The 281217-nt window shown below is 52.0% G+C and overlaps 6 protein-coding genes across 13 annotated transcripts in view; 3 read left to right on the top strand and 3 right to left on the bottom strand.

Annotated features, from left to right (window-relative positions):
• Positions 1-3833: 3833 nt before the first annotated feature.
• Positions 3834-120584, top strand: GNA12 (G protein subunit alpha 12). Of its 2 annotated transcripts, XR_013831715.1 has the most exons (5): positions 3834-4462; positions 53556-53771; positions 111833-111883; positions 112956-113926; positions 114893-120584. XR_013831715.1 is itself a non-coding variant. In XM_079946289.1 (4 exons), exons 1-4 carry the CDS (start codon positions 4151-4153, stop codon positions 113523-113525), a joined length of 1149 nt encoding a protein of 382 aa, XP_079802415.1. In that variant the 5' UTR covers positions 3834-4150; the 3' UTR covers positions 113526-114208. The 2 variants fall into 2 exon arrangements, 1 of the variants encoding a protein (XP_079802415.1); XM_079946289.1 differs by lacking the exon at positions 114893-120584 and having other exon boundaries at positions 112956-114208.
• A 5490-nt stretch (positions 120585-126074) lies between these two features.
• Positions 126075-150026, bottom strand: AMZ1 (archaelysin family metallopeptidase 1). The gene is made up of 7 exons (XM_079944489.1): positions 149945-150026; positions 142945-143468; positions 141668-141835; positions 133309-133437; positions 132851-132996; positions 132243-132419; positions 126075-127602 (listed from the first exon to the last, which is right to left on the bottom strand). Exons 2-7 carry the CDS (start codon positions 143246-143248, stop codon positions 127060-127062), a joined length of 1467 nt encoding a protein of 488 aa, XP_079800615.1. The 5' UTR covers positions 143249-143468; positions 149945-150026; the 3' UTR covers positions 126075-127059.
• Positions 150027-164601: 14575 nt separating this feature from the next.
• Positions 164602-186167, bottom strand: BRAT1 (BRCA1 associated ATM activator 1). Of its 5 annotated transcripts, none has more exons than XM_079944577.1 (15): positions 185391-186167; positions 184591-184776; positions 184366-184508; positions 180672-180826; positions 178524-178671; positions 177649-178021; positions 177177-177290; positions 176025-176116; positions 175202-175320; positions 174941-175127; positions 174640-174713; positions 173487-173589; positions 173268-173366; positions 172913-173088; positions 164602-172589 (listed from the first exon to the last, which is right to left on the bottom strand). In XM_079944577.1, the coding sequence occupies exons 3-15, from the start codon at positions 184490-184492 to the stop codon at positions 171891-171893; spliced, it is 2466 nt and encodes an 821-aa protein (XP_079800703.1). In that variant the 5' UTR covers positions 184493-184508; positions 184591-184776; positions 185391-186167; the 3' UTR covers positions 164602-171890. The 5 variants fall into 5 exon arrangements, with proteins under 5 accessions (XP_079800703.1, XP_079800704.1, XP_079800705.1 ...); XM_079944578.1 differs by having other exon boundaries at positions 185590-185649; XM_079944579.1 differs by having other exon boundaries at positions 178524-178668; positions 184591-186167.
• Positions 186168-187681: 1514 nt separating this feature from the next.
• Positions 187682-227141, top strand: IQCE (IQ motif containing E). Of its 3 annotated transcripts, XR_013824122.1 has the most exons (23): positions 187682-188002; positions 194549-194596; positions 195655-195700; positions 197935-198063; positions 199607-199677; positions 202341-202454; positions 202574-202624; positions 204521-204591; positions 205910-205982; positions 206183-206232; positions 208456-208619; positions 209880-209935; positions 211156-211355; positions 213040-213144; positions 214406-214496; positions 216981-217139; positions 218736-218759; positions 220982-221089; positions 221561-221682; positions 222402-222502; positions 223440-223553; positions 224799-225729; positions 226077-227141. XR_013824122.1 is itself a non-coding variant. In XM_079899074.1 (22 exons), the coding sequence occupies exons 1-22, from the start codon at positions 187850-187852 to the stop codon at positions 224924-224926; spliced, it is 2178 nt and encodes a 725-aa protein (XP_079755200.1). In that variant the 5' UTR covers positions 187682-187849; the 3' UTR covers positions 224927-227141. The 3 variants fall into 3 exon arrangements, 2 of the variants coding, with proteins under 2 accessions (XP_079755200.1, XP_079755201.1); XM_079899074.1 differs by having other exon boundaries at positions 224799-227141; XM_079899075.1 differs by lacking the exon at positions 220982-221089 and having other exon boundaries at positions 224799-227141.
• Positions 227142-239045: 11904 nt separating this feature from the next.
• Positions 239046-268218, top strand: TTYH3 (tweety family member 3). The gene is made up of 14 exons (XM_079945733.1): positions 239046-239393; positions 254612-254781; positions 254989-255100; positions 255243-255463; positions 255761-255856; positions 256015-256087; positions 256360-256435; positions 257527-257582; positions 258325-258417; positions 259106-259198; positions 260061-260197; positions 261837-262010; positions 262593-262668; positions 265039-268218. Exons 1-14 carry the CDS (start codon positions 239271-239273, stop codon positions 265111-265113), a joined length of 1575 nt encoding a protein of 524 aa, XP_079801859.1. The 5' UTR covers positions 239046-239270; the 3' UTR covers positions 265114-268218.
• Positions 268219-273777: 5559 nt separating this feature from the next.
• LFNG (LFNG O-fucosylpeptide 3-beta-N-acetylglucosaminyltransferase) overlaps positions 273778-281217 on the bottom strand; it is an 8332-nt gene continuing 892 nt past the window's right edge. The window contains exons 2-8 of the mRNA XM_079945568.1: positions 276957-277005; positions 276350-276449; positions 276085-276238; positions 275891-275976; positions 275315-275480; positions 275106-275191; positions 273778-274924 (exon numbers count right to left, since the gene is read on the bottom strand). Coding sequence (XP_079801694.1) covers positions 274858-274924; positions 275106-275191; positions 275315-275480; positions 275891-275976; positions 276085-276238; positions 276350-276449; positions 276957-277005 — 708 coding nt within the window. The 3' untranslated portion in view covers positions 273778-274857. The remainder of the gene's footprint in view (positions 274925-275105; positions 275192-275314; positions 275481-275890; positions 275977-276084; positions 276239-276349; positions 276450-276956; positions 277006-281217) is intronic.

Genomic DNA, 281217 nt, shown 5'->3' on the forward strand with positions numbered 1-281217 from the left:
GGAGCACAGGCTCCGGACGCGCAGGCTCAGCGGCCACGGCTCACGGGCCCAGCTGCTCTGCGGCATGTGGGATCTTCCCAGACCAGGGCACGAACCCATGTCCCCTGCAACAGCAGGCGGACTCTCAACCACTGCACCACCAGGGAAGCCCTCTTTATACTTTTCCTCTGTGTTTTGAGATATTTCCTTCACTTTATCTTCCAGTTCTCTCATTTTGTTTTCAACCCCTCTCAATGGTTACCGTTCTATCTTCTATGGGAAAAAAAAATCATATGTTGTTGTTGTATAATGTCTTTTTATGCCATGAACAATTCTCCTAAGGTGGGGTGATGATGGTGACAGTGATAGTGATGACAGTGGTGATGATGGTGATGACAATGGAGATGATGGTGGTGGTGGTGATGGTGATGATGGTGTTAGCGATGGTGTTTTCATTTATTTACCACTAGTTGAGATGTTCTGTTTTGTCTTCTTCTCTCTGGCACCTGGGTCCCCTTAGGCCTATTTAAATTTTCTTTTTCTTGCTCAGAGCTCTTTGGCCTTCAGTGAAAGCTTTTAGGCTCTCTTTTGCACTGATGAAAGCCGAGGTAACAAGCCAGCTGTTGCTACCCTGACAAGCACTGAGAGGAAGCTCCCAGTTGTCAGTAGCTGCAGTGTGTTGACAAGCTCCCAGGCCCCTCACCCATGCGGCTCTCCCACATCCTCCCCAGGCCAGAGTAGCCCTACAAGCTCACAGGAGACTACAATGGGACCCAAGGGGACCCTCTTCCTTTTAGGAACCCCAGAATCTTGGGCCTTATCCTAGGCTTCTGAGATCTGATCCCCTCACTCCTACCTAGCTGGAGGGTGAAAGAGTTGGTGGCTGTTCCCTTTTCTAGAGATTCTGGAAGAGCTCTCTGTTCCACATATACGCTCCAGGCCCTGCCATCGGACACTCCCTTCTGACTGCCCCTTAGCTCAGGAGGTGGAGTTGAATACAAGCCGGGAGGAACTTTCAGGCCACCCTTCCCACCCCCTCTGCCAATTTTTAAACACACAGTGGCCATCTGTTTGCAAATTTTGGTCTTGCTTATTCTTTTTAGGAACCATATGTTATTGCATTTATATGGCTGTGCGTTCATTTATTTAACCTGAGCTTTTCCCAGATTTTGATTTTTAATATCATACAATGTACAGTCCTTATGAATCTTCATCATCACGCCATTATTATTATTCTAAATTTGCAGTACCTGATTCCCAAAGCTCCGTGACGATGATAATAAAAATGTTAGAAATTACTGAATGCCCGTGATGTGCTGGGCCATTACATGTGTTAACTTATTTAACACTAATTTCACAGCCCTATTTTTATCCTGATTTTACAGATAAGGAAATTAAGTCTCAGAGAGGTTAAGTGACTCATTCAAGGTCACACAGCTAATAGGGAATGGAGGCAAGCTTCAAAGTTCTCATGCCTTCACTATCTCCATACCCTGCATGGAGAATACACTGGGTCAGATTTCCAGTCCAGTTTCTGCAATTTAATAACCACACTTCCCCTGACAAGTGACATTAGCTTCTTGGGACCTAGATTCTTCTGTTACCATAATCTCTGCCTTGCCTCCCTCCCAGCAGTGTGGAAGAGGTCAAAGAGATCGTGTACGTGGAAGCACTTTAAAAACTATAACGTGCCATACACATAATACAAATACAAATAATTGAGATTCTTTCTGAGTACACATTTAAGCTTCTTGATTTCAAGCGCTGTAGCCCTTTAACAAATGTGAAAGAGATGTCCAGAGATCTAGTCAGATCTCCAAAGTGGATACTATATAATGATTGCAGAAACAAGGCATAGCTGTTTTTAAAGATACAAAGTTATCTGTAAATGCCTGGAGCAGCTGCTCCAAGTGTTCTCTGAATCACCTTTTCTTAATTTCTTTTAACTGAATGACAGACTAACTCTAGTCCACTGCTGAATTCCACATTCCTCTCTTTATTTGTTCAAAATTCCTTTTTGTGTGTGTGTAAGAAACATTGCTTTCTTAGGCCTCTCCACTTCCTCTGCACTTCTGTCATACACTAGTGTTTGGCTTTCTGCGGAAGGCCATTTTCACAAAGAAACAAGACTTTATTTTTCATCATTTTGAAAGATGAGAAAGTACTAGATAATGTGTTGATTCATAAGTGGTACAAATTCACACCTCAGTAATTGACAAATGCCACACACCATGGGCATTCAAGGTCCCGAGGGAGTTTATATTTCTGAGTCAAATCCTTGAATACCGCGGTTCCATGGCAGAAACTAGGCACTCCTTTAGTCGGCGCTTTGCCTGGTAACTAGAGCAGCCTGGCTCCCTTACCAAAATGTGAACATCTCTTGATGCAAAGGCTGCATCTTCTTCATCTTCAGATTCTGCTCCAGAAGTCCCCAGTGCCTGGTGTTTTCATGATTATGCAAAACTTATTTGTAGAACTGAATGGCATCACCTTCATGAATTCTTTTTTCCACTGCACATACCCTTCTCTAGTTAGAGGCAGAGCGGGTTCTTGTTGGCCTTTGTGTGGGACGGCATGTCAGTCATTTGTAGACTGGTCTTTATTTTATCCACCTGGTGAGAGGGAGGGTTTGGACAGGATGATCTTTAGGACCTGTTTAATTAAACAAGGAGGTGTCCCTAATGCCCTGGCCGCCTACAGGAGCAGACCAAAAGTTAAGCCTGTGAATGCTTCAAGGTTATGAAAGCAAAAGACAACGCAGATAAGCCTGTTGATTTCAAGCACCTTAGCCTCTTAACAAATGTGAAAGATGTGTTCAGAGACCTTGTCAAATCCCCAAATTGGATACCATAAGCTAAAGACAACCAATCACAGACAGCTAACGAGCCTTTAAGCTGTATCCAATCAAATAATTTCCTACCTTTGCTTTGCACTTTCTCTCTCTATAAGTTTCCCCTGGCTCCCTGCTGCAAAGTGCTCCCAACTGGGTTGACACCACCCTATTCGAATTGATTTTTGCTCAAATAAACTCTTAAACTTTTAAAATGTGTCTTAGTTTATCTTTTAACAGATCATGGCTCCCAAAGCCCACCAGTCTCCTGGAGATTAAGAGATACCTGAGCTCCTTCCTGGAAGTTCTGACTCCCAATAGATCTGGGATAGGTAAGAATTAGTAATAAGATCAGCTAACACTTATCAAGAACTTGCTTGGGTCTAGGCATGGTGCTAAGTGTTTTACAAGTTCATGTTCTCAGTTTACATCTTCACAACCATCTGAGGTAGTTGCTGTTATGGCCCCTATTTTATAGAGGAAGAAATTTAAGCTAAAAATGGGGGTGGGGTGGGGGTAGCTGCCTAGAAGGTTATGTAACTAGTAACGGGTCGAGAAGAGATTCCATCTCAGATCCGTGCTACAGGAGCCTTTGGCGGGGTGGGTTGGGGGGGAGGGGCTCCTGGTGATTTTGATGATAAGCCAGCTGTGAGAAACGTCGCCCAGAGGCCCACGCCACCCTTAAAGGATGCATCTGTTTGTTTGGCCCATCCCCCTCCAGTGTTTCTGGAAAGAACAGCTTTCTCTCTAAACCTAAGACGAGCAGCTGGACCTCTTATCGACATTTCCCAGCTTTCGGGCAACGCCGAGTCCACTCCGGGAGCCTCTGGGTCTCACAGGTTACCCCAGTCTGGGAACCCAGAGAGACTTTCTGTACACCTGGCACTTCTGGTCCCGCCCCGTTTCGCGACACCCCCAATCCTAAGTCCGTTCTTCGCGATTGACGTGACCCCAGAACAGTTATAATTGGTTATAACGTACTGCCGCTCCGCCTCCTCGAAGACTCCGCCTCCCTTTCATTCTGAAAGAAAGAACCTCGGCCCGGGCGCCCAATGAGAAGCGCCCCCACCCCAAAGGTCCCTCCTTTTTCGGCGCCGACTCCGCCCCCAGGGCCGGAGAGATGCCCGCCTTTCGGCGTAGCATGGCCCAATAGGAGGGCGCGACCGTCCGGACGGACGGCAGCCGGCCCAATCCCTGGGCCTCGGGCTGCGTCGCCCCGCCCCTCCGCCGGGCCGAGCGGCGGGCAAGAGCGGGCCTCGGGGCGGCGGCGGCGGCGGACGCGGCCTGAGGGAGCGGCCGGCTGCCGCCTCGCCCGCCGCGGGGTCCATGGCCTGAGCGGCCATGTCCGGCGTGGTGCGGACCCTCAGCCGCTGCCTGCTGCCGGCCGAGGCCGGCGGGGCCCGCGAGCGCAGGGCGGGCGGCGGCGGGGCCCGCGACGCGGAGCGCGAGGCGCGGCGGCGCAGCCGGGACATCGACGCGGGGCTGGCCCGCGAGCGGCGCGCCGTGCGGCGCCTCGTCAAGATCCTGCTGCTGGGCGCGGGCGAGAGCGGCAAGTCCACCTTCCTCAAGCAGATGCGCATCATCCACGGCCGCGAGTTCGACCAGAAGGCGCTGCTCGAGTTCCGCGACACCATCTTCGACAACATCCTTAAGGTACGCTCTCCCCGCGTCCCCGCCCGCACACCTGCGCCCAGGTGCGCGCAGGTGCGGCCCCGCGGACTCCTGCGCCCCGGCCGGCACCGCGGCCCACGCCTTTGTCTGCCCCTGGTCTGGCCGCAGCGGCCCCGTGCCCCCAGCTTTGGGGGAGCCGGCCAAGGATGCGCACCCTGTCTCCCCGTCGGCCTGGTGGCCTTCGCCTCTGCTCTTCTCGGGGATTTGGGGGCTGAGGAAGCGGGAAAGCCGGACACCTTCTGGGGCTTCGGAGGCGCGGGGGTTTTAGCGGTGGGGAGGGCCCCTCCTGGATTCAGGGTGCCGTCCTTGCCCTGCCCTCCCAGTAGGTTCAGAAGAGCGGTGTGGACTGGGGAGGAAACCGGCCGCACGTCTCTCCTTTTAAACTGGTTATTAGGAAAATTTCCAACATATACAGAGTAGAGAAAATAGAAGGAACAGTAAGTACCCAGGCCCCTCTCCACAACTTCAGCAGTGATGGATTCAGCGTCCGTCTTGTTTCACCTGTACCTCTGACCCTGTGATTTTGAAGCAAACCCCAGACACTGTATAGATTCACTGGAAAGTGTTTACAGAGCTCACAGATAAGCGTACGGTGGTTATGTTTTTTAAAATGATGCCTTATGAACCCTGAAAATTTAATAACTCCTTAACATGGTAAAGTACCCAGCCCTGTTCAGATTTCCTCCACTGTCACATAAGTGTTTTGTTTGCGTTAGGATATAAATCTTTGCATTGCAATTTTTAACATATCTCTCAGGTGTGTTTAATCCCCAGGTGCTCCTTCTGTCCCTTGCTCCATTTTTATCATTTGCTACTTGTTTGTGGGAAAAAAAAGCGTAGAGCTGACCAAGTTTGGGTTCTAGTTTCTGTGTACTGTGTGAACCTGTAGTAGAGGGCCCCAAAGAAGGGAATTCTGGAGAAACCTGATGAGGGGAAAAGAGAGCCTCTCCTGTACCTAGAATAGGGTCATTTCCTTTTTTTTTTTTTTTTTCTTATAGTTTCTTACCTCTACCGTTTCCTTTCCCCTTCACCTGCCCTTTCCATGGCCCATTTTGGGGAAACCAAATTACAGGTATGAGGAAAGTTGTCTCAAAACAGAGGTAGAGGGAAGCTTGTCAAACAGAATCCTCTCTGGAGATGAGATCTTGCGGTGCCTGAGGAACTCTAAATTTAGCCAAGGGCTGTATGACCAGCCCATGGGCACGTGTCTTTCACTTCACCCATGAGGAAGCTCTGGGCCTTGGTGATGAAGTGGCTCCCCGCTGGGACCTGGAACCCTGGGCTCCAGACTTCCAGGCCTGCATCAGGAATCTCGCACCAGTATTCTCACTTGCTGTATTTGTTAGTAAAACATTTCGTTTTGATAGAAATAGCTCTTTTAGGATCCTGCCGGGAAGAGAATAATTTGAATGATAAAACACCCGTTTCCTTTTCACCTCTTTCAAAAGCCTCTCTGTGAGTCAGAGCTCTGGCCCAATACTTCATAAACTTTAAAGGCTAGGTGCCCAGTATGATCCAAGGGATTAACTGTGTGTTTAAAATTCCCCTCATCTTCTGGGGTAAAGTTCATTTGATTGTCTTTCTCTGTCACAGAGCTCGATTTTATTTTTGCGGCTTTTCTGGACCTCTTAACCAAGCAGGTTATAAGATTTGGCTGATGGACTCGCAGTTTCTTTCAACTCGGGAGGCAGAGAAAATACTTAGAAACAGAATCTTAAATCTAAATCAGTGTATTAAGTGCATTTTTAGAAAACTCAGTCTTAGCTTTTCCCAATACATACAGACACTAACTTTTACTAACTTCCTTACCAGCAAGAAACAAGATTTGTTGTTAATCAGTATCCTATTTTCCTTGTCAACTTTTTTTCTTTTTTAATCATTGTAATTCCATATTAAGCTCACTTTGTCTGTTTTGACCATTTCAATGAGTAGTTAGCGATTCATCTTTCACTGTAAAACCAATAATTACCTCTCCCCTCATTTTTATTTGGACAGATCACTTTGGGAAGAGACTTTTTAAATAAATTGCTTTGTAGTGGCTCTAGTAGCAGATATTTGAATAATAACTCTTCAGAATAATATTTGTGTCTACAAATAGAGTTCGTGTTAACGGGCTATTTTTAAAGCACTAGCTATGTGCCAGGCCTTTTCATATATGGCCTTTAATTTTCGTAATGCTTCAAATGGTATTGTCGCAGCGTAAGGTCAGTTACCTAATTCATAGGTGGCACAGCTGGGAACCAAACCTGATCTTTTTTTTTTAAATTAAACTTTTAATGCTGAGAGAACTGTAGAGTCCCATGCAGTTTTAATAAATAATAGAGAGCTCCTATGTACCCTTTAACCAGTTCCCCACAACGGTGAGATCTTGTAAAACTAGTACAATATCACAACCAAGATACCGACGTTGAGAAAGTGAAGACACAGAACGTTCCCATCACAACAAGTATTCCTCACGTTGCCTTTTATAGCCACTGCCACCCTTCGCCCTCCCCCGACCTGGCAGTGACTGATCTATTTTCCAATTCTATAATTTCGTCATTTCATGAATATGATATAAATGGAGTCTTGCAAGATGTGACCTTTTGGAATTGGCTTTTATCACTCAGCATGATTCCCTAGAGATACACCCCAGTTACTGTGTGTGTTCACAATCAGTAGTTCCTGCCTTTTAATTGCTGAGTAGTATCCATGGTAAGAATTTACCACCGTACACCATTTAACCATTCGCCTGTTGAAGGACATCTGGGTTGTTTCCAGTTTCTGCCTATTATGAATAAATCTTCTATGAACACTTGTGTACATGTTTTTTGTAAGTACATAAATTTTCACGTCTCTGGGATAAATGCCCAAGAGTGCAGTTGCTCAGCTGTGTGGCAGGTGCATGTTTAGTTTTATAAGAACCTGCCAACCTGCTTCTGAAGTGGCTGTACTATTTTATATTCCCACCAGCCGTGTATGAGTGAGTGATCCAGTTTCTCTGCATCCTTGCTGGCATTTGGTGTCGTCACTATTTCTTATTTCAGCCGTCTCTGATAGGTGCGTAAGTGCTATGTTCCTGCCATTTTAATTTGCGTTTCCCTGTGGCTAATGATACTTTCCTGTGCTCATTTGCTGTCTCTATATTCTCTTTGATGAAATGTCTCTTCATACTTTTTAGCCGTTTTGTAATTAGGTTCCTTGTTTCTTTATTGTTGAGTTTTGAATGTTCTTTATATATTCTGGGTACCACTCCTTTGTGAAATACGTGTTTTGCAAATATTTTCTCCCAACCCGTAGCTTGTCTTTTCATCCTTTTTAACAGGGTCTTTTGCAGAGCAAAAGTTTTTAATTTTGATGAGGTCCAATTTATCAGTTTTTCCGTTTATGGATCATGCTTTTCGTGTCAAGTCTAAGAACTCTTTACCTAACCCTAGATCCCAAAGATTTTCTCCTATTTTTAAAAAAATTTTATAGGTGTACATTTTACTTTTAAGCCCCTGATCCATTTTGGGTTAATATTTGTATAAGGTGTGAGGTTTAGGTGGAGATTTTTTTGTTTTTTCTCTATGGATGTCCAGTTGTTCCAGGATTATCTGTTGAAAAGACTATCCCTCCTCCTTTGAATTGCTTTTGCATCTTTGTCAAAAATCAAGTGGGCATATTTGTGTGGATCTATTTCTGGGTTTTCCGTTCTATTCCACTGATCTATCTCCTCTTCTGCCAATATCACACGATGTTGATTGCTATCGCTATATAGTAGGCTTAATATCAAAGTGATTTCTCCCACTTCACTTTTCAAGATTGTTTTAGCTATTCTAGGGTCTGTGCCTTTCCATTGTAAATTTTAGAATAAGCTTTCTTATGTCTGTATTAAAAAAAAAAACTTGCTGTGATTTTGATAGCATTTGCATTAAACCATAGATCAGTTTGGGGAGAATTGACATCTCTCCTATGTTGAGTCTTCCAATTCATGAACATAGTATGTCCTCATTTATTTAGGTTGTCTTTGATTTCTTTCATCAGCATTTTGCACTTATCAACATACAGATCCTGTACATGTTTTGTTACATTTATACTTAAGTATTACATTTTCTTTAGAGCAGTTGTAAGTGATACTGTGCTTTTACTTTAAGTTTCCACATACTCATTGTTACTGTATAGCAATAGGATTGATTTTTGTGTCAATCATGTGTCCTGTGACCTTGCCAAATACATTTAATGGTTCTAAGAGCTTTCCTATAGATTCTTCGGGATTTTCTATGTAGATCATCATGTTGTCTGCAAATAGGGACACTTATTTCTTCTTTCCCTAAAGTTAGGTATGCCTTTATTTCTTTTTCTTGCCTTACTGCAGTGGCTAGAACTTCCAGTATTAAGAGAGGTGAGAATAGTCATATCTTATGTTTCTTTCCTGATGTTGGTGATTTGTGTCTTCTCTTTTTATTTTTCTCAGTATTTTAGAGGCTTATCACTTTTACTGATTTTTTTTTCCCCTGAAAACTGGCTTTTTATGTCATTGATTTTTCTGTTTTCAGTTTCATTTATTTCTGCTTTTTATTATTTTTTTCCTCCTACTTGCTCTGATTTTATTTTGCTCTTTTTTTGTAATTTCCTGAGGTAGACACTTAGATGATTTACTTGAGGCCTCTCCTCTTTTCTAATGGAAGCATTTCAAGTGCTATAAATTTCCCCCTCAGCACTGCTTTAGCTGTAGTCACATATTTTGATATGTGGCATTTTAATTTTTATTCAGTTTCGTATGTATTTTTCTTGCTTTTGAGATAGCTTCTTTGGCCCATAGATTGTTTAGAAGTGTGTTACAGTTTCCAAGAGTAGAGAGATTTTCCTGTTATCTTTCTGTTCCTGATTTCTATGACTCCATTATGGTCAGAGAACATACTTTGTATGACTTCAGTTCTTTTAAATTTTTTGAGGTTTGTTTTATGACTCAGAATATGGTCTATCTTTGTATATGCTCAGTGGGCTTACGTTGGTGACTGTTCCATGGGTACTTGAAAAAAAATGTGTATTCTGTTGTTTGGTGGCGTTTTCTGTATATGTTGATTTGATCGGTTGCTTGATGATGGTGTTGAGTTCTGTATCCTTGCTGATTTTCTTTTTAGTAGTTCTATCAGTTGCTGAGTGAGGTGTTGAAGTCTCCAACTATAATTGTCCATTTCTCCTTTAGTTCTATTGGGTTTTGCTTCATGTATTTTGAGACTTTGTTGTGTGGTACGTAAACATTTAGGATTATTATGTCCTCCTGATGGGTTGGTCTTTTTGTCATTATGTAATGTCCCTTTTGGTCTCTAGTAATTGTCTTTGCTCTGAAGTCTACTTTATCAGCTATTTTAACATAGCCACTCTTTTTTTTTTAATGAATGCTTTCATGGTATATGTTTACATCCTTTTGACCTACCCACATTGTTGTTTTGAAATGAGTTTCTTATAGACAGCATATTGTTATATTTTCTTATCTACTCTGCCGATCTGTTAATTTGTATATTCAGATGATTTACGTTTAAGGTAATTATTAACATGTTAGGGCACAAGTCTCCTATTTTATTATTTTATGTTTTTGTTTCTTCTGTTTCTATGCTTCCTGCAGGTTATTTAAACATCTTTATTGATTGATATTTTGAGTAGCATATCAATCAAAGCTTTGTATCATTTTCTTGGTAGTTGCTCTAAGCTTACCATATACATACGCAATTTATCCCAGTCTACTGGAAGCTGTGTTTTACAGCTTTAAGTGAAGTGTGGGAACTTTATTTCCATTTAGATCCCTTTACCCTCCCCACCTTTTAAAAAATATTTATTTATTTATTTTTGGCTGCATTGGGTTTTCGTTGCTGCGCGCGGGCTTTCTCTAGTTGTGGCAAGTGGGGCCTACTCTGTGTTGTGCACGGGCTTCTCATTGTGGTGGCTTCTCTTGTTGCGGAGCACAGACTCTAGGCACGAGGGCTTCAGTAGTTGTGGCTCACAGGCTTAGTTGCTCCACAGCATGTGGGATCTTCCCGGACCAGGGCTGGAACCCACATCCCCTGCATTGGCAGGTGGATTCTTAACCACTATGCCACCAGGGAAATCCTTACCCTCCCCACCTTTAAAATATCAGTGTCTTAAGTATTTCTTATACTTTGAGCACCACATCAGATGGTTTTACTTGAGTCATCAAATAGGATTTAAGAAATGCACGAGAAATAGGAGAATTTGTTATATTTATGCCTGTTTTTACCTATTCTGACTGTGTCCGTTCCTTGCTGAAGTTCTAGCCTTCTCCTGTTACTCTCTCCTTTCTCTTTGGAGAATTTCCCTTAGCCAGTCTTTAAGCATGGATTTGCCTGCAACAAAGTCTCTCAGCTTTCCTTGTCCAAGAATGTCTTTATTTCACCTTTAATCTTGAAGGATGTCTTAGCTAGCGATTGGACTCACAGCTGACACTTATTTTCTTTTAGTCCTTGAAAAATGTGCCACCTCCTTCTGACCTCTGGTTTCAGACGAGAAATCAAATCATTCGAATTGCTGTTCCTCTGTAAGCTTGTCATGTCTCTCTGGCTGATTTTAAGATTTTTCCTTTGTCGTTGGTTTCCTGAAGTTTAATTATGATTTGTCTGGACATAGGTTTCTTTCAGCTTATTATATTTGGGGTTTGCTCAGCTTCTTAAATCTGTATATTTATGTCTTTTGCCAAAATTGGGACATTTTCTGCCATTATTTCTTCACATACTTTTTCGGTCCTGCTCTTTTTCTCCCTTCCTTCTGGGACTCTGTTGATAGGCATCTAGCTCTTGTTCCTGACCTCTGGGTCCCTGAGACTCTGTTTCTTGTGGAAACAGAGGGGTTTGTGGGGTTCTAGCTCTGGCTCTCCCTAGGCCTGGCTGACACCAGGGAAGGCGAGGGGGCGGAAGTGACACTTGGCCCAGTCCCCCCCCACCTTCTACCCTCTGGGACTGGGTGGGGTGGAGGCTCAGCTCCCCCTCCCCCAACACTGCCCTGGTTGGGGGTTGGGAACACTTCCTGTGTGTCTAGGCAGGGATGGGCGCTGAGGTCCCTGTGTGGCCCCACTGCCAGCACGACGTGGTGGGCCACTTGGAACATGCCTGGTTCTGAGGCACAGGAAGGGGATGTGGAAGGTCAGCTTCCCTTTCAACCCCACTGAAACCTCAGAGGACGATTCTGCAGTTTTTCTGTTGGTTTTTGGCTGGAATAGGGTGGGTGTTGTCAAAAACGTTTTCTGTTGTAAGACCACCCTTTTCCTGGCCCTTTGGCTGGGGAGACAAGCTGCTCTTGGAGCTCTTTCCATCTGCCTTTTGGCTTTTCCAGCTTGGAGGCACTGGCAGCACCTTATCCTGGGCTGGTAGGGACAGTCAGGACACCTGGGGGACTCGCTGCCACGTCTTTCCTCAAGTCCTGGGTCCCAGGCAGCCTGCCACCTTCTTCCCACCCCCTTTCCTATGCGTGTTTTGTTGTGTTGTTTCTAGAGCCTTTTCACTTGTAGTGGGGAGGGCCTGGGAGGAATGGAGCTACTCTGTCTTGGCAGAACCGGACCAGACGTCTTCATCTTCCTGGTCCTTGATTCCAGGTTCAGGGCTCTTCCTTCGTGATCACAGTTGTGCCTGAGTTTGAGCACATTGTTTCTTTAACTTCATTGCCTCACTCTACCCCCTTGATGGATTATTTGAATCTACTAGTTGCTTTGACTTCCTGTAACTATTATCCATAAGACTACCTAATCTTTCTTTTTATTTTATTTTATTATTATTATTTTTTTTTTTTTTTGCGGTACGCGGGCCTCTCACTGCTGTGGCCTCTCCCATTGCGGAGCACAGGCTCCGGATGCGCAGGCTCAGCAGCCATGGCTCACGGGCCCAGCCGCTCCGCGGCATGTGGGATCTTCCCGGACCAGGGCACGAACCCGTGTCCCCTGCATCGGCAGGCGGACTCTCAACCACTGCGCCACCAGGGAAGCCCTCTTTTTATTTTTATAATCATTTTTTTCTTACCATCTTTATTGGAGTATAATTGCTTTACAGTGTTGTGTTAGTTGCTGCTGTATAATAAAGTGAATCAGCTATGTGTATACATGTATCCCCATATCCCCTCCCTCTTGCGTCTCCCTCCCACCCTCCCTATCCCACCCCTCTAGGTGGTCACAAAGCACGGAGCTGATCTCCCTGTGCTATGCGGCTGCTTCCCACTAGCTATCTATTTTACATTTGGTAGTGTATATATGTCCATGCCACTCTCCCACTTCGTCCCAGCTTACCCTTCCCCCTCCCCATGTCCTCAAGTCCATTCTCTACGTCTGCATCTTTATTCCTGTCCTGCCCCTACGTTCTTTAGAACCTTTTTTTTTTTTAAGATTCTATATATATGTGTTAGCATACGGTATTTGTTTTTCTCTTTCTGACTTACTTCACTCTGTATGACAGTCTCTAGGTCCATCCACCTCACTACAAATAACTCAATTTCGTTTCTTTTTATGGCTGAGTAATATTCCATTGTGTATATATGTGCCACATCTTCTTTATCCATTCATCTGTCGATGGACACTTAGGTTGCTTCCATATTTTTATAACCTTAAAGATGCTAGTCTGTCACTTCCCAAGTGGGCTCTCCCAAATGTTCATGTATTTGGTGCTTCAGAAATTATTTAATAACGCCTCTGGTGCTAGCGAGTGCCTCAGTGCATGTGTGGAAGGCTTTAAACCAGCTTGGCTTTATCTCACCATGCTTTCCACTCCCTCATCTGTAATTTCAAGAACGATTTTTAATTAACCGATTTTTACATCCAGTTAGAGGTGAGTAAAATGTTAGCTGTGTGAGCTGTCCTTTGTTACGTGGACTGGAAATCAAATGCAGAATCACATGGGTGCATCATTTAACCACACAAAGGCAGACTTTCCTTGTATATATACATATTGATGATTTTAAAACCTTGTGAGTAATTAAATTATTAGAATTAGTGGTCTTTTGTTGGCACTGAAACGAATTCAATTCAACAAAATTTTTGGACCGTATATCCAAGGATTTGTGCTCTGTGCTGGTGGGGAGAGGGATATTATTTATTTATTTATGGCGGTACGCGGGCCTCTCACTGCCGTGGCTTCTCCCGCTGCGGAGCACAGGCCCAGCGGCCATGGCTCACGGGCCCAGCCGCTCTGCGGCACGCGGGATCCTCCTGGACCGGGGCACGAACCCGCGTCCCCTGCATCGGCAGGCGGGCTCTCAACCACTGCGCCACCAGGGAAGCCCAGAGACAGGTATTTAATGACAAGTCCTGCCCAGTCCCTACCCTGCAGGCACTCTGACTAGCTGGGGAGACAGTTGCTCTTGTAACTAGTGTTCAGTCTGAGTGTAATCAGACTCAACGCCAGTGCAGAGGCAGGGAGGCGGCCCAGTGGTGAGCAGGGAAGGTTAACTGGCTGAGGTACCCAGGAAAGCCTGCCAAGGAGGCATGATATGAGCTGGCTTGCGAGGGCCCTGCAGGAGTCCAGCAGGTGGAGAAGAACTCACAGCTGAGACCATCTCAGTGCCCTACGTTTGTCTATCAGTTAAGACAGAGTTCTAGTAAGTAGAGGTATTAAAGAATGAATGTAGGAGTGAGACAGAACTTTCTAGTGCCAAGGACTTGTAATGAGACGGCTTGCTAGGCACCTGTGGTCACGATGCTCTGTGGCTGAAAACTGGACCTTCTTCCTATGAAATCTGTGTGTGTGCATACAGTTTCAAGGAGCTCCCTGGACATGCTGAATCCCAAGAGTGGGCCTACATGTGCCCTGTGGACTGCAGTTGAAGAACTTTTGTTGTAGAATACCAAGGTTATGTTAGGTTTTAAAAAATCTTTTATTATTATTTTTTTAGAATTGTTTGCTGTATTATATTTACCTTTTTGCTAAGGTGAAGAAGACTTAGAAGAAGCCTCCACTGCTGTCTGGAATTTTTAAGCACTCTGAAACTCCTGACCTGCAGAATCTTTGTTTCTTGGGTTCCGAAGCAGCACTCTGGGCTTGGTGCTACAGTGGGTTTGCGTGAGAGGGAAGCACAGATGTGCTTCTGGGGTCTGGAAGAACAGTTGGGTTTTTATTGCTTTTTTGGCAAATTGCATTTAAGTAAGCAAGTTTACTTTTACATGTGGACACAGATGGTTGGTCCTTTAGTAATGCCAAAAAACAAAAACAACAACATCTTTTTCCATTGGTTAAAAAAATCCAGAGACTGCCCTCTGGCCATTGTTGGGGATTCAGAGCACATGGACAGTTGGTTTTCCCCTCCAGCTTTCAGGTTGACATGTTGATTATTTTAACCAAATCTATTTTTCAGGGCGCGGTATTTGACCTTTAGTCATCTGTCACGTGGGATTTGGGATATAGCTGTGCTTGATGCCAGGTAGTGTTCTGTTGGCAGCTCGTAATTACTTTTTGTTGTTACATAGTTGAGAGTGGGGACGTGGATCTTACCGGTTTTAAATGGAACTGAAGATTTAAACTGAAGTCTTACCTACAGATCTAATGATAGGGTGATCTTCAAACCAAAGAAGCTAATGTTGTGTAATGGACCTAATGCTTAACTTACATTACCTGAAGGGCAGTGCCGTCCCTTAAAGACAGGCTGGTTTACTTCATGTTATAACTACTATAGTTTGGAGTTAAACAGAAGCAATAGAGTCCTCTTTGCATCTTCTGTCAAGTGGGCTGGACAGAGCAGCTGCTTGGCTACAATGCATTGCCCTCTTAGAGTGAACAAGGTACGAAGAATAGTTGCTGACCATGTGATAGTCATCTTTTTGCATGATTCTTTTGCGCGTTAAGATATTTATCTCACGTTAGGATAAATGTTCAGGTAGGTCCAGGTATGTGGTTTATGGAATGGAAGGCATAGTTTGCATCCTGCGTTAGTGTGTCGGCTAGAGACGCCGTCGCTTCTGCCTTGGTACGGTGAACTGAACCATTTGGAACTTGTGCTCTGGAGGTGCAGCATCCAGAGGACAGAACAGCAACAGTTGTTACTCTTGAGAGTATTTGCAAGAGGATAGAGGTAGTGGGAGGGCAGCAGGGCCCTTGTCCTGGGTGCCGAGGGGAGGAAGCCGCTCCTGGTCCTGCTTTGTTAAGGAAGCACGGGCCAAGTATTCAATAGCTGACACTTCGCTCTGAACCTGGGCATCCAGTTTACTGTCTGGTCTACAAGCCACGCACCAGCCTCGTCAGATGGCCCTGTTAGACTCAGCAGCACACCGGCCTTAATGAGCATTCGCTGGTGTTAGCCAGCACACCCAGGCCTTAGGCAGTCAAGTGACTGTGTGAACTTGAGCAGAAACTCCAAACCAAGGGATTGCTCAGACTCAGAGAACTTGTGTCCTGTGCTGTGTTAATACTGTCGTTACCTCGGTGGGGTGTTCTGGTGATGTGCGCGGTGTGGGTTCCACCGAGGCCTTGAGTGCTTCTGGGGCAGCCACGGAGGTTCCCTGCCATATCCAGGGAAGCCCAGGGGAGAGGTTAGGGCCATGGGAAACCTGCACCCATCATTCCGGGCCAAGCCCTTTGTGTTGTGCTGTGTGCACGATGGCGAGTCCTCCTTCCACGGTGCTTCTCTGCCTGGTTGGCTTCAGTGGGGATGGGAAACACAAGGGAGGGCAGGGCAGGAAAGGGGACTTCCCTGGTTAAGTCACTGGCAGGACCGGGGAGCCCTAGCCTAGCTGAAGGAGGCTACCACGTTGTATTCATACAGTCGAATACAGGTTGTATGATGAGATTCACCTACACTAGTGTGACAGTAAATATCCTGGGGCCACATCACTGACCTAGACTGCAGAGAAGCTTGTAGCAAGCTCCACCGTCACTGACAGCACGCCCTGTGATGCAGATTGCATTCGTTTTCAAGGTAAATCTTTGTGCATCTCTGTAAGACAAGATACTCAGTGTTACAAGCAAAAGACTTGACATTTACCGAGAAAGGAAAGGAAGTAATTAAAGTCTCACCTTACTGCTGGTTTCCTTTACAGGTAAAAGGGAACAGCTGCTTCAGAGGTTTGTTTTTGGAATTTTTATAACACCTGTCAGCAGGATTTTTAATCTGTGTTTTCACTGACACTGAGTTCTCCATCTACAATTGTTGGCACACAGGAGATGACCCCAAAATTATTTATACTTTTTGTGGCCACTTAAAGTGTTGGGATTTTTTGTTTTTTTGTGGTTTTTTTCAAGGAAACGAAGTTCTGTCATTTTAGTTTTAGGCTGGGGAAAGGAAATGTTTTCCCCAGGAGTCTGATGACTCGATTAGGTAGATGGACGTTGAAAGCTCTGTTAGAAGCGAGCAGTGACGTGGAACACAAGGCGGGGGCAGGGGGCGGGGACTCCCGAGATGAGCCGATGAGAACACAGTAATGGGACTGTGTTTTTAAACAAACAGGCCAGAACTAGCAGAACAGACTGGTTAAAGCAGATGTCTCATTAAAAGTAATCCTCTCAGGAGGCCACGTCAACAGATACTTACGCGTGTGTTTATGTGCCCAGAAGGAGACCTTTCCTTGGTGTGGGGAGCTTCTGGGTTTGTGTTTAAAGCACCTTCTCTGTTATCTCATTGGACCCGCTCAGTAGGCTCGTCGGGGTTTTTTTTACTCTGACGGGAGGGATTTTCATTTTCCAGATGCAGTTGTATTTTTGCCTCTCTCGCCATCCCTCTGCCCCCTCTGCAGGGGGCAGGGAGGAGTGGGCTCCGGCCGCCTGCCCACAGGGGCCGGTTCTCAGCCCTAAGCTGTAGGCGTGGCCCTGCCTGTGTTGGTCCAGCTGTGCCAGGGAGCAGACCTACTTGGCTGCAAATCGAAAACCAAACTCTCCCATCTGGCTTTTATTAGTAGGAAAGCCAGTATTTTGATCTCCATCTATCTATCTCTGACTCCTGTTCTGATCTCCACGTTGACTCTAGACTTGGGAGCGGAAGAGGAAGCTGGAGACTCGGGAGTACGAGCTTGCCTGGGGCGCCCACGGGGCTGGAACTCCCTTGTTGACGGATCCGTTTGGCTCTTTTTCTGCCACGAGAGGAAATAGCAAAGTGATCATTATTTTAGGCATAAATGTAGTTGTACCCGAAGGACACCATCACTTTCTATTTCCTCATAGAAAGTAGAAGCAGCTCACTGTGCTTACTGGCTTATGTGAGATGTTAGCGCCTGCAAGCCTAGGAGTTGCTGGGTTTCTAACCTCCCACTTCTCCCATGTCGGGGAGCTCACCTCACTGAAGGAGCTTCCTTGACATGGAGATGTTTTGGAGCCTCTGACACACTTGGACCCATTTGACACAGTGTTCTGTGGAGCAGCACAAAATGCAGAGCCTCCTTCTACATGAATTAGTTCGCCCTCCTTGAGTGAATTAACTTGTTCAGCAGATTCCCCAGGTACTGGGATATAGCAAAGAATAAGACGGAGAATTCCTCGCTCCGTGGGTAGAGCTGCCATCAGCCCCCTGCCGTGTCCTTACAGCCCATGCATCTCTCAGTGGGGTGTTCTGTAACTCCTGAAGGAAGAAAAGGCACAGCCCTGTAGCAAGCTGGAAAGAAGGAATTCACACAGAGGAAGCAGGAGCAAATGCCCTGAGGTAGGAAGGCCAGAAAGAAACTGGAAGGAATGAAAGAAGCTCTGTGGAAATGATGGGTGGAGAGGTGGGAGAGGGAACCTGGGTGAGACCTGGCAGGGCCTCCAGGCCCAGGTGATCCTAGTGGCAACAGGGGGCGGATTGCAGCGTTTCAAGCAGAGGGTTGCCTTGATCTCCTTTTTCAAAGCTCCGTCTGGGGGAATATGTTAGAGTGAGGCCGGATCAGAGAATCTTCTCCCATTCCCTAGTGGTATAGCTGCATACATAAACAGCCATGTGTGCATTTAAAAAATAATCTTACGTATGAATATAGAAAAATTCAGCAGAAGTAATCAAGGAACGAAAAAGAACATGATTACACATGTAGTTGACACACATGAACTGTATAAAATTCTGATATTTGACCCTTTTTGACTTACAAAAATGGCAGTATTATATGGTCCAGCCTAACATCTTAAAAACACTGCATCCAGGGACAAAAAGAGAGGATTCTAGGGCTGTGTTGTGTGCCTCTTAACCTCAGCTCCTCCTCCTGAAAGCAACATCGAGGAAGGAAGGTGAGTCAGCAGAATCCTGAACATTTGTACTGACAGCTTCCAGTTTGGAGAGCAGCAGCCCCGGGGCCTGGAGAGGTCTGCTCCAGCAGAGGGCCGGCTGCAAGGGCCAACCGTGCGCTGCCGCCAGAGCACGGAGCTGAGCCGAAGCTCGGGAGACGGGAGAGGAGGGCAGGTGGAGGGCTTGGAGTGGGGTTTCGGAAGAGAATCCGTAGTTTTCAGCTTTCTTCACCTCCATCCCCTCAGACATAAATTGAAAGCAACGTACATTGTCAAACTCTAATTCTGATCTGGGATGTCAACTAAGGTAGGAGTGGTATCAGGGAAATTGAAGTCAAAGAATAAAGGTTGGTGGAGAGTTAAGCAAGAGAAAGTTGGAAAGAAATGGCATGGCGCCTGTAGCGTGCAAAAGACAGATGAAAAACCAAGTCTGGAAAAAAAGGTAAACTGACACAGAAGTAGATTGCCCAAGAGTGCTTTATATTGTATAAGAACAAGAAACATCTAGATGATGTAAAACCAGAGCTCAAGGGTATAATAAAACAATAAAATGAGAGAAAAAGGGAAACTGCAGAGTTAGTGATACACTGAAAACTCGGCAACACCGTTATAGATCTCATAAATAGGCCAGAAACAGGAAGGACCTGAATGGAAAATTAATTACGACATGGGGGGGGGGTCCAGTCTGACTCACTGTTGATCCCCCCGTGTTTGTAGACTTAGGACTTAGAGAGACACGTGCATGTAAGCTTATCCCTAAACTTCGGTGTCCAAAGGAGTCCTGCTGTGCCCGCAGAGGGAGATAAATAAAGGTGGTTTTGCCGACCTCATGGTCACTTGGCTCTCCTCTCATCTCTGTCTAAACTGTCCAGGGCGGGGACTGCAAGTGGACTTCTGTGCTTTCAGCCCATCGCTGTGTCACCCCTGTGAGCCCTTTGCACTCCCCTGTGGCAAACGGGCCTTTTAGATGTGGGTCTGTCCCCTAAAGAAGGACCTTTTTGAGTAGAGAGAACTTCATTTATTTAGCCACCTGCTAACCTGAGGTCCTCAGCAGCAGGAATATTTTCACTGGTTTCTCTTTCCTGGTGTTTAACCTTGTGCCGACACGTCATGGGAGAAGAGAACTTGGCGCGGCACCTGCAGAGTTTCGTAAGAACTCTGTCCTTTTCCGTCTCCTCCTCAGCACCACGTAACCGAAGTGACTGCTTTCGTGTGTGTGTGTGTGTGTGTGTGTGTGTGTGTGTGTGTGTGTGTGTGTGTGTGTGTGTGTGTGTGTGTGTGTGTGTGGCTTCACAGTTTTCAAACCCTCTTTCACATAATTTTCTGGTTTGTTAACTGTGACAGCTTTACAGTAACCGGAGAAAGGCAAGGTGGGGTCTACGCTACTGATGAGAAAACGGAGGTGGTCCCCCCTTTGTGACATATGTGACTCCACCTGCTGGGGAGTGGGTGACTGGGGACCATGGGGATTTACGTAGCCTCACCTTTTTAAGAAATGGGAGTATTGCTCACATGGTGATAATGTTCCCAGCAAGTTTAATTTTCCTGTATTATGACATCAGTGGTAGATTTGGGAACTTTGCTAGCATAGATGATGATTGTTACAGGTGAGCCTAACCACAACTGAATCTCACGTAGGATACGGTGCAAAACTCAGGGAAACACACACACACATCCTCACACACAGACTCACACTCACTATAAAATAGTTCATGTGTTATGATACTGTCGTAAAAATATATGTAACCATACCTTAAACACTTATTTGTTATGCTTCTGATATATTTTTATTTCTATGAAACACTTATGAATTTGGTTTTTTTAAAATACACTTTCTACAGTAAATATTATTTTAAAGACTGCCTTGGTAATAGTAATCTTATAGTATGAGTCCTTGGGAGTATAATTGCACAGTCCAGGAGTGATGATTTAATGCTTTCTTTCCTTATGTACTTTACTGCAGTTACCAGGACATTCTCATTTTGAATCGTAGGTGTTCTTAAAAAAAAAAAAAAAAATTGTGGTTTCAACCTTGCTTTAGAATTTTTGTAATCTTGAATATTTTCAGAATGTGTAAATATTTGCTGAGGAGACCACGGCATCTTCAGCATTTTAAGTGGGAACTTGCTTCTTAATTCTTGGTAACTTCAGGGAAAAGAGCTGCCAGGTTGCCTGCGTGCTCCTTCCTCTGTCTAGTACAGATTAAAACTCTTCTGACAAAGTAAAATGCCCTTTTCTAGTCTTTCACAAATTTTTTTACAATAACATTCTTAAAAATAAAAGTATTGGAGAATGTATAAGGAGAATATTTTAAATGTAGGTGTTTTTGAAGTAGATTAAAAGACTTAAATCTTTTTTTTTTTTTTTTTTTTTGCGGTATGCGGGCCTCTCACTGTTGTGGCCTCTTCCGTTGCGGAGCACAGGCTCCGGACGCGCAGGCTCAGCGGCCATGGCTCACGGGCCCAGCCGCTCCGCGGCATGTGGGATCTTCCCAGACCGGGGCACGAACCCGCGTCCGCTGCATCGGCAGGCGGACTCTCAACCACTGCGCCACCAGGGAAGCCCCTTAAATCTTTTTTTTATTTTATAGGAGGATAGTTTATTTACAATGTTGTGTTAGTTTCTGGTGCACAGCAAAGTGATTCAGATATATATATTCTTTTTCATATTTTCTATTATGGTCTATCATAGGATATTGAATATAGATCGCTGTGCTATACATTAGGAGCTTGTTGTTTTTCCATCCTGTATATGAGTTTGCATCTGCTAATCCCAAACTCGAAATCCATCCCTCCCCCATCCCACCCCTCACCTTGGCAGCCACAAGTCTTTTCTCTCTGTCTGTGAGTCTGTTTGTTTCATAGATAAGTTCACTTGTGTCATATTTTAGATTCTGTGTATAAGTGATATCACAAGGTTTTTGTCTTTCTCCTTCTGACTTACTTCGCTTGGTATGATAATCTCTAGGTCCATCCATGTAGCTGTAAATGCCATTATTTCATTCTTTTTTATGGCTGAGGAATATTCCATTGTGTATATATACCACATCTTTAAAGACTTAAATCTTGAATTGAACCTTCTAAAACAATTTCGTCCAATGTTTGTATAGTTAATTAGGGATATAATAAATATACCTAAATAGTTATTTTCTTTTATGTTGTTTTTATAATTAATACTCAGGCGACTGTTTCCTTGAATGTGACTTTTTTTCCCCCAAATAGTTTTGACATTGATCCTGTCATCTGACCTATCTTATATAAATGACATGATCAAAGAGGAAATCATGTAGTGCTCAATTATAGATAACAGTCACAAATACCTGGTAGTTAGAGTGCCTGAAGGTGTTTCAGGAATGAGGAAAAGTTATCCCTGCACAGAGGCATTTTTATTTCAGACTGGAGCAAGTCAGGAATGCCAACTACTAAGCTAATAATTCAGTGATGTGCTGGAGATTCTACTCAGTTAAATGAAAGGAAGAACAGTAGGTGTATCTACTAGAAAGGAAGGAACAAAATTAACAGTATAAGTGGTAAACCCAAAGTATCATCTAAAAGTTATTGGAATCAAAAATAGTCACAGGAGTGGCTGGATACAAAGTAAATGTTTGTGCCTGAACGTGTTTGCCTCTCTGTAATAGAAAAATCTCCCACTCATAACACCAACAAAAAGGATAAAATACCTAGGAATAAGCAAGAAGTGAATAAAATCTATTTGATGAAAGCCATAAAACTTTGCTGAAGAACATAAAAATCATGGAAAAATTGATTATTTTTTGTGAGTAGGAATTCTTGATATTGTAAAAATGCCAATTTATGAATTGAGCACACCACCAGTCAAATCCCTCTTTATTTTTCTTGGAACTTGACAGAACCATTCTAAGGTTTGTGTGATGAGTAAATGTGTGATAATAACTAATAAAATTCTGCGAATGCATTGTTTGGGGTAGTTATCATGAGAAATATTAAAGTATTATGGAGCTACCATAATTAAAGTAGGGCAGTACTGGCTCAGGCATGCACAGAGGGTCAGTGAAATAGAATAGAATCCCAGACAGACCCACATGTGTTTGGGACTTAAGAATATCATGAAGGGTTTTCAAAACAGTAGAAAAAGATGGATGATTGAGTAAATTGTGCTGTGAAAATGGCTAACCATTCAGGAAAAAAGTTAGATCTGTTTCTAATGCAATAATAAATTCCATATGGTTTAAAAATAAAAATATTAAAAAGGGGATCATGAAAAGACAGGCTAGAAAGTAGATGAACACTTTTAGGATCTCAGGATAAGGAAAGCCTTTTAAGTTATGACACCAAAGACAGAAATGATCAGGTCAGGGGGTGTATGTTTTTGACTCCATAACTTTTAGAATTCTGTTTGGCCAAAAAGAGCATGAAGTCGAGTGGGGAATAATATTTAAAACATATAGTAAAAAATTGGTGTCCTTAATCCTCTAATATTCGTCCACCTACCAGTAACTTCCGAATTTATATATGTAGCCCTGTCTGTACCCTTGCTCTTTGGACTCCTGTGTACCACATTCTCCTCGATGTCTCCACCTCTGTCCAGTGGGCATCTTGAACTCAACAAACAAAACCAAACTCCTGACCCCTCGTCCCACTCCCCTCTGACATTTCAGCTCGTGGCCCCACTGCCTGGTTGTCCAATCTGAAAACCGAATCGTCTTTAAAACCACTTTTCCCAGCATCCAGTCCATTGGTATGTCCTGATGACGCGTGTATCCTCTTCTCTCCTGCTCTGTGCACAGCCTAGTCCAAGCCCCACTGGCCTCTGGCCAGTTGTGCAGTAGCCCCCCGAGTGGCCCCAGGTGGAGTCACTTTGTGGTTACTCTCACAGTTCAGATGTTTTAAATCAGGACGACAGTGTTTGAATTTCTATGGGACATCAAAAAGGTCACCTAACCAGATAGAGTTGCTTTAATATGACCTTCTTATTTTTACTCTGCTTTTTTCGTAATCAAGGTAAAATTCACATAACATAAAATTAACCACTTCAAAGTGAAGAATTCCGTGGCATTTAGTACATTCACTATGTTGTGTAACCATCACCTCCATCTAGTTCCAAAACATTTCCATCACCCCAGAAGGAAACCTTGACTTGCTAAGCTGTGACTCCCTGTTAGCCCTCCCCCAGCAACCACTGATCTCCTTTCTGTCTATGCATTTACCTATTCTGGGTATTTCATGTAAATGGAATCATATCATGTGTAATCTTTTGTGTCTGGCTTCTCTCACTTAACATTTTTTTTTATCAATAGCTTTATTTTTTTTTAGAACAATTTTAGGTTTACAGAAAAACTGAGCAGAAGATAGAGTTCCCACATACCCCTCCTAAGAGTTTCCCTATTATTCACATCTTGCATTAGTTAGGTACCTTGTTATTATTGATGAACCGGTATTGATACATTGACTCAAGTCCATAATTTCATTAGGGTTCAATCTTTGTGTCAAATAGCCCTTTGGGTTTTGACAAATGGATCCACCATCACAGTATCAAACAGAGTAGTTTCACTACCCTAAAAATCGTGTGTGTTCCACCTATCCATCCCTCCATCCTTCCTTCCCCCCACCCCGGGCAACCACTGACCTTTTACTGTCTCCATAGTTTTGCCTTTTTCCAGAATGTCATATAGGTGGAATCATACAGTATGTAGCCTTTTCAGATTGGATTCTGTCAGTTAGCAATATCCATTTAAGGTTCCTCCATGTCTTTTTATGGTCTGGTAGCTCATTTCTTTTTATCGCTGAATCATACACCCTTGTCTAGATGTACCACAGTTTGTTTTTCCGTTTACCAGTTGAAGGACATCTCAGTTGCTTCCAGTCATTAGCGGTTATGAATGAAGCTGCTATAAACAGTTGTGTGCAAGTTTTTGTGTAGACGTAAGTTTTCAGCTCCTATGGATAAATACCTTGGAGTGCAATTACTGGATCATATGGTAAGAGTATGTATAGTTTTTTTTTTTTTTTTTTTTTTTTTGCGGTACGCGGGCCTCTCACTGTTGCGGCCTCTCCCGTTGCGAAGCACAGGCTCCGAACACGCAGGCCCAGCGGCCATGGCTCACGGGCCCAGCCGCTCCGCGGCATGTGAGATCCTCCCAGACCGGGGCACGAACATGTGTCCCCTGCATCGGCAGGCGGACTCCCAGCCACTGCGCCACCAGGGAAGCCCGAGTATGTATAGTTTTGTAAGAAACCACTACACTGTCTTCCAAAGTGGCTGTACCATTTGGCATTCTCACCAGCAGTAAATCAGAGTTCTTTTGCTTCACGTCGTCGCCAGCATTTGATGTTGTCAGTGTTTTGGATTTTAGCCACTCTAGTTCCAGTGGTATCTTGTTTTAATTTGCATTTCACTGATGCCATACGATGATGAGCTTTTTTCATCTGTTTATTTGCCATCTCTGTATCTCTGGTGAGGTTCAGATCTTTTGCCCATTATTTATTTGGGTTGTTTGTTTTCTTGTTGAATTTTAAGAGTTCTTTGTGTATTTTGGATACAAGTCCTTTATCATATATGTATTTTGCAGTTTTCTCCCAGTCTATGGCTTGTCTTTTCATTCTCTTAAGCATAATGTTTAAGAGATTCACCTACAAGATTTTTTTACAAGATTCATCTACACTGATGTTTACAAGATTCATCTACGTTGTAGCATGTATCAGTACTTCATCCCTTTGTATGGCTGGATAATGTTCCCTTGTATGGGTATGCCACATTTTGCTTATCCATTCATCAGTTGGTGGACATTTGGGTCATTTCTACTTTTTGGCTCTTATTAATTAATGCTATGAATGTTTTTGTATGGACGTTTTATGTGAACATGTTTTCATTTCTCTTGGGTATGTACCTAGGAGTGAAATTGCTGGAGTATATGGTAACTGTGTTTACATTTTGAGGAACAGCCAAACTGTTCTGCAAAGTGGCTGCGCCATTTTATGTTCCCACCAACAGTGTACGAGGGTTCCAATTTCTCCACATCCTCACCTATACTTGCTGTTGTCTTTGTGATGTTGTTGTTGTTTTTAAATAGCCACTGTGGTTTGGGTGTGCGTGTCCCGATGGCATTGAAGATCTTTTCCTATGTTTATTTGTAATTGTTGTTCTGCTTCTGATTAAGCTCTTCTTTCTGACTTCTTCTTATTTATCAAACCTGCGTGAGGATTCATCATATTTTTATAATGATCATATATATTTGGCGGCTAATGACCATTTCTGCCACTCAGATGCCAGAGAATTGGAAATAACCAGTGATTTTAAAGAGTTTTATTATTGTTTTTAAGAGAATGTCGGGAATGTGAAATTGGAATGAAAACACCTCAAAGTCTTGTTCTTTTCAGCCATCGTCATTGCTTCGTGCCTGTGTTTCCACAGCAGGCCTTGCGCTGGTTTGTCTGCCTTTCATCCTCCAATGTAAGCTTTCTCAGACGTTTTTCAATAAGGCCATCATCCTGCTTCCAAAATTATAGTGGTCCTTAATCTCCCTTCAGATCAAGTAATTTCCAAGCCAGGAAGGACCACAACAGCTGTGTGCTGGCACAGATACCCTCCTGCCCCTGCTGAGATGGCTGCCTTCTCTCTGGTGCCTTAAGTTCTAGTTTACTTTCCTTACCACTTGGCTGCTAAATATCATCACATAAAACGAAAACACAGCCAACTGGGGCAGAGGGAAAGGCTCCCTCTGGTGCTGCGGTGGCGCTCCACTCCAGGGAGTCCCGTTTGCCCCCAGATCCTCGCTCCGCCCTTTCCGCTCTGCCCTCTGTCCTGTGGGCGGACAGTGCAGGTTTTGTGCTCTGGTCTCTGCTTGGCCAGAGGAAGGGCGGGAGGGCGAGAAGAGCATGAGATCAGGGTGTTTATGCCCCAGGCATCCTCCCTGTGCACCCACACCGTTGTGCGTAATCCCTAATTCAGGTGTGCCGTGTGTATGTTTCCCTTCTGGAACCCGGATTGACGTGGGGTGTGAATTGGTATTCTCTCTCTTTTTGGGGCAGTTTGGTGACTGAAGATGGCCACTGGTGCTTGTGCAGCCGGGGCCAGGGCGAGTGGGTGGTAGGGGGCAAGCACGGCTCCGGCGACCCGAGAGAGAGGAGCCTCCTCGGTCTGTGCTGGGCTTGCTCGCCGTACCCTGGTCCAGGCCCGTCCGTGTGCGCGGGAGCCCCTGGCGGCCTTGTGCGAGTGCAGGTGCCAGCTCCGTAGGCCTGGGATAGGGCCTGGGGTTCTGCACTGCTGATCAGCTCCCGGGGAGGTTTGTGGCGCTCAGACCACCCTCTGAATAGCGAGCACAGGCATTGAAGTCTCGGTGTTCACAACACCCTGACTGCCCCCGGGGTGGCGGGGGTGCGTGCTTAGTTACACTGTGGGATGGGCACCGCACAGCCAGCAGTAATCGCCCCTGAATCAGCGGAAATTTGTGATGCTTAGGAGGCCCCAGTCAGAACAAAACCAAACAAACCCCTGTGCTGCCAGAGCTGACATTCCGTGTGGGAAACAGACGGGGTAACTTCTCTAAAATGTCAGAGGGTGAGAAGTGCTGGTGGGAAAAGAAACGGAGCAGAGGGAGGGGTGGAGGGGAGGGGCCGGGGAGACGGGCTGTCAGAGGTGGCATGTGAGCGGAGGAGGGGGTCGCGTGGGGACAGCACTTCCTGTGGAGGGGCCCCGGGAGGTGGGGCTTCCGGAGGGAGGTTAGAGACCAGGAACCGGCCAGAGCCGGTGCAGGTCCCAGGGGCCTTGCAGGCTGTCGGAGGGACTCCTCGGGCCCCACTTGAGGTTGGAGTGACACTGCTTGCGTGGACACTTGAGGGTTGCTGGCTGCCACTGGAGGGAGACCAGGGTGTTAGGAGTGGTCAGCGTCTGGAAAGGCTTTGAGGGTACTGATGTTGAAAGTAGTGTTTTTGAGACGTGGAAGCATGGTTGTGATGTGTTCAGTTGAAAAAGGAGTGAGGTTTTTTATGTTTTTAGGTCCAAATTTTGAGTGTAAAAAAATTAATGGGGGGACATAGTAATGATTTTCACCAAAATGTAATATGTATTTATTTTTAATTAAAGGGGATTTACTTTTATTTTTCCTACTTATGTAAGCACATATATTACTTTTATAGAAAATAAAAACAACTTTTCCCTGTTTCTCTGTGTAGTTCTACTGCATGTCCTTTATTCCATCAAGATCATTCATTTGCATTGCATTTTATAAAAAACATAGTTTGTACTTTGTCTACAAAATGCATCTTCAGTTTGCCTTTATATATATATATATATATATATATATATTTATTTATTTATTTATTTTTGGTCGCGCGTTGGGTCTTCGTCGCAGCGTGCAGCCTTTCTCTAGTTGTAGCGAGCGTGGGCTACTCTGTTGCAGTGCGCGGGCTTCTCATTGCCGTGGCTTCTCGTGTTGCAGAACACGGCCTCTAGGCACGCAGGCTTCAGTAGTTGTGGCACACGGGTTCAGTAGTCGTGGCTCATGGGCTTCGTAGTTGTGGCACACAGACTTAGCTGCTCCGCGGCATGTGGGATCTTCCCAGATCACGGATCGAACCCGTGTCCCCTGCATTGGCAGGCGGATTCTTAACCACTGTGCCCCTAGGGAAGTCCTTCAGTTTGCCTTTTTAGTTAATTGTATGCGTCTAGCCAACGAGAATGCAAGATCCTGTGAAGTTCAAGATTTCATTTTGATGTTCTCTCTGCTCTGTCTTGTAGCAGATTCTGAGTCTTACTGAATGAATTCTGATTCTTTTGAGCAGCGACTGGGCCTCTTCCAAAACAGTTTTTTTTTTTTTTCTCCTCAGTCTGCAGAGGTTTATTATTCGCACGATTGAAAGACCGTCTAAGTCCTTCAGGTTCTTTTGTTGTCTTCATCATGGTCTCTGTTTCAGTTACTTCCCTAGATACTCTCCCCCAGACCATCCAAAAGTTCGTAATTTGAGCTCACGGAAGCTGTAATCTCAGGACTCGCTTTTGCGTAGTGCTGTCAATACTTCAGTAGATAAGTAGCCTTGTATGTAAATAGTTCCCTCTTGTCTCTGCGTAGTTATAGGAAGGCAGGTCCCTTGGGTTTAACTGTGTATTGTACGTAGTAGGGAGGAGGACCCATCAATGCATGGGGCTGGCTCCGGACCATGTGGACCAGGGCTCGTGGGAGAGGCCCCTCCCACAAAGCCTGTCATAATACCTCAGACCTGACTTTTTGTTGTTGTTGTTACAAATGATTTATGAATAATCCATAAGAATTAAAGTTACGGACTTCCCTGGTGGCGCAGTGGTTAAGAATCCGCCTGCCAATGCAGGGGACAGGGTTCGAGTCCTGGTCCGGGAAGGTCCCACATGCCGTGGAACAACTAAGCCCGTGCACCACAACTGCCGAGCCTGTGCTCTAGAGCCCGTGAGCCACAACCACTGAGCCCTCGCGCCACAACTACTGAAGCCCATGCTCCGCAACAAGAGAAGCCACTGCAATGAGAAGCCCACACACCACAAAGACCCAATGCAACCAAAAAATGAAAAAACCCTTATTTAAAAAAAAGAAAGTTACTTTTCTCAAAGCTATAGCAGTTACTGGTAATGGCAGTGTTCCTGAAAGATGTGTTGTTTGTAATCTGTTAAACCTCATTGAATTCGGGTAAATACGAGGTCAGGAGATGGACGTTAGGAAGCCTGATGATAAATTCCTGTAGCATCTTTTAAGTCAGTGCTTTTAGGAGTAGCTTTAGCAGACCATCTTGGAGATGGGGAGGGTTGGGAATGTTCATCTTGTTCCACTCCTTTGCAAGTCACGGTCTTTGATCTTTACTAGGGGCTTCCTAAGATGTATCTTAGACTTGGGAGATAAGAGTGCACCAGGGCTAAGGCCCCGTAATTCAGAATTACTACTCTTGGTTACTGGACACTCTGCAGATGCTAGTTCAGGCAGGTAGATCGTCTTTGAATTCTGAGAATATTGTCCCAGTGAAATGTGGGAAGGGAAACAAAAAACCCACAAAGGAGAACATCTCAAAGGAAAAGTAGCTTCCGGTAGTAGCTTCAGAATTTGTAATTTAAGTAAAAAATTCTCAAAACAGAGAATAGGAAAGCTGAGTAAATACAATCTAATCTTTTTTAACTGGATTAAGAAACTTTGGTGTCATTCTGAATCTTCATGTGTGTGTTCCATTTTTACATAGTTCTACTTGGGTGCATCCTGGAATATCAGACCTGGGCGGGCTTGCAGGGACCTGGCCTCATGCCCTTGTATCTCTCAGGCCTGGCGTAGCACCAGCACACAGCAGGCATTCAGATATTTGTTGGGTGTACGAATACACACTTTACGAGGAAGAAAGTCTGAAAGAACTTGAAAACCAAATTTTAATCTTGATGATCTTGTGAAACAAAATATTTTTCATGTTTTAAGTACATGAAGGTCAGGATTCTACTGAGCAGGAAGATAATCTAACCCTGTGTTTCCTGGCAGCTAACCCTGAGCTGTAGACTTGCCAAGGGAAGAAAAAAGCTCACCTGGTATGTGTAGCCAGCTCTCGTGCCAAGATGGAGGGGAAAGCGGAACAGAGGGCTCAGAAAATAAAATAACTGGAGGAATTGCCGTTATCCACCGGGGAAGTTGTTCAGGGGTGAATTGATTTGCTCGGGGCCACCCAGTGAGTCAGGAGTTGCATCAGTCGTTCCGTTAGGTAGAGTCATTCATACAGTTTGGGAGTTTCAAGGGTAGTAGCTCTCTATTCATTATTCTATGTAACTGAAAACACGTGGCTCTGACTTCGCTCGCTGGCAGCTGGAGACTGCCATCCAGTTTCTCACGCTGAGGGCCCTACGGCTGAAGGCGGTGCTGGTTGGCTGGTTCATTCACGTGATCTTTCACGTGGGGCGGTACCAAGACTTGGGCCCCCGGCCACCGGAAGAAATGGGCTTCCCGCTGTTGAAATAAGGTTGGAGCGATCAGAGTGATTTTATTTCTCAGCCAGTCCTTGTAGAACATCCGCAATCTAAGAATCCTCACAAAATTCTCAAGCCTATAATAAGCGGAATGTTACTCAGAAAATCAGGGAGCATCTTTCACTTACCTGACATTTTTGTAGAATGTGTTTCCCGTGGGATTTTTGTCTGTGTTGATTAAAATGGGGCTACAGTTTCCTCTTCATAAAGTTGTAAGGAAGAGGCCGGGGCGGTCCCCTAACCAGGAGATCATAACTAACTGTGCGAGCAGGTCTGGAAATGAAGCAGCTGGCAGAGGCCCGCAAGGAAGTGAGCCACCCTGCGGTCTGCGGAAAGAGTGCCCCAGGCAGAGGGAACCAGGTCTGGGAAGCCTGGAGGCAGGGATGTGCCCCTGGGGGGGGGGGGGGATTGGAGAGAAGAAAGGCCAGCGCGGGTGTAGATGGGTGAGCCGTCAGAGATGGGAGTGGCTGGGATGGGGAAGTTACACAGAGTCTTGTAGGCCGTGCCAGGGATGTCACATTTAAAACTGAGTTCAGTGGGAGGCCACTGGGATGCTCTCAGTAGAGAAGCAAAACCTTCCGACTTGGGATTTTAGAAGGGTTGCTCCTGTGTGCTACTAAGTGGGGAACGTAGACGGGGCTGGGGCCGTGGGAGCGTGGGCCAGAGTGGAGGCGGGAATCCCTGGGAGGACCGCAGGCGTGCAGCTCATTCTGTTGGATGTCTGCTGAGGTGGGAGCAGTGGAAGTGGTTTTTTGTCATCTCACCAGCCTCGGTTTTTTCATCTGTGTAGCGGGGATAATTGTGCCTGTCTCACAGTAGTTCTAAGAACGGAATGAGTTGATGCTTGCTAGGTTTGTGCCTGGACGTGGTGAGGGTTCAGTTAACACTCGCTTTGTTTTTGTTACGATCGCTGCTTCTACTACCTTTCTCCCCGGAGGCAACTGCTGTCGTGAATTTTGTGTGTATTTAGTCTGTGTCTTTATACTTCTCCTACCTACATGTATATCCATAATCCACATCTATATTTATGCCTCTAAGAGTTTATGTAAGCGGTGTCATTTTGAAGGCATCATCTCAGCGGTTTGTTTGCATCCTGTCCATGCGGGCACATACTGATCTAGTTTGTTCATTTTAACCGTCGAAGTAATTACCACGGTTTGTAATCCATTCCCTAGTAGCGCACAGTTAGTTGTTTTCTGTTTTCTTTGCGACCAGCAGTGCCTCACTGGATGTCTGCAATGCCCTGTGGCCAGAGTTTCTCTGGAGTGTATGCTTGGGTGTGGACTTGCTGGGCCATTTCTATGCAACTTCACCGGGTATTGTTTATTCCAGCTTTACTGGCCTATTGTTTCTCAAATATGTCAAATATTGCTTCTTCTGGAGAGTCTTAGTGAACAAAGCTGTTAAATGAACCGGGAAACCGCAGTCCTTATTTCAGATCATGAAAAATCACTTGTGTATGTGCTTGAGTAGACAGAGTAGGGAGACTAGCTGAGTCCCTGCACTGCAGATGGGAGGAGAGGAGTGAGAGGGAACCCTCCCAGGGTTTGTTTTAAGCAGGAATCGGAAGGCTCCCAGACGTGGAAATGATGGCCTTGAAGGAGGAAGTCTACACTGACAGATGCCTAGAAACAGGAGGCCCAGCACACCATGCAGGGCCTTGCGGGGGGCACCAGGGTCAGTCTGGAGACAGAGGGGGTAGGAAGAGCCTGGCGGGAGCCTTTATGGTATTTTGTGGGAAGGAGTGGGCAAGGCAGGGGGAGCAGTTTCGTGTTGAATGGTGCGGCGGGCCCCTGGCAATGGGGGTGGTCCCTGCTTGTCCAGTACCTGGCGCTGGGCGATGAGGCCAGAGGAACCGTGCCTCCTGGAGTGTAAAGCCGGAGAGAGAGAAGGTGGTTCGGGAGGGTGGGCTCTGGACTGGTTGGTTTCCCTGTGAAAGGGAATTAGCTCACCCGGAAGGGGCAGTCTCTCCAGGATTAGCAAGTCTCCTAAGATGTTAAAGCATCATAAATACAGAAAGTAGAAGACGTGATTAACACAAGGAGAAATCATCCGAAGGTGATCACTGTGCCGTAGGCTGGGAATGCAGAGACACGGGAAGTTGCTCATTTTCTCCCCTGCGAGTGGGTTGCCCCTCCGAGTTCAGGTCGGCAGCAGTCAGGGCCGTACAGTCACCTGAGGAGCTTTCGGAAGTGCCCACCGTGGGCTCCAACCCCAGAGACCCTGAGTTCATGGGCCTAGGATGCAGCCTGGGTGTCAGGATGTTTAAAGCTCCCCAGTGATGGACCGGCAGCCGAGCCTGAGAAGCACTGATCTGAGAGAGAGGATTCTGATCACCTACTCGGGGTGGTGGCGGCGGGGTGGAAGGGTCTTAACATCAGATAAACTGCCTTGGAGGGGAGAAGCCCAAGCCGCAGAAGTCGGCCAGAGAGTGTTTTAGGCTCTGGAGGCCAGGGGTCAATATCAGGGATATTACCTAGGTACGTGTGTAACAAGAAAGAAAACAAATGTCCAGAGATTGTATTGATAACGTCAAAATGCTATAGTAATGACAACTGAGTATAATTTTTTTATAATACAGATATACTGTTGAAAAGAATGGAATCCTTTTGTGGGGATAACATTTCACTTAATTGGGGTTCAGAGTTAGTGTTCTTACCATCGAATCAAATGCAGAGATTCATCTCTGAGAACCATCCTTTGCTCACAGGCCAGACACAGTCAGGAAACAGGATGCATTCGGCCCGCAGGCTGTCATAGTCTGCCGACCTGCCCCTCCCTGGACACAGCAAGCTGAGGGCCTGCCTACTTCTGAGCCAGGGCCAGGAGTCCACACTGTGGGCAGAGCAGCGGCCCCTCCCCTGCAGTGGTTCTCAGACTAGGGGGGCATGGGGAGAAACTTTCATTTACCCTTTGCTGTTGTGATGTGCAGCCCACTTACCAAAGTTCATCTCAGAAGAACATGGGGCCTCAGGTGACCTCAGAATAAAGGTGAATGTTAGAGGTTTCAACTTGCCAGCAAATACGACCAACTTCCCGAAGTCTCTGCCTGGTTCCCCTGCTGTGCAATGAGGCACGTGTACTCGGGATCCTCCGTTTGTTTTCTTCTTGACCGTTTGTGAGAGAGCCTCGCCTTCTAACTTGGATAAACTAATAACCCAGAAACCCACCATCCCAAATCCCAGTGCCATTTCTGAGTTTACGGTGGCAAACTTTCAAAGATTGTTTGATAAAACGACACTTTGACAGTAAGTTTCTCCTGGTTCTGAATTATATTTTGTAATTGAACTGTGGTCAAGGACAAATCCAGATGACCCCCAGGGAGCCCTCACTGCCTTTGTGGCCCTGCACACACAGCTCACGACTGACTGAACGCCCTCTCCCTCACCCTCCGCCCTCTCCCCCGCTCACCAAGCTCCAGGCCTCTCTGAGGTTTAGTTTTTCAGAAATGCTAAGCGCAGGGCCTTTGCTTCCTTTCCGCTAGGAAAGCCCCTTCCTGTCATCAAGGTCAGCTTACACAGCACCTAAGTGGCCTTCCCTGACCACCATGCTGACAGAAGCCTCCTTTACGCTTCTCTCTGCTGAGTATTTTATTTCCTTTAGATCCCGGATCGCAAGGGCTGGGTTGCGGTTTGTTTCACTTTCTGTGGAGTTGCACTTTGAAATGCTCCTCCACTCGCAAGGAAGCTTCATGCGGGCAGGAGCCCCTCTGTCTCCATCTCTGCTGCAGCCTCGGTGGCTGCCATAGTGCTGGCACCTGGTGTCTTTGGATGAACTGAATGGGACCGAGGCTGCAGGATAGAAATGGTTTCCTCCTGTCAGAGTGCCCACTGTCCGTTAGGCTCCAGAAGTAAAGGTCATTGTGTCGCAGGCACTGCGCTCAGAGAGCAGGTGGCCTCACGGGGCCGCACAGAGGTCATTTCAGCTGAGAGGTACAGGTGAGCGCGGGCACCTCGGGGACACAGGAAGGGTGCTTAGGGGGTAAGTCAGGAAGTCCTTTCCGGAAAGTGAGTCTGACGACCGTTTATAGCTGGAAGGCTGTTAGTTATAAGGGATTCACACCTGCAGGGGGACCTGATGCAGCCCCTTTTAGAGTTCGTTCCAGCTCTGACCTTCTGTGAAATTCTGTGCCATGAAAACAGGAAAAGGAAACGAGGAATTTTGTGGGGCTGTGGTTTTAAATAGGGTGGCCAGGTAAGGCCTCAATGAGAAGGCGACTCCTGAATATTCAAGACTTCACGTTTGCAGAGGAAATCCGCGGACAGTTTCAGGCTGTGACTCTGACCTTATTTGCGAATTTGGACAAAGTCGAGAGGGGTCTTTATTCTGCTCCACTAATTGTCTTTAACTCAGGTACTCGGGCTTCCTAAAGACGAGCATGGGCTCACATGAGTCAGGACAGCGGGTGGGAGCTGCCCTTCCGCCTGCTCTGAACACAGGCTCGCTGCCAGCCTGGGTGCCGGCGGGTCTTCCTCAGGCCCCGAGGAGTCCGCAGACGGGCAGGGACAGCCTGGGCCTCACATCCCAGAGTCTTCTAACCCATCCGGTGTGTCCCAGTTTTCCAGTCCTGCCTGGGCTCAGTCCAGTGCAGTCAGACCCTACCTGCACGCTGGTCCTCGGGCTCCGTTTCCACCCTGCGTTCCCTTCCTGCCTGGTCCTGCCCGCCTCTGCTCTCTGCCGTCGCTTCATGCAGCCTCGTCCTCTCCAGGTGCAGCAGGTCAGTCGGTCCCCGTTATCCGCATGCTTCACATGCATCGGACAGGGGGTCTCCTTGGTGTCTGTGACCCGTCAGCATGCTTTGCTGAGCAGGGCTGCCGTGTCCTCTGCGGAGGGGATGCGAGGCAGCAGGACCCGGCAGGCGGGAGACTTGTCACCAGATACCCTTTTGTACCTGATGAAGTTTGTACTGTGAGCATGGCATCATCGACTTTTTAAATAATTAGAAAAATACAGAGCATCATCCTGTTGAACGAGAGCATTCTGCTTCATCAAAGCTGGTAAATATTTGTAATTTTGAAACTTGGTTTCACCTTAGAGCTGTAACCACTTCTGACTTGGGACAAAGCAATTACACTTTAAAGGTACCAAGTTCTTTTGATTTTTATATATGTATTTATCCTTAAACCCATCTAAAAATGTTGAGTAACTACTTCATTTGCCAGCTCTATCATTAGTTGGGGTAGAGGTTTTGTGGGGGCTTTGCTTGTCTTTTCTGTACTCGCCCCACCTTATCTCCGTGGACCTTGAGGTTCATGATAAATGTCGTACATTCGTGTGGCTTTGGTGGAAGTCGTAGAAACTGGGAATGGCCGCTCGGGAGCATGAAGTCACCCGGTTTTAGCAAATTACGAAAGTCTAAAGACTGTCTGTTAATGTCTTAGCAGCTTTGAAAGAAAAAAAAGTAAGCTAAGGAAAACACTGTCTGAATGATTTATCATAATTTTGAGGAAAAGCAGATGTGGGTCTTTAAGGAAGTATTCTTCCTTACTTGAAAACTGAAAATAGTTTTTTCGCAGAATTAGTAACGAAAGGATTAACTCAGTTTGCGAGTTTCTAATGAAGAATGCTCTGAAGTGCTGTTCTGTTGAGCGCTTGAAAGCCTTTTTGTCTTGTGGCACCGCATTGCTAGGGAGACTTTCCAGGAGGTTCCGTCCACGCTCTAAATAACGAATGCTTTAGGTGCTGAATACCAGATTGCCTTTGGTTTTATGTGGAAGCAAAATGTGACTTCACCTGGTTCCCGATGTGGACATTGGTGGTGTGTGTGACCTGCTGGACTGTCTTTGAACCAGCGATCAGAATCCATTCGATGGAGCGCCTGTTTCACGTGTGTGCAGCTGGAGTGCGCTGTCGACTGTTAGAAACCAGCATTGCTCCCCGTCCTGCTGGCACAGCGGCCCCTCAGTGAGGGCTGGCAGAACGGAATCGAATCGAGTGTAGCTCACTGGGAGCCTGTCAATAGAAATAATTCTCATTTTACAATCTTCTTTCCTACTCTAGAGCCTGTGGAGTACGGGCAGTGCACTTTCAGGTACATCGATTGTAGCTGGAGGTCTCTTCTCAAATGAGTTTTTTAAGAAGTCTATATAGTAAACAAAAGTTTGGTAACAGTTACTCTCATGGTCATTATATAAAGTTTATCTGAGGACTGTGAAGCAGCTGATGTGTGCTGAATGGAGGTCCAGTTTGTCTTCCATGTAAGATGGCTTGATTCACCTCCAAACACGCGGGCCTGGGGCTGGGACGTGGGAAGGCCCTGCCCGGGTGGGAGCTGGGCCTTCCTTTCTGGGTCTCTTGGTGCCAGTGCTTCCGGCCTTTGGGACACACCCCCCGTATGCCAAGCCCGGGGCCTTCAGGCTTGGGCTTTCAGTAAGGCTGTGCTCTCTTTCAAATTCTAATCTCTTTTGGTTGTAGAGGATGGAGTCCCATCACTTGACTACACAAGAAGTCTCTTTCTTTCCGATTCTGCACCTACTGTCGACAAAGGCTGAGCTGCTGCCTCGTGTCCCTGTGAAGGAGATCTTCCCTGGGGCCCCACTTCCCCAGTTTTTTCTTCTTATCTTTCCAGTGACTGCTAGGATCTGTTGTTTGGGATCCAACTTCTTCTTCTTCTTCTTCTTAGGATCCTAAGTTCCTCCTAAAGGAAATGATATGGTTATTATTATTACTTCTGTTATTTTACCCATTGCAGCAAACCCTGGAAATTTAAGCTAGATATTTCACAAGAGATCCCTTCCGCTCCTGGGGTTGATCCCTTTCTAATGTCAGAACTTCTCCCTACAAGAAAGTGATCGTATTTATTGTATCTGTTGACTAGGAGAAGGCATCGTACTGGAAGGCAGCTTCAGATTCAGTATGCTTTTAAAGAATTACTTGTATCTTATTAACCAGAAAAGCATCAGTATGCTTTTAAAAGAAGTAAAAAAAAGGACAGTTAAAAAAAAATGTAGGGATGTTTTCCATAGTTTTCTCCTATAAATTTCATTATTTACCTTTAAAAATTAGACCAAAAATCCAATCAGAATCAATTCATGTTGTGGGTAAATATTGAAAGTTTTTTCCCAATGATGCTAGCACATTTCAAATCATTTTGAAAAGGTTGTATTAAAATGTTGTTTTCCTTTAAAAAAAAAAAAGTAATATACATATATGTGAAAATTGCTTCTACTTAAACTGTCACTTTGCAGATTTAATGTACTTGTTACTGTAAATTAAGCTGTCTCTTTGGTTGAACTTCTCCTTTAAACAGGCTTTTCTTTTATCTTTGACATATGAAAAGGAGATAGTTTTAAAAGGAATTTTCCAGACCTGTTATATAACTGAATTGCTTTCAAATAAAGTATGGGCCGGTATTAGTGTATTAACCTCAATAATGATTCCTCATGTGGTGAGATGTCCAGGGAGAAATAAATTGAAATGACTAATGATGTTTGGTTCGTGTACTATCTGACGAATTTTGGTACAAGGCAAATCTAATTGTTAATATACAATATCTCTTGCTTCAGATATTCCTCGCTGCAGACTGGGAGATAGAAAGGATTGTTCCCCTTGTTTAGCGGATGAAGAACCTGAGATCTGTGTGTTTATCCTGTCCACATCTGTAGATCCGTGGGCGGGGACTGGAAATACGGGAGTGTGCAAAGCAGACAAAGGAGTCTTCCTCTGGGGCCTTGCGCTCCAGTGGGGGAGAAATATTATAAACCAGATAAACGAGTAAACTGTCAGGTACACTAGCTGGCTAGCAGCAAGTGCTCGAGAGAGAAGCACGGAAGGGATGGGAAGGGTAGGTATGGGGTGGGAGCAGGTGGAGGAGAAGATGGCCAGGGAAGGCCTTGCTAAGCTGACATCTGAGTAAGACTCACAGGAGACAGCAGTGAGTTGTGTGGATATCTAGGGCAGAAGGGTTGCAGGCATCAAGAACCAGAAGTGCAAAGACCCCGAGGCTGAAGCACGGTGGCCATGTGACTGGCGTGGAGCAGGCAGGAGGGATGGGGTCAGAGAAGTGACAGCGCCAGATCAGGCCTTCTGGGCTTTTCCTCTGATGAGAGAGGGTTTGGGCAGAGAGTGCTGTGAACTGACTTATTTCGAGAACAGACTGATGGGGACAAGTGTAGACACGAGGAGACCAATTAGAAGATTCGCAGTGATCCAGGTGAGAGATGACGGTGGCTAGGCCAAAGCGATAGCCAAGGGAGTGGCAGTAAATGGTCAAGTTCTAGCCCTGTTCTGAAGGTGGCACTGGGGCACTTGCTGACAGCTGGGCAATGAGGCAGGGGTGGTGGTTGTCACCCCGTGCTGCAGGCCCCTCCTGTGGGCGTGTGGCCCGGCTCTGTCCAGCACAGGCCCTCGCGACCCCTGTGAGTGTTGGCCTCCCGGGGTGGCCGCCGTGGGTGCCAGCCTGCAGGGGGAGGCACAGGCTCCAAGGGCAAGTAGGTCTCTCGGCCCCTGCCTTGGCGACCCGCAGAGAGTCCTGAAGTCACTTTCTCAAAGGCACAGAGGTGGCAGAGCCTGTGTCCTGCCGAGTCTACTGCTGAACTGTGCTGCCGTGTGTGCGCGACGTGCCGGTGTTAGAGGCCACAGCGCGGCTTGTCCACGTTGGTACGAGTGAGAGGAAATGCACGAACACGAAATACGTATTGAAAGTTGTGGAGACCAACTCTCCGCTCTCTGTAAGTGCTAATTAAGGCATAAATTAAGATTTTCATTTTCTGCTCCCTAAACTACTACTGGTCCATCGCACAGAGAGGTTCTGAAGAGCAGGCTCAAGGAAAGGGCCCAAATAGCAGTAGAGCTTTCAGGCACCTCGACCTCGTTTCACCGCACTCCTCCGCGGGGCACGAAAGCGGGCGTGTCGTGTTTTAAGTGCTCTCTTTAGTGAGCTGAATAGCTGCCCTTCTCTCTGCGATGACCCATTCTGCTCAATTCCTAAGGCTTGATTTGCTTGAAATGCTGCAGTGTCGAAGCAGTTCGGTGCAAGTCTGCCTAACGCTGACATGTCCAAGTGTGTTTTCGGTGCTGTTTATGTTACCGTCGAGTTTTATTGTGTGGCCTAGTAATTGAATTCTGCAGTAGTCATTTTATCATCTTTTAACTTTTCTGTAGTCAGTCTTTGAGCCAGCTTCAGATGGGAGAGGTGGGGACAGTGAACAAGCCGACATGTTGTCCAGGCTATTTTTTCCCCTCTTACGCCTTCTCTTAAGGCCTCATTATTTCTAGGGATTTCTGTTTATGTAGACACAAATTGATGTTAACTCTCTCATCAAATTCAAGGCTCTCCTGATTTGGAAACTTCTCCTAAGAACTCGGGCTAAATGTTTTGAATTCTTCTTTATGCCTTGATGTAAAATGTTTGATTGGAAGTGTTGACTGATCCACATTCTCTGATTGGAAGTGAGAGACTTTAGACATCACACATGCTTGGGAAAGTCAAGCATTTTTATTAGTAATGGTTACTCTATTATTATCTTCTCCATTATTTTAGTGAACTAATTTTATTTATCATTCATTTATTTTATTAACTTATTTAGCTTATTATTAATGTTATTAGTAGGACTTAGAGGGGAAAATGAATACTTATATAAAAGCTTATTTGAAATATAGAAGGCACATGTCTATTAATTTTCTATTTTTTCCCCTAACTCTTTGTTGTCAGTATACACACACGCACGCATGCGTGTATGCACACCCTAAATTTGCTTCATTTTCAGTTGCTAATTATTGTGATTTCTCATGGAGCTATGGTTTGAGAGTGTGACTGGCTAAATATTACTGGAGGACAATTTTAGCAAAGCAAACAGACGAATTTAAAAAAAAAAACTTGGGGAAAATGAAGAGTTACCAAATGTAAGTGTGTAAATTAGTACAGCCTTTCTGGAGGGCAGCTTAGTAATATTTACCAGACTCCTCAGAATGTGTCCATACTCTGACCCGGCAGTTCCACTTCTAGGAATCTGTCACAGGAGGAGAGTCAGGTATGTGCAGATACGCCTGTACCAGGGAGTCCCTGACGTGTGTTCACACTTCCCATGCATTGGAAACAATTCAGGTGTTCAGCAATGGGGCATCAGTTTAATTCTAGTACATCCCAGTATTGGATTGCTATGCAACAATTACAAACCTCTGTGTTTTGAAATACTTAATGACATGGGGAAATGTTTGATATATTGCTTGAAGTGTTTTTAAAGGTTTATAAAATGCCTATACACACACAGAGAATTTATATACAGAATGATACAGATAACATTCTAAGATGTTAACAAAATTTATTTTTAGTTAGTAATATTTTTGAGGATTTAATTATCTTTTTTATGCATTTCTATGTTTCCTCTATTTTCTACACTAAAAATATTTTCGTAATCAGAAAGAAACAAATTCCATTTTAAGAAATGTGCCCATAAGCAATGCTGTCCAACAGAGATGTAACGTGAGCCACACGTGTACTTCAGCCACAGTAAGGAAGGCAAAAGACACACAAAAATAATTTTAATAATACATCTTCATAATCTAAACTACCCAAAATGTTATACTTCCAACATGTCATCAATACTAAAAGATACAATACATTCATCTTTTCATAGTCAGTCTCTGAAATCCAGTATGTATTTATAACGCATCTGAATTCAGACTGGCCACCTTCCACTGCTCACCAGACACAGGTGGCTGGGGGCCTCCCTGTTGGACAGAGCGGCCACAGGCTCTTCTATTCTGTGCCAAGATAATGTATATGAGGTTTTTTACTGTTTGGAAATCAAAGTAGAATCTGAACTTGCTGAATTTCCTCTGATTTAACCAGGCGTGCAACATATATCCCATAGTTCTAGATTTAATTACTGCTTTAAAAACAAAAATTCTGGAGAATAACAGAAACACTGCGTCCATGGAAGGTCAATTCAGATGGTTCTAGCCTCAGTGCCTGCTGTCAACTGTGTGAAAAACAGCGAATAGGGCAACTTCCACCTCCTGCCTCTTTCTTTGCTCCCTTATCTCCCCAGCCACACCCGTAGAGGAAGAGAATATAGATGAAAGAACACTAGCCTGAGCCTGAATCACCCTCAGTGGCTGGGTGATTGAGCTTCCATTTTCTACTCTGTAAAATGGGCACAATACTACATACCTCTCATGGTCACAAAGATGAAGTGAGCTAATACACACGCATACCCCCATCCATGTATATCTTTCCGTATATCAGCATATCTGTCTAAACTGAAATGGGAATTCAATGAAGCACTTACCTTTACTATTTACAGTTTATTCAGATATTTACCACTGTATTTTATTTTTTTAATTCTTGCTAAATTATTTCACAATGTGAGTCCCAACTTGAATTTTGAAAACCCTGAACTAGCACATTAAGCTGTGTTATCTGTTTGTAGCGTTTGCAGGAATCTTTTCCCCTTGGAATGATAGTTAGTATCTACTTATTCTCAAGTTTCTTTAATATTTTCTGTACATAACAGGAAGGCTTCACTTCCCCTCGTACCACAGTTTGTCTTTATAACGTTTAGTGAATCATTTAGTCAGGCAGCTTCCAGTGCTCACGCACCTGGAAGAGTGGATGAGAGACAGGTTGGTTGGTTTGCGGCGCCAGGAGATGACTTCACAAGGCTCCAGTCAGCTGGCTCTTGAGTTCTGAAATTGAGTGTGGATTTTCACATTCCAGTTTAGGAGATCTGAGGAATTCTGAACTGATGCGGAATTCCTTTCTTTTTTTTTTAAACTTCTAGGAGAACCAACCTTTTCTAGGCAGCAAAAAAGAGCTAATGGTGCTTCTCCGGGCACTTCCTACACCTAGAATTTTTCTTGCACTTCCATCTATTTCCTGAAAATTTTGCCTTGGATTTCCCATTGTCCCGTTAAATTTAATTTGTCATAAACTCACCCAAATCTTACCCCTCCCGAGCCATCCCGTGCTCTCCGCTTTTAGATCTCCCTGTGCGTCACCTCCGTAGGCGAGAGCCTCAGCATGCCTGCTGAGCGCCCTCCCCACCTGCAGTTGCTCCTTCCCTGATCTCGTTCTGCTCCTTCCCAGAGCCTTGATTGCTCCCTGCTTCTTACAGAGGAAATTCCAGACTTCTTAGCTTGTCACAGTCTGGCTTTAACCTGCTCCTCTCACTGATGTGACGTTTCTGACTGTCCCAAGACCTTTCATCTACCCCAGATGGTGGTGTTTACCTCTGGCCTGTGCTTTCAATGCTCTGCCCCACTCCTGTGATAGCATTGGAAGCTCGGAGCAGGCGCCATATCGAGCACCTCTTTGGCCTTTCCCCCGTTGCCTGGCACTTTCCTTTGCCAGACAGCCTTCAGTCTGGCTGCAGGGAGACCTCTGTAGGTGGCTTTCCTGGAGAGGGGGCGTGGTGAGGGACAGTCTGTTCTATGAGAGCAATGCATTTGTTCCCAAAGCTCACAGGAGGAAGAGGTGTAGTGGGGACAGGACCCTGGCCCGGGAGGCCGTCCAGCTCTGTGTCATAGAAATGATGGTGCTCTGGTGACTGGGTTGCTGCTTGCCACATCCCCTTCCTCGCTTTTTCTCCGACCTCTAAATTAGAAGGTAGCCTCCACTCCAGCCTCAGAGAGAAACTGAGAGGAGCCGTCTGCCCTTGCTTGCTGGACTCATTAACTTAAAGAAATGTATCCTGTTTACATTTCTGGCAGCATTTCTTTTATTTGGATGCTGGCCAAAGGCAAACAACTCAGCCTAGTGGGTTTAAAAAACAACAAAAACAGAGCTTTCCAAGTACATATGCTGTTATCTAATTGGGTGAACATGCAAAACCTTAACATTTTCTTCATGTAACTTTCATTCTGTAGAGAAAGCTCATTTGATCTACTAGCGTTTTACATCTTTCTTAGCTTTAGTATTTATTGTGGGAAGAGTTTAGTAAGGAATGACTAATCTGAAAAGATTTGGTTTGATTGGGGCTAAACTAACAAAATCTATTTTGAAACGAGTTAACAGGATTTGCAGTTTTTGGTCTTCATCCAGTAAAACCGAACACACACACACACACACACACACACACACACACACACACACACTAATCTACATCCCCAGCAGACAGGGAAGCTATTCTTTGACTAAAAGTTTAAATTGCTGGATTTATAAGTTGTCTTAAAAATGTGTTCTTTGAGCAGAAGCAAGAAGAACTACAATTCTGCCACCTGTGGAAGGAAAACCACATTCACAGAAGGATAGAAAAAATGAAAAGGCAGAGGACTTTGTACCAGATGAAGGAACAAGGTAAAACCCCAGAAAAACAACTAAATGAAGTGGAGATAGGCAACCTTCCAGAAAAAGAATTCAGAATAATGATAGTGAAGATGATCCAGCACCTCGGAAAAAGAATGGAGGCAAAGATGGAGAAGATGCAAGAAATGATTAACAAAAACGTAGAAGAATTAAAGAACAAACAAACAGAGATGAACAGTACAATAACTGAAACGAAAAATACACTAGAAGGGGGGCTTCCCCAGTGGCCCAGTGGTTGAGAGTCCACCTGCCAATGCAGGGGACACAAGTTCATGCCCCAGTCTGGGAAGATCCCACATGCCATGGAGTGGCTAGGCCCCTGAGCCATGGCCGCTGAGCCTGCGTGTCCGGAGCCTGTGCTCCACAACGGGAGAGGACACAATAGTGAGAGGCCTGCGTACCGCAAAAAAAACACAAAAAAACACTAGAAGGAATCAGTAGCAGAATAACTGAGGCAGAAGAACAGATAAGTGACCTGGAAGACAGAATGGTGGAATTCACTGCCACGGAACACAATAAAGAAAAAGAATGAAAAAAAATGAAGACGGCTTAAGAGACCTTCGGGACAACATTAAACACAACAGCATTCGCATTATAGAAGTCCCAGAAGGAGAAGAGAGAAAGGACCTGAGAAAATATTTGAAGAGATTATAGTCGAAAACTTCCCTAACATGGGAAACGAAATAGCCACCCAAGTCCAGGAAGCGCAAAGAGTCCCAGACAGGAGAAACCCAAGGAGAAACACGCGGAGACACATAGTAATCAAATTGACAAAAATGAAAGACAAAGAAAAATTATTGAAAGCGACAAGGGAAAAATGACAACATACAAGGGAACTCCCATAAGGTTAATAGCAGATTTCTCTGCAGAAACTACAAGCCAGAAGGGACTGGCACGATATATTTAAAGTGATGCAAGAGAAGAACGTACAACCAAGATTACTCTAGCCAGCAAGGATCTCATCCAGATTCGACGGAGAAATCAAAAGATTTACAGACAAGCAAAAGCTAAGAGAATTCAGCATCACCAAACCAGCTCTACAATAAATGCTAAAGGAACTTCTCTAAGTGGGAAACACAAGAGGAGAAAAGGACCTACAAAAACAAACGCATAACAATTAAGAAAATGGTAATAGGAACATAAATATTAATAATTACCTTAAACGTGAATGGATTAAATGCTCCAACCAAAAGACACAGGCTTGCTGAATGGATACAAAAACAAGACCCATATGCTGTCTACAAGAGACCCACTTCAGACCTAGGGACACATACAGACTGAAAGTGAGGGGATGGAAAAAAATACTCCATGCACACGGAAATCAAAAGGAAGCTGGAGTAGCAATACTCATATCAGATAAAATAGACTTTAAAATAAAGAATGTTACAAGAGACAAGGAAGGACACTACATAATGATCAAGGGATCAATCCAAGAAGAAGATATAACAATTATAAACATATATGCACTCAACATAGGAGCACATCAACACATAAGGCAACTGCTAACAGCTATGAAAGAGGAAATCGACAGTAACACAATAATAGTGGGGGACTTTAGCACCTCACTTACACTAATGGACAGATCATCCAGACAGAAAATTAATAAGGAAACACAAGCTTTAAATGACACAACAGACCAGATAGATTTAATTGATACTTATAGGACATTCCATCCCAAAACAGCAGATTACACTTTCATCTCAAGTGCACATGGAACATTCTCCAGGATAGATCACATCTTTGGTCACAAATCAAGCCTTGGTAAATTTAAGAAAATTGAAATCATATCAAGCATCTCTTCCAACCACAATGCTATGAGATTAGAAATCAATTACAGGGAAAAAACCGTAAAAAACACAAACACATGGAGACTAAACAATGTGTTACTAAATAACCAAGAGATCACTAAATAAATCAAAGAGGAAATCAAAAATTACCTGAGACAAATGACAATGAAAACACGACGATCCAAAACCTATGGGATGCAGCAAAAGCAGTTCTAAGAGGGAAGTTTACAGCAATACAAGCCTACCTCAAGAAACAAGAAAAATCTCAAATAATCTAACCTTACACCTAAAGAAACTAGAGAAAGAAGAACAAAAAAACCCTAAAGTTAGTAGAAGAAAAGAAATAATAAAGATCAGAGCAGAAATAGATGAAAGAGAAACAAAGAAAACAATAGCAAAGATCAATAAAACTAAAAGCTGGTTCTTTGAGAAGATAAACAAAATTGATAAACATGTAGCCAGACTCATCAAGAAAAAGAGGGAGGGGCTTCCCTGGTGGTGCAGTGGTTGAGAGTCCGCCTGCCGATGCGGGGGATACGGGTTTGTGCCCCGGTACAGGAAGATCCAACATGCCGCGGAGCGGCTGGGCCCGTGACCCATGGCTGCTGGGCCTGCGCATCCAGAGCCTGTTCTCTGCAATGGGAGAGGCCACAGCGGTGAGAGGCCCGTGTACCGCAAAAAAAAAAAAAAGAAAAAGAGGGAGAGGACTCAAATCAATAAAATTAGAAATGAAAAAGGAGAAGTTACAACGGACACCGCAGAAATACAAAGCATCATGAGAGATTACTACAAGCAACTATATGTCAATAAAATGGACAACCTGGAAGAAACGGACAAGTTCTTAGAAAGGTATAACCTTCCAAGACTGAACCACGAAGAAATAGAAAATATGAACAGACCAATCACAAATAATAAAATTGAAACGGTGATTAAAAATCTTCCAACAGGGCTTCCCTGGTGGCACAGTGGTTGAGAGTCCGCTTGCCGATGCGGGGGACGCAGGTTCGTGCCCTGGCCCAGGAAGATCCCACATGGCATGGAGCGGCTGGGCCCATGAGCCATGGCCGCTGAGCCTGCGCGTCCGGAGCCTGTGCTCCGCAACAGGAGAGGCCACGACAGTGAGAGGCCCGTGTACTGCAAAAAAAAAAAAAAAACTTCCAACAAACAGAAGTCCAGGACCAGATGGCTTCACAGGTGAATTCTATCAAACATTTAGAGAAGAGCTAACACCCATGCTTCTCACTCTTCCAAAAAATTGCAGAGGAAGGAACACTCCCAAACTCATTCTGTGAGATCACTATTGCCCTGATACCAAAACCAGACAAAGATACTACAAAAAATGAAAAATACAGACCAATATCACTGATGAATATAGATGCAAAAATCCTCAACAAAATACTAGCAAACAGAATCCACCAACACATTAAAAAGATCATACACCATGATGAAGTGGGATTTATCCCAGGGATGCAAGGATTCTTACTATATATACGCGAATCAATCAATGTGATACACCATATTAACAAATTGAAGAATAAAAACCATATGATCATCTCAATAGATGCAGAAACAGATTTTGACAAAATTCAACACCTATTTATGATAAAAACTCTCCAGAAAGTGGGCATAGAGGGAACCTACCTCAACATAATAAAGGCCACATACGACAAACCCACAGCAAACATCATTCTCAATGGTGGAAAAACTGAAAGCATTTCCTCTAAGATCAGGAACAAGACAAGGATGTCCACTCTCGCCACTATTATTCAACATAGTTTTGGAAGTCCTAGCCACAGCAATCAGAGAAGAAAAAGAAATAAAAGGAATACAAATTGGAAAAGAAGAAGTAAAAATGCCACTGTTTGCAGATGACATGATACTATACGTAGAGAATCCTAAAGATGCCACCAGAAAACTACTAGATCTAATCAATGAATTTGGTAAAGTTGCAGGATACAAAATTAATGCACAGAAATCTCTTGCATCCTATACACTAACAACGAAAGATCAGAAAGAGAAGTTAAGGAAACAATCCCATTCACCACTGCAACAAAAAGAATAAAATACCTAGGAATAAACCTAGCTAAGGAGGTAAAAGACTTGTACTCATAAAACTATAAGACACTGATGAAAGAAATCAAAGATGACACAAACAGATGGAGAGATATACCATGTTCTTGGATTGGAATAATCAATATTGTGAAAATGTCTATACTACCCAAAGCAATCTACAGATTCAGTGCAATCCCTATCAAATTACCAGTGGCATTTTTTACAGGATTAGAACAAAAAAATCTTAAAATTTGTATGGAGACACAAAAGACCCCGAATAGCCAAAGCAGTCTTGAGGGGAGAAAAATGGAGCTGGAGGAATCAGACTCCCTGACTTCAGACTATATTACAAACCTACAGTAATCAAGACAGTATGGTACTGGCACAAAAACAGAAATATAGATCAATGGAACAGGATAGAAAGCCCAGAGATATACCCACACACCTATGGTCAACTAATCTATGACAGAGGAGGCAAGGATATACAATGGAGAAAAGACGGTCTCTTCAATAAGTGGTGCTGGGAAAACTGAACAGCTACATGTAAAAGAATGAAATTAGAACACTCCCTAACACCATACACAAAAATAAACTCAAAATGGATTAGAGACCTAAATGTAAGACCAGACACTATAAAATCTTAGAGGAAAACATAGGAAGAACACTCTTTGACATAAACCACAGCAAGATCTTTTTTGATCCACCTCCTAGAGCAATGGAAATAAAAACAAAAATAAATGGGACCTAATGAAACTTAAAAGTTTTTGCAAAGCAAAGGAAACTACAAACAAGACGAAAGGACAACCCTCAGAATGGGAGGAAGTATTTGCAAACAAATCAATGGACAAAGGATTAATCTGCAAAATAAACAGCTCATGCAGCTCAATATTGAAAAAACAAACAACCCAATCAAAAAATGGGCAGAAGACCTAAATAGACATTTCTCCGAAGAAGACATACAGATGGCCAAGAAGCACATGAAAAGCTGCTCAACATCACTAATTATTAGAGAAATGCAAATCAAAACTACAATGAGGTATCGCCTCACACCAGTTAGAATGGGCATCATCAGAAAATCTACAAACAACAAATGCTGGAGAGGGTGTGGAGATAAGGGAACCCTCTTGCGCTGTTGGTGGGAATGTAAATTGATACAGCCACCATGGAGAACAGTATGGACGTTCCTTAAAAAACTAAACATAGAATTACCATATGACCCAGCAATCCCACTACTGGGCATATACCCAGAGAAAACCGTAATTCAAAAAGACACGTGCACCCCAATGTTCATTGCAGCACTATTTACAATAGCCAGGTCATGGCAGCAGCCTAAATGCCCATCAATAGATGAATGGATTAAGAAGATGTGGTACATATATACAATGGAATATTACTCAGCCATAAAAAGGAACGAAATTGGGTCATTTGTAGAGACGTGGATGCATCTGGAGACTGTCATACAGAGTGAAGTAAGTCAGAAGGAGAAAAACAAATATCGTATATTAACGCATATATGTAGAACCTAGAAAAATAGTATAGATGAACCAGTTTGCAGGGCAGAAATAGAGACACAGATGTAGAGAACATATGTATGGACACCAAGAGGGGAAAGTGGCGGTGGGGTGGAGGTGGTGGGATGAATTGGGAGATTGGGGTTAACATATATACACTAATATGTATAAAATAGATATCTAATAAGAACCTACTGTATAAAAAAATAAATAAACTAAAATTCAAAAAAATGTGTTCTTTGAACAGTCTAAAGTGTTACATAGTATTGAGATGAAGTCATCAATCTGCTTAATACTTTAACTGTTTATATTTGGGCAACTGAATAAAAGTGCATGGTTATTGAAAAAATTAATACTTCAGTAACACTGTTACTGAAAGAAGGGCTTTTTAAATAGCCATTACTGAGACTTCAGTAAATTGTTTTCTGCCTTAGTTTTTTCTTTTGTGAGTATATATGGATTTTAGAATTGTCCTGGCCTTTGTGTTTTAGGAAGTTGGTTTTTTATTGAAAAAGGATGGGGCAAGATGTTTTATTATTCTGTTATGCCTGCTGTATTAGTATTTTTTAAGACTTAGCAACTCTATATCATGATGGGGATATATATAACTATCATTTCTGCAAAATACAGTGAATGTAACATTTCCAAAGACCTTAAGCTCCCGCTGAAAAGGAGGAAAAAGCGGACTCAGATTTTAAGCAGATGTCCCAGAGTAGAAAAGTTCCGTAGAGCTCAGCTTTGAGATTCAGAACAAAGTTAACAGAGAGTAGTTTTTGGCTAGAATAATTTAAAATAAGGGCAAAAGAGAGATCTTTTTTTCTTGATGCCCTTTCCCTCCAAATGAAGTGAGTAAGATATAGAAAATGGACTATAGCTCACTGGTAGAATTCAAAGTTGGTCAGCAGTTTTGCCAATTTCCCTGAATTTCTAAAAAGGAGAAATAAGGAGCCTTTTCTTCGTGTTTGGGTGAAGTTAATCTGGACCAGTTCCAGCTTGCCTGGGTGGCAGTGTGCAGTGGGAACACAGGCTGCTTTTGGATACACCGGGCTTTTTTAAGCCAAACCTATGTTCACCCCAGTAATTAGGGCAGGCCTGGTCTGTGCAGCATTGAAAGCAGTCTTGGTAAACGACGGCTCAGGCTTCTAAAGGCCTGTTTGGTTCCCTGCCTTTGCCTCCAACATCAATTCCCGAGGGAGTAGAGACTCGCTTTAACCCATGAGTGAGGCTGTGTGTGCTCCTTGGGAAGTAAACTTTTTAACTCATAAACAGAGCACTGGAAAGATAGCTCTTGTGTCAAGTCGGAGGTGCTGCATTTGAGTCGTGCGGGCAGAGCCATCATGAATGGTAGGTGTGTTGGCTGCCTGACTCGGGGGCAGGTGGGGCTGAAGTCCTGACCCAGCTCCTTGTCGAGCCTGCGGGAACCTTCCTGTGATTCACACAAAGGTGCTGTGACCCTTTGCCTAGAAGCTCACCAGAGAAATCGCTTCTCCTTTCTCTGTGCTCGGATGCTTGCTGTTGCGCGTAATGTGGAGAATGTGAAGCATCTTTGTCTCCATGGTTCTGGAACATTTTAACTATTGTCCTCTGGGGCGGTGGGGGAATCGGGGTGATGTCGCCAGAGAGAGTGCAGGAATGGGTGGAGGAGGGGACAGGGAGGAAGGAGAGCTGAGGATTGATTTGAGTCCTGTTTCCCTTCTGGGTCGGTTCTGATGCACTGTTGCCACTTGTTGAAATTATTCGGCACTTAGGGTTTTCTGAGCCTCACCTCTTCCTACCAGTCTCTCTTCCTTTGGCCTCTAGTAATCTTCCCTTTCCACACCATGTCATTGGAACATATATCGCTGTAATTGCTAGTTAACTTTTTTTTTACTTTTATTTTGAAATAATTATAGGTTCACAGGAAATTTCCCCTAGTGGTTACATTTTATGTATCTATAGTGCAATATCAAAACCAGGAGACTGACATTGGTACAATGTATGTGTGGGATTCTGAGACTAACTATCACCTGCGTAGTTTTGTGTAACCAGCGCTGCTTATCAAGATACAGAACTGCCCCGTCACCACAGAGATCCCCCTCCCCTCTCTAGTCACACTCACCCTCTTTCCTCTACCAGCCCTAATCCCTAGCAGCCACTAATTTTGTTTTCCATCCCTGTGATTTTTTCACTTCAAGAATATTATATAAATGGAATCACATAGTATGTGACCTTTGAGAGCCATCTAAGTTGTGTGCTTTAGTAGTTCGTTCCTTTTCATTGCTGAATAGTATTCCATGGTGCAGAGGTACCACAGTCGAACCATTTGTTTTATTGAAGTACATCCGGGTTGTTTCTCGTTTGTGGCCATTGTGAATAAAGCTGCTGTGAACATTCCTGCACAGGTTTTTGTGTGGACATAAATTTTCGTTCCTCTGGGATAAATGCCCAGGAGTGAGGTTGCTGGGTTGTATGTTAAGCGTATGTTGAATTTTTTTAAGAAACTGAAAAACGATTTTCTAGAGTGGTTGTACCATTTTACATGTGCACCAGCAGTGTGTTAGAGATCACAGATCTCTGCACTTGTTGTCACTGCTTTTTGTTTTAGCTGTTTTAATAGACGTGTAGTGATGTCTCATCACAGTCTTTCACCATTGATTTTGATGTTAGCTGAGAGGTTTTGCCCGTGTTCTTTATGAAGTTAAAGAAGTTCTCTATTCCTAGTTTTCTGGGAGTTTTTATTATTAGTGGGTGTTGATTTTTTAATTTATTTATTTATTTTTTGCGGTACGTGGGCCTCTCACTGTTGTGGCCTCTCCCGTTGCGGAGCACAGGCTCCGGACGCGCAGGCTCAGCGGCCATGGCTCACGGGCACAGCCGCTCCGCGGCATGTGGGCTATTCCCGGACCGGGGCACAAAACCGTGTCCCCTGCATCTGCAGGCGGACTCTTAACCACTGCGCCACCAGGGAAGCCCAATGGGTGTTAATTTTTTTAATCCACATATCTGTCTCCCTAGCCAGATTCTGAGCGTCCAGCGCTCGGACATTGCTTCATAAGCATTTTCTTTTCCCACAGTGCCTATCTCAGGGCTTCGCCCCAGGGAAGCATTAAACAAGTTTGTGGATCAGAAGGACAGGCCATGGCCACCAGTGGCAGATGGGCATATGGACCCTGAGGAGGGAGCTCACAGGAACATCTCTAACCAGGCAGTCCAGGTCCCTGGGTCTGGAGGGGAGACTGTAGCTAGCTTCTGGTCACCGTTACCACTCACCTTGGTGGTTCAAGGCAGGTGCTACGGCGGAGGCTGGCAGCACGGACTCGTCTCCTTTGCCCTGGTTTGGGGTAAACCGTCGAGCTGCACACTGTCAGTGGACGGTTGTATGTTACGTGACTTATACTCCAAAAGGCTGTTCTTTGTTTTGAAAACAGCGAGTACCAGCTGGGCAGTGGTGTCCTGCCGCCCTCTGCGCTAGGGGACAGGGCACTGCTGTCCATCGCCCCAGGCCCCCAGCCACTCGGAGCCAGCCAAGGCCTTTCCAGGTAGGGAGGGGCCCTTTTGCTCTGGCTCATCCAGGGAGTGTTCAGGGGCTCCAGTCCGGAGAACTTAGAAACTTCCTCAGATGCTGTGTTGCTAACTTTGAAGTACTCACCTGAGAAAGATGGAATAGACCTACTTCCTTCCTGCCCAGGGAGGCAGTTTTCACCACGACAGTATTTTCCACAATTTGGCCACTTTCCCTAATACTATTTTAGTTTAGGCTGTTTCTCTGTCCCCTTGACCCTGTCAGTGAGGTAAGGAAAAGGCAGAAAATCCTAACTTTATTTTTAACAGTGAGGAAATAAGCAAATCAATGAAAAATAGTTTCTCATCATCGCAAATCTAGAATGTGATCCCCCAGCTCCTGTTTTCAGTGGGCGGGCCTCTTGACTTGTGTCCATTTCGGTCTGTTTCCATCTCATGACTGCCTGTGTGTTTACGTTCCCCACTCCTTTGAAGTTGGGATGAGCAGCGTCTCCTCTGGTGTTGAGGAGCTGCCAGACTTCAGTGATGATGACAGCTATAGTGCTACAGTTGTAGTTGTCTTAAAACACTGTCTCTTTCACTGACGTGGTTCACGCTTCATTTGCAAATGTCACTTTGCTGAGTTTGTTGCCGCTTCTTCCCCATTCAATTTTCTGCCTTCCGGGACCTTTTCAAACGAGTGACAGCAAAGGGCAGGCCTGTGATGTGATCTGTGTGTCCATCTGTCTTAATACAGTTACATTCCTGGGAGCAAGACATTCATGCCAGGACAAAACAAACCAAGAGACAAGTCCTGGTTGCAGCTTGTGAGTTTTCTGCTGTATGACGATTAATGCCCACATCGAGGTCCTCTGTTGTGATTTCGCCTTTGCAGCACAGTGAAATCCTTTGATTTCTTTTCTTTCCTAGGGCTCAAGGGTTCTGGTTGATGCACGAGACAAGCTTGGTATTCCTTGGCAGTATTCCGAAAATGAGAAGCACGGGATGTTCCTCATGGCCTTTGAGAACAAAGCGGGGCTGCCCGTGGAGCCTGCCACCTTTCAGCTGTACGTACCTGCTCTGAGCGCGCTCTGGAGGGATTCTGGCATCAGGGAAGCTTTCAGCCGGAGGAGCGAGTTTCAGCTGGTGAGTGAGCCCTCTGTCTGGACTACACGACTGTGTTCTTGACCTTTGGTAGAATTTCCTTTAAAAACTGTAAAAGTACGGGCAAGCTGTAAATTGCTCTAAACCCTGATATTTAAGAACAGAAACACATAACAGAGGCTAATTAAGCTATCTAAATGGTTTGAGAGGAACAAAATTAATTAACTCAGACTAGATAAATGTTTCTGTCCAAGGAATATGAAGGATTCTTAAAATAGTCAAGATTGGTGTAACTCAAGGAACTCACATTTTCTAGATCTTGTTCATAGTAGGAAATGAATGTGTCCTTAGGAGAACTTTCCAGCTGTGAAGTATGGGTCCTGCCTGGCAAATCATGAATGTTTTCAGATCTATGCCTGGGAAGCTAACCTGAACCCTTCCAAGTTGTCCCCTTAGGATTCTTTCCTTTTATTTTAAGGTCTGAAAGTTTCACACAGCCTCGTCATCTTTGTCACTTAGCTTCATTTACGATATGAGTCTTTAAACAGAAAATTTGGGGTGTTTAGCCTATTTGCATTCTGGTTTTTTCCTAAGTATCCTTCAACATTGACTGCATATGAAGATGAGTATCATATTTCTCCTATAACTAGAATAGCTGTGCCCGGCTGATATAAATACACCCCCTGGGGGGTGTCCAGAAATCACACTGACCTTCACATCCCTTTGCCCCTGAGAAACAGGTTCCCAAGTTTTAAGTCACCGGCCCCTTGCCTTTCTTTATGGTGTTGCCATACTATGTATTTATTTTTAAAAAAGTCTTGAGTTTTCCCTGTTTTCAAACTTTACATAAATGGTTTCATCCTGTATGTATTCTTCCGTGACTTGCAGTTTTCACCCAGTATTTTGAAATTTATTCATGCAGTGCATGTGGCTGTGGTCCTTTCATGTTCGCTGCTGTCTGCTACCCTGTTGTGTGGACGTACTCGCGTGCATCCGTTCTCTCGTGCATATACTTTGGAATCGTTTTCCATGTTTTGCTATTACAGACAAATTCACTGCGCTCTCTCCCGTGCGCCCCCAGGTGCACGTGTTCAGGGGCCTCCAGGACATCTACCAAGGAGGGGAATTGGCCAGTTGTAAGGCATATATGCCTCCAAATAGACAAGATATGTCACATTATTTTCCAAAGTGGTTATACCAATTGTGCTTCTGCCAGCAGCACAGAGCTCCTGTTGCTCTCATCCTTGCCAGTCTTTGGTGTTATCAGACTTCAAAAATTTTTAAGAATCTCCTTTTAGCCGAAGGAGCCAAGGTATGCTCTATTTTTATAGTATCTCCTTAGGGTTTAATTGACGTTTCCCAGACTTATTGGCTGTATGTGTTTCCTCTTCTGGGAAATGCCTATTCATGTCTTTTGCCAGTTTTTTACTAGTGAGTTATGTGTACTTTTCTCATTTATTTGTGGGGTTCTGCACAGTCTGCCTGGTAATCCTCTCAGTTCAGCTTCCATGTACTCTTCACCTGATCTCCCCTGATGCTCACATCTTACACAATCGTAGCACACTCGTCAAAAGCGGGAAACTGACGTTGGTACGGTACTGTTAATTAACCCGTAGACCTCATTCAGGTTTAACCGCTTTTCCTCCAAAAGCCCTTCTTATAAGGCAGGATCGGGCTCCGGACGCCACCCTGCATTTAGTCCTTGTTTCTCCTGAGCCTGCTGTCAGTGACAGCCCCTCGGTCTCTCCTGGGTTTTCATGACCTTGACACATTGGAAGAGCAGCAGTCAGTCATTTTGTAGAATGTCCCTATTTGGGTTTGTCTGGTGTTTTCTCATCATTAGAACGAGATGATGCGTTTTTTGGCAAGGAAACCACTGAAGTGATGTGTCTGCTCAGAGCATCCTGTCAGGGGTACACGCTCTCGATATGTCCAGTTCCTGGCGATGTGAGCCTTGATTACTCGGTTAACAGGGTGTTTGCCAGGTTTCTCCACTATAAAGTTACTACTGTCTCTGTAACATAAATATTTGGGGGAGATACTTTGCAACTATGCAAATACCCTGTTTCTCTGCAAGCTTTTGCCCACTAATCTTACTGTCCATCGGTGGATCTGAAGGATGACATTTTTATAACTCTTTCATTTTCACATTCATTCTCAAGTTAAGTTTAAAAATTAAAGTGAAAGAGTCAGATGAACTAGAAGACAGAGTTGCCATAGAAAGGAAATTTTAATCTTCTAAAGGACAGGAATATCAGAAACAGGGAGGGAATGCACAATATCTAAGTGTGAAATCGTGGTTTAAGTCTCGCCTTCCCCCTCCGCCCCAATAGACTCACATGGTCTGGGGAAGAAGATTCTAGTGTCTTCAGAGCTTGGTTGGAAATTGCTGTTATCAATTGAGAATTTACCAAAGAAGAAAATATAAACGTCCTGAGCTGAATATTTGCAAGTAGTGTTTAACAGCGTGGTGGGATGGTTTTGTGAGACTTGTGCGTTCGCCGTGCTCGGTGGTGCGCAGTGTTTTGGAGCAAGAAGGGCCCTCCTGGCTGGTACACGGAGCCCTTGGCTCGCTACACATGGGGAAATAAGCCCAAAGGTCATGGCTTCCCAAGGCCCTATCTTTTTTTTTTTTTTTTTCAACCGTGGCATGCAGGAATCTTTGTTCCCTGACCAGGCATTGAACCCGTGCCCCGTACAGTGGAATCGCAGAGTCTTAACCACTGGACCACCAGAGAAGTCCCCAGGGCCCTGTCTTCTTAGCAATCACTATGAGGAACTCGGGCCTAAAAGGCCAGTCTGCTTATTTCTTTCTCTAGTCACTTACTAGTTAAGCATTTCTGGGGCACCTACTGTGTGCGAGGCACTGTGCAGTATGCTGGGGACATGGCAGGGAGTAAGGCCAAAAGTGAGCCTGTCTCCAGAGAGCCTTTGCTCTGGACCTGAAGCTGGCGAGTGATTAGGGGGCGGTTGGCTCCAGGTGGGTCCGTCATCCCATCGTTTTGATCTTACGCTTCAAACAGCCCGACTTTGTGAGGGTGTGGTTACCTGACAAGTGTTCACATGTTGTGTGCTTTTGAACTGCGATGACCGAAAGCAGACATGGAGCTGCTGATTTTGTTTATTGGAGGGTAGGTGTGTGAGTGTCTGTTATTCTGATGTTTCGTACTTTTCTATATTTTTATTTAAAAAAATTATAGAGCATCTTGTTAACTCCATGGACAGTAGGCCCTTAGTAGTCTTTATGTCAAGATAGACAGTTGCAACCTAAGCGTCTTAACATGGTGTGGTCAGTTTTCTCTTCAGATCCTTTGCTTAGTGTCAGAAACCTTTCCAGGGTGATGTTTCAGCAACTAGTTTTGTTACCTTTCTTCCCTCCCCAGGCGACGGAACTCTTAGAGCCTCTGACAGTCTCTCAGTGGAGACCCAGCCGCCGTGAGACCTGCTGTCAGCCAGGTGTTAGACGCCGCCTGTTTCCTCTGCTCCCTCGGTTTTCCTTGCCATTCCAGGCAGAGGCAGAAACAAAAAGGGGAAGAAGAAAGGCAGTGTCTGGTGACTGCCTTGTGAGGGCCTTTCCTCCTCAGAGGGGTCTCTCCCTGTCCCGAAAAGGAGAAGCCTTGCCCTTCTCACAAGTCACCTGTTCCTGCAGAGTCACTGATGTTGACTGCCGTTTAGACACAGGACTCGATGGCACTTCTCTGGCGTCATAAAAAAGAAAGGAAGATAACCTTGCTATGTTAGACCTTATCTTTTAAAACACATTTGAGGAAGACAAGCACACTCAAAGAGAAGTTTTTGTCCTAAGTATAAGTCACATAAATATCGTCTACTTACATGCCCTTTCTCCAGTAAGAGAATTTCGAACTTGTTAAACACATCTGGCAAATTATCGTTAACTAACGTGCTTATGATACAGCACATGGATAGTAGTTCCGTGATCTGCTTTCTGTTACATACGCCTTTTAACCTGGGGTCTAGTTCTGGAATGGTGCCGCAGGGGGACCGCTGCTCTTTCGTGTGTGTGTAAGTCCTGCACTGATAGTGACTGGGAACTTGTACATCATGGTCCTCCTTGCCGGGCGGTGTGGTGGGTGCTCTTCCCGTGAGCCTCTTCTGTGTGCTGGGCACTCTGCCAAGGTCGAGTGCAGTGTCCTCACAGAGCTGGTAAGACAGATGTCCAAACAAACAGCTGGAATAAAGTGTGCCGAGAAGTATAACAGGAATATCCAGCTACATCAGGCATAAAGGGAAAAGGTAGGCAATCCCACCTGGCAGGAGGAGTGGGGAGATGTTTTTGGAGGAGATCCTCTCAAGATTAGGTAGGAACGAACCAGGGGCATGGTTGGGAGTGAGGTGGCAGGGGGAGCCTCGCCAGGGAGCTGCAGAGCTCCGCGCAGCCCGAGCAGCGGTGCTGCCCCAGGAGAGGCCGCCCAGGCCGGTCGGCAGGCTTTGGTATGCAGGGAACAGCTCTCCCACTCAAACTGCCTTAATGATAAGGGACTCGGTTGGCTAAGTGCGGGGCTGGGGGTGAGGCGGGAGCTTTACGTGTGGTTTGCGCTGCTTCTCCGCGCTTTTCGTGCCTCTGCCCCTCCTCTGCCAGGTCAGTTCTGGCCTGGCTGCCCCTGAGCAAGGCCTCGGCAGTGCCCGCCACCTCCCGGAGCAGAGGGGTCCCGTGCAGGGAGATGCTGTCCAGGGCTGCCGAGGCCTGGGCGAGTCTCCACCCCTCGCCCTCCTGCCGCGGGCACGTGGTCTGCAGGCAGCACAGCGGGGGTGGGGGGTTGACCACGCGGGCCACACCGAGCAGCTGGGAGTCACCTGTAAGCAGAGGGGCCAGTGAGGGGTGTAAAGAGAGAGGAGCAGACCCGATTGCCAGTGCTTCCAGAAACCTCTGTCGGTAGCACGTACGGTGGGCTGAAGGGGGGCAGACTGGAGGCGAAGGCCATGGGGGGCTCCTGTAGGAGTCCGGTTAAGGGCCTGTGAACTTGGACCTGGGCAGGAGGGGTTCCCTTAGCCTTAGGCCTTAGTCTTAGGATTTACCGCTCCTGGTTCTTTGCACAACTCTTTGCTTGTTATCTAGTTAATCGTCCTCTTCATCATCGTCGTGCCTTCCAAACATGCCGTGTGAGCAGGGAAAATCAGTAGGTACAGAGCTGCCGGGATAAACGGAACCAGTTTTTGCTTTTCACAACTGTACTCTTGAAATTGCAGCCCAGCAGCTGCATTTAACAGCTTACTGTTCCTGTGGGTTCCGTGTGTCTTTTCTTAGAGGATTGGCCAGTTACAGGGTTGTTTGGTACCTCTGCTCGAGTCCTCACCTAACTTCCTCTTGTCCGATTACGAGCTTGGCATTCGCTTGTTCAGAAGCTTGGGGGACTTGCCGCAGATGAATGCTCAGCACACATGCAGAGTACAGTTTGTTCTCTCCTCGGATGCTTTTTGCTTCACACTTGGATATTAAAAAAAAGTTCAGTGTATTGTGAATGGTTTTTTACTTCCTTCCGGTTCCTATTTCAAAGTGGCAGGGCCTTGTGCTCTCTTGAAAATGTCTCCATCCTCTTGGCTTTGGAAGATGGAGCTGGAGGCTCAGTTCAGAGGAGGGAGTTTCTGTTGATGGCACAGTGTTTCTTGATTTCTGGAAGTCAAGTGATTCTGCTAATTACAGAGGTTTCTTTTTTCTGTAGTGTTTGGAATTGAGTCTTTGTAACACTACCAGAGATGGCTAAATTGCTAGAAAAGGCTCGCTCTCAGGCTGAATTTTAGATGTAGAGGAGAGATCCATCGCGGTCGTGTGTGTGTGTGCTGCTGCGTTAGAACCAGTTGGGTGTGAGGGTTTAAGAGGAACATTACCCTGCGGCGAAGTGAGTGACGTGCTAACTACAAGAAGAATCAGCGGAATTACCCGCCTAGTTCCTGACATAAAATCCACGTGTTGGGCTCAATTTTTGTAATGTCTGGGGCTTCGGAATTACTCCGGGTTTATTGCATCAGCTCACGGAGGCATGGTCCACATTGTCAGCATGGCCTGTGGTCTTTGCCCACCCCTCACCCGATGGATGTGCCTTTTAAGGGCTGGAGAACCGTGGTTTACAGGTTCTCAGGCTTGGAATGCTTCTTTGGTGAAGCTCTGGGATAAAGTAGTGCCCAGAATTCTCCTTTGCATTCGTGAAACAAACATCAGGTTGTGCTGTGTGGCGCTTACACCTTTTTAGAAAAAAAAAAGAATGAACCAGTCACTTTCCAGAAAGGCCTGACACCCCAGGTTAATGTTCCTTTGGTAACTTGCCTGTGCTTTTGATAGTATTATTTTAATTGGGTTTCAAAATTCTTTCCCTGAGCTTTCTTAGTAAGGAAGTTTCTGAGGCGCTAGAGGGCGGGGCTAGATGGAAGATGGGGTGCTTTGCAGCCACAGTAACTTTTTGTAACTTTCTTTGAGTCCACATGAAACAAAGTGACATATAGTGAACAGGCAATTTGGGGCATTTTCTGTGCCCAGTCCCCTGTCCTTCTATGAAAGGAATCTACTCTATAATGGCTTGGTGGTTACTTTCAGCAACTTGAGGAACAGTGTCATGGTAGCTGGTTGACTAGGAATAAGTCCTGAAGTAGCAGCATGTTTGGCAAGTGACAGGTGACACCCGAGTGCTATTTGGGGGTAGCAGTGCCGTGAGAGTCTAGAGGTCTCTCTGCCAGTCTTGAGTGTTTCCCAGGTCCACCCCTTGTTCGTTGTAATCCTTTTGCTTCTTCCTCTTTTCTCTGCTATTAAGATATCCTATCTCTTGATTTTTTTTTTTTTTTTTGCTGTACGCGGGCCTCTCACCGTTGTGGCCTCTCCCGTTGCGGAGCACAGGCTCCGGACATGGCTCACGGGCCCAGCCGCTCCGCGGCATGTGGGATCCTCCCGGACCGGGGCACGAACCCATGTCCCCTGCATTGGCAGGCGGACTCTCAACCACTGCGCCACCAGGGAAGCCCCTCTCTTGATTTTTTTAAATACCGTAATCCACGGTTTAGATCAGCGGGAGACAAGGGAACCCCAGAAAGTGTGATAGGGACGGTGCCTTCAGCCCCAGATTTTCCTGTGGCGCAGTCTGGAACATTTCCAAGAGTCTTTCTACTTCGAACGCCAGTGGTCCCCTGCTGTTTGTGGCAGGTGGCAAGATTCCTGGGTGTCTGTACTTTTACCGTGAAGCTGGGTTTCATGTGATGGGAAACCCCAAACAGCAGTGACTCTTCCTTTTCCCTGTCACATGAACGAAGGGGTAGCCGGGTGGGTCTCTGTCCAGACCCTTCCCCGTGTCCTACTCCGTGGCGCCTGTCCTCAGACTTGGCCACCAGCCTGCGTCCCAGCCAGACAGGAGGGGGCGGAGGGGGCGGAAGGAGAGTCCACGCTCTGCCTTTTAGGGCGGCTTCATGCAGGTGCGGTCCAGCGCGCCCGCCTCGCCCCCGCCCCTGCACTCGCCCCCTGCCGGCTGGAACTTGGTCCTGCAGCCTCTGCCAGAGCCCTTTTTGGACCTTTTGCCTCTGAGATGACGGGGGAGGGGGGCGGTGATGGGGGGCTGCTGGTACTTTGTGTGGGCCCCAGGGAGGGCAGGGCCGGGTGTGCTATTCTCGCAGCGTTACATTCGGGCTAACTGTGAAATCTCGCAACTGTGCTTACGGTCTCGTGTGTCTTTTTTAATTTCATGGAATTCATTAATTCAGCAAATATTTGTGGAGCAGCCACCCCGTGTCAGGCACTGTTATAAATCCTGGGAAATAGTAGCGAACAAACAAACAAAAAATCCCGGCCCATGTGGAGCTGACTTTCTGACAAGAGGAGAGCAACAGTAAATAAATTAGTAATAGACATGTGTGTGCACACGCACATGCAGTATGTGTATTCGTGTGTGCACGCATGCACGAGCATACATGTTGTGTGATTAGAGAAAAGTGAAGCAGGGAACTGGGTAGAGAGTGTGGAGAGGAGCCTCGATGGAGAAACAGGGTGGTCACGGGGAGTTTCCGTAGCGATTCTTGGGCCTCCCCACCTTTTGTTTTCCCTTCCATCGTGGTGGCCGAGCTGGGAATGTGGCTACAGGGCCAGGCTGCATGTCCTGCTCTCCCTGGTTGGGTGCAGCCTTGGAACCAGGGTCTGAGACTGGCCCTGAAAATGACCGGACAGTCCGTCCCGGCCTCTCTCCTCCTTCCCGCAAGCCGTCCAGTGTCGAGAACGTGGGCAGCGGGCAGCCAGCGCAAACCTAAGAGGAAGCAACACACACCATGTGGCCGAGGCACCCCAGCCCACGTTGCTGAAGCCTCCATGTTTTGGCTCGTTGCCCTAACTGATGGAGCTCCCCTGAGTAGCGTTTGAGAACTCTCTGAAGGAGACGGAAAGGCAAGCCCTGGGGGAGGAGGGAAGTGTGTTCTAGCCCAGAAGAGTAACAAGTGCAAAGGCCCTGGGGTGGGGGCAAGTGTTGTGTCGCAGAGCAAGCAAATGGGGGGCGGGGTCTTCAGAGCAGAGGGGCTTGTGGAGGCCTTGTGAGGGGCCGCTGGAAGGACTTTGGGCAGAGGAGTGACACGGTTTGATTTACGTTTTACTCGGATCACTTTGGCAGCTGAATGGATAAAAGAAACAGGGAAGCCCTTTGGAGGCTTTTGCCGTAATCTCGGTGGCAGGTGACGGTGGCTGAACTGAGTGTGGTGGTGCCGGGGGCGATGAGGAGTGGTTGGGTCTGAGCATCTGAGACCCGGAGACGAGTGTGTAGGTTACCTAGTGTCACTGCCCGTCCAGCTTAGGGATTCTTTCGGCATCAGGCCTGATGGTCGATATTGAGCCCGGTATTTTATCTTTCAAATTTCGGACACTGGTGGAGAGTCCATTTCTCTTCTTTGCGATGGCTCCCAGGCTGCTCCACATGTCCGGCCCAGCACCCACAGCACAAAGCACGTGCAGCCACACCCGTGCCCATCCAAACGTGTCTGGCACCGTGCTCTCCGCCAGGACACACATTTCAGACTGTATGGCCCAGTCTTTCTGCGAAGATCAATCGCCCCTCGTTTCCTCAGGTCTTACCGTTAGGAATGCCAAGAGGGAAGATCTTGAGCTGAGGAAGGCAAAGTTAAAAAGCAGCTTAGAGACGCCACACCTCCCCCAGGTGGTGTCAGTCCCAGTGTGTGCTGGGTGGCGATGAGTTGTGTTCTGAAGTCTCCAGGTAGTATTTGGTTAGGGTTTAGTTAGTGAAAACTGAAGCCAACAAATGGTACCAGTTTACACTCCTACCAGCTGTACCTTCTTGAATGGTGTATGAGAGGATTTTCCTCCAATCCCTCAGTCATACTAGTTTTATTCTTCTTCTTAAATTTTTACCAGTCTGATAAGTGAAAATTCCCATGATTTTTAGTTCTTTTCGTGTGTTTATTAGCCATTTATACTTATTCTTTTGTGCGTTGCTATTGATACCCTTTGCTTCTTTTTTTCTGTTGGGAATAAGCACCACTAGGTGCTCATTTTTTCTAACACATTTTGTTTTTAACTTTTTATTTTGAAATAATTATAGATTCATGGGAAGTCTAAAAGATAGATTAAAGAGGTCCCTCACATCCTTCACCCAATTTCCCCTAATGGTCAGGTTACATCTTACGTGACTACAGTCTGATATGAAAACCATGAACCGGCCACCGGTACCCTGTGCGTGTGTGGGATTGGTGTGACCACCCTCCTGCAGCCCTCCTGCTGACCCTTTATAGTCACCCTGCCCTCCTCCCTCCCCCATCCCCCACCCCGGCAACCACTTATTTGTTCTCCATCTCTAACATTCTATCATTTGGGGAATATTGTGCAAATGGAATCAGATAGAATGTGACCTTTCGAGGCTGACGCTTGTCACTCATAATGCCCTTGAGATAGATACGCCCAGGTTGTTGCAGTATCGATGGAATATCTTTTCTGAACCATATTCCATGGTGTGGAGGTGCCACAGTTTTTTGTCTAATTATAGTCAGATACACAGACATGCACACATACAGCTAGATATACACATACATACATATATTTGAAGAATGCATCATTTTTTTCTGACGTCAGAAATGTCAGAAGTTAGTGAATAATTTCTAGAGAAAATGGAATTATCGGCAATTACTTTCTTAGTTTGGGTTTGATACGGTGTGTGTGTGTGTGAGTTTTTAACCTTTCAAACTAAATTAACTTTGCTAATGTGGTCCATAGGGGAAAATCTCAGTCTTCCTAAAACTTACTGTTAAGGTCAGAGGGACTTGAGAAACCCTCTAACCAAATCCTATTTGATACTGAGGCAGTTTGCGGCCTGGGAGTTGAAGAAATGTGCCTGAAGTGGCAAAGCTGCTGAATGGCCCAGCCAAGATGAGGGCACAGGAACCTTGTTTAGTTGCTGGAGGCATGTCGAGGCCTTGGACCCAGCTCCGCAGAGGGCGGCACTCTTAGTTGCCTCTGGGGTGGCTCTTGCCTGAGGACACAGAAGCAGGAAGCGGAGGTATTTGCTATTCTTGGATCATGTGCTGGTGAGAAACTTATGTGTTCCTGCTTGTGATGCTGGCCTTTCCCCTCCATTTCATTAATCACAAAGAGTATTATATACTTACAGACCTCAAAAAAGCTATTCCTTAAAAAAAAAAAAATGAAGTGTTATGCATTTTAACATAGATCTTTGTGAAAAATGTTGCTGTAAACCTTTACCTCTGGAGGGTTTGTAAGCCAGTGACTTAATGGCCCAGGGTGGAAATGTGATATATAGTAGAATCAATAACGGAATATGTTGCATGATAACAAGGCCAGAAACCCCAAAGAAAAAGAATAATGGATTTGACTAAGTAAACATTTTTAACTGTTGTATGGGAAAAGTCAGCATAAAGAAAGTTAAAAGACAGATGACAAATTAGAAAAAAAATCCGCAACCTAAAACAAAGGTGTTTTCTATATGTTAAGAGAGATTATAAAACAGCTGCAGCCTGCATGAGAGAGCTCTTGTAAGTGTATAAAAGAAGACTGAGTGAAAGAAGAAGCAGGATTACCAGCCTTGCTACTAACTATGGAAATGCACATTAAAGCAGTAATGAGATAATCTTTGTCGGTTAGATTGGTGGTGATTAATAATGTCCTGGGCTGATTGGGGTCATACGAAATAGGTCCTGCATACCTATGTGTGGCGGGAGTATAATGTGATTCAGTTTCTCAGTTTATGTCAAAACATAAAGTGCTGTATCCTCTGGAGGTAGTTCAACTTCCAAGGAATTTATCCTAAAGCCATAATTATAAGATTTCCGGCTTCTAATTACAGTGGACTAGTTATCTAGAGACTTCTGCTGAAAGTAATTTAAAATGCTAGATAAAATGTTAAAAATAACTTTATGAAAGCAGCTAAGCGCTGACAAGATTATAAAGTATGACCAGGCCGAACCCTAAGAGAGAGTTGAACCTCGAGAGATAAGCAGACCCCGAGCAGCAGTTATTTCCTGAGAGAGCTGGTGATCTAAACCATGAACCTGAGCTATGATGTTTGACAGACTTTTCAGGGGCTCAGAAAGAGGTAGAAACTTAAGATCATCAAAGTTGAGGAATTGGTAGGAGACTCTTCCATAACAAGCTGGGACCTCAGAGGGTGAGGATGAGCCAGAAGGAAACCCACAAAACGGGGAGAGACGAGAGCTTTGCTTGGCTGCTGAGCCAGGGCAGGGAGGAGGGAGGAGGCAAAAGAAGACCCCCCTGTAGACCGGCTCCTTGGGGGACTTGCCACCCAGAGTTACAAGAGCAGTCCAAGAACCCCAGTGCTCTGAATTTAGGTTAAAGTGACACCAGACAGGTAGTGTGCCCAAGTAGCAAATGGAAACCCTCTCTGGAAAAGACACTCGAGTCCTAAACCTTGGAGATTCCCCGCAAATGATGTTTTTGAGGACAGAGGGCATCACAGAGATAGCCAAAGTCACCAGGAGACAGGGCACAATGCCTAGAATCAGAGGAAAGAACAGACGGCAGAAATGGACCCACAGTCTTCAGGTATTAGACGTATCAGACACAGGTTTTGAAACAACTATACTTTATACCCATGTAAAGTTGTACGTATAAAGTATGTGTATAAACAACTATTCTTTCTACATATATAACTTTATATGTGTATAAAGAAATAAAAGTTAGAAAATATCTTCAGGGAAAACTGGAAACTTACTAAAAGTGCTGTAACATATTTTGAAAGAACAAACCAGAACTTCTAGAATTGAAAAATACAAAAACCAAAAGTAAAAACTCGGTAGTTTGTACCCCATAAAAGAGAATATTAATAAAGTAGAAGAAATATTGGAAGAAAGTATCAAGAATGTAGAACAGAGAGACAAAAACAGGGAAAAGATGAAAGATAGGTTGAGAGGTATCAAGGATGACGTGAGAAGGTCTAATATACCTTTAAGCAGGACTTACAGAAAGAAGACCAGGGCAGGGGCCGCACTGGAACAGGTAGCGGCTGACAGAGTATCAGATCACAGGGCCAAGAATCCCAGTGAATCCCAAGCAAGATGAGTAATTTAAAAAGGCTATAACTAGATAAATCATAACGAAACTGCGGAAAACCAAAGACAGAGGAACATCTTAAAAGTAGCTACAGAAAAAGGTAGAGATTAACTCTCAGTGAGTGACGGTATGACAGTTTTCTTCCCCAAAGCTGCAACAGAAGCCAGAAAGATAAACGATACTTTGAGGTCATGCCTGTGAGAGAATGTAACTCCTAATCGAGAATTCTGTAAAATTGAGGGCACAAAAGGGACATCTTCAAACAAAGTTGATCATCAGCAAATCCTCCTAAAGGAATCATAGGGGCTACACAGGAAGCAAGAGGAAAGGGATTCCAGGTGGAGGGTTTGAAACATAAGAAAGAATGGAGACTAATTTGCCTGGTATTTTTTCTTTTGTTGGTCATGCTTTTGGTGTGGGATCCAAGATCAGGAAGGTTTACCCCTGTGTTTCCTTCTTATATTTAGGTTGCTCAACTACATTGTGGTTGTCTATCCATTCTGGGTGAATGTTTGTATATGGAATGAGGTAGGGGTCCAGTCTCCTTCTGTTGCACATGGACATCCGCTGTTCCAGCACCATTTGTCGAACATCTGTTCTTTCCCCATCGAGTGGTCTTGGCACCCTTGATGAAAATCAATTGGTCATACATGTCTGGGTTCATTTCTGGATTCTCAGTTCTATTCCATTGGTCTATGTATCTGTCCTTATGCCAGTAACACACTATTTTGATTACCGTAGTTTTGTAGTAAGTTTTGAAATCCGGAAGCGTGAGTCCTTCAGCTTTGTTTTCTTTTTCTCATTGTGGTTTTGGTTTGCATTCCCCTGAGGATGAATGATGTCACACCACTTTGGAAGAAGAATAAAGTGGGCGGGACTTGCTCTTCATGGAGGTCAGCAAACTACTGCCTGAAGGGGAACTTTCCTTTGGCTTATTTTTGTTTGAACCCCTAGTTTAAAAAAAATTTTTTTTTTACATTTGAAGAAGAAGAATATGCAGTAAGGATGACTGTATGTGGTCACCATAACCTAAAACATTTACCATCTGGATCTTTACAGAAAAAGTTTGCTATCCCCTTCTGTAATAGATACTGAGATTTATTTTTTAAAACAATTTAATAACCAATATAGTGGAGGTATTGGAACAGAATAAGGTAAGCAAATTGGTGGAACCACATAGGGAACAATGAAAATGGATCCCTATACACACACCCAATTTCAAATGGCTTAGAGACCTAAATATGAAAAGCAAAACGATATATCTTTTAGGAGGTGATATAGAAGAATCTTCATGATCTTGGGGGTGGGGAAGAGTCGAAGTCATTAAAACTGCAAATGCAGAAGGAAAAGATTAATACTTTGACTGCCATCAAATTAAGAACTTCTGTTCATCCAGAGAACACGTTCACCATCTATAACCTGCAAAGGAAACGTGTCCAGAGTGTTTAAAGAACCTCCACAAACCTGCGAGAAATAGGCAATTCAATAGAAAAATGGATTCAAGGCTTGAAAGGCATTTCTGAGAAGAGGAAATGATATTATACGCTCACCAGATTTCAGAAACTAAGACATTTGACAGTTCCAAGAATTGGCAAGGATGTGGAGTAACAGGAACTCTCATATTGAATACATCCTGGTGCTGGGGTGGGGGGTGTAGACTGGGGCCCCCAATTTAGAAAACAGATTGGTATTGTTCACTAAAGCGTAAGATATGTATTCCTTGTTGCTGAATAGTCCCACTCCTAGGAACACACAAAGGCAGGTATGCAAATGTTCATAGCAGCATTATTCATAATTGGAAACAATCCAAATGTCCCTCAAGAATAAGATGGTAAATACACTGATTTTTATTCCTGAGTACTGCAGAGAACGTGGGCAAAGGACAGCTCCCCTCAACAGATGTGTGACGTTGAGCTAAAGAAGGCAGGCACGGAAGAATACGCATTGCACGCGTGCACTTTCATGCCATGAAACGTACATACGCACAGCATGATTACCTTAAAAATGCAGCCACCGTGCTGAGGAACACATGCTAATGGGATAAAACTACAAGGGAGAAGTGACAGGTTAAGAAATAGTATCACCAGCATCAGCATAGGAGTCAGAGAGCGTATCATGAGGGCATTTCTGGGGTGCAGGTCATGGTCCGCTCCCGGCCCTGGGGGGTTGCTGTTTTGTCAGTTCAATTGTGCATTTTTCTTTTATGCACTTTTCTTATATGATGCCATAATTTATAAGAATAATGATAAGAATTTGAAAGGGAAAATATAATTAGATGAATACACAGAAATTATTTGTGAACAGTGTTGATTGTATTGCTTATAAAAGGAGAAACAAAAAGGAAATAATCTAAGTACTGTCCAGTAGGGGTTGGCTGACTAAATTAGAATACTGACCACGCGACAGAATGCTATACAGCTGTTAGAAAACCTAGAAGAGAACTGTGTGTTGGCATAGAAAGAAGTCCCTGAAAAATCAAGTGGGAAAAGCAGATTAAAAATCAGTTATATATACAGGAGAGTCCTGTCTCTGTTTAGAAAGTGAAAAAATAGTGTGTGTGTGTGTGTGTGTGTGTGTGTGTGTGTGTGTGTGTGTGTGTGTGTGTGTATATAAATGCATAGAAAATCTAAAGCTGGAGAAAACATATCCACTGAACCATCTCAGTTGTTATCTTCCTTTTTTATTTTATATATGTTTAAAAGTACAAAAATATATATTCTTAAAATTACCTAAAAATTTTAATTGAGGTAGAAATATGTATTATTTTTGTAATCAGAAAAGGCCATGGAAACATTTTTAAATGAATTAGAAAAATTAATGTCTGCAGAAAACAATTTTATAAATCTTATGCATTGTTTCTGAAAGAAATCTTAGGGTTTAAATAATTCTGGTTAGCTATAACGTACTATTAATCTGAAAGTTTCGAAGGATGGTAGCGTCAACCTCCTTCCCACCTCCTTTTACCAGATTTTAACAAATTTAGTCAACCTCGGCAAGTGCTCAGTGAGCTGGAGGAATGGGAAGAGCCCCGGCCTCACTCATCACTTTTGCTCCATATTTGTGGAGCTTCAGCTCCGCAATCAGAGGGCAGCAGTGCCTTCCTGTTAGGTCGACTCTGAGAAGTGTGGTAGCCCCGGGCACCACGCCTGGGGTGCAGTGTTTGTTTAATTATCCAGGTCACATATGCGGAGTTTCTCCTGTGCTCCCTGCAGCCATGGGCTGCAGAAGGAGCACCTCACCCCTTCCCCTCACCCAGAGCCAGGGTCCAGACGCCTGCAGAGGGAACCTGCCTCACACAGAGGGTGGAGAAATCCATGCGAGCGGGAATCATCGGTCAGGGTGTGGTGGAGGAAATCAGACCTTAACTTGGACGGGGTTCTATTGAAAGATGGAATTCTCAAAGGAAGCTGGGAGGGAGGAGGGTGTTGATGGTCGATGAAATCCATAAGGCGTAATCAGACTTTGAAACACTTAGTTAACTTGTGAAAGAAGCACCTAGAAAAATCAAGGCTTGCTCTATTCTGGCTGCCCTTAAAAAAGCTTTCCTGAGAATTTCTCATTTAAGCCAACTGAAACAGTTGATTTATTAACTGGTTAGACCTTTTTTCTTTTTTCTAAATTTTGGTAAAATATGCATTTTTCTTTTTTATGTCTCTTGTCACTAAACCTTTCTAGCAGACCAGTGTTAACAGTTGAGCAGGTGTATCCCAGTGAGTCTTGGGAAAGTTCAGGTTAAGGTGCTGCAGCTTAGTCTGTGTGTGTGAGCATTTCCTCCAAGGGATCGGTTCCCTGTGGATGTGACTGCAGCTGTGGCTTACCACTCAGTACAGAGGTGAGAAGATGGGAAGCGTTCCTCATCTTCTGAACTTGGAAGGCATCTTTGCTAGGATCACCAGGAACCCCTCAGAAGTTTTTATTAATATTCTCTGCTTGTAAGTAGTTTCAAGGTGTAGAAGTACCTCAGAGTTATTATTTAGGAGCCTTTCAGATCTGAGTGGGCGGATTCCGCAGCAGTAGTATTTGCCCCACGGTGTCTGTCTGAGTCTGCTCGGGCTACCATAACAAAATACAGCAGGCTTGGCAGTGTAAACAGCAAACATTTATTTCCCACAGTCCTGGAGGCTGGCAGTCCAAGACCAAGGTGCCAGCAGATTTGGTTCTTGGTGAGGGCCCTGCTCCTGGCTTGCAAACGGCTGCCTTCTCTGCTCACGTGGCCTCTTCTTTGTGCCCTTGGAGAGAGAGAGCTCTGGTCTGTCTTCCTCTTCTTACAAGGACACTAATTCCATCATGGGGACTCCACTTTGTGACTTCATCTAAACCCAGTTACTCCCGAAGGCCCCACCTCCCAATACTATCGCTTTGGGGTTTAGGGCTTCAACACAAGAATTTGGGGTCGGGGGGACGAACAGTCAGTTCACAGCCGTGTCCCTTCCCTTGCTCCCTCTTCCTCACTACCTTTCCCAAAGGCAGTTAATTAACCAGCCTCTTTTTCCCTCCGCTCACTCCAGTCCTCTGTGTTTATTTCTATAAGGAGACAAGTTTTATTACGTGTTCAGCTACATTACCAGATCTGTGTCATCATTTTCATATGCTGGAATAAGAATGCATTATAATTAAAATGGGATTTCCCTCATTTCCTGCCAAGAGTTTTAAACTCAGAGAATTAGATTGAATTAAATTTTTTATTTTAAAAGAGACCCCAGCCCCATGAACTTTGAGAAAATCAGAATGCAGTGAGAGAAAAGTAGGGACCAGGGTTTGAGTTTGCCCGGTTTAGAATGCTGATGTAGAAATAGTAAGGTAGCTCTGAGGCACATTCAGCCCTGATGAGCCACAGGACAAGGGAGCTCTGCTTTTTGGCTTCTTCCTCTGCCATTTCGAGTCTGGTATAATGTTAACAAAACTCGTTACAGGAATCTCTGGGCAGTAAATGGGTTTTATTCCTTGAAACACAAGTTAATTTTTATTCACAGTCTGGCACCTGCTCCTTCCATGACAGTGTTTCATTGTAAAGTTCTTAAAGACCAAACTAATGGTGGGAATGAGATGCTTTGGTGACATGGACACACGACACTGGAATAAGCGGTTCTGGTTGGAACTTGTTTTAATAAGGCTTTGATCTCCCCCCTTAAGCGATGTTTGATATAAAAGGAATGCCGTTTGGCTGTGGTCTGTTGCACTGGGCATTCTGCATCATTCTGGGGCATTTTAGCAAATCCTCCAGAGCTTTTTTCTGAGTTTGTATTTCTCAAGCAGTATAATGGGACAAGCCTGCCTGTCTCACCAACACAGTTCATGTTTCAGACCAAATGTGACTGTCCCTGGAGTCCGGGCGTCACTCCTTGCTCTGCTGAGCCAACGGGGCAGTGACTTCTGCGGTGACCAGTGCAGCCCCCAGGTCCCCTCTTCTGCTTAATCCAGGCTCTGCTGTCAACTTGCTGATCATCGGCTGCCTGTTCTTGCATCTCTCTCCTTTTCACTCTCTCTTTCACAATTGTCACATTTCAAATATTTTATCCTTCAGCTTCTCTTCCAGGATACCTTTCTCCACCCGGCTTTTGTCCACGGGGATGCGTTCCTCCTCTTTGCTGGTGTCGTGGCAACTGCAGAATTGCAGAAGTCTGCTCTAGCCAGAAAAAGACTGGCGGCCCGCCAGCGCGGCCCCAGGTGTTGTCTTGGGGAAGGATTGGGGGTGGCTGAGAGAGGGAAGAGGGCAGCAGATGAGCAGGAGCGAGCCACAGAGTGTAAGCCAGGCGTCCTGGCCTGTCCTTCTCTGACACTAACTTTAATCACTCACACTCCTCAGAGCCCTCATTTCCTTCTTCTCACTGTCTCACGGGTGTGCTGCCTGCCAAGACAGTGTCTGCGGAAGTGCTCTGAAAGCACAGGCACCAGGTAGAGGAAAGTTACAAGGCTGCTGTCCAGATGACACCTTCAGTATCCTTCAGCGGTCCTCATGTATTAGCAGAGCTGGCAAAGAACTTTGGCCACAGTTCTGTTTGAGACACTGGGCAGAGTGGTCCTCCTGAGCTCTGGTGACTAAGACAGAGGGATTGCGAATCAAGGCTCTATTTTCAGATATTTTTTCTTCCTCTCTGTTACTCTTTACCTGTTCTTTATCTTCCAGAACTTCTTACTTAAATCTCAGTCTCCCAAGACTGTTCAGGATGGCTCTATCTCATTCCAGTCAATGTATATGGTGATATTTAGCCCCAAACAAGGTTTTAAAATACAGAAAAAGCAGTGTAGTAACTCCAGAAAATGGACAACTCGATCAACCCTATTAAAATAAAACCTTAAAACCCAAGAAACTAGTTGCAGTGGTTGCCTATAGAGAGGAGAGTTGGGTAGCTGGGAGACAGACTTACTTCTCCAGTGTCCCACTTCCCACCCTCCCTTTTTTTTTTTTAACTTTTAATTTTGTGCTGTGTTGTATTACCTATTCAAAAATTTCCTGGTTTCAAACCTTACTACAAAGCTATAGTAATCAAAATAGTATGGTATTTGCATAGAGACAGACATTTTGACCAATGGAATACTATAGAGAACCCAGAAATAATCCCTTGCATATATGTTCAAATGATTTTTTGACAAGGGTGCCAAGACCATTCAATGGGGAAAGGACAGTCTTTTCAACAAAAGATGCTGGTGCTGGAAAAAACTGGAACTTCACATGAATGAAGCTGGACCCTCGCCTAATACCATATACAAAAATGAACTCAAAATGGATTATAGACCTAAATATAAGACTGAACACTCTAAAACTCACAGAAGAAAACATAGGGCAAAACTTCATGACATGGGATTTGGCGATCATTTCATGAATATGACGCCAGTGGCACAGGCAACAAAATGAAAAATAGACAAATTGGATTCTACAAGAAAATTATAAGATTTTGTGCATTAAAAGACACTATCAGCAGAGTAAAAAGGCAACCCACAGAATGGGAGGAAACATTTGCAAATCATGTATGTTATAAGAGATTAATATCCAGACCATATAGAGAATTCTCCAAACTCGACAAAAAAATAAACTCTCTGACTCAAAAATGGACAAAGGACTTGAACAGACACTGCCAAAGAATATATGCAAATGTCCAGTGAGGATATGAAAAGATGCTCAACATCACTGATTATTAGAGAAATACAAATCTTCCACCTCATACCCATTAGGATGGCTACAGTGTTTTAAAAAATAAGTGTTGGTGGGGCTTCCCTGGTGGCGCAGTGGTTGGGAGTCCGCCTGCCGATGCAGGGGACACAGGTTCGTGCCCCGGTCTGGGAGGGTCCCACATGCCGCGAAGCGGCTAGGCCCGTGAGCCATGGCCGCTGAGCCTGCGCATCCGGAGCCTGTGCTCCGCAACGGGAGAGGCCACAACAGTGAGAGGCCCGCGTACCGCAAAAAAAAAAAAAAAAAAAAAAAGTGTTGGCGAAGATGTAGAGAAATTGGAACCCTTGTGCACTGTTGTGGGATTATAAAAAGGTGTGGCCACTGTGGGAAACAGAATGGCAACTCATAAAAAATTTAAAATAAGATTACTGTGTGATCCAGCAGCTCTACTTCTGGGTATACTCAAAAGAATTGAAAGCAGGGTCTTGAGATATTGGTACACCCATGTTCATAGCTGCATTATTCACAATAGCTAAAGCATGAAAGCAACCCAGGTATCCATCAGTGGATAAATGGGTAAGCAAAGTGTGTTGTATATACATACAATGGAATATTATTCAGCCTCGGAAAGGAAGTCCTGTCACGTACTGCAGTGCGTGAATCTTGAGGATCTATGCTAAGTAAAATAAGCCAGTCTACTAAAAGAGAAATACTATATGATTCCAGTCATATGAAATACTTAGAATATTCAAAATCATAGGCACAGAAAGTAAAATGGTGATTGCCAGGGGCTAGGAGCAGGGGAGAATGAGAAGTTATTTTTTAATGGTTCCAGAGTTTCTGCTTTACAAGATTAAAAGAGCTGTGGAGAATAGCGGCAGTGCTTGCACAACATGATGAATGTATTTAACACCACTGAGCTATTAAGCAGTTGTATATAAGAGACAAAAGGGGGGGGGGAACAGAAACAACGAAGGTAACAAGTAGAAAACAGTAACAAATGTGACAGATGTTAATCCAGCTATATCAATAATCCCAAAATACTGGAGATTAAACAACATACTTCTGGAACTTCTCTGATGGCACAGTGGTTAAGAATCTGCCTGCCAATGCAGGGGACACAGATTCAGTCCCTGGTCCGGGAAGATCCCAGATGCCGTGGAGCAACTAAGCCCGTGCACCACGAGTACTGAGCCTGCACACTAGAGCCTGCGAGCCACAACTACTGAGCCCACATGCCATAACTCCTTAAGCCCATGCACCTAGAGCCCATGCTCCACGACAAGAGAAGCCACTGCAATGAGAAGCCCACGCACTGCCAAAAAGAGTGGCCCCCATTCACTGCAACTAGAGAAAGCCCGCGCACAGCAATGAAGACCCAACACAGCCAAAAATAATAAATAAATTTTAAATAAATAAACAATACACTTCTAAATAACACGTGGGTAAAAGAAGAAATCTCAGGAGAAATTTTTAAATATTTTGAACCAAGTAAAAATGAAAAGACTTATCAATTTGTGGGGTGCAGCAAAAGCAGTGCTTAGAGGGAAATTTGTAGCATTGAATGCTTATAGTAGTAAAGTATCTAAAATCAATTATCTAAGTTTTCACCTTAGAAAATTTGAAAAAGAACAGCAAATTAAGTCCAAAGTGAACAGAAGAAAGATTTAAAACAAAGAATTAAATAGATGAAATCGCAAACAGGGAATCAGTAGAGAAAATCAACAAAACAAAAAGCTGTTTTTTGAAAAGATCAATAAAATCGATCATCCTCTAATCAAGCCATCTAAGAAAAAAAGAAAACATATAAGTTACTGATACCAGAAATCAGAGAGGACATCATTACAGATCCCATGGTAATTGAAACGATATTAAAGGAATATTATGAACAACTCTGTGCCCATAAATTTGATAACCTAATGAAGTGAACCAATTCCTTGGAAGTCACAATCAGCCAAAACTCACACAAGAAGAAGTAGATGCTCTGAATAGGCCTTTATCTATAAAAGAAATTGAATCAATAATTAATTACCTTCCTAAACCAAAAGCACCAGGCCCAGGTGAGTCCACTGGTGAATTCTACCAAATATTTAAAGAAGAAGTTATACCAATTCTCTGCAGTCTCTTTCAGAGGACAGAAGCAGAGGGAATAGTTCCTAACTCATTCTATGAAGCTAGTACTACCCTAATACCAAAATCAGACAAAGACATTCCCAGAAAAGAGAACTGGAGAACAGTCTCTCTCATGAACATGATGCAAAATTCTCAACAATGTTAGCAAATCAAATTCAAAAATGTATAAAAAGAATTATACACTATGACCAGGTGGGCTTTATACCAGGTACATAAGGCTGGTTCCACATTCAAAAGTCAGTGATTTGAATTCATCAAATCATCACATCACATCAACAGAGTAAAAAAGAAAAATCACATGATTATATCAATAGATACAGAAAACTCATGTGACAAAATTCAGCACCCATTCGGGATAAAAACTCTCAAACTAGGAATAGTGGGAAACTTTCTCAACTCAGTAAAGATGATCTACAAAAAACCTACAGCTAATAACGTCATGCTTATTGGTGAGAAACTCAAAGCTTTCCCATTAAGATCATGTACAAGGTAACAGTGGCCCCTCTCACCACTTCTTTTCTACATCATATTGGAAATCCATGCTAACGCAGTAAGGCAAGAAAAGGAAGTAAAAGGTATACAGATTGAGAACGAGGACATAAAACTGTTTGCAGAAAACGTGATCATCTATATAGAAAATCCAAAAGAATTGACAGAGAACTCACAGAACTAATAAACAATGATAGCATGGTTGCAGGATGCCAGGTTAATTTCCAAAATTCAATTGTTCTCCTATATACCGATAATGAACAAGTGGAATTTTAAATTTAAAATACAATATCATGTACATTAGTGCCCCCCAGCCAAATGAAGTACTTCGGCATAAACCTAATAACAAAATATGTACAAGGTCTACATGATGAAAGCTACAAAACTCTGATGAACAAAATCAAAGAACTAAATGGAGAGATATTCCATGTTTCATGGATAGGAAGACTTGATATTGTCAAGATGTCACTTCTTCCCAACATCTATAGATTCAGTGTAATCCCAATCAAAATCCCAGTACATTATTTCATACATATCGACAAACTGATTCTCATGTTTATATGGAGAGGCAGGGACTCAGAATAGCCAATACAATATTGAAGGAGAAGAACAAATTTGGAAGAGTGATGCTACCTAACTTTAAGGTATGTCCCAGTGGTTGCCTGGAGACAGGAAAGGACTGCAGGAGAGAGGAAGGGACATGTGGGAACTTTTGAGGGTGATGGATTCATGTTCATTACCTTGAATGTAGTGATGATCCCCCAGGTGTATGCATATGTCAAAAGTTAATAAACTGTACACTTTGAATATGTGTAGTTCCTTGTATGTCAATTATACCTCAGTTATGCTCTTTTTTAAAAAAATAATTTTCTTAATTCACTGGATCAGGTTTTAAATGGATTCTTTTCCTGGTGCCATATGAAAGTAACTCATTGAAAGGCAGCTTCTTTGAATGTCACTGTCTTTTTTTTTTTTTTTTTTAAACATGTACTCAGTTCTCCAATACCTGGGATGTGACTTGATGATGGGGAGGGGAAGGAAAAGACTGCCTTTCTTAAAGAGTTCCCAGAACAAAGCAATCTGGGTGCTACCCTAAATCCCAACTGATAATACTTTGTAATGTATAGCCTATGTGCCATAATACTTTCCAAAATCTGAAATTTCTTTTTTTTAATTTATTTTATTGAAGTATAATTGATTTACAATGTTGTGTTAACTTCTGCTGTACAGCAAAGTGATTCAGTTATACATATATATACATTCTTTTTCATGTTATCATCCATTATGGTTTATCATGGGATATTGAATCTAGTTCCCTGTGCTCTACAGTAGGACCTTGTTGTTTATCCATTCTATGTATTATAGTTTGCATCTACTAATCCCAAACTCCCAATCCACCCTTCCCCCACACCCCTTCCCCTTGACAACCACAAGTCTGTTCTCTATGTCTGTTTTCTTTTTCGTAGATAAGTTCATTTGTGTCATATTTCAGATTCGACATATAAATGATATCATATGGTATTTGTCTTTCTCTTTCTGACTTCACTTTAGTATGATAATCTCTAGGTCCATCCATGTTGCTGCAAATGGCATCATTTCATTCTTTTTTATGGCTTAGTAGTATTCCATTGTATATATGTACCAAATCTTCCTTATCCATTTATCTGTTGTTGGATGTTTAGGTTTTTTCCATTTCTTGGCTGTTATGAATAGTGCTTTATGAACATAGAGGTGCATGTATGTTTCTGAATTATAGTTTTGTCTAGATATATGCCTAGGAGTGGGATTGCTGGATCATATGGCAACTCTAGTTTTCTGAAGAACCTCTATATTGTTTTCCATAGTGGCTGCACCAATTTACATTCCCACCAACAGTGTAGAAGGGTTCCCTTTTCTGCACACCCTCTCCAGCATTTGTTATTTGTAGTCTTTTTAATGATGGCCATTCTGACCAGTGTGAGGTAGTACCTCGTTGTAGTTTTGATTTGCTTTTCTCTAATAATTAGCGATATTGAGCATCTTTTCATGTGTCTGTTGGCCATCTGTATGTCTTCTTTGGAGAAATGTCCAAGTCTTCTGCCCATTTTTTGATTGGGTTTTTTTTTTGTTGTTGTTATTGAGTTGTATGAGCTGTTTGTATATTTTGGAAATTAAGCCCTTGTTCTCTTCATTTGCAAGTATTTTCTTGTAGGTTGTCATTTTGTTTATGGTTTCCGTTGCTGTACAAAAGCTTGTAAGTTTGATTAGATCCCGTTTATTTTTGCTTTTATTTCTATTGCCTTGGGAGACTGACCTAAGAAAACATTGTACGATTTATGTCAGAGAATGTTTTGTCTATGTTCTTCTCTTCTAGGAGTTTTATGGTGTCATGTCTTATATTTAAGTCTTTAAGCCATTTTTAGTTTATTTTTGTGTATGGTGTGAGGGTGTGTTCTAACTTTATTGATTTCCACGCAGCTGTACAACTTTCCCAACACCACTTGCTGAAGAGACTGTCTTTTCTCCATTGTATATTCTTGCTTCTTTTGTTGACGATTAATTGACTGTAGGTGTGTGGGTTTACTTCTGGGAGCTCTATTCTGTTCCATTGATCTATATGTCTGTTTTTGTGCCAATACCACACTGTTTTGATTACTGTAGCTTTGTAGTATTCTCTGAAGTCTGAGAGGGTTATGCCTCCTGCTTTGTTCTTTTACCTCAGGATTGCTTTGGCAATTCTCGGTCTTTTATGGTTCCTTATAAATTTTTGGATTATTTGTTCTACTTTTGTAAAAAAATGTCATGTGTAATTTGATAGGGATTGGATTAAATCTGTAGATTGCTTTGGGTAGTGTGGCCATTTTAACAATGTTAATTCTTCCAATCCAAGAGTGTGGGATATCTCCATTTCTTTGAATCATCTTCAGTTTCCTTTATTAATGTTTTGTAGTTCTCGGCATGTAAGTCACCTCCTTGGTCAGGTTTATCCCTAAGTATTTTATTTTTTGATGTGATTGTAAAAGGGATTGTTTCCTTGCATTCCCATTCTGATATTTCATTGTTAGTGTAAAGAAATGCAACCGATCTCTGTATGTTAATCTTGTATTCTGCTACCTTGCTGAATTCACCTATCAGTTCTAGTAGCTTTTGTGTGGAGTCTTTAGGGTTTTCTATATATAGTATCATGTCACCAGCATATAATGACAGTTTTACCTCTTCCCTTCCAATTTGGATATCTTTTATTTCTTTTTCTTGTCTGATTGCTGTGGCTAGGACTTCCAGGACTGTGTTGAATAGAAGTGATGATAGTGAGCATCCTCGTCATGTTCCAGATTTCAGCAGGAAGACTTTCATCTTTTCACCATTGAATATTATATTGTCTGTGTGTTTGTCATAAATAGCTTTTATTATGTTGAGATATGTTCTGTCTGTACACACTTTGGGAAGAGTTTTTATCAATAATGGATGTTGAGTTTTATCAAATGCTTTTCTACATCTATTGATGATCATGTGGTTTTTGTCTTTTCTTTTGTTGATGTGGTGTGTCACATTGATTGAATCATCCTTGTGACCCTGGGATGAATCCAACTTGGTTGTGGTGTATGATCTTTTTTATGTGTTGTTGGATTCAGTTTGCTAATGTTTTGTTGAGAATTTTTGTATCTATATTCATCAAAGATATTGGCCTGTAATTTTCTTTTTTAGTAGTGTCTTTGTCAGGTTTTGGTATCAGGGTGATGGTGGCTTCAGAGAATGTCTTTGGAAGTGTTCCTTCCTCTTCAGTCTTTTGAAAGAGTTTGAGAAGGATCAACATAAGTTCTTCTTTGTATGTTTGGTAGAATTCGCCTGTGAAGCCACAGGACATCCTAGGACTTTTTTGTTTGTAGGGAGTTTTTTTTTTAAATTACAGACAAAATCTGAAATTTCTGAATTCCAAAATACATTTATCTAGTCCTAAGGGTTTCAAGGAAAGGGATTGTAATACAAATGAAATGAAGAATAAAAAATTAAAATTTGAAATAAGCCAGTCAAGAGATAACTCTAACTCCTAAAAAGACCGGGAGATACTTGTTCTCATGTGTGTGAGAAACTTACATAAAGAGTATTCATGTCATCATTGTTCACAATAGCAAAACACTGGCAATACCCTAAGTGGCTGTTGATAGGCTCAGCTAAGTTTTTGTACATGTATTCAGTGGAATGCTGTATAGCAATTTCTTTTTAATTTGGACACTTATAATACATAGGTTAACTCAAAATGGATCAAAGAACTAAACCTAAGACCTAGAACTAGAAACACTTAAAAGAAAACTGGTGGAGAAGCTTCATGACATTGGACTTGGCAATGATTTCTTGAATAGAACCCTGAAAGCACTGGCAACAAAAGCAAGAATAGACAAATGGAACTACGTCAAACTTTTGTGCATCAAAGGGACACAGTCAACAGAATGAAAAGGCAGCCTGTGGAATGGGAGAAAATATTTGCAAATCATATAGCTGATAAAAGGTTAATATCTAAAATATATATATATATATATATATATATTAAAAACCTCTACGACTCAACAGCAAAAAACAGCCCCTATTTTTAAATGAACAAAGGATTTGAATAGATATTTCTGCAAAGATGATAAACAGAAATGGTCAACAACATATGAAAAGATGCTCAACCTCAGTAATCATCAGTGAAATGTAAATCAAAACCACAGTGAGATATTACCTCTCACACCTGTTACGATGGCTATGATAAAAAGAAAAAACAGAAAGTAACAAGTCTTGGTGAGAATAATGAGAAATTGGAACCCTTCTGCACTGTTGCAGGGATTGTAAAATGGTGCAGGTGCTGTGGAAAACAGTATGGTTTCTCCAGAAATTAAAAATAGAACCACAACATGATCCAGCAACACCACTTCTGCACATGTATACAAAAGAATCCAAAGTAGATTCTCAAAGAGATAGTTGCATACCCATGTTCATATCAGCATTACTCACAATAGCCAAGCAGTGGAAGCAACACAGGTGTCTTTTGACAAATAAACAGATGAACAAAAATGTGGTCCATCCAAACAGTGGAATATGATTCAGCCTTAAAGAGGAAGGAAATCTTGTCACATGCTACAGCAGAGATGAACCTTGAAGACATTATGTTAAGTGAAATAAGCCAGTCACAAAAAGACAAATACTGTGTGATTCCACTTACATGAGGTCCCTACAGTAGATTCATAGAAACAAAGTAGGATACCAGGGGCTGAGGGGGAGGAATGGGAAGTTGTTGTTGGATGGGTTCAGAGTTCCCGATTTTCAAGTTGAAAATATTCTGGAGACCCATTTCACAACGATGTGAGGGTACTTAACACTATGAGCCACACACTTAAACATAGTGAAGAGGGGAAGTTTTATGTTACTTGTTTTTTACAATTCTTAAAAAAAAAAAAAAGATATGTGTGTGTTAATATGCAACAGAGCATGCAAGATACATTGTTGTGAATAAAAACAGGATACAGAACTTCCAACTTGTTACTGATTTTCTTTACCTTTTTAAAAAAAATTTTTAATAGATCTTTATTGGAGTATAAATGCTTTACAATGTTGTGTTAGTTTCTGTTGTACAACAGTCAGTCAGCCATATGCATACATATGTCCCCGTCTCCCTCCCATCCTCCCTGTCCCACCCCTCTAGGAGGTCACAAAGCACTGAGCTGATCTCCCTGTGCTGTGCTGCTGCTTCCCACTATCTGTTTTACATTCGGTAGTGTATATATGTCGATGCCACTCTCTCACTTCGTCCCAGCTTACCCTTCCCCCTCCCCGCGTCCTCAAGTCCATTCTCTACGTCTGTGTCTTTACCTTTAATTGAATGTTTGAGCCACAAAATTCAGGAGTTCTCAGCTTTAGAGAGTACCCACTATTCCTGCTCATTCATTCACTTAACAAAATCTCGTATTGGCCTCTGCCATCGATCAGCCTGGCAAAACTGGTGTTACCTTTCCTTTAAATTTTAATGAAAGTGATAAATGTCAAGGGTTAAAATTTTGGAAAATTAGTTGGGGTTCCTTGGGATCCGAGTTCCTAGGATTATGCCTCCCGTCCCTTCAAGGAAAGGTCTTCGTTTTCCTCATGATGCAGATTATTACTTTTTCACTGCACAAAATCTAACAGCCCTACCTCAACACTTTGTGCATTCAGCCTGAACAGAAGCATTTTAAATAATTAATTCTTCCTTAAGTCTCCAAGGATTTCATGCCTTAAGAGGATCGGGCCAAAGTAAGTCCAGCTGTAATTAATCCCTGCATTCCCTTCAGGATTCGTTGGCACCTGCTGTGAGAAATGAGAGAGGAAACTTCAGGTGCCTCCCTAGAACCCAACTGTGGCTGAAACCTCCAGGGCCATTTATTCAGCTCCCCTCCAGTCCCAGAGAAACAAAGACGACTCAACTGCACGCATGTGCGGCTACAGTTGAGAGGACAGGCCGTGGCTCTGATGAAGCCAGCTGACAGGCACTGGATTAGAGATGGTTTGGGTTTCTTTCCCTCAAGGAAGAATATTAGAATTGAAGCGTTAGAAATTGTTTTGAATTCTTTTTCAAGTTATCACTTTCACAAAATACTTGAGTAAGAAGAAATTCTTTAGCATTAGGTGAAATAAAATTACGAATGTGGATCCCTAAGCTGTGGTAGAGAAAATCATTCATTTATATGTTGGAAACAAAACCTGCTCTCCAGATGCCAACGGAGAGGAGTCTGGGTTATGAAATAAAAGTGCGCTCCCCCGTGATACTAACACGTAAGCTGTTTGTTAGGAGGAATGGCTTGGAGGATTCAAATAGCTGAACAGATAAACTTCGTGCATAATCTCAACTGGAATCTAGTCAGCAAATTCCCAGGAACGTGAATGATACACCAGTGAATATAAACAGTAATGAGCCAGAGAGGCTACCAGTACAGCAGCCTTCGGGAGACTCTAGAAAATGTATGCCTTTCAGGGGAGAGCCGTGGACCTGTCCTCCCGTAACATCTTTATGGGGCAGTTCAGTGCACGACCAGGCAGACACAGTTGGTCCTGTGTGTGAGTCCCTAAAGCAGCCCTTCTGCAGAGCGGCACCATCTGACTATTACCTGTGCAAGAGGATTTCTGGAAACAGACTCTGAGTACCTATTTCACTGGCTGACTTTTTGAAGTATTGTTAACAGCCTTCCTCAGATAGCATTTGTGCCCATGTTTACAAGCATAGAGTGTCTCCGATTATCATTTTTAATTTCTTTAACTTTTTGTTTTGACATCATTTCGAACTACAGAAAAGTTTCAAGAGGAGTGCTAAGGACTCCAGTCATTGGCTTACTCTCATTTTCTCCCCACTGCCTTTCTCATTCTCTGTCGCATATAATTTTTTCTCTGAATGCTTTTTTTTTTTATCCTTGTCTTACGTCAAAATTGTAAGACACGGACGGCCTGATATACTTCCAGTCAGATGCCAAAGTGTTTTTAAAATTTTTTTTTTTTTAATAATTATTTTTTATTTTATCTTCTTTGCGGTACGCGGGCCTCTCACTGTTGTGGCCTCTCTCGTTGCGGAGCACAGGCTCCGGACGCGCAGGCTCAGCGGCCATGGCTCACGGGCACAGCCGTGAGCCGCGGCATGTGGGATCTTCCCGGACCGGGGCACGAACCCATGTCCCCTGCATCGGCAGGCGGACTCTCAACCACTGCGCCACCAGGGAAGCCCCAAAGTGTTTTAATAAATTAACAAGGATAGTGATTTTCTCCCTTTTTCATAAGGACACATTGTAAAGAGGGCTTTGTTTCTAATTTCTAAAAGAGGGTACACTTTTAGTCTAATGTGAAGGAAGATTTTGACAGTGAATAAATGTGAGAAAAATGGGGAAAACGCGGCTAAGCAGGCCTCTCACGATGCTGCGGCTCCCAGGGAAGAGGGGCCGTTTGCTTCGGCCCAGACCTTGCTCCAAGGACGTCTCGGCAGAGGGGATGCACTTTGGGAATCCCTGGACTAGAAGGTAGATAGGCCAACACCAAAATTCGCTTTCGCCTTCCTTCCTGAGGGGGTTCTGAGAGGCCCAGACTCGCATCTGCACAGGAAGGAAGGTCAAGCTCAGACCCTCCAGGGGTCCCAGTGCCATCCTCCTCCACTCACTGTGGCAGCACCAGCCCAGGCCTGGGGGGGCCGGGGACGGGGGCTCATGCAGGAGCCTGTCGTTCCATTTAGTGACAACTTGGTGTCCGTTTAAGTGACGTTCAGGGCCTGTGTAATTCCAGCTGCTATTTTGTTAAATAGCTGTGGTTTAATAAAGATGATAACAGACTTTATAATTGGAGTTTTACCTGCCCTGAAAATTTCGAGCCCCTGAAATAGTTCTTAGACCTGAACCAATGTTCACCTACTTAGGAGTCTTTAAATGGAGATGATTAATTCTCAGTATGAGCAAAAGAGCATTTTTGAATAAATAACTTGATTTTATGGACACTTCCTTTTTTTACGCAGCTTTTTAAAGTGTACAAATCAGTGACTTTTAGTAAACTCGCCACGTTGTGCAGCCAGCACCAGAAGGCAGCTTTAGAGCCTCTCCATTGTCCCAGTGAGGCCCCTCGCGCCCAGTCCACCGACGCCCAGCGCCCAGTCCCCGACAGCCCCACATCCACGTTCTGTCTCCGTAGATTTTCTGGATATTTCCTATAAATGGAGTCATACAGTGTGCGGCCTTTCGTGCCTGGCTTCTTTCCCTGAGCTTAATGTGTTCAAGGTTCCTTCATATTGGAGCATGTGTCAGTATTCCATTCATTTTTATCCCTAGATAGTATTCTGCTATGTGGGTAAACCTTTCCTTTATCTATTCACCAGTTGTGTGATGGGCATTTGGGTTGTTTTCCACTCTTTGGCCAGAAGAAGAACGCTGCTATGAACATTCTTATGCATCATTCTTAAAGGAAATATAAATATATTAATGGTGCTTACGAGAAGGAGGAAAGTTTGCTCTTTGGGGGTGGTTTTCACGATAGGTGGTATTTTATTTTTTCCCTGTCTTTCCTCTTACCCAACATTGCATGAGAATTTAGGGTCCCTTAACGATGGTGAGTTGGTGGTCGGTTCTGTTGAAAGGAAAGGGCAAGCCTGTCTCTCCAGAGAAACTCCGTGGAGCACCATAAATCAGCAGTGGTGGCCCCGAGAGGGAAGTTCCCCCCTTTCTCTCATTATTGCTCATTCCGGCCTTGGCTGAAGCTGGTCACCAGGAACAGCTTTTAGTTTATGAGGTTGGAAGTGCGTCGTATAATCTCTACTTTGGCTTCTCAGTGGATATTCTCTTTTAAAAAGGAACTTGGTCTACTAGTCTTAGTGCCGGATGTGATAGAACGTTATGTCTTCCCTGAGCTTTAAGAAGCAAGATTTTGTGAAATAACCCTACAATTCACCCTTTTATTTACTGAGCTTAAAAAAGTGTTTTTTGGAAATGTCAAGCAAAACTCCCCATCTGAGAAGGTGGAAAACATGTTGTTTTGAGAAGCAATTTATTGACACCTTTCAAATGTGCCCTTTGTCAGGAGGCCCCGCTGCTCGGGCTGTGGGTGGCTTACGTCTCATTTGGCTCTGCTCCTGAGCAAATCCCTGATGTTGTTCTAAGGAGGAACCCCAAAAGTAGCCCGGATTGGGGTTTCCACACGTTCGTGGCTGCTCCACCGGGGCGCGCCCTCTGGGACGTGGCAGTTCGCTCAAGGGCCAAGGTCGAAGTTCTCTCTGGCCGGCTCTGGCTCTTGAGGGAAGAAAGCCAGCTGGATGTTTATTTCACATGCCATTTTCTGCTGCGGAGAAAAGAGACAGGGATTGATCAGGAAGCCTAGTTACTGACAGAGGTTGGTTCTCCAAATGGCCTGGCAAATCAGTTTCACAAAAGTAATGTCTTAAGACTCATCTTGTGTCTTGAATTGCACGTCACCTTTATAGGTGATTTTGACAGGCTGGTCTTTGTATTGAATTGTCTCCTTTGGTGACAAACTGGAACCTAAATAAAGATCACTTTATTCAGCCTGATTTGTTTTGTAACGTAACCTTTTTTAAGGCAGAGGTTTACTGATGTGATTTTTTTTTTTAGGTTAGTTTTAAGAGTAGTTACTGGAAGTGCTGAATTTTGAAGTACCACAGCATGACCCAGTAATAAATACGACACAGGTACCAGTCAGTGCCTGCTTCCAGAATCTTCTTTACGATGCTTCTCATTGGGAAACATACATGTTTTTGTGGCAGCTCTCTCCAGGTATTGCACATCTTGAAATAATTCTTTTTTGTCTAGATCACTGGTCCATTTACAGTTGAAAAATGAGTTAGTACACGTCTGCAGAGCTTCATCCCACCCAGCAGAGCTGCGTGGTGGCTGAGGTCGAGGGAGCCCGGGTAGCTTTTCCAGACGAGCATGTGCTCAGACAGTTGGCAAGGCCAAAGGAAGACGCCCTTGGTGGGTCACCTGTGCTGGACTCCGCGTGTTCTGTGCCAGGTGAAGCAAATAAACGTGGGTGCTGAGTGCCCACTGGCCCGCCCGCAGCCATGAAGCCGTCCTGTTCTAAACCTCCCTGGTTCCTGTCACATGTCGCGGGGACTGAGTCTCTCCTGTGAACCGTAATACCTTTGGCACTTACACTAAGCCGTGTGTTCTGGTGGGGTTTTCCTTTTTGGTGGGGGGGTGTCTCATGAAATCCTGCTTAACTTCGGGTCAGCAGCAAACTGGAGGCATGGCTGAGGGTGGAGAGGCAGTGGGCTCGTGGGGAGGCCCCAGGTGCAGAGGGCCTGCGGGCGGGGGTGCCGAGTCTGGGGTCCTGGGGTCCGGACCTGCCCGCCACGGGGGTGAGCCGCCGGCCCCCGCCCACGGGAGTGTCTGGCACGGCCCCGCCCCTGGCCTCCCGTCCTCCCTGCCGGCCGCGGCTCCGGTTCCCTGAGCAGAGCTTGCCTTTTGCTGATTCCGAGCGCCAAGCGGCGAGCCCGCGGGTGAGTCAGGCTTTGGCAAACAGAGGGCTGCTTTGAGCCCTTCTCTTCCCCTTTTGTTCGGCCGAGGTGGGGGAGGATGGAGCGCCCGCTGCAGGCGCCCTGGCCCGGCCCTGGCGCCCTTCCACCGTGGGGGCGGGGCCGTCCCGACGACGTCCCCTCTCGTCCCGCTGCCTGGGCGCCGCCTCCCCGGCCTTCGTGGCAGGAATGGGATTCCCATGCTTGTTCCGATCTCTTAATTTCTGGGAAGTGCCCTCGCGCTTATCCCTGGAGGCTGGCGGGTGGTCTCTGGTCGTGGGTTACAGCCCAGCCCTGCAAGTGGAGGGGTGAGAGCCTGGCCTTGGGGTTGAGCAGCCTCTTTGACCTTGAGCAAGTTAGCTTCTAAACTTTGCTTTCTTCCCCTGGGGAGCAGGAATAATCATACTATGTTTGGATCAAAGAAGATAACATATGTCGCCAGCATAGCACAGTACCGGGCACCGAGAGCCTATTATTGGCGTTGTTGTCCAGCAGGGTGAGTGGTTTCCGCTGATCCAGTCCCTTGCGCATCTGTGATTGTCCATAAATCAAGTACCTATGAGCATTTGTTAGCCAGGCACTGTGCTAGGCCCTTATAACTCCTCCCAGAAACGAAACCTGTGTTCACCTCCTCGACCTCAGAGTCAGAGCTTTGTGGTGTCTGGATCAATATTTTTGGCATGTCTTGATTTCACGGATTTCTCCACTGCTTTAGATTTTTCTTTAGGGGCTGGGGGCAGAGCTGGTAGTCGTGGTAGGAATGAGGGTGGAGCCCAGCATCTCTGCAGGCATGTGAGGTGGTCAGGTGACGCCGGGCTCCTGTAATGGCTAAGCTGGTGGGCAGCTGGACAGCCTGTGCTGTTCTCAAGTTCAGGCATTTTGTTGGTGTGACAGATGGGGTGACGTGGGCTGGTTGGGAGCTGAATTTTAAGTGGCCATCTAAAGAGCTGGTTGGCACCAGCCCCTCCCAGGAGTGTGAGTGCAGCCCTTCTAGCTGCTGTCTCTTCACATTTTGATCGCAGCTGTGCTGGTGAGTTTTTGTTTTCCAGGAGCCCATTCTGGCAAGTGTTCATGATTTTTGTTAAAGCAAATTCAAGTAAACGGGAAAGAAGAACCATTAGTTTCCAGATTGTAAATCAAGTGAAATTTTATGTGGGTTTAGGGTTGAGAGGCTTGTTTTGGAAGCATGTGTGCTGTAAAGTGGGAATTGTCTCTATCCTTAGGAATTAAAAGAGACGAGCTAGTCATGATTCTGGAGAATCTCACAGTCACTTCCATTAGCTACAGAAGAGGATGTAGGTCTTTAAGCTTTCTCTTTCTGTGTAGCCTGAACACCATCAGGTAAAAAAAAAACCTCACTGGGTTTTCTCCTTTCCTTTTACTTCTGTGGTATCTCCGAGTCTGTCACCAGGTCAGCCATCTTACAGCCCTATGTGGCAGGAGGTGTGGCCTCAGCCGAGGAACCACGCCCCTTGGAGAGCCCACACCCCAGAGAGCCGGCCCCCGCGGTGAAGCCCCCCCGCCCCGGAGCTGGGGCTTGAACTTCACATGAACTTTTGTGCAGGTCGTCGTCTTTTTCCTTCCATAAGTCTAACTCGAAAAGGATTCCCACGGCTGAGACCCAGGTGATGTAGGAAACCAGAGTGGGTTTTGTGAGGTCTGTGCTGCAGTTTGACTCTTTAAATTTTATTGCTTTGGGTTGAAAATAACAAGCCGTCCCAAGATGAGACAGGGACCGTGAGGGTTGACCTGGCTGACCTTGTCGAGACTGTGGAAAGGATAGGATGAGCTGGAGTGAAGAACAGTTCTCCCAGAAGATGCTCCCTCCCTACCACACCCCGCCTCCTCCCCCCTCCCCCCGCCAAAAAAAAAATGCTGTGAGGAGAGACCCCTTCCTACCAGGGATTTGACAGCCGCTCTGCTTTGATTCTTCTGGGGAAGCAAGTGCTCTGTTGCCAGGGCGGCCCCTCCAGCTAAGTCGACATCCCTCGAGGAAAGATTAGCATTTGGAGCATTTGGTAGCTAAACTTAGCTCCCTGGATAAGCTGCCAGTAGAAGGAAGTGAAGATGGATTTGGGGGGAGGGGGTTGGGAAGATTTAAAGGGGCAGCGACAGGTTTTAAAAGATGGTTCTGGGACACTTGTGGGATGTGTGTGCTTGGCTGGATCCTACCAGGCTCCCATGTGGCATCTGTGAGCATGGTCACCTACCTGCCATCGTGTCAGAGGTGTGTCTTTGGAGCAAAGAATAAACGGTGCCCAGAAGTAAGGAAAACCATAGTGTGGACTTCTGGGTGGAAAGGCATTTTTAGCTCTTAAGTGCTTCGCGTTGTGTGTGGGAAAGACCAGTAGGATTGATTACTTAGGTTTGTCAACGAGCAGTGATCAGCCCCGCTGAGGTTCTGATGAAGCGCTTGTTGACTCAGGGATGTGTAGGGAATGAGATGTGTGGACTTCACAAAAGGCAGCTACCCAGAAGTAAGCCTGAATCATTTGTTTGGGTAAAAGTGACCTCTCTCCTACTTGGAAAGCCTGAATAATTCATAATTTACTATCGTTTTAGTCATCTTTCAAATTTTCTACTTCTTCCCCAAGGCAAAAACGGACAATAGGGAAGAGCAGAGCGGAGACTCTCCGAAAACACACACGGACCTCATCACATGGTGCTTTTTTCTTTTCTCAGCCGTGTACCCCACCTAGATATTGCTAACAGAGGACTTTCTTTCTGACTTTTAGTTCGTCAGCCTTGAAATACCAGGTGTTTTTCTATTTCAATGCTTTAAATATTGAGTATCTGTGTTGCTTTATGTGTTTATGGTCATATGACAAGACCACTGGTGGCAGTCCGGTGGCAGGAGATCAGGTGGTAGAAAGAAAGTAGCCCCAATCGTGGGACTTGGACAAAAGTGGTGGAATGATTATATTTAATGAGATCTGCACACTTTTTGGAAAAAACACTTGGAGGGAGTGGCCAGACCTCAAGGGTTGTTTTGTAATGCCCTTCACTGTGTTTCCTTCTCTCTTGCTCTTTTTAAAAATTGTAAAATATATAAATGTTTTTCATATCCTGTACAGAAGAGGGTTTGAAAACATATTTAGTTTAAAACAGTTTAAACGTTTAAAAAATAAGCCAATCACGTCTGTACCTTCCCCTCAGATTAAGAATATCAGCGGTAACTTATAAACCCCGTGGACCCCACCGTAACCACCGTTCTGATGGTATTTTGACCGCCTGTGTATCCCTAAACAGGACCAAGGAACCATATGACTTCCCATTGGCCAGGTTACTTAAACACTGTTTCAGTTTTCTCATCTGTAAAATGGGATAACAGTATACCTCCCTCCAGTAGTGTTGTGAGGATTCATTGAATCCATAAATGAAGAGCACTCAGAACAGTGTCTGGCCCGTAGGAAGTGCTACATGTGCTTTAGCGACTGTGACTGTTGCATTTTGTTTAGCTCTGCCTGTTTTCAAACTTCATGTGAATAAAGGATAGTGTAAATCTCTGACTATGACTTGTCTCTCCAGCTCCCCGTTTTGTTTTGAGATGCGCGTGGTGGTGGTCCCCTCATATTCGTTCTCCTGGGTTTTCTGTTCTAAGACGATGCTGCAGTTTATGCATGAGCTGCGCATGGACCTGGGGTCGCTTCCAGCCTTGGCTTTGGTGATTATGCTGTGCCAAAGCTCTCTAGGGCAGTGGTTCTCAAAGTGTGGGCTGCAAGGCCCTGAGACCCTTTCAAGGGCCCCACAAGGTCAGACTGCCTTCATAATAACACTAAGACATTATTTGCCTTTTTCACTTCCATTCTCCCAAGAGTGTAGAGCAGGGTTTTCCAGAGGCCGTGTGACATGTGACAATGTCATCACTGGTGGCTAACTAGGGATACGCTTGTATGTTTTTGTATTTTTAAATTCTCTCAGGTTTAATTTCTAATACGACACATATTGGTAGTTTGGGAGCTGTTGCGTTTTGGAGGCTTTTTTTCTTTGTGTTATTTGAATGTTAGTAAAAGTACAGGGGCTTTCCATAAAAAGCCTGAAGAAACCTGACTCATTCTATTTGTTTTGAGTTAGCTAATGACTAATGCCTAAGCAAGAGATTTTTCAGACATTTATTGGGTTTTTAATGCTTCTATTTTATGTTAATCGGGAAGGAGGAGGAATCATTTCTTAGTATTGCCATTCTGATGGGGGGTGGGGGGAGAGCAAGCTTTTCTAAATAGGTCCTAGACAGCAAACAGAGGTCAGGAATTCACTGTTATTAAAGGAAATAATGTTTAAGCTCACATTAAGATTCAGCTTTGAAAAAATACGCATCTTCATTCAGTAGCTACTAATGCAAGCAGATATACAAGAGAAGTGACCTTTTTCTCTGATGGTTCGTGGGGTTTTGCCCTAAGAAATGTATTAGTTTAATTGCTGTTTACAAGTTATTACAGTGTAGAAACTTCAGACAATAGCACAAATGTGTGTCTCACGGTGTGTACCAATCAGGAGTACTGCTGCCCCGGGTTGACGGTGTCCCCTGCTCTGGGTCTCGCCAGGCTGAGGTCAGGGTGTCAGTGCGGCTGCAGTCTCATCTAAGCTCCAAGGTCTTTTCCAGCTGACCTGTCTTTGGCAGAATTCATCTCCTTGCAGTTGCTTGACTGAGATCTTCCTTTTTTTGCTAGTTGTTGGCCGGGGACCACTCCCAGCTCCCAGGGGCTGCCCTCGGTTCCCTGCCATGTGGCCCCCTCCTCTCACAACATAGCTGCTTCCTTTCCTGTAGGCCAGCAGGAGAGGCCTCTTTGAAAAGCTCAACTGATTAGATCAGGCCCACCCAGGATCGTCGCCCTTTGAATGAGCTCAAGGAGCCGTCCCATACCAGTGTTCTACATTTTTCAACGAAGAGGTTTTTTACTTTTTTCTTTTTTAATTGTTTTGGCTAGTGCAATAAGGCAAGATATATAAGAAAGGAAATATAAAGCATACAAATCAGAAAAGTTCCTCTTATCAGATGACATAGAAAAATCCCAAGGAATCCACCCCAAAAGCCACAGAACTAGTAAGTCAGTCCATCCAGGTTACAGGATATAAAATCAACATAGGAAAAAAATCAGTTTTATTGCTATATACTAGCAATGAACATATTGAAACAGAATTTAAAATGCAGTACCATTAACAATTTCTCCCCCGAAAAGAGAAAAACTTTGGTGTAGATTTAGCAAAACATATATAGGACATATAAAAACTATAAAACATTCATTAAAGAAATCAGAGGAGATCTGAACTGACGGAGAGACATACCGTGTTCATGGGTTAGGAGACTCAACATAGTAGAGATGTCAGTTCTCCCTAAATTTATATACAAACTTTAATACAGCTCCTACCCAAATCTCAACAAAATCTTCCGTAAATATAAGTACGATTATTCTAAAATTTATACGGAGAAGCACTAGAATAGCCAAAACAGTTTTGAAATTGAAGACTAAAGTGGGAGGAGTCACCTCTACCTCACTTCAAGACATGTTGTGTAGCTACAGTAATCAAACTGTGGTGTTGGCAAAGATATAGACACATAGGTCAATGGAACAAACCCAAAGACAGCTCCATACAAGTATGCCCAACTGATTTTTGACAAAGGTGAAAAAGCAGTTCAATGAAGGAAGAATCGCCTTCTGATGATTATTATTAAATGGTGGGGAGCAATTGGATATCCGTAGGCAAAACAAGGAAGAAACAAAGGACCTTGACCTAAATCTCATACCTTATACAAAAGTTAACTCAAACTGGATTATAGACTTAAATGTAAAAATGTAAAACTATAAAACTTGGAGAGAGGGCTTCCCTGGTGGCGCAGTGGTTGAGAGTCCGTCTGCCGGTGCAGGGGACGTGGGTTTGTGCCCCGGTCCGGGAAGATCCCACGTGCCGCGGAGCGGCTGGGCCCGTGAGCCATGGCCGCTGAGCCTGCGCGTCCAGAGCCTGTGCTCCACAACGGTGAGAGGCCCATGTACTGCAAAAAAGAAAAAAAAACTTGGAGAGAATAACTTAGTAGAAATTCTTTGGGACCTGAGGCTTGGTGAAGAGTTCTTAGATATGACACCAAAAGCATGACCCATAAAAGAAAAAAATCGTTTTGGGGGGGAAAAAATCAGTTTTGTTTTCATCAAAATCCAAAACTTTTGCTCTGCAAAAGACCCTCTTAAGAGCATGAAAAGACAGGCTACAGACTGAGAGAAAGTATCTGCCAACCACGTATCTAACAAAGGACTCAATATCTAGAGTATATAAAGAACACTTAACATTCAACAGTAATAAAACAATCCAAGTAGAAAATGGACAGAAGATAAGAGATTGCACCTAAGAGGACATACAGATGGCAAACTTCACTAGCTGTTGGGTCGCTGCGGATTAAGGGAAATGCAGATAAAAACCTTGTGGAGACACTTCTTAGAACGTGAAAACTAGCAAACACCACCAAAGGCTGGTGAGGATGTGGAGAAACTAGATCCCTCATACATCGCTGGTGGGAATGTACAGTGATATAGCCATGCTGGAAAACAGTTTGGGAGTTTCTTTAAAAAACTAAACATACTTAGCATAAAAGCCCGCAATCACATCCTGGGCATTTTTACTCCGGGGAAATGGAAACTATGTCCATACAAAAGCTGTACGGGAATGTTGATAGCAGCTTTATTTGGAATTCCCAAAATGTGGAAACAACCAAAATGTCTCCGGATCGGTGAGTGGTTAAATAAGCCGTGGCACATCCATACCAGACGTTACTACTCAGCAGTAAAGAGGACAAACTGTTGACACACACGACAGCTTGTTGAATCTCAAGGCATTTTGCCGAGTGAAGAAAAAGAGCCATTTTGAAAAGGTCACTCGCTGTATGAGTCCATTTAAAGTACATTCTAGAAAAGGCAAAACTGTACAGACAGAAAACAGGTCAATGACTCTAAACTGTGGAGACGGCAATCAGATTAGTGTTTGCCAGAGACGAGGACTGGTAGAGGAAAGAGGGTGGGTGTGGCTGTAAAGGGGGCTGGACGGAGATCTTGTGGTGATGGATCAGTTCTCTACCTTGATCGGGGGAGCAGAGCCTGGGGGGGGTGGCTCATTACGTGAATCTACAGATGTGATTGAAGTGCATAGAACTATACACATATGTTGTACCAATGTCAGTTCCCTGATTTTGATATATTATAATTACATAAGGTGTAACCATTGAGAGAAATGGGGTGACAGGTACACTAGACCTCTTTCTGCTATCTTTGCAACTTCCTGTGCATCTAGTTATTTCAAAATACAAAACATAGCAAAACAAAAAAATTTTTATTCCTAAATATTTTATGTTTCTTAGTACTACGTGGAACTGTTTTTTTCAAATTTTAAATTCCAGTTGTGTGCTGCCAGCCTGTAAGAATACACTTTTATATATATATATATATATTAACCTTGTGTCTTGTGAATTTGCTGCACTCACTTCTCGGTCAAGCGTTAGCTTTTCTGTAGCTTCCTTAGGATTTTGTATGCAAACGGTGATGCGCTCTGCAAATTCAGTCTTGCTTCTTGCTTTCCAGTCCTTGTGCCTTTCATTTGTTTGCTTGCGTTTTTGCACTGGCCAGGCTCTCCAAAACCGTGGTGACCAGAAGTGGTAAGAGTGGGCATCCTTGCCTTGTAACCAGTCTTAGGGTGAACGTAGTCAGTATTTCATCATTAACTGTGATGTTAGCTGTAGGTTTTTCATAGATGCCCTTTATCAGAGTGAGAAAGTTCCTTTCCATATATACAGTTTGATGAGAGTTTTCAACTATGAATGACGTTGAATTTTATCAGATGCTTTTTCTGCATCTATTGAAATGTTCATCTTTTCTCCTCCTCGTTTTGTTGAAATGGTTTTAATTTTCTGTTTTATTGATGTATTATCCTTTTTATACAGTGTTGGTTTTGACTTGTATGGAAAAACACATTCCTGTGTGTCTCCTTTACTGTTCACAAGAACACTGCTGTGCCTAGATGTGTGGGGATTTCCCCCACACCCAGCAGTTCTCAGATTCTCCAGACACCAGTTGGGTGTCCTACAATTTAACTAATTTAACTCAATTCTGACAGTATCTACCTGGAGGTAGCATCAGATCCCAAGGTTGAAGGCTCAGTCCCACAAGACTGTCCCCCAGTCACATACTTCACATGCCAATCACAAGTCCAGATTGTTACCTGTATAATCTGAATCACGTTGCTGTTTGCCTGAAACATTGTAAGTCAACTATACTTCAATAAAAAATAAACTAAAAAATAATTTAAAAAAAAATCTTATTAGCCTTTTTTTTTTTTTTTGCGGTACGTGGGCCTCTCACTGTTGTGGCCTCTCCCGTTGCGGAGCACAGGCTCCGGACGCACAGGCTCAGCGGCCATGGCTCACGGGCCCAGCCGCTCCGCAGCATGCGGGATCCTCCCAGACCGGGGCACGAACCCGCGTCCCCTGCATCGGCAGGCGGACTCCCAACCACTGCGCCACCAGGGAAGCCCTCTTATTAGCCTTTTAATGTCTATAGTATTGGTAGTGTAACTCCTCTTTCATTCCTGGTACTAGTGATTCGATTTCTACTTTTCTTACCTGATTACTCTAGCTAGGAGGTGATCAATTTTGTTGATCTTTTGAAGAACCAACTTTTTGGCCTTGTTAATTTTTTCCATTACTTGTTCATTTTCTATTTCAGTGGTACCTGGTCTTACTTTATTATTTCCTTTTTTCTACTTACCTTGGGTTTACTTTGCTCATTTTTTAGAAGCTCTTTGAAATGGAAACTTTGGTCAACGTTTTTGGATCATTTTTCTTTTCTAATTAAAAAAAAAAAAACCCTACAGATTTCTCCCCTAAGTACTACATTAACTACATCTCACAGATTTTTTTTTTTTTTTTTTTTTTTTCCTGTATGCGGGCCTCTCATTGTTGTGGCCTCTCCCGTTGCGGAGCACAGGCTCCGGACGCCCAGGCTCAGCGGCCATGGCTCACGGGCCCAGCCGCTCCGCAGCATGTGGGATCTTCCCGGACCGGGGCACGAACCCGTGTCCCCCGCATTGGCAGGCGGACTCTCAACCACTGCGCCACCAGGGAAGCCCCATCTCACAGATTTTGGTGTTTTATTTTTGTTATCTTTCCATTGAAAATACTTTGTAATTTACTTTGTGATTTCTTCTTGGTTTCTAGCATTTCCATTTGAATCTTGGAGTTTCCATTTGTCTGCTTATATTACCCAATCTATTCTTGCAGGTGTCTCCTTTTTCCATTAGTGACCTTAGTATATTAATCATAATTATTTTAATTTCCTGATCTGTTCATTCCAAAGTTTTTGCCAAATCTGAATCTGGTTCTTATGCTCGCTTTATCTCTTCAGACCGTAAGTTTTGCCTTTTAGTATGCCTTGTAATTTAATGAAAACCGGACCTGATGTGTCAGTTGCTGGCTCCAGCCATGTCTTCTGTTCCTGGTAAGCCGTAATTCTCTGTATTTGCCTGTCTCTCCAGTTGGGAGAGCAACAGTTGGCCCTGAAACATCAATTCTCTGATGGATCTAAGAAGAGTTGTTGATTTTCAGTTTGTTCAGCTTTTTCTTTGTTGTGAGGACTGGAGTGACTACTGCCAAGCTCTTTACATGTCAGACAAAAAAAGTGTGTGATGACTTCTTTCACCCGTGGATTATTTTAGAAGTGTGTTGTCTAATATCCTTGGTATGGTTTTCTTCATATTTATTGTGTTTGGAATTTGTGGAGCTTCTTGGAATCTGTAAATTTATGTCTTTGACCAAATTTGGAAAGTTTTCTGCTTTTTTTTTTTTTCTGCCTGATTCTCCCTGTTCTTTCTTGTTGGATTCCAGTTAAGGTATGTTCGACCTTTTGAAATCACCCCCAAAGATGCTGGAGTCATTATCTTCTTTTATTCATCTTTTTTTTTCTCTCTTTTCGGGATTGGATAATTTTTATTGCTCTAATTTCAAAGTTCACTAATTCTTTCCTGTGTCATCTCCAGTCTGTTAAGTCCATCAGTTAAGTTCTTTATTTCATATATTATACATTTTAGTTCTAAAATGTCTATTTGGCTGTCTTTGTATTTTGTGTATCTGCCAAGATTTTTTTGTGTCTTTATTCATTATAAGCATTTCTTAATCTAACTGAACATAAAGCCTTCGTCTAATAATTCCAATATCTGGGTTGAGTTGGTATCTATTGATTATTTTTCCCTTGAAGATGAGTGCCATTTTCCTGGCTTTCCATACATTGAGTAATTTGGGATTATATCCTGGACATTATGAATGTTGTTTTAGGGACTCTAGACCCTGTTATGTTCACCAGTCAATGTTGAATTTTTTGCTCTAGCAGGCACTTAACTTGGTGAGACCTAGAGTCCCAGCTCTGTCATGCCTGTGTTGGTGGTGGCTCAGATATCAGTTCAGACCCCTTCCAGGGCCCTGTGCACGAGTGGTTGAGGGACAACCAGAGTCTTGGGCAGCGTTTATACACAGAATCTGAGGTTTCCCTCCTCACCCCCTGCCAGCCCTGGTTGCCCAGGCTCCTTCCCCTGGTTCCTCTGGCCAAAGAGATGGGAGCCTTTCCATCAGAATGTTAGTTGTTGCCACATCCCACCGGACTGTGGCTGACCTCGGGCAAAGCCACGGGAATTCGCCCTGTGCTGTTCACTTCCTCCAAGTTTCTACTCCCCTCCAAAAATGGGCCTGCTTTTACTCACTCTCCAGAACCCTCAGATCTTTGTTTTTTTGTATTTGACCAGAGTTTATGGTTGTTATCTGCAGGAGACTCTCTTTGCTAAGAGTTTAATCCTTCATGCCGGAAGTGGAACCACAGGAATCGTTTTTAATGATTAAACATGGAAAGTTTTCCCTCTGAGATAGAAGCAGGCAAGCTGCAGTGACTAACCAGCTCCACTGAGCACTGTCTTAGAGCCCTCAGCCAGTGCTCTAAGGCAAGAGAGAGGAAGAAACCAAAATGTCTTCCTTTACAGACGATGTGCTTGTATACCTGGAAAATTAACAGGAAAGTACAGACACACTGTTGGGATGAATGTGAAGCTTAGCAAAGTTACTAGACACAAGTCAATGTACAAGAATCAATTGTATTTCTGTACACTAACAACAGAATTAGAAAACGAAAAATGTTTAAAGATGCTGTTTAAGAAGCACCATAAAAGGATAAATACTTAAGAAGAAATCTAAGACAAGACGTGTAGAACCTCTGTGCAGAAAAACGTATAAAGCATTACCAGGAGGAATTAAAGGCTGTTCAGGTTTGTTGTGGGGAGGGAGGGTAGAGATTGACAGCTGGTTTCAGAACTAAGAGGGAAGTGCAAAGGGCCAACACCGTCTTCAGTTCAAGCACCAAGATAATTAAGGACAGCAGCGAATTGCAAACCTTGAGAAATACAGGCATCTATAAGCCCATGTAGATAACGAAGAGAGAAACAGGAGAGAAGGGAGGACTCTTGTTTACAAGAGAATGTCAACCACAGACCAGTGGTTGTAGCATTGATTGGAAAACCATTTTGCAACTGTCATGGTGAAGATTGGAAACATCACAAAAACCCCCACCTGAGGCGGGGGGGCAGCTGTATTCTTCAAAAAGATCAGTGTTTGAGATTAAAGGAGGCGAAAGAGACATGACAGCTAAATGCAGTACTTGGTTCTGGACTGAATTCTGTGCTGGAGGAGGAAATGCAGCCAGGATAAACGGATTACATCAACATCAAGTCTCCCGGGGTTACAGGGTCGTAGAAGCAAAGGTCCTTGTTCTTAGGACGGGTCCACTGAAGTTTTTAGGGGTAAATGGACAACTTCCTCTCAAATGGTTTTAAAAAACAAAATATATACACTGTTGACCCTTGAACAACACGGGGGTGGAAGGCGCTGACCCCCATGCAGTCAAAAATCCGAGTCTAACTTTACACTTGGCCCTCTCCATCTGCGGTTCCACATCCGCAGATTCAAGCAGCCTCAGATCGTGTAGTACATATTTATTGAAAAAAATGTGCATATGAGTGAACCCATGCCAGTCAAACCCATGTCGTTCAAGGGTCAACTGTAAATTGAAGGGAAGAGAACAAAGGTTAAAGCAAATGAATGAGGCACAATGTTCATGATGGGTGAACCCACACAAAGGGTGTACGGGTATTCTTTGTATCCTTCTTGCAACTTTTTCACGTGCGCTTCTATCCCTGCCCCGGTGAGACTTGGAACTTGGGTTCTGGATGCTACATTGCAGAGGCTGTAATCCTGGTGTGAATTTCCCCAAGATGTAGAAAGGCGATAGGCAGCCATGGTTATGACACGCCCAGTATATCATGTACTAAGTTTCTAGGGATTCTGTGGTGGAGGCTATAAAAATTGGCTAAGCCCTCATCTTCCCTACACCCCATGGTGCTTTCTTATCTGGAGAAAGAGAATATCTAAGAACATGCTCTGGAACTTCTTTTTAGCTCATTTTTCTATGATGGTCTGGTCCCTGAGATACAAATGTAGAATCTAAAGCCATAGTTTTAAAAGCTGAATCTGTAATTTGGACTGTTAAACTTTTTATGGAACATTTAACATAATGAGCCTAACAGATACTCATATACCCACTCCCAGTAGTAACATGTATTTACACTTTGCCATCTTTGCTTCTGATGTATAAAAATCCACGACTTCATAGTGCTACAGACATAACCACCATAACACCCGGGCAAGACCATGAAGAGATGCCACTTCACACCCACCAGGATGGCTACAGTTTAAAAATCAGAAAATAACAAGTATTGGTGAAGATGTGGAACCTTTGTGCCTTGCTGACGTGAATGTGAAACAGTGCAGCCACCGTGGAAAATAGTTTGGTGGTGCCTCAAAAAAATTAAACATAGAATTACCATGTGACCCAGTAATTTCACTCCTAAGTGGACTATATACCCAGAAGAACTGAAAACAGATGTTCAAACAAAAACTTCTACATGAGTGTTCATAGCACTATTCACAGTAGTCAGAAGCTGGAGATAATCTGAATGTGCATCCGCTGACAAATGGATAAACGTAATAGGGGCCATCCGTTCAGTGGAATATTACTCAACTGTAAAAAAGATGAAGTCCTGACAGCTGCTACAACATGGACGCACCTTGGAAACATGCTGGGTGAAATAGCCTGATGACACAAAAGGGCGCACAGTGTGCGGTTCTGTTTGTAGGAAAGATCCAAGGCAGGCAAATCCGTAGAGACAGACCACTGAGTGGTTGCTGAGGAATAACTGCTTGTGGGCACAGGGTCCCGTTTGGGGTGACGAAATGCCTTGGAACTGGGTACGGGAGGTGGTGGCACAGCCTGGCCAATGTGCTCAGTGCCTCTGTGTTGCACACTTTAAAATGGTTAGTCCTGTCATGTGGATTTTACTTCAGTTTAAGAAACAGAAGAATCCCAGGCACGAGGGGCCTGGCTCTCTGGCCTGTGGCTTCAGCCCCATTGCACAGGCCAAGGAGACCCACCCAAGCCAGGCCAGCCTCCAGGGCCTGTTTGGACCTTTTCCTGGGGTCTCACCTTGGTTGCCAAGCGGCAGCCGTTGTCAGGATCTCAGGTGGGGGGCTTGGAGCTTGGGTGCAGGGACTTAAGCACGAGCCCGGGCACAGGCCTGCACAGCAAAGCTAGAGAGCCCGTGCTCCAGGGCAGAAGGTCGAGGCCTCCAGCTTGATACACTGTTAGGGTCCTTTGTTTCAGTTTGCCTAAATTTTGAGGGGGTGATTATTTTTTAATTTAATTTTGCTTTTAATTATGTAAGATGTTTTCATGGTTCTAAAGTCAAAATACATTCAGAGAGGTCTGCTTCCACCCCGTCCCACCTTCCCTGTTCTCCCCTCCCTGTACATCATCGTTTTTACTTCTTGCTGGTTTATCCTTCAATGTTTCTTTTTTAAAATATAAGTATAGATGTTTTCATTTCCCCACCATTCCTTCTACAACAGGAATCACACTGTTTTCTATTTTGCACCTTGGTTTTTTATCTGTCTGTAAGTCACTCTGTAACTGTCCCTAGAGGCCCCTCATTCCCGTCCACAGTTGATGGTACGGGCATTTGGCTTGTCCCCCGTCTTCTAATGTTGTAATAGTGGTGCAGCGAGCAGCTTTGTGCATTTTCTACTTTGCCACTGAATCTTTTGCCTGATATATTAGGATTATAATTAGCAACAGACAGTTATAGGCACCCAAAGTAAAATGTGAGAAACTTAATTTTTCTAATACATATTAATATGATGCTTAATCTTTTTCCAATTACTTTCAGAGCTGTGATAACAATTTTAATCTCGCAAGATCCCAGTGAGATATCGTAGTTACTAATTTAGCAAAGCCTGATTTCAAAGTTTCTTTTGGGGAATTATATAATATTTTTTAAGTATTTTTTTAACATCTTTATTGGAGTAAAATTGCTTCACAATGCTGTGTTAGTTTCTGCTTTATAACAAAGTGAATCAGCTGTACATATACATACATCCTCACATTTCCTCCCTCTTGCGTCTCTCTCCCACCCTCCCTATCCCACCCCTCTAGGTGGTCACAAAGCACCGAGCTGATCTCCCTGTGCTCTGCGGCTGCTTCCCACTAGCTATTTATTTTATGTTTGGTAGTGTATATATGTCCATGCCACTTTCTCACTTCATCTCAGTTAACCCATCCCCCTCCCCGTGTCCTCAAGTCCATTCTCTACGTCTGCGTCTTTATTCCTGTCCTGCCCCTAGGTTCTTCAGAACCAATTTCTTTTTTTTTAGATTCCATATATATGTGTTAGCATATGGTATTTGTTTTTCTCTTTCTGACTTACTTCAGTCTGTATTACTGACTCTAGGTCCATCCACCTCACTAAAAATGATTCAATTTTGTTTCTTTTTATGGCTGAGTAATATTCCATTGTATATATGTGCCACATCTTCTTTATCCATTCATCTGTCGATGGACACTTAGTTTGCTTCCATGTCCTGGCTATTGTAAATAGAGCTGCAGTGAACATTATGGTACATGACTCTTTTTGAATTATGGTTTTCTCAGGGTATATGCCCAGTACTGGGATTGCTGGGTCGTATGGTAGTTCTAGTCTTAGTTTTTTAAGGAACATCCATACTGCTCTCCATAGTGGCTGTATCAATTTACATTCCCACCAACAGTGCAAGAGGGTTCCCTTTTCTCCACATCCTCTCCAGCATTTATTGTTTGTAGATTTTTTTATTATGGCCATTCTGACTGGTGTTAGGTGATCCTCACTGTAGTTGTGATTTGCATTTCTCTAATGATTAATGATGTTGAGCATTCTTTCATGTGTTTGTTGGCAGTCTGTATATCTTCTTTGAAGAAATGTCTGTTTAGGTCTTCTGCCCATTTTTGGATTGGGTTGTTTTTTTTTTTTTTATTGAGCTGCATGAACTGCTTGTAAATTTTGGAGATTAATCCTTTGTCAGTTGCTTCATTTGCAAATATTTTCTCCCATTCTGAGGGTTGTCTTTTCATCTTGTTTATGTTTTCCTTTGCTGTGCAAAAGCTTTGAAGTTTCATTAGGTCCCATTTGTTTATTTTTGTTTTTATTTCCATTTCTCTAGGAGGTGGGTCAAGAAGGATCTTGCTGTGATTTATGTCATAGAGTGTTCTGCCTATGTTTTCCTCTAAGAGTGTTATAGTGTCTGGCCTTACATTTAGGTTTTTAATCCATTTAGAGTTTATTTTTGTGTATGTTGTTAAGGAGTGTTCTCATTTCATTCTTTTCCATGTAGCTGTCCAATTTGCCAGCAACACTTACTGAAGAGGCTGTCTTTTCTCCACTGTATATTCTTGCCTCCATTATCAAAAATAAGGTGACCATATGGGCGTGGGTTTATCCCTGGGCTTTCTATCCTGTTCTGTTGTTCTGTAATTCTGTTCTTGTGACAGTGCCATACTGTCTTGATTACTGTAGCTTTGTAGTATAGTCTGAAGTCTTGGAGCCTGATTCCTTCAGCTCCATTTTTCTTAAGATCGCTTTGGCTATTCTGGGTCATTTGTGTTTCTATACAAATTGTGAAAATTTTTGTTCTAGTTCTGTGAAAAATGCCATTGGTAGTTTGATAGGGATTGCATTGAATCTGTAGATTGTTTTGGGTAGTATAGGGTAGTTTGATAGGGATTGCATTGAATCTGTAGATTGCTTTGGGTAGTATAGTCATTTTCACAATGTTGATTCTTCCAATCCAAGAACATGGTATATCTCTCCATCTGTCTGTATCGTCTTTAATTTCTTTCATCAGTGTCTTATAGTTTTCTGCATACAGGTCTTTTGTCTCCTTAGGTAGGTTTATTCCTAGGTATTTTATTCTTTTTGTTGCAGTGGTAAGTGGGAGTGTTTCCTTAATTTCTCTTTCAGATTTTTCATCAGTGTATAGGAATGCAAGAGATTTCTGTGCATTAATTTTGTATCCTGCTACTTTACCATATTCATTGATTAGCTCTAGTAGTTTTCTGGTAGCATCTTTAGGATTCTCTATATATAGTGTCATGTCATCTGCAAACAGTGACAGCTTTACTTCCTTTTTTCTGATTTGGATTCCTTTTATTTCTTTTTTCTTCTCTGATTGCTGTGGCTAAAACTTCCAAAACTATGTTGAATAATAGCGGTGAGAGTGGGCAACCTTGTCTTGTTCCTAATCTTAGAGGAAATGGTTTCAGTTTTTCACCATTGAGAACAATGTTGACTGTGGGTTTGTCATATATGGCCTTTATTATATTGAGGTAAGTTCCCCCTGTGCCTACTTTCTGGAGGATTTTTATCATAAGTGGGTGTTGAATTTTGTCAGAAGCTTTTTCTGCATCTATTGAGATGATCATATGGTTTTTCTCCTTCAATTTGTTAATATGGTTTATCACATTGATTGATTTGCGTGTATTGAAGAATCCTTGCATTCCTGGGATAACCCCACTTGATCATGGTGTATGATCCTTTTAATGTGCTGTTGGATTCAGTTTGCTAGTATTTTGTTGAGGATTTTTGTATCTATGTTCAGCAATGATATTGGCCTGTAGTCTTCTTTCTTTGTGACATTTTTGTCTGGTTTTGGTATCAGGGTGATGGTGGCCTCATAGAATGAGTTTGGGAGTGTTCCTCCCTCTGTTCTTTTTGGAAGAGTTTGAGAAGGATAGGTGTTAGCTCTTCTCTAAATGTTTGATAGAATTTGCCTGTGAAGCCATCTGGTCCTGGGCTTTTGTTTGTTGGAAGATTTTTAATCACAGTTTCCATTTCAGTGCTTGTGATTGGTCTGTTTATATTTTCTATTTCTTCCTGGTTTGGTCTTGGAAGGTTGTGCTTTTTCTAAGAATTTGCCCATTTCTTCCAAGTTGTGCATTTTATTGGCATATAGCTGCTTGTAGTAATCTCTCATGATCCTTTGTATTTCTGCAGTGTCAGTTGTTACTTCTCCTTTTTCATTTCTAATTCTATTGATTTGAGTCTTCTCCCTGTTTTTTCTTGACGAGCCTGGCTAATGGTTTATGAATTTTGTTTATCTTCTCAAAGAACCAGCTTGTAGTTTTATTGATCTTTGCTATTCTTTCCTTCCTTTCTTTTTCATTTATTTCTGATCTGAGCTTTATGATTGCTTTCCTTCCACTAACTTCGGGGGTTTTTTATTCTTCTTTCTCTAATTGCTTTAGATGTAAGTTTAGGTTGTTTATTTGAGGTGTTTCTTGTTTCTTGAGGTAGGCTTTTATTGCTATAAACTTCCCTCTTAGAACTACTTTTGCTGCATCCCATAGGTTTTGGATCATTGTGTTTTCATTGTCATTTGTTTCCAGGTATTTTTTGATTTCCCCTTTGATTTCTTCAGTGATCTCTTAGTTATTTTGTAGTGTATTGTTTAGCCTCCATGTGTTTGTATTTTTTACAGATTTTTTTCCTGTAATTGATATCTAGTCTCATAGTGTTGTGGTCGGAAAAGATACTCGATATGATTTCAATTTTCTTAAATTTACCAAGGCTTGATTTGTGACCCAAGATATGATCTATCCTGGAGAATGTTCCATGAACACTTGAGAAGAAAGGGTATTCTGTTGTTTTTGGATGGAATGTCCTATAAATATCAATTAAGTCCATCTTGTTTAATGTATCATTTAAAGCTTGTGTTTCCTTATTTATTTTCATTTTGGATGATCTGTCTTTTGGTGAAAGTGGGGTGTCCCACTACTATGTCTCCTACTATGATTGTGTTACTGTCGATTTCCCCTTTTATGGCTGTTAGCATTTGCCTTATGTATTGAGGTGCTCCTATGTTGGGTGCATAAATATTTACAATTGTTATATCTTCTTCTTGGATCGATCCCTTGATCATTATGTAGTGTCCTTCTTTGTCTCCTGTAATAGTCTTTATTTTAAAGTCTATTTTGTCTGATATGAGAATTCCTACTCCAGCTTTCTTTTGATTTACATTTGCATGGAATGTTTTTTTCCATCCCCTCACTTTCAGTCGATATGTGTCCCTAGGTCTGAAGCGGGTCTCTTGTAGACAGCATATATATGGGCCTTGTATTTGTATCCATTCAGCCAGCCTATGTCTTTTGGTTGGAGCATTTAATCCATTTACATTTAAGGTAGTTATTGATATGTATGTTCCTATTACCATTTCCTTAATTGTTTTGGGTTTGTTATTATAGGTCTTTTCCTTCTCTTGTGTTTCCTGCCTAGAGAAGTTCCTTTAGCATTTGTTGTAAAGCTGGTTTGGTGGTGGTGAATTCTCTTCTCTTTTGCTTGTCTGTAAAGGTTTTAATTTCTCCATCGAATCTGAATGAGATCCTTGCTGGGTAGAGTAATCTTGGCTGTAGGTTTTTCTCTTTCATCACTTTAAATATGTCCTGCCACTCCCTTCTGGCTTGCAGAGTTTCTGCTGAAAGATCAGCTGTTAACCTTATGGGGATTCCCTTGTATGTTATTTGTTGCTTTTCCCTTGCTGCTTTTAATATTTTTTCTTTATATTTAATTTTTGATAGTTTGATTAATATGTGTCTTGGCGTGTTTCTCCTTGGATTTATCCTGTATGGGACCCTCTGTGCTTCCTGGACTTGAGTACTTCCTTTCCCATATTAAGGAAGTTTTCAACTATAATCTCTTCAAATATTTTCTCAGTCCCTTTCTTTTTCTCTTCTTCTTCTGGGACCCCTATAATTCGAATGTTGGTGCGTTTAATGTTGTCCCAGAGGTCTCTTGAGACTGTCCTCAATTCTTCTCGTTCTTTTTTCTTTATTCTGCTCTGCGGTAGTTATTTCTACTATTTTATCTTCCAGGTCACTTATCCGTTCTTCTGCCTCAGTTATTCTGCTATTGCTTCCTTCTAGAGAATTTTTAATTTCACTTATTGTGTTGTTCATCATTGTTTGTTTGCTGTTTAGTTCTTCTAGTTTCTTGTTAAATGTTTCTTGTATTTTCTCCATTCTATTTCCAAGATTTTGGATCATCTTTACTCTCATTACTCTGAATTCTTTTTCAGGTAGACTATTTCCTCTTCATTTGTTAGGTCTGGTGGGTTTTCACCTTGCTCCTTCATCTGCTGTGTGTTTCTCTCTCATTTCATTTTACTTACCTTACTGTGTTTGGGGTCTCCTATACGCAGGCTGCAGGTTCATAGTTCCTGTTGTTTTTGGTGTCTGCCCCCAGTGGCTGAGGTTGGGTCAGTGGGTTGTGTAGGCTTCCTGGTGGAGGGGACTGGTGCCTGTGTTCTGGTGGATGAGGCTGGATCTGGTCTTTCTGGTGGGCAGGACCACGTCCGGTGGTGTGTTTTGGGGTGTCTGTGACCTTGTTATGATTTTAGGCCGCCTCTCTGCTAATGGGTGGGGCTGTGTTCCTGTCTTGCTAGTTGTTTTGGCATGGGGTGTCCAGCACTGTAGCTTGCTGGTCATGAGTGGAGCTGGGGCTTAGCGTTGAGATGGAGATCTCTGGGAGAGCTTTCACTGTTCGATATTACGTGGAGTCAGGAGGTCTCTGGTGGACCAATATCCTGAACTCGACTTTCCCACCTCAGAGGCACAAGCCTGACAGCCGGCTGGAGCACCAAGACCCTGTCAGCCACATGGCTCAGAAGAAAAGGGAGGAAAGAAAGAAAGAAAATAATAGTAATAAAATAAAGTTATTAAAATAAAAAATTAATTAAAAGGAAAAATTAAAAAGTAATAAAAAAAGAGAAAGAAGAGAGCAACCAAACGAAGAAACAAATCCACCAATGATAACAAGCGCTAAAAACTATACAAAAGAAAAAAGAAAAAAAAAACGGACAGAGAGAACCCTAGGACAAATGGTAAAGGCAAAGCTATATAGACAAAATCACACAAAGAAGCATACACATAGACACTCACAAAAAGAGAAAAAGGAAAATATATATATATATATATATATATATATATATATATATATATATATATATATAATATATCTTCTGGGAAGTCTGAGGTCTTCTGCCTGCATTCAGTAGGTGTTCTGTAGGAGTTGTTCCACATGTAGATGTATTTCTGATGTATCTGTGGGGAGGAAGGTGATGTCCGCGTGTTACTCCTCCACCATCTTGAAGGTCTATCCTCTAAAGTATTTTTAAAAGTTCTCTATTCAAACAGGTTGTGGGGTTAGCATCTCTATTAAATGGAAATTAAATCATAAATTCAATATTTATTAAGTGATGGAAATGAAAATCTGACATCTAGAGTAGTCTGTTGTTTCTAATATACAGCAGCTTTGAGGTTTGTCTCCTGATTTGTGGCGTCTGAGCGAGTGAACTAAATCTTCGAATCCCCGTGCTCACATTGACAAGCCCTGTGTTAGAATTCTACAGTTACTTCCGCTGAGTCCAGGAACACAGGAACCGCTCGTGTGTAGACAGATACAGGACTAGGAACTGGAAAGCTGCCTGTCCCGAAGTGGGCGTTAGTGTTCGTTTCCTCTGTAACCACTCGCTGGCCCTTGCTTGCTTCCTGCCTCCACCTTTGCATCTCGGACTAACCCACGCCCGCCTCTGTCCTTTCTCCATCCCCTGTGGGGCCTCTGCCAGTGATTCTTGACCTGGACGGGCTCTCTTTCATGCACACAGCTCCCCTGTGACACTGACAGAATGGACCAGAATTCAACCAAGTATGGGAGGCTGGATCGATTACTGGCAGAGAAAGAGATGTGACCAGAGTGGGCTTGCTCCGCGCTGCAAGAGCTGAGGCTCTGTCCTCAGGCCTAAATGGGCTGAATGGGTGCCTGAGGCCGACGTGCGACGGAGGAGTGGCTTCAGTATTGCGGGGGCTGTCACGGAGGGTGGGGTGGGTGTGCAGGAGGGTCTGTCTGATGGTGCCGGACAGAAAGAAGCCTTGAATATGGAGCCCTGAGTGTGTATGACCTCTGCTAGAGCTGTGGGTGATAGGAGCGTCCAGTGAAGATTCGGTGAAGAACAGAGTCCATTTGCCAAAAAGATGATTCTCTTCGTTGGTGCTATGAGCCTGGCCCCTGCGCACGTCCCTCACGTCACGCTCGGCGTCTGTGCCTAGCACAGCTGCACGGGCCCCAGATAAACCTGCTGCTCCTTCTTGAAACAGCCCCCTCTTCACCCGCGAGGCCCCACCTCAGCCATCCATCCGGAGCTAATAAGGGTCAGTGCTTTGCCGGGAGCGTTGGGTCGGGAGGGCGGGCTGATGTCAAGTATGTGTTTGGTGGCCTCTGAGCTAATGAATTTGTTGTGTTTTGTCTGATCCATGAATCCATGTTTTTAGCAATCTTAAGTGATATAGATTTTTCAAACCAAGCAGGGTTGTAAAAAGCCTGTTTTCCATTTCCTCCTTTTTGTTAGACCACGTTGCCCCAGTAGCTGTCAGGAGAAGACTGGGATCACGTCGCCTCCTCCTACCGAGGTGCTGTCTTAGTGCATTCAGGCTGCGGTAATAAACACGCCACAGATAAACAACGAGCGTTTGTTTCTCACAGTTCTGGAGGCTGGACGTCCGTGACGCGGGCAGATTCAGTGTCGGGTGGCGGCCCGCTTCCGGGTTCATAGACAGCGTCTTCTCGCTGTGTCCTCACGTGGCAGAGGCAGGAGGGAGCCCTCCGGGGTCCCTCTGATACGGGCACTGATCCCATCGTGAGGACTCCCTCTTCATGACCTCAGCACCCCCAGAGGCCCCACCTCCTAACACCATCACACTGGGGAATAGGCTTCGGCATGTGAATGGGGGGCAGGGGGCACAGACATTCAGTCTGTAGCAAAGTCTGAGTGGTTAATCTCAGGTTAGCATCTCAGGTTCTGCCAGACACTATTCTCTGAAGACATGACCGCGTTCTCCTGGTGTTGAGGATAGATCAGAAGTGTAAACCTGGACCTTTAAATGAGCTGACGCTGTGGGGATCGTGAAGCCTATTGCTACATGTCCAGTGGAGTGACGTGCTCTCCGGTCTCTGACAATAAACCACAGTGACCTCGACCGCGGTTCCAACTCAGCCCAGCAGGATGGCGCGGCGCGCCCAGGTTATGGGCCAATTTCTGGTCTGAGCACGTTGGTTTCTCATCCCCTCCTGTCCCCTTCCCGCCAGCCCCGCGTTGGAGAGCAGAATGGTGTAGTCCTCTGCCTTACGGTTCAACAGCGGCTCTAACGTGGACCCGGTAGCTTATTGTCCAGGTGAAGCAGGATTTCTCCCCTCTCCGACGTCATACATGATTCTTCTGGAAAGAGTCAAGGCCACCAACCATGCAGAGCAGCGGAGTCACCAATAAGTCACCGCCTTTGAGGTTGTGAAACAAGCTGGTGAGATGATTAAACAGACCGTTCTGGTGGAGAAACAAACTGTAAAGGTCCGTTTATGTTAGCATTTGGTGTGTTTTAAGGTCCATTGGTCCGACCCTGATTTCAAACGCAATCGTTAGAAATAAAGTCAAACTGGGAGAAAAGGATTTCCTCCCCTTCTTAATAGTCTGTGTTTAGCTCATGCCTACTTTTGTCCTCGGGACGCTTTGCAGGTCACGTCTGCGTGTCAGGGTTCTGCACTTGCACCCATGTCGCGGTGCCTGCCACCGGGACGACTGTCATGCCGTGGTGACAGAACATGGCCGGGATATCTGCGTTGCCGTGACTTTTTGTGCCCAGTCAGGCCAAGACCCCTGGCCTGGTGGTGGTGGGAGCGGGTGCTGGTCCCACTGTCTTTGTGCCTGGAGCCCCCGCCCGAGTCGGGCAGGAGGCTGGCTGTGGGCCGCCCCCGCTGCCCCGCCTTCCTGGAAGGATGCACGGGGGACACGGGCAGTGCCTTGATTGTTCTTGAGCTCTCGTCGTGCCTCCGAGGGCCCCGAATGAGAGGCGGTGGGGGGTAAGAGAGATATGGGAGCTTTGGGGAAGGAGTAGCCGTAAATCAGGTGAGTTGGCATCCACTCTGGCAGCTCTTCACTCACCAGCTGTTTCCTGTCTGGCCATGGGAGGAGGCAGGCTGTGCCAATCGGCAGGGCACGATCGGCAGCTGCGGGAAGGGGCACGACCTCCTGCCGCACTGAACCCAGCTTCCCCTCCACGGGGAGGAGCTGTGTGCGGGCTGGGGGCCGCAGCTGGAGGCGAGGTGTTCGTGCCGGCCCGGACCCCGGCCTCCCAGGGCAGAGTCGGCCTGTGCCCTGACAGCACGGGTGCCCAGGAGGAAGGTCGTATCGCAAATCGTGGTCTGTGCTGTGACGCAGGGAAGGTGTGTTTCTGTTCCTTAAACAAAATGCTCTCTGCCGAATCACCCACAGGCCTCCATTTTAACATGGGAAGGTTGATTCTTCACTGAAGGAAGCCCACCCGTCGGCTTCTTCTTCAGGCCCGGAGGAGGCCCATGGGGAGGGAGGAACCAGGGCTTGCCGCTCCTGTCTTTCCTCATCGTCTTTTACGAGTCTCAGCTCAAGCTGCCATCCAGGACCTTCCAGATGATCTTCCTCCTTAAAAGCCCAGAGTGCCACCTCGTTGCCACCCTCCACTGTCGTGAGAACACGGGGCTGGCGTGGCTTCCCTGGGGGACTCTCCCAGCGTCCTCGCCGGTCCCTGTCTGCAGAGTGAGGCTCGGTGCAACCTTGCAGGAAGCCGTGTCCTCTGGGCACACGGGGTATAATCAACGTCCCACTTTTTAAGGGGAGCTTTTGCTCGTTCACTTCCACTGCCTCTGTTCCCTCCATGTAATCGACATTGAAGGCCCTCTGAACGCTCCTTATGCCCCGTGAGTGCCGCCGCGTTGGGGGGTTCAGTCCTCCGAGAACAGGACCGTGGGTGATTTTCAAGGTCACTCTGGCTATTGAACGGCCCTGGTTTGTATCGACGTTCAGTCCGGAGAACGTCCAGTGGGTAGAGAAAGACTGGTCATCCCAGCACGGAAATCCAGACCAAAGAGTCCCCTCGTTCGAGGCTGTAAATCAGGTCGTACAAATATGTGACGTAATAATGGAATGTCAGGCCTGTTTCCAGAAACTGGTGCGTGTTTTGTCATGTGCCTCAAAGACGGTGGCTAGAGTGCCTTGGGCCAGCTGTCCAGGAGCGAAACCATTCACAGACACTTAATCTCACGCGCTAGCTCCCTGGTGGCGTGGCCTGGAGCAGGCCAGTCTCCATATCTGGGAAGGAAGGGAGTCAGTACCCTGCCCATCACCAGGATCAAGCCAGGGGCGCTTTGGAAAACACAGTCTGAATTTGAACTTTGGGATCAGAGCTAGAGAAATTGCATTTTTAAATTTTAATGGTGTTTTTAATTTAAAAAAATACATGTATGCTATTAGCCTTTTTACTTTGCCTTCCTGTTTACACAGAGGCAAAGTAGCAGTCATTTTACCAAATCAGGGTTCCTCAACCTAGACTGAGTTGTGACTCTTATTTCCTCCACGACAGGGTGAATCAGTGAAGTACTTCCTGGATAACTTGGACCGGATTGGCCAGCTGGTGAGTAAGACCCCCACCCCAGGCGTCTGTGATCCAGGATTAGAAAACATTTGTGTGGAGACCAAAGCAGCCCAAGCGGTGAGGGCTTTCGCCATCCTCATGAGCCGTGTTTGTGGTGTCAGGCGACTGCAATGCCATTATTGCTCCTAAAAGATTAGCGGTAATTCCTTAACATCAAGTCAGGTTTGAGACTTTCCCAGTTGTCTCATTAGTGTCTTCTTGTGGCTGCTGCTTTATTTCAGTAGTTTGAGTCAACATCCTATTACGGTCCATCCATTGCAACTGGTCCATGGCACTTGGACTTCTTTTATTCTTTAGGTTTCTCCTTCCATCTTTTCCTCCTTTCAGTTTATTTGTTGGAGTAAGTACATTATTTCTCCTGCAGGGTTTCTCGCGTCTCAGTTTTGCTCTTCCATCCCTGCAGTGTTGTTGAAGGTGTTTCTCTCCCCGCTCTGTGCCTCATGAATTGGTCGTTGGCGCTAGAGGCTTCAGCCCTGTTTGGATCTTTGGCAAGGATGATGCGTGAGTGCTGGTGTGCAGTAATCACTGGAGGATTGTTAATAGTGCAGGATCAAAGTGGTTTGAGTGACCACAGTTGCCCGTGTGTTGCTAAAGACTTTAAGAGTCCTCCAAGGATAACATATTAAATATATTGCAGGCTAAGTTTAAATAGCGTTGCAAAACCTAAGTTAAGTCAGTTCATAGTAAGGGTTTGGAATGCGTGTGCCCTAGAAGTTAGAAAAACAGAAAGGTAGCTATGGTGCAGGAAAAAAAAGATGGAAGTCTCCTGTGGAGAAGAAAGCCGATGAGGTTGCAGTGGGGCCTAACAGTGAAGATTCTGATAACCCTTCCTCAGCCTGATGAGCCTTTGTTCATTTTGAAATGAGCTGTTTAGTTCCTTCACTTTTTGTTTCATGGTGAGTTTATATTTTTGTAATTGAAAGTTGCTTCTGGTATTTGGTTCAGCTTCTCTCAAAAGTCACTGTAACTCTCTTTCCTTCCACCCCATCTTTTTGTTCTTGTTTTCTCATGTTCTTCCTCTCCTGAATTTCTCCCTTATCCTATTTTACAGAATTACTTTCCTAGCAAGCAGGACATCCTGCTGGCGAGGAAGGCCACCAAGGGCATCGTGGAGCATGACTTTGTCATCAAAAAAATCCCTTTCAAGATGGTGGATGTGGGCGGCCAGCGGTCTCAGCGCCAGAAGTGGTTCCAGTGCTTTGATGGGATCACGTCGATCCTGTTCATGGTCTCGTCCAGTGAGTACGACCAGGTCCTCATGGAAGACAGGCGCACCAACCGCCTGGTGGAGTCCATGAACATCTTTGAGACCATCGTTAACAACAAGCTCTTCTTCAACGTCTCCATCATCCTGTTCCTCAACAAGATGGACCTCCTGGTGGAGAAAGTAAAGACTGTCAGCATCAAGAAGCACTTCCCAGACTTCAAGGGTGACCCCCACAGGCTGGAGGACGTCCAGCGCTACCTGGTCCAGTGTTTCGACCGGAAGAGACGGAATCGCAGTAAGCCACTCTTCCACCACTTCACCACCGCCATAGACACCGAGAACATCCGCTTCGTGTTTCACGCTGTGAAGGACACCATCCTGCAAGAGAACCTGAAGGATATTATGTTGCAGTGAAGGAGGACGCCCCTCACTCTTGTGGTCCTTCAGCAGCCTCGCCGGCCACAGGCCAGATCTCCCCGGTGCCCCGGAGCGGGTTTCCCGAATCCGTGCCCCCAACACCTGGCTCAGGGGTGCCGTGAGGCCCGCCATGCTCTAGGCCAAAGGACGCGACACTTTGATGTTAGCTACTGAATCCTGGGGACTAGTGAAACTACTGAAAATCCGAGCGATCACTTTGGTATTAATGTGTAGTGCTTAATAACACAGCTTTCTTTCTTTTTACAGAAGCTATTCCTTCTCTGACACAATGTAATCGAGGACTGCGTGTGTGTGCGCACACACTCTGTCTTTAATGACAGAGACACGAAAACCGACATCTTTGCAGATGGCTTTTCTCTCTAACTCGAGAGTGCTTGGTGAGGAGTGTTGCCGGGGCGGGGGGGAGGGTGGTTTGTAGGAGGTGAAGCGTGGGCTGTCGCCACCACTTCCCCAAGGGAGCGTGCTGCCTTTTAAGTCTCTTGTGCCGATGTCCCGAGAGGCCCTGGCCCGGCTGTCAGATGAGAGGGTGGCAGTGAGAGCTGGCAGTGTGGACTTAAGGCCCCACAGCCTGCACTTTCTTCCCGCCCTGCCCCCTCCCCTCTGCACAGGGCAGTGCCCGCTGCCTCTGTGCCCACCCTCCCTGCCCCTCGGCAAAAACTTCAACCAGCTGGCCTTGCAGATGACTCTTCTGTCTTCTCAGTCGTCTCCGACGCTGCAGTCGGCTGCAGGGAGCCTTTCCTTCTTTGGAGGAAGTGGAGAGCTCCTTTCCTCTCAGGGGCTTCCGAGAGCTGGCGGCATTGCCAGCGGAGCCCTCGTTATTGCCCCCGGGCTCCGCGCTGCCTCCTGGTGGCCGAGAATCGAGGTTCTCATCACGGTCTCTTGCTTCTACTAACGTACACATGTAGCAGGAAAAGTGTTGGACGTGGTCTCCTCTGAGTGAAACTGCAGAGGCTGTGAATGTCGACGCGAGCTGGTCAATCTTACACTCAGTTAACTTGTCCGGTTACTCTGTCCAGGTGTCTTTCACTGTGTTTAAAAATACATTGCATTCCAAACTGGTCCCCACTGTGTATTACTCTACTCAAAAGTGTCTGGCGTGTTGAGGACCCTGCCTAGCATTTAAAAGAGAAAAAAGCTTCCTCTGTCAGTGGCACCAGAATGTTCCTGTGGTTAAGTAACCGTCCCCGGGCCCCATCCCCAGGCCACACTGTTCCCGGTCCTGTGTCCCTGGTGAGTGGCTTGCTTGCCTTCACCCAGCAGATAAACAGGGATCTTGTGGCAGATGCTGGCCCAGGAGGAAAGGGAGGAAAGAAACTGCTTCTGAGTCAGCCTTGTTATCACAGGGTTTTAATGAGGAGACGACATGAAATCCTGTCTCTCTGGGCGCTCGAGGCTTCCTGTCGATGTTCGCTGGGGTTTCGGCTTTTTTTTGGCTGGAGAAAAGTTGCTGTTTTTGTACTGCTTCCTGTGGCTCTTCATAAACTGAGAGGGCGAGCCCCGGGATCGGGGCCGATGACCGAGGCTGAAAGAAAAAAGAACATTCTCAACAGGCTGCGTCAGGGCGGCCCGAGACCCCGCCGTCGCTGCTCAGAGGACCTGTCCTGGGGCACGAGCGCTCCTCGCCCGCCGGGTTCCAGGTCTCACACGTGTGTCGGGACCCACGCGCTTCCTCACCAGCCTGGCAGCGCTCCCTGTGGTCTGGCGGAGGGGGCGGTCGGCGTAGCCGGTGCAGGTGCCCGTCCGAACGTCTTGCTGGCGAGTGGGGTCAGCACGGTCAGCAAGCGCCGTTTGTCCTTTCAACCGTCTGACGCGGCTGCTGGTTTGCTTTCGGAGGCGGAAGCGAGTTGGTATAGACAGGGAAGCTGAGCGGACTGGGAAGCAGGGGGGATGGCCCGAGGGGGGCCCCTGCCTGGCCCAGAACTGACCCGCTCTCCCCGCTGCGGCCGGGCTCCCCTCTTCACGGTAAGCTGAGTGGACGGCTTAGTCCTGGCAAGGCGCCCAGCCCTCAATGCCATGATTGGTCGGCTTCCGAGAAGAAGATCGCTCTTTGCAAGGTCAACTGAAACCATTTACAGCCTTTCTACACATAGATTATAGTCACTTTTCTCTCCAAAACCTTAGGCTTTTCTATTTTTTTATTTTAATTTCACTGTTACCCTCGATTATTGTCTTTTTTTATTGAGATAGTTGTGCCTCATCTGTTATTACAAAAATGTAACAATAAACTTCCTCAAACTAAGATATTTTCCTCATAGTTATACTGTTTACACATAAGGACACATGTACGTTTTTTACTGAAATATTTTTTTAACCCTTCAGTTTGTAGAGAAATTGTTTTAAAGATATTGCATTGTAGCTTTGTAATTTATATAGAGAGTTCTCTAGACTCTTTATTCTTGTAATTTTTTTACTTCTTTGATAAAAATGAGTCAGGTTATTTCAACTCCAAGATCAGGAAATAATCTTGAAACAAGATTATTAGTTATGACTAACTAACTTGGGCATACTGGGAACAGACACTAACTTGGTATCGTGAGTAAAGGCACCGTTAGGAGGAGAGCAGTCGGGGTGAACTGCTCACCACTTACACTTTGCACAGCATTTTAGCATTGGCAGGAGGGGCTGGTTTGATGATCTGACCACCTTCAGTCTCTGGATGTATCCTCAGTTTTCCTTTGCGTAATAGAAAATAACTCAGCATGTGCAGTCAACATTAATTTGACAGTCCCCAAAATTCAGAGCAGTTGGATAACTCCTAATGTTCCTTACTTGTCGATCATTACTTGTCGATCACAGGTTCATTACTTGTCGATCACAGTTTTTATTTCCACGTGGGACACAGGAGCGCTGTCACTGAGTGGATGCCTCTAGAACACGACTTCAGGACAAGGAACGGGGCAAATACATGTAAAGACACGTGTGTGTGTGAAGGAGGGATCCTGCTGCTCTGAGACCTGGGGGCCCGAGGAGAGGACCTGGTGATGGATGTGGATGTGGCCAGAGACAGGAGGCTGGGCCAAGCCCAAGGGAAGGCAAGGGTGGGAACTCTTTTCTCCGCAACCCCGTGGGGTGACCGTCCCCATCACAAAACGAAGAAACCTCTGATGCAAAGTGCGAATGCTTCCCAGCCGACGGAGCTCGTGGCGCTCAGGATTCTCTTGTAGAAAAGGCACGTATGTATTGTCCAGTGGCCATCACCCGGGTAGGCGTTGTGTGCGTCCACATGTGGGGAAGGCAGAACTGCCCCCCCCCCCGCCCCCAGAGAAACTTGTACTCGTCATTATCCACGTGGCTGAGGGCTAAGGTCTTTGAGTTCCAGTTTCCCCATTTGTAAAAGTTGGATCAGATCACGATGCTCGGCTCTGGCGCCGCAGTCAGGTCACCTGAGGGGCTTTGCAAAGCCCTGGGCTGAGCCACCCAGAACCTGTGCAGTACAGCATCACGTGGACGCACTCCTGGTTTCCCAGGTGGTTGCTGTGCAGCCGGGGTCACAGGCCATGAAGCAGAGGACCATGGAGGACTCCCTCCAGGCCGCTGGAATTGTGGTCCACAACGTGCTGGCCCCCGAATCCTCCCCTTGCTGTGACCTACGACCTGCCTCAGGAAGAAAGTGATGCTGGCTTTTCTGTTGTGGTTTAAGTGAAGAGCAGAAGTTCCCACTAAGCCTTCAGCAGCATGTCGGGTGGTCCTTTCAGGCCTGTTGACGCTACCTTCTCCGTAAGGTACATCAGATGCGCTCAGCAACCTCATTCCTCAGTGATGCCCGGAACTTTAGAGAGCTCTGCTTGAAGGAGAGGACGAGCCCTTTTACAGTCTGCCTGGCGGCGCTAGGGAGAGGTGGGCCTTGCGTGTGGGATCCCTGCGTTTCACGGACTCGGCATTCGGGGCGGGCGCAGGCCCTGGTGCCAAGGTTGGTGCTGGGCCTGCAGCTGGCGGGGGGCTGAGAGCTCAGCCCCCCTGAGCAAGGGCTGCTTTTACTGACTGAGTTTGTGAGGCACCTGCTGGGCCCTGAAGAGGGTGGTGGCGGGTCCCCAGAGGAAGGAGCTGCTTGGTTAAGGCGGCTCAGAGGCTGGCACTCGCTGTGTTGACAGCCCTTAACGGCAGGTGGCACGCGGTCCATGCTGAGTTCAGGGAAGGGGAAGGCTCGCTGTGGGTGGAGGGGAGCCCCTGGGGCGTGGAAGGGCCACTCCGCTTCCTCGGTCCCACTCTTGGTGTGTGGTTCCTACCTTCTGCTGGAGGAGGACTTCACGGCACGCGAGGCCCAGCTACTCGTGTGGGCCCGCCCTCTCCTGCCAGGTCCCGCCCTCCGGAACCTGCTGGAACTAGAGGCTGGGTGTTCGCTGGCGCGCAGGAGGGCACTGAAATAGGTGGTTTCGGTTTCCACACCATGTTGGCGCCTTTTCAGGTGAAAACCTACTTCAAAGCACAACAGGTTGCTACCTGCCAGAAGCACCCCCAGTGCCCGCCTCTCGCTGGATGGCATGGGATGCGCCACACCCAGAGCGGCTCCTCGGTGTGGACCACACACCTGCAGGGGTTCTGCTGACCCTGACGGTGGTCGTGAGCCCCTAGGAGAGCGGAGCGCTGCTCAGCGTGGGAACTTGCTACGCGAGCCTCCCGCCCCAGGTCACCGTGGGAAGGAGCGGGATGTTGCCAGCCCGAGTGAGTTCTCAAGCATCCTAGCAGGATGGATGTTCCCGGGAATCGGCGTCTGAGTGCAGCAAGAGGTAGGAAATGGGGTGGAACTCAGAAACAGACCGTGAGATTCCTGCCCCAAAACGCAGAACTCTAGGGCAGCAGGCCCTCCCCGGCAGCCTGCGATTAGGGTGTGGAGTAGCTGAGAACAAGCAGGAACTGCTCTTGTGTCCCACCCGACCTATGACGCCTCCCTCCTCCTCAGATCCAGCGAGGACCTTGGCACGTCGCTGTGAGGTGCTTATTATAGGGACCTGAAGACTTGCTGTAAACGCGGCCCTGTGGCTTGCTTCACAGAGAAGCGCACACCTGGCTCCCCCTGGAAACTGGGTTCTCCACTTCCAAGCTGGTTGTGAAGGTAGTGTTTTGATTCCGGAGGGTTTCTTTGTGTGTGTGTAACACAAACCACAGTGAAACACTAGAGCAGCTACTGGGGTTCCTGGACCAGCCCGCGTTTCCTCCCGGGCAGGCAGCCGGCACTCTGCGCGGCCGGCAGGTGTCGACGGGGCTGAGCCGCGCGGGCTCACAGTCGTCCTGATCTGTCTGTTCCAGGCTTGTCATCGGGCGCCTTTTTATTAACACAGTTTATTTTGTGCTTTCAAAAGCCGAGTGATTCCCCCAAATGAACATCACCGCAGCTGTTCACAGTCAAGGTGGAGGTTCCCCGCGGGACCGCATTTCCCGGCAGCTTGCAGAGCCAGACCGCTCTGGTGGCCCAGGCGGTGTGGGCACTGGGGAGGGGTGGGCCGCGCATTCCGCCTGGTGAGGCTGACCCGGAGTCCGGCCGAGAGAAGTCCAATGTAGGGGCAGCTGAGAGCATGACCCTTGTGAGTCGGGGGAAACAGGCCCTCCGCTGTGGGTTCTGCTGCTTCCCGGTGCTGGTCCAGGGGCCCAGCTCTTCAGCCGACTTCAGAATTTCTCCAGTCGGGAAGGAACTGAGAATGGGGTTCCGGGAGGCCCCACCCTGAGTGGCAACTGGCCAGGTGTGCTGCCGCAGCAGCCTGGGCGCTTTACGGCATCTCACGGGACTGCCACGCGCCTTGCAGCTGAACCCTCTGCCCTGGGGCCTTAGCCCCTCTGCTCAGGGCCCGGCCCCCGGGGACGCCCCCCGCAGCCTTGGGGGACGCAGGAGGTCTCCTCACCACCGTCTGTCCGGCTGTCTTCTAAAGAGGTCCGTGCCCACGCCGGGCAGAGAGCACTGTCACCTAGAAGACTCTGGAACTCAGGTCACAAACGTGGAACCAGCCTTGATCTGACAGTCGGGCTAACCAAGCCGGTTCTCTGTGGCTTCCCTCTTCACCCAAGCTTTCTGGACGAGCCCGGGCACCTTTTCCAGGTTCACTGGCAAACAGGTGGCCAGAGCTCTCACTGCGGAGTCTGTGGAAGCCGGGGCCAAGGCCTGTCCCAGGAGGGCTCACGGGCACCCAGTGAAACTTTCTGACCGTCATCTTAACTGTTAGATTCTCTAACAAGCCTGTTTATCAAGAAATTTAAAAGCGATCTCTATTGAGTCTGCCCATCTCTAGGACCTTAAAGCATTACCTCTTGACCTGTTAATGCAAATGGCAAAACATTCCAAGTGTCTTTTCCTCCAGTCCATTCGAAGCAGCTAAAATTGGCAGGCATGTTATTCTATGTTGACACGAGCGCAGCCAGGAAGTTCAGTGTTGTGTGCTCGGCCCCCTCCGCTCTGCCACGTCCTCAGCTCACCTCCTCAGTGCCGTGCTGTGGCCCCTGTAGGGCGTGGGGGACCCCGTGGCGGGGCAGGGCTGTGGGGATAATCTGCTGCGGCAGCGGCTGCAGAAACAGCTCTGAGCTCTCCCGGGCTCGCTCCACTCGGAAAGGAAGTTCAAGGGCCACAGCCGAGTGCTGGGTCACGGGCGCCGCCCCTGGGGTGTCGCTGCAGCTCCACACCCCTCCCCTCCCCCCCATAATGGCACCCACAGCGGGGACAGGCCTCGGTTTACAGATGCTGTGTTCCAGGTTAAGAGATACATGATGCAGTGTAAAAAGTGTATTGTATAGCTGCGGGGGTTAGTTTAACATGTTTTGTATATACGACTTTTATAAATCTATTAAAACTTGCCGTAAATTACATTCTTCTGGTGTGTTGCGTCCCTGGCGCCCTGCGGCAGCCATGAGCGAGGCCCCCTGAACGGGGAGCATGTTACTGGGTCCCTGAGTGCGTGTTCATTGTTGTGTCTGCCAGCTTCCTGGGTGAAGCTCCACCCCTGGGGCGGGTGGCCAGGGCTCCAGTGGGCACCGGGCAGGAGAGGGGTGGGTGGGTGGTTAGAGCCTGGGGTCTGGGCCTCGGACTCTGCTCCCTCATCCCGTCCCCTCCCTGGCAGGGATCCCACGTACTCTCCAGTGTTTACTCAACCATAGGGTCAGGCATGTCTCAACGACGTCACAAGTACAGACTGCAGTCTGGATGAAATGCAAGAACACAGCTGAGTGACAACGTCGAACCTCCAGGGTCACCGCAGAAGAAATGTTGTAGGTAATGTTAGTATAAGTAGAAGTAATGACACTCCCCCCAAAAAAAGAAAAAGTAGCCTTTTTGTTATGTCGCATCAAAAACATCAACCTTCACCCTGAGAAGCATGGATACAAGGAACAAGCATTTATGAAGTGAGCCAGTGCAGTGGATAAGGTTTTTTTTAAACTTTGGGCAGAGTGACTAGAGCAGAAGAGGTGTCTAGTGGATGTGTGTTGGGTGGACGTGTCGTGGATAAATAAAGACTCTCCCAGTCTGTCCACATCAACAAGGATCCGAGTCTCTGAGAGGAGGCCCTTCTAAGGAGGAGAACAGACCATTCCGTTTCTAGAAGGTGCACACACAGTGAAAGCGCTGGCCGCACTGCAAGTCGAGTCTAACGGGCACTGTGCATTCCAAGCAAGAAGGAACTACTTATTACATTCAAGTGATGAATTCTCTTGTTTTCAGTTAGACTTCTAGAATATCATCCTCTTCCCTCAGGATTCAGGTTTTGTAGCATTAATTTGGAGATTGAAAATGTAATCTGTAAGCATTAAAAAGTTGAATTACACAGAATTTATTCTGTACGTCGAAGTCATCCATAATCCCGGTATTAAGATGCCTACGTGTGCGTGTGTTTCCACTTGGCTTCTGGACTTTTAAACATAAGAACGAGGCCGATCGAGTCGTTTAATCAAGTTGTGATTGAAGCTCACATAATCCGACGAAGGTGTTGCCACTGAGAAAGGCCTGTTTTGGGGGCCAACAATGGGGGGGACGAGGGGCCACGGTCCCCTGGACCTTCCTTCACCTTTTTCAGGCCTCGCTTCTGCTCGGAGCGTGTGACAAGCCGGGGTTGAGCTAACGGGAGCCCCACTTTTACCGGCTGCTTCAGGGAGAAGCGGGAGAGGGCCGGGGAGGCCCGAGGACAGAGGAAGAAAGAGGAGTGTCGACCTCTGCTCCCAGAAGCTCCCGCAGCCTGGGTCCCGCTCACCTGAGGTGAGGTGGCAGCCCAGACGCCACTGTCCCCACCGTCCACCGAAGGGGACTCTCCCCAAACGGACGTTCAGAGGAACGGCCCTGGTCCTTCCCCAGGGGCAAGGGCGGACGATGACTCAGTGCCAGTTCAGGTAGATGGGGAGCCCCTCCCTGCACTTTCTGCTGCTGGCACAGGTGGACCTGCTCCCCTGTGCCCCTGCCTTTGACACGAGGTGCTGCTCTCAGAAGAGCTGCCATCTGTACCCTTGGGTCCCCGTGGGGCTCTCTCCTCTCCTTCCAGGAACACCTTTGCCACCAGCTCCGTCCCCCCATTGAACCAGGAGGGCGGCAGGGCTTCCCCAGGGGCGTCCCCACTGACAGTCCGAGCTGGGCAGGAGGACAGAGGCAGACACAGCCCCCGCTCCCCGCCGCCCCCCAGCATCCCCCCAGCTTCGGCTGCAACCACCGTCCAGTGTAGACGGTCAGCCCCGCCCCCCTTTTGAAATCCCCTCTTGCTTTGGGCAGGCACTGCGAGAAACAGTGAAAATAAATCACCTTTTGTGGCTCAAAGGCTGAAGGAGGGAAAGAGGAGGAGCCGGTCGGCCTTGGCGGGTCAGCGCCACCCCGGGAGCGTCCCGCCTCGTCCCACCTTGTCCTGCCTTGTCCCCGTGGCAGGTGAGTGCAGACTGCAGGCGCCGCAGCGGCCTGGGAGTGGGTTTCCTGACTGGTTCCCCACTGATCACCGGCCAGTGAGAGGCCAACAGACATCCCCGTGGTGACCACGGGACACCATAAGGACCACACGGTAAATGTCTCAGACCATCCGGGGGACGCGAGGGAAGCCACGCGGGCCTGGCTGTAGGGCGTTTCAGCTGCGTCGTGGCCGGGAGGGACAGGAGGGCTCAGCAGAGAGGATGCTGACGGAAGCGCTGGTGGCCTCCCGGGGGACCTGGCTTCCCTTCCGGCTAGGGTGCGGAGAGCCAGGGTCGTGCGCTAGGTGGGATGCCCCACGGGTCCCCTCCAGCAGCCCAGGAGTCGCCTTTTTGACCAGCGCGTCCTCGGCCGCCCTGGCTCGCCGCTGGGATAGGGGCATTGGACTGAACACGTAGTGGCCCTGGGACGCCTCTTGGAAATTGTTTTTTAAAATAAACCCCTGACGTAGCTCGTTTTCATCCGTCTCTTTACCCAAGAAGCAGAGTTCAAAAACAAGCCTCGGTTATTTTGGGCTCTCCCAGATGGGGGCGCTGGAAGAGGCAGGCTCTTCGCACGGGTTTCAGCAGCTCCCAAGGCCGTGGTGCTGTCAGCCACGCAGTAGGCATTTCCCAGATTCTTCTCGGTGCTTAGTTTCCACAGCCTGTCGTTCTAGGGGCCGTAAATCTGCTGCTTCCTGGGGTTTCCTTGGAACCGGGCTCCTCTGTGGACAGTCGTCCCTACAGCCACCAGGATGCATCTGGCTCCACTAGAGACTCCAGTGCTGGGGCAGGCGGGGGTCGAGGGCCGGCCGGGCCTCGGGTCCCCGGCGCCAGCCGCCCTCTGCAGCCTGGCCGCAGCGGGCGAAGGCGGCCTGGAAGAGGCCTCTGTCCACTCCCGGGCGCGTGGGCTCCAGCTCAGTCGGGAGCCGCCCAGCAAAGCCCTGATCCTCCCGGTCTTCAGGGTAAAAATAGTCCTGCTGGGGCCTCGCCCTCTTTCTACAAACAAATCAAAGCCCCAGCAGCTCCGGGCTCTCTTTACCTTGGCATCTTCGCCCAGAGAGCCAGCCACCCACCCACCCAGGCCATTCCTCGGCCCTCTGGGGAGTCTCTGGCCCAGAAGTGCTGCAGCCACTAGGCAGCTTCCTGGCCACCTTAGAAGCCAGGGCAGAGCCAGCAGGGCTGCGGCCCAAGTAGGGAGCCCGGGGTGCAGACCTCCCAAGCCTTGTGCTTTCCTCCTGACTCTCTGCCTGCTCAGACTTCCCCGGTGTGCTTTCCTAAGACCCGGAACACGCAGGGCTAAGTCAGAGCAGACCCGCTGGGACTCTCAGGCCCTGCTTTGCAGCCTCAGGCAGATGAGCAAACCTCTCAGCTCCCTTAACCATAAAATGGGATCAAGGTATCTACCTTGCAGGGATGTAAGAAATTCCCTGGTACTTAGAAGGACAGGTTCAAAGGGGGGCTTTATTTGCAAGGACGAGCTCCCTGTCTTTCCGCAGACGGATGAGGGTCTAGCCGCCTGGCCCTGCCTGGCGGGTCTGCAGAGTAGCTCCTGTGGCCCCGCGAATGGACCTTGTGTGTGTGTGTGTGTGTGTGTGTGTCCGTCCCTGGAATGCTACAGCCGCTCCTTTGAACTTGGTGGGATCTAAATTTGGACTCTTCGTTTTAATATTAGCTGCTCGGGTAAGCTATTGTGTGTTTATTTTTTTAAGCCCTTTCAGAGATTGCTTTCCTCCCAGAAAGGCCTGAATCAGATGTCCCACGGGACAGTATTAACAGGCCCACATCCCTCCCCCGACCCACGCTCTGGAAACAGGGGGGCCGGCGGAGGGGCTCCCGGGCTAATCCCACTTTCCTGCCCCGCAGGTGGGGAGGAAGGAGTTGAGAACAGTCCTCCTCTCCCTCCGACGATGAGTTTGGGCTTTGGGGAAGAAGAGGGGGAAGAATGAGAGGCAGGAAGAGGGTCTGTCACCTCTTGACCAGGGCCCTGCTTCCCATCGCCCCTAACCAGGACACAGTTTCCACATGTGTTGAGGCATGCGTGGATGTCCCAGCCCCATCTCACACGGGAACGGTGACACAACGCCACGACCCCAAAGTATTTTTAGCTCCATTCAAGCCCCTCCACCCAGTCCCACCAGAGAGTGAGGGGCTCCGAGAGGGTCCGCGGGAAAGCTCGGAGGCCTCTCCTTCTGACCTGCAGGGGGGCCTTTGACAGATAAGGAGATGAGATGAGATGATTCTGACTTGGTGCTTCTGCATAAGTAAAAACCAGGCCCTTGTTTCTCGGAAACCGTCATCTGAAGCTATTTCAGCTCAGCCCCGTTAAGGTGCCCAGCTGTACCACGTCTGAGCCTGAACTTGGTGAGCCGTGACTTTGCCATGGGAGATGGCGTTCGTTATCCCCTCCTCTGTCAAAAGCCGCTCCCTGGGGACTGTCCCCAACTGCTCTCCACCCCCAGCAGGGGCAGAACCTGGGCTGATACTTGAGCAGAGGAAGGAAGCTATCATCTCTGCTCCTAAACGTTTTAATTTCAAAACTTTCCTCCCAGCAGCTGTCTTTAAAAAGTGTCCTCCATCTGCAACTGGTGAAGCCCGTGGAGGAAGTGGCTTGTCCCTCCCCACTTCAGAATGCTTTTTTGGGACACTCGTCACAGTTGGGAGCCAAAGGCCACAGTTGCAGACAGACAGCACTAAGAATCTCGTAACGACCCCTTGAGCTCCCTCCCTCAGTCTGAGCCAGGCTCTTCTCTCTTCGTCACCTGTGTGTGTGCTTACATCATTCCAGTCGTTAATCTTTTGCAGAAGAAAAACAGGTAAGATTTTGCCGGAGGTATGATGGCCAATCTGAGCAGCAGATGCTAACTGGGGCAGGTTTTTCCTGTTTTCTCACCTCCCGAGCTCTTCCAGAAGCTCACCACACCCCTATGAGGAGGTGGGATCTCCATCCCCTCCCTGTGGGTGAGCCTGGGTGAGCCTTTCAGGCGGCCTTAACGGAGTATGGCTGGGTCCCGAGAGGCTACACGTCTTCCACGTGACTCCAGGAAACCCCTCCTTTGGTAGCCAGCCGCCATACTACACGGAAGCCCAAGCCACCCGGACAGGACCAAGGCCCTGGCCCTCGGCCATCACGCGGCAGCCCCGTGAGTGAGCCGCCCTAGAGCAGGATGCTCCAGCCCAGCCCCAGGGGTACGCTCTGTCCACACTGCAGCTGAGCTGGATAGGTTGCTGGGGTTTCAAGCCACTAAGGGGTGAGTGGTTTGTTCACAGTGACAGACACCGAGGCCTCCTTCCCTTCCTCCATCACGCGCTCTGTGGGGTCGGCCCCAGCACACTTTCTGCAGAGCCTGGCTCGTCCTCGTCTCCCCATCAGTTACCTCTGGATCCTTGTGCTGCATCTTCAACCGCATGGAACAGAGAATGCGGGTCTGAAGAGCTGCACCCTCGCTGCGTTGTTTTCAGGATGGGCTCATCCCTTCCATCTTTCTGGGGCTGGAACCTACCTCACAAGGAGGCTTCAGGCGTCCTTGCTTGGGGGGCGACCCTCCTGATTCTGTATTTGTAGTTTGTACTGTTTTTCTTAGAAGGCCCCCCCCAAACTGTCTAAGCTATGCACGAAATATAGGAGCTGCTTCTGTTCGTGCCTCTCTCCAGATGGGAAGTAGCTGCGACTACTCATCACTCCGCAGGAGCTCTGCTGTCCGGACGAGAAGCATCTCTCCCCAGGACTCCTAAGCAGCAGCCCGGGGCATTTGATAATGAAAACGGTCAGTCGGTCAGGAAAACCTAACAGTCAAATGTGTGTGTTGCACATAAAGGAGTTTCCAAGAACCGGAAGCAAAGTTTGACGAAATTAAAGGCAGACAGACAGTTCTACTGGGGTGATGGGTATGTTAACATCTAAATCACTTGTTCTCTCAGCAACTGGTCAAACGAGACCAAAAAAACACAGACACAGGTGTTCTGAACAAATCTCATCTCCTTGCCCTCACTGGTGTTGGGGTCCAGGCCACCTTTGTCAGAAAACTGTCCTGAGGATGGAGCCGCGGTTTGCTTTCACCTCTGCAAGTCACAGCACGCAGCAGCACCTTCAGACCTGCACACGGGACACCCTCCCTTCCCGCAACGGTTGTCAGAAGAAGCGGCACATCTCTGGGCACGTGGTCTGGTAGGTGGTGGCCACCCGGAACTTTCAGGGAGACGCCCACGCCAAGTTCCAAGGGTCAGAGTGCGGTTAGCGCCGCACAAAGGGGCCCTTTCTATGGGCTTGGGGTCGGGGGAGGCGGGGGACCTTGTAGGGTGCAACAAGACCCCCTTTGCCCTCCTTCGAGCGGAGGACCCATGTTGGGGCCTTGCAATCTGAGTTCGCCGTAGCAGAGCCCCGAGCCCCAGGCCGCAGGAGAGACCGGCACCTGCCCGGCACCTGCTCTGTGAGGTCGGGTGCGGCCCGAGGACGGCCCTCGGGGTACCTGGGACCCCGCCCCCCCCACCCGGCCGCGTCGTGAGGCTGCGGTTAGGGCTGGGGGTGCGGGGTCCACGTGCAGACGGATCGCCTTCCGCTTCCCGAGACACCGTCCCTTCCGCCCACAGCCGGGCCCGCAGCGCCCTGGGGACAGGCAGGCGCTGGACGAGACGCACCAGCCGTGCTGGACAAGACGCGGCAGCCGTGCTAATTGTCCTCCGCCTTCCAGCGCCGCGGGGACGCCTCGGCCCTGGACAGTTTGCGAGCGCTCAGCTTCCGCCTGAGGGAGGAGAACTTGTCGCCCAGGACTCGGCGCAGCCCCGCGCCGTCTCGGCCGCAGGGCGGGTCCTGCCGGGGGGCCGGGAGCCGCCCCGTGAACAGGTCCCAGCGGGCCAGGGCGTCCACGGCGCCGTCCACCCGCGCCAGCTCCTCCTCAGTCACGTCCCTCTCCAGGGCCTGGATGCAGGCTGCCAGCCAGCGCCCGTGCTCCGCCAGGGCCTCCCCCGGGCTCTCCGCGGCCGCCAGGGAGCCCAGCCCGTCCTCAGGCTCCAGCTCCGGGCCCGCGGGGAAGGCGTGGCTCCAGGCGTCCGGGGACAGGGGCTCCGACAGGCCGCTGCCAGGCTCCGAGTCGCTCTCGCCGCACAGGCCCGAGTCCGCGCTGCAGGGCAGGGTGTCCTCCGACACGGACGGCTCCCCGGCCGCCGGCCCAGGCCGCGTCCCCGCCGCCGCTAGCGTCCAGGTGTACAGTCTCTACGAGGGAGAGACGCGGGCTGAGTCGGCCTGTCCGGCCCCTTCCCTCGCCAGGGAGCCGCCAGGAGACCCAGCCCCTCTCCCGAGGGGACCCCACTGTGCCCACGACCCAGGGCGAGTGGCAGTCTGGCGCCACAAGGGCCCTCGGAATGGGGCCCTCGGAATGGGGCTTTGCAAGCCCGACCGTTATTCGTGGATAAATTGAGCTGACTTGTTACCACTCTGCTCAAAGCAAAGGGAATCATGGTTTTCCTACATCCCACTAGCACCTCTGCGCGTGGTGCATGCGGGCATCAGAGACGCCCGCGGTCAGCTACTGCCCACCTCCTCCCCACTCTCCTTCCGTGATGGCTGAGAACCGGCCGTGGTGGAGTCGTCACATGATGGAAACTGGCAGATACGCCCAGTCGAGGATTCTTCCTTAGAGGGCGCTTACCAGCACACCACCGACTGATGGGAACAGATCCAGAGCAGGCCCAGGGCGCCCCCCTCGAGGTTAGGAGTCGCGGGAAGGCACGCGTCAGGGGAGGGGGACGAAGGGCCTGAAAGTTCGGATCCGATAGGCAAGCAAGACCCCAAGAAAGGAAGTGGTGAGAAACCCCAGACCTTGTGCAGGCCGCGGCTGCCCCGCTTCACCTTACACGCACACGAGGATAATGGGCAGCTTACAGCCAAGCCCCCAGCCCTGCGCTCGGTGGGGCGGGCGCTCTGGTGACGGTGACGCCCTGGCCCGGCGCATCCTGCTGAGCGCCGTCAGCCAGTCGGCAGCAGAGGCACCTCCCTACGGGGGCACTGCCTCTGGGTCCCCTCTGCAGCGAGGCAGGCCGCCTCCTCAGCGCCCCTCGACACGCTATTTACCCCAGAGACATTCAGGGGAGACCCAGGCCGGGAGGCAGCTCTGACCTGGACATGCCCAGCCCCGTGTTCAGGGGTCCCCAGCCTGGGGTCCCTGACCAGCAGCAGCCTGGGAGCCCGTTAGAAACACAGAGCCAACCCCTCCACTAGCACCGGATCATAAACTCCTGCCTGTCCAAGAGCCTCTCCCCCGAGTCCAGCCCCCGGATCCAGTGGGCTCCAGCAGCTGACCATCTCCTAGAGGAGGACGGGCTTCCCAGAACCTCAGACACAACGGGATACACTTAAAGCGTCTGGCTTAAAACTTTGGGTCTTAAAGTTGAGCCCAAGCTGTTTTGTTGGTGGGCCTATGCCTTCATTTGAACAAAAAACTTCTTTAACTTGGTATTTTCATCCAAAGGTGGATTTAAAGAAGAAATTACCACTCTTCCAAAAGACTGAAGAGGAGGGACCACTCCCAAAGACATTCTATGAAGCCACCATCACCCTGATACCAGAAACAGAGATACCACCAAAAAAAGAAAATTACACGCCAATATCTTTGATGACTATAGATGCAAAAATTCTCAACAAAATATTAGCAAACCAAATCCAACAGATTTAAAAATGTTCATACACCACGACCAAGTGGTATTCATCCCAAGTTCACAAGGATGGTTCAATATATGCAAATCACTCAATGTGATACACCACTTTAACAAAAGAAGACAAAAACCACATGATCATCTCAACAAATGCAGAAAAGCATTTGATGAAATTCAACATTATGATAAAAACTCTTACCAAAGTGGGTAGAGAGGGAACATATCTCCGCATAATAAAAGCCACTTATGACAAACCCACAGCCAACATAATACTCAACGGTGAAAAGCTGAAAGCCTTCCCACTAAAACCTGGAACAAGACAAGGATGCCCACTCACACCACTTCTATTCAATATAGTATTGGAAGTCCTAGCCACGGCAATCAGACAAGGAAAGAAATAAAAGGTATCCGAATTGGAAGGGAAGAGGCAAAACTGTCACTCTCTGTAGATGACATGATACTATAAATAGAAAACCCTAAAGACTCCACACAAACGCTACTAGAAGTGGTTGCATTTCTTTACACTAGCAATGAAATATCAGAAAGGGAATGTAGAAAAGAAAATACCTTTTAAAATTGCACCAAAAAATTGAAATACCAAGGAGGTGAAAGTCTTATATGCTGAGATCTATAAAACATTAATAAAGGAAACTAAAGATGATTCAAAGAAATGGAAAGCTATCCCATGCATTTGGATTGGAAGAATTAATATTGTTAAAATGGCCACACCACCCAAAGCAACCTACAGATTTAATGTGAGCCCTGTCAAATTACCCATGACATTTTTCACAGAACTAGAACAAATAATCCAAAATTTTATATGGAACCATAAAAGACCCAGAATTGCCACAGCAATCCTGAGGGGGGTGGGGGGAAGCAGGAGGCATAACCCTCCCAGACTTCAGACAACACTACAAAGCTACGGTAATCAAAACAGTGTCGTATTGGCACAAAAACAGACATATGGATCAATGGAACAGAATACAGAGCCAAGAAATAAACCCACACACCTAAGGTGAATTAATCTTCAACAAAGGATACAAGAATATAAAATGGGAAGAAGATAGCCTCTTCAGCAGGTGGTGCCGGGAAAGTTGGACAGCTGCATGTAAATCAATGAAATTAGAACACACCCTCACACCATGCATAAAAAGAAACTCAAAAGGGCTTAAAGAGTTAAACATAATACATGACACCATGAAACTAGACGAGAGCATAGCCAAAACATTCTCTGCCATAAATCATACAAATGTTTTCTTAGGTCAGTCTCCCAAGGCAATAGAAATAAAAACAAAAATAAATAAATGGGACCTAATCAAACTTACAAGCTTTTGCACAGCAAAGGAAACCATAAATCAAACGAAAAGACAACCTATGAAATGGGAGAAAGTTTTTGCAAATGAGGCGACCGACAAGGGCTTAATCTCCAAAATATACAAACAGGGCTTCCCTGGTGGCGCAGTGGTTGGGAGTCCGCCTGCCGATGCAGGGGACGCGGGTTCGTGCCCCGGTCTGGGAGGATCCCGCATGCTGTGGAGCGGCTGGGCCCGTGAGCCATGGCCGCTGAGCCTGCGCGTCCGGAGCCTGTGCTCCGCAACGGGAGAGGCCACGACGGTGAGAGGCCTGCCTACCGCAAAATATACAAACAGCTCATACAACTCAATAACAAAAAAAACAAACCACCCAATCAAAAACTGGGCAGAAGACCTAAATAGACATTTCTCCTAAGAAGACATACAGATGGCCAATAGGCACATAAAAAGATGCTCAACATCACTTATTATTAGAGAAATGCAAATCAAAACTACAAGGAGGTTTCACCATACACCGGTCAGAATGGCCATCATTAAAAAGTCTACAAGTAACAAATGCTGGAGAGGTGTGGAGAAAAAGGAACCCTCCTACACTGTTGGTGGGAAGGTAAACTGGTGTAGCTACTATGGAAAACGGTATGGAACTTCCTCAGAAAACTAAAAATAGAATTACCATATGATCCAGCAATTCCACTGCTGGGCATATATCCAGACAAAACTCTAATCCAAAAAGATACATGCACCCCCTACGTTCACAGCAGCACTATTTACAAAAGCCAAGACATACAAACAACCTGAATGTCCACTGACAGATGAACGGATAAAGAAGATGTGGTACATATATACAATAGAATACTACTCAGCCATAAAGAAGAATGAAATAACGCCAATTGTAGCAACGTGGATGCAACTAGAGATTATCATACTAAGTGAAGTAAGTCGAGAAAGACAAATACCATATGATATCACTTATATGTGGAATCTAAAAAATGACACAAATGACCATATCTACAAAACAGAAACAGACTCACAGATGTAGAGAACGGACTTGTGGTTGCCAAGGGGGAGGGGGGTGGGAGAGGGATGGATGGGGAGTTTGGAACTAGTACATATAGAATGGATACACAACAAGGTCCTACTGTATAGCACAGAGAACTATATCCAATATCCTGGGATAAACCGTAATGGAAAAGAATATACAAAAGAATGTATGTATGTATATATAGATAGATAGATAGATGTATAACTGAGTCACTTTGCTGTACAGCAGAAATCAAGACAACATTGTAAATCAACTATACTTCAATTAAAAAATAATAAAAGATTTTTAAAAAGAGAAAATAACCACTACCTGCCTTTGAACTGTGAACTCAGAGTAAAGTTTCTGAGTTTGCAAACGAACTTCTCCGTTGGATAAGGTTTCTCCCTGCAGTGGAGCAGATGGACCCGGTTCCCTAGGGTCCCTCTTGGGCCCTGCTCCGCGGCAGTGCCTCGTGCGGACAGCAGAGGGCAGCATCGCCGCGCTGGCTCAGCCCCCGCGCAGGGCGGGGCCGGATTAAGAGCAGCGCCTGCCTTTCCACAGTGATTCTTGGTTAGTCTGGTTCCGCCTCCTCCTCCGGAGGGGCTGTGAGCCAATTAGGGAGAAAGTGATGCTGGGGAAGGCCCCTTGGTGATGCCAGAACCGGCCCGAGTACAGGAAGCTCTAGGACAGGGTCTAGTACACGGTCAGTGCCCGGTAAAGACGGGCTCTGATGAGGGTTGCCTGGGCAATAAAAGCCGTGCGCCCGTGGTGACGGCCACCGGCACTGGGCCAGGCGCCTGGCGGGGGACTCAGCCAGACCCACGAGACCCGCAGACCTGTTCACCCCTCCCCCTGCCCGCGACTCACCTTGTACCTGTCCACGAGCTTGAAGCCCAGGATGTGCTGCAGCTTCCGAAGGCAGATGGGGCAGAGGTCCGGGGGCCGCCGCAGGGCCTCGTCCAGGCTGAGGGTGCCCTGCATGAGGCAGCGGAGCCAGCGGCAGTTCCCCAGGCCCAGGAGGTGGCAGAGCTCGTGGCACGTGACCTGAGGGAGAAGGTCCCCACCGCCTTGCATCCTGGAGCCCGCCACCCGCCGATCCCCGGGACCCCTGGGTGCGGGGAGAAGGGCAAGCTGGTGTGGTCAGCTCTGGGGGCCTCAGAGCATGGAGGTTGGGTGTCAGACAGACGAGAGCTCAAATCCCAACCCTGCCACTTGAGAGCTGTGTGACCTTGGACAAAGCACCTTGCGTTTCTGAGCCTAAGTGGCCGTGGTCCCTGAAGTGAAGGATGGTCCTCAGCACCGTGAGGACGGGACAGCGTAACTGCTGGACCCAGGGCTCGATGGCTGTCCACTCACGCCCTTCCGTCTGATTCCACACCCTAGCATCTTCCTGGAGCTCGCCAGAACCCCCAGCAGCCCCTCCTCTTCCTGTCCCCCGTCTCCTCCCACCACCTGGGCAGCACCCCAACACCCACCTTGCAGCACTGGACCATCCCCAGGGCGCTGAAGCACACGGTCCGGCCTCTGTCCTGCAGGGGTGCCTCGGGGGCCAGGTCAGGGGTGCTGGGCCCCCGCTGCAGGGATTCCCCCGAGAACCGCGCAAAGCTGCAGATGCCCACTTCTGGGGAGAGGCAGAGAGGCGGAGGCGCCAGGAGTGGCCTCAGCTCAGGGAGCCCACGGGCAAAGCCACCCTCCTCAGGATGCACAGGTCCTAAAGGCCCCGCCCTGCCAGCACGTTTGCCAGGCAGACAGCCCCTGGCCCAGGAGGGGCGAGAACTGGGGCTGCAGGTTCAAGAGAGCATTTCCATATATGCCCGTTCCTCCCCCAGGAGCGGTGCTGGGAGAAGCAGCGAGGGGATGACGTCCCCACGTGTTCCAGGCCCTGTACCCAAGCCTCAGCGCTGAGGCAGGAGGCCCCCAGGTGCCGGCTCACCATGCCCTGGAAGGAACGTGCCGAAGGTGAAGGTCCAGGCCTCGCGGGGGTACAGGTCGGACAGCGTGAGGCCCAGCACGCATAACGCATCGCCCGGTTTGCTGCTCTTCAGGAAGGACAGGATGCCGTCTGCGGGGACAGGGCCAGAGCGGGCAGTGAGGAGGCGGCTGGCGCCCCTTCGGGCCCATCCCCCGCTTCCTCTGCCTGGGACCAACTCGTCCCACAGTCGGACGCAAGCTAGTGACATTCCAGGAAAAACTCAGCAGCCAAGCTGCACCGTGTGAAGCGGGGGCTCCGGGCCTGGGCCTCGGGGGGAAGAAAGAGCTCAGGTTTGGAAAGGGTAGTCCAAGGGGGGACACCAGAAAGGCCGCCGGGCCAATGAGACCGGTGTTCGTGGGAAGAGCCGTTGCAGCCTCGGGCAGCTGACTGATGGCCCCAGAGACGTGGCATCGCATCCCCGGGACCTGTGCGTGTGCTCCTCACCTGGCAGAAGCGAGCAGATGGGATTAAATTAAAGGTCTCCCAGTGGGAAGGTGATTCTGGATTACCCAGCTGGACCCCATGGAATCACCAGGGTCCTCCCGAGAGGAGGCAGGAGGGTCAGAGAGAGCTGAAGGGGCCACAGCGCCGGCTCTGGAGGAGGAGGGGCTGCAAGGTCACATTTCACCTGAAATGTGACCTTACTTGGGGACAGGGTTTGCAGATGTAATCAAGTTAAGGTGAGGTCAGTAGGGTGGGCCTAATCCAATTCGCCTGGGGTCCTAAGAGGAGAAGCCACACAAGCTACGTGATGATGGAGGCCGAGGCTGGACCAAGGACCGCCGGCCGCCACCAGGGGTGGAGGAGGTGAGGAAGGGTCCCCCGGAGCGTTCACAGGGGACAGGGCCGCCAACACCTTGGTCTCAGAATTCTGGTCTCCGGACCGCGAGATAACACACTTCTGTGTTTTAAGCCACCCAGTTTGTGGTGCTCCGTTACAGCGGCCGCAGGAAACGAACACGGCCATCCGAACCACGTAATCTGACCACGGGAATCCAGCCTCTCATAGCCTCTGCACGCCACCTGCTGGGCGAGCCCTCCCAGGCCCCCTTCCTTCCCAGTGGCCCACGAAGCCTAGGGCGGGGGAAACAGCAGTCCTTTCGGCAGTCAGCAGAGATGGACACCCGGACCCCAGCACCACAGCCCCTGGGGCAGCTGGACAGATGCTGGGTTTCCCCCGAGTCGCGCGGAAGCAACGGCAGGCGTGGTGGCGCCGCACGGGGCAGGAGCGGCGGGGCCCAGGCCGGCCATTGCTCCTCGGGCCCCGCTCAGACCCTCGGGGGGGCGGGGGAGGGCTGTGCCCAGCGAGAGACCGAGGCTGCAGTCTGGGACAGAGGAAGGGGCACGCCACCGTTGGGACGGCACCCACCCGGCCAGTAGTCCCTGTCAGCCCCAGAAACAACGCCGGCTGTAACAGCGCACTACCTGCCGCTACAAGATAACCAGACAAGCCGAGTGAAACGCAAAGAACAGCTTCTTAGGGCAGCGAAGATGGGGGACGGGTGGCTACAGGAGGGCACGGAGCAAGGCTTGGGGGGCGAGGCAAGCTGCTCTACACACTCTTATGGTGATGGCTACGTGATGTGTGTGTGCGTGTCAGGACTCAGAACGGTTACACCCAGAAGGAATAATTTCTCTATATGTAAATTATGCCTCAATAAACAGGACTTTTAAAACACCAGAGACCTACTGAGAAACTAGAAACAGGGAGAAGATTAGAATCCCAAGAGATGAAGCTGAGCTGTTTCTGAGACGGTGGATGGGAAGGTGACCCTGATGACACAGCCCCTGCTCCGCCTGCTACCCCAAAGGGCCGCACCCAGGGAGAGGAAGTCTGTACTCCTGGGGTCATCAGGGTGGCCCAGACCGTCAGCTCCCTTAGGTGCCTGGCCAAGGAGAAATAAAATCCTCTCGCAGAAAAACTACATCATCCCAGGCCACAAATTCTTCTAAAAGTTAAACTAATTTTTCACATAAGATGTCCAGCTAACAATCAAAAGTAAGACACACAATGAGGCAAAATAACCAAGACAGAATTAGCGGAAAGAGCAACACGGGTGCTCGAAATGCTGGACTCACGGACACAGATTATAAAGCAGCTATGCTCATAGATATAAATGCTAAATGTAATTTTAGCCGGGAATTGGGAATGATGAAAAAAGTGACACTGGGACTTCCCTGGCAGTCCAGTGGTTAAGACTCTGAGCCCCCAACGCAGGGGGCCCAGGTTCCATCCCTGGCCAGGGAACTAGATCCCACACGCAAGAGTTCACATGCCATAACTAAGGAGCCCACGTGCTGCAACTAAGGAGCCCTCGAGCCACGATTAAGGAGCCCGCCTGCTGCAACTAAGACCTGGCACAACCAAATAAATAAATACATAAATTTTTAAAATTTTTTTAAAAAGTGACACTGCTGCATCAAAAAGAATAAAATACCTAGGAATAAACCTACCTAAGGAGGCAGAAAACCTGTACTCGGAAAACTATAAGACACTGATGAAAGATCCTGGGACAAGATGACAGAGTAGAAGGACCTTGAGCTCACCTCTCACGAGCACACCAAGAAATCACAACTAACTGCTGAACGACCATCAGTAAAAAAGATTGGAACCTACCAAAAAAGATATTCCACATCCAAAGACATAAAGCAGAAACCCAAAGAGACAGCAGAAGGAGCACATTCACAATATAATCAAATCCCATACCCCACAGGTGGGTGACCCGCAGACTGGAGAACAATTATATCACAGAAGTTCTCCCACAGGAGTGAGAGTTCTGAGCCCACACCAGTCTCCCCAGCCTAGGGGTCCGGCATTGGGAGGAGGAGCCCCAGAGCATCTGGCTTTGAAGGCCAGTGGGGCTTGAGTGCAGGAGCTCCACAGGACTGGGGAAACAGAGATTCCTTCCTCTCTTGGAGGATGCACACAAGGTCTTGTGTGTACCAGGACCCAGGGCAAAAGCAGTGACTTCATAGGAACCTGGGCTAGGCCAACCTGCTGGTCTTGGTGGGTTTCCTGGGGAGGCTGGGGGCAGCTATGGCTCACTGTGGGTCCAAGGACACTGGTGGTGGAAATACTGGGGGATATTCATCAGTGTGAGCCCTCCTGGAGGCTGCCATGTTAGCACCAAGACCTGGCCCCACCCATCGACATGCTCCAGAGTGGGGGCGCCTCAGGTGAAACAACCAACAGGGCGAGGACACAACCCACCCATCAGCAAACCGGCTTCCAAAGACTCGCTGAGTCCACGGCCACCTCTAGACACACCCCTTGACACGGCCCTGCTCACCAGAGGACCAGGACCCAGCTCCATCCACCAGTGGGCAGGCACCAGCCACTCCCACCAGAAGCCTGCACAAAATTGATAAACCTTCAGCCAGACTCATCAAGAAAAAAAGGGAGAGTGCCCAGATCAATAAAATTAGAAATGAAAAAGAAGTTACAACCAACACCACAGAAATACAAAGAACCATACACAAAAATCTGTTACATTCCTATACAGTAACAATGAAAGCTCAGAAAGAGAAATTAAGGAAAAAAATACCTAGGAATAAACCTACCTAAGGAGGCGAAAGACCTGTCCTCTGAAAACTATAAGATGCTGATGAAAGAAATCAAAGATGACACAGACAGAAAAACATACCATGTTCTTGGATCAGAAAAATCGATATGGTCAAAATGACCATACTACCCAAAGCAGCCTACAGATTCAATGCAATCCCTATCAAATTACCAAAGACATTTTTCACAGAACTAGAAAAGAATTTTTTAATTTTTATGGAATCACGAAAGACCCCCCGAACAGCCAAAGCAATCTTACGAAAGAAAAACAGAGCTGGAGGAATCAGGCTCCCTGACTTCAGACTACACTACAAAGCTACAGTAATCAAAACAGCATGGTTCTAACAAAAAAACAGAAATGTAAGAAAAGATACTATAGAATTCCTAGAGGAAAGCATAAATCATAGCAATATTTTTTTGGATCTGTCTCCTGAGGCAAAGAAAACAAAAGCAAAACTAAACAAACAGGGCCTAATTAAACTTAAAAGTTTTGCAGAGCAAAGAAAACCATAAACAAAACGAAAAGACAACCTACAGAATGGGAGAAAATATTTGCAAATTATGCAACTGACAAGACATTAATCTCCAAATAGTTCACACAAATAGTTCATAGAGCTCAATATAAAAAAAAAGAACCCAATCGAAAAATGGGCAGAAGATCTAAATAGACATTTCTCCAAAGAAAACATACAGATGGCCAAAAGGCACATGAAAAGATGCTCAACATCACTAATTATTAGAGAAATGCAAATCAAAACTACAATGAAGTATCACCTCACCAGTCAGAATGGCCATCATCAAAAAGTCTACAAATAATAAATGCTGGAGAGGGTGTGAAGAAAAAGGAACCCTCCTACACTCTTGGTGGGAATGTAAATTGGTGCATCTCCTATGGAAAACAACATGGAGCTTCCTTAAAAAACTAAAAATAGAGCTATCATATGATCCTACATTCCCACTCCTGGGCATGTATCCAGAGAAAACCGTAATTTGAAAGGATACATGCACTTCACTGTTCATTGCAGCACTATTTACAATAGCCAAGACATGGAAGCAACATAAATGTCCATCAACAGATGAATGGATAAAGAAAGGAGATGTGGTATATTCATACATGGAATATTATTCAGCCATAAGAAAGAATGAAATAATACCATTTCAGCAACATGGATGGACCTACAGATTATCATACTAAGTGAAGTAAATCAGAGAAAGACAAATATCATATGATATTGCTTATATGTGGAATCTTAAAAAAAATGATACAAATGAACTTAAATACAAAACAGAAACATAGAAAACAAACTTACGGTTACCAAAGGGGAAGGGTGGGAGGGATAAATTAGGAGTTTGAGATTAACATATACACACTACTATATATAAAGTAAGTAACCAAAAAGGACCTGCTGTATAGCCCAGGGAACTATACTCAATATTTTGTAATAACTTATAAGGAAAAAGAATCTGAAAAAAATAGATATATATGTATGTATAAATGAATCACTTTGTTATATACCTGAAACTAACACAACATTGTAAATCAACTATACTTCAATTAAAAAAAAAAACCAGTGAGAGAATAATGAAGCCAAAAATAAAAATAAATAAATAAATGTTAAACTACCCTCACGTTCCTGGAATAAATACAAGTGAATTATAATGTATTTTACATATTTCTAGATTTGATTTGCTAATATTTTACATTAGAGTTCTTATTATATGAGAAATTGGTTTCCAATTTTCCTTACTAATAATGTCTGTAAAATTTTGGTATCAATATCTTGCTGTTCGTATTGAAAAGAATGCAAAGTGTTTCTACTTTGTCTCTCTTTCGGAAGAACGAAAAAGGCACTGACGAAAGAAATTGAAGATGACACAAACAGATGGAAAGATATAACCATGTTCTTGGATTGGAAAAATCAATATTGTTAAAATGACCATACTACCCAAACAAAGCAATCTACAGATTCAAAGCAATCCCTATCAAATTACCAATGGCATTTTTTTCACAGTACTGGAACAAATAATTTTAGAATTTGTATGGAAACAAAAAAGACCCCAAACAGCCAAAGCTATCTTGAGAAAGAAAAACAGAGCTGGAGGTATCACACTCCCTGAATTCGGGCTATATTACAAAGCTACAGTAATCAAAACAGTATGGGGGACTTCCCTGGTGGTGCAGTGGTTAAGAATCCACCTGCCAGTGCAGGGGACAAGTTCGAGCCCTGGTCTGGGAAGATCCCACATGCTGCAGAGCAACTAAGCCCATGCACCACAACTACTGAGACTGCACTCTAGAGCCTGCGAGCCACAACTACTGAGCCTGTGTGCCACAACTGCTGAAGCCCATATGCCTAAAGCCTGTGCTCAACAACAAGAGAAGCCACCACAGTGAAAAGCACACGCACCGCAGCAAAGAGTGGCCCCCACGTGCTGCAAATAGAGAAAGCCCATGCGCAGCAACAAGGACCCAACGCAGCCAAAAATAAATAAATAAAAACAGTATGGTACTGGCACAAAAACAGAAATACAGATCAATGATAGAAAAGATAGAAAGCCCAGAAATAAACCCATGTACTTATGGTCAATTAATCTATCACAAAGGAGGCAAGAATATACAATGGAGAAAAGACAGTCTCTTCAATAAGTGGTGCTGGGAAAGCTGGATGGCTACATGTAAAGAATGAAATTAGAACATTCTCTAACACCATATACAAAAATAAACTCGAAATGGATTAAAGACCTAAATGTAAGACTGGATGCTGTAAAACTCCTAGAGGAAAACACAGGCAGAACACTCTTTGACAGAAATAGTAGCAATATTTTTTGGATCTGCCTCCTGAAACAAAAAAAAGCAAAAATAAACAAACAGGGACTAATTAAACTTAAAAGCTTTTGCTCAGCAAAGGAAACCATTGACAAAATGAAAAGACAACCTACACAATGGGAGAAAATATTTGCAAATGATATGACCAATAGGGGTTAATATCCAAAATATATAAACAAGTCATACAATTCAACATCAAAAAAACAAACAATCTGATTAAAAAATAGGCAGAAGAACTGAATAGACATTTTTCCAAAGAGGAAATGGAGATGACCAACAGGCACATGAAAAGATGCTCAACATCACTAATCATCAGGGAAATGCAAATCAAAACCACAACGAGGTATCACCTCACACCTCTCAGAATGGCCATCATTAAAAAGAACACAAATAACAAGTGTTGTCTAGGATGTGGAGAAAGGGGAACCCTCGTACACTGTTGGTGAGAACGTAAACTGGTGCAGCCACTGTGGAAGAAAACAGTATGGAGGTTTCTCAAAAAACTAAAAATAGAGCTACCATATGATCTAGCGATCCCACTCCTGGGTATACATCCAAAAAACCCAAAACATGAGGCCCAGTGTTTACAGCAGCATTATTTACAGTTTCCAAGATATGGAAGCAACCTAAATGTCCATCGACAGATGAAGGGATAAAGAAGATGTGGTGTATACACACACACACACACACACACACACACACACACACAATGGACTACTACCCAGCCATAAACAAAAATTAAATATTGCCATTTGCAGCAACATGGATGGACTTGGAGAGCATTTTGCTAAGTGAAATAAGTCAGAGAAAGACAAATACTATATGATATCACTTATATGTGGAATCTAAAAAAATAACAACAAAATATAACAAAAAGAAACACACTCACTGATATCGAGAACAAACTGGTGGTTACCAGTGGGGAGAGGGAAGGGAGGGGGGGCAATATAGGGGGAGGGGAGTAAGAAGTACAAACTATTAGGTGTAAAATAAGCTACAAGCATATACTGTACAGCACAGCAAATATAGCCAATATTTTATAACTATAAATGGAGTATAACCTTTAAAAATTATGAATCACTATATTGTGTGCCTATAACTTATATAATATTGTACAGCAATTATACTTCCATAAAATTTTTAAAAAGTGACACTGCTAATTTGAAAATCCACTAAAAACTATAGAACTGAAAAATATAACTGAAATTTGGAACTCTATCTATGGGTTTAATAGCATATTAGGTGCAGCTAGAGATAGAATTAGTTAACTGGAGGGTGACAATAAAACTGGGATGAAATACAAGGAAAGGGGAAGAGAGTGAGGAGGATGAACATGCATCCCGTTGGAGTCCTCAACGGGGGAAAGAATGAGGCAGAGGCAGTACTGGAAGAAAGATCATGGCTGAGAATTTCCCACAACTAATGGAAGACATCAGTCCACTCATCCCAGATCCAACATCAGCCAGAGACAGAGCCCCAGCCCTTTCCTGGGGACCTCCCTACACTTGAGTCTGGGTCTGCTGTACATCAGAGAGCCCCCAGTTCATCTACGCCTCTCAACCCAGCCTCATTCTCCAGCTGCCAGTGACCCCCCGGGGAATGATGGGGTCAGAGAGCTTTGTAAAGAGAAAAAGCTAGAGGGGCCTTAGAAGGCTGTGGCACCTGCTGTGTGCCCTTGAGTTTTCCGGTGGACAGAGGGCTGTGTGGTCCAGTCTCCAGACGCTTCTGAGCGGGGAAGGGAACCCTTGCCTCAGTCTTCCTTTTCTAAAGGCTGGGAAATAGATATTCCCTCCCCCAAGAAAAGCAGGGGGATTCCTTCCTTCTCCTAAGCTCCTCCCTCCCACATTTTGCCTCCAAAAAGGGCTTTTTGCCAAGCGGCGGCCGCCTGCCCTTGCGCTGGCCTGACCTGTGCCCACACCGCACGCACTCACCTGTGTGGAGCTGGAGCCTGTCAGAGTCCTGGCTGGGGCGTGATGAGCAGTGGATGGACGCAGCCGCCACCGACGGCAGGCACCTGACCTGCAGGCCCAGGAAGAAGGCCTCTGTGCAGCTCCGCAGGTGGTCCAGGAGCGCGCCGCCTGCCGGCCCCTCGCTCAGATCTGGGGACGGAGCAGTGCCGTCAGGCCCCCTGCCCGCTCCTCGGAGCCCCCACCTGCCTGTGCCCAGCACCCTGGACACGGACCAAGGCTGGAAGCCAGGAGACCTGCGAGAAAGTGGCTGCAGTGTCCCCAGGGCAGCGGCTTGCCCAGGAGGTGATTAGAAATGCAGGTGCCCAGGCCCACCCCAGATCTCTGGAACCAGAACCCGCATTTTAACAAGATGAACTGTCAGCGGGGAGACAACATGGATGGTTTGGGAGTTTGGAAGCAGAGTCTACAGACAGATGGCCGACTGGCCGGGGGCAGTGGAACAGGAGGGGTGCCTGCAGGCCTCTGGTCCTCAGGGGCAGGAGGGCGGGTAATGAGCCTGCGTGCGGCAAGATCTGCCTTGGCATGCAGAGCCAATGGCCCGCCCGCTCACCCCCAGCACCTGGCCAGCAAGCCCTGGAGAGCCTGGCCGAGGCATCTCGGCCCTTGGTCCACGCACAGCCCCTCACACCTGGTGTCCCCAGTCTGAGCGCTGGAGGACCAGGCAGGAGCCCCCGAGTCCCCGCCAGGCCCTGCCAGTGTCTCCAAGTACAGCTTCGGGGTTAAGAGCAGGGCGCTGGGGTCAAATCCTGCCTCTGCCAATCACCAGCTCTGTGACTTGCCCTCCCAGCCTCAGTGTCCTAACCGATGAAGCGGGGTGACCCAGACCCCAGCACCCCGCACCACAGAGGAAGCAGCCAGTACAGTGCCTAGGACAGCGCTGGCTCCAACAGGGCAGGGCCAGGACGGCACAGGTGGACGAGGCGGCACCCGCGGGTAGAACAGGGCAGTGAGCTGCCCGAGGGGTCCCAAGGCCCTGGGCTTTCTGAACAGTGTGGAGCTGGGGTGAGGGGAGAGCTGAGCCTCACCCCCGAATCCCAAGCACACCAGCACATCCCCCTTCACATCAGGTCCTGCCTGGGGTCCGGGCACAGACATCCCCACCTCATGCTAGACCCAGGCCCTCGCCACCTGCCCCGGGGTGTCCTGATGGCCCAGGATGCCACCCTCCAGCTCATCGCCACTTGCTGCCCCACGGGCTGCGGGTGCCCATGCTGCCGGTACCCACGGGCTGCAGGTACCTATGGGCTGCAGGTAAATGTGCTTCCGAGCCAGGCTCTGCTTCCGGGGCGCCAGGGCAGCGTGGAAGGTCTCGAAGTCCTCGGGCGCCTCCGGGCGGCTGAGGAGCCAGTCGAAAGCCGAGTGGATGAGCAGCGTGCGGAAGAACGTCCTCCGGGGGTTGTAGGCCTCCGCCAGGAAGAGCCGCTCGGCTGGGGAGAAGGTGGACGCGTAGAGCTGCCGCAGGGCCGGGTCGGTGGACAGCAGCGCATCCTTCAGGGCCCGGGGGCCGAAGCTGAACTCCTGGGCCGGCCGGCACTGCAGCATGACGGGCCTGGCCACGCTGGGGAGGCCCCACGGCCGCCCATGCACCGCCCAGAGCCTGGCCACCAGCTCGTCCACGGCCTTCCCTCGGGCCGAGCGCAGCGGCCACGTGGGCTCCCGGCACGTGGACCAGAGGCCGAGGGCCTGCGAGGCCCAGCTCCGCCTGGCGTCGGACCTCCTTGGCAGCAGCAAGCGGCTCGGACGCCCTCCGGCCCGTCGGCACCTGCGGGGAGACGCCCGGCTGAGCCTCCGGCCGTTCTCAGACCCGCGGAAGGGGCTCTGTGGGGAGGAACGCCCCCTCCAGGACACGGCACCTGCACCCAGCCAGGCCAGAAACGCCATTTTCTCCTCTTCTCGGGGGCCGGGTCTTTAACCAGCACCGAGTGTGGGGGAGCACCCTCCCTCCCCCGAAGCAGGGATGCGGTTTCCATGGGACCCTGGTGAGGACAGCGCGGACTCGCCCCTTCCCAGCCCTCAGGAGGGAGGGCGCGCTGGCAGTGAGACCCCCCACCCTTGTGCTGAGCACCCGCAAAGCCAGGGGCCCCTCCACCGGGAAACCAGCCACCCCTGAGCCCCCTGTGGTCACCCCACCGCCTGGGCCACCTCAGCACCTGCAGCCACCGGCTTTCCCAGCAAGGGCCCCGTGGGCCTGCGGATGAAGCCGCGCTGCCCGAGTCCGCGTGGCCAGGCCAGCCAGGGGCTGGACAGGTGTCTGTGGGGAAGGAAAGCAAGCCCCACAGTGCCGGCTGCAGAAGCTTCCTAGCACAGGCGAAGGGCAGGCACATGTGCCGACCACGGAAGCGCCACTAGGGAGACGTGGGGAAGCAACAAAGGGGGAGGCCAGGCAGGGAGGGCAGACGCGGCGGGGCGGGGGGACAGATGGGCGGGGAGAACGGTGACAATGTCACTTCACAAAGTGGGGTTTTCCTCCCGACGCAGGAGCAGGGTCTGGCTGGCGCATCGCATCCCGGGTTCATCAGAAACAACGCGCCCTCCCACCGCACACCCTGAAAAGCTACCGGGAGGGGATTGGCTGCTGTGGGCTTGACTGTGTCTCGGAGGGGGAAGCGACGGAAGGAACAAGGCAGAGAAGAGAAGAGGCACAAAGTAACAGATCGGGACCAAGGAGAACAGCGCTCCGGCGGGTCCCTGATTTAGAGAGTCACGCAGACGCGCAAACCCGTCTCTGCAGAACACAAAGTCGCGAGGCCGGGAGCGGCCGAACTGGAGAAACAGGAACGGCCTTGTTTTTGTGGGAAGAATAAAGACACGAGGCGGTACTCCCTTTAACTAACCTCAGTTCAAAACGTTCATCCAGAAAATAAAGGCATATACGTGTGTGTGTGCAAATATGTACACGTAGACATATACACACATATTCATAAAGGGGGGAGACTGGGCGCGTGTATAATTTATAAATCTTCCTCCAGAAAATTATACACACGTGATGTTTTTCCAGGGATATTATGTACATACACACATACATACACACATGGGCGTGTCTTTTCGGTTAATTGCTGGCTTAGATGAAGGGAAAGGAGCCAGGATTGAACACCTACTGAGATTCCTGCCAGCAGAGAGCTTTAAGCATTTCTGGCTGCACATACACTTCACCGATTTACAACCAATTGTGTGTGCGATCTTACATCCTCTTGACTTGGTATATTACGAGTGCTTTCCCAAATCCTTAAACAGTCTATTAAAAAACGCCATTTTTAATGGCTGGACAAAAACGCCACAGTGAACATCTTCGCGTATGGCTCTGTGTTTCCATTTCCTCAGGAGAGATTCCCAGAAGATACTGTGTGTGGATGTTTAAAGAATCTCGATTTGAAGGGATTTCCCTGGTGTCCAATGGCTAAGACTCTGCACTGCCAATGCAGGGGGCGCAGGTTCGATCCCTGGTTGGGGAACTGAGATCCCACAGGCTACACAGCACAGCCAAAAGATTAAAAAAAAAAAAAAAAAATCTCGGTCGTATAGCCAAATTGTGATTTGTATAAATTGTGCTTTTGTGCAAAAGCGATTTGTATTTGCTTTCCAGAAAGGCCACACCAAGCGGCAACCCCACAGCGCCCCGGATTTCTAAGTAGTCAGCAGCCAATAAAAACAGTCACCAAGAGCACTGAATACCCCGCTGATTCCAGGCGGGGCTCTAACACCCAGGGAGGCGGGACAGTTATTCTCATTTTCAAGAGGGTGAAACTGAGGCAGAGAGGAAGGTTAAAACTAGCTTAATCAGAGCCACGCAGCACATGAGAATCAGAGGTGGGCTTGGAACACACCGATTGTCAAGGAGCCCCGTGTCCATCCACCTTCTCAGGACCCCTGCCCAGACCCCCGTCCCTGCCGCCAGACACTAGGGCGAAACTGACAGGCTGCAGTGGGACGAACAACCTGCTCCCGGGCTGTCGGGAAGAACGCCAGCCTCTTGGGAAGCACATCACAGGCCGAGCACGGAAGGGCCGCGGCGGCGAGTTCTCCAGGAGCCCAGACCACGTGCCAGGAGGCCCCAGTGAGGACTGTGTGACCAGAAGGACATGGTCAACATTTCCAAGGGGGGCGGGTGGGCAGGGTCCCGGCGCAGGAGCCCCTGTGGCTCCCTTCCTTCCCCGCCCCGACAGTCCCCGGGTCCCTGGCCTCGCGGAGCTGGAATGCTAGAGATTTGGGCGGACCATAAAAGGCGAGAAAAATACGTATTGTCTCATGTGTCAGGTGATTAATGGCACCTGAAGAGGAGAAGGCCGATCAGGGCATGGGGCTCAGGAGGGCCAGGGCTGCACGGCCTTTTTCCAGAGGGTGACCAGAGCAGCTTCACTGAGAAGCTGGGCAGACTGGCAGGAGGGAGCCGGGCAGGGGGGCTGCCGAGTGGAGGGGCATGTGCAAGGGCCCCGCTGCACACACACAGCGCACACAGGCGGGTGCAGGGGCAGCGGGGAGGCCGGCGTGGTTCTGGGCGGGGGAGGGGGGAGAGGGAGGGAGGGAGGCAGGGCCACATCGTGCAGCCTCCAAGCCGTGTGTTGCCCGAGCTCTGGCCTTCCCCACCCCCGGGGCGAGGAGAAGGGGCTGACATGAGCAGCGTGAGGCTGCAAGCCGGGCTCTAGGAGCTCCCCCCCCACCCCCGGTGGCCTGGATGTGAAGGCAGACCCTCCAGGAAGCTTCAGGCGTGCCTCGTGGGCCACAGGGACCCGGGCGCTCAGGCAACCCTGAGGAGGGAGCGCCCTGAAGGCCAGCCGGGGCTCTGACCTGCACTTGGCCCTGTGCCCTTCAATCCCCCGGGCCTCAGCCCGCTTCCACCTGTCTCCCTTGCCCTGAGCGAGGCTGGACCCAGCAGAGAGGAGGTGCTAGCTACAGTCCAAGGTCCGCCCTGAGCCCCGGGAGCGGCCTTGAGCGCCAACACCGCGTGCATCTCACCAACTTATTTTTGTTTCGAAATGCAGCCCACGGGACCCCGGTACCTGCTCTGGGCTCTCTCTCCCCAGACCCTCCGCTCACCAGCACCCTCCCACAGCGAGCTGGAGGCTTCTCGTACCGCTACAGCATTCCCTGCTGTCACAGCCAGCTCAGAATTATTCTTTCTGTAATTGGGAGTGGCCTGTAAATTGCTCCTCTGGGGCCGCGGGGGCCTTCCAGACGCCCAGGAGGTCTGTGTCACAGCTTTGCTAAGGAGGTGAGAGTGAGACAGACACCGACGTCCGAGGACATCCCTCCTCACAGGTCCACCATCTTGACCCAGCACCTCCTCTGAACCCACAACTTCCTGAAACACAGCTGTTAGCATCCGCATGTCTTATAGGCAAGGCCATGGAGGCTCAGAGAGGCGAGGCCACTTGCCCAGGGTTGCACAGCTCACCAGGATTCAGACACAGTACTCCTGACTCCCGACAGAGAAGTAAGGCAGACGATAAAAGGCAATAAAAATAAATATTGTCTAGTGTCACTCTGGGCCTCATGTGCAGGACCTTCTCCCACCCCCGAAGAGTCTTTCCTGCCAGCACCCACTGTCCCTTACCACCCACCGACCCCGCTCAGGGCCTTCACTGCCAGCAAACACCTCAAAGCCAGGCAAAGCCTTGGGAAACGAAAAATGCCTACTTTTTACCAAAAGTTCCAGGGCCCTGGCACGTCCATCCCAGGAGTGACTTGGGCCCAAACTGTAAACCTCAGATGGCCCAGAACCGGCCAGGTGCCTCTGGTCCTGTGCGCCACAGGGACCCGAGGCACAAGCGGTGTTTCCAAGGAGGCCGCAAGCATGTCCACCTTAGGGCCCGTCTGCACCGTTATGAGCCGTGTGGGATCCTAGGAGCTTTGGTTCATGCGGTTACATCGATCATATGCCACGTCTGAACTTAAAAACGAGAGCTGTGTGCAACGCAAGGACACAAAGCACCGCCTCCACCAGCAGCGCCCACCTGACGCCACGGCTCGGTACTGCTGTGAGCGCTGCTGTGACCTGAGTGAGGGTCCCCGGAACACACCTGGAGAACCACCGTTTCACTCTGACGTCTCCCCCCGGGACAGCTGATTGCAGGCCCGCAGGGCCGTGTTGAGCACGCGTGTGTCTGCAGCATCCAGTGGGAAAGACGGGCCTGGTGTGAGGCAGGGACGCCCAGAGCACCTGCCCCGGTGCAGAGCCTCTGGCCTAACAGCCACGCAGAAGCCCAAAGAGCTCGGAGGAAGTGGCCACCTTGGCCCCGGACCGGCGCGGGCTGGCGGGTCAAGGGGAGGCTCCAGGTTGGGCCCCAGGGTGTGTGACAGGTGTGTCCTGTCCATCCGCATGGGTTCCACTCTCTCCGGGGTCCGGCCATCTGTCTGCCCAGATAGCATTTCCTCTCAAGACGCCCGGGCGGCCACACTCTCTTCCTGGGTCACTCAGGGAAACCCTGACCCTTCGGTCCTGCCAGGTCATTTCTGCACAAGACCACCCCTCGTGCAGAAGCAGAAGCTGGACGTGGGCAGAGACCGAGGCTGAGCCCCAGGCCAGGGGGTGCCGAGCGAGGGAGCCGCAGCCAGAGCAGGGCCTTCCCGGCCCTCTCCGCGACCCGCCAGCCCGCTAATCTTGGCAACAATGAACGCTCTCCTCTGCCCATAACGTGGGGCAGCAGCTGCGGAGCACTGGACGCTGGCCTCGCGCCTGAGCCCTGCAGGCATCATCTCATTCAAGCCACACAACCCTGTGCCGCTGCAGGTGCTATTAACAGCGCCCATGTCTCAGATGGGGAAACCGAGGCCAGGTCCAATCTCAGAGCCATGCCTCACACTGGAGCCAGAACTCTTAAAGTGCCAGTGGGCTTCCAGAAGCAGAGAAGGTCTCACCGTCAGTACACGGTGGGATGTCTCTGCCCTGCCCCTGTTAACACTGGGACCGCGGCCAAATTTTTCAGCCCGCCTCCCCTCTCCCTGAGGCGCCCACGTCCCCCTCACCTGCCCACTGTCCTGCCCAGAGGCCAGGGAAGGGCATGTTCTGGTACAGGCCGCTTCCACTCCCATGGGAGGGCCTGCTGCAGGAAGGGCAGGCGGCCGCAGACCCCTCAGCCCGGGCACCTGCTTCCCAATCCGACTGGACAGATGCCTCAGACTTTGGCAAGAAAGCACGCTCTGGTTCTTGTTATTCTGAATACGCTTCACAAAACATCCCGGCAGCTGCCTCGAGCTATTCACTACTGTCTGCCTTCTGAACAGCCCCACGCAGGAGGGATGTAAAGGGTTTGTGGCTTCACACTTCTCGGAGGTTTCCATCTGCTCAGAGGGGAACCGAGGGCGGCGATCACAGGGAGAGGGTCTCCGCGTCAGACCCCTGCTTCCTGTTGCAGGGCCCTCACCTCCCTGCCCTGGCTGCACCCTGACAGTTTCCTTTCCCACGACAGGCAGCGGAGGACCCAGCCTTCCCCTCTGACCCTGGCAGCATTCTCAAGTTTGGCACCGCTGTGGAAGCCCACACCCTGCTTTTCTGAGCTGGAGGTGTTCCTGGGAAACAGAAAGACAGCACTGGGCCGGCTTCTCCTCCAATACCTAGGTGGTCATGTGGCCCCCTTCCCCGCATCCCCAGGCTCTCTGGGGGCGTTCCATGCCCACCTGGACCGGCCAGGAAGTGCACTCTTCCCGTGCCTGGCCCTGGGCTCTCCCACAGCCTGTTTGCTCCCATCGCCAGGACGCAAAACAGCCCGCAGGTCGCCCTCCCGTGGGGAGCAGAAGGCCAGGAGGGGTCCCCGAGCCCCTTCCCTCGCCCGGCTCCCCTCTGCGGGCCCAGGCCGGGAAGTCTCGACTCGCGCGGAGCACAGAGCGCGGCACTGCACCAAACACTCCTCGGCACACCGGTCCCCGACACCCCACCTCCCGCTCCAGCGCGCCCTCCGTGTCCGCGCGCACCCCGCGCCCGAGCGCGCCTGCCGCCGCCAGGGCGTCCTCGGGGCTTGCGCGGCTGGACTCGGCGCTGCGGCGCGGCCAAGGCGTCCCGACCCGGGCCCTGCGCCCCGCTCGGTTCGGGGCACCGGCGTCGTCCCACCCAGCCCGCCGGTCTCCTCTCGGTCCCCGCCCTGGGTCCCCGCGCCCCTCGGCCTCCCCGCCGCACCCCTACCTCGCAGCCCCGGTCCTCCTCGCCGCGCGCCCGGGTCCTCCCCCTCACCCTCCGTCCTGCGGGCCGCGCACTCCGGTTCCTCCCCACCGTGCGCCCCCCCGTCCTCCCCGCTGCGCCCCTACCTCGCAGTTTGCGCCCTCGGGAGCCGGCAGAGGCGGTGCCAGGCGGGGGGGCAGCGTGGGCACGCGGCGTGGGCCACGGAAATCGGGGAGGTCTCCGCGTGACGTCAGCACCGAGGGGCCGGGACCGAGGCGGGACCCGGTGGAAAGTGTAACGCGCCGCCTGGCCGTGGGCGCCACACCCCCTCCTGCTGCTATGGGTGCATCACGCGCGGGCCACCAGTGGGCAGAGTGCTGGCAGGAGTCCCCGGTCCTCAGACATGGGCTCCGACCTCTGCTGACTCCTTGTAAAGCGCGCTTGCGACGCCCCTGACCCTCCCAGAAACACCTGGGGTAGAGGCGGGGCCTGAGACGCTAAAGCCAAAGCAGGTGAGAGAGGTAAAGCGGCGCTGCCCAGGTGAGAGAGGGAAAGCGGCGCTGCCCAGGTGAGAGAAGTAGAGCGGCGCTGCCCAGCTAAGGCCCTCAGGTCATACAGGTAACGAGAGCTGCCCAGGAAAGGGGCTGGCATCAGGGTCACCTCAGCACTGTGCGGGCACGGCTCCAGCACATGACACACAGCCCAGCCCTGTCGTCACTGGTTCCCCGGGAACTTCCCCTCCATTTGGCGGCCTCCCTATTAAGATGTAGTGATGATCTTCTTAGAAGCGTTTATACGCCAGGCGCAATATACTAAATGCTGTACACGTGCTATCTCAAGTCTGGGAGGTAACTGTCCTTTTTGTCCCCATTTCACAGATGAATCTCTGAGGAGGCAGGGGAAGTGACAGGCCCGTGCAGACGGCAGGGCCGGGGCTGAGGACCCCCAGCGCCGGTGAGGGCGGGGGCCCAGCGCCTGGCCAGGGGAGCAGCACGGGCTCTGCGCTCGGCACACGCTGGCAGCACGAACGCCGTGGGTCCTCAGAGAGGGTCCAGGCGGCCTTTATCCCCAGAGATGAAAGGCGGGCAGCCCTTGTCCAGGGAGCTCCTACCACACGCTGTCTCTGGGTCCCCTTGTCCCCTGAGAAGGGCCCTGTGCTCCTGCCACCACGTTGCAAGGCCATCAGCCTGTGGCCCGCCTGCCGTGTCTCCCGCCTCGAAGTCAGGATTTCGCTGTGCAGCTCCCGGGGGGCCGGCACAGCCGCGGGGACATCCCCACGTGGCAGGGCGGGTGCTGACGGAGGTGGAGGCGTTTGGCCCTCTGAGCCGCACCGTGCTCCTCTAGAGCAGCGTCCATCAGCTGCTGAGATACAGAGGGACGTGCCTGGGCCCTAGGAGGCTCGGCGGCCTCCGTGCTTTTCATCGTTCTCCTCCGGCCGCCGAGCGAGGGCAGGGGCAGCTGCTCAGGGTTCCCTCCTTCCTCCTCTCCACAGCTCAGCGCGGGGACCCACAGTGCACGGGGCCCTGTCCTGTGTCCTCACTCCTGACAGAGCATGCGGTTCAGGCCACAGGCCCCGTGGCCTTTCCTGCACCCCCTGCACGGCTCCCCTTTCATCGGCACAGAGCCCAGGACCCCAGTGCAGAGGGGGAAGGTCTAGAAGGCAGGGTTGCGGGGGCTTCCTGAGAGCTGGAAGCTGCCCGAGTCTCTGTGACCCTGAGTGCCTTTCAGGGGGTTTCTGCTGTGCACCGCCCCCAGAAAACCTTGCCCGAGGACAGTCCTGTCTGGGAGGATTTTGCAAGGACTTCCCAGCAGCCCAGGGAGATGTAAGAAGCGCCCGGGGCCACAGGGTCAGCGGTCAAACATCTGGGCTCTGGATCAGCTACTCAAGCTGCTGGACCAGGAAAAGTCACCCCCTGTCTTTGAGCTGTTTGCTCACAAGGTGTCAGTGATCCCTGTGGTGGTGTCTGTGGAACCGGGGGGAGAGGTGGGGGCGACCATGTTGGTCCCCATCTGACTGACACTCAGCCGCTCTCAGGCCACCTGCCCTGGAAGCGTTGGTCTGGGGAGCCCCGAAAGAGCCCCAGAACGCCTCCAGGCTGCCCATCCCAGAGGGAAGTGGGCAGTGCTCCAGCCATGAGTCACCTTGTCCCCTCCCGGGCTCTGGCCTGGTCCCACAGCAGAGAAGGCCTGGCACCGCCCACCCTCCCCCCAACCCCGCCCCCCCCCCCCCCCCCCCCGTCTGCTCCCCGTTGAGCTTCCCTAAGCAAGGGAGACTAGACAGCCCGCTGCTCCCTCCCCAGCCCCAGGGTCATCAGGCCTTCCTGACAGTGCACTGATGTCCCGAGACGTGCAGGTGGGCCGGCCGTTACAGGCAGATGCACAGAGCAGAGTGAGGGTCCCATCACCCACACAAGCTGAGCCGCACATCTCACCCCTGGTTTCCTCCCATCTGTGAGACCCAGGCAGACGGCTGTTAATTCAACAGCTGCTATTCTGGGTCCCGACTCTCCACTGGGCTCCAGGTTAGGACCAAGGAGGCGCAGTGAACAGGTGAGGCGGGGGACAGGCACCCCATGTCACGCCAGGGTCCCCTGGGTAGCCGGGAAGCATCTCCCGCCTCCTGGAGAAGCTTCCCCTGCACTCTGGGAGGTGAGGAACTGCCTGCCCGGCTTCCGTGAGGTCTCTGTCCCACTAGGGTCCTGTCTTGGGGGACAGGGCAGAGGGAGAGTCAGCCAGAGGGAGGGAGGGCTCAGTCTCAGGACATGCGCCTTGAGCGAGGGCCACCATTTGTCCCATCTCCAGGTCACAGTGGCTGGTCAGCATACTCCTGTCCAGTCCCCACAGCCAGCGGGATGAGGACGGTGCCCCTCCGCCCGGTGCCACGTGGAACCCCAAGGCGGGAGAGGACCCCCAGCACAGGGAGGAGCCCGGCCGTGAAGGCCGGCATTATCGCTCCGGCCCCAACGGGGAGACTTCCTCCAGCTGCCCTTTGCCTCTTTGGAACCCTTTATGATAAGGGCTTCCTTTGAGCCGAATGCTACCCCAGCTCTGGGCTGCCAGCTTCCAGGCCTTCCCGGCAGGGCCGCCCACCCCTGCCTGCCCAGCCTCATTCAGGAGAAATGCCCCCACGGATGGCTGAGGGATGTGTCACCGTCATCCCCGGCACTGCAAGGGAATTCTGTTTAAGCCTTAAGAAATGATGCCACAACAATAGATGTCCATTGTAGAAGATTTGGAAAATTCTAAAAAACTTAAAAAAAAAGAAAGATCCCATAATCCAAGCATCAGGAGGTCACCTCTCTGCCTTTTTGTCAGACATCCTTCAAATAATTTTTCTCTCAACATGTAAATACAGTGTTCTGTTCTGCCGGAGGCTGTGTCACATGACACCCTTCCCGGCCAATAGCCCAGGACTGGCGTCCTCATTGTGTTGTCTGCACTGTTTTGCTTCATGGAGGATTCACCTGGCTTGTGACACTTTGGGTTTTCCCAGTTTCTCACTATTTTACATGATATATATTATAAAAAATAATATATATATTATGTAAAATAATGTATATATATAATATAAATAGCATATCTATATCTATATCACTGTGATAATCTTGTTTTCATAAATCTTCGTTACACAGGTTTCTGATTTTCCCCCCTTAGGATAAATTCCTGCAGATTGCGGGTCACAAGCCTACATTTTTTTTTTTTTTGCGTTAAGCGGGCCTCTCACTGCTGTGGCCTCTCCCGTTGCGGAGCACAGGCTCCGGATGCGCAGGCTCAGCGGCCATGGCTCACGGGCCCAGCCGCTCCGCGGCATGTGGGATCTTCCCGGACCAGGGCACGAACCTGTGTCCCCTGCACCGGCAGGCGGACTCTCAGCCACTGCGCCACCAGGGAAGCCCAGGCCTACACTTTTAACACGTGTAGCTACCAGGATTTTCCAATTTATTACTGTGGGGGACCGAGAACTCGGAACCTGAGAAATGCTTGGTGTTCTGTCCTGAAACTCGTTATTACACAGAAGGCGTGGGATACCCACCTCCCCACCTGCCCCATCCCTGGTGTGGCCAGGAAGAGACAGGAACTGGAAGAGTAATTACCTATCAAGCCTGGGGTGACATCTCCTTTCAGCTGCCCAGTTAGCACATGAAGTTGGAAATCCAGGCGAGCCCCCTGTTCACCCAGAAGGATCCTCGCCCTAAGTTGGGGGATGCCTAGTGCCAGGGCCCCCAGAAAGGAGAGGCGGCCTACGGACCCAGCCCAGGGCCAGATGAGGCTTCAGGCAGCCAGTGGCCAGGCAGTCCATCCCCTGCACACGGGACACGTGCATCTCAGACCCCAGACCTCTCTAGTGAAGCCACCTCGCTACAGCCAGATCTAGAAATGGGCAGTGATACGGGGCCTCCTGTCCCTTCAGCCCAATGAGAAGGTGCTGCACCCCATTGCACCTCAGTTTCCCCGCAGTTGAACAGAGGCCCCCAAAAGATGTGCCCACCCAGGCCCCCAGAATGGGATCTTATTTGGAATAAAGGTCTTTGCAGATGTAATTACGGTAAGAACCTCAAGATGAGATCATCCTGGCCTGTGGTGGGCCCTAAATCCAATGGCGGACAACAGTGAGATACCACCTCTCACAGGTCAGAACAGCCATCATCAGAAAGTCTACAAATAATAAATGCTGGAGAGGGTGTGGGGAAAGGGGAAACCTCCTACACTGTGGGTGGGAATGTAAATTGGTGCAACCAATATGGAGAATAGCGTGGAGGTTCCTCAGAAAACTAAAAATAGAGCTGCCATATGATCCTGCAATCCCACTCCCAGGCATATATTCAGACAAAACTGTAATTCGAAAAGATACGTGCACCCCTATGTTCATAGCAGCACTATTCACAATAGTCAAGATGTGGAAACAACCTAAGTGTCCATCGACAGATAAGTGGATAAAGAAGATATGTGTATATACACACACAATGGAATATTACTCAGCCATTAAAAAAACGAAATAATGCCATTTGCAGCAACATGGATGGACCTAGAGATTATCATACTAGGCGAAGTAAGTCAGAAAGAGAAAGACAAATACCATATGATATCACTTATATGTGGAATCTAAAATAAGACACAAATGAACCTATCTACAAAACAGACTCACAAATACAGAGAACAGACTTGTGGTTGCCATGGGGGAGGGAGGTGGGGGAGGGAAGGATTGGGAGTTTGGGATTAGCAGATGCAAACTAGTACATATAGGATGAGTAAACAACATCCTATATGTATAGGATGAGTAAACAAGGTCCTACTGTACAGCTCAGGGAACTATATTCAATGTCCTGTAATAAACCATAATGGAAACGAATATGAAAAAGAATATATATATGTATAACTGACTAGGCTATACAGCAGAAATTAACACAGCGTTGTAAATCAAGTACAATTCAATAAAATGTGTTTTAAAAGATAAAAGTTTAAAATATAAATAAATAAATAAATCCAGTCGGGGGGGCATCCTAAGAGACAGAAGAGGAGAGACACAGAGGGAGGAAAGCCAGGTGACACCAGAGGCAGACGTGGAGGATGTGGCCACAAGCCAAGAGACCCCAGAGCCACCCGAAGCTGAAAGAGGCAGGAAGGATCCTCCCTGGAACCTCTGGAAGGAGGGTGGCCCTGCCAACACCTTGATTTTGGACTTCCAGCCTCTAGAAATTTATTTAAGAAAATTAATTTCTGTTGTTTTAAGCTCCTCCCCTCCCCTGCCGCTCCGTTTACAGTCATTTGTTACGGCAGCCTCAGGAATCTAATGCAAGTTGGAAAATAAGAAAATGCTTCATATGGTTGTTATACGGGTCAGGAAAACATCCAGAATGTTGTCAGCACTCGGTAGGTCCTCAGAACACGGCAGCCACTCATCCAGCCAACACTTAGACACCCGCCGTGTGCCAGGTGCTGTGCTCGGGGGACACGGCGCTTCCCTTCTGTCCACGGGCGGCAGACAAGGGGGAGAACAGACATCGCGTGCGGGCAGAGGAGGAAGGAGGGGCTGAGGGGCTCGTGCCATGTGAGATGGGCAAGATAAGCTGAGCTGCGGTCTCCGGGCAGAGGTAGGGGTCCTGCCGGCCAGAAGAGACAGCATGGGCAGAGGCCTGGACGTCAGGGTGGGCAGGGCCTGTGGGGAGTGGAGTCATCGGTGGTCAGGTGTCAGGAGTGCAGGGCTCCATGCAGCAGGGCTATCTGGGGGAGGTGAGAGCCGGGGAGGGGGCGGGTCAGGGAACCGGAACAAGGCCAAGGGGGCCCAGATGGCCCAAGCAGGGGTTTCCCCACCTTTCACTAGGGCACCTGGGAGCAGTGGGGGGGAGGGGTCAGGCAGGTGACGTTCAGGTGGGAGGTGATGGGGGCTGAGCCAGGGCCCAGGTGGGGGGTCATGGGGAGGACCTCGGACCTGGGGGGCTTGGGGTCTGCTTGGATGGGCAGGGATGCGAGTCGAGGCCTCCCCCAGGTCATGGCCTCCTGGGGAACCACCCAGCAGCCAATCTTAAATTGACTATTTCTTGTTATACAGCAGAAACTAACACAACATTGTAAAGCAATTATACTCCAATAACGATGTTAAATAAATAAAAATATTTTCTCTGTAATAAAGAAGGAAAAAAAAGAAAGAAAAGAAAAGAAAGGAAAGGAAGGAAAGGAAGGAAGGGAGGAAGGAAGGAAGAAAGAGACCGGTTCCTGAGTGCCAGCCCACACTGGGCGCCCTGGGACCTCACCCGCAGAGCTCAGGGCCGGCTGGGGCTCCCCTCAGGCCTGGGGGACAGAAGCCCCTGGTGTTAGAGGCCGGATGAGTGGGCTTGGCCCGCACCCCAGCAGGAGAACGGCCCTCCTGCGGGCGCGGGATCGAGGTGAGGCGGGGCCCCAGCCTGGCCCAGCCCCTCCTGGCGGCAGCACCGGTCGTCCCCACCGCCCGGGTTCCACAGGCTCAGCAAATGTTGGAGCGGGAATGGGGGTCCTCGGCATCCAGGGGACGGACCCCCCTCTTTGCATCTGCGTCTGTATCCACCTCCTGGGCATCTTGCTCCCTCCCTCTGCCTCGTTCTCTTCCCCACTGTGGTTTGTGCGGTCAGCGGACCAGAGAGGACCCCCACGTGCCGCTTCTTGAACGGAAACAGAGAAGCGGGCCGGGGCGTCTGAGACATCTCCCGGAGCACACACGCTCTCCTCGGGATGTGCCCCACGCCTAGCGACACCCGTCCCGGCAGGTCAGCCTGCACTCTGGGCACCTGAAGACGTTCCCCTCGTACCTGCGTGCCGCCCATTTGGGCTGCGGGCAGCCACAGTCCCTGCATGTGGTCCCCAACAACAACAGCAGCTCCATCCTCAGGTGCCCAGAGCAGGGCAGTCGCAGGCGGTTCCAGGACTGAGCCTGCATCCTGCTCAGCCGTGACAGCGGTGACTCCAGACAGACTGGCTGCCTCCCCTCCTGCCCCCCATTCCCTCGACCGTAGGACGTGGCCATCCCACCCCCTCCTGGGTGGTCACAGGGGCTGACGGGATCAGCCAGGACGAGGGCATCGTGGGGAGGAATGCCATCAGCGTTCTGGAAGGTTCCTGACCTCAAGGCACCCTGCCTGGCACAAGTGGCCCAGCTCGTGTGTGGTGGACACAGGGGTCTCGAAGGCTCAGGCTGTGGTGATCTGGCCAGGGGACCCACCTGAGGCCACAGCACTGGGATTTGGGATGTTCTCACTCCCAGAGATGACCTGCCCCTGCTTGCCCCACTAGAGAGACCCGGGGAGGCCCAGCATCTAGTGGGAGCAGACCCCTAGGTGGTGGGCTGTCCTGGGCAGGCCTGTGAGGAGACAGGGCCCTGGCCACACCAAACCCTGCCTGAGAGGGTCCCAGCTTTGCAGCCGGTTTGAGTCCTCAGAACCCCTGATCCAGAAGCTTCTGCAAGCAGGCACAGGAGTGGGGGGAGGGTGGTCAGGGAAGGCGATGCGGGGAGGGTCCCAGGTGGAGGCAGAGTCGGCCTGAAGAGGCCAGGCTGCATCTGGTCAGCCGCTGGAATCTCTCTCGACTGCCCACAGCCCCAGGCCAGGCACCTGGCCTCACCTGGATGACGGCTCAGGCCTCCCGTGGCCCCTTCCAAGCCACACATCCAGAGCCAGGTGAAGCCACGTGGCCACAGAAGCCTTTCAAGGACTCCCCTTGCTCTTAGGTTGAAGCCCAACCTTCCCACGGAGCCCCTGAGGGCCCTGGCCACCCACCCATCACACCACACCCTTACCAGCTGTCAGCCGCCCCGGCTCTGTCTGAGCCCCTCACCACCCTTCCTCCCTCTGGGGCTCCTCTACCTAGAAGGTACCTCGGCACCCTGCAACCCCAGCTGGGATTCCCAAATTAGGGTAAGCCCCAACCTCATGGGGGTGCCATAGGGCTCCGGCTCCCCCCACCCCCGGCTGCCCTCCCCATCTGCTCCAGCCCCTCCCCTCTCCTGCCCCGTCTCACCTCCAGGTCTCTGCCAGCCAGCCAGGCCCCCACCTGAAGCACCCGTCCCCCTCCCCTTCACAGGGAGGACTCCCTCTGCACACTTAGGTTTCAGGTCCCACGGTTGCTTCTTCCCAGAAGCCCTCCAGTCACGCGCTTCCATCGACACGATTACCTGGCCGGTGTCTGTCTTCGGCCCGCAGCTGCACGCTGGGGGTTGCGGGTGTTCCTGGTAGCACCTAGTGCAACGCCCAGCCCATAGCGAGCGCTCAGCCCAGGTGGCTGTGCTGCCACGCGTCACAGCACAGCACGCACGTCCCTGCGCACAGCCAGCATCCCTGCCTGCACGGCACTCCGAGCGCACCCACACGGACACACCTGCCCCCGGCACACACGTGCACACGCGTGCGTGCTCCCACTCCCTCCCAGCACGCGCTGCCCCGAGCACTCACCCCCCCACAGTCACACGCACAGCCAGGCGGCCTTGCTCACGCCGTCCCCCCACCCTCACTCCAACAGGCGCGGAGCTGCTGTTTGCCGCCTCTGCCTGCGGCATGTTTGCCAAGCAGTTTCCATGGCGACACATCTTGGCTCTGACAGGAGCAGTGGAGTGCAGGGAAGACGGCCTCCGTGGAAGGGACGAGACTCGAGGTCTCTGCGTCCTCAGGCTCCCAGGCAGGCAAGGGCGGGTGTTCCCATAAGTGGAGACACCACCCCCGCCCCACCCTGAACTAGGCCTGCATCTGAGAAGAGGCTCCAGGACTTCTTCTGGGCTACCTGCTCCAGGACGTAAGTCGCTCAGCCATTCAACAAACCTTGTACGCTGGCTACAAAGCTGCCTGAGGAGTAGGCCTGGCTCACAAGAGCTCATGGTCATGTCCTGAGGCTGGACTGTTGTCCCACTGCCCAGCTGAGAGCCCATCCCAGACAGGTCATTGGCTCCCTGAGCACCAAGGCCTAGCCGCCCACCTTCTGCCCACGTGGGGCAAGGACGCTGGGCTCCCCCTCTGTACATCAATTGCAAAAGCAACCCTGATTCTGCAACCCTCCCTGAACCATCATTCCCTTTGCTGCAACTCCTGTGAAGTAGGGGAGCCTCTTCCCCACCCTTGAATCTGAGCTTGCCCTGTAACTTGCTTTGGTTAATAAAAGGTGACAGAGTGACGCTATGCCAGTTCTGAACTTAGCCCTCAAGGATGACGTGCTTCCGCCTGCTCTCTCATGGGCTAGTCTGCTGGAAGGTGAGAGAACATATGGGTCATCCTAGCTGAGCCCACTCTAGACCAGCTACCCCCCAGCGAACCCACCACAGATGCAAGAGAGCAAGCCCAGAGCAACAGTCCTGCCAGGTTAGCCCGCAGACCCTTCAGAAACAATAAAATGTTGTTTTGTTACTGACCTGAGATTGTTTGTTACACAGCAATAGCTAACAGATACACCCTCCTCCAAGGGCCCTGGCCAGCAGCCACCCAACCTCATGCAATCAGCACATGCTGAGTGCCCTACAAGCTCCCCCAACATGCTGAGGGCTGGGCTGGAGCACGTGAGCTGTACACAGATCTGCTGTGTGCCAGCCTTGTGCTGGAACCTAGGGAGGGAGATGACCACCTCTGCCTTCTAGGAGTCTGCAGCACTGAGACGGCAGCTTTATGGGGCCCCCCTTACAGGTGGGAGAGGCTAGGTGACCTGCCCAAGGCCTGTCACAGGCAGGAGCAGGTGAGCATGGCCACAGAACCTGGCTGGGTCAGAGCTTTCTGCTTTTCTCCTCTTGGACACCTGTTTGGAAACACTTTACTTCCTGGGTAACTGCACCTATTAGGTCATTATTGGAGTGATTTTTCAGTCCCTGTTCACTAAGGACTGTGGATCAGTGTTACTGCCCGCTGGGGCATCGGAGGGGCAGGGCCCCCTCCCTCCCTGAGCTGAGAGCCAGTGCCCCTCTTACAGGGGCCTGTATATGAGTCATCCAATTTCCCCCACTCTCTTGTCAGCACTTCAGTGTTCCTAAACTGATGGTTTTAAGTACTTTACCCAGCACTTCTCATTGTTTTCAGTGAGACGGCTGGCCCAGATAATCTAGCCTGCTTCCACTGGGAAAACATATCTGCATGGCAACAGTGCTGGCATACAGCTGCTGCACCTTGGTCAGGCACACCAACCAAAGCTCATTCTGTGACCTCACGGGGTAAAGGGACAGAAGCCAGGGCCAGTCCTGTCCAAGTGGGGAGTATCACAGAACACCCAGCAGACCTTCAACTGAAAACCTGGAGGAGGAGAGCAAGATGGCACAGGAGGGGGACACGGAGCTCACCTCCCAGCATGAACACGTCAGAAACACAGCTACATGAGGAGCAATTCCCACTGAAAGCAAACTGGAGACTGGCAGAGACTCCTGTGCTACCAAGGCTGTGAGAAAGATGCGTACGGACTCGGGAAGGAAGGGAAGAAAAGCGATCACGTCAGGGCTCGTGCCCCTGGGAGGGGACACAGAGGAGGAGGGGGATTGCATGGGCTTGGAGTTCCTCCCTGGGGAGTGAGTGGTTCAGACCACATATTGGGGCACCCCAGCCTTGAGGATCCACACCGAGACAATGAGTCACCATGGCTGGTTTGAACACCAGTGGGACTAACGGCAGGGCTGTAAGAAGCCCAGACTCCACTCGTGAGGCGTGGGCGCCGGCTTGCTTACTCCTGGAATAAGGCGGAGGAAGCAGATGAAGCCTGCCCGGGGCTCTGGCTGCTTGCCCGGGATCGCCCCAGCCCCGCCCCAGCCCCCGCCCTAGCACAAGCTGCAGCCCCTGCCCCAGCACACGGCCCAGCCCCCGTCCCAGCCGCCCCCACCCCGCCCCAGCCCCCGCCCCCCACCCGAGCTGAGCACCTGCTCCGGCCCCTCTTGCTCCAGCACTGCTTCCCCTTTGGGGACAAAGATGCCGCTGCTGGGAGCGGGGAGAGCGCACACTTGGAACAGAACCAGCTTGGACCCGACCCTCAGGACAGCTGCTCCAGCAAACTGGGACCCGCCCTGACAGGGCAGTCATGGCCACTGAACAGACGAGAAGCTCCAGCTCACACCTGGCTCTGGCTCCAGCCCCTTGACATCTCCAGCCACACCCCCTACCAAGGCGACAGCTGCCAGCACAGCCTGGGGGAAGACATGACTCTTGCCCACTTCAGCTCCAGCTCTCCCAGCAAAGCCAACGGGCACATGCAGACCGTACAGGGACGCTCCCACATGGGGACATGCCTTAAAGACTGGGATAGGTAACTGCTTCACCTAATTTCAAAGACATAGAAAACTAAGCAAAATGAGAAGACAGAGGAATGTGTTTGAAATGAAAGAACAAGAAAAAAACTAAAATAACAACTAATCAAACAGAGACAAATAACTTACCAGATAAAGAGTTCAAAGCATTAGTGATAAGAATGTTAACTGATCTGGGGAAAAAAATAAATGAATGCAGTTAAAATTTTAACAAGAAACCAGAAAATAGAAAAAGAAAACAGTCAGAACTGAAGAATACTATAAAGAAAATGAAAAACACACACAGAAGGAATTAATAGCAGACTAGGTGATAACAGAAGAATGCATAAATGATGTGAAAGATAGAATAATGGAAATCACCCAATCAGAACAGCAAAAAGAAAAACACATTAAAAAAAAAAAAGAGAACAGTTTAAGGGACCTTTGGGACATCAAACATACTAACATTTGCATTAAAGGAGTCCCAGAAGGAGACTTGAGTTGAAAATGTATTTGATGAAATTATGGCTGAAATCTTCCTGAACCTGAAAAAGGAAACAGATATCCAGGTACAGGAATCACAGAGAGTCCCAAACAAGATGAACCCAAAGAAACCCACACCAAGACATATCGTAATTAAAATGGTAAAAGTTAAAGAAAGAATTCTAAAGGCAGCAAGAGGAAAAAAAAGTCACACACAAGGGAATCCCTATAAGGCTATCAGCTGATTTTTCTGCAGAAACTTTGAAAAGCCAGAAGGGAGTGAAAGAGAAGTAAAGAACTCAGAAAAGCAAAAGCTAAGAGTTCATCAATACTAAAACAACCCCCCCAAAATATTAAAGGGTCTTTTCTAGGTGGAAAAGAAAAGGTTACAACAAGAAGAATCTATAGGAAGAAAAAATCCTACTAGTAAAGGCAAATACATAGAAAAGGCTGTGGATCAACCAATTAAATAAGATAGTATGAAGAGGGGACTTCCCTGGTTGGGAGTCTGCCTGCCAATGCAGGGGACACAGGTTCGATCCCTGGTCCAGGAAGATCCCACATGCTGCGGAGCAACTAAGCCTGTGTGCCACAACTGCTGAGCCTGCGCTCTAGAGCCCGTGAGCCACAACTACTGAGCCCGTGTGCCACGGCTGCTGAGGCCTGTGCACCTAGGGCCCGTGCTCCTCAACAAGGGAATCCACCACAGTGAGAGGCCCACGCACCGCAACGAGGAGTGGTCCCTGCTCACCGCAACTAGAGAGAGCCTGCGCACAGCAGCAAGGACCCAACGCAGCCATAAATAAATAAACAAATAAGTTTATAAAAAGGATAGTATGAAGATTAAAAACAAAAAATTATAAAATCAACTATAACTACAGTAAACAGTTAAAGAATAAACATGAAGATGTAAAATATGACATCAAAAACATAAAACGTGGGGGAGAAGAGTGAAAAACAGATCTTTTAGAATGTGTTTGAACTTAAATGACTATCATTTTAAAACAAGTAGATAACGTTATAGGTCAACATATATGAATACCATGGTAACCACAAATCAAAACCTACAATATATACACAAAAACGACAAAGAAAGGAACACAAACATACCACCAAAGAAAATCATCAAACCACAAGGGAAGCTACTAAGAGAAGAAGAACAGAACAGAGATCAACTACAAAAACAACCAGAGAACAAGTAACAAAATAGTAATAAGTACATACCTACCAATAATCACTTTAAATGTCAATGGACTAAATGCTCCAATCAAAAGACTTAGGGTAGCTGACTGGATTTAAAAAAAGACCCTTCTATATGCTGCTCATGAGAGACTCATTTCAGAGTTAAAAATACACACAGACTGAAAGTGAGGGGATGGAAAAAGATATTTCACACAAATGGAAATGACAAGAAAATTAGGGTAGCAATACTTATATCAGACAAAATAGACTTTAAAACAAAGTCTATAACAAAAGACAAAGAAGGGCATTATATAATGTTAAAGGGATCACTACCAGAATAGGATATAACATTTGTTAACATATATATAAGTTATATGTTAACAAATGTTATATCCTATTCTGGTAGTGATCCCTTTAACATTATATAATGTTAACTAAGTATATAATGCAACTACTAACAGACATAGAAGGAGAAATTGACAATAATATAATAACAGTAGTGGACTTTAATACCCACTGACATTAATGGACAGTCATCCATACAAAACAATCAATAAGGACACAGTGGTCTTCAATGACACATCAGTTGGACTTAATAGATACCTACAGACATTCCATCCAAAAACAGAAGAATACACATTCTTTTCAAGTGCACATGGAATGTTCTCCAGCCTAGATCACATCCTAGGCCACAAAAAAAGTCTCAACAAATTTAAGAGGATAGAAACTATATCAAGCACTTTTTTCCCAGTCACAATGGTAAGAAAACAGAAATCAGTTACAGGAAGAAAAATGGGAAAAACACAAACACGTGGAGACTAAACAATACGCTACTAAAAAACCTATGGGTCAATGAAGAAATCACAGAAAATCAGAAAATATCTCGAGACAAATGAAAATAAAAACACAAATGTAAGCAGTTCTAAGAGGGAAGTTTATAGTGGTACAGGCTATATCAAGAAATAAGAAAAATATCAAGTAAACAAGCTAACCTACCATCTAAAGAAATTTAAAAAGAAGCACAAAGCCCAAAGTCAGCAGGAGGGAAATAATAAGGATCAGAGAGAAAATAAATACAACAGAGATTTTTAAAATAAATAGAAAAGATCAATGGAAACCCACAACTGTTTTTTTAAAAAGATAAACAAAATTGATAAGCCTTTAGCCAGGCTCATGAAGAAAAAAAGAGAAGACCCAAATAACAAAATAAGAAATGAAAGAGGGGAAATAACAACCGGTATCACAGAGATACAAAGATTCGTAAGAGAATACTAAGAACAGTTATATGTCAACAACTTAGACAACCTAGAAAAAAAAAGGATAAATTTCTAGAAACATACAGTCTTCCAAGACTGAATCAGGAAGAAACAGACAACATGAACAAACCAATCACTAGTAATGAAACTGAATTTGTAATTGAAAACAAAAACAAAAACAAAAAACTCTCAGCAAACAAAAGTCCAGGACTGGACAGCTTCAGAAGGGAATCCTGCCAAACATATAAAGAAGAGCTAATAACTATCCTTTTCAAACTATTCCAAAAGATTGAAGAGGAGGAAACACTCTCAAATTCATTCTATGAGGCCACCATTACCCTGATAACAAAACCAAAGACACTACCAAGAAAAGAAAGAAGGAAGGGAGGAAGGGAGGAAGGGAGGGAGGGAGGGAGCGAGGGAGGGAGAGAGGGAGAGAGAGAGGGAGGGAGGGAGGGAGGGAGGAAAAAAGAAAATCTCTGAAGAGTATAGATGCAAAAATCCTCAACAAAATATTAGCAAACCAAATTCAACAATATATATATAAAAAGGATCATACACCATGATCAAGTAGGATTTATTCCAGGGGTTCAAGGATGGTTCAATACCTGCAAATCAACCAATGCGATACACCACATTAACAAAAGGAACGATAAAATTCACATAATCATTTCAATAGATGCAGAAAAAGCACTTAACAAAATTCAACACCAATTAATCAAACTATCATAAAAGTTGGCATAGAGGGAACATATCTCAACATAATAAAGGGCATTTATGACAAAACCACAGTTAACATCATATTCAACAGAGAAAAGCTGAAAGCTTTTCCTCTAAAATCAGGAACAAGACAAGGATGCCCACTCTTGCCATTTCTATTTAACATAGTATTAGAAGTCCTAGCTGAACCAAACAGAAAAGAAATGGAAAGATATCCCATGTTCGCGGATTAGAATAATTATTATTGTTAAAATGTCCATATTACCCAAAGCAGTCTACAGATTTAATGCAATTCTTATCAAAATACACATTACATTTCTAACAGAAATAGACCAAATAATCCTAAAATTAATATGAAAGCACAAAAGACCCTGAATAGCCAACATTATCTTGAGAAAAAAGAACAAAGCTGGAGGTATCACACTCCCTGACTTCAGACTATACTACAAAGCTACAGTAATTAAAACAGTATGGTACTGACACAAAAACAGACATGTATACCAATGAAACAGAACAGAGTCCAGAAATGGTCGATTAATCTACAACAGAATAGAGAAGCCATGCATTTATAGTCAATTAATCTACAACAAAGGAGGCAAGAATGTACAATGGAAAAAGGGGTGGGATAGGGAGGGTGGGAGGGAGGGAGACGCAAGAGGGAAGAGATATGGGAACATATGTATACGTATAACTGATTCACTTTGTTATAAAGCAGAAACTAACACACCATTGTAAAGCAATTATACCCCAATAAAGATGTTAAAAAAAAAAAAGAAAGAAAAAGACAATCTCTTCAATAAGCAGTGCTGGGAAAGCTGGACAGCTACATGTAAAAGAATTAAATTATTACATTTTCTCACATCATATACATAAACTGAAGATGGATTAAAAACCTAAATGTAAGACCACAAACCATAAAACTCCTTGAAGAAAACATAGGCAGAACACTCTTTGACATAAATCATAGTTTTTTTGGGGTTTTTTTTTTGGATCTATCTCCTAAAGCAAAGGAAACAAAAGTAAAAATAACCAAATGGGACTTAATAAACTTACAAGCTTTTGCACAGCAAAGAAAACCACTGACAAAGCAAAAAGACAACCTACTGAACGGGAGAAAATATTTGCAAATGATATAACCGATAAGGGGTTAATATCCAAAATGTATAAGCAACTCATGCAACTCAACATCCAAAAAAACAAATAACCCAATTAAAAAATGGGTGGAAGTCCTGAAGAGACGTTTTTTTCCAAAGAAGATATATAGATGGCCAACAGGCACATGAAAAGATGCTCAACATTGCTAATCATAGAAATGCAAATCACAACCACAATGAAATACCACCTCACACCTGTCAAAATGGCTCCCATCAAGAAATCTACAAATGATAAATGTTGGCAAGGATGTGGAAAAAGGGAAACCTTGTGCACTGTTGGTGGGAATATAAACTGGTGCAGCCACTATGGAGAACATTACGGAGGTTTCTTAAAAAACTAAAAATAAAACTACCCTATGGTATGGCAAGTCCACTCTTGAGTATATTATCTAGAAAAAATGAAAACATTAATTTGAAAAGATACATGCACCCCAATGTTCATAGCAGCACTATTTACAATAACTAAGATGTGACAGCAACCCAAGTGTCCATCAATAGATGAATGGATAAGTACACACACACACACACACACACACACTGGAATATGACTCGGCCATAAAAAAGAATATTTGTCCATTTGCAGCAACATGGATAGACCTGGAAGATTTTAAGCTTAAATAAGTCAGACAAAGACAGATATTATATGTTATCACTTATATGTGGAATCTGAAAAATGTAACAAATGGATATAACAAAACACTCATAGAGAATAAACTAGTGGTTACCAGTGGGGAGAGGGAAGGAGGGAGGGGCAAAATAGGGGTAGGGCATTAAGAGGTATAAACTACTATATAAAATAAATAATCTACAAGGATATATTATACAGCACAGGGATTATAGCCAGTATTTTATAATAACTTTAAATAGAGTATAACATATAAAAATATTCAATCATTATGTTGTACATCTGAAACTAATATTATATATCAACTATACTTCAAAAAGCAAAAATAATAAACTGAAAATCTGAAGAGTTATGCTCTCAGGGTACTAATGACTCAGAATTAAACCTGCCCCCTCCATCCTGCTCCAAATCTCAGGGAACCGTAGATAAGACGGACTTGGTGCTAAGAGAAGCAAAATCAAAATGCAACCAAGTTCCTGAGAAGTCAGAGCTACAGATCTGCCCTTTCACTGATTTGAGACCCAGGGATGTGTAAGCTGGTTGGGCAGAGAACTCCAAGCAGTGAATTTGGAATGATGGGGGCCCCTTCACCCTAGGCTTCCAAGAATCCCCACATATAAGTTTTTGAAGCCAGTGATCACCACACATTTAAAGATGACCAAGAACATGTGAAAACAACAAGCCACGAGCAGACACGTGTGGCCTTTGTGTCCTGGAACTGGGCGCACTGTGGCAAACCCCGGCTGGTCGGTCCCATGCACTTGGCCCTACTGCATTCCTGAGTCCTTCGTAGTCAGGCATGGCCAAATGACTGAAGTCTGGGCCAAAGAATGTAGGTGATAACAACTGTGCAACTTCTGGGCCTCACCCATAAAAACCTCTATCTGAATCTCCATAGTCTTCTCTCATTCCTGGATGCCTGGCCTGGGCCCAAACTCTACGGGAATCTTAGGAACCATGGGTTGATGATGAGAAGGCACCAGAATGAAGGGACCTGGGTCCCCACTTCACCACCTGGGGGAAAGCTGCCCAATGGAGAAACACCTACAGTGCACTACTCTGTGGTTAGTGAATAAACCTGCATTAGTTTAAGCCATGAAATTTTAAGGTTTGTTTGATAAGCAGCTAGTGTTACTGTAATACAGACATGGGTTATAAAACAACGGAGCTTCTTAGGTTTGAAGAAGTCAAAGGTAAGCTTGAAAATATCGGCACAGAACAGGAAGCTAAAGTGTTAACAAATGTTTAAAAGCACAAACACAACATACAAAAATCAAAAGACGGAAAATAGTGGAGAGATTAAAAGATGTGGAGAGAACAATGAGATCGCAGATGTATAGATTTCTATTCTAGGAGAGAAAGAGAAGGGGGTGGTGCTAGAGAGAGAACCTGGATCAGAGAAAAGCACTTTGAAAGCACAGCGGCTGAGAATTTGCCAGAACTGGTGAAAAACACCAATCCAGATTCAAGAATCCCAAGAATAAATTTAAAAATTCTCACCTATCCGTGGTAGTAAAATTACAGAAAAACCAAAGACAATGGGAAACTTCAGAACATCCACTGAAAAGATAGGCTCCCTCCAAGAACAGCAGTTAGACTGACGGTGACCTCTTGGCCGCAACAATGGAAGCCAGGGCATGGTGGAATGCACTCAGTGTATTTCAGTGTGTTGGAAGGAAACAGACACTAACTTAGAATTTATGCTCAATATATTCAAGTATGACAGTGAAGACAGTTTTAGACAAACCAAAACACATACTTTTATCACCAGGCTCTCCTGTTACGCTTGTTAAAAATGAAGGTTCAGGACTTCCCTGGTGGCACAGTGGTTAAGAATCCGCCTGCCAATGCAGGGTACACGGGTTCGATCCCTGGTCCAGGAAGATCCCACATGCTGTGGAGCAGCTAAGCCCGTACACCACAACTACTGAACCTGCACTTTAGAGCCTGCAAGCCACAACCACTGAGCCTATGTGCCACAACTACTGAAGCCCACGCACCTAGAACCCATGCTCCACAACAAGCCACCGCAATGAGAAGCCCACACACCACTATGAAGAGTAGCCCCCGCTCACCACAACTAGAGAAAGCCCACGTGCAGCAATGAAGACCCAATGCAGTCAAAAATAAACTTTTTTTTTAAAATGCAGCTTCACGGGCCCCACTGTGGACCTCCTGCTTCAGAAACTCAGATAGAGGGCCCAGAAATCTAAGCACTGCCAAGCGATTTACACAGTCACACACTGGCGATTTTCCAGGGTAGGGACTAAGGTAGGGCTTTGCAGGAGACTGTGCTGGAGATGTCAGGTGCCCAGCCTGAAGGGTCTTGTGTGCCAGCCTGTTGACAATGGGGAGACACAGTAGGGTCTAGGCAGGGGAGTGAGAATAACCAGGTTTGGACAGATTGCTTCAGCCAGAGAGGGTAAGAGTAGAGGAAGGGAAGGCTGCTGGAAGGAGGCCCTTTGAGAAGTGACTTCAGGAATCTACTAGAGAAGCAGTGGACGCAGCTTAGTGTTGTCACACGTGCAGGGTCCTTGTCCTATCCCAGTGCAGCTGACCCAGTGCAGCTGACCCACTGGCACTAGACATGCAGGTCCAGGGCTCAGAGAAGTCTGACAGGAGTCCTAACCTGTTGGTGTGAGGGTTGTGTGTGAAGCCAGGGAACTGAATTAACTCACTCAGAGGAGGTGGGCAGAGCAGGAAGAGAAAAGGCCGATCCACACAACCTTGGGAACAGCAGTTAAGGGAGGGGAAGGACTAAAGGAAGAAGCTAACACCTTCTTGTTGACTATCTTCTTTGTGAAAGTCACAATGTCAGGCATTTTATTCACCATGTCTCAGTCAGTTCTCAACAGCTTGGGGAGGTCCATCCCCATTTCATAGACAAGGCCAGGCTGAGTGGAATTAAATGACCTGCCCAAGGACAGAGCAGCCTGTAAGTGGTGAAGCCAGGGTTTGACCAGGTAGGTCCGTCTGATGGGCGTTTGCCTTAGTGAAGGAGTGAGAAGACAGACCTGCTAGGCCTGCACCAAGAATGCAAATTCTGCCCGAGAAAACACCAGCTGCTTTCCACAGGGCACAGCATCTCCCAGGAACAGGTCCCCTGCTGTCCACACACACCTCTCCCTGCAAGAAGTTTCTATGACACAGCAAAGGACATGGGTCTTCCCAGAGGCTGTGGGGTCACCTCTCAGCCCAACCTAAAACCTGAGGATAGTAAGGGGTTTTGCCAAATGCCTTTCCTGCAGCTGATGCGACTGTGCTTTTCCTGCTTTACCCTGTTGATGGGATGGATCGCTCTGATTTTCAAATGCTGAACCAGCCTTGCATACATGAAGGAGACCCCACTTGATCTTGGTGTATAATTCTTTTTATACATTGTTGGATGCAATCTGCTAATATTTTGTTAAGGACTTCCGTATCTATGATGAGAGATACTGGTTCCTAGTTTTCTTGGATATTTGTCTGGTTTTGGTATTAGGGTAATGCTGGCCTCATAGAATGAGTTAGGAAGTATTCCCTCTGCTCTATCTTCTGGAAAACTGTAGAGGACTGGTATAATTTCTTCCTTAAATGTTTTGTAGAATTCACTAGTGAAGCCACCTGGGCCTCATGCTTTCTGTTTTAGAAGGTTGTTAATTATGGATTCAATTTAACAGATACAGGCCTACTCAGATCATCTATTTCTTGTATCAGTTTGGCAGACTGTCTTTCAAAGAATTAGTCCATCTCAGGTAGGTTATCAAATTTGTGGGCACAGAGTTGCTCCGTGTTCCTTTATTATCCTTTCAATTATCATGGGATCTGCAGTGATGTCCCCTTTTATTTCTGGTACTAGTAATTTGTGTCTTCCCTTTTTTTTCTTAGCCTAGCTAGGGGCCTATTGACTTTATTGATCTGTTCAAAAACCAGTTTTTGGTTTACTTGATTTCCTCTATTGATTTCCTGTTTTCAATTTCATTGATTTCTGCTCTAGTTTTTATTATTTCTTTTCTTGTGCTTACTTTGGGTTGAATTTGCTCTTTTTCCAGTTTCCTAAGGTGGAAGCTTAGTTTATTGATTTTAGATGTTTCTTCTTTTCTCATATATGCATTCAATGCTATAAACATCCCTCTGAGCACTGCTTCTGCTGCATCCCACAAATTTTGGTAAGTTGTAATTTCATTTTCATTCAGTTAAAAATATTTTAAAGTTTCTCTTGAGATTTCTTCTTTGACTGTGCTGGGTGCTTTAGAACACTGAGATACTTACCTCTGGGAGGCAAAGAGTAAAATTCCCATTTTACAGATGGGGAACAGGTCAACCCAGGGTCACATGGCTGGGAAATGGCAGAGCTTGGGCTGGTGTACCGTCTATTTGGTCCCCTGAGGACCAGCCCAGAGCTGAACTCCCCTGATGTTACCACTGGCGACCCTACGTGCCTGGTGAGTTGAAATGGTGAGCTCTGAACCGTTACAAAGTCAAGCTGATCCTGGAGGTTCAGAGACTGAAAACCTGGCTTGGTTAGACCTGGGGTCACTACCGTTAGGGACCAGGGACCAAGGCCAGACACACTCCAGCCTGAGCTGCTTGCTCTCTGACCTTGGGTGTCCCTGGGGCACGGTGGGATCCAAGCAGAGGAACCACCCCTCCGTGCCAAGGAAGCACGTGGCCACTGTGCCGAGGGTCCCCCCCAGATGTTTCTCCAGCCCCCACCAGGCCTGGGGCCTACCCTTGGGCAGTCTTAGGACACTGTGCTGACCCAGTGGCACCATCAAATCACACTTATTTTGAGTAGAAAATAAGCCACTTCTTCAGCAATACATCAAAATGTGGGGCTCTTTGAGCTTGCTGGGCTCACCTGGTCCTGGCTTCCCCGGAGGGTCCCTTGTGCAGCCAGGCCAGACTAGAGCCCTCAGGATGGCAGGGCCCAAGGAAGGGACGTGGTGCAGCAGCAGGGTCCTGGGGAGGTTGCTACTAGGCTGGTCAGTAGCAGTCGGCCTCGTTCTCCCCAAGGACGCCCACGGCAGCCAGCATGTCCTGCAAGAGTGACTGGGGGCTCTTCTCCACATGGTCACTGCTCTCAGCCAGCGTGTCCCGAAGGCCCTCCAGGTCTACAGACCTCAGCAGAGCTACGACGGCCCCGGGCTCCAGGTACCCCAGGGGCTGACCCTGCTCACCTGCCTGCCACCTCTGCAGGGTGGCCTCCACAGAGGCCACGTTGGGACTGTCCCCCGCCTCCTGCGGGCTGCCACAGGGAGCAGCCTTGGCCCTCAGGAATAGGAGAAGATCACAGGACTTCTGGGCCACAGGTCGGTCACAGTCAAACAAGGCACGGAAGGCAAACTCAAAGAGCTGCACACGGCAGAGCACCTGCAGGGCCTGGGCCAGCACACCAGGTGGGGCTGTCTCGGGCAGGGCCACGGCATAGGGACAGTGGGAGCCGCGCTGACCCAGCAACTGCTCCAGGAACACCAGTGCCAGCTCGAGGCCCTGGGCCCGCACCTCCCAGTCCAAGTCCCTGCTCGCCGCCTGGAGCGCTCCAGCCACAAACTGCTCCGCGTCTTCAGCTACATCAGCGTGGCCATCCCTCAGCCACTCAGTGAAGACCTGCATGACGGCCCTCCGGGGGAAGCCCTCCGAGTCTGTGGAGAGGATGTGCAGAAGCTCCACGAGCAGGCTCTCCTGGAGGACAGAGTGGGAAGAGGGTGGAGGGACCAGGGAAGTCGAGTTCCCGCTGACGGGCTCGGGGTGCAGCAGGGAGAACCCCCATGAGGACCCCCTGCCATGCTCAGCTTCCTTCAGGCGATGTGCCCTTCAGCCCCCCATCTGCCCACCGTCAAACAGGGGTGGCCGTGCCCAAGAGACAGGGCTTCCAGGAAGTGGAGCTGGAGATTCAGGGGACACGCCCGACCCTGAATGCCACCCCTGGACGGCAGACCCACTCCACCCTGGCATCAGGACAGCCGCCAGGTGGGCGCACGGCCACAGGACCCACTGCCTCCTACCTGCTGAGCCCCTGGGCACTCAGGGCCGGCAGGGGTGGCACACAGCCCCCAGCTAGACAACTGCCCTGTGGCGGTCACTGCGCTCGCGCGGACGTAACTCTCAGGGTCTCGCAGAAGCTGCTTGGTGAGCTCAGGCACCTCTGAAGCAAGGAGCGCTTGTCTGAAGCCGGCCTGCCCTGGGGGTCCAAGAAGCCACAACCAGCTATGACCGAAAGCTGAGTCCACAGCCTCTCCTCCCTCCCCAAAGGCAGCCTAGGTAGTCCGAGTTCCCAACTACCTGGGGACAACGGTGTGCCAAGGCCAGGCCAGCCCTCCCACAGGGACCCCAGCCCCCGGCGCCGCACCCTGCACTCACCTCCCCAGTGTCTGGTCATTTGGGTCAGGAACTCGAGGCCTGAGTCCCTTACCTCCCAGCAGGGGCTGCACAGGCGCTTCTGTAGCACAGGAAGCAGCTCTGGGGCAGGAGGAACGGTTCAGAGGGCCCGGGCCATGTCCACCCTGCCTCCCACCCAGCCCCCAGTCGCCTCCATCCCTGCTCCTCCCTCAGTTCACCCCTGGGAGGGGCTGGGATCACCTCTGAGGAACAGCTGGGTGTGGGGGTCCAGGTCGCAGCAGCCGGGGGTCTTGGGTGAGCTCAGGAGCCACCTGAGTGTGGCCTGGAAGGCCTTCTTCAGAACCTGGAGCGGGAAGAGTGGGGCTGCAGGGCCAGGAGGGGTGAGCTGGCCCGCCTGCCCCCGTCCCCGCCCTGGGGTATAAGATGGGGACGGGATACATGGGGACAGGGAACACCGGACTTCATTTTTACGAGGCAGACGCCTCTGGAAGTGGCCGACTGGCATCCAAGACTAGAGAGAGAGGAGGAGAGGCCAGCTCTTGTCAGGAAGCCCCACTACCGGGGAAATGAAACTTCTGCACCAAAACAGCAGGAACTACCCACGGCACCTTTTCCTGAAAGCCCCGGAATCTGCCAGGCTTATCATCCAATCTCCCCACTGCCTGCTCAGTACATATGCTATTCCTGCACCCCCAGAGCATGACTCAACCCCGGGGCTACGAGAACGGGGAGATTTGCAGGAAACCTCAATGAGAGTTGGGACCCCAAGCGTAAGGCCCACCTGGTTCTAGTTTACATCTCTCATGGAGAATTCCCTGTAAGACTGGATCCTCTCCCTGCTTTCCATGGCCCGGCGACCCCTCACTCAATCTCCACCAATGCCAGGCCCTGGGCCGAACCCTGTGCAGCTGCCTGCCCCTTGAAACTCACTTTAAGAAGCAATTCTGGGGACTTCCCTGGTGGCGCAGTGGTTAAGAATCCGCCTGCCAATGCAGGGGGCACGGGTTCGGGCCCTGGTCCAGGAAGATCCCACATGCCGCGGAGCAACTAAGCCCGTGCGTCACAGCTATTGAGCCTGTGCTCTAGAGTCCGCGAGCCACAACTATTGAGCCTGCGAGCCGCAACTGCTGAAGCCCACTGCACCTAGAGCCCGTGCTCCACAACAAGAGAAGCCACTGCAATGAAAAGCCCGTGCACCGCAACGAAGAGTAGCCCCTGCTCGCCACAAGTACAGAAAGCCCGCGTGCAGCAACAGCCAAAATTTTAAAATTAATTATTTTAAAAAAAAAAAAGAGGCAATTCTGGCCCCAGAGAGGCCTGCAGGGGTGCCCTGCCTCTGCCTTCCTCCCCCTCCCCTTCCCTCCACCCTCCACCCTGCACCCTGTGCGTGTACCATGGAGCTGGACTCAGGGCTCACGAGGTACTCCAGGAGGACGGAAAACACCTGCGTCACCAACTCTTGAGGGCCTGAGACAGACGTGGATGGCTGAAGCACCCAACCTCCTACCCTGGGGCCTCCCCAGCCCACAAGTATGGCAACCCAAGGAAAACAGGGGACAGAACCCATCGGTCAGCTGAATCCCAGCCCCTGCCCCAGAGAAAACATGCAGAGGACAGCAGTCTTGGGAAATCTCTGAGCAGCTGTGGGGCTCGCCCAACACCCGAGCTGTGCAAGAGAAAACATTCTCACTTACCAGTCCCCTGAGACAGCGCCCCCAGGAAATCCAGGGCAGCTCGCTGGACCCGGCCACAGCCCACCAGGATCGCACAGAGACGGCTGCCCACATCGGAGGTGGGGGCCGCTGAGCCACTGCAGAGCCGCAGTATTGTCACCGCAGCCCCAAGCAGGGGCGCCTGCGGCCAGGGCGAGGGGCGCTGGGGCTGGGGGAGGACGGAAGGTCAATGCAGGCCACAAGTCCCACTGCCAGTGTGGACCCGGGCCGGGCCTTACCTACCAGCGGCTGCAGCAGCCCCAGGTGGGCCAGAGCACAGCACAGGAGACCCACACAGGCCGACTTGGAGGAGAGGAGCGTGTCCACCGTCATCGAGTTGCCTGCGGCCCCCTCCAGCAAGCCTAGAGGGCGACCAGAAACAGCCCCTGGTTAGCGGGCACCTCCTGTGTGGCCACTGCAGGCCTTGCCGCTGGTCACTGCTTCATACCAGAGACCAGGCCTGGAGGTTCCGAGCAGGTGGCTCATCCAGGGTGGCGTCCAGCCGGCCGGAGCTGAGGTCTGGACCTGTCTGCAGGGCTCTCAAGCAGTCCCACTCTCCCTGCAGCCCATGCCTGGGCCGGTTTCCGCTGGTCAGAGGCCCATCTCTACGCTCAACATGGGGCTCCGAGGCAAAGCTGGCCCCCCTTCTCTAATCCTCACCCCATCGTGCGGCTGAAGCAAGACAAGTCGCAGCGAGGAAACTCACTCTCCCATCACAGAACTGACCTTCTGGGAGGACGAGTGCCAAGCCCGTGTGCCTGCTCTGGATCAGGAACCATCCACGTGGCCCAGGCCCCCGGTAACCACCACCAACTGCCAGGTCAGCTACTCTGGGGGCCACTCCAGCTGATGCCCACAGGGGGCAATGCTGCCCTATGAACTCCCAGGCAGGGACGTGAGCAGCGGTCACACCTGGGACGGCAGCCTACACCGCAGCCACCTTCACTCTTAGGTGGGGTGGCAAGCCAGGTGTCCCGCTGCCCATCAGCCCGCCCTGGCCCCAAGGATTCTCAGGACCCCAGGGTCCTGCCTTCCTGCACCTGCCCACCCTTCCCAAGCAGCCTACCTGGGGGTCCAGGGGCCTGAGCAGCAGCTTCCAGGACACAGGCCAGGGGCTGGAGGAGGATGCCAAAGGCCTGGGTCCTCAGCGCCTGTGGACTGAGGACAGAGGACACGGTGAGGGCTGTCCCCGCCCTCAGGCAAGCTGGCTACCCTCCTAATATCCCCAGCAAGTCTGGGCCAAAGGGGTCAGTGCTGGGGATCTGGACACCCCCTTGAGAAACAGCCTCCCTGTAAGCACTGTGACCAGCACTCACACCACTGGCAGGGGACTCCAAGGAGCTTCGAGAGCACCACCCAGGCCCCAGGAAGAGCCTGGGGAAGGCCTGGCCACACCCACTCCGATGGGCGGTGCCTGCTCAGGGCCAAAGGGATGGGATGCCCCAGCTCCTGGAAGTACTCCCAATGCTGAGATATCCTTTCCTACGTTCCAGAACATGGTCTCGCCTCTCGCCAACGTGCTTGGGCCCAGGGTGGTTGGGAGGCCAAGCTGGTACAGAGCTCTCCCTCCAAGCCAGCTGCCCAATCCTTCCCTCTTCCTTAGGACCACTCCCTTTCTCTGAACATCTGGAGACCCTGGAGCCCAGAGCCAGGCCTGCATCGTAACCCCAGCGCCCTGTGCCCACTTTCACCCCAGACCTGGGCCACCAAGACCGGCTCTAGTCCGCCTGAAACCCTGGAATGATTTCTCTTCCTTCCCACCTCTCCAGACCCCACACCCCCTTCCTGGTAGGGCGCATATCTCTCTCCCTCTGGGAATCTGTCCTGTCACTCCTGTCTACTGGGTCCCCCTCCACCATCCCACAGCCCCTAGTACGCCCCCCCACAGTGGCACGCACACAGGGTGGCCCAGGATCCACAAGGTGAGGCCACTGGGGAGGTGGCAGAAGGCAGCTGAGCAGATCCTGAGTATGAACCCAGCCCTGCTCTGAGCAGGGCTGCTCCAAGATCTCTTTTATCTTTGGGGAGCCTGTGAATAAAGCTATTCCACCACTAAAAACTGTAGAAGCCGGAGCCTGTGCCAACACCTTGCTGATAACCACGGACGGCCCGGCCACGCCCCGGCCAGCTGCCTCTGACCGATCTCTGGTTTCAGGAGCTCCCCTGAAGCTCCCTGACCTCTCTGCCCGCCTCACACAACATGAACCCCAATCCTTACCAGTCCTGCAGTTTCAGTATCCCCAAAGCCAGAGGCCCTGCCTGTGTGGGGCTCAAGTGGCTCAGTGTCTGGGCCAAAGTCTCCCACAGGCCACGGTAAGAGCTCGGCGCAGAACTGCGGAGAGGAGCCCAGGAAGAGAACGTCATTCCCCCGTCCAGCCCACACCGTGCTCAGCGGGCCGCCGTGGCCTGGGCTGGGTGTGCCGGCTGAGACAGAAGGCCTTTCCCAGGTGTACGGGCTTCCAGACCCCCTCTGGTGTCCCCTCTACTCGAGGCAGCGCTCTCGGGCAGCCAGGGAGATGTGGCCCAGGTGTGCGGGCTTCCAGACCCCCTCTGGTGTCCCCTCTACTCGAGGCAGCGTTCTCGGGCAGCCAGGGAGATGTGGCCCAGGTGTGATGGCTGCCCCAAGACTTCCCGAAGAAAACAAGCCCCACCTCCTGCCCACCCCACCAGCTGCGCCCTGGGGGCCTGACCGGGCCACGCTGAGGAGGAGATCCACGAGCGAGTGTGAGGCTGGGACAGGGTCTTTCTCGAGCAGGCGGGCCACGAGGGGGCTCAGCCGCACCCAAAGGCCTTGCGTCCAAAGGCCGTGGCAGTGCCCGAACGCAGTGGTCAGGACACTCAGGGCCTGTGTGACCTGCGGGACGGCTGTGGAGCACAGGGAGTCTTCGATGTGACCCACGATCTTCTGGGCACATGCTGGCCAGTCACAAGCCTGCGGACTGCGGTGGCCCTCGGCTGGGCCCCGCATCGCCAAGTCCAGAATGTGCACCAGGAGCTGCCCGGCTGCCGAGGCCACAAACAGGCTGGGATCTCCCTGCAGGGAGAAGATGGTGTCAACTGCACCTGGGGGGCGGGGAGGGACAACGGGTGGGGAGAGAAACAGGGTTCAGCTGGAACAGAGTCCATGGTGACAGCAGAGACGCTGAAACCACTGAGCAGCTTCAACCACTGGACTTCAGACCCTCACGGACAGAACTCAGAAACTACCCAATGCGGAGGCACTGTCAGAGGCCCAGCCTCCCCGCTACTCAGAGGCAATGGAATCAGAACGGAGGGGTCACAGGGCGAGGGGCTTTAGAACCCTGGCCACTTGGGATTCTTCTCGTCAGTTTCAAAGCCACCCCAACTGCTGGCTCTCACCTACAAGCCACAGGACACCGTACACCCTTGAGGGGCCTCCAGCCCTTGGTTACCCCGAATGTTCCTCACAACAGCCCTACGATACCACAGCCACTTTCATGTTCAGAGGAAGAGACCCAGCAAGGTGCAGTGATTTCCCAGGAGTCGCAGAGCATCAGGCACGGCAAGGGCAGAGGCGGAAGGCAGGGCAGACGGGGGCACTCACCACAGGCGGCGAGGAAGCGCAGGGCGCTAGGATGCTGTGCCAGGGTGCGCAGGCCCTGGATCCAGCCGCTGCGCACAGCGGGGGCCGTCCAGGCCGCTCCTCCGAGGGGGCCCACCTCCCCAAAGAGCATGGGCAGCAGCTCCCCCTGCTGGGAAGCAGAGAAGGAAGTGGGGACCTGAGCAAGCTCCCAGGGGACCCCACATCAGAGACGGCTTTTCTATCCTTCACAGCTGGTCGAGGCGCTTCTTTGGGGGAATTTCTCGTGAGCGGCCGACAAAGAGCCTGTGAGAGGTGGCAGGTGGCCACCAGAGCAGGCCGATGGCAGCCACAGCACTGCCAACTGTGCCTTCCAGGGGACAGAATTTCGGAAGGGAGAACTGGGTTTTACATAAAGCCTCATCAACCCTGTCACAGTTCACTTCAGAAACCCTTCCCCCAAACAGCCCACCAACTGCAACACCAACGGTCCCCCTCTGACCGTGACATGCTGCGCTCAAGGACCCCAAAGGTCTCCACGGCCTACTGAGCTCTTGTGCTTGGCACTCGGGGCCCTCCAGGGCAGCTGCCCTCCTCCAGGTGTCCCCTACCCTGGATCCCCCAGCACACACCCCCCATACACCTGCTCAAACCCCTTACAACCCGGCTGCAAGACCACTGCCCCTACGAAGCTGACCACCCCGCCCCGTCAGCAGGCAGTGGCTAACTCCCCGCTCAATCCCCACCTGCTCGTGGACGTCCATAGGACAATAACGCATTGTCCTGATCTGCTGCCACGTGCACAAGGCTCTTGTTCACTACAGGGTGCCAATGAGTGGGAAACTCGGGGGCTGCCTCTTACCAACGGAGCCCCTCACTGGTGTAGCTACTAGCTCTGAGCCTTGTCTATCTTGATAATAAAATGCTGGTCCCCACCCTCAAGTCATCTCAGACTCCAGCGTAAGGGACCACGGGGCCTCGGAGACACACTTCCAATCGCTCAAGGATGACTCTAACTCCGCAGTGGCCTCGAGGCCTTGAGGGGTGTTGCTGGAGGCGGCGGCTCACAGGGCAGGCCCTCTGTGGGATCTCGCATCACCGAAATGCGCCCCCAGAGCTGCAGCCTCTCCCTGGGGGAGAGCCAACGGGAAGGTACAAAGGCTCAGCCCCCCACCTCAGGTAGTCTGTCCACATGTCCGCTGCCCAGGCACCGTCTACTGGTGAGCATCCGGCTGCTGAAGGGCCCTTAGGGCTACCAGACCCCCTGGGAGGCTGTGAAGGGCCAGGTGAAAAGGGAACAGGAGCCCAAGCCAGTGCCACGGGCCCAGGACAGAAAGCAACCTTCCACTGCGACTCAGAGCCCGAACCTGCCCGTGTCCCTCATCCCCACGTGCAGAGGGCCGACCACCAGACTGAAGGGCAGTCAGTGGCCTTCTAAGCCCCTAAAGCCATGGTCAACCTTGGGAAGGAAGAGGAGGCCGTGGAGAAGTAGAGACGGGAACTGGGAAGTACTCAGGAAATCAATGAAGTTGGGGAAGGCCATCTGATTGGGACTGAGGATTTACTTCCAGAGCAACAGGTGGTGTAACAGAGCATTCGAACAGTGCGACTCTTCAGGGTCTAGTGTGAGCTCTGCCAGCTCTGTGGGATTCTTATATTGAGCCTTCACTGTCTCCTAATCCAGGAGAAAGATGAAGACTCCTGACCTGCTTACTGGCCAGGGCGCCCAGGATAACATGAATGTGATTTTGTAAACTGAGGTGTTCTACCAACTGCAAAGCACCAGAGGTATGGGTGGATTATCACACATGAAGTCATTTCCTAAAACACACCTCCGTGTGGAACATCCTGGGAAGCCTGTCCCGCAGCGAGCTGGTGTGGGCTGGGTCCCTGGAGCCTGCACTGCTGAACTGAGGAACACCCATGAAGGGCAGCGCCAGGGCAGAGAGCCAGCCCCAGCTCTGCCGTATTTTAAAATGTTCACCGTTCACCCCAACATCATTCCTGGTCAGTTCTTCAAAGGAGAACTATACTCAGGAATAAAAACCTTGCGGTACACGTCAAGACGCGGGGCAAAACAAGCTTCAGAGACTCAGGGGTCATGACAGCCACCAGTGCTTTGTGTACCTGCAGGAGAAGGTGGGTCACTCAGGTGGGAGGACCCAGGCTCACCTGAAGATACTGGAAGCAGTTTTCCTGGGCTGCAAATATCCCTGCGAGGCGGAGTGAGAAGGAGAGGATTCTGGAACTTAGGTCCTGGGATTTCAGCACGTGGAACAGCAGCTCTACCAGGCAGGGATTTTCCTGTAGTAACAGGAGACTGGACCCTGGAGACAGGCCCAGCCGGGAAGCATGTTACCAGGGGCAGAGCGCATGCCTCCCTAAGGGACCATTCTTCTGGCACCCCCCAGATTCCCTTTCTCTCAGGCTATTAGACTCAGCAGTCCAACCGGGAGGAAATCGTTGCAACAACTGCCACAAAGGATCCATAACTTTAATTCAATGAGGGGGACAAAATAGAAAGCCAATACCTTAACAACAGGCAAGGGGCTGGGACAGAATATACAAGTGGCCAGCAAACCACGAAAGATATTCTGCCTTGCTGATTACGAAAAAGAAATGCAAATTAAAGCAGAGGACAATTTTCACCTCCAACAGATACTTTTCTCTTAAACTGAGAATACGAAAGCGAGAAGCACAATGGAACAGGCATTCTTTTCCAGATGTGGCATCCAAAACGTCTATAGGCAACTGCTCTGTCATTCCAAAGCACTGACGGGGTGGGGGAGGCGAAGGGGGAGGAAACCTGGGGCAACACTGGGAGGGCTTCCACTGCGAGGCCCTTGTGAAAAGACAATGAGGCACAGTAAGGAGGGAAAAACAGGGTGAAGGAGAGAGAAGCAAGAATCAAAGAAACCAAAAACATGTGGGCAAACCTAAAAAAGCACTGACTTTAAAAATTAAGTAATTTTGAAGGAGTTTAAAACAAAATAGAATCAAAATACCAGACAACAAAACACGGAAAACTGGACTCAGCTGGAGTTAAAGTGCCCGAGGCTCCGTGTGTGGTTGGCGCAGAAGACAGAGATTCTAACTGACTTTCAACTTTTACAATCCAGTTTGCACGTAAGACTAACCCCTAAAAACATAAGTGGAATGCTTCAAAACTTCACTTCAAAACCAGAAAGACTGAAAAAACAAAAGCTTTATTAATCCAATGGGGGGGCAGAAAAGGAGATAAAAGGCATAACAACAAAGCATGGAAAAAATATTTTAAATGCAAAAGAATATAATAAAAATAGGTTCAAATATAACAGTAAACTCAACAAATGAAACAAATGAAACTGTCCATTAGAATAAAGAGCTGTGCAGACTAGATCAAGAACCAAAGGCTAGCCTCACACTGTGTGTAAGAAACAATGAAGCGTGACAACACAGAAGGCCAGATTTGTAAAGGCTGAAAAGATACAGTTGGCAAATCCTAATTTTTAAAAAGCTGCTGCAGAAAGAGTAATATCAAACAAAACTGACTTTAAAGGAAAAAGCTCTGTCAGAGCTTTAGAAAGAAAGTCATTGCTCCAACAGCCAAACCCTGGAAAATATAACAGTCTAAGACTGTACATACCTAACCTAACTTCAAAATATACAAAGGGGGAAAAAAGACAGAATTTCAAACAGAAATTGTTGAATCCACCATCTTAGTTTAAGATTTTCACATATCTCTCAAAAACAATTAAGCAAACAAATTAGCAAGAACATCACAGGTTTTAACAACGTAAACTTGAACTAAGGAACAAGTATGGAGACTATATTCTTTTCATCATGTACAACACTGAGGAAAATACGTAACGGCTTGGGGAGGAGGGAAGAGGTTAACTGCTAATGGACAGCAGGTTTCTTCTAAGGGGATGAAAATGTTGCAAAATTAACCTTTGGATGGTGGCAAAACTGTGTGAATTTACTAAAAACCACTGAATTACACACTTTAAATAGATCAATTTCATGATATGTAAATCATATCTCAAATAAAGCTATTTAAAAATAATTTTTAATAGAGTTACCATATGATCCAGCAATCCCATTCCTGGGCACATATCTGGAGAAAACCATAATTCGAAAAGATACATGCACCCCGAAATTCATCGCAGCACTATTTACAACATCCAAGACATGGAAGCCACCTAAGTGTCCAGTGACAGATATGGATAAAGATGTGGTGTGTGTGTGTGTGCGTGTGTGTGTGTGTGTGTGTAGAATGGACTATCACCCAGCCATAAAAAAGGATGAAATAATGCCATTTGCAGCAACATGGATGAACCTAGAGGTTATCATACTAAGTGAAGTAAGTCAGACAGAGAAAGACAGATATCTTATTACTTATATGTGGAATCTAAAAAAAAAGATACAAATTAACTTATTTACAAAATAGAAACAGACTCACAGACACAGAAAACAAACTTATGGTTACTAAAGGGGAAGGAGGGGTATAAATTAGGAGTTTAGGATTAGCAGATACAAACTACTATATATAAAATAAACAACAAGGTTCTACTGTATAGCACAGGGAGTTAGAGTCAATATCTTGTAATAAACTATAATGGAAAAGACTCTGAAAGTGTGTGTGTATACATATACAAAAAAAAAATCGCTTTGCTGTACACCAGAAACTAACACAACACTGTAAATCAGCTATACTTCAATTAAAAAGATTTTTTTTTTAATTTAACTACTAGGCCACAATTGAGGACTCTATAAATACCAAAAAATAATATCCTATAGAGAAATCTATAGAACATGTGCAAAAATGGTCTGTGTACTATGCCACGATAAAAGCCTCAACAGATATAAAAGAATCAAAATACAAATACTTTCTAACTCCAACCAAATAAATTAGAAATCAGTAATAAAAAGACTGAAAAAAACCCCATGTCATGAATCTAAAGATACCCTTTTAAATATTGATGATTTGTGGATAAAGAAACATTATAATGAAAAGTATGAAATATTTGGAAGTAAATCACAACAAAAGCACCACATAGTAAGACTTGCAGGGTGCAGCTAAAGTGATACCTGCAGAGACATGTGTAGCCTTAAATGCATCTATTAGAAAACAAGACAGACCTAGATATTCGACTCAAAAGAGGGTAAAAGAACAGGATAAACCAAAGAAACAAACAGCAGAAATTTATGACATGTAATCCACACTAAAACAATTATCAGACAAACATTTACATGAGCAGATATACGTACAAAGAAAGCCATCATGTCGTTAGTTATAATAATGACACGTTAGAAACACAGACATCTAACAACAGTGGACTAATTGTAAAATTAACGTCCATTCACAGAGCAAACTGACATACAGTCAATAAAATCAACGTGTCAGTGGCGAAACACGCACTAGGACAGTAAGAGAGAAAGAGCAAGATATGTTATATTTACGGTGTGACTCATTTTTATAAGAAAAGTACAGAATTATGACGTGTTAAGAAAAAAGGTTGGAAGGAAAAAAATGTTCGGAGTGGTTTAATCTTCCTGTTTACTCCTCTGTGCTGTTCAAGTTTTATTTAAAGAATATGTATTACTTACATAATCAGAAAGAAAACCCGATTTCTTAATACAAAAAAAACAAGGTAAGTTTGTCCCGTGGCCCCGGCAGCCACCGAGCATGGCCTGAATACCAGGCGGCCTGCAGTTCGAGCTCTCCTGATCACCCCCTTAGGTTCAGCCTGCTGCGTCCCCAAAGCCAGGGGGAATCTCTAAGGTATGAAGGAAGGACACCGGATAGACAGTCCTTCCAGAGGACAGGGGAGCCCGGCACCCTCTGGCCTCCGGGGAAAGTCAGCAGCGGCACCCTCACCCTTACCTGCTTCGGTTACCGCTGTAAACCAGTCCAGCAGCTTCTCCAAACAAGTGTCATCTGCCACAGGCTGCCCGGGGTCTGCCAGGACGGCACAGAGCGCAGGGAGGAGCCGGGAGCACTCTGGGTCCATGACGAGGCTGGGGCTCCTGCAAAGGCACTGTCAGGGCCAGACCCCGCCTGCCCTAGCCACAGGCAGTCCCATGCCCGCCCAGGCCCCAGAACTCTCACCTCAGCCCAGGTGACCACAGTCTTCAGACGGAAGCTGCAAGTCGCCGAGATGGACGTAAAGCCTCAGCTCAGGTGGGACCGGAGACTGTCAAGAGCAAGCAGAGCCCTCCATTCTGGCGGTGGAGATGGAAGGGAATCTACAGTACAGCCTGAGGCCCGAGCAGCTCAGTCAGCCGACCTGGGACTCTGGTGGGAGGGAAGAACGAAGGGAGCATGAAGCTGAGCGAGGCTGCAGGCGGGCCCGAGGGAGGGGCGTGTGCGCGCTCTGGGGCCGGCTACGTGCAGGAGGCAGAGCGGCTCAGGACGAGTTGTAAGTGGCTCAGTCCAGACTGGCGGTGTGTGTCTGTCCCTCCCAGGGTCAGTGTGAAAACCCTGCAGCAGCAGTGTGCGGGGCGCGGGGGCGGGAAGGCGCCCTGCCCACTGCCGGTTCCTCCCGCGGCGGCAACTGGACCTGCGTGTCCGGCCTGGGAAGGGTCCACGGAGCCCGTCGGTCCTGTGCTCAGGTAGGGCTCTTGCAGGGGGGTGGGGTGGCAGTGACTCTGTGTGCCGGGTCAGGAGCAGGCCTGCTGGGCTGGGGCGTCTGTCTGTCCATCCCTGGCCAGGCTAAGTCCTTGCGCAAGGCGCCCTCCCTGTGGACCCCGCTGAGGACCCCAGGCCGGCGGCCGCGGTGGTGCCGGGGCCCAGCCCGTGCCACGCACGCGGCCCCCAGGCTGCTCTCCGGCCCTGGTCCCGGGCCCCGAACCCCGACCCCGCGGGGCCCGCCACAGCGACCGCGACCCCTTCCCTGGCGCGCGCCTCACCCGCTTCACGTCCGTCACCGCTGCAGGCCCCGCCCCGTACCGTGCGACCTGCCGGGCTTGGAGGGGGCGAGGACGGGAACGGCGGGCGTGGGGCACCGTGAAATCGCCCTGGAGGTGACTCCGAGAGCCCAGAGGGCCCAGGCTCGGGGAACGAGCTCAGGCTGAAAAGGACAGGCCACCGCCGAACGAATCCACTCACCCACCCCCAGCGGGACGCTCACAGGTACGTGCTCGAGGATCCGGCAGGCTTTGCGCCCGGAAGGCAGGGCTTTCGACGGAAGGGGCGTGGCTATGTGTGAAGGGGCGTGGCCTCGCCGGCCAAAGGACCACGTGTCTGGGCGGGCAAAAGAAGCTAAGCGCCAGCCGCGTAGTAAACAGATCTTCCTCCGCTCGGAATGGGGTTTCATCCCGTTTGTAAGTCCAAAATGCATTTAATGCCCCTAAGCCGCCCAACATCATAGCTTAGCGTAACCTACCTAAAGCTTGCTCAGAACAATTCCATTAGCCTACAGTTGGGCAAAATCATCTAACTCAAAGCCTATTTTATAATAAAGCGTTGAATATGTCATGTAATTGATGGAATACTGTACTGAAAGTGAAAAACAGGATGGTTGTCTGGGTACAGAATGGCTGTAAGTGGATGGTTTTTTACCCTTGTGATTGCGTGGTTGTCTGGGAGCTGCGGCTCGCCGCCGCAGCCCAGCGTCATGAGAAAGGATCCTACCTACCGCATATCGGCAGCATGGGAGAAGATCAAAATTCCAAATTTGAAGTACGGTTTCTACTGAATATGTATTGCTTTTGCAGCATTGTAAAGTCAAAACACTGTAAGTGGAAGCATGGAAATTCTGGAACCGTCTGTAACTAAGAGAAAGTAAGTGAAACAACAGATGCAGGAAGGGCAGGGGGTTTGCGGAGCCCCAGGAGAGGAGCAAGAGATACTGGCGCATAGGTAGGTTAGATCCTGAAAGCACTTGTCTGCCACGTGAACAATACCCCGAGGAAGCAAATGGAAGTTAAGAAGGTGAGAGGCCTGGTAAGATTCACCTTTTATACACAACTCTGGTGGCAGCTCAGAGGAGAGCATGTGGTTTCTTTTAGGATCCATCAGGGAAGGTGTAAATAGGGAACCAGAACTTGGGGTACAGACTGTACCTGACACCACTCCGGAAACAGGGCTTCACAGAGCAGAGGAGCGCCAATGAGTGAAGGGGATAATTTCAGAACAAATAAAATTTTGCCATTTAAAATACCATTCAAGTAATTGGACCAGCGGCAAAGCGTTACCTGGTAGCTTGTTTTTTTGAGGTGCTCACCATGTGCCAGGCACCATGCTGAATTTTAGCTGTTTTCTCCTTTAGTGCCCGCAAAAGCCCTGAAACTGTTTCTACTTTGCAGACAAGGAGACGATGGTGAAACTACTAAACCCGAGCTCCTGAGCACTAACCAGCTTGTGGGGAGACAGCGTCCGACCACCGTGTGGCTCACCCCCTTTGTTGTACAGATGAGGAGACTGAAGAAACGAGGGTCATGGACTCATAATAATTGGTGGTGTCAGAATTCGAACAGTCGTAACCTGCCAGGCATTCCTCCTGCTACACCACGCTACCCTGTGTGGAGACTCATTCATTTGTTCACCTCATAACAGTGTACTAACACTGTCACACTGCGCTCACTCTGGAACCGGCAACTGCACTAAGCAGTTTAGAGATACTGACTCATTTGATCCTCACCACAACGCTTTTCTCCAATTTCTACTTGAGGACACAGGCACAGAGAAGTTATGACTTGCCGGGCACCAAATACCTATTGATTGAGGACCTGCTATGTGCCAGACCCTGATCCAAAGGAGAGAGATACAGCCGTGAACAAAACACAGCCCTGCCCCAGAGAGCTTACATGCTAGACATGGGAAGTTCCTGTAGATCATAAAGGCCAGGGGGCTGGAAAAATAAAGCAGGGCAGGGGGACAGAGTAGATGCCCTTGGAGGTCTGTATGAAAAGAAAGGGCAGGTTATACTTGCTAATAATTTAAATAAACTTTGCAGCCCAACTCGCCTAAAGATCTTCATGACGCACACTGAATACAGTGAGTGCAAACTCTTATTTTTTATTGTCCTGTGGCTACATCAGAACCCTTGAGCCTGAGGTACCGAGATCAGGAAGATGGTTTTCCGAATGCCAGGCGTTCAGAGCTGGCAGACTGTGGACACCGCAGAAACCCCTTGTCCCTTTCATCGTTAACCTAATAAATATTAATATCCGGCTCTGGTGACTAGTGCACAGGTTCACATTGCAGCCTCGGCGGCGGCTGGACCGTTCCAGCTCCGCCCCGCTCTCCGCACCACACTCTGGGCGCGCAGCCTGTCGACCCGCCGGGGCTCCCCGTGCACGCTTACTGTCGGCCCGCCTCGCGGGGCGCCGGCCACATCCGGGGCTCGGGGGCCCGCGCGGTTGCCATGGCAGCGGGGTCGCGGCGGGCGCGCGGGCAGGCCCCGAGGCTGGCGGTCGGCGGAGCCCCAGAACCGGACGGCAGTACTCGCAGCGCCCAGGGGCGATCGGGCAGCGCCGCCGCCATGTCCCTGAGCACCGGGGAGCCGGCCTCGGAGATGGTAAGCGTGGAGGGCGGGGAGGCCCCCTGGCTGCCTCCCCTCGCCGAGGCGCGGGCTGGAGGAAGGGGGCGCAGGGCCGACGACCGCCGGTGACAGCTGCCATTGTTGTTACCGCATAAGAGCGGGCCTCCGGACCCCGGCCGCGTGCGACTGGCCGGGCGTCGCTGCCCCTCGCCCAGCCTCCAGCCACCTCTAGTTCCCCGCTTGTCCTTGCACTGGCCGTCGCTTCCGGAAAGCCCTCCCGGACACTGCGCCCTCGCTGCTCGGCGCCTGCGAAGCCGGGCCTGTGCCGAGCCAGCGACCGCGGCCCGCCGGGTGACAGAGCTTACTGCGTAAGTGTCCGCCCACCCCGTGCCTCCAGGGCGGGGGACTTGGTTTATCCAATGTGTTTCTGGCGCGCCAACCATCTGCTGGAGACATTATTGTGGATGAATAAACTGCATTCCAGTGGCGTGGGGTGGGGTGGGGGAGAACAAGGTAAAAAAACAGATCATGTCCATCAAGTCAGAAAGTGGAAAGTGCGCTGCAGAAAATAAAACAGCCCATGTGACGGAGGTGGACTGGGGAGGCTGCTTTAGACTGGGTGCCAGGAACAGCCACTCTGAGAAGTTGGAGTGTCCTGATGTCACTGATGAGAAGGAGGCATTCTGGTAAAGAACAGAGACCAGTGGGGCCAGCAGGTGCAAAGGTCCTGGGGTGGGAAAGTGCAGTGGTTCCAGAGCCTTAAAGAAAGCTTGCTGGGATCTCCTCAAGGGCATGGGTGTGGACGGAAGGGAGCCACGGGCCTGACCGTGGAGAGCCTTGCAGGCCATGCATGGAGTTTGAATGTATTCGGGCCACAGTGGGAAGCCTTTGGAGGGCTCCAGACAAAGGGAACCTGGCTCACTTTGCTTCCTTCTCCCAGAGATGGCAGTACCCAGCATGGCTGTACAGAGCTGACCCCAAGCGGGGGCTCAGTGCTGCTGCCACTGGAGCTGCTGAAAGTTTCCTACTTGTCCCTCAAGGCACCAAGTCCTGCCTCATCTGGAAGGCCTGCCCGTCGACAGTGGCCTCAGTTACTGCTCCTTCAACGTCTCATATTGTTATTATAAATGTTATTCATGCCCAGTAGAGAAAATCAATTACCCATAATCTAACTGCCTACAGAAAACCACAGTTAATGTTTGGTGTATTTCCTTCCGACCTTTTTTCAGCGCATCTTTTTTTTTCATGTGCTTTTTAAAACTTGAGATCATTTTTATATTGTTTTGTAACCTTTGCCGTTTTATTTCTTCCTAGCATCTTCCCATATCCACACACTTTCAAAAACATGATTTTTAAAATTCTAACTTTATATATATATACATATAACTGAATCACTTTGCTGTACACCTGAAACTAACACAACATTGTAAATCAACTCTACTTCAATTTTTTAAAAAAAGAAATACATCAAAGACAAATACTGTATCATCTCACTTATATATGGCATGTAAACAGCAGGGAGTTACCCTATTGCACAGGGAACTATATTCAATATCTTGTAATAACCTATAATGGAAAAGAATTTGAAAAAATATATGTCTGATATAACTGAATCAGTTTACTGTACACCTGAAACTAACACAATGCTGTAAATCAACTATACTTCAATTAAAAAAAAAATTTTTTTTTAAACTGTAACGTGGGAATTCCCTGGCGGTCCAGTGGTTAAGACTCCGTGCTTCCACTGCAGGGGACACGGATTTGATCCCTGGTGGGGTAACTAAGATCTCGCCTGCCGTGTGGCGTGGCCTAAATAAATAAATATTCTCGACAATTATTACTCATGCAAAAATGGAAAGATAATATTTTTAAAAAATAAAATGCTAACCTAATAGGATAGCCCTATTTTAACTCTCCATTTCCTTGCTTTTACCCTTTTTTTAAATTTATTTATTTTATTTACATTTATTTTTGGCTGCATTGGGTCTTCATTGCTGCATGCGGGCTTTCTCTAGTTGAGGCGAGCAGGGGCTACTCTTCCTTGCGGTGCGAGGGCTTGTCATTCCGGTGGCTTTTCTTGTTGCTGAGCTCAGGCTCTAGAGCACAGGCTTCGTAGTTTAGGCGCACGGGCTTCGTTGCTCCGTGGCATGTGGGATCTTCCTGGACCAGGGCTCGAACCCGTGTCCTGTGCATTGGTAGGCAGATTCTTAGCCACTGCCCCACCAGGGAAGCTCACTTTTACTCTCATGTTTTCATGTTTGTGCTGTTAGAAGCAATGCTGCTGTAAACGTTCTTGCACATAGAAGCGTTTGTTAAGCCCCTTATACATGCCGGCCTCTGAGGAGACAAAGACAAGCTGAGCCCCAGTGCCTTGGTCTCCAGGAACCCAGTCTGTGGAAGAGGCTGGGGCAGGGCTCTCCGGGCGTTTAGGAGACTCGCCGCCCTTGGCCCAGGCTAACTGGCAATTTCTCTGCTGAGCTTACGTCTGTTCTCAACCAGACAAGAACCTCCTGTGAACAGGCACTGTCCAGTCTGTCCAATCCTCCGAGTCCCTTGGAACACAGCCGCCTCTGGGCTTGCTCGTGAACCTCACAGAGCACTTACCGCGGTGCCAGGGAGCCCACTGTGCCGTGGCCGTGAGCAGGCCCCGCTGGCCAGGGCAGAGCCACAGGGGTGAAGTGGAGGCTGGGCGTGGTCCCTGGTGATTTAAGGGCCAACGCTTCTTAAAGGGCTCACAGTTTCTAGAGCAAGATGATAAGAGCATTTACAGGGCAGGGCGTTTACTACTTGGAAGATTCTCTGTTCCCTGCTCTACGGCTCTGCCTGCTCTAGAAGCCTTTGTCCACCAGGTCCAGCATCTGGGCCCTTCAAAAGTAGTTTCTATTGCCTGCTCTTTCCCCCTGTATATTGGTCACACTTTCCTGTTTCTCTGTGTGTCTCGTCGTTTTTTGTTGAAAACTAGACATTTAGATAACATATTACAGCAGCTCCTCCCCACGGGGTTGATGTGGTTTGCTCAGTCGTTCGTTTATGTGCTGAGTGACTTGGCCGAGCTAACGTGTGAAGTCGATTTCCCCGCACCGTGCAGCCTCGGGTTACCCTTGGGTCAGCAGAAGCCACTTGTTGGTCAGAGGTTGTGTTTCACCCCCGGGCCAGTCAGATTTTCGCCCTTGACCATTGAGTGGTGTGTGTGTGTGTGTGTGTGTGTGTGTGTGTGTGTGTGTGTGTGTGTGTAGGCTGCTGTCACAGTTCAGGGGTTTACATCTTTGCCCACGCACAACGGGGAACTAGCGCGTATGGGTTTTCCCTCTCCCATCTCTCCTGAGAGGGCGACCTTGGACATGCGTGTGGCTCTCTGGACTTCCGGGGGTGCCTGTCATTGTACTTTGAAGCCTGGCTTCCTGGGGTCTGCTCTTGGGTCAGGGTAGTTTATCATTCAGCCAGGGTTTGGTCAGCAGCTGCGCCAAAGCCCCAGCACCACCAGGGCTCGCGCCCTTGGGTTGACGTGGGTGCAGCGTGGGGACAAGCCTGCTCTGACAGAGCACTCCAGGGCTTGCCAGCGGCCTCCCTGAGCCTCAGGGCTGACCGCGACCTCAGGAGGGCGCTCTGGGCTCTTCACCTTCCGGTTGCTCTGCCAGTGGGCTCTCTGCTGCGTGACCGCGGAGCTGCGGGCCTCGGGATCGCTCCCCACTTTGTCTGCAACTTGGCAATGGAATCAGGGAGGCGTGCAATTCTCCACTCTCTGGTGCAAATACAGTCAGTCCCCTCGGCACAGCCGTCGTCCTGCCTCTCCCTTTGGGGAGGACCTCTGGGCCACTGCACAGCAGGGACAGTGCAGTGTTTCCCCGGAGTGACACTTCTTCTGGGCCTGCCCTCCCTGCGTGGACCCTGTGCCCTACCAGCACAGGGGAAGTCTTTGTCTGCCGCCTCTGGGGTAGAGCTTACACCCTACTTCTGGGAGCTGGGGGCAGGGGATCCACCACCACCCCTGTTGTGTTGACTGCACCCGCCTGGAGGAGAGCTCTCTGGAATCCTTTCTATCAGATGGAGACGGGGAGCTGAGGGGTGCCTCTGACTCTCGACGTTCTTCCCTGGACTTAGTAGATATTTTTGAATCAATTTTTCTCCATAGCTGGGTGCTTTTGTCAGTTTCCAGAAACTGCAAAAGATTGTTTCGTGGCTTCTTCTGTTAAAAGGGTTGTTTGTTGAGGAGAGGGCCTTCCACGCTCTGGACGATGCCTCCTGGATGAATGCAGTCCTTCCCCGCTTTTACCATATACTAAGTCCCCATATGTTCCTGCATCTCTTTCTGGACACTATGTCTTTTTTCCCCAGTGTTTTAGTTAGTATATATTTAATGCTTTAAAAATCCTGGTAGGAGAACGTGTCCTCCCCGTCGACGAGGAAGCTGCGATGCAGAGGGGTGAGGGGCATGGCCACCATCACCGCCCTGCGATTCCTGACTCACGGTGCATGAATGCGATCTCGTGTAGGAATGCGTGGCAGCTCAGATCGTACTTGGAGAAGGAAGAATGACTCGGCCGTTAACGTGCGCTTTTGTTTCTTTTTTTAATGCCGTGTATGGTCTCTTTCATGCTGCCGACTGAGGGGTGGATCTTGGGCTGTTCTATGATTTCAGATACTTATATTTTGCTTGTTTAGTTCCTTCTGACTGGCAGGATGGAGGGTGGCAGAGTTTGAGGGGGACTGATTGGGGGGGAAGCGATGGTGTGGGTGAGCCCACCTACGAACACAGAGACCACTTTGCTGTGTTCACCACACACGTAACCTCATTCCCTCGTAGAAACTGCAGGTCCTTAAAAAGTTTTCAAGACTTTGTTCAGAACAAAGAATAGTGACAAGTATTCACAAAAGAAAGTCTTGCTACTTTTCTATGCAGTTGTTGACAGCTCACCTTCACGGTTGGCGGGCTGCCCTTTGTGATGCCAGGGGACGAAGACTGAGCCTTTGACTGGCTTTCCTGATCTCCTACATCGTGTGTATACCAGTTCCCTCCCTTCCCTGCCTCAATTTTGCACATCATTTCCATATACTAGGTTCAGTGAAAACTTTACAACTATCGTTTGCTATTTATACCTTAAAATGTCATCTGTTTAATGACATCAAAAAAGTAATTCAGTGGCTGATTTTTTAAAGATTCTGTTTGTTTGGAACGCACTACCTTCCCTTCGTCCCCCGAATCCAGTCCCTCCGCACCCTTACGCTGGACTCTCCTTGTTTAAGAGGCGCGCACCGGAAGGGTGCCCCCTGTGGCAGCTGCCCCCTGCCCCTGTGATTGTGCGACCCCACGTTTTTAGTAAAAGTTCAAGCGGCCAGCAGAATTGTTGCTAACGTACTGATAGTTAAGCTTGTAGACGATACACGTGCTTTCCAGAATGCAGTCCAGTCCCGCTACAGCCCTGCATGGACTCAGCTGCGCTCCAGACAGCTCGCTGAACCGTAGTTACACCGCCACCCAGATACGGCATTATTGGTTCATAACGGGCGCATTCAGTCCTAACTTCAGTATCAGCGTTTTAGGTCAACTGTACAGGACGGTGGAGGGATTTTAGAAATTGTTCTGCTTTCTCTCCTTGTAGGGTTTAAACCTGAGTAAGTGTGTTAACACAGACACATCATTCTCTTGGGAAAGTTCCCTTTTCTCCTTGACATGCCAGTGCCGATGTTAGTACAGATTTTACTTCACTCCCGGGGCCAGGGCAGATCGCTAGAATCAGAAGGTAGGAACCTCCATACGCCCAAATAACTCGTGTACTGATGGATACGTGAATGACTGATTTGTTCTCACCAGGATGTAGTCACAGGTTCCTTGTGCTTTGATACAAAGATGAAATACTTTTATCAAGAACCGTTCGTTGGGGGAGGGATAAATTAGGAGTATGGGATTAACAGATACACGCTACTGTATATAAAATAGATAAACAACAAGGATTTACTGTGTAGCTCAGGGAACTATATTCAATATCTTGTAATAGCCTATAATGAAAAGAATCTGAAATATGTACATATGTGACTGAATCACTGCTGTACAGCTGAAACTAACACAGTATTGTAAACCAACTATACTTCAATTAAATTAAAAAAAAAAAAAGTGTTTGTCAATTCTGTGGAGATGGTGTCGCTAGACTGACAGGCCTGGAGCAGCCCTGCCAGCAGAGTTTTGTGTTTTTTTGTTTTTTTTAAACATCTTCATTGGAGTATAATTGCTTTACAATGGTGTGTTAGTTTCTGCTTTATAACAAAGTGCATCAGTTATACATATACATACGTTCCCATATCTCTTCCCTCTTGCGTCTCCCTCCCTCCCACCCCCCCATCCCACCTCGGTGGTTTGTGACCACCTAGAGGGGTGGGGCCAGCAGAGTTTTGTTCTGTGTCCCCACCTGTTCCTTCGGATGCGACGGGACAGACTGGCTGCTCCTGCCGTGGACGGATGCTCTGAGTTGGATGGGGGGCTCTGCGGCCGCAGCACGGCCTGGCCCGGCCGCTCCCACTCTGTCAGGGTGACTGTGGAGCCAAGCTGGCGCCTGAAGCTTTCTCTGTTCGCATCTCTTCCTCCAGGGAGATGACAGCCTGTCTGCAATAACCTTCGACTCTGACTCAGAGACGGTGAGTGCGGGGGGGGCGTGGCTGCGGTGCTCACACGCGGCGTCCCCACAAGTGCTGTGTTTAGCGCCCCATCACAAATTCCACATGCTGCTCCGAGTTTGAAAAGCTCCAGGCCCTCAGGTGGATTTGAATAACTTAGATGGTAATTTTAAAACTTTTACCCGGAAGTTAGTCGTGAGCTGAGTACTTCTGAGGCTGATGACAAGTTCCTATCCTGCACCTGGTTTTGGCCTGCACTCCCCCCGCCCCCAGCTCCCCAGTCCTGACACGTAACGGCGGGGCGGGGGTGGGGGGGGCGGGAGCAGAGCTCCGTGATGCAGTCGGAGGCTGAGGTGTGAGAAAGGAGACCTTGGCAGGTGCTCGCCTCCCAGCAGACAAATTCTAGCCTAACCACAGCACGGAGCCCTGGGGGAAGGCGGCCCCAGCACGTCCCACCGCAGCTCTGGGGACTCCAGGGGCGGCATCCTGGGCCTGTTGTCTGAGGCGCAGGACCTCCGCAGAGCTAAGAGTGTTCCCTCCACGCCACTGAGGGCGTGGGCCCAAGATGCTCCCGGGAGGAGGAGGGATCGGGACCAGTCTCCTGGGGGAAAGTCAGCCTGCACGGAGCACTTCAGTGTTCCCGCTGGCGGGGAAGTAAGTGGGGTTCTGTGTCCGGCGTGAAGCAGATCGGGGAGGAAGGCATGGAAGGGGCCCCCGGCTCCAGGCGGGCCCCTCCTGCTGCACCTTCTCCTCTGCCTCACTCTCAGGTTTCATCTTGCTGAGTCCCGCCTGCGGACAGTCACACCCCCGTGCTCCAGGGGGGCGTGGGGACGGCTGGTGGTACCTTCAGGGCGGATTTGAGGCGGGACACCTCCGTCTCTGCTGGACGCGGCCGGGCTGCTGCTCCTGCGTCTGGGGGCGTCTCCCTGTGCCCTGTGCCCTCCTTTGCGTGCACTCTGCTTCGGCCAGTTAATCTGCCGCCCCCGCCCATCCTGAACACCCCGGTGCTTCCTGGTTGGGACCCTTGGGGCTGCTCGAGAAGGCTCAACCCGCTTTCTGTCGTTTCTTCTTCCTTTCAGAAAGCGAAAAGGAAAAGTTTCCACAGACCTCCCCCTACATCACCGAGTAAGTATGACCAGGCCCCTGTCCCTCAAGTTTCCACAGTTTAACTCAGAAAATGGTGGTTGGAAGCCCTCCTTCCCCAGCGTCCTGCGAGGAAGATCAGGACCGCCTTCTTCTCTGAACCCTTAGGGCCACTGAGGCAGGGCCCGCGAGGGCTGAGGTCCCGAGCTGTCACTGTCCCATTGAGCCCCCCTCCTCCCTCCCACACACACAGTGCTTCGCGGCCTTCCACGTTCTCTTTCTCAAGTCGCCATGCGCTTCCCAGCGCTGCCAAAGGGAAGACAACGCAGGATTTATTCCTCGAGACACAAAGCTGTTCATCTGGGTGCTTTGCTGAATTTTATGTTTCCCGAGGCCTTTGTGACAAACCAAGTCCTAGATTGGCTTCCTTCTGCTGCGCACAAGCCTGCGGCCTTGCCTGACTTATTATCTACGTGTGTGTACCATATGCGTAGGCTTACGTTTCTTATACACATAAGTATTTGAAACATACTGTCTTATATATGACACACTCAGAGAATACAAGTGAACTTTCATATTAGCCCAGGAACCACATAATCAGAAAGATAGATTCCTGCAAAGAGAAGAAAGTATGTTTCATATCACAAACAAATACGAGTGTTAGAAAGAAGCATCTGGCAATCTGGAGTTCGGAGGTCCCGGCTCTCCTTCCGTGGAGAAAATTGAGCATTGATATAAAGTGAAAGTATGGGTGTTTGTGTTTTAAACCTTCTCTTTTCAGCCCATTTTGTTTCAGTCCTTCTTGTCTAGAAAGTACCTAAGGTAAATGTCAGACATCTCTCATTATTCTTGCTGGAAGTCAAGCATTTCAAGTGTTGGAAATGCTAGTAACCAAATTACTCTTATCTCGATTTCTGTAAATGTCAGAATTGTGTTTCACGTAATTTAGGATGGCCAGAACCCCCGAAGCATTAAAACCCCCTGAGAGGTGTGCTGTCACTCAGTGGCCCTGCCCCTGCCCGCCCCCCAGCGTGCTCTCCCCCGGCCATGCCTGACGCCTGTCCCCCCAGCAGCGCTGATCCCAGGCACCTTGCTCATCCAACATGGACACGGCGACAGGACGCTCTGTGTCCCCTCCCTGGGACACCCCCAGCCCGCCCTCCTAACACTCCCTTAAGAGGTGTGCGCCTGTCTGATTTCCGGGCCGTGACAGAAGGAGTCATGCCTGTCCTGTTCACTTCATGAGTGGTTCTCTTCACTGCCCAGTCCGGGGCCACGTGGGTTTGCAGCTACCCGCGCTCTGAGATTTTCGGGCTTCACAGCGCTCTGAGGAGGCCGGGGCAGGCGGCCAGTTTCCGGTCCTTCCACACCGACAGGTTTCCACCGCCTGCTGCCTTTTTCCTTCTTCCTTCGCAGCTCTATCCATAGGCGTACATGTTTGGGAATCCTTACTACTTATCGATAAATCCCATACGTTTAGGAGGGAAATGTCGTTTGTGGGTTTTTTCCAATCACTAATTTACCTTCATAAATGAGCACTCCAATGTGTCTTTACTCCTTCACCCTAAACAATAATGGGAAATTTTCCATAAATTCTGAAGCCATGGAAAAATCTTAGAAATTTTAAAAATTAAATGTATTAGATTTAGAATCCCAGGACCTTCTACAGATATAAATTTCTTTGGTATTTAAGAAATATAAGCATATTTTATGAATAGCTTGGTTTTGCATAAGTTTGCATAATCTCCATAAGATTCCAGATTAAAATATAATTTTAAAACCTTTCCGTTGTTTTGATGACAAAATCAAAAATGCCCTGGAAAAATACAATTTTTTCCTCATTTCTTCTAGCCGTTTTACGTATCAAGTTCTAAATATTATTACTTGCACGCTAGGTATTGACAGCAACATGAAAAAATATTTACGGTGTTAAGTATAAAGGATACAAAATTGTGTGTTCACTATGACTGCAGCTATATAAAAATACATATGCCTCTGAAAAAATTGAATGGGAAATTAAGTACTGTAATATTGGTAGAATTTTAGATTCACATTTTAAAATAAATGTCCCGTTATTTCTCTATAATAAAAAGTAAAAAACAAATGTAAGTATACCTACAAGTCGTAACTATAGTTTTAATTCTGTCGGAGTGTGTTCATCTGGGGTTGGCACGCCCTTGGGAATATTTTGCTTTGCCACTTCTGTCTCTCGGAAGCACGTATGTTGAACGGACATTGATACCTGGCACCTCTAAAACCACACGTTGGCCTTTCAGAGTCACCTTATCACTCTAAGCCGCGAAAAGTGGCCTCCTGGAGGTCTCTGAGGACAGCCGGCAGCGCGCCCCTCGGGAGCCAAATGTCCTTAACCCCCCAGAAGCTGTGGCTGGGAAGCTCAAAGCAAGGTATGTGGTCGCCCGGGAGAAACCCTTCCTGCTCGAAGGGAGCGTCTTAGAAATCTCGGGTGGTGACCTGGCACAGAGCGTTTAATACGACTCATTGGAGCCGCACTGTTTTTGATCTTCTCAAAGACATCGCGCCCCACGGCTTTTACGCAGCGTGTGGTGTGGTTCCTGACGTTTGCCGCCTGGGTCCTGGCTTGTCTGGGCGCTGCGGGAAGTCGTGTGTTGGAGCTGCTCCTGCTGGCTTGAGGAGTTGTGTGAGCTGTCCCGTGTCACACCGGCAGCTTGAGATTGGGTGTGCCGGGGATACGCACACCGCGGGAGTGGGCAAACGCCACACGTCAGGGCTTTGTTTATTTTGCGGGCCGGTGGCTGGACGTTTCTCACACACCACTGGTCTCCCTAAGCTTTCTTCAACCCTGAAGACTGATTATTAGAGGCAGCGCCTTACGTTGTCTCTGCTTGTCCCTGTCATATTAAATCCATGCACGTTGAAACCGGGAAGTCTGACCCCAGCCCTGAAATCAGACCTCACCTTGGAGCGTGCATGGACCAACAGCCCCCCCCAGCAGCACCCCTGACGATTTGACTGAAGCGGAAAGAATGCAGAGGTCAAATCTCAGGCGTTCTGCCAGCCACGGTGAGCACGTTGATGGTGACACAGCCACGACTGAGGAACAGCAGAGCGGAAGGGCATGGGGATTGGTGGGTGTGCTCTGACAGTGAGATCTGGGGCTCCCTCAGTCAGTGTCCTGAGGACAGTGGCCCCTGAAAGTCCATCCTGCCCTCCTAGAAAGCGGCTTTCCCGATGTGGACAGAGACATCGTCCCGGGCTTCAGTGGTGCCTATCTCCCTAAACTTAGAGTTGTATTTAAATTTGTTGTATAAACAATCTCAGAAATGAGAACTGCAAGGATAATAAAAACCCCAGATGTCACCAGAAAGAATCGGTTGGTTTTCATGTTTCCGTCTTCCTGTCTGATCTTACCCATGTGCTTCCTCCCTCCTTTACTGCTTTGCTTGTCGGCCCTGGCCCCGTGGGAAGCACAGAGGAACCTTGTCCTGGTGCCAGGGATGGTCACCTTGCCGCACTGCTAGCTGGCAGCGCTGTTTCAGGCTGGTGTGTTTCAGAGTCCTGACCCCTTAGGGATCACATGGAAGCAGAGAGCAGTGTACACTGTACCTACCGTTAGACATCGGACTGGGTGCTGTCACCTGCGTGATGACATGACCACGTTTGTTTTTGTTTGTCTTTTTATCTGTTTGCTGTTTAAAATCTAAAGACAGCACTTCTCCTTTTGACCCCCTCCGTTAATCCTTTTACTATAATTAAGCCCCGTGTTCACATCTTTTAGTTTTCTCTTGCTTCTTCTTTCTATATCAATACCGGTTTTGGTTTCCTTACTTCTGGGGAAAGAAGTTAAAACAAGAAAAAAAAAAAAAAAAAGAAGAATTTCATTAACCTCCAGGTTTCCCTTAAGGTGTGGCCAAGAATTCCTTCTACTTTGCAGACAGTCTTTTCAGAGGGTTGTGTGTCTCCCTGCAGGCTATGTTCCTGGGACCCCTGTCTACAGAGAGATGGAGGGCATGTATGACGAGATCATTGAGCTGAAGAAGGTAGCGTTTCCCTCTGTTCTCTGTTGACTTTAAGCGGGAAAGCCCTCGGTAACGTGGATGGAAAGTCACACCTGTGCTGGGATGTGTCACGTGGGAAATAGGAGCTGTAGAGTGACAGCTGAGTTTAAACCCCGGCCCGGTGCCTGAGCAGCTGGGCGGCACTGGCTCACGGAGAGGGCCTCGATCCCGCTGTGAGAGGAGCCTGGACAGCAGTTAGAGCCCGCCGTGCTCTGCTTCTCCGGCCCCCACAGTGGACAGCACCCGGGGAGGTCTAGATTAACTCCAGTCCCTCTGCGCCCTGAGACTTGGCCTTATGATAGGTCTTTTGGTGTTATTATTATCAATAACTTCCCGTTTGCATAATTCTTTGGTGTTAAGGGCATTTCACAGGCCTGATCTCAGTTGATGTCCACAAGGGCCCCAAGAGATATAGGTCATAGCCTTGAGATTCAGAGAGGTGAGTAGTCTCTCCAAGGTTAACCAGTAGGAGCACCAGGATTTCCATCAAGGTCACCTGCCACCCGTTCCCTAAGGCACAAACTGTACTGCAGTAAATGACATCATCCTCACCTGCTTCACCGTCACCGCTACACCAAACCGGTCTTTAACAGCCGCACATATTCTTGTGCCGCTGGAGAAACGACTGGGCTTCCTTCCCTTCCGTCACGTGAGTCTGTTCACAGACCTGACGTCCCGACCCCACCCCTGCCCCGCCAGCTGAGCTGCGTCTGTCCGGAGGGCTGTGATCAGTCTGGGCAGCGTTAAGCAGGGCGTTGGCAGCCAGCGTGCCCAGAGCACGTGAGGAGTCTAGAAGCCATCTCGCCTGAGGGGCACCGGGCCAGGGCCCGTGGACGGGACCCAGCCCTCACCCGCGGGAGCTGCACAGCAGTGCAGGGCCCGCCCGATGAGTCAGGACGTCCCTGTCCAGAGATGTGTTAAGTGAATGGGGCACCGCAGGGAGGGTTGCTACCTTGGTGAAGGGACCGTACCGCGTGAGCTCTGAGAGCCCTGAACAATCGCCGCAGCGACACTCTCAGGAGGAACCTGCCTGGGGCCAGAAATGGGTCTCTGGGTAAAATGATGCTAACTTCACTCAAACTAAATAAGCCGAGGCTTCTCTTCAGAGAGGAGAGACTTTTATCTTCAAGACTCTGTCGCTCTGGCAGCTGGGGCATCAGGGTAGTTTTTCTCGGGCAGGTAATGCCTCAGTTTCCTGTAGAAAAACGGGGCTAATCATAATACAATTTCACAGGGTTTTGTGAGGATTCGATAAAATGGTCCACGAAGGGGCTTTAGTACCGGGCTGGTAGCTGTGCTGAGCACGAGGAACAGGGAAAAGGGAGGGCGCTTTTCTGGAATCCATATTTCTGGAAGCAGAATTCCCGGTATTGGATTTCTTATCTTTCCCAGTGACCGTACATTAATTGACTAATTCACTAAACACTTGTGAGGGCCAGTATCTCTCCTGCCGGCTGTGGCCATGTGGCCGACTCCCCAGGCTTCCCCCAGTGGGACGCACACTTGGTTGGAATTGTCCTTCCGGTGCTGGGGGCTGGCTGTGTTCAGACACTTCGGACTCTCTTCTGAGCACTACGAGTCCCTTGAAAGGAGAAGGGCTTCTCCAGGATAACTGGCTAATTTGGGGGCAGGCTGGTGCTGGACGCTGGTTCACCACGGAACTAGCTGACCCGCATGGGCATTTCCAGATGAGGCTTACGAGCACTGGCTTAACCTTACGCTTTTCAGGCTGTGGGGCTTCCCGGACTAGGGAAAAGCTTTTTCAAGTGAGGACGTTGAAAACAAACTTTAAAAATACCCTACCATCACCATTTTATAAAAGAACTATATATGTCCAAAATAATAGGAAGGGCATAATTTCAAAGTACAGGAGAGTGGTAAAAATTGAATAAACTTAGTTTTATGGGGCTTCCCTGGTGGCACAGTGGTTGAGAGTCCGCCTGCCGGTGCAGGGGATGCGGGTTCGTGCCCCGGTCCGGGAAGATTCCACGTGCCGCGGAGCGGCTGGGCCCGTGAGCCATGGCCGCTGAGCCTGCGCGTCCGGAGCCTGTGCTCCGCAACGGGAGAGGCCACAGCAGTGAGAGGCCCGCGTGCCGCAAAAAAAAAAAAAACAACTTAGTTTTATGAAAAACTGACAGTCTTCCCTCTAAGTTCACCCCAGACTGGTGAAAAGTTCATCCACAGGTAAACGTTTGGGAACCACTGCTCTGACCAACTGAGCCTTAGTTGAGGATAAGAATTTTAAATGGACACAAGACTGTGATAGTATGTGGTGTGTGAAGAACATGGGCTTTGTCACACGGACATGGAGGAGAGCGTCACATGGGCACCTTCCAGAAGTGCTGCTGGCAGTATCGATTGGGGGAGCAGCGTTTGTCTGTGGCAGGGGTGCTGCTGGCATTGTGTGGGGCAGAGTTCCTAGTTGCCTGGGTAGCCCTGCACCTAACGGGGCATTTACCCCCTGGCCCAGCCTTCACTGTGACGTCCAGACCTCCCTCACCCACTGCACACGCAAAGCCCTGATTGGGAACCAGGCAGCTTGTAAAACACCTCTCCAACTCAGTGTTTCACCAGGATATGTGTGTGTGTGTGTGTGTGTGTGTGTGTGTGTGTGTGTGTGTGTGTGTGGTCCTTCTTTCCTTCAGTCATTACACGTGCACAAAAGCAACATGGATCTGATGAGAACAAAGCTTCGGCGCTTAGAAGAGGAAAACAGCAGAAAGGACCGGCAGATAGAGCAGCTTTTGGATCCTTCCCGAGTAAGTTCCTGGCCCTGCACGGCGGTGCCCCGAGGCAGGCGTGGGGCGTGGCCAACGCGGGGGCGGGGGGGCGTGGCTAGACCACGTCTTGTCTTCATTCCTCAATCTACTTCCCACAGGGCCCGGATTTTGTTCGGACTCTGGCAGAGAAAAGGCCTGATACTGGCTGGGTGAGTATAATCTCCAGCAAAACAGATAACCTGTCCACTGAAACCTTACCTTCCAAACAGCCTGTAGAGAGATGCCTTTTCTCTACAGCACTCATACCAGAGGAGGAGCAGATTCGGGGAAGGGCTCGGGACCTCCTGAAACCCTACTCCGCGGAGCCGTAGGGATTACAAGAAGATGCTGGGGGGCTCTTAGTGGGAGTGGGAGGGAGGCTGAGCAGGCTTAGCACGAAGGCCGGAAATACACTGTAGAAAAAGGTAGTCACAGTGGGGGACTTAGCCCGCCACACCTAAGAAACACACGTCAGGCTTAACAAGTGATACTGATTTAAGACAGAGAAACAAAGCAGAAACAGAATTAGACCTTAAAACACATACAAACCCCTCTTGTGTGTTATGTAATAACACGTAACAGATTGAATGGAACAAAATTATGGCAAATGGAGCCAGTATGATGAATGCTGTGGTAATAAACGATAGCAGTTGGAGAAAAATGTATCACAATAAACCCACATGAGTCAAGGAAGTACATTTTTTAAAAAAACCTGATATGCTAAAAGAAAACTGGAAAGGATCCAATTCTGAGATTATTGAACACAAAAATCACATTAATGATGCAATTAATAATGGGTTTGATAACATAAACTTAAAATTTATAATAAAAAGGGCTTCCCTGGTGGCGCAGTGGTTGAGAGTCCGCCTGCCGATGCGGGGGACACGGGTTCGTGCCCCGGTCCGGGAAGATCCCACATGCCGCGGAGCGGCTGGGCCCGTGAGCCATGGCCGCTGAGCCTGCGCGTCCGGAGCCTGTGCTCCGCAACGGGAGGGGCCACAACAGTGAGAGGCCCGCGTACCGCCAAAAAAAAAGAAATACTTGCCCGTGTGCACAAGGAGGACCGGCCGGGAGTTTCTGTAATAGCAAGAGTGGGTTACAAATTAAGCATCTATCAGTAGAGGAACGGGTAACTAGAATAACATCGATCTGTAGGAACTAGTGGGGACAGATCACCAAGACGGCCTATTGAGTGAAAAGAACAAGCTGCAGAATGACGGGGGGGGGGGGGGGGGCACCATTTGTGTAAACAACAGCAAAATGCCAGACTTTCAGGGGCTGTGCACACGTGTGTGCGTGTGTAATAAGGCCTAGAGAATGCACAGGAAGTTGATAACAGTATTTAGTTGACAGGGGTCAGCTCCAAGGGTATAGCGTCATCTATAATTTTTTTTCAAGAAAATGTATTCATGTATTACTAGTATAATTAAAAATTACCGTAAAATCCAGTTAAAAAGTTGTTTGACTCTTCAAAAAGAAAGAAAGGGATGTTCTTTCGGGAGTACAGGGTGTTATCTCCCAAAGTGTCCCATGAACAGAGAACAGGAGGCATGGAGACGGAAGGGCGTCTCAAGGCCTCTGTCCAGCTGCCCGGCCTCCTCCAGGCCCGCTCCCTCCCAGGGGCGTGCTGGGGACCGGGGTGTCCTGGGCGGGCTAGGCTTGGTGAGTTTTGCATCCAGGGACTGAGGTGGCTTCCTCGAAGGTAACCGTGCGGCGGCCTGTCCTTCCTCCAGAGGGTGGCTGTGGAATGGGATGGAGGGGACGGCGGCACCTTTTGAGTGGGAGCATCCCCTGTGGCCCCACTCACCGGCCCCTCTGCTCTGAGCGGGCAGGACAGCCTGGCCCTGTCTCTCCAGCTGAGTCTAGAAGAGATGCCAGCGCTGATGGGGAGGACAGCTAAGTAGGAAGGCGCTCTGGCAGGAGGCTGTGCAGGTGCTGCCGGGTCAGCGGGCCGGGGACACCCAACCCCGCCCGGGGAATGGGGCCGGCTGAGCCCCTGGCGGGAGGGGGAGGGCGAGGCCATGGCCGCAGAGACGTCAGCTTGACGCGTCCTGTTGCCTTGGCAGGTGATCAGTGGGCTAAAGCAGAGGATTCTCAAGCTGGAGCAGCAGTGCAAGGAGAAGAACCACACCATCGAGTACGGAGCCTTGGGGGGCCGGCCGGGGTCGGGGGGTGGCCCAGGCTTGGGAGGGGCCCGCTGGGCGCGCACCTGGCCTGCCTCCGGCTCCACGTCCACACTCGCTGTGCCCTCAGCTCCAGCTTCCGTTCCCACCCTGCCCCCACGTCTGTGTCCAGCATCCCGTTCACCAAAACGGGACCGTGAACAGCCGCGCCTCTTCCATCCGACCCTAAGGAGCAGTGTTCCCCTTTCCTCTTTTCTTGTTCCTGTTCCACTGAAGAAGTGCTTTCTCTCCTTAGTCTTCTGTGGTCACTTTTCATCTCCAAGATGAACTGTATAGACCTTGATACAAGCCCTTAACGCTTGGTCATCTCCCCTACCTGCTTCTCTCGCTGTCATGCACTATCCTGGTACTGTTTTTTTTTTTAATTTTTTTATTTTGCGGTACGCGGGCCTCTCACTGCTGCGGCCTCTCCCGTCGCGGAGCACAGGCTCCGGACGCGCAGGCTCAGCGGCCATGGCTCCCAGGCCCAGCCGCTCCACGGCACGTGGGATCTTCCCAGACCGGGGCACGAACCCGTGTCCCCTGCATCGGCAGGCGGACTCTCAACCACTGCGCCACCAGGGAAGCCCCCCTGGTGCTGTTTTTAGGGCAGCAGCGCGGACTCCTTTCCTGCTGTTTTATCACAGAGGAGAGCCTTTCCTAGCTGTGTTTGAGTTTACTTAAGGAAACCTGAGTTTTCACTTTCTGTTGTATCCTCTTTATACAATAGAACCCCCCTCCTTTGTTTCTTGCTGGAATCGTCAACTTTAAAATTTTTATCATTTGCCGATTTCTTCTGTGTCTCAGAATCCTGAACTCTGTAACTTTACTTTCATTTCTCTGTTAGAGCCTTTTCCCTAAAGTCTGTTAAGTGTTGAGAACAAGGGGAATTATACAGGCAATACAACTTGAAAAAAATGATTCTCTTTCCTTTAAAGAACCATTCCCTCCACTTTCCCCAAAGATGACTCTTCCCGTCTAACCCTGAGGTCTTTCTTCACAATTCCTGCCGTTTTTAAAGACATGCCCTTGTTAGCAAAGAATACCTGCCGGGGGTCGGTTACCTCACCCTGGAAAGCGGCAGGTCCAACAAGGAAGGGCCCTGGAGGTGTGAGAATTCTCTCCTCGGCCTTGTGCAAGGCCACGGCCAGCTGAGGGCCGGCTCAGGCTTCGCTTCCCAGCCCGGTTCTCTTCCAAAGCCCATCCTTCTCCCATGTCCCGGGAAACAGGCTTCCTCTTGCTCTGCCCGGGAATGCTGGCACCGCCATGTCAACTCTGAACTTGGGTTTTTAGCAAACTGCAGACTGATATGAAGACCACTAACTTGGAGGAGATGAGGATCGCCATGGAGACATATTACGAGGAGGTGCGTGCCCTCCTGCCCCGGGGTGGGGGGCGGGGTCAGAGGGTGGGGGGCCAGCTGCACTGAGGGGCCCTCTTCTAGTTCATCTTAACTTGAACACAAATCAGCAACTTAGCGCTCACTTCCTGCCACTGGGTGGAAGTCAGGAATCACTGCCGTTTTTTCATTTTGTATTAAATGCATTTTTAATTTGGTGTTTACAGATTCATCGTCTCCAGACTCTCCTGGCGAGTTCTGAAACGACAGGAAAGAAGTATGATCCTCTCCTTGGGAGCCATGTTTCATGTGTTGTTTTCATGTTAAACTGCTGTCAGAGCAGGGTAGGCCTTAGGTGGGGCCTGCAGACACTGCCCTGACTTGGGAGCCTGCGCCCGTGTTGCTCATGGTTAGAGCTGGCGTGCTTCCCTTTGGGACGTTACAGATGTGTTGCCCACTAACAGCACCGTCGGTGCTCTGGGCGCTCATTGTTTGTACTACTTCACAGCTTCCAGCTTAGACTTAGAAAACACTATTTTTCAAAGCAGATCTTCCTTTTCGGAAGACATTTAGTACCAAGTACAAGTTCATCTTGCCAAATAAGTTTATTAGGAGAGACATCAAAGTTTCCTTATCTCGTGGATTTTCCCTTGTCCCTTTCCCAGGTGATATCAGGCTTTCAACAAATTAGGAAAGGAGGGATCCCTTATCTTAGATTTGGTTGTGTCACCAGCCTCTGCAGTGAATTACTGACATTTATTGAGCATTTACAATGTGCCAGGCGCGGTCTTCCCTTTTTCTCCTTTCCTCCTAGTAGTTTAAAATGAGGGCTGGTCGGGACTTCCCTGGTGGCACAGTGGTTAAGAATCTGCCTGCCAGTGCAGGGGACATGGGTTCGAGCCCTGCTCCGGGAAGATCCCACGTGCCGAGGAGCAGCTAAGCCCGTGAGCCATGGCCGCTGAGCCTGTGCTCTAGAGCCCGTGCGCCACAAATACTGAGCCCACGTGCCACAACTACTGAAGCCCGCGTGCCTAGAGCCCGTGCTCTGCAACAAGAGAAGCCACCGCAGTGAGAAGCCTGCGCGCCGCAACAAAGAGTAGCCCCCTCTTGCCGCAACTAGAGAAAGCCCCGCGTGGAGCAACGAAGACCCAATGCAGCCAAAAATTAATTAATTAAATAAAATAAAATAGGGGTGGCAAACTTTCTGTAAAGGGCCAGAGGAGTCGATTCCCATTATTCACAGTGTTATGTTCTGTAAAGTGTCCACGAACACTGAATTGGGAAATGCTGAACCAGTGCTTCTAGGGGAAGCACGGAGTTCTGTTCCTGAGACCCTCTGGTCACAGCTTTCCCATCACCTGACCGGCATACAACCCGCCTTCATGTGTGTTTCCGTTTAAAGGCACCTTATTTAGTGTCCGTTCTTAGCACTGAACTCTTGACCAACCGCGCCGTGACTCAGGCCTGAACGAAGCTCTGACACGTGTGGTTCCTCCCTGAGCTGTGTCACAGCCTCCTAGCAAGTAAGAACTATGCTGCAGGGGACCGCTGAGAGCGGCGAAATCAACAGAAGGCACAAAGACGAGAAAAGACCTCGAAATCCACCCTGTGGATAGGGCGAGACCTGAGACCAGATGCGGATGGCGCCTGTCCCCCCAGCCGGGAGTGAGCCCGCCTGCAACTCAGACCCACAGACTGACCGCAGAGGCACCACAGGCATCGATTTGGGGGTTACAGATACGTTTTAGTGAGTAGGCGAATTTGCAAATATGGATTCTGTGAATAAAGGGTATTGACTGTATTTTAGACTCATTTTGCGGAATAAAAGGCAAGATCAAAACTATTATCTAAGGGGCTTCCCTGGTGGCGCAGTGGTTGAGAATCTACTGGCTAACGCAGGGGACACGGGTTCGAGCCCTGGTCTGGGAGGATCCCACATGCCGCGGAGTGACTGGGCCCGTGAGCCACAACTACTGAGCCTGCGAGTCCGGAGCCTGTGCTCCGCGACAAGAGAGGCCGTGATAGTGAGAGGCCTGCGCACCACGATGAAGAGTGGCCCCTGCTTGCCACAACTAGAGAAAGCCCTCGCACAGAAACGAAGACCCAAACAGCAAAAATCTAAAAAAATTTAAAAATTAATAAAACTCCTACGCCCAACATCTTTAAAAAAAAAAAAAAGAAAAAAGAAAAAAAAACTATTATCTAAGTACTTACAGAACAACAGAGAAAGTAAACGTCCACAAGTTCCTTAGTGGTCCTGTTTAATGTCCATTGCTAATGACTGAACACAGTATTTCGTTACACAGGCTCGCTGATGAGAAGAGCGGATAGCAGTCTGCTTGTCTGGGCTTCAGAGTTAGTGTTCCCTGTTCAATCGCAAACGTTCATCGGCAGAAACCGCGCTGAGTGCCCAGGCCGCCGAGCGCCCAGCCCTCACTCAGGACGCGTAGTAAACCAGTTCAGGCACCAAACCTTAGCCGCTTGGTCTCGTTCCTCCTAGGCCTCCAGTGGAGAAGAACGTCGGCCTTAAAAGGCAGAAAAGAATGAGCAGCGCCCTCCTGAGCTTGTCCCGGAGCGTCCAGGAGCTCACGGAGGAGAACCAGAGCCTGAAGGAGGACCTGGACCGCGTGCTGAGCGACTCCCCCACTGTCTCCAAGATAAAGGGTACCTGCTCCCCAGAGCCACCAAGGGGGGAGGCGGGGCTGGGGACGCCAGGAGGGGCCCCAGGATGCGGGCGGCTGCGGCCGCAGGGGAGTCGTGGCCCTCCTTCCCCCGCGCACCCGGGGCAGCGCTGCTCCAAGGTGTGTTCCAAAGCGGCGGCAGCCTGCTGAGCGCCAGGCGCCGCTCTAGACACAGCTAGAGCAGTGAAGGCGCTCTTGCTAAGACGAGAAGCCAGCAGGTCAGATGCCGGCCAATGGTAAGAGCGCGGGTCAGGGGGCCGCGGGGGGCGAGGAGGAGGGGGGCCGGGGGGGGCACCAGCAGGCGCAGAGCCCCCAAGCGTCCCGGCGCGTCTGAGGCCGGGGGCCCAGCCTGCGTACGCGCTGGCCATGGACACAGAGGTGAGGGCGGGGGAGAACAGGGCCCTGCAGGCCACTCAGGGGACAGAGGGCTGGAGCAGGGGTGGGAGGGTCTGCCTCGCCTCTCGAGGACCCCCTGCTCCTGTGCTGAGTGGACGCCGTGTAGGAAAGGGCCTCGCAGGGGCCGCTGGTGGCCTGGCCCAGGTGGCACAGCAGTGGTGAGAGGTGGCCGGGCTCCGGTGCACATGGGGAGTGGGTGCAGCCTGTGAGGCACACGGGGTCCGGGCTACTGAAAGGACGGGGGGGTGGGGGACATGGAGCGAGCGTGCCGGGGGGGTGGGTAGGTGGCCGGTGGAGGTCGGTGCGTTGGTGAGTCGGGGGTCGGGCGGGGCCCTCGGCAGGAGGACCCGTCCTGGAGGCCATCGGGGACCAGGTGACCCGGCGAGAGTCCGGTCACCCAGCGAGTGAGTGGGGGGAGGATGGACCAGCTGAGCCGCTTGAGGGGCCTCCAGGAGCGTGTGGGTGTCGGGGAACACACTGGTGGCCCGGGGGCTGGGGCCGAGGCCGGGGCCTGGGATGTGGCGGAGTGGACTTGCTGCTGAGCTGGAGAAGGGCCGTCTTGGCAGGCTGGTGAGGCCAGAGCCCGACAGGGTGGAATCGGGAGAGAAGGCCGCACTGAGCCCTCTCCCGACCGCTTGTGTCGGTAAAGCCGCGGTGAAAGGGAACAGACGTCGCCGTGGGGCCGCCCTCGGCACCGCAGGTCTGCCGGGCGTGGGGCCGCCGGCCGTGGGGGCCAGCCTCTGGAGGGGATGCCGTCGGGCCGTGCTCCAGACGGGAGGTCCGGGCTGAAGGGGCCCGTCGGGACGGCCGTACGAAGGGCGCCCGTCACACCCCGCTGTCCCATCAGGCTCGGTGGAGTGGAGCAAGCCCCGGCTGCTTCGGCGGATCGCAGAGCTGGAAAAAGTGAGTGTGGTCCCGCCACGGCACCTTCCCTGCTCAGGACCTGCCTATGTGAGAGCAGCGGGTCTTAGAACATGGGACAGACGCAGCGCCGCTCCCAGGACTTACGCAGGGAGTCGGGTTGCGCTGAACATGTAAACGGTGGCCGTCTGTCCGCAGACGGCACGCGGACACGCTGGCAAGAGGAGACTCTTACGGGTCCGGACGAGACCTAAGGGCGTGTCATGCCTGTCCCTCGTGTCACAGACGGCAAAGCATGGTCACACGACACACCGAATCGTTTCAGGCTCTCGTGGGCACCCGTCGCTGGGTGCGTAGGATCCCAGAGCCTTTCAGACACCCAGCCTGCCGTGCACCTGGGGGCTTTTTACTACCAGTCACTTACCAGACTGTTTCTCACCACTCGTGTAGTATTTGAATTCTCAGAAAACTGTGCATCCGCACTTTGCCAACCAGGAAAGTTAGGAAGTTACCGTTTCCTCATATCCCCCATGTGAATTTGCAAATGTCGTCAACCTGGTTCTGTTGAAATGGGTCAGAAGTGTCCCTCCCTTTTGAGTACTGGTACAGTGTCAAGTTAGAACTGTCCACTGTTTGGATGCAGAGGAAACCTAGAGGGGAGCAATAAAAAAAAACAATCATTTCACGTATTTACAAAGCAGAGAACTTAAGTGTCTATAAATTGTGGGTAGTTCAAGAATGAAGCTTGGTAGGAAGGAAGGGCAGCCAGGGGTGGTCCAGAAGCCGGTGGGGCAGCGCTCTTCCGCTCGGGGAGATGCTGGTATCAGTGGGAATCTGAAGGCGCTCAGTATCTCCAGCTGGCAGAGCTGGATCGTCCTTGACGTGTGAAAGCACAAAGGCTGAAAATTCCAGACGTCCTAGGGAAATAAGAGGGTAAACAAGCACAAAGGAAAGCAGTTTACGGTTTCACCTTCCGTGCTCTGCTGTCTATTACCGCACCTGCCCCATCCCGGCTGGGTCTGCGTGCTCCCTGCTCCAGAGGAAGAGAGTTCTGGGGGCGGGGGGCGGGGCGGAATGCCCTTCCATCGCCCCCAGGACTCTGGTGGAGCAGAATTGTCCCCGGTCAGCGTCCCAGGCTTCTCAGATCACACGCAGAGCTCTTCCCATTCCCTTGCTTGGGATAAGTTTCCCCTTGGCCGTTGTCCCTTTCCTAGGAAAGTAAAGTAAGAAATAACGTCTAACAGATGCCTTGTTGCCTCCAGAAAATAAGTCTGATGGAAAGCCCCAAATCACACGCTTCAGAGGTGGTCCTGTCTACCCCGCCGGCTCACTCGGTGTCCAGCTCCACGGTGCACCGGCAGCCACGTCCCGACCGCCAGGAGGAGAGCGAGCGACTGCGGGGGGTTGTGAAGAGCCTGAAGGGCGAGCGGAATGCCCTGCACACCCGGCTGCAGGAGCGAGAGTACGTTGTCCCGCACGGCTGGCGCCCGGCCACCTCCGGGAGGGGTCCTGCTCCCGTGACTTGTGTAGTTGCGGGACTTGAGCTGTTCTGGGGATTTGGGGAAGGCTCAGCTCATGGCAGTCGTCACACAGATACGTTTCTACGATACTGAAACTTGTGGTGTTTTAGTTGTGAAATGAAGGCAGCTGTAGTGGGGAAAAGGAGACACTGATTGGCCGTATGACGTCACGAAAAGCACGGGGCGGAGGGTGCCACTTAAATCTCTCTACACGGAATTCCAGACGGCTTTCCAAATTCTTTACACGGAATTCCAGACGGCTTTCCAAATTCTTTACACGGAATTCCAGACGGCTTTCCAAATTCTTTACATGGAATTCCAGACGGCTTTCCAAATTCTTTTTCAGAGAAGCATTGACTGTGATTGATGCGTGTAAGATAACAGGCCATCCATCAGGTCTCTTGCAGAAGGGGTTAAAGATTCAGTACTATGTTTACAGCACCTAATCTGTGCATCAAACAAGACAGTGCTGTGGCGTGTGGAGTATTCAGTGTGACCATAAGAGTGTGGAAGGCGGAGCCTCAAGGTTCTGCTCATTTGCCCTTTGTTCTCTAGTGTCTCGCTCTGTAGCCCCCTTAAAACGCTCCTGTCTCCTCCTGTTTACGTGTGGCTTCTCCAGTTGCAGTTCTGTCGTGAGCAGGCTAAACCCATGCATCTTCTGAGATGGTGTTTCTGAGACCTTGCTACTCAGAGTGTGGCCTAGGAAGCCAACGGCCGCAGCATCAGCTGGGGGCTGGTTAGAGATGCAGACCCTTGGGCCCTGCCCACCCGGGGCTGGCTACCTTGGCCTGGCCCAGATCTCCTGAACCTGACTCTGCATCTAATGAGACCCCCCCTGGTGATTCACGTGCACGTCGAGGTCTGAGAAGGACCCGTCTCTGCTGCCTTCTGTTCACAGCAGAAGGCAAATCCCTTCCCACTCCACCTGTTTTTTCACCTCCAGTCGAAGCCTAATAGTGCATCCATGTGCTAGGTTCTTTATAAAAATTAGGCCAGTCATTTTGCATGGTAAATAGCATCTCTGATTATCTCTTAAGCCGTCGCATGGCACGATAATAACTTCCACTCCGTGAGCCCTTACCGTGTGACACTCCTGGTGATGTTTCTCATTCACGTGAGGTCACCACCACGTGAGCAGTGGAACGTTTTAAAGCCACGTTCTCAGCGAGGCGTCACCTGTGGGGCACAGGCAAGCTCGGGTGGAGGTGCCTGGGTACCCTCTTGTCTTCGAGGCCTCAGCTCAGGCTGCATCGCCGTCTGGTCCGTGGCGGGTCCTGGGAGCTCTCATCTCAGGAGCAGATTAGGCGCCCAGCTGTGTGACCGCTGGGTTAATGCCTCTCCTCGCGGGACGGTGACGCCCGTGAGAGCGGGGCCTGCGCCTCGTCCGGCAGCCCCGCTCCGTCCGTTGCCCGCGCGCACGGAAAGTGCTCAGTAAATAACCAGGCGCCCCAGCGCTGCTCCCAGATCCCTGCAGTTACAAAGAAGGGCCTTTCTTCGTCCTCATCCATGCATAAGGAAGGAGGTTGGACCCGTTACGTTTTCTGAAAGCTCTTCGTGCTCTGGTGACCCAGGTCACTGCGAGCCTTTGTTTTAATGACGCTGAAATATCTCTGGTTCCTCGTTCAGTCTGGAGGTGAAGCAGCTACTGCAGATAAAGGCTGACTTGGAGAAGGAGCTGGAAAACATGAAGGAGGGTGAGAAGGAGGGAAGAGAAAGAGAGGAGGCTTTGAGGTGAGTGGACGAAGTCGGAAGACACGCAGCCCCAGGCCCTTCCTTGTTCCCCAGCCCCGCCCACCCCGGCGCATCCGCGCTCAGCCCGCATCGAGTACAGCTCCAGCCCGATCACATCGCCCCTCTCCTGAGGTCCTCCCGTGGTTGGCTGTTTCCCTCAGAGTAAATATCCGACCTCTGGGGAAAGGCTGCTCACGGTTGGGCCAGTGTTTGCCGCTCTGGCATCACGGCCAGCTGCCCGGCCCGCACCCTCCTCCAGCACGGCCGCTGCGGGCAGCCTCAGACGCGCCCTGATTCCACACCCCGGGTCCAGACGCCACCTCCCACGCTCCGTCCTTGACCTCTGTCCACCGTAGATAAAAAGTGGACACATGGCAAATGTCCGTCAGCTGGTGAAGAGAGTAATAACGGAAGTACGTCCGTACAAAGGGATGAGGGCTGACACCTGCCACGACGTGAATGAGTCAGAAACCTGATGCTCCCTGAAGAGGCGGACAGAAAAGCCCGCGTACTGTGCAATTCGCACATATCTGGAATGGGCACATTAATAGAGAAGACAGCGGCTTAGGGGTTGCTGGGGGTGGGGGAGGGGAGAGTAGGGAGTGGCAGGTAAGGGGCTCCTGTCTGGGGTGACAGAACTATCCCGGGATTAGATAGTGAGGATAGTTGCACAACGTCGTGACTACACTAAAAACCACTTAATCGCATATTTTAAAATAGTGAGTTTGGGGTTATATGAATGTTATCTCAGTAAGAAATGCCCAAAAAAGTAGGTTAGAAATCTGCGCAGAAATATTTAGCACTCAGAATAATTAGTAAGACACGGATTACCGAAATGAATACCAAATTGTATCTTCAGAATAAACGTGACTAGACTTTGCCGGAAGCCTAGCATTAAAGTCAATCAGAATGGGCGGGCGTACAGTGAAGAATTATTTTTACCTTGCCTCTGAGATCTGTAGCAAGTACATGAGTTGTTCTTCCTTCCACTCGCCTTGCTTGTTAAAAACCCCAAAGGATATCCGTGCAACGTTCACGCAGTCGGTATTTTTTCCGTTCCTCCCGTGTGTCAGGAGTGGGGTCGGAGGGGTCGCCCTGGGCAGTGCCGGCTCCTGGGCAGTCAGGTGGTGGCGGGGCACCCACCTCGTTCCCGGGGGGCGTCCTTGCCAGCTCTGCAGGCCGCCACCCCTCCTGTCACGTACAGACATCTTACACGGCGTCATGGCAAGTAAGGTGTCACTTTCTTCCCTTCCCACTTTAGGGAGGAAATTCAAGCACTTACCAGGAAGTTTCAAGAACTGGAAGAAAGTAAGAAAGGAGGGGAGGAGGACCCCGAGGAAACGAGCCCGGAGGTAGGGTTGTCTGTGTTTTTACCTCCTGTCCGGCATGGCGGGACTCTGAGCTGATGCGTTATGGTTCTGACTGTCTCCGTGCCTGGAGTTTTGCCTGAGTCCAACGTTGACAGTCCAGTTTCCTTCTACCATCACAGTCGATTTCTATAAATTGCGTGTATTGAATCCTGGAGTTCTGCACTAATTATCAGTTAATTGACTTTTCAAACTAGTATTCGCGTCTTAGATAGTTAAGCCAGTGAGTGAAGATCTTCCCCAAACTTCAAATAAAAGTTTAAATATCCAACAAGGGTTGCCGTTAGAAGGCGAGAAGGAGTTTGGGAAGGCCCCGGGGAAGGCTGGAACTCTCAGTGAAGAACCGGGAGGTTCAATGTAAGTTGCAGAGTCTGCACTGACACGGGGGCCGGCCGGGAAGGCGCTCGCCGGGGCCGGCACGGCCCCTGCCCCTGCCCCTAGGCCGGGGGTTGGGTGACTGGGGAGCCGCAGCTCCCTCCGCAGGGCGCGTGGGCAGGTAGGCAGGCGGTGAGTCTAGGCTGACCCTCCTCCCTGTCCCCTCGCTCCCTCCATTTCTATGGACACGACGGCGAGGGTCTCCCCTGGCTCCTCCCTGAGCACCTTCTTGAACCAGGGGAGCCCTCTGGCCCCTGTCGGCCCAGTGCCACCTATGCTAGAACTTCTAGTGGCGAGAGTGTGTCTCCTCGCTAATCCTTTTTTTTCCGATTAATGGATTCCCCAGATGGCAATTATAATCTTACATCTGTTAACACAAAAAACTAATAACTGAGGTATTGAAACCCTGTGGCTGCAGTTTGCCCCAAGGGGAGCCTGTCGTGTGAGTGTGTGACAGGGAAGACCAGCCTGGCCGGGGCGTCCAGCGTGGGTGCACGCTGAGATGGGCAGCTGTGCCGCCCTCTTCTGCGACCCTGGCTACAGATCTGAGTAACACGCCGAATCCACCAGGACGGCCAGGCTTTACCCGGCACGTGTTTTAGCCGAGAAGTTCTGTTGCTTCAGAAAGCGACTTGCTGTTTCGGTAGCCAGTAGCCTGACGGGGACTGGCCTCTAGGAGAGGGAGGGCATACCAGGTGCGGGGTTGACTGATCTGCTGAGAGTGGAAAAGAAAAGTGTTTGGGTTTGTTTTTTTTAAAAATCTAGACGGGCCTCCCTCTTACAAGGTTTTCTTATTTAGCTGGAGTCCTGTTTTAAGGCCCCTCCTTCTTTTAGCATCTGACGCTACATATAGTTCAACCCCAGCACAAAAGGGAAAGAGAAAAGCCCTAAAAGGGAATGTGGAGAAGCTGACGAGCATGTCTCTCTCCAATGACAAGTTGAGACAAACCCCAGGCCGCCGACTGATTCGGCAAAGGAAAGGTGGCTGTCCTGGCGCAGGCTGGCTGGAGCCCCGGGGGTTGTGCGGTGCCCTTGACCCCGCATGTCCAGCTGGCCACACGTGGGGTGGACGTGTGGGTCCATCTCGGTCCGTTCCGTTGTTCAGGAAAGTAGGCTTTCTGTGTTACCCGTGTGGGTGCATCTCCTTGGTGGATTTTCCAGTGCTTTAGAGAGTGTTCTGAGTCCTGCAGAGGCACTGTCCTCCTGTCCAGGAGATTGGCCACCCTGCCCGATGGGCCCTTTTCAGGAGACCCCCACCTACCCAAACGCCCGCGCTGTCGGCCCCAGGTGGCTGCGGCGCCGGGCCGCTGACTGCCCGGCGTGTGGCGGGCAGAGCCGCGCTGTTTGTCTCCTCGAGGCTCCTTTCCCAGTGGGATGCTCACGGTGCTGACCGGCCCGTGGCTTGTCCGCCGCAGGCAGCCCTGACCCCTGGGGGGCACCCGACACACGTGGATTGGAGAGTTCTGCTTATTCCTGGAGCTTTCCCTTAGGGAGAAAAAATATTTTCCACGTCCACCGGAACTGGCAGTAATGGCTTTGTCTGTGCAATTCATCTGGTTCTGCGCTCCCACTGCAGGGGACACAGGTTCGATCCCTGGTCCGGGCAGTTCCACGTGCCACGGGGTCCGGCCAAACAAACGAACAAAAAACCAAGCTAGGGATCTATTGCCTTTTATCTCAGAAGTCCCATTTCTGTAATCCAGTATTAGACGAAAAGGGAGCCGGTAAAGGACCTCCCGGGAAGCAGGTAACGGGTGCACCGACGTGACTGAGCTCAGACGGTGCGTGTGGTTACCTGATGACGCCACAGGTCACGTTGCTTCCCCTCCTCGCGGGAGAGCGCTACCCCCAGAGTTTACAGGGTTAACGAAAACCGACTTTCACCCTAGTTACTAGCGAATGTGTTAGCTCTCCAGAGACTTCTTCTGTCGTCTGGCATGCTGAGCGGTGTGGACACTGATTTTTTTCCTCTAAATTAAAGTCTAGTCTGAGAAGCTCTGCCTGCATCCTAATATCCTGCTTCCTGGCCTGATAGCCGGCTTCTCCGCCCCCATCCCCGACCCAGTCACCCTTCTCACCTTGGACTTCCTGCAGACCCGGGAAGCGCCCCGACCCCCCGGTCCCTCCCAGACGGACTCGGAGCTGGACACGAGCGAGGGGGGCTCCTCCCGGCCCCGCTCCGGCTGCTCCGAGGGGAGAAGAGACGCCGCCGCCCGGCTCCTGCAGCGCCGATGGAAGGGGCACCAGCACTGGGTGAGAGTTCCCTCACCCGCCGGCCCTCTGCCGCCCACATCCTCACTCGCCAGCCCTTCCTCCGTCCCTTTGCCGGGGCGGGCTCCATGCCAGACGCCCTAGACACGTAGGAAAACGTAGGGAGGCAGAAGATAGCCTCCGGAGACCCGGGGTCTTGGGTGGCGAGGGCGAGAGGAAGGCCGCGCCTGGAGCCCGTGTAGGCGAGCTGGGGGGTGCCTGCCGCGGGCCGGGCAGTGGCTGGTCTGGAAGCCTCTGTCACCTCCCGATGGGTCCCAGGGATGCAGGCTGTGGGTGCAGCGCCCCTGCAAGCACGGGACTGAGCTTAAGGGTCTCCCTGGCGGTTCGGGCCCCATGGCAGCCCTTCGCTGGGGCTCCCGGGATGGCCATCTTGTCAGGAACAGGGAGAGCCTGCCTCGGGGCTGCTCCTCAGGGGACAGCGGTGTGGGTGACGGGACAGCAGGGCTGCGCGTGGGGTCTCAGGCCCGGGGGTGGGCTGAGTAGGGCAGCAGGGGCCGCAGGCTGCGCACGACAGACCGGGAGCCGCGATGTCCCGTGGTCTCTCTTGGGGGAGGAGTGGGGCTCCTCTCATCAGCTCCTGGGGGGGCTCGCGGAGATGGGGCTCGCGGAGACTGCAGTTGTTAAAGGACGGTGCTCTCTGATGACGAAATGCTCCAAAAAAGCCCCCTCCCCCCGTTTGATAGAACGCACATGACCCTTGTTCCCCCAGCTGGACAAACAAACAGAAACTGGAGCTCTCCACCTGCCCGAATAGTGTAAGATCTTAGCTCCGGAAATCTGCCGGTGGAGGGTTTTTTTAATCATGGCTTCTTCCCAACTTTGATGACGAAAATCTACAAAACATAGAACGTTGAAAGAACTCAGTATGTTCAGTGAGGTGCTAATTCTCGCCCCCCACCGCGGTTCAGCAACAGCGCGCGTTTAGCCACGTTTCTTTTCTGCACGTACTGTTTTTTCCAGAACTGTTTGAAAGTAAGTTTTAGACGTTATGAGACTTCAGTGCGTATCTTCTAGGAATGAGGATGTACCACTTAACCATAGTACCGTGACAGCACCGGAGAAATTCCCCCGCCACCCCGTGATTTTGATGACTGGTCAGACTTGGGAGTCAGTGACCCAGACCCTGCACGGGGGTCCCCTTTGTAACATCACCAGCGGGCAGTGTCAGCCGCTCTGTGGACCTCCAGAGAGGACACAGCATGTTATAGGACAGTTCTGGCTGGGGGAGGGGCTTCCTCACACGGAGCCTAAGACAATCCCGTCTCAGTGGTCCCTGCGAGTCACTTTGCCGTGCAGCCGGCCAGGAACCGCAGACGCCCCCGTGGCGGCCTGGGCTTCGGCTGTGATTCGCCTCCCGGTCACGGTCACGGCCGCTCGCTTCCTCCTTCGCTGTTGCAGGCGGGTCTGCATCAGCTCCATCAGCCTCTCCCGGAGCCCCTTGGGTATGGGTGGCGGGCAGGGGGCTGACTCTGCTGTTGCGTCGCTGTTGGCTGTGGCAGGGGGAGGGACCAAGGGACGAATACGGTATCACAGAAAACTCATCCTCATGTTAATTCGTAACTGATCTCCTTATTTCAGAAAAAACAGGCCGTTCTGGACGAGGTAAGCCAGTTTTATTTTACTAATTTCAAAATACGTATTTTTACTTTGGTTCAAGTGACTGTGCGGAGATCTCAAGACGCGTCATTGAGCCCGTGTTTTCACGAACCCAGGCCAGGTCCCAGCACTGAGTTAAAATACTGAAGTGATGTTAACATCAAATAAACACTTGGATAATTTCACACTTTCATAATTCATTCAGTCATTCATCAGTCTCTCAACACACTTTTATTGATCATCAGTTCTGTGGGCCCTCAGGACACAGACATTAAGACAGACAGGCCAGTCCAGGATGGAAGCGGGGTTTAGGGGCACGTCCACGGCACTGTGGGGTTCCTGCTCACCAGGGCCGGGAACGTCCCTGCGGGGGGGCCGGGCCTTGAGAAGGAGAGGGACTCACTGAACTGGGGAGTGAGAGGAAGGGCATCCTGGGCAGGAGAATTTGGCAAACAAAGCCCTGGGTAAGGGAAAGGGTGTGGCTTGCCCGGGAAAAGGAGAGCAGGGGTGTGACGGAATGCGGGTCAGAGCAGAGGAGAACAGTAGGGTATGTGGTAGACAGTGCGCATCTAAGCCGCCGGGACCCTCGCCCGGCCTCCCCACCGGCCCCAGCTTCTGCTCTGCCCTCCCACGGCCTATTCCCTTTGCAGCCACCTGGATGATGTTTTTAAATGTTAAACCACATCACTCCGTAATGACTCCTCTCACACTTGGAACAAAACCCAAAGCTGTTCCCCGAAGCCCTGCGTGCGCTGCTCCCCGGTCACCCCTCCGGCCCCGCTCAGTCTGGAGGCGTCTCTGGCATCCTTGAAAATATCCAGGCTGCTCCTGCCACAGGGCCTTTGCGCCTGCTGCGCCCTCTGCCTAGAAGGCTCCTCCTCCAGACAGTCGCATGTCCTGCTCCCGGCTTTACTCAGGTCTCTGCTGAAACACGGCCTTCCCTGGATGCCGCACCACCGGCACTCCCCAGCCCCGCGCCCTGCTTTAGTCTTCTTCATAGCTCCTGTGCCTACCCGATACTTCACCCTTTTTGCAACTGTTTGCCCCTCCCATTAGAATGTAAGTTTCGCGGACGCAGGGACCATCCCGTGTTTCTGCTGCTAGGTCCCTGGTTCCCAGAGGGGTGCCTGGCGTGCGGTCGGCATTCAGTAAACGTTTGTGAGCGACTGAGGGGACGAGGGTCCCTGGAAGGACCGTAGAGCACCTTTATGAAGCAGGCGGCGGCCTGTGTGCTGTCGATGGTGTTCCGCCCTTTCCCCTCCGGTGTCCCCTCCTCCCTCAGCCTCCAGGGTGATGACAGACCCGCCGTGCGGGCTGTCGTGTGGGCAGCATGGCGTGCAGGACGCCTGCTCCCCTTTCTGGCCTGCTCGGTCAGCACCCTCTCCCCTCCAGCGGGTGCGGTGGCTTTCCTGTGAACCGCGTGGTGGGAACCTTCTGGGTTTGTCTAGATACTCATTTGCTTTTCGTGCGTTATTTTGTCCTTAGTAACTGATGTTCTCTCGCCTCTTTGTTGTCTCCTAACCCCTGTTTGTGGCATTTCCTTCACTTTGCGTTCAAGGAAGACAAAGATGTGTTCTCTTGGTGACTGTGATCATGGAAGCATCTGAACCTCTAAACGGAGGTTCAACGGTGGGGCTCGGCGTGCTCGAGTGTCGTTCTCCTAAACGTTATGGAGCCGTAAGCCCTGCTCAGGACTAGAGGCAGGACCCCTGAAATAAAAGTGCCGCCCCTAAACTCCAGAACGTTGATCTCAGCACTTACAGAGCATCCACGTGTATCTCTAAAGAAAATGATTTAAGATTGAGGTCGAAGGATACGTAATTCCTTTGTCATAGTCTGAGATCAGGCTCCGCCCTACTTGACTTTAGAAGTTGTACGTGGAAAGCGTATGGAGTGGAATAACTATTCCAACACGGAATAAACGATCTCAGCATGAAAACATAACTACGTGTAAAATATGGAATCACATTTGCAGCTAAATGTAATAGCGTTTCACAGGGCCTTTTCCTTCCCAGAGCAGTGGCATGTTTCTCGCTGTAGGAGGTTGTGGCGAGTGAGGGAGAGAGGCTCCTTCAGGCACTGCCGAGATTCTGCGGCAGAAAGGGAGCCCTCTTCTCGGCCGTTGGAGCTTCTCCCTCTGGGACACCCCAACCCGTGCCTGCCATCTTCCAGGGAAACTGACACCCGTCTCCGTCTCCCCCCACCCCCCACCCCGCTGCCCCCGCTAGGCTGCCGTGCTGCAGGCGGCTTTCCGGGCGCATCCGGCACGGGCGAGGCCATTGTCTAGTGGAGTGTGCAGCCCGGACCCCCCTGCCGTGCCAAGCCCTCCCACCCAGGTAACCCTCAGGGGCTGCACACGGGCCCAAGTCCTAACGTTCTCTCTCCATTTCTTCCCACGCTTTGTCGGCGGGACAAGCGTAGACGCCTTTGGGTCCTCGCGTCCTGCCTCGCCCTGGGCGTGTGCCTCGCCCTCCAACCCCTGGCACCCGTGCCCCCCCCCCCCCAGGGTTGAGCTTCAGGAGCCGAATGGCGTTGAGGTGCTGGGCCATCGAGTACCGTGTCCATCTTGGGGTCAAGACAGAGGCTTAAACTACAGCAAAGATAGGAGTCCCTCCCCTGGGAAAACCCCCAGACACCGATTCTAAGAACCTCTAGAGTCCAAGTAACCTGCAGTCAGGAGACTGCTGATGAAATAGTAACGAGGCAGCACCCGAGTCGGAACCGCGCTCCTAACCCGGCGCCGAGGGTCCGCGCGCAGGAGGTGGCGGGGGTTCACGCGGTTCTCTTCCCCACCGTCGCTGCCCCAGGACTCGCCCGAGCCCCGCGTCCCGAGCCCTGTCGTCCAGGCCGAGGGGGACCCGTGGCAAGAGGAGGCCATCACCATCATCCAGTCTGCCTTCCGGGCACACCTGGCACGGGCCAGGCACAGGTAAGTCCACCTGGCAGGCCTACCTCTGTTCTGTATTGCGGGGCAGTGCCGGACACCTGCGGGGGCTGCCCAGCCGGAAAGGCACAGGGTGTGTCACCAGAACGTAAGCTACACCCACCCACCGGGTGAGGTGGGCCACAGGCTCCGGTCCTCGGAAAGAAGCCTTTCTAGGACCGTTCCTCCTGCTGGGAGAAAACAGATGGGAGGGGTTAATAGCATGGGGTTCGGGGAGCCCTCGGTTTGCAGACTGCCTGTCGGCCTGTGCCGATGCCCTGCCCCTTCCTGAAGGACACCATGGCATGACCCGTGTTCAGGAAGACGTGGGTGTCGTCAGAAGCCTTGCTGCAGCAACACATTCTTGTCAGTGGCGCCGTGCCTGCCGGATCCGCCGGGGCTTGGTCAGGACTGTCCCGGCTGCAACGGCTCAGAACCCTGTATGAGTCACCTCGGGCAAAGAGTGGGACTTACAGCGGGCCAGGGGCCGAGCTCGGGTTGGGGCCCGTCCCTGGTGCAGCCAGCCACGGCCAGGGGTGCAGGGGACACGCCCGAGGCCCCTCACAGCCCGCCTGTCTCAGGACCTGGGCCCGTCGGCCTCGCACGATGTCTCAGGACCTGGGCCCGTCGGCCTCGCACGATGTCTCAGGACCTGGGCCCGTCGGCCTCGCACGACGCTGGCCTTCCCTAAAGTCAGAATCAGCTAGTCTCTCTCTCTCTCCCAGTGCTGCTGGTCCACGAGCTGCCCCTGCAGCGTTTCCCGACAGACCTGCTTGGGCCCCACACAGTGCACCCTCCTCTCCGCCCTTCCCTGCAGCCTCTCCTGGTAATTGCATTTCATTTTGGATTTCACGCGAGGGGCAGCTGGCCTTCTGAGGTTTCAACCAAAAGAGCTGCCACCGTCCCGGAAGCTGGGACGTGTAAAGTCGTGTCAGGGGGCTCGTCCCACGGCCACCTGCGAGCTGGGTACCGCCTCGGCCACACCTTCCTGTCACAGCTCCGTCCCGTCCCTTGGGTCGTAGGGGAAAGAGCCGGCCCCAAGCGACTTCCCGGAGCCCGACAGGCTGGCCGGTTCCGGGGTCGGTGACCGCAACCCACGCCGCCGGAGCTTCGTGGTTTTGATTTTTATTCTCAGCTCTAACTAGAGCAACGCGGTGTCCCTCCTTTGGGCCAATGTTTTTCCTGTTTGTTGGTTTTAAGTAAAACTTTGCCTGTATTTCCTCTTCTGCTTCATTAAGATCCAGTAACAGTCAGTGGAGAAATCCCTGGACTGGCAGGGGCGCACAGCCCATGGTGAGGCCCGGTCCCGGCTCTGCCCCACTCCAGACTCGGGGTCCTCCCCGGGCCTCACTCCTCCTGTGCGAGAGCCCGAGGGCTGGGCAGGGCCCCTTGCAAGTCGCTTTCAGTCCCCAAATGTATGATTCTGCCTGTACTTCAGGTCCTCCTCCCTCAGACTGTAACCGGGACACTTGCTTGGACCATCTCTGTACGCCAGAGGGGGCACAGAGGTGGCGGCGTGAGGTTGGGGACTGTCACTAGACAGCGTACTCTTGAGTCTCGTTTGAGAGCGTGGCGCGCGGGCTGAGTTCTGAGGTCGCAGAGGCGCAGTCGGAGAAGGGCAGGTGCAGGAAGGGCGTGGTGCTTCGTAACGAGGGAGAACTGTAAAAGGAGCAGTTTTTCTGAACAGAAGTGTGCGCCTAGGGAGATGGGTGGGTGCGACGAGCCTGTGAGGATGGGAGCCTCCCACGTGCCTGTCGTTTCAGGGCAGGAAGACAGCGAAGGGAGCAGCGGGGAGACCGCGGAGGCTCCGGCTCCCAGGGACGGAGCGCCGAGGCCATGGGGGCCAGGGGCACCGGCAGCCCCGCTGCCCTGCTCTGGTGAGTGTCGGGTCGCGGGGGCCCTTCCGGGGCTTGCCTGACCTGGAAACCGCCACGTGTGAAAAATCGTACTCTGTCCTCTTCGGTAATCTTGTCTGGCTTTGTCAGAGCGAACTTTGAACTTTGAGGTTCTGTCCAAAACCTCCGTCTGTAAAGCTCCCCAAAGGCTGCATATTATTCTCCCAAAACCAGTTTCAGGCGGATTTCACCAGACCCTACGTCTGGCGACCTTTAGATTCCTCGATCAGGGCTAAAGGGCCTGTGTATGCCGCCCTTTCCTCCTCTTGTTAAACGCGTGTCCTTTCAAAGCGGCAGCTCATCCTCCTGCCTGAAAAGTGCCACCGCCGGCCGCGTTCGGGCCCTTGTTGACACGAGGAAACGGTCCCTGTGAAAACTGCACATGGAGCCCTTGTTGGATCTGATTGTGAAAGTGTTTTTAAAGGGAAAGAAAAACTGAAGCTAACCTTGAAAACTGCTGTTTTTAATTTCATAAGTTTTTCCACTCTCATAGTTTTCTTGACAGTTACAGAAAAAAAGCTGACACAGTTACAGTATCCGCAGCACGCGGGTGGTGATTTCCTTCCTTCTTTTATCTCAAGTCAGGGATTGGTTCCTTTTTTATTGGCATTTTACTCTGTGAAGCAGTCAGAGCAGAGGCCGTCTTCTGGGGCTGGGAGCACGGGCCCCAGGCCCCAGGAGAAACTGCCCCTTCCTCACATCCCATCCAGGTGGCCACTGAGGGCGCAGGGGGTCTGCAGGGTGGTCGGCAGGCGCATCCCAACCTAGGGTCGATTACGATGAAGAGTTCAGATGTGCGTGAAGAAGGGAGCGAGAGCTCGCGGGTGGTCCCTGGGTGTTGGCCTGGCCTAGCCCGCCCCCTCCTCCTGCGGGGGGCGTGTCCTCCCAAGGAAGCCGGGGGCCACCGGCTGCATCTGCCCACGAGTCACAGCCGGCCTCCCGGGCCGCAGACTCCCGGACGCACGCTACCGTGAGGGCGCCGTGCAGAGAATCCCCGCCGCCGCCTTGAGCCTCCCCCGTGCCGCCAGCCTTCACCTTTCGCGGCTGTTTTGCTTTGGGGAGACTGGCCGACGCTTGGGAGCTGAGCGCAGAGGGTGCGAGTAGGCTCTAACGAGGGTGGCCGCGTGGCGTGGCGTGGCGTCCGTCAGGCCTGCCCCGCCGTCCCTCGCGTGTCCGCCCCCGGCGGCGCTGAGCGTGGCTGTGACCGCCGGCCCTTCTCTGTTGCAGCGGAGCCCCCTCCCTCGGGGCCGCAGCGCGCCGCGACTCCGCCCGCGGAGGACGTGAACTCCGATGACTCCGACGAGATCGTCTTAGCTCCGCCTGTGCCCACGAAGAAAATCGCCTCCCCGCCCTAGGCCCCTGCGGTCGGGTCGCCCGGCACGTGGCGATGCCCTGTCCGGGCAAGGTTAGGGTCAGAGGACAGAAGCACTCAGACCGGAAAGGAACTTATCTTGTGGGGAGGAGAACAGTACCTACTGACACCTCACCTCCGTCCCCGGTTTTTCTCTTTCGTTTTGCCCGTTTGTTTGTTTGTTGAGGGAACCCCGAATGCCTCTCTTTATTTTATCTCTGGGAAGGGGTCGCCTACGTTCTGCAGCCCCGGCTGCAGGCCCGCGTCCCCCCTACCCCCGGTGGTCTTCATGCCGGACAGACACACCTGCCCGGGCTGGGGGGCAGCAGGGGGCCCGGCCGAGACATGTCCTCTCGGGGCACCTCCGGCCACCTGCGGCCGTGTAGGCGCGGGCTGCTTCATCGGCGCTGACGCCACTCGGCCACCAGCTCCAGGACAGGCAACGCGCCTCGGGAGAGCTGATGCGAGAACTCTCGCTCTCAGCCCGAACGGAGGGCCCTGCGCACCAGGGAGAGCTTAGTCCCGGGCCACCCCTCCGCCTCCCCGTCGCCAGCGGGACCCCCAGCGCCCCGACGGCGCGGCAGCCCTTCCCGTGTTGCACCTCAGGGGCTCCGGCTCAGACTTTTCCTTCTTTCAGAAACTCCGGGGCCCTCCTCACAGCGGTCAGAGGCTCCCGGCTCCAGCACGGGCGAGGCGTGTGGCCAGGAGGATCTGTGTTGCCCTGTCTCGTGAGAGAGGCGGAGGGATCTCCCAGCCCCGGCCACCCGGAGTCAGGCGGGGGACCCGCCAGCCCCTTTCACCGCTCAGGTGCCGGTCATACAGTGGGTTGAAAAAAGTTCAGCCAGGGGGCCAGGCTTGTGTCATGTTTTCTTTACTCGGCCTGTGAGTTTCCAAGTCCGTTTTTTCTTCTGTTTCCCCCGCTGGACTGATGGCTAACTCGGGTGAACTCACTGCCGACCTTTGCCTTGTTTCATCCACTGGGTCCGTTCCTCCTCTGGGTGCCGGCTCAGCTAAAGGCCTGTAGGAGCCAGTCCACCAGTCAGGCACCCAGAGGGTGATGAAGGCGATGCCCGCGGCCTGCAGGTCCCCAGGGGGTCATTCTCCCCCCCACCCCATTCAAAAACGGGCATTTCTGCATTACTCCTTGCTCTCAGGAGCCCAGGGCTCTGGAGACCTATGACGGATGGGTCACTGTCGGGACGTCCTCGCCTGGTCCTGGAGGAAAAGGCCGTGTGTGCAGCGGGCTGGCCGTCGGCAGAGCTGGGATGGGCAAGCTCAGCCCCGGGACCTGAGTTTTCCAAGAAAACGCTCCTGAGAATTGCAGATACGTACGTTTGTCTGCCTGTGCTCCTTGGGCCCAGCGATGTTGATCTAGTAAAAGTAAGCAGCCTTGAAGACACCTCAGTAAATGACTTAACTCAAGGCTGTGACCCTCTGACGCTGTGTGGATCTGTTCCCTGGAGAATGCCAGGTGCCCAGCGTGCTCGCGGGGCCCACGGCTCGGGGCTGGGGTTCTAGGACTGCCGGAGCAGCACAGTGCGGGGCGGGACGGGCCTGGGGCCTACAGGGCCTGCCTTCTGTTTGCCTGCCTCTCTGCTGCCCCTCTGGACGGGCCCGGCCGCCCTGCAGACAGACCAGAACCCTCGTCCCAGCAAAAAGACCGATGGCATTAGGAAAAGGACGGCCACCTAGCTCAGAGCAACCAGCGTGAGAGCTGCAGAGCTTTGCTTCGTTTTTAAGTAATAAATACCCTGTGCGGAAAGCCCCGTTCACCTTCAAGAGCTGAATAGAATTTAAATTCCACGAGAAGCCGTCTAAGCCAATTCAAACCCCTGCTGTGGTTTTGGAAACAATGTTTGCTCTCGTGTGGCTCAGAAATTCTGAGCACTGGAGAGTGGACACTCAGACCTGCCCGGGGCCGGCCGGCAGCTGCTCCAGGTGAGGACCTCCCCGAGCTCCCAAGGGCCTGTTAGCAGCTGATCACGCCGGGTACGCATCCTTTGAAGCGAGAGAACCCACATCTGGGAGTTGAAATGTGAAGCCACCAGGTGGCTCCAGGAGGAAGTGGTGGACTCGCTGGTCTTTGACCTCTGTATTTAGGAACACTCTGACCTACGCGTAATTTGTACGCAAGTCTCTCGGAAGGCATAAGCTTTTCCCTCTGTGCTACTCATCGTTGGCCTTTGTAAATAAAAGCTGTTTTGCAGGGTCTGTCTTGATTGCCCTATAAACGCGTGACCTTTCATGACCTCTGGGTGGGCCACTGCCGTAGCTCACGCTGCACAAACCCCGTGCTTCTGGGCTCCTGGCTTTTGCTTTGCTCACAGCACAGCCCTGGGAGCGCAGAGCCGGCCGGAGGGAAGGGTCCCACAGCCAGCTCCCCGCCGTGCGGGAACTCGTGCATCTGTCTTTGAATTTCTCTTCCTTGTTCATCAGTGAGGACTTGAGCATCAAGAAGTGAAAATGAGGGAGTATTTCCCCCAATTCTAGTTTTTGTTTTAGGAGCAGGGAAGGAATCATTTGCTGGGGACTCAGACGGACGTGAATGAGCCCAAAATAGTTGACTTCTGGAAAAAATAATGGTTTTCCAATATTTTGTTGGAAAATCGCAGCACGAGGTGCACCTGTGGCTTCGTTTGCAGGCGGCTGCTTGCTGGGCCCTCGAATCTGTCTGACGCCCCTACAGGGACTGGTCTGTTGGCTCCAGCACCGGCCCGAGCGGGTCGCCGTGTGTCTTGTCACGGGCAAATGGGTCACTTGGAAGACTTGGCACTTTCAGAGGTGCTGGTTGGCCCTTGAAGAGGTTGTGACAGAGGAGAGCAGCGTTCATCTCTCCCTTAGCCCGGCCACACGCCTGCTGCCACCTACTGTCCCGTGAGGCTGGGGCCTGGCAGCAGAGAGGCAGCCTCAAGGGGGGAGGGGTGGGGGTCTCAGCTGGAGCTGGTGAGAGGAGAATGGAGGACTGTGCCCCCTCGGGCCTTCACGCAGCGGGAGGAGAGCCGGCAGGAAGGTGTAAACGTGTGGACACGTACTTGTGCACAAACACGTGGGATCCCTCTCCCCACTCGTGCCACTGGCCTTCCTTGCTGTTGGCAGCTCTCTTCACTTCAGAGGTGGAGCCCAGCTTGGTCTGCACGTGAGCCTCCTTAAAGGCTGGTAGCCGAGAGTGACCCCCAGGCCTCCGCCAAGATGATTCTAAACAGGAGGTTCCTCAAAATTGCAGGCTAAGGGGGGAACATGTCAGAATGCAAATCCCTGGTTTCTCTTAGCTGCTGTTGGGGTCAGAGCATGAATGTTGGGAGGAGGAACGGGTCCGTATTTCTTTGCTTGGACGCCAACCAGTGGCCTTTGGCCAGCGCCTTCCGTTATCCTGGGAGCCCTGCCGGGCAGCGACAACCCAGAAGGTGGCCCCGTTAGGCAGTGCCTGCCTGGGGAATCTGGGGGACGTTTCCATGGTGCTGTGTCCTTTCTGAACAGGGAGAGGGGGTGCCCCTGAGCTATTCGTTAATGAAGCCCAGAACAGGCTGGGATTCAAAGCAGAGGGCCCCATGTGTGCCAAAGCTCCCCGGGGCGGCCATTCAGGCAGCCCCCCAGCCCTCCCCTCCGGCCCGGCTTTGAGGGAGTGAAAGCCGGGAAGCCTGGGGGTAGGTGCGCCATGGGCGCAGCTCACAGAAGCGGCGGAAAGCCGCTGTCCCTGCTAGTAGCAGCCTCATCCATTGTCAGCCGGTCTCACAGGGCGCCCCCGCACCCCACCCCACTCAGCTCTGTGACGGCCGCTCTCTCTGCAGCTGGGGACGCAGTGGCCCCTTCCCCACACCCTCCCCGTCGACATGGTTTTTCTCCTGGCCTGTACCAGCCCTTCCCCTACAGTCTCTTAGACGTGGGTGTCCCCAAGGCTCTGACCCCAACCAGACCCCACCCAGACCCGAAATCGACGTGAACATCTGCACACGTGTGCCCCAGGTGCCTCAAACTCGGCCTAGCCCAGCTCTGAGTTACCTTTGCCCCCTAACCTGCCCCTGGCCAGCGGTCCCACCCCAGGGGATCACAGCCTCTCAGGTGTCGGAGCCAGAACCTCGAGGGCAGGATGCTCAGTGAAATAAGCCAGACACAGAAGGGCAGATACTGTGTGATTCCAGTCCTAGGAGGTCCCTGGAGGAGCCAGGTCCATAGAGACAGAAAGCAGAGGGTGGGTGCCCGGGGCTGGGGGAGGGGGAGGGGGGTGAGCGTGTAATGGGGGCAGAGCCTCCGCTGGGAAGATGGAAAAGTTCTGCAGACGATGGTGGTGATGGTCGCACAACAGTGTGAATGTGCCTAACACCCCTGGACTGGACACTTTAAAATGGTTAAATGAGAATTTTTTGTTACATGTATTTTACCCCAATTAAAAAAAGGTGTTTTAAACGACACAATTCTCCCCTCCCAAGCAGGCTCACCCGCAGGCCTCCTCACCCACCCCAACATCGTGTGCACAGGCCGGACACCTGGGTGGGGAGTGTCATCCGTGACCCCCTCGCCACCACCTCCAGTCCTTCAACAAAAAATCCTATCGACGACCTCCCAAGTACGGCTCACGTCTGTCCACTCCTCTCCATGTCCATCCCTGCCCACCACAGCCCAAACCACCACCTCAGCCTCCCCTGAATAGCCACGCCCCCATGGCCAGTCGGCGCAGACTCCCTCTGGCCAGGCCCCATCTGCTGTCCACTGCTGCCTGGGGTTAGGGGGCAGGAAGGTGGTGGACGTGCCGGGGACGGTGCCTTGCCCTACGAGAGCCAGCAGCCCTTGCCCCCTGGAGATGCCCAGCCCAGATGTGGCTGGTGCATCACAAATCCCCCCAGGGCCTTCTGCGGCCCCTGGCATAATCGCTCGGCAGGGATTCACTCAGCAGAGCTCTGCTTCTCTGTGTAAAGCCAAGATTATTTGATTGTTGTCTGACTCCCCTATCAGACCCTCTAAGGTAAACTCCACACTGAGTTTGTGACGCTCATTGCTGCTCTCAAGGCCTAACACAGTGTGTGGTACACAGTAGGTGCTCGATAACTGTGCAGAATGGATAAATGAGGGGCCCAGCAGCTCTCGGGTGAGGTGCTTACCTCCCTCCATCGGTGCTCTTCCGTTGTATCCTCTGTCCCCCACGGGACCAAGAGATTCGTGAAGACAGTGGTCATGGGATCCACCGGTATACTCGCACAGCAAACACAGTACCCAGCACACAAAAAAGTGCTTAATGCATGTTGAGTGAAGGATTCTACCGGCCTCCCAAGACAGGATCTCAGAGGGAGGCTTGACTCTCCCTTCTCATTCCCCTGCCCCCCCATCAAATTAGCAGCCAAGCTCTGTGCATTCTGTCTCAGTGGATTCTTCAGAATCCGAGCCATCCTTCCATTTGTTAGACTTAGGTCGGGCTGCAGTATAACACCCCAAATGACAGTAACCCAAACACGTTAGAAGTTTCCAAAGCCCCAAGGAAAGCAGTACCGGTAAAATACGGCAGCTGCGTGATTTTCAAAGACCTGTGCTCTTGTTGTTGCTCCCCTCTCCTGAACACAAGGCCTCACGGTCCAAAGTGGCTGCTTGAGCTCCAGCCACAACACATGCGTTCCAGCAAGCAGGAAGGAAGGAAGAAAGGGGCATCCCCTCACTTGAGGACATCACTCATATCCTGTTGGTCAGAACATAGTTGCACACCCAGCTACAAGGGAGCCTGGAAATGTTGTCTTTTATTCTAGATGGCAATATGCTCAATAAAAGTGAGAGGGCCTGTTACTAGGGAAGAAGAGAAGGATAGATCCAGTGGGATGGCCAGCACTCTCCTCCCTGTTCCTCGTCTCCCTCAGCGTCAGGCCCTTGGGTCCTCCTCCCCACCTCCGTAAACACACACCTTCTCCCCTTGCTCAACAGATTCACTTAGATTCCACGGGGCATCCTGCATTCCCTCCATTACCAGCTCGGCCCCCATCCCCCGGCCTTTTAAGAAACAGGAGGCCCTTCCCCACCTCCAGCTGGCCCCTTGCACGAGCTGTTTCCCAGCCAGGAATGTCCTTTCCACCGAGCCAGCCCACACGGCCCCGCTGCTGAGAAGCTCTTTGCAGTCAGCCCCTCCTTTCTCTGTGTTCTCACAACGCGAGTTCATTCCGTGTGCTTTGAGATTTCCTGCACGTCTGCCGCGTGCCGGGCACCGAGGGAGGAAGGCACTGTGCGCACAGCATCAAGGGGTATTTCATCTGCTTGCGAGTCTGTCTCTCAGCTAGGCTGAGCTCTGTGGGCCTGGAGGAAATTCCTTCCCTGCCCAATACCCACCTGCCCAGGTGCTGGGCCCCCAGTGGGCAGAAGTCTGGCCGAGCGCCCCTCACCAGGGTGGCGGGGGCCCACGCGGGAGAGGCCCAGGGGCATGGTGTGCGGGGGGCAGTGGCCACAGGGTCAGGAACAGGCTGTTCCCCCCACTCGCCCAGAAGAAGGAACGAGGGGCTGAGGCTGAGCCCGTGGGGAGGCGGCTCTTCCTGCGAGGGAACCAGCAGCCGCCACCTCCCCCCCAGAGCCGGAAACGGCACCGGGGCAGCTGGGGCCCGGGGGCCACGGAGCGCAGTCACCCCCGGAGCCGTGGGAACAGGGAAGGGCTGCTGGCAGGAGAATGACGGAGTCCGATTTGCATTTCAGAAGGTGGAAGGATGGCTGGCAGCCGGGAGGGCAGCACAATGGCCCAAGGGCTGGTGAGGAACCCTGTGAATGCCGCCTGTGCCCCCCCCACCCAGGGCCCCGCGGAGCCCAGTGAAGCCAGCCCCCTCCCCGCCACCCACCCAAAGAGGAGAGCACTCAGGCCAGCCCCGGCCCCCGGAGGGGGAGCAGGCTCGGATGGGGAGCACGTTTCCAGCCATCCCTCCTCTGGGGTCCTCAGTGGGGAGGCAGGTGGAGGCGTCCGCATAGCAGAGTGCGCCCCCAGAGCTGGGCCTCAGCCTTGGGCAGACGAGGGGGTGGCCTGCTGGGACCTCCTGCTGCCCCCAAGCCCCACGCCCACGCTGCAGACCCAGCTGGGACGTCTGCGGAGGAAAGGGTCCCTGGGTCCACAGGCAGAAGAATCCGGGCTGAGGGTCCAAACCATCCTGGCTGGTGACCTGGGGTGAGCCTGTTAGCCATCCGTAAAAAGGGAGTGACGATGGCCGTGTCTCTGGGTGGCCTGGGTGGGCCTATGCCGGCCAGCGTTGCCCTCTAAGACCACGATGGTGTCTGTTCCGGAAACACGTGTGGAGCATCTCTTAGGGCCCAGCTGTGATGGGTCGTCACCATGGCTTTGCTTCTGGAAGCCTCTGCCTTGCTTCTCACCTGACCACCGCCCACCCTGCACCTCCAGGAGAGACGGGGCAGAGTGGGGCAGCAGGGGCAGATGTGGGTGCCTTTGCACCTGGTTCTGAGGCCCTGGGAGCCAGGGAGAGGCCAGTAGGTCAGATTCCTTCCCAGAGACCCAGGTGGAGGGGAGAAGCTCAGGACCAAGGGCACAGCCCTTCCCATCCGAGCTCCTGGTGGCCTGGACGAGGGGCTTCCTTTTCAGAGTCCAGGCAGGGATCGCATCTCTCTGGGGAGGGGGAGGCCTCCGGGTTCCCCAGGAGACGCAACCCTGGCTCACCCTGACTCCCCGGACCCCACCCTGACAGTGAAACAGGCCTCCCCGCATGCGAAGAACGTCTGTCCAGGCCCGGCTTTGAATCTGGGGACCCAGTGTCCCCCACATGGGAGCCAGTGGCCGGCCTCTAGCAGGCAAGGCAAAGACTTTCCGGCTGTGGGGTGAGTGACTTGAGCTGTTCACTGGGGGACAGGTGACAGTGAAGGAAGGAAGCTGGGCTACAGCTGTGAGCACCCCCTTTCCAGCATGACCCTGGGACCGCCAGGCAGGGAGGTAGAACTGTCCTCCTTTTGCAGACGCGGAGACCGAGGCTTGGAAGGCTGCCCGGTGGAAGGGTCTCCGCTCTTGGAGGGGAAACAATGTCACCAGGCAGCCCAAACCTGGGAGCAGCTGGCGGGGGTGGGGGTGGAGGGGCTCCGGAGAGGGAAGTGTGCGTCTGTCCCTCCCACGGCCCCAGGCGTGGGGTGGGATGGGGGGACCCCAATTCCTCCTGGCTCTGCTGGGCTGCTTCCAAAGTCCCGGAAAGGCATCCCCTCTCCCCAAGCACAGGAGCAGTGCAATGCTCGGTCTACCCTTCCCAGCTAGCCTTGGTCACCGGCACGGACCCCAGCCCACGGAGGGCCAGAGACCCACTGCTCCTGGAGATGGAGTGGAGGTTCGTGAGGCTGCCAGGAGGAGCCCATACGCACCTCAGCCTCCAGGACCCTCCTCTCCCAGCTGCCCACACCCAGCCCCCTTCCCCGAGCCCACCAGGGTGGAAGGGAACTTACTGGCTGACCAGAGAACATCCCCCAGAGCACCACGGCTGGAAGAAACCTTTCCCCATTTGGGGAGTCCACTGAATCGCGACGGTCACAGCCATGGCCCCGTGTCCACACCCCGCTCTGTCCCGCCTTGTTCTGTCCTGGCTGCCCCGTGTCCACACCCCGCTCCGTCCTGCCTTGTTCTGCTCTGACTGCCCCTTATCCCTGGGCTTGGCTGTGACTGGCTTTGGCCGACGGAGCATTGTTAAAGGGGACACGAGCCTCTGGCTTGCCCTCTCTGGCCTCCCTGAGAGGCCGGCTGAAGAAGCCCGAGGTGGCTGGCTGGAGCCACGTGGTCCGTTGAGTCAGCGCCAACCCCCAGCCATGAACGAGGCTGGCTGAGACCACCCAGCCCCGCTGGAGCTGCCACATGGCTGCAGGTGCATGTGTGACTCGGGGTGACAGAATAAGAACCCCCCAGCTGGGCCCAAGCTGCTGACCCCCGGAGCTGCCAACACACACCGTGGTGGTTGCTTGAAACCACCAAGGTTTGAGGCGGTTCATTATGCAGCAGTAGCTAACCAACACATCGGCCTTTTAAAAATACATCACTCCGCGGGTTGCACTGGGGAGAGAGTTAAACCAGAAATAAGAGAAGACAGGGGTGTCCATCTTGTCTCTGCACCCAATTCTCTGAGCCTCTGTTTCCTTCTCTTAAAACAGGGGCTGCGGTCGTCCACCTCGCGCAAGTATTAAGTGAGACTCTGGGCACGAAAGGTGTTTGTGCAAATGTCGGGGTGCACGCACACTCACCCTCTCCCCTCGAGTAAGACGGCCTCCTGACTCTCTTCGCGAGTCAAGGCTGTGGGTTGGAGCCTGAGCCTCCCCTGCTGTAAGATGGGGAAGCTGGGCTTGGTGAGCACTGAGGCCCCTGAGGGCGACATAGGTCCCCACAGGGCTCACGGTTGGTGGCAAAACCTGAGATGAGCCCAGGTCCCACAGCTTGGCACAATGCTCATCACAGATGCCAGGTTGGGCGGGGTGGGTGGGCAGGGACGGGGGACCCACCCGGGGAGGGTGTCTCTGCGACCCCTTTTCCTCCGGTGCCAGTCTCCCTTCATGTAACTTTGGGGCTACCTCCTCTGGGGCGCTGCTTGGGATCTGCCTTGGGCTTGGGACGCAGGGACCAGCTTTGTCAGTACTGAGTGTGAAGTAAGAGTCAGGAGGCTCTGAGAGAGACCACGGGTGCCTGCTGGTACCCGGCACAGCATCCTTGGCGGGTCAGAGGCCATCCCTACTGATTTCCTGGTTCCCGGGGTGGGGGGGCGCTCTCTGGGTAAGCAAGGCAGCTGGATAGGTGATGCCAGGGGTGTGCACACCATTCTGGCTGGGTCTGTTGGGCTGGCTCCCGTGGCCTGCTCAGGGACCACACTGGCTGGCATCTCTCCCAGCCTCCAAAGCCACGGGGCAATTCCACCACGGCCAGCTTGAAAGCAGCGCTCCTGTGGCTTTTCTGCGGCCAGGTGTCTGTGGGGACCAGGCGCTAGGCTGGCTGTGCGTCTCAGCGGGAGCTGGGGAAAGCCGGCATCCGGCTCTCCCTTTTCCCTGCCGGTTCTCACGAGCTCTATCTCCATGGAAAATGTGAATCTCGCTGGCCAGGGTCCAAATGCAGGGGGTTCCATTGTTCTGCCTTCCGCCCCAGGGTCTGGCACCCATCCCTTGCCTGGCCTTTCTCCCAGCGCCTACAGGTCTTGGGACAAACCATTCAAGAGCCTCAACCCAGCCACCTTCCTGGCCTGGAGAACAGACCCTGGGGAGGTCCTGGCCTGGCTTGCCTCCTCCTTTGTTCCAGATGCTTCTACCAGATGCTTCCAAGCAGCTCAGTCCTCAGTGCTCTCTCCTTGCAGACTTTTTCATCCCTGTCCTTCACTCACAGACTCTACTTCAGAGGAGGGAAGGGAGGGAGGGAGGGGGGGGAAGGGAGGGAGGCGGGGGGGGGGAGGGAGGGAGGAAAGAAGAAGGAAGGCGGTCAGGGGGATACTGAGGGAGGCCCTTGCACATGTAATCATTTGTACCTGTGACAAAACGTGCATAGCCATTTCAACGTGTACGATTCGGTGGCACTAACTTTGTTCACAATGTTGTGCAACCTTCACTACGTATTTCCAAAACTTTTCATCCCCCCGAGAAGAAGCCCCTCGCCCATTAAGCGGTCCCCCCCCCATTCCCCTCTCCCAGCGCCTGGCAACAGCTCATCCATTTTCCGTCTCTGTGGATCTGCCTGTTCTGGGTATTTCGATGGAATCGTACAGCTTGTGGGGTCCCGTGTCTGGCTTCTTTCACTGAGCGCAGTGTTTTCAAGGTTCACCCGTGTTGTACCAGGTGTCAGTGCTCCATTGCTTTCTATGGCTGAATGATATTCCTCCGAGTGACGGTGCTGCGTTCTGTCGATCCGTTCACCAGCTGATGGACGTTTGGGTTAGTGCTGCGGTGTCATGTCACTTTACATACGCTCACGTTGCTATGATCCAAGCAGGACTCTACCCATTTTAGCCGTGAAAAGGCTGGGGCTCAGAGGCCCTGTGACTTGGAGTAGGAGGTAGTTAATTTAAAAAGAAAAGAAAGGAAAAGACCTGGGCTTTGGAGCTGAGAAGACCTGGGCGAGAGCAAGAAAAGAACAGTGTCCAAAGATGGTGCACCCCGGGAGCGGGTCATACGGCCTGGCTTTCCACACACAGCCTGGGCCGCGTGACCTCCCCAGGAGGTGGGACTATTTTTAGTCCCATTTCAAATAAAGGAAACCAAGGTCCATCTGCCTGCCGCTTGAATGTGTCCATGGGGGGCAAGCTTCTTCACTTCTGAGCCTCGAAAGCCCCCTCACCACCCACTCTGGGATGTGGGAACCTGGCTGAGGCCGGAGGAGATCGTGGGTGTGGGCACTGAGGGTGGCTCAGCGGGGCCTTCCTGCCCGCGCAGGCCTGGCCCTGCTGGGCCTTCTGGGCTCCCCGGCTCCGGGTCCCCGTGGTGGAGGCGATGGGAGGCTGTGGCTCCTTATCGCTGCCTGGGCTGCTTCCTTAGCTGGGGGAAGATTAGCCGTTTCTCCATCGGCCGCCTCCCCGAGTCACACTGCAAGGTCATTGAAGGCACGTCCCTTGGCGTGCTGGTCAGTGGCCAGCGCCACAGACCAAGTCCTCTCCGGCATCTCCGGCCACTGGAGCCCTATTTCAGGTCATGGAGTCTGCAGGCAACAACATGAGGCTGAATCCTGGCTCCCTGACTGGGTGGCGATTCTTGTACCACCTGAGCAAGAGTGGGACCCGGGCTTCAGCTGCCCCATCCGTAGAGTGGGGCTAAAGTCAGTTTCCAGCTGCAGGGGACCCAGGACAGGCAGGAAGAACCACTGCAGCTCCAGCCCGTGAGTGCCAGGCAAGAGAAGGGTGGCGTAGGATGGCGGCAGGCCTTCCTTGTGCCCTACCCCTGCCACCTGGCATTCTCTAACCCTCGACCTCCTGGGTGCCTGGCCGCAGGAACCCCGTTTTGCAGATCAAGGACAGGAGTAGAGAGGCAGAGATCGCACCGCTGCAAGCGTCAGACCCCAGGGCCCCTGGATCCTGTTTGCCCACAGGAAAGCACAATTCTCCAGGGGCTTTTCAGTTCCACGGGGATTTTCTCACCAACACTGGACCTCAAGCAGCAGTAGGTTTCAGGCTCAGGCTCCACCAGTAGAGGCTTTGGCGGTGCTCTTCCAAAACTGCATGTTGTGAGTCCCTCCTTTTCTCCACCCTGGACCTCCTTTATCATTTTTTCTCCATGGATCCCTGTGGGAAAATGTCTCACCCACCAAACACGTTGCAAATATTAATCAGTGACAAGCTCCTTTGCCATTTTGTGCAATCAGAGACACAGAATGCCTGCCAACCGGAAGCTCTGAACAGCCTGATGTATGAGTTTCCTGTGGCTGCTATAACAGGACCACACGCTGGGCAGCTTAATCAACAGAAGTGTCTTGTCTCTCAGTTCTGGAGGCTGAAGTCTGAGATCAAGGTGTCAGCAGTGTTGGTTCCTTCTGAGGCTGTCAGGGAGGATCTGCTCCAGGCCTCTTTCCCAGCTCCTGGTGGCAGGTCCTTGGGGTTCCTTGGCTTCTTGACACATCACCCCCATCTCTGCCTCTGCCTTCATACGGTGTTTTCTTCATGTCTCTGTATCTCTGCAACGCATGTTCAAATTCCTTTCTTATAAGGACGCCGTCATTGGATTAGGGCCCTCCATAATCTCCTATGACTTCAACGTACCTTGATCACATCTGCGATGACCCTATTTCCAAATAAGATCGCAGACAGAGGCACCAAGAGTTGGGACTCGTACATATTTTCTGTGGGGACATAATTCAACCCCGTACACCCAAGTTACCATTTCATATCATGTTTGGGTCTGGTTTTCTGGCCCTACCAGAGGAAAACGCACAATTTTGTGAAGGTTCTTGTAACGTGGAAAGGAGCTCAGGGCTCTTAGTCCCCAACCGGGTGGTGTCTGTGACTCATCAGAGAGTAGAAACCATAGCATTGCAAAGGGCTCTTTTCCCACCTGTCCCATGCTTGCCTGTCTGCAGGGGCCCATTGGGGCTTCCCAGACTTATCACAGGAAAACGGGAAAGTCAGGGCCGTCAGGTGAGCAGACAGACGGGCCTCTTGGGAAGCCGCTGCTCAGAGCTGTCCCTGCCTGCAAGAACCCAGCCCAGCCACAGAGCTGGCTGAGCCCAAGCATGGCAGACGGCAGCGCCCCAGGTGTGGAGACCTGTTTCTCAGAATGCAGGAGGGCCAGAAATGATGCCCCCAGGTGGTGACGAGCCACAGCCAAGAGGATGCACCCACTGCCCCTGGGGTACACAGAGAGGGGTGTGCTGGGCCAAGCACCTAGAGCGTTTCCAGCCTCCTCTGTCTGTTCATGGGCTCCCCATCTCAGTAACACGCATGAAGACGCCCCATTAGGAAGTGTGGCTGTGTGGCTTCCAGGTCCATACTCAGCCCTCCCTGGCAGCTGCCTGAATTTCTAGGCTCAAGGAGGCCAGGACAGGGCACTGTCTTTCTTCTACGTCTTGATATAAGACCCAACCTTCCCCAAAGGGAAGCACCGTTAGGAACTGAGTTTACGCCCACCCCTCACCCCGGCCACTTACTGGGACTGGGTCACACTCTGATTCTCTGAGCGTTTTAATGTCATTGTATTCCCTATTTACAGACGAGGACATTGATGCACAGAGAGGTTAAGTGACTTGCCCAAGATCACACAGCTCTAGGTCACCAAGCCAGGCTTTGCCTCCAAATCATCCGTATTTTACAGACAGGCCACTGGGTCCCTCACCCGGCGCCGCAGTCTGCGTGTGAGCCACGGCTGCTTGCTGAGGAGCCAGCCCAGCCCCTCCAGGCAGTCCCTGCAGAAGCTCAGTGAACGTGCAATGGTCCAACCAACGAGCGAGCGCCCGGGTGAAGCGCAGCTCCACGTGCAGCGGACGAAGAGCCCGCTGCCGGGATTGCGGGTCGTCAGCGACTTCCCCGCCAGGCGCCCCTCGGCCTGGGGAAGGGGCCCTAGTGGGCGGAGCCTCGTCCAGCGTGCCAATGGCAGGGCGGGAGCAGGGAGGGGCGGGGCGCCCGGGCGGGGGCTGCGGGAGGCGGGGCCGGCGGGCGACCGGCCAATGGCGGCGCGGGGGCCGGGCGGCGGGCGGTGGGCGGGGGCGCGCGGAGGCGGCGGCGGCGGCGGTGGCAGCGGCGGCGAACAAAGAGGCGGCGGGCGCGGGCGGCCGACCGGAGCCGAGCGCAGCCGAGCCGGGCCGAGCCGGGCCGAGCCGGGCCGAGCCGGGCCGGGCCGGACCCAGGAGCGCGTGGGCGATGCGGGAGGCCAGGCCGGGGTCGGCGGGCCCCTGATCCCTGCGCCCCAGGCCAGCCAGGGAGCCCCGCGGCGCCGCGCGCTCTAGCCGCCGGCCCGCCATGGCCGGGGTCAGCTACGCGGCGCCCTGGTGGGTGAGCCTCCTGCACCGGCTGCCCCACTTCAACCTGCGCTGGGAGACCACCAGCAGCCAGTTCCGGCCCGAGGACACCGACTACCAGCAGGTGACGCGGGCCCCCTGGGTCGGGGATCAGATCTCGGGTCACGGCCCCCCTCCCTGCGGGTCACGATCCCCCTTCCCAGGGTCACGGCCCCCTCTTTCTACAAGGTCTGAAGACTCCCTATCCCCCACCGACGGTCACGGCCTCCTCCTCCTCCGTGGGTCCTGAGCCCCACTCCCCGAGGGTCATGGTCCCCTCCTCCTGGAGGGTCTAAAGGCTCCCCACCCTCCGTGGAGGATTATGGCCCACTCCTTCTCGTGGGTCATAGCACCGGTTCTTCTGGAGAGCCTCCTCCTGGGTCACAGGTCTCCCCTGCTTGAGAGTCTAAGGACCCCCCCCCCAATTCCCCACGGAGGGTCCACAGCCCTGCAGATTCTAGCCTTCTCTTCTCGAGCCACTGAGAGCCTCCTTTCTGGGGTTGGGAGGAGCTGCCTCCTTGCCCTCCACGGAGACCCCTCTGCCAGCTGTCAGTGCCTGCTAAGGCTCCTGCCCAGGGGCGGCCTGGGGGTGTTGCCAGGCAGAACTCCCTACCCAGAGGACCCAGGGCCCTGAGACCACGGCCGATGCCCGAGAACACTGGGTGAAGCCAGGTGGGGATTCCTCACCCCTCACCCCCAGCTGGGGAATCCCACTCACTGCCAGGCTTTTGGTGGGTGAGTGGTCTGGGTAGATGCCAGCCCTCCCTGGCTGGTAACGACCCCGTGCTGGGCGGCCAAGCTGTGGGATGTACACACAGTGCCTGCCCAGAGACCCGGCTGCCTGTAGCCCTGAGGGAGGGAGGCCTGGCCACGGGGACGCCAGATTGGCCTCAGTCTGGAAGGCTGGAAAAGGGGCTGCGCCTGGGCAGAGCTGGGGAGTGGCACGGACCCTTCGCAGCCCTCTCCCCGAGTAACCAGGCTGTACCAGTGGAGCCCCAGGTCTGGGGTCATGCCAAGCCCAGCACCACCCCTGCCACTGAGCCACTGCTCTTTGAGTGCCGGGCAGGGGACCTGGCTGTGGACATTTCCTTCCTGCCTGGGGATCCGGATTCCACACACCCAGTGACTGGGGTGCCTGGTCACCCAGAACACCTCTGAGTTCCTCTTTGGTGATGAATGCAGAGCCCCAGGGTGGGGTGGGAACGACTTTGCTCATAAGATGGCCTGGGAGTCCGATATCCGTGGACCGTGTCACCCCTCTCCAGTTCAAAGCTCTTTCCTCTTTGGTCTCCCTTGTACAGAGGTGGAGAACCAGAAGCACCTCAGCTCTGCAGGGGAGCCTGCCGCCCCAGCCTCAGTGCTCACGTGGTGCCCGGTCCCCCAGCCCTGCTGATCTGTCTCTAAGCAGACTAGAAAGGGGGCTAGGGATTGGCCCATGCACACCCAGGGACAGCAGGATTCTTATAAAACCAGACACCCGTGTTCTAGAAGCCCAGCCCTGGGGGGCTGACCCGTGTGAGGGCAACACCACTCCTCTGTGCACTCCACGAACTTCACCTGGGGTGGCCCTGCCACACCTGTTCCCGGGGCTCTGCTTCCACAGAACAGGACAATGTACCTTACTTTAGCAAGGTCTCTGCCACTTGTCAGTTCTGAAGCTCCAGGGGTACCCGGGGTGTCTGTGACCCACGTGGGGCTTTCCTGCTGGCCCGTGGGCTGCCACCTGCCCGTGCTGCCCACCACGGTTGAACTGGCTGCCATCCCTCCTGCCCTCCGAGGCGCCCGGACCTGCGGTGGGAAGCGAGCGAGGGGCCGACGCCTGCAGCCCCTGGAGGCGTCGGGAGTGGTGGCCAGGCCCCTCTCCGCTCAGCCCAGCCTCCCGCAGGGCCCTTTGCTCCTGAGCGGGCCCTGGTTTCTGCCGCGGGGGAGGTTCTGACTCACTCTCTCCTCCTCTCCCCGCGGAGCAGAATTAGCTGTTGAATAATTCACGGTGTGGAAAGCAGCCTGGCTCCGTCCCCCGCCACCTCGCTGCTGGCTCGGGGCTGTGGAGCTAGCTGGACCTGGGAGGACCTGGGAGTCGTCCTGCCCCTACCCTCCTGTGCTGGTGCTTTCGGGCAAGCACTTGACCTCTGAGCCTTCACTGCCTCGTTCCTGAAACTGGGCCGGTGCGCCGTCTGTGCGGGGCGGGTAGGGGAGCGAGGGCCCGTGCTCCTGCTCTGTGCTGGGTGTGCAGCCTAAACAGCTCCCTCTCTGGGTGGGTGGGCGAGGGCTTGGCGTGGGCCCTGGCCTGGGGCCTCTTCCTGCCTCCCCTGGGGGAGCATTCCTAGCTGTGGGGGCATGGCCACCCTCATCCCGCGGCTGGGCGGTGGACCCCGTATCCTCCTGACTTGGGGCACCCCTCTTGGCCTGGGAGCCTGTCTGTGTCTGGCACGCACCTGGGCTGCAGGGGCCTGGCAGTCTTCTCCCCACATGTGGGCTGGGCCCAGCCGGGGAGGGGCTTCTGCTTCCCAGGCCGCCCAGAGGAAGCGGGGGCCCTGATGCAGGAGTAGAGGGGTGGTATGGCCTGGGGAGACCAGCTGTTAACCTTCGCTCTTTCCTGCCCACACCATCCACTGCTGGGAGCCCGGTGAAACCCAGTGGAAACCCCATGGGCCAGACCCTGTTTGGGGGTGCTGTTTGGGGCTATCGCTAGCCTTTTCTCACACAAATCTGGAAGATGAGGACAGTCGTCTCCATTGTACAGATTAGCAAACTGAGGCTTAAAGAGGCGATTGGCTGAGAATCACATAGCGAGTGGGTGGTAGGGCCGGAATCCTGCTTCAGGCCCCTTGCCCCTGCCCCCCTAGGAGCCAGAGTCAGCCTTGGGGGACAGGGGCTTCCTGAGTCCCCGAGGGCTGGCCCCCTGCAGGGGATGTGACTGAGGGATTAGGTGCTGAGGGAGGCTGTTCTGCGGGCTCTCAGCGCCCTGGCTGGCCCGTGCTAGGGGCTTGGCGCCTCTGCAAGACCAGGGGTCGGGTTTTGCATCCTAAAGGCTTGTGATTTCTCTTGGCCCCGTATTCCTGGGGCCTCCACCCTGGAGAGGAGGGGCTCCCTGGCCGCGACTCCTGTCTCTTGGGGGCTCATGCTGTTGCGCAGGACGGTGCTGCTGCGCGTTCTGTGGGGCCTGAGGGGTTGTGCGGGCTGGCAGGTGCTGGAAGGGGCAGAAGGCTTCTGGGGTCTGCTGTGTGCCTCCCCACCCCCGCACCTGCCTGCTTGGCTGCCGGTCTGGCTCCCCTGGGACTGGGCTCTTCCCAGCATGCCAGGGGCTCCCCAAACCTGGGGCAGCTGACGGGCGGGATGCTCGTTTTACAGGGGAGGGGTCGCAGGCCCAGAGGAGGGAGGAGACTCCCTGGTGGTTGCGTAGCCTGTGACCTGATGTGGCTTGAGGCCAGTCTGTCCTCCGTGGTGAAGGTCAGGGCTGTCATGGCTGCAGGCGGGGGCTGGGGGGAGAGTCTCAGAGCCCTCTCTGCAGACCGGCGTGCGGGTGCCTGGCTGCGGGGTGCCCAGCCTGGGCTCGAGTTCTGTAGCTTCCCACCTGTGTGACCTTGGGTGGGTCCATCCACCTCTCTGGGCTTCACCTTGGGGATCTGCCCCCTTAACTCCTACCAGCCCTTCCCGACTCCCCACTCCCAAGCCTCCCACACCCCTAGTGTCCTGAGGTCGAGGTCACACTCACTCTCTGCCCTCAGTCCCTCTCGTTGTCACTCACTGTCTCCCCCAGTTAAGGGGAGACTGGAAGCTGTGAGCTGGAGGACAGTACAGGCTGGTGTGATGGTGCTGCGATCAGGTCAGGACTAGGCCTGCGGAAGTCCAACAGTCAGGGAAGGCTTCCTGTAGGAGGCGCTACCTTGCCTGCCGTGGAGGCGGTGAGCCAGGCTCTGAACGACCAGAAGGCGAGGATCTGCCTGGAGCTTGGCGTGCAGTGGGCATAGCAGCTCACCTTCCACGTCGGCCCAGTGTGTGGGGCCCTGAGTGCTTTGGATGTTCCCATCGAGACCCTAAAGATAAGACCGAGGTGGCTGTGCAGAGACCTTGGGGAAGAGAGTTCTAGGCGTTGGGAACTGCCCGTGCAAAGGCCCTGAGGCAGAGAGAAGCCTGGGCCTCAGCCCAAGATAAGGGAGTCCCTCTGATCTGAACGTGCTGCCTCAGAGCTGGTGAGTGCTCTGTGCCCGGGGCTGTGTGAGGCCAGCCTGGAAGGCCACTTAGGCAGGACCCACAGGAGCCAGTAGTCTCCTAGCAGAGACCACAGCACCCTGGTTCAATGCTGTGACTCAAGCAGGGTCAGCGTGTGCCTGTGAATGAGACTGGCTCCGTTGGCACCATCTCCACGATCAGGAGGAAATTCACTCTGGTTAAAAACAGCATTTATCGCCTCTCTTCTTGTTTATGAAAGTAAGACACATTCATGGAACACTTGGAAAATAGGAAAGAGTGTGGAGACAGGAAAAAACGTCCCTCTAGCTGGAGTCTGTCCGCGCGCTTATACCTGGGGAGGGGTGCCGCCTAAGACTAGAACTCGTCACCGGCGTTTAAACGTCACGTCTTTTGGACCATGTCCTTGGTCCATGGTTCTTGGCGCTTGCCCAGCGTCCCACGACACCAGGATTCTGAGGCTGCGAGTGACAGAAACGTGCCACACGTAACAGAGCACACCGAGGGGCTGCGTGGAAGCGTCTAGAGCACGCCCTGCGCGGACAGCAGCTGCGAGGGTGCAGGGCCTGTGCATTGGGGGGGGGCAGGGAAGCTAGGCGAAATCAACTTCGTCTGTTTCGCTCTTAGCCAGTGCCCCGGCGCTGGGGAGAACCGGCTGTCACGTGGCCCTCTGGCTGGGAGGTGAGGCTGCTGGCTGCCTCTGCCGCCAGGTCTACACCCTCTGAGGGGTAGGTGTTGGGGCCACCAGGCTCTGCGCCGCCGGGCCCCATCTTTGGGCCTTTCTGGGGCTCCTGGTTTTCTCGGGTCTGAAGATGCGGTGACCAGCTCTGTCCCCAGCACTGTACTGCCCTGCCTGGGGGACAGAACAGCTGGGAGGGCGCCTGTTTCGGCTCTGACCAGGGGCTCTTGGTCAGGCTCTGGGCTGGGTGCTCTGTGTCTCTGACCCCCAAGCTACAGCTGCTCTACCGAGAGGCTCGTGACATTTGTCTAGTAAGCTGTTTGTTTCTGGGAAGCCAAACAGTAACACTACAGAAGTGAAACTGAGGCCCCTGGCCAGCCGGCATCAGTGGGCTGGGAGACACGGACAGGCCCAGCTCCAGCCCAGCGCTGCCCTGCCTGCGGCCACAGCCCCTGTTGCGCTTTCCGAGTCTGGTCCCCCCAGCAGGAGCTAGTCCACGAAGGCTCAGAGGGTGTTGGGACCAGACCCCACTGGCCAAGGCAGCTCTGCTGAGTCCTTGGCTGGAGAGGAAGAGCCGAATCTGCAGCCCAGGGACTGGATCACAGAGAGGGAAAGTGCCCCACATGGCCCCCGAGGAACTGGGGCGCGTGACAGAGGGCGGGTGCGGCAGGACCCAGGAGCGCCTGGCTGTGCCCATTGCTGCCTCCTCGGATCTGCCGGGAGCCCACCCAGAGCCCTGTGCTGGGCCGGGACACACACACGGCCCCCAGGCGGCTCTCAGGGGCTTCCCGGGATCTTGGGGAGGGTGAGGACCCAGACCCACGGTCGGGTTGCTGCAGCTCAGCGTGACGAGCTTGGCACACACCAGGCACTGTCGCCCAGAGCAGGGAGCCACACGCTGCCAGAGGTGGGAGGTGCTTTGCAGAGGACACCCGTGGCTGAGGTCCCAGGCCTGCCCGGGCGTCCCCGCTGCAGAGTCCCCTCATGCCCCAGAATTGGGTCTGCGCCTGCCCTGCTGGACTCCCGAGGGGCCCACGCACCGCTGACATCTGAGGCAGCGGGTGCCCTTCGTGCCACGGACGGGGCTGTTGGAGGCTGCAGTGGGCCTCCAGGCCTCCAGTCCAGTGGCAGGGGCAGGACAGGGCCTGCGCCTGGTGCCAGCTGGCCCTGAGGCTGCTCGGGTTCTTGTCCAAAGTCGGGGCAGGCGCCCGGTGTGCCCTCAGGGAGCAGGGCCAGGGGAGGGTTGAGTGACCTCCTGGGCTGGGCCTGGCGGATTTGAGGGGTGCCAGGGTCTGCCCGTGGGCTGGGCAGGCTGCCGGGGGGGCGCTGCCTCCCTTCACACTGCCCCCCACTCGGGGCCTGGGCTCTTCATGTGCCGCTGGGCTCGTGCACACGCAGGCTGCAGCGCCCGCTTGGTGCGCCCCTCCCCTCTTGGGAGGTGGCCGGCTGAGGCTGGGTCCCCTCAGAGCGGCAGGTGGGCTCTGAACGGTAGGTGTGCCAAGGGTGCTTGGTTTTGTCCGCAGCACCCTCTAGGGCCAGGCGTGTGCTGTGTTGGCCGAGGGCATGGGGTGAGGCCGGGCTGCCCAAAGCCTGAGTGGCCCCTTGCTTCTGCCTCTGAGAAGAGCGCCAGGCACGGTGCCACTCTGCCCGGCTCCCCCGCTCCCCTGGGCTGGGTTCCTGACCGTTGTGAGGGGCCCTCCAGACAGCTGACCCCCGAGTCGGGTTGGGCTGTGCCCCGGGGTGGAGACGAGCCCTGGGCTGGGCTCTGGTCTGGATGACGATGTGACCGCCCGTCTGGTAGCTCCTGGCTACATCTGAGGCCTGTTGCGTGCGCCCCCAGGGGTGGCGGGTGGAGAGGCGCTTGCAGACAGGCTGGTGAAGAGCAGAGGAGTTTTCTGGGTGTCATGCTGGGAGACGTGTTAGGGCACTGGACCGAAATAGACACGCTCGCGGCTTCGAGGGCCGCGCCGGCGCCATGTTCTCTGGTGTCTGTTCCCTCCGCCAGCAGGCGGGGCGTGGGCAGTGGGAGGGCGGGGCCTCGGTGTCCTTCCACGTGGCCCACAGGCCTGGAGGGCAGCAGAGAGTGCCGAGCCTGGGGGATGACCGACCAGAGCTTCTCCCTGGGGCTTCACCCAAGTCCCGCCTCGCTGGGCCTGTGTCCCGGTGATTCCTGGCGGGGCAGGGCGGTGTGTGCCCGTGAGGATGGAGGTGCAGCTGGAGTGTGTCTGTGCAGCCTGGTGGCCTGGACCTAGGACCTCAGGGTGAGGGGACTTGGCCAGAGAGCTGGGCCCCTCCCGGCTGCTGCATGCTGGCCACTGGCTGTGCTCTCTCCAGGCATGGCCACGAGCTCACCATCGTGGAATCTGTGAAACCCCAGCCTGGCTCGGTGGAAAATCTGTTTTTAATTTCTGGCCGGCATCTGGGAGCCCCAGCCAAGTGTGTTCGGGCTGGGGAGCAGCGGCTGCACACCCAGCTCGGCTCCACGGCCCTCAGCACCCAGCCAGCCTGGCCCGGGGGGTGAGGGGGTCTCTTCTGGAACTTTCCTCAGGAGGCCTGTGCTGGCCCACACCCTGTTACTCCATTACTCGAGTGTGGGGGCCCTGGGCGTCCCTGCTGGCCCCAGCCCCTGGCCTGGAGGACGGTGCCACCCCTGGCCTGGGGGACGGTGCCACCCCTGGCCTGGGGGACGGTGCCACCCCTGCCCTGGAGGACGGTGCCACCCCTGGCCTGGGGGACGGTGCCACCCCTGGCCTGGGGGATGCGTGCCACCCCTGCCCTGGGGGATGGGTGTCACCCCTGCCCTGGGGGATGGGTGTCACCCCTGGCCTGGGGGATGGGTGTCACCCCTGCCCTGGGGGATGGGTGTCACCCCTGCCCTGGGTGGTCTGGGCACCAACAAGGCCGTGTGTGTAGCTTGGCTACAGTGGGTGCCGAGGCAGAGGGCCAGCACTAGGGGCGGAGGCAGTGCCATGTGGGGTGCGTCCTTCCCAGTGGGAGACCGCAGACGTAGGAGCTGTGGCAGCAGCTCAGCCTGGTGCCCCTCCCCTTTCCTCTCCCAGGCCCAGGGCTCCAGCCAGGACATCTCTGGGTTCCTAGAGGGTGCCTTGGGGTGTGGGATGCTGCCAGCCTCCTGGACGCCCTGACCTGGTCTCTTCCTCTGGAGAAGGGCCTTTGGCAGCCCCAGGGCTGAGGTGGACAAGCCCCAGAGGCACTGGAGGGGTCCCTGGCTCCCCCTTCCCACTCCATCCCTATCTACTGGAGCCGCCGCCCCGCTGCCTTGGTCACAGCTGCCAGGGCCTCCCAGGACGCAGGTCTGCAGCCTGGACCTGGTGCTGGGCCCTCACTCGCACTGTCCCTCTCTGGGAGTGCTCACCCCACACCTCACCGTGCCCTGCGGGCACCCGCTGACCCTGTAATGGCAGTTTAGGGCACCCCCGGAAGCTCCTGCACCCCTCCCCCGATCTCCCTGGTTCCCACAGTCTGTGCTTCCAGGCCTGCACTGCTGGGGTCTTGGGAGATGCCAGCCCACCAGGAGCTGTGTCTGCGGGTCCCATGTCCCCGTCCCCAGGGCCAGGCCTGGCGCTGAGTATGGACACCCTGTGTGTAGTGGTCCTCAGTCGGGCCAGCTCCGGAGGCCCTGTGCGTGGTGAGGCCGGTGTGGCCGACGTGAGGACACGGCAGTGCGGGCCGGTGAGCTCCCGGGTCCCGGGTGGAATTTGGACTTGCCTCCTCTTTGGAGCTCGCTGTTTACCAGCTGGCCAGGCCACCTCCCCGGAGAGTTGGTACAGGGGGAGGGGGGCAGCCCTTCTCCGGGGGCTCCCGCTCTGGCAGGCACACAGCCCTCCCAGCGGTGGGACCTCAGGCTGCGGTCACGCCCCCGGGCTGGGATCCCGGCCCCACCCCACTAGCACATGACCTGAAGGAAGAGCCCGATATCCCGGAGCCTACCCAAGTCACCCCTGGACTGATGGTCCCAAGTCTCCCTGCCAGCGCCGGCGCCTGGGTGCACGTGATTTCCCACAAGGAGGCCCCGCCACTGGGACGGCAGGGTGGTGGGGAAGCGGCCTCTGGCGTTGTGCTTGGGGCAGCCATGGGCCCACACTTCCCATCAGAACCTCCGTGGGGGTCTCCCAGTGGGGCGGTGTCTCCCCAGCCTGGCCGCGGGACAGGCCAGCTCTCGGGGTCAGTTGCTGGTGGCACGGCAGCGGCTCTGCCGGCAGGGCTGCGTGTTCAGCAGGCAGTGTGTCCGTGCTTCTGATGTGCTCCCCGCGTGTGGCGTGCTCCCTCGCAGGCTTCCGTGCCACGTGCTGCCAGGACGCCTAGCTGAGCTGCCTGTGCAGGTGACACGTGGAGGTGCTGCGCAGGGTCACGCGTGGCCCTGCCGGCCTGGTGGCCTGGGGCCTCCTGGTGCAGCCTGAGCCGGCGCTGTGTGGTGCGCATACCCGTGCGCTGACAGCCCACATCTGGGCTGTGCCGAAGGAGCAGAGCGGGCGGCGGGGGGGTGCACAGCAGGTCGTGGCGGGGACAGGCCTCCAGCCTTGTGCGCTCTCACGCTGTGGCCTTCCGGCTGCGATGGGGCTCAGCCTCTGCTGCACGGGCTTTTATTAGTAAGATCTGGTGACACACCATGGCCCTCCCCTTGCAGGGCCGGCTGGATAGCCCCCTTGTAGCCGGACTGAGCTGGGGATCCGCCCCCCCTGTTGGGACCACCCACCTGCACAGGGAGCCCGCTGAGGCTCACACAGAGGCCACCTCTGCCCTCGGGCCCCTGTCCCTTGTCCCCTCGCCGGGGCTGGGAGGACCCGCTGGAGGCCAGGGACTTGTCGGGTCCCCTGATAGGCCTCAGATGTGGGCCTGGGCCTGAAATGGGACGGAGTGAGGCTTCAGACCCTGAGCTCTGGCTCATCAGGTGTTTCCAGAGCCGGTGGGGACTTTGGGGGCCTTAGGGCCTGGGGGGAGCGCCTGGGCACAGGGCCGGGCAGGGGCCTCCCTGATGGATACATTCCACGGCCGGGGCTGCAGGGCCTTGGGGCCGGTGGGGTGGGCTAGGGCTGAGAAACAGCAGCTGTAGGGCCGGGAGGGGTGGGTGGACAGGCCCCCCCAGCCCCGTGCACGCGTGCCCACGCCAAGTCCTCCCAGCACAGTGCTTGAGGCGCGCTCAGGTGGCGGGCGGCCAGCGCTGTGGCGCGCGGTCAGGATACGGGCCCCAGCGCCTTGTCTCGCCTGACTGAGTGCTGACATCACTTCCATCACAGACGGAAAATTCCATTTGGTCAGAGCCCAGATGCTGATCAAACATTTCCCATTCAGAGGGGACGCCAGGCTGTTGAAAGGGAAGGCGGGGCCGCCACGGGAACGCCAGGGGAAGGCTGTTCTCTGGACGAGGGCAGAGGTCAGGCCAGGCCCGCCGGCCCCTGGCAGGAGGAAGCAGCCGCCCGCTGCCGTGTGCCCCAGGCCTGGCCCCGGCACCCACGTGGGCTCTGCTGGTCTGCAGCAGTGGGCTGGGACCCTGTGTCATCCAGGAAGAGGGTGCTGACACCTCTCCACAGGGCTGAGTGAGGCTGTCCTGGTGGAGGCCCCGCAGCCTGCCTCCCGGGGCTGTGCCAGGGGCCCACGAGCAGCCCAGTGGGGTCCAGGTTTAAGGCTGGCCTCGTCCAGGAGGAAGCCGTCCTGCCAGAGAGGGAGCTGGCCCAGGCTGTCAGAGCTCCCCCCAAGGGGAGAGAAACACAGGGGCCCCGTGTTTCCGAGTGTCCACTGTGGGCCAGGCCTCAGGGCCAGAGGGGGCACCACCTCAGCTAAATCGATGAGCTGAGCGAGGCCTTTCCAGCGCCCCCTAGGGGAGGTGTGGGCAGACAGACCCGGCGCTTAAAGGGTGGAAATAGGGCCCTGTCATCACGGTCAGGAAGGGCTTTCTGGAGCTGGGCAGACAGCACAGGAGGGGAGGGGGCGGAACCCCAGCTGCCCGGATGCCTGGCTTCCTGTGTGTTGGGCTAAAGGGGTGACATATAGCACCTGGGTCTCTGCCTGTCCTTGCCTTCAGGGAAGCCTCTGGAAGTCACTCTCCTGCCCTCAGGTACCCCTCCCGGAGCCCCGGGACACACTCTCACCCTCAAGGCCCTGGACCCGGGGCTCCCCGGCGCTGGGCCTGCCTTGCCCCTGCCTGTCACTTGTTCAGCCCGTGAGGCAGGGGTGGGACAGGAGGCTCCTCCCCCAGGGCTGTGACTCTTAGGGCCCCCAGGCAGGTGGCTGTGGCTGTGCCTGTGCGTGAGGCTGCCCTCGGCTGGCTGACGCCTCTCTCCGCTCCCCGTCGCTGGCAGGGGTCCGATGCCCAGGTGCTTGGGAACCCCTCCCCGCCTGCCCCCCCAAGACCACAGAGCTTCCAGCCACAGGCTGCTGTTGGCACTGCTGCTGGGAGCTCAGGGGCGGCAGCTTCACGTGCGTGTGTGTGAGTGTACGTGTGTGGGTGTGAGTGAGCATGTGAACACGTGTGGGCATGAATACGCGGGGGTGGGCGTGAACGTGCACACGCCCACTTTGTCCGTGAGCGGCCTGGACTCCCCCCCAGCAGCTGGGACAGCGGCTCCCTTTCCCCAGCCCACCTGGCTGCGTGGGTAGAGCTGGCCTGGGAGCAGTACCCCGAGGGCTCCCCACGGAGGCACTGTTCTAGGTCTTTATGGGTGTTAGCTCGTTTCATCTCACAGCAGCCCTGCTAGGTAAGGGAGTGACGCCACTGTCCCTGTTCTATACGTGGGGAAACTGAGGCACAGGGACACTGACCCACGGTCACATTCTAGAAGCAGGCAAAGCAGCGTTCGAACCCCAGCCCTCTGGTTCCCCTCAAGACTAGCCGCCCCCCTGGGCTGGGCAGGAGCCACTCCCTCACACCTCTGTCCAGCAGCAGGCGGTTCTGCCTCCTGGTGGGGACACCCGGGGTGTCCCTCCCCTCGACCTCTGCTCCTGGGGGACTGGGCACCAGCAGGGACTGCAGCATCGCCATAAGCCGGCCCTTCTCCCACGTGACAGCTGGGAGGGACTGGGAAATGTCACATTCCCAGAAGAGGAAGCCGGGCCTGCGGGAGCCGCACTGGCTCTCACGCGGCAGAGCTGGGAGCAGGCCAGGGGCCTCCCACGGCTGGCTGAAAAGAGCTACTGGCAGGTTTCTGGGTTCGTGTTTTAATTATAAAGGTAGTATGGTTCGCGGTTTAGGGAAAAAAAAAAAAAGATAACCAAAAAGGAAAAAAGAAAAAAAAAAGAACCCAACAACAAAAAACAAACGAAATCAAAGCTGTAGGAGATCCAAGTGCGCCTCCCAGGTGCCCAGGCCTGGCACGGCGCCTTCTGGGCAGTGTCAGCTGTGGTGGCCTCTGCCCAGAGGGCTCTCCCCCGACCTGCTGGATGACGATGCGCCCTTGCAGACTCGCCCTGCTACTCCTGCCTGTTCTGATTGTTCTGTTCTTCATGGCCCGGCTCCCATCCAGCAGGCCCCAGCCCCGGCCTCCTGCAGCAGCCGGGCAGCCCCGAGGACGGGGGGTCTGCCTGTCGGGCGCCTGCCAGGCCCTGGCACCTGACACGTTTCCCAGACAAGCGGTGAGCCCAGCTGTGCCCCACCCCGGCCTTGCCCCAGGCGCTAGGATCCTGCTTGGCCAGTGACGCTTATCTTACCTTAGTTTTCTCATCTGGCGAACGGGAGTGGTGGTCCTGGCGCCACCCAGGCGGTGGTCTAGGCCCGCGAGCTGTTTGGCAAGCCCCGATGACCGTGTGAACCCTGGCCTCGTGCGCTGCCAGGCTGGGTGGACTCAGGGCCCCAGCGGGGGTGCCGCCTGCCCTGGGCCCGATCCCCAGCTTCCTCACCCCAAGAGGGGTTTCCTTGAGGGGGTGCGTGTAGATGTACTGATTTCAGCATCAGCTCCACGCACGCTGTGTTCTGCACGTGGGGGCGGGTGAGGGGATCCGGCAGGAGAGGTGGCGCGAGGTGGGGGGTGGTAGGCGGGCTCCGGCTGCGGCAGGAGGGGCAGCGGTCGCTGCCAGCGCTCGGCCGAGCTGGGGCTGGCGGGGGCCAGGCTGGTGAATGGGGCTCGTCGCTGGTGGAGACGTCTCGGCAGGCGTGTGGCGTGGTCCGACTGAGGATTTAGGGGAGCAGCCCGCAGGCGGGGGCGGCAGGGCCTGCGGCCGCGGTGCTTGGTCTCCAGCTCGTGCTTGGTCTCCAGCTCGTGCGTGTGAAGGCGGAGCCCACGAGGCGGTGCTGTTCTCGCACCCTGCTGTGTGCTGTGGGCTGGGGCAGGTGAGTCCCTTCCCCCATGACTGGCGCCTGTCCCTGTGACGGCCCTTGATTTCCACCGGAGACCCCCTGCTGTGGCCTGGCTGGTGTCCCTATGTGACCTTGGACAACCTCTCTCCCCCCGCCACTGGCCTCGGGGTCCCCTCTGTGACGCGAGCACCCTGGGCCCGCTCCCTTCCCCCACCCAGCTGGTGGGCCAGGGTGGCCAGGTCCTGTCAGACCCTCCTGCCTGTGCTGCAGCCCCGTGGCGGTGCCCCGGCCTTTCCCAAGAGGGTGCCCCCTGCTGGGCCTCACGCGGGAGGGCAGAGGCCCAGCCTCCAAACAGCACATCGGCCCCAGGGCACCCACGTGGCTTTGGATCATGGCTGGAGGTGCAGGCCCCGGTCAGGGGGAAGGTGGGAGAGCCCTGCCTCGGGTGTGGGGGTCATCAGGGATGGAGGGCTGGGCAGGCTGGCTGCTGGGAGGGCAGGGGGTGCCGTCCTGCGTCTGCCGCCTGGCAGCTGTCTCCTGGGAGACAGCCGCTGGGCACCAGCGCTGTGATCCAGCGGTCCCAGTGCCTCTGTGGCTGAGCCTCTGGTCCCGAGGGGGCCCCGCAGGGGGCAGGCGGGCCTGGGGCGTTCCACCCCCCGGTGGCTCCCTAGGCTCACGGCCACGTCGCTGAGTGTCAGGATGCGGAGAGGGTGTTTCCAGGTCCCCCTGAGGTCTGCTTCTCTGTAGTAGTGCCGGCAGGGGCAGCTAAGGGGTGTCCATGGTCGCACCACCGTGGGGTGGGCACCTCTCTGTGGTACTTACTTGGACCCCCCACGAGGTGTGCACGGTCAGGGCTAGCCTGCTGCCCTGCAGCCCTGTGTCAGCTGCCACTCAACCCAGCAAAGCACGTGTGGGCAGAAAGGCTGTGATGTGGGCGCATGGGTTCTTCCTCCTTACCTCCTCTGAGGCTGTTGTTTGTTTGTTTGTTTGTTTGGGGTTTTTTTTGCGGTACGGGGGCCTCTCACTGTTGTGGCCTCTCCCGTTGCGGAGCACAGGCTCCGGACGCGCAGGCTCAGCGGCCATGGCTCACGGGCCTAGCCGCTCCGCGGCATGTGGGATCTTCCCGGACCGGGGCACGAACCTGTGTCCCCTGCATCGGCAGGCGGACTCTCAACCACTGCGCCACCAGGGAAGCCCTGAGGCTGTTTTTTTAACTGGTGAAATGGTGGTGAAGCACTGGGCCAGGCAAACTGAAGAGCGTGGTGCCCAGACCAGGCCGGGCTGGTGCCTGTTGTGACAGATGAAGGCTCTGGGCTGTGTCCCTGTTACCCTGTCCACCTGAGGCCCCAGCCCAGGACTGAGCCCGCAGCGCGTGTCACCGCTGGATCCAGTCAGCTGCTTTCCGTGGGGGATGCTGGCCTCAGTGACAGAAGGGTGCTGGGGGGCAGTTCCTCGTCCCCCGGTGCCTCCTGGGATGTGGTCGGAGCGTGCTGGCCCTTCCGGCTGCCCGGGGCTCAGGGGCTCACAGAGGCGGTCAGATCCAGAGTAGTCTCCGCACTCAGGGTGAGGATGGTGACAGTGCTGACGGCCCCACACCCAGGGCCCTGCAGCAGGTGTGGGTGGCCTTCCCTGAGACTCTGTGCCTACCTCTTGTGGGGAGGCAGCATCACCCCCTGTTTACAAAAGAGAAACTGAGGCTCAGGGAGAGTAAGGGCCTTCCCTGGCCACGTGGCCAGTCAGCAACTGTGCTGGCCCTGCCCAGGGTCCCCCGCCAGCACCTCCTCACAGCGCCTGGGCCGGAATCCCTGTTCAAAGATATGTGCCTTGGGCTCTGGGGCCCAGGATGTGGTGGGCTCCCGTGGGGAGCACACAGGGCCTGGGCAGGGTTAGGAGAAGGGATCCCATGGTCTTGCCCACCTGGGCCCTCCCAGTGGGGCTTAGAGTCTTGGTGTCTAGGAATGAAGACATGAGTCAGGGGTCCCGAGTCTGGGGTCCTGAGTCTGGGTGACCACAGGCACATCACCCAGGTGCTGGGAGCCTCTATCCCCAGGGCTGGGGGAGGGTTCAGTGGGAGAGCGTGCCGGTCCCGTGGCCCAGGCGCAGGTGGAATTCGCTGGTACTGCAGTTGGGTGCAGAGCCAGGGCGGGGGTCCACACCTCCAGCACCACTTCCCAACCTCCCTCAGGCGCTGCTGCTGCTGGGGGCGGCCGCGCTGGCCTGCCTCGCCCTGGACCTCCTCTTCCTGCTCGTCTACTCCTTCTGGCTGTGCTGCCGGCGGCGCAAGAGCGAGGAGCACCTGGACGCCGACTGCTGCTGCACCGCGTGGTGCGTCATCATCGCCACTCTGGTCTGCAGGTGAGCGCGCGGGGCGGGCCGGGTGGGGGCGTGGCCAGCGAGGGGCGTGGCCAGACTGGGAGGGGCGGGCAGGATAGAGGGGTGACTGGGCCGAGAGGAGAGGGGCCGGGTGGACCGGCCGGGGGCGGGGCGGGGCGGGGCAACCTGGGGGCGGAGCGGGCCGGGGCTCCCGGGCCTGTGCCCTCATGCGGCCCCGCCCTGTCCCAGCGCCGGTATCGCCGTGGGGTTCTACGGCAATGGGGAGACCAGTGACGGCATACATCGGGCCACCTACTCGCTCCGCCACGCCAACCGCACGGTGGCGGGGGTCCAGGACCGCGTGAGTGGCCGCATGGGAGGGGCCTCTTTTCCTGCTCCTAAACTGCGTGTGTGCGCGTGTGCCCCAGTGTGTGGGAGCGAGGCGTGGGCGTGTGTGGGAGCGGGCCCGTGCCCCGGCTCACGCCACCCCGAACCTGGCGCAGGTGTGGGACACCGCAGCTGCCCTGAACCGCTCGGCGGAGCCCAGCCTGCAGAGCCTGGAGCGGCAGCTGGTCGCCCGGCCAGAGCCCCTGCGGGCTGTCCAGCGGCTGCAGAGCCTGCTCGAAACGCTGCTGGGCTACACGGCCGCCATCCCATTTTGGAGGAACCCAGCCGTGTCTCTGGAGGCGCTGGCCGAGCAGGTGGACCTCTATGACTGGTACAGGTGCGGCCCTCTTTCCTTCCTGCCCCGCTCGGTTCCCACTAGTCTCTACGGGCCAGTCGGCGCCCAGCTCCCAGTGCCTGAGGTCTTTTGGGGCGAGGGGCTGGGGCCACTGGTGGTCACTGTGGCAGGAGTCCCCCATGGGGACATACGTTACAAGAGTGAGGGCAGTCTCCATATCCCAGAACTGCCTGTGGAAGCTCCTCTGGGCTGTTTGCCCGGCTCTGCCCCAGCAGCCCCTTTCTGCCGCCCTGGGATTGGGCCCCCTGGGCCCGGCCCATGTGTACGCTGTGCCCCCAGGTGGCTGGGCTACTTGGGCCTGCTGCTGTTCGACGTGGCCATCTGCCTCCTGGTACTGGTCGGCCTCATCCGCAGCTCCAAGGGGATCCTGGTCGGGTGAGTCTGTGGGCCCTCAGGGCAGGGGGAGGGGGTGGGGCACCTGCAGCGCCCCCGAGTCAGCCCTGTCCCACCCTCCTGTCTGTGGGTCCAGCCTGGCACGGGGTGCAGGCCTCATCCCGGCCTGGAGGGTGCTGACTGACTCTCTTTGCCCCAAGGGTCTGCCTGCTGGGGGTCCTGGCCCTAATCATCAGCTGGGGCGCACTGGGCTTGGAGCTGGCCGTGTCTGTGGTAGGTGATGGAGAGCACAGGTGGTCCCCGTCTGCTGGCCAAGCACGGGGGGTGGGGTGGGGGATGCCACACTCATCACCCCTCCCCTCTTCCCCTGGGGGCCTGTCGCGGGCACACGGCCCGTCAGTCCCCGCCGCCCGCAGACTCACGCCACCTTCCTGAGCCAAATGCAGACCCTGGGGGACCAGGCTCCACCCCTGAGAGCTGAGGGGTCTGGGGCGGGGGGACGCCCAGCTCAGTCATCCCATCCTCCTTGCCTGCACCCACCCCAGGGCTCCAGCGACTTCTGCGTGGACCCCGACACCTACGTGACCAGGATGGTGGAGGAGCACTCGGTGCTGAGCGGGGGTGAGTCTGCAGTTGTGTCCCAGCAGTCCCAGCCACACGTGAGTGCCAGCTGCTGCCTGCAGGGCCACAGGCCATCTGGGTCAGGCCTTGCGCTGGCTCCGTTGACAGGTGGCGAAAGTCAAGCGTGGGGCTTCCTTATGTTTCTGACATAAGTTCCGCAGGAACCCAGATCTTGGCGGCCAAGTATGGGTGCGGCGCGGAGAGGCTGCCCTGGGCCGTGATGGACCTCACTCCTGGCCCACGTCGTGCACTGGATCCCAGAGAGCCGCCAAGAAGGGACCAGAGAGCACAGGGCGGGGGTGGGGGGGCAGGTGTTAGGCAGTTGGGGTCCAAGGCTTCTTCCCCAGCTCTGGCTGGGCTTGAAAAATCTTAGGTTTTCAAAATCAGAATTATAAGTGAATCCCCATCTCTGAACGTTGGACACTGAATCAACACCTGTTTTAATGGGGATGAGCAGGCCACCTGCACGCTCCGGCTTCGTGCCCCCCTTTTTGGGGTGACATTCTGGCCTAAGAACTGTTCTGCCCAACTGGCCTGGGAGCAGATGCCCGCCCAGGTGACCTCTGACTCCTTGCCCACCCCCAGTGCCCTGTCTGCTGCTCCCCAGGGAGGGGAGATACGAGGCCGCCCCCCAGGAGAGAGCTGTGCACATTTCAGGAACATGGCTCAGAGGAGAAGGGCCTGGGCCCTGGCCCCAGGCCCCCTGGAGACCATGTGCCCCCTCACACCTGCACGCTCACAGATACAGACAGGTGCACACGTGTAAATGTGCACACATGTGCAGACGTGCGCATAGACACCCACGTGTGCAGATATACGCGTGTCCACAGATACACCTACACACACGACACGCAGACACAGCCGCACACGTGCAGATAGGTGCGCGCACACGTGTCCGTGCACACGTGCAGATACTGGCACACACATAAATATACAAGCAAGCACACGTGTGTGTAGCATACATGCAGGCGTGGAGACACCCATATGCACGTATACACAGACACGCACGTGTAGACATACATCACATGCAGACGCACACAGGCACACGCGGACGGCTGGAGTGGCTCAGCCGCCCTGACCTCTCTCCACAGACATCCTTCAGTACTACCTGGCCTGCTCACCCCGTGCCGCCAACCCCTTCCAGCAGGTGAGAGCTCGGCTGCTCCGGCCCCGCAGAGCATTGGTCCCCTGGCCCCTGCCCCCAGGTGCCCGCAGACCACGAGACCCACTCTCACACCTCGTCAGGCCCCTGGGGCCCCAGGAGCTGTCGGGGGGCAGTTGGGCGAACGCCACGCTGACATTGCTAACTGCCCCGGGGTTACCACCCTGACAACCTCAGCGCAAGCCTTTTGGGGTGGCCTGCTTAATGCCCTCGTATCCCTGGGACTGCTTTCATTTCTCAGGCTGCCCCAGCCATCCCTGTAGGGCAAAGCCGATTGTCTGGCGGGTGTGGGAGGAGCCCAGGGAAGCCCCATGGAAGCAGGGGTCCTGTACCTGCTGTGTGGAATACCTGGATGGATGTTGGCATGATGGAATTTGAAGGAAAGCCATGTAGCCCACTGCCTGTCATTCCACGTAACTGTGTGGCCCTCTGGGGTCCTCAGCACTGTTTATCTGCTCTAAAGATGCTGTATGTTCACTGTGTTGCCTCTGGGGTGTGTGGTCATCTGGGGGGCCAAGAAGAGGTGTCCCACAGGCCCACAGAGCAGACTGCCGGGCACAGCCATCCCACCCCATGAGCTCGTGGCCTCACAGGCTGGACGCCCCTTGGGCCGGCAGAAGCCAAGGGCACTGGAGCTGGCCTGCGCCGCGTGTGGGTGGGGACCTCGGGGAGGGAGAGACGGCTGCCCCCACCCCCGCTGGAATCAGCCGGCCTCTCTGTGGAGCAGAAGCTGTCGGGCAGCCACAAGGCTCTGGTGGAGATGCAGGACGTGGTGGCTGAGCTCCTGAAGACCGTCCCGCGGGAGCACCCAGCCGCCAAGGTGAGGGATTGTGGGTGTGGTCAGTGGAGCCAGTGGGATCCCTCTTCGCATCACGAAAGGGAGGTGGGGTGCAGACACTGCTCAGGCTGCCTCCCGCGGGACCCTGCTGGGGGGTCTGGCCTTCTCTCCCACCTGCCATCCTTCCCCTCACGTCCCCGAGGATTTTTGGTAGGTTTTACAATGCAGACACACTCACACACACTCACACACGTGCGCGCGCACACACATTCACACACATGCACACACACACATACACTGTAGGACCAGTCTCACTCTGCACAGAGGATCTTGGACAGTGTTTTGTCCCTTAAGATATTCTGAAAATTTCCATTGTCTTAAACTGTTCCTTAAAACGTGATTTTTAAAAGAACCAGGCCCGTGTCAGGGGACACGCGGGCGTTTGCTGTTTCTCCCGTTACAACGAAGGCCCAGCCCTGGTGGCCACGTGGGCAGGTGCTGTGCGTCCGTCTCCTCGCTGTCCCCCTCACGTCTTCAGCAGCCCCCTGAGACCAGGGCACAGACTTGGGGGGTCCCCCTTTCTCAAAGCCAAGGGTCCTCAGGGCCTGTGCCAGGACTGTGGGGGTCAAGGGGGTCTCGACGGCAGGGTGTGGGGTGGAGGGAGGCCTGTGGCAGGCTCAGGACCCTTTCCGGAACGTTGTGCTGACCTCGTGTGGTCCACGCCCTCCAGGACCCCCTGCTCCGTGTCCAGGAGGTGCTGAACGGCACGGAGGTGAACCTGCAGCACCTCACCGCCTTGGTGGACTGCCGCAGCCTGCACCTGGTGAGAGCCGTCTCCTAGAGCCGGCCCACGGCTGGGCAGGCACGGGGGGCGGCAGGGAGCAGTGGGGAACAGCTAGGGGCAGAGTAGGGGGAGGGGGAGTGGCTAGGGGAGGGGTGGGGGAGGGCAGGGGGAGGGGAGCAGCTAGGGGAGGGCAGGGGGAGGGGAGCAGCTAGGTGGGGGAGAGGAGCAGCTAGGAGGGGTGGGGGGCAGGGGAGGGGAGCGGCTGGGTGGGGGAGGGGAGCGGCTAGGAGGGGTGGGGGCAGGGGAGGGGAGCGGCTAGGTGGGGGAGAGGAGCAGCTAGGAGGGGTGGGGGGGCAGGGGAGGGGAGCGGCTAGGGGGAGGGGAGCGGCTGGGTGGGGGAGGGGAGCAGCTAGGAGGGGTGGGGGGCAGGGGAGGGGAGCGGCTAGGTGGGGGAGGGGAGCGGCTAGGGGGAGCGTGGGGGAGGAGGAGGGGAGCAGTCACAGGGCCTCTGCCCAGCCTCGAGTGGGGGTGGTGCAGGCTGCTGGGGGCTCCCTGTGCACAGTTCATCTCACCCTGTGCTTCCCCGTCTCTCGCTCTCTCGCTCTCTCTCTCTCTCTCCCCCTCTCTGTCTCTCTCTCTCTCTGTCTCTCTCTCTCTCTGTCTCTCTCTCTCTCTCTCTCTCTCTTCCCCTCTCTCTGTCTCTCTTTCTCCACCTCTCTCTCTCTCTCTCTCCCCCTCTCTCTGTCTCTCTTTCTCCATCTCTCTCTCTCTCTCTCTCCCCCTCTCTCTGTCTCTCTTTCTCCACTTCTCTCTCTCTCTCTCTCTCTCTTTCTCTCTCTCTCTCTCCCCCTCTCTGTCTCTGTCTCTCTCTCTCTCTGTCTGTGTCCCCGCCTGCCCTCAGGACTACGTGCAGGCCCTCACAGGCTTCTGCTACGATGGCGTCGAGGGCCTCATCTACCTGGCCCTCTTCTCCTTTGTCACAGCCCTCATGTTCAGCTCCATCGTCTGCAGTGTCCCACACACCTGGCAGCAGAAGAGGTGAGGGGCTCAGGGAGGTCCTGGAACCTGCCCCAGGCCACACAGCAGCTGGGGCCGTGTCTTCTGGACACCCCATGTCATAGCCAGGAGACAGGCAGGAAGGCCTCCTCACCTCTTGACACTCCCGGGGCCTCTGTAGCAACAGCCCAGAGGCGGTCCCGGTCCAGGCGACACTCGAGTCCGGAGCAGGCAGGCGGAACCGGGGTGCCCTGCCTGCTGCTGCTGGCTCTGTGCCCACAGCCCTCCCCACTTCTGACTGGCTGGGCTCAGGATGTCTCATCCGTCCCCCCACCCCTGGTTGCAGGTGTGCAGTGCTGTTGATGGGGGAGACCAGCTGACTGGGGGACTCAGAGCTTCTGCAGGGAGTGCCCCACATGGCCCTGGCCTCCGGGGCCCCCTCAGCTGGGTGACCAGGGGGACAGCTACCTCCCATGGGCCACTGTGTCTTTATCTTTGAAGTAGTGGTCCTGGTGGCCCCTGCCTCAGGCTCCGCAGTCAGTGCTGGATTGAGTGGTGCACGGGTGTGCCAGGCCCGCCGTCCTCGAGCCCCTGTGCTGTGTCTCCCACTTGGGCTGTGGCTGTCTCTTGGTGGCCCACCTTGTCTGGCAAGTAGCCCAGCTCAGATCGCTTCCTTTCGTCTGCATTTCTACTCTACTGTTTTCTGTTGGGATGGTGTTGCTGCTAGCGGTGGCAGTAATGGTGACGATGGTGCTAGTCACGGTGGTGCTGGAGGTGGTGTGGTGATTGTGATGCTGAGGATGGGGAGAATGGTGATGACAGTGGTACTCATGGGAGTGGTGATGGGGGCGGTCGTAAAGATGGCAGCTGTAGGGGAGTGGCTGAGAGCACATCCCTGGAACCTCATGGCTTGGATTCAGGTCCTAGCTGTATCCTTGCTCATTGGGTGACCATAGGCAAGTCACTTAACCACTCTGGGCCTCAGTCTCCCTGCCTGTAGGATGGGGGTTAGAAGAGTACAAGCTCTTAGCGTGACGTGAGTCCTAGATGAACCACCGCATGCAAGCGCTCGGCCCTGGGCTTGGCTGGGAATTGGCACTTGGTCAGTTGCTGCTGCGACCCCACTTGTCTCACTACGAGGGGCACGGCGGAGGGACCCTCTGCTCAAGGCCACCCAGCCAGTGGTGGGGAGGTGGGACGTGAGCCCAGGCCTGGCTGGCCTGTACCCTCACCACCAGGCAGCCCAGTCCCAAGTCCCGTCCAAACCAGGCAGCGTGTGAGGCACCACACACCGGAGCACCAGAGGCCTGGCCCACGGCTCCCTGGGCTCGCCCTGCAGCGGCCTGGCTGGAGTGGCGGGCAGGGAGCCAGAGGGCGGCGGAGTCTGGAGGACTGGGCTCAGGCCTCCCGGGGCGGGCTGGGACGGCAGGCACCTGGCCGTCTGTGCTCCCCCAGGAGGGGCCCTGTCCCTTTTTTTTAATAGACAGTTGGTGTCCGTGTGCACAGGCTGAGGTGCGGGTTCCTTGGTGTCCCCGGGCGACTTACCCACAGTCCCGTTGTGGGTAGGTGACAGAACCAGGATTGGAAGCAGCTGTGTCTGCACAAGAGCTGAGCCCCTGTGGGTCTTGTGGCTGGCTGCCTCACGCCAGGGCCTGAAGCTCCGCTGGGTCCCTCCCTGCAGGGGCCCCGATGAGGATGGGGGGGAGGAGGCCGCCCCAGGGCCGAGGCCGGCACACGACAGCCTCTACCGCGTCCACATGCCCAGCTTGTACAGCTGCGGCAGCAGCTACGGCAGCGAGACCAGCATCCCGGCCGCAGCACACACCGTCAGCAACGCCCCGGTCACCGAGTACATGTGAGTGAGGCGTGCTGGGAGCGGGCGGGGCAGCCCAGGCTGGGACGGCAGACCCGAGCCCTGGGATGGGCTGCCTGGGACTCTGTGGCCGGCATGCACGGCTGCCGTGGCTTGGAGTGGGGACGCAGCCCCACCGCAGGGAGCAGGGACTTGAGCTGCTGCAGTGGGGAGGGGTGGGGCCTCGGAGGGCGGAGGGGCCTTCCCGGGGCCGTCCGGGCTCTGGGTGGGCTTCCCTGCTGCTCCCACATGCCTGGGTCGAGGCCACGGGGAGGCCACTCTGTCAGATGGAGCGTCTGCGTTTCATGCAGGGAATGACGTTGCCAAGGGCCCTGGGCCTGGCCACGTGGTGGGCAGGCAGCCGGCGGGGCCGGGCTGAGGCTGGCAGGTGGCCAGCATGGGCCTGCTCGGAGCCCTTCACTGTGTGCCGGGTTCCCGGGACCCCAGGCCCTTGCTGGTGGGCAGTATGCAGAGTGGTGGGGAAGATGCGTGGAGTCCTGCTAGCTCCAGGACGGGCCCCGTTGGCCCAGGGCTGGGACTGCCGTGGCCAGTGGGCACTCACAGCCCCCCTTCCTCTCACCTCAGGAGTCAGAATGCCAATTTCCAGAATCCCCGCTGTGAGAACACCCCTCTCATCGGGCGCGAGTCCCCGCCGCCTTCAGTAAGTCTTGGGGCCGGAGGGTGGGTAGGGGCCCCGCCCCGCCGCCTCGTGTCTGCTGTGGTCTTCACAGGCAGTGCAGGCCCTGAGTGTGGGTCCCAGCCAGGGCTCTCAGGCAGGCATCTGGCCTGTGTAGACGGGGCTGGGTGAGCTCACAAGCTCCGGCGAGGGCCCTTGCATCTCTTCCCACCCCAGCCCTTCTTCCTCTTCTTTTCCTTCCTCAACTTCCTGGACTCAAGCCAGGTCTCGTCTCCTGGTTCTTCCATCTGTGCCTGGTGTCCCCTCTGGTCTTGGGAATGAGACATAGAAAGGGGACAGGGTGGGAAAGGAGCTTGTAGAGAGGCCGGGGCCCCTGGAGGGCTTCCTGGAGGTGGTGGGCCTCAGGGAACAGGGCTAGAGAGGCTGAGGGCCAACTTGCTTCAGAAATACCCGCTTGCGCGTGGGGCGGCCCCGTCATGCCCTGCAGCACAGAGCAGGCCTGGGGTGCCCTGGCCCAGGCTGTGCGGGTTCTCAGGCCGTGTCATGCTCGGGCCACCCTCCTGTCGGCACTCTGGTCTGCACCCCAGGCCTGCTGTGGGCCGGCCCTCACCCTGGCGTTGAGGCCCCCCTCTCTCTCTCTTTTTCCTGCACTCCCACCCCGGGCCCTCCTAGCGCTATCTGGCTGCCCTGGACTCTGGCGGCCACACGGGTTGGCAGTTTAAGCCCATGAACAGTGCCTGAACGCTGTGGTGGCTGTGTCCTCAGAGTGACAGGTACTGACCCACCTGGGTCCCCTGCCCTGCACCGCCTGCGCACCCACACCTCCGTGCCTCACACCCTTTGCTCACCGCTAGCCCATCGCCAGCGCTGGCTCATCAGACAGGGCCCAGCGCTGTCTTGGCTCAGCGCCCACGGGGCCAGCTTGCGGCAGTGCAGGTGGGCGGGCTTTGTGGCCCCTAGCCCAGCCACAGAGACCCTGACCCTGGGCTGTCACCCTCGTATCAGGGGCAGTGAGCCCCTGCACAGAGCCCCCTCCTCACCCCTGGCCCAGCTGCAGCTGGCCCCTGCCCATCCGTCACCTCCCAGCGAGTCGGCCACCCAAACCCGTGTGCGCGTGCACACCTGTGCCTGGCGCCCTGGGGTGCGGCCAGCAGGCCCGGCCCTCGAAGGGCCGCCCCACGTGTCTGGAAGTGCACACAGCCGCGTGCAGAGGGGCACAAAGCCGCTGCGGCCGTCACACCGCGCCGCGCACCTGCTCGGGCTCGTCAGCGGTCTGGGCTGCTGCCCACCGCCCCCCAGCCCGTGCTGCACGTCCCTGGAATGACATGGCTCCCGGTGCCCGCCCATCCTCCTCCCAGCTCGCCTTCGTGGCCGCTGACGGGCGCTCACAACCTTCCCCCTTCCAGGAATCCTGGGAGGGCTCTCGGGGCCCAGGGAGATCGTCTGTCCTGATCTGCACACTGCGGTGTGTGGCCTCGGGTTCGGAGCCCCCAGGGACTGCTGGGGGCATGTGGCTGCGGGGTCAGCCTGCCAGGCTCCTTCCCGCTGGCAACCTTGGCACGTGCCGCGGCTTCTGGCCCCCGGATGGGCGTGTGGCCCCTTGCACACTGCTTGGTTTTAGCACACGGCTCTTCCACGTGTGTTCGTTGTGAGCACACGTGCACATGCATGTGTATCAAGTGAGGCCTCCATGCTTCAGGCTGGACGAGAGTGGCCGAGATGTGCTGGCTGTCCCCGTCCCCAGCTGCCTCTGTCCCTGCGTCCGTGACCCACAAGGAGCCCCCAGTTCGGTTCCCATCTGAGTGGGTGGCAGCGTCACCCCAGCCTGAGGGGCCTTGGTGGCTTCGGGGTCCTCCCCAGGGGTGACGGGGCAGAGCCGCTGTGGAGGCTTCTCCCTCCTGTGACCTGTGGTGTCCGCCACTCTGGGCCCTTGGGCACAGCCTGAGCCCACACACTCCTCCTGGCCGCCCAGCCAGGATCCCGCAGGGGGAGGAGGACCCGTGCCGGGTGCAGTGGGGAGCCTCCAAGCTCTGGTTCTTGCCGGGGCAGAGTGCTGCCTGGCCTGATGCCACACGCCCAAGTCGGGAGCAGGGGCTGCTGTGCTCATCTCACTGGGAGAGGATGCTGGTCCCCGTCCGGAGCCTGGGGAGTGGGCGGCCAGACCTCTGCCCCCCGGGGCTGTCACTGCCCCCAGCCCCGGCCAGGGCTCAGGAGTCCAGGCCCTGGACCAGCTGGCCCCTCCCAGAGCCCCTTCTCCCAGGGCTCTGTCAGCTGTGCCGCCACGTGGTCCTGCCCCATCCCACCCCGGGGTGCTCCGGCACACCCCATGGAGGCCCTGCCCTGCTGTGCCCAGTGCCCGCTGACCCCCTGCCCCCTCCCCTTGTCTCCCTGCAGTACACTTCCAGCATGAGAGCGAAGTACCTCGCCACGAGCCAGCCTCGCCCCAACTCCAGCAGCAGCGGGCACTAGACCGCCCGACAGCCACCCGCCCCACGTGCCAATCGCCCCACTCCTCCCCGGGCCGGCCTTGCTGCTTACACCCGCGGCTGCCTGCCGCACCCTCCGCACCCACCCCGGGCCTGCTGCCGGCGCGCTGTGGCCACTCGCCCCCTCCTCCCCTTCCTGCAGGGGCGTGGAGATGCCCGGCAGGCTGCTGCTGGTGGCGACGCAGGGGCTCTGGGCCCGCACCCTCTCCTGGGCTCACACGCCTGGACACCTGGGGGTGCTGCCAGCGACGCCCGGGCCCTCCTGGCCCCCAGCCCCGTGCCCCTCTGCCTCCGAGGATTCGGGGATTTGCAGAGCCCTGCGCTGGGCCAGATGTGTCGTGCTGGTGCTGTCCCTGCGGACCCCTGCCGTCTCCTCGCCTGGCAGCTGCCCCGCCCCACCCCTCCCACAGCTCTGATGCCTCTCTGCTCCTTCGATGCTTCTGTGCCTCACCTCTTAGTTCGTAGGCAGCGCGGTGCTCCCTGTGTGCTGGGCGTCTGGAGGGACGGCCGTGTGGACCCACCCGCCTGCTTGTCTCCCGCGCGTGGAGACCCTCTCGTGGCGCCTTCACATGCCTCTGCAGCAGCTGTAACTCCTTCCTTCCCTCGCCCCCCACCCCACCCCACCCCAGGCTCTCTGCATCGGGTCCCCACTTTCTCTGCTTCCCTCCCAGCAGCGCTCTCTCCCTCAGCACCCACCCCGCCTGTGGCACCCAGCCCTCCCCGGCGGCAGGAGACAGCGGGTGCCACGCGGAGCCCAGGCTGCTCATCGAGTGCTGGCCGCCCTCTTGGTGCCAAGACCCCTCCCCCACCCCAGAGGCTTGACAGCTTCATCCGGTTCATTCCTTGCACTAACCACATTTGTCATCTCTAGGGCAGGCGGGGTGGCGGGCCGAGCGGCACCCCCTTTTCGGTTCCCTTTCCATCCAGGACAGGCACAGTGTCCCAGAGCCGGCTGGGGGGCTGGACCCGAGCTGGCTGTGAATGTGCCCTTGACCCCTGCCGCCCCTCTTGGGACTAACCACTGACCTCACTCCAGCCTCCGAGAGAAAGCACCCCTGGCCAACCCAAAGCCCGCGAGTGTGACGCCGAGTCCAGGCCGGAGCTGAGTCCCAGGATAGCCAGCTGGGAGTCGGACTGGAGGAGGTGTTTCTTCTCGTGGTGCTGCTGGGGGGTGTCGAAGATCGAGAGGCAGCCCAAGGGCCTGGAGACCCTCCCTGGGCAGGCGCTGCGCCAGGGGACCGTGTCCTCAGGAATGAATGTCCCTTGGGCTGTAGGACTGAGGTCCCTGTGGCCTCAGTCTCCCTACCTGTGAAGCGGGAACAAGGCTTCCCTAAGGTGCTTTTGGCGTAGTGTACAATGTTTGCTGTGTTTCCTGCCGCAGATGGGGGTGTTACCCCCAGATCAAGTTGGAAAGTCCCCTGCCGGTCCCAGCCCTGCCCAGCCAGCCTGAAGCAAGAGAGGCCAGGTGCAGCCTCTGCCCTGTGTCAGTCCAGGTGCAGCAGAGAGCCACTTGGCAGCCACACGAGGCCCCAGGCCGGGGCAGACAGCAGCCGGCCCGGCAGTTTACAGACATGGGGGGCTCTTTCTCCCAGAGCGGCAGGGCACCCCTTCCCCAGGGTGGCCTGGAAGAGGCCACCTTCCTCTGTGATCCCTTCTTTGTGCTGGTATCTGGGACCAAAAGCATGGGTGGGCCTGGGACTAGGTCACATCTCCCCCGTTCCTGGGGCAGCCTCTGCCCTGGACGGGGTTGGGGGAGTGAGTAGGCAAACACGGGGGTGCTCCAGGTGGGCCTAAGGGCCCGCAGCCTCGCATCTGAGCCTTCGCACACGGCCAAACCTCACTGAAAGGCACCTTGTGCTCCAGGCCCCCCCTCTGTACACACACACCACACACACACATACATACATACAGATACATGGCGGCACCACAGCCCAACCGACAAGTTTTTCTGGGCTCCGCCGCCTGGGCGGAGCATTCCCGCGCGGCCTCGGATCAGAGGGGTGGCGTCGGGCTGTGCTGCCTGGGGCGCCGCTCGGAAGCACAAACGGCCGCCCGGCCCGCGAGGCCGAAATGTGAATGTACATAGCGTGAGAGCCGGGCGCCGGGAACCTGCGCCGCTCGGAGCCCCTCCGTGCGTGCATCGTGTGCGTGTCTGCCCGCCCATCTGACTCCGCCCAGTTCCTTCTACTCACTGAGGCGGAAGAAAGGAAAACGGGGGAGGTTAAAAGGGGTGCAAGACCAAGCCTCGGTCCTGGAGGGGGAGCGCATCTCGCCCTTGGTTTTCTTTTTGCTGTTTAATTTCAGGCCGTTTCCTAACCCGTCCCGTCCCGGTGACTTACCCTCGTCCGCTCCCACCCCTGCACCTGTGGTTCTTGCCCCTCGCAGGCCCTGCAGCATCTTGGGCAGTGGTCCTCTACCACGTGGATGGGAGGGAGACGCCCCGAGGCCCCTGACGGGCTAGGCGGGCAGGAGGGGTTCCAGTCCGGTCGCTCGCCCATGGGGCTCCTTGTGCAGGCGCACGCTTCCCCCAGCTCCCCTGGCCTGGTGTAGGGCCTGATCGGAAGCCCTGATCCTATATGCCCCTCCACGCTCACCCCATCTCACTATGCAATCCCAGTCCAAGCTCCATTCCCTCCCTACCCCAGGACCCCCGCCCCGGCCGGGAGGGGTGCGTGGGTGACAGCCCTAAATGGGGGGACGAGCGGGGACCAGGGCCTCTTGGGCGGGTTTTGTTTTTGTTTTTTTTTAACCATAATGGTTGTGTGCCGCACCACTTTATATTTGTTACATATATCTCTCGAAGTAATTTTGTTAAAACTCCCCCTCCCAGGCTTCTCTCCTGGCCCTTGCCTCCCACCCACAGGTGATTTCGCGTCCTGAGCGGGGAACTGAGGCCTGAACCGCTTGGCGTTCTCCAACTTCCGTAGGGCCGTGGCTGTATGTTGCTGTCGCTGTGTTTCTGAGTTTTTTTGTTTGTTTTTGTTTTTTTAACTGGGTTTGGGGTTTGATTTTTATTTCTCTGGGGGCTTTATTTTTCTTGGCAAATACTAAAAATCTCGTCAATGTAATTTCTGTGGTTTCTATTCAGCTTGGGTTTCATGTTTTAAAATAAACAAATTTTAAAAAACAGGCCTCTTTCCCTGAGTTGTTTTGGCTCCCGCCCAAGTCTCTGGGCAGGGCGGCCACGTGCCGGGAGCCACTAGAGCCTGGGCGACCCTGATGGGCGGGGTCTCGCGGGAGAGGGGGCCTGATGGGGCGGGGCCTGGTGGGCGGGGCGGGGCGTCAGGTGTGCAGAGCGGCTGGCGCTGGGAGCGGTGGTCTCGACGGCTTGAAAGCCTCATTTGCAATCTGGGCTTGCGCTGGAGGGGCCTGAGGAGACGCGGATTCCTGTGAGGAGGGCCCCGTCTCTAGCCAGCAGGAGAGGTGACAGACCTGGCCCTGGGCAGGGCTGTTGGAGCGGGTCAGAGAGGCCAAATGGGAGGATGGTGCGTCTCCAGGAGGAGCATCTCCTGAGTCCCCACTGTAACCCGAGGCGGGGTTCCCAGTGCTTCCCCGGGCGCCTCGCTGCCCACTGGCCTCGCTGGAGTCCTTACCAGCGGTCTGAGCAGCAACTCAACCGCCGCCCGCCGAGGTAGGAAGGATCATTACTGTTCTCATTTGAGAAGTGCGCTGGGGAAGGCGCCGTGTCGTCGGAGGCCACACAACCCAGCACGTCACCCTGGGTGGCAGGAGACATACCGCCCACCTCGCAGGGGGACCCTTAGGACCCGTGAGATGGGGGGAGGCACGTTAGCCCGGGAGAGTGTTGGTCTTGCATGCCAGGTGCACAGGTGGGCGAGGGAGCTGCGAGGCCCGGTGGAAGACACCAGGCTCCCGTGGCATTGCTGGCGCCGAGGTTCCTGGCTCTCGGCGCTGAGTGCCTGGGTTGGCGGGGGCACAGGGCGGAGCTTCTGCCTCCAGCACACACCAGCAGCCTGGTCCAGTGGTTTCCGTTTTGACTTGGCTTCTGGGGGAGGGGGCCCAGGATACATAAGCTCTGATGGGGGGCTGCTAAGCACCCAGGAGTGGAGGCATCTGGGGCTCCGTGCTTCTGCGGTGCCATGTGGGGACAGCGTGAATTGCCTCTCGTCTTAGGTTTAGCTGCCAAGCAGAAGAATCGTGCTAGAGCTGGAGGGGGCGTGGCCCAGAGAAGTGCGCGCGCGCGTGTGGGGAAATAACAGCATGCTGTGAAGGCTGATGGTAATGGTCCCGTAAGCAGCGGAAATGGCTGCAGCAGGGAAGACGAACAGTTCGTTGGGGGAGTGATGGTCCTGAATCACCTGGAGGGGCTGGGACCTAGGTCACAGCGGAGGGGCCGGCCATAAACAGGACTGCGGTCCCTCCTGCTGGCCCGGTGATGAGAGCATATGTGCGGCTTGGGGCTGGGGTGGCAGAAGGTCTTATGAAGTAGAGAGGAGGCTGGAGAGGAAGCGGGGTGCCATGGGAGAGCCAGGGGCAGGGGCAGTGGGCCTCCCCAAGGGCCCCTGAGGCGCTTGGTCTGGAACTCAGGTGAGACTCACCAGGTGGGAAGGCAGTCCCTCCAGCCACCCAGGTGTGGGTAGTGAGCGGGCAGAGGGCCGGATGCAACAGGTCAGAGACTACGGGCTTGGCCAAGAGAAGATGTGGAAGCAAGAGAGGCCAAGGGAGGTGAAGGCGACTTCAAGGGCATGACTGGACCCTGGGATTTCAGCCAGGGGAGGACAAGCCCTTGAGGGGTGAGGGATCTGGGATCCAGTGGGGGTCAGGAAATAGGAGGGAGTGAGCTGGAAAGATATGAGGTGGAGACAGAGTGGGATGCCATGGGGTAGGCAAAGTGTGAGGAGTGACTGTGGAGGGGCGACCAAGGCGGGGGCGGGGCAGGTTGTTGGGGGGCAGGTTGAGGGGATGCCAAGGGTGTGGGAAGGGTCACTGACACCAAGTCACCAGGAGCAGTGTGGGAGAAAGTGGCCCCCAGGACGAGGGGGCCTGTGGATACCCACATGGAGGAAGGGGCAGCAGATGTTGTGATCCTGTTGGGGGAGGGGGCAGGGGGCCGGGGAGAAGGGTCTGCAGGTGGCCGCAGGAGCATCTCCAGGAGTGAGGTGTGAGGAGGGCATATGCCCGGCAGGGGGCGCTGAGTCCGCAGAGGACGAGAAGCTACGGGCAGGGCCAGACGGACCCTGTTGGAAGACCCACCTGGAGTCCTAGATGGGCTGGGGCGGCCCAGGAATCTGCATTCCCAGCAAGTTCCCAGTGACCGCCGGCTGCTGATCTGGGGCTCAGCTGTGACTACCACGTTCAAACAGGAAGTGAGCGATCACTTGGCAAGGATCTGGGGATTTCACTGGGATGAGCCAGGAGGAGATGTGGCCAGCCCTGCATCAGAGCCAGGGGACAGGACAGTGACATGGGTGGCCTGCGGTGGCCTGCAGCATCCGGCTCAAGCCTGCCTCTTGACATCACACATACCGCACCAACAAAATATTGGTAATAACCAATAGATTCCAAATATTGGTAATATACCAACTATTGGTAATAAAGATTCATGATGTGAACTTTTAAGAGCAAGCAAGGGGCTGCAGAGACGGTCTCCCCTCCCTGTCACTCGGGGGCTGCACCCCTAGATCCGTGTGGGGTCCCGGGAAAGGTGGATTCGGGCTGGGAGAGGAACCACCAGCTCTGGCCACCAGGCGGTGCCCAAAGACTATGGTGGGTTATACACGGGGGGGGGGGGGGGGCCCTGAGGCCTGGGCAGGGGCAGTAGGGGGCATATGCGGAGGGAAGCAGCCACAGCTCTGAGCCCCCAAATTCAGCAACCTCCAGGGGCCAAGACGAGGAGCCCCCTGGACCCTGGGCCCCTCCTAGCGCTGGACCACTTAAGTGCCTTCTGTGTGCCCAGCCCTAGGCTCAGAAAGGACTTGGGGAAGGGGTCACCTCCAAGAACATTTGGCAAAGTTGGGCCTGAGGTGGCAGCAGGACCGGCCAGTTGGTCTGGCAGACGAAAAGATGAGGCTGGCACTGGTTTCCCCCCGCGCCACTTCCGCTCTGACCCCAGACCCAGAGAGGGCAGGACTGGCTGAAGCCTCCAGCAGGTCAGGCCTCTCGAACCATGGATGGAGCCTATGGAAAGCTCCACAGTGGTTGCAACAGGTGGAGGAGAGTCGTGGAGACCCAAGTCTGTAGGCCGTCCTGTCTCCCAGCCCCCCAGGCGTGCTGACAAGTCCCACCTCTGCACCTCTGCCCAGGTTGTGCCAAGACCTGGAACACCTTCCTCTCCCACTCTGCTTCCCACTCCAGCTCAGATGTGCCTCTTTGGGGGAAGTTGGCTGTGATGGCCCAGCTGAAGGGAAGTTCGTTTAAACTGAGCAGGGAGGGGCCCCACCCTGGCACCCTTCTCAGCCCCTCCAAGACCTGGCTCAGCCTCTGCTCTGGCCAGCTACCCCGGCACTCACCCACGGGCAGCAGGGTAGCTGGGGGGCGGGGGGGGGGGTAGCGCCCAGCAGCCCCAGTGGTTGCGCTTTTGCTTTTTATTTTTGAAAGCCCACAAGTGACGGGCAGTTTGGGAGGGCCAGCCAGGACCCTCCCCAACCAGCCACTAGCCCAGCGTGTGGTTGAGGGGCGCTGACGCCACCAGAGAATGGGGCATGGCTGCCCCCAGTCGTGCCTGCAGAAGGGAGGTCACCTCTTCTGCTCCGTGACTCATCTTGGGGGTGGGGGGGAGAGCACCCCCTGCACACCCCTGAGGGCGGCGGATGGAAGACATCAGGCTGCCCGGTTCCTATAAGGCCTCCTGGACCTGCTTCCCCTTCTGAGGAGGGAGAACTTCCCTCCTCCCTCAGCTTCTTGTGTAAGAGGAAAGGGCCGAGGTGCCGCTAGTCTGTGGCCCTCTGTGACCCCTGCAGGCCCAGAGCACCGGGGGCTCAGCGCCGCTTACATTTATCCCCCTTTCTCAGGTGGAGGTCGAGGCTCCAGGAGGGGTGGGGCTTGCCCCCCAACCCTGGGCTCCTCTGCTCTGCTGTCCCCCTGCTCGGTGCCCCCAACCCATGCGGGGACAGCTTGGACCAACTGTGACCTACCGATGGCCCCAACTCTGATGCAGACTCCACCTGCCCCGGCCACACCTCTGCCCCGGGGTCCCGCCAGCTCTGTGCAGAGGCGATGCCAGCTGCTGGAGGAGGGGCACTGGGGCCCGGGCTCCACACTCTGCCAGGGCAAAGGCTCCTGTGACTCACACTGGCAGGAAGGAGGCCCATGGCCTCTGCCCACAGGTGGCAGCAGTGCTGCTGTGAGCCCCTCTCCCCTGCCATGCCCCCACCCAGCCTGGCACACAGTCGGTGCTGAGTGGAGTCTGGGGGTGTGATGGTGAGGGGCCCTCTCTCCCTCCTGCTGTCCCAGTCACTGCCACACCCCCAGGGCAGCTGCTCTGGGAACCGTGCTGCTGACTCAGGGCCATGCAAGGTCCCGCTGGGGTCAGGCCCTGGCCAGCTGCTCCCCAGGACGGGCAGGCACCAGCAAGGGCTGTGAGGAAGGGGTCCTCTCCAGCCTGTTGGGGGCGCTGAGTATGTGACTGGACCGGGAGGGGCTGGCATTCTGCCCCCAGCTCAGGGGTGCGAAGTGAGGCGCTCTTCAAACCACTCTGTCTGCTTTCTGATGTGTGGACAGGGCTAAGCGTGGAGCAGTGGGGAGCGAGGAGGTCATAGGGAACAAGGAGCCCCAGGTCCTAGCAAGTACCCACGGGGGTGGGGCTGGGGCAGCTGGAGGCGGGGAGGGGCGGAGGGAGAGGGGGAGGGGGAGGGGAGGGCAGGGGAGGGGAATGCAGGGGGAGGGTGTGTGTGTCCAGGCTCAGTTTGAGGAAGAGGAACTGAGGGCCGCCCCAGGCTGCCTGGGAGGGTGGGAGGAGGGGATTCCCCAGCTGAGGGCAGAGCAGCCCCTCCCCGCTCCTGCCATCACAAAGCCTTGATTTGAGGAAGGGCCAGAGGAGCTGCTTTCTGTAGAAAACAGGGCAGAGACCCGTCCAGGGTCAACAGGCTCCTGGGACCCGTCCAGGGTCAACAGGCTCCTGGGACCCGTCCAGGGTCAACAGCATGGTGGGGGGGCGGTGAGGCCAGGATCCAAGGTCAGCCTGAACTCGGAGTTTGAGCTCTTCACCAGCCCGGCTGCCTGACCTTGGACATCACATCACCTGCTCCGAGCCTCAGTTTCCCCATCTGCAAAATGGGGCAAGAATGTGGCCTCTGTGGGCTTGTGACAGAGATGAAGCTGGGTAAGGAGGTCCCAGGTCAAGCCACAGCCAGCCCCTGTCCTCCTGAAGGGAGGGCTGGACCCTCTGGCAGCTGTCCAGGGGCAGGCCAGCACAGACCAGGGCTACAGAGTCTTAGAGCTGCTTGTCGGAGTGAGACCTGTACATCCAGAGGTCTCCCCTATGTCCGGGGGTGCCCTGGGCTGGTCATGCCGCTCAGGTACCTGGAAGTTGCTATTTAAATCCCAAGTTCCCTTCCCACAATAGCTGGCTTGGAGGTCTCTACACACCTCCCCCACACGAGTGCAAACAAGCCCTCAGCCCCCCCGGTTCAGCTTCCATGAACCTGCAGCTCAGGCCCAACTTCCAGCTGAGACCAGGATGCCCACGTTGCCCCAAAGAGCATCTTTATTCGCAGCAAAGGACGTCACCATAGCAACACACTTCAATTCCCTGAGAACTTTTCCCTTATCATTCACTTTCCTAGCTATGTCTTTGCAGAAGGAAAAACAGAAGACAGAACACACCTCACTGGTCAGGTGCGCCGAGCTGGGCTGGTAGGAGACAGGTTCTATGCAGGAGGTGGGCAGGGAGAGGCCAGATACCACGACATATAAATACATAGAGTGTTAGACATTTCCATCAGCTTTAACAACAAAGATTATCCCAAGTTCGGCTGCTGCTTTTTCTGATCCACAGAAAAGATAAAATAGCGCCCTCCCCAACCCCCCGAAAACACAGACAAAAACTCCCTACTTTGTACCCACCCCCTTTCGAAAAAGAAGCACAGTAAAAAATACTGTCACAATATTTACAGACACACCCACTATGGGTGACTTTCTCTCTACTTTGGAGAGGAGATAAGATCCTCAGCTGACTCCCCGTCACAAAGGGAAGATGGCTAAGAGAGCGGGAAGACCCCTGCCCGGGATGGTGCCGCACTCCACCCAGCGGCAAGGCCACTGGGGCTGCTGTTCCCCAGGTACCCAGGCCAAAGCTCAGTGGGAGGAGGGGACTCGGGCCACACCCCCCAAACCCAGCTTTCTCGCAGCACTGAGCAGGGTGAGTTGTCCTGGGGGCTCTAAGGAGCCAGGATCCCAGGGGGCAGGCGCCTGCAGCGCTGGGCCTGCGCTCAGCAGGAGGGAAAGGCACCTGCACCTCGCTGCAGAGCAGCCCCTGGTCCCCATGCTGCCCAAAGACCCCAGAATGATAATGAACCTGCCCTCAGAGTGACCTCTGACTCACAAATCCTTCTGGGGTGGAGCATGGAAAGACAGGCGGTGCCTCGCCTGTTCCTCGGCACAGCAGAGCTGCCCAGCAGCCTGCTACACGGATGGGCACGCAGCACACACACACACGCACGCACAGCCCTGGGGGAGCCTCGAATGCCAAGGCCAGGGCGGCACAACAGGGGTCCCCGGGCCCTTTGGATACCAGGGGTGCCCGGGGACAGGGTTTCAGCCGTAGCTGCTAGAAGATGGCAGTGTGGGGACACCAGGGTGTGTCCGGATACAGGTGGCAGTGGATGGAGCGGAACCTGTGGGGACAGAGTGGGGGGCTGGTCCGTGTGGGGTGCGGATACCGAGCTCACAGCACCGGGGGCCCTCTTCCACCCAAGCAGGCTCAGGGTCGTACTCTTTCATCACGCTGCTTAGCTGCAGCAGACCCCAAGGGACCCGAGGGGAGCCCCGCCCCCATCTGGGCCTCAGTTTCCTCACCTGGATGGGTCGGCCTCCACTGAGAAGGGCCCCTTAATGTGGACAGCATTCCGCTTGTTTTCAAACATGCCGTAGCTCAAGGTCACCTGCAGGGGGAGGGACAGAGTGACGCTGGGAGGGGTGCCGATGCCACCCCACCCTGCCCCTTCCCTCCTCTCCCAGCCGCTCTCCTCCATCCCCATCCCTTCCTGGCCTGCTAGGCAGCGCACCTGCTCATGGAGCTCGGAGGCGGGGACCTGCTGCAGGTTCTCCAGGTGGGAGTGGAAGAGCCCGCTGCGGATCAGGGGCACGCCCAGCAGAGCCTCCACGATGTAGCCGATGGTGCAGTCGTCCGGCAGCCGGATCCGCTCGGCCGTGCTCATGAAGTGGCCTCCGCTGTGGGAGGGCCGGAGGGCCGGAGTGAGCCGAGGCGGGAGCTGGGCAGGAGCCCACCAGGCAGTGTCACCCTGGCCGGGCCCAAGAAGGAGGTGCACGTGCCCGGCCTGTGTCCCTAACGGGCTCTCACGCTGGCAGCTCCCCACCTCCCTGAGCCCCAGGACAGCCCCCTCCTCCGTACCAGCCAGATGATTCTCTGTGAGTTGGGGGTTACCGGACGCAGGAAGGGGTCCTGCCCAACCTGGGTGCTGACCACCCTGGTGGCTGTGGGCAGTGGTGGGACGACTCACCCTGCCAGTACACGTGAGGTTGGGGACACTGGTGCTGGGAAGATGAGTCAAGCCAGGCCCCCAGTGGGGGGACCTTGCGGTCTGGGGCAGCCTCGCCTGTGCCCCAAGGCACCCACTCACCTGGCCCAAGGGCTCATCTTCAGGGCCAGCCCCCGGCTGATGCAGAAGCCAGCCCCGCCGGTGGCAAACCAGAAGTGGACGGGCCGCTGCGGGAGGGGGCACGTGGTGAGGCTCCCAGACCCTTCCCCCCGGGCTGCAGGGACACCTCCAGCCCCTCCCCGCTCGGCGTAGGCCTGTGTGGGCGGAACACTCACCACCTTGCTCTCGCTGACCCTCTCTGTGGCCTGGATGGGCCTGTCCAGGCTGGGCTTGCCGAGGTAGATGTCCTGCGTGTGCGGGTAGCTGGCCAGCAGCTTCAGCAAGGCCCGCACGTTCACGTAGTTATCGTCATCCACGTGGCAGAACCACCTGCGGCGAGGCACTGCCGTCAGGGGGGCGCGCGGGGGGCGGGGACTGCCAGGGCGGGAGCCAGCCCGAGGAGGGGACGCTCCCGGGCCCCAGCCGAAGGCCAGCACTCACTTCCTCCCCGATTCGACGAAGCGGTCATACTCCACGGCCATCTTGCAGGACAGCGCCTGGCGGCTGTGGGCAGCCGAGCAGTTAGTATTGACCACGTTGCCTGCGGACGAGGGGAGGGGCTGTGAGTGGGTCCAAGATGGTTCAGCGAGGGCGGCCTGGCCCAGGGTCACACAGCAAGCCCCGTGAGAGCAGAGCAAGAGAGGGTGCGTGGCAGTCTGCCTCGGGGCGCCCTGGGTTCAAGCCGTGCCTACGGTGGCCTCCCCCTCAACCCCTCCCTCGAGCAGGACCCAGGCCCGGCGATCTCACCCCCCAGCCCAACCCCCTCCTAGGCGCCCCGCCCCGCCCCGCCCCGCCCCTGCCCATTCAGGCGGCTTTTTCCCAGCACCGGCCACCTGTTGCCGCCACACCAGCTCAAAGGGCCCCGGGCGCTGAAAGGGCCTCATTTGCATGAGAATTGGGCGGGGGGGGGGGCGAGTGGTGGGGCGGAGCGTTGAGCAAAACCCTTGAGTAAACTGCCCTCCCAGGCCCGTGGCCTCGGTGACCTCTCCAGAGGGGAGGGTTTCCTCTGGGCGGGAGCCCCCCCAGCCTCCCCACGTCCAGGGCTCACCCGTGCGCCTTGCCAGGGCTTCATCTTCCCCGTCCGTGAAAATGTACGTCTGCAGGGAGAAATACGGCCTTGAACAGGCAGCTCTGTGCCCCGGCCACCGTGGGGTCCAGGGCTGGGCACCCTGCGGCTTCACAGGGATCCTTCAGTCACACCCATGCCCCACCTTTGAGCCTCAATTTCCCCACATGCAGAGTGCGGCTCAAGTGCCTACCCTGAGTGGAAGTGGGCTGGGGGCCCAGGAAGACCCCACCCCCTACCACCCCACCCCCTACCTCGACAGCTGGGCCCAAGGTCAGCCGGCAGCTGCGCCGGCACGAGCCAGGTGCGGTGCCCCGCCCACCCGCCAGGTAACCGGCTCCGGCTGTCCTGCACACCTGGCGGGGCACACACCCTTACTGACACAGTGCCCAGCCTGTGGGAGGGGCGGAGGGTGGGGGGGGCAGGCGGAGGAGGTCCGCTTTGGGAAGCCAAGTCTCAATCAGTCGGGGACAAAGGCCTCTGCTGGGCGGCCGCCAAGCGCTGGCGGACAAAGGGCCCAGAGGGAGGATGAATCACCAGGCGTTGTCCGCCAGCTTTGTCCTGGGCCGCGCTGCGAGGGGAACTCGGCCGCATTAAGCGGGAGTGGCCGCACAGCCCATTACCATACAGCTGGCCTGGTTAACTGGGCCGGGCTGGGCACAAGGTCCGGCGGGCTGGGGTGTGGCCACAGCCCTGCAGTCCTCCGGGCTGGGCCCTCAACACCGGGGCCTCCCTCGCACCCCTGGCTGCGTGACCAGCCAGTGCAGCCGGTCACCTCTGAGCCAAAGCAGCCTCCAGGGTTCTAAGGAGACGCGGTCCGCAGGGCTGAGGCGGGAAACCTCACGTGCCCCAGCGCAGGAATCAGTGGCCCCAGCACCCATGCGGCCTAGCAGCCCCGCCTGCTGCGTGCCCTGCTCAAGGCCACATCAGGGCTCCACCTGTGCCAGCACGGGGCCACCGCTGCCGGGATCGCTCCGCGGAAGGGGGGCGGCCAGGAGCTGCCAGCGCCCGCCTGGGCCCGTCGGCACACGGGAAGGAATGTTCCTTTTCCTCTGCCCGGCCCGCCCAGCGCGTGCCACCCAGCACACCCGGGCGTGGCTGAGTGCAAAGCCCAGGCCCGGTGGAGGGTGCTGGGAGCACGGGCAGTGGGAGACCCCCCACCTCCGTGCCCACCAAGCCTCGGTTTCCTTCTGTGTACAAACGGGTGCAAGGGAGGGGCCGGTGTGTGCAGGCCTGGCATACAGCACGAACCCAGCGACCTGGCGCACTCACCTGCGGTGCCCACCCTCAACTGGCAGCTCCAGCTCCTTGCCCAGCCTGAGCCCAGACCCGGGCACACTCTCAGTGAGGTCACAAGCTGGCTGGGCCTAGAGAGAGCTAAGGGAGGTGGCAGGCTCCTTCTACACCCTCTCCACGCACGCACCCCCTCCTTCCAGAGCAGACACCCCAGGGCAGCCCGCACGCACAGACTCGCATCCAGCGCCCCCGCCCCCCAGCATCTCAGCCCAGGAATGCCGTGGGAGGACGAGGCCGGCCCGTGCAGACGCGCCGTTGCCGCCACTGGATTAAAAGGAAAATGCTTTCTTAATGAGATCAAGGGAGGCCTGTTCTCCTGAGCGCTTGGTGGTGCCCTAAAAACCCAGCCCAAGGCTACGGAGATTAAAGTCACCTTTGTTCAGCGGGGAGTGCTTGGAGGCGTGAGGTGTGGGGTGTGCGGGCGCCGGGCCTCCGGTCTCCCCACATCAGAGCAATCAGGAGGGGAGGGGATGGGCTGCCCGGCCGCGGGCCTCACCCACTGCTCAGAGCCTCATTTTCCGCCCTCCGTGCAATGGGCGGAACCAGAGCTCACGGGTGCCCAGAGCAGAGTGCTCCGACGCGTTCTCTTCTTTCATCTCCCTAATGGCCCTGGGAGGAGGGCACCATTACGACCCGAGTGTACAAGTGGGGAAACTGAGGCCCAGAGAGCGGCAGCCCCCAGTCTGCGGTCACACCCCGGGGCAGAGGCTGTGCTGGTCCACCCCAGCCACGCCTTCCAGGGACCAAGACACACACCCCTCCCCCTCCCCCCCCCACCCAGACCCCTCCCCACTTCCCCAGAAACGACAGGGCTGGAGGAGGAAGAGTTGGGCAGCGAGGGCCGCAGGGCTGGCTGTGGGTGGGCGGGGGGACACCCACAGGAAGCGGCATTGTTCCTGGAGCTGCGATTCAAAGAAACACAGGATGCCAAGCTCTCCCCCCAACAATTGTGGCTGCCGCGGTGGCAGCCGCTGCAGCCTGGCCCACTCCGGGAGGGATGGGGGAGGAAAGTGTGGGCCAAAGGCCCAGCCCCTCATCCTGGACTTCAAGGCCCGTCACAGTGTGGTCTCTATTGACCACCCCCACCCAAGTCACTCCAACTGCTGGAAGTTTCTTGCACACCCCCCATGCTTGTGCTCAAGATGCCCAGTTGCCCTTTCAGGGCATTTTCTCCTCTCAGTCTAGCTCAAATGGCGCCTCCTCCAGGAAGTCCCTCCCTCCCCAACACGGGTCAGATGCCCACTTTCAGCTCACACAGCCTCTCTGGGTTTCCCCCGCTGCGGCCCTGACTTCCTTGAGTCTCCCCCATCAGACTGGGTCTGAATCACCCCTCACAGGGCTGGGAAAGGAGGTCTCTCTGTTGAAACAGTTTCAAGGACCCCTCCCCCACAGGACACCATAAGAGGGGTTCCTGCTTGCTGTGACACATGAACCGATTGTTGGGGACAGATTCGGCCTCTCCTGGGTGGGGGGCCTAGTGTGAGAAGGAAACCCAAGTGGCCCCTCAACGGGGAGCAAAGGGTCCAGGGGAGGGACGGCCTCCACCCCGACTCTGAGTACTCCCTGGGCTCATTCCCTACATCTCTAGGCTTTGCCTCTTTTACGACACCCTACTGGAAGGGCAATGCTTTCCCTGTTTCAGAGATGAGGAAACTGAGGGTCAGAGAGGCCCTTGGTCTTGCCCAAGGTCACCTAGCTTGGCTGGGACTGGTACCTGAGACCCCCCTGACCATATTCCCTCCGCTGGAGAAAGCCCCCAGAGTCCACGACGAGGGGTGCTCAGAGCTGGTGGCAGCCCAGAGGGGGCTGAACACTGCCAAAGGTCACACAGCAGGGAGGCGGAGTCCTGGGGGATGGTGCCCCACAGGGCTGTCACTCAGGGACGTGGGGGACCCCACAGGCCCTCATCGCCAGGCAACCTGAGCGGCCAGCACGCCGGCAGCGTTCCCATGGAGCACATGGCTGCGCAGAGGCCGGACGCCTTTCTCCACTGGAGAAAGGGGCTTTGTTACCTTGCCCAAGCGGCCGGCGTGAGAGCCGCCCGGCGCTGGGAATCCTAACGGCCCAGCAGCCGAACAAAACCCGCAGCCCCCGCCGCCCCCCCCGCCGGGCTGCTGAGCCCCTGCGAAAGGGACGCTGTGTTCCCAGGGCCCCCTCCCCACGCTTGGACCACAGAGGACCCTGCACCCCCAGGCCCCATCGGGACCCCATCACGGCCCTGCCCCAAAACAGGGCTCAGCCAGGCCAGAAGGCCCCCAGACCTCGAGGGCTGACACAGGGAGGAAGCGGTGTGGGCTCTTCTCTGAGCCCCCAGTCCGGTCAAGGTCCTTCACCCTCATCCCAGATACCCAGTCTGTCCCTTGAGTTTCCCAGCTCAGGGATATCCCCCCACCCCCCACCCCCACAGGGCTCACATTCTGCCCTCGTCCTGCCCCAGCCCAGCCGTCATGCTGCAGCCTGGAGGGAGATTTTCAAAGTGGGGTGTGTCTTTATTATGTGTGTGGAGGAAGTCGATGCTCAGCTAGGATGTACTGAGCACAAGGTTCCAGGCTCCAGAGACTTCTGCACTGTGGAGAGAGGACCGCCGAACAGACTCTGAAACCCAGCGCTCTCTTTCTTTTGAGATGGGCTCCCCAGGGCCCACTAACGCCCACCCCCAACTTCAGAATATTTTCTACAGTGACTTGTCCCATTGCAAAGACTGGGATGGGGATGCGCCTGGCCCTGAGCCCAGGGGTCCTAACCCCCCACTCCGCCTCTAAGGAAAGAGTCTTCTTCCCAGGGAAGGGCATGAGCCCAGGGTGACGCCCATGCAGAATCTGCCTTGGGGAGGTTTGGGGACAGTAATGCCCCGTTAATGAGTTCCAGTGTCTGAGGGGCAAGAAGCATCGCAGGGCACCAACCCCAGGCGCTGGTGGCTGGTGTGGGGTCAGTGCAGGCCACCCAG

The sequence above is a fragment of the Stenella coeruleoalba genome (genome assembly GCF_951394435.1).
Source record: "Stenella coeruleoalba genome assembly, chromosome: 15".
In the NCBI taxonomy this organism is placed as follows: domain Eukaryota; kingdom Metazoa; phylum Chordata; class Mammalia; order Artiodactyla; family Delphinidae; genus Stenella; species Stenella coeruleoalba.

Bases quoted from the DNA above. Each gene is read 5' to 3' on its own strand.
- GNA12 (XM_079946289.1), top strand. From the start codon at position 4,151: ATGTCCGGCGTGGTGCGGACCCTCAGCCGCTGCCTGCTGCCGGCCGAG. The intron at 4,463-53,555 runs GTACGCTCTCCC...TTTCTTTCCTAG, and splicing joins TCTTCGACAACATCCTTAAG to GGCTCAAGGGTTCTGGTTGA. The intron at 111,884-112,955 runs GTGAGTAAGACC...CCTATTTTACAG, and splicing joins TGGACCGGATTGGCCAGCTG to AATTACTTTCCTAGCAAGCA.
- BRAT1 (XM_079944577.1), bottom strand. From the start codon at position 184,492: ATGGACCCAGAGTGCTCCCGGCTCCTCCCTGCGCTCTGTGCCGTCCTG. The intron at 173,089-173,267 runs GTGAGTGCAGGG...TTGGACCCCCAG, and splicing joins AATGACCAGACACTGGGGAG to GGCAGGCCGGCTTCAGACAA. The intron at 172,590-172,912 runs GTAGGAGGCAGT...TCTGTCCTCCAG, and splicing joins AGTGCCCAGGGGCTCAGCAG to GAGAGCCTGCTCGTGGAGCT.
- AMZ1 (XM_079944489.1), bottom strand. From the start codon at position 143,248: ATGCTGCAGTGCCGGCCGGCCCAGGAGTTCAGCTTCGGCCCCCGGGCC. The intron at 141,836-142,944 runs GTACCTGCAGCC...CTCCGTCCCCAG, and splicing joins CATTTACCTGCAGCCCATAG to ATCTGAGCGAGGGGCCGGCA. The intron at 132,420-132,850 runs GTGGGTGTTGGG...CTTCTCCCTCAG, and splicing joins GGATGGTCCAGTGCTGCAAG to GTCACGTGCCACGAGCTCTG.
- TTYH3 (XM_079945733.1), top strand. From the start codon at position 239,271: ATGGCCGGGGTCAGCTACGCGGCGCCCTGGTGGGTGAGCCTCCTGCAC. The intron at 255,101-255,242 runs GTGAGTGGCCGC...AACCTGGCGCAG, and splicing joins TGGCGGGGGTCCAGGACCGC to GTGTGGGACACCGCAGCTGC. The intron at 255,857-256,014 runs GTGAGTCTGTGG...CTTTGCCCCAAG, and splicing joins TCCAAGGGGATCCTGGTCGG to GGTCTGCCTGCTGGGGGTCC.
- IQCE (XM_079899074.1), top strand. From the start codon at position 187,850: ATGGCAGCGGGGTCGCGGCGGGCGCGCGGGCAGGCCCCGAGGCTGGCG. The intron at 202,625-204,520 runs GTGAGTATAATC...TTGCCTTGGCAG, and splicing joins AAAGGCCTGATACTGGCTGG to GTGATCAGTGGGCTAAAGCA. The intron at 217,140-218,735 runs GTGAGAGTTCCC...TCCTTATTTCAG, and splicing joins GGAAGGGGCACCAGCACTGG to AAAAAACAGGCCGTTCTGGA.